At 42.0% G+C, this 279,270-nt stretch overlaps 3 protein-coding genes and 1 long non-coding RNA gene across 9 annotated transcripts; 2 read left to right on the top strand and 2 right to left on the bottom strand.

Moving 5' to 3' along the window:
- Positions 1–4,094: 4,094 nt before the first annotated feature.
- On the bottom strand, positions 4,095–89,760 carry CSRNP3 (cysteine and serine rich nuclear protein 3). 5 transcript variants are annotated; one of them, XM_033166326.1, is made up of 7 exons: positions 89,635–89,760; positions 71,895–72,062; positions 29,304–29,474; positions 14,162–14,421; positions 10,714–11,010; positions 8,885–9,928; positions 4,095–4,652 (listed from the first exon to the last, which is right to left on the bottom strand). In XM_033166326.1, the coding sequence occupies exons 2-7, from the start codon at positions 72,037–72,039 to the stop codon at positions 4,626–4,628; spliced, it is 1,944 nt and encodes a 647-aa protein (XP_033022217.1). In that variant the 5' UTR covers positions 72,040–72,062; positions 89,635–89,760; the 3' UTR covers positions 4,095–4,625. The 5 variants fall into 5 exon arrangements, with proteins under 5 accessions (XP_033022217.1, XP_033022199.1, XP_033022234.1 ...); XM_033166308.1 differs by lacking the exon at positions 89,635–89,760 and having other exon boundaries at positions 71,895–72,080; XM_033166343.1 differs by lacking the exons at positions 71,895–72,062; positions 89,635–89,760 and adding an exon at positions 51,066–51,312.
- Positions 34,757–41,548, top strand: LOC117056172. Its single transcript, XR_004427701.1, has 3 exons — positions 34,757–34,796; positions 35,845–35,918; positions 41,369–41,548. It is a non-coding gene; the product is annotated as an uncharacterized LOC117056172 (long non-coding RNA).
- A 12,994-nt stretch (positions 89,761–102,754) lies between the features above and the next one.
- On the bottom strand, positions 102,755–200,533 carry LOC117056138 (sodium channel protein type 2 subunit alpha-like). The gene is made up of 27 exons (XM_033166294.1): positions 200,225–200,533; positions 160,203–160,524; positions 151,992–152,110; positions 149,970–150,059; positions 148,174–148,302; positions 147,681–147,772; positions 146,244–146,516; positions 144,118–144,181; positions 142,942–143,083; positions 141,808–142,014; positions 138,886–139,179; positions 136,631–136,978; positions 136,107–136,239; positions 134,715–134,953; positions 134,112–134,285; positions 132,680–133,036; positions 131,122–131,601; positions 121,865–121,985; positions 120,617–120,771; positions 118,844–119,017; positions 116,930–117,052; positions 111,068–111,349; positions 109,657–109,710; positions 108,673–108,810; positions 107,288–107,392; positions 106,478–106,748; positions 102,755–106,241 (listed from the first exon to the last, which is right to left on the bottom strand). The coding sequence occupies exons 2-27, from the start codon at positions 160,470–160,472 to the stop codon at positions 105,046–105,048; spliced, it is 6,030 nt and encodes a 2,009-aa protein (XP_033022185.1). The 5' UTR covers positions 160,473–160,524; positions 200,225–200,533; the 3' UTR covers positions 102,755–105,045.
- Positions 200,534–210,700: 10,167 nt separating this feature from the next.
- Positions 210,701–274,483, top strand: LOC117056133 (sodium channel protein type 2 subunit alpha-like). Of its 2 annotated transcripts, none has more exons than XM_033166272.1 (28): positions 210,701–210,997; positions 220,594–220,860; positions 221,998–222,315; positions 224,002–224,121; positions 225,498–225,586; positions 227,203–227,331; positions 228,093–228,184; positions 229,365–229,628; positions 230,653–230,716; positions 232,895–233,036; positions 233,266–233,472; positions 235,473–235,745; positions 237,722–238,072; positions 238,639–238,771; positions 240,845–241,083; positions 244,876–245,049; positions 245,556–245,912; positions 246,395–246,880; positions 258,737–258,857; positions 259,836–259,990; positions 260,302–260,475; positions 264,401–264,523; positions 267,295–267,576; positions 267,896–267,949; positions 268,350–268,487; positions 269,662–269,766; positions 270,886–271,156; positions 272,559–274,483. In XM_033166272.1, exons 3-28 carry the CDS (start codon positions 222,049–222,051, stop codon positions 273,749–273,751), a joined length of 6,003 nt encoding a protein of 2,000 aa, XP_033022163.1. In that variant the 5' UTR covers positions 210,701–210,997; positions 220,594–220,860; positions 221,998–222,048; the 3' UTR covers positions 273,752–274,483. The 2 variants fall into 2 exon arrangements, with proteins under 2 accessions (XP_033022163.1, XP_033022173.1); XM_033166282.1 differs by lacking the exon at positions 228,093–228,184 and adding an exon at positions 227,902–227,993.
- Positions 274,484–279,270: the final 4,787 nt, after the last annotated feature.

The following is a 279,270-nucleotide window of genomic DNA, read 5'->3' as shown; positions in this document are numbered from 1 at the left end:
TATCAGCACCTTATGTTCAAATGCATGCTCTGATTTTTCTCTTATTGCACCTAATTCCTCTGTTTTTAAATGTCTTCAGCTATCATTTTCTAGTGCCCCCTTTCTTTAACCTGATACCTTTTGGAGCCCTACCTCCTTTCTTAGGCATCTGATTCCACAAGGTTCTTTGGAATCTGAGCAGACCCAAATCCAGAAGTAAATAAGTAGGACCACCCATCTGTTTCTGTCAAATGGGAAATAAGTTGTTGCATTCTCCAGAGCTGTTTTCTTGCATTCAAGTGCTTGTGAAAAAGCTATTTGTGTTTTTTGTGATTGTGTCAGTATGTCTCCTCCAAAGGAAGCCACAGAGCTCCATTGATCACCATTCACAGCAGAATAAATAGCAGCCTGGCAGCAGATGTTCATGTCTTTCTCTTGCATCAATCCGGGTAAGGTACACCATACATGTAATCTCGTTGGGATAATAATATATTTTGTAAAATGCAGCATTCTATTATTACAGTTCTTATCAATCCTGTGTTATCTTTTATTTTAGTTATTTCTGTTTTCAAATTCATTGAGACTGTCGCTATAAAATAGCCAAAGAGAATCAGTGAATGGTATAGCTCCTGAAAGGAACATGTTAAGAGTGTATTTAACAATTATCAGATTTATCTAGACTACTGATAATGTACTTCGTGGTTTTATATTCTGATTTTATCCTGTGAACCGCCCTGAGAACTGCAGGTATAGGGCGGTATATGCATTCAAAAATAAATAAATAAATGCTCCTTTTTAAAACAAGCAAACCAACAAACCTTTTGAAATTCTTATTTATTGAATGCTTGTTCAATAAACTAACCAGCAGAGGATGCTGTTGCAAAATTATTTCCAATAACGTCTAGAAAAACAGCTTCCTAATCCTGTGTGTAAACACACATTAACCAAATTCCGCTGACAAGGGTGGCGGTGTTTCTGATGGCACAGAGTTTTACCCATGAAAGCAGTGACTGGCTGCTTTGAACATGTTTTTATTTAAATATTCATATATCGCTGTATCACAGTGGTTTGCAACAAGATAGAAACCTAAAACCAAACCAGAAAGTCACAAAAAGTTAAAGCCCAGTTTAAAATAAAAAAAGAAATTAAAAACAAACATCACTAGGCCATTGTGGGGATGTGCACTTAGTTGCCTGGCAGAACAGAGAAATGTTTAGCAGCTGTTTAAAAGTTGGCACAGAAGGTGCCTGCTGAATCTCTTGTTAGCAAAGTATTTCACATGCCCGGGCTGATAACTCTAAAGGCTGGATTTCTCATTGTCAAACAAGCCTCACCAAGGGCGGGTGATGATAAATAGAAGCAAGCTGCCCCAGTTCTCTCTCAGCCTTATCCCCACTCCCAAATCCTAGTCCTTTGCATCTCCGTATCTTTTAAATTACAGCAACTCTCAGCCCCTTGAAAACAGGGCTCTCCTCTTAGACCTTGTCAACACTTCTGTGACCTTGAGAGCTAACCTGCTCCCAGAAAGGTACTGTTTGTCCACCACCAATGTTTAAACTGCAGGCTTCTCCTGTTGCTGATTCTGCTGTTGGAAGATTAGCGGAAGATGCATAAGAGAGTGATGTGGAGGAAACTGGAATGAAGAGGTGTGGAGCAGCAAAGTGTAGTTGGCTGGGTTACCAGTGGGAATGCAGCTTTTACTGGGACCGAAGTCATATTGAAAGTCCTATGATTAAAAAAAAAAAAAGGTTTTCTTCTGAAAGATAAAAAGTAGGAATTTCTAGGGCTGGGAAGAAGGATGTTTTTCATGCTTAGCGCCTCAAAGCCTTTCCCCAATGTCATGTGGAATACAACAAAGGTTAAATTAGTCAATTCATTGTGGCCCACCAGTGCCTGCTGATTGCTAGGACTCTTGCAAAAGAATTTGAACTATTTTGGACTTGATCTGATCCAGGAAAGACACTTTGCTTGTTTTCAAAATTCCGTGTCATGGATAAGTTAAGCTCTACAGTTAAGAGATCTTGAATAATATACTCTTGCTTTGGAAATTTTGAAATGTATCAGTAGGCCATAGGGATTCTAGGAAAACCAAGACGGTAGACTATGAAAGACAGGTTGGCCTACCCCTAATGCTGGGTTTGTACCACTCAGGATAAAAGTGCTATGTGGCCTTTTGAATGGGTGCATCTGGATAAGTCCTCATTAGTTTTGCAGATTTCCAAAGTAGTAACTCCCAGGCAGAGAAGAATGAACACATGAATAGTTTGTAATTTTATCAGGACAAATTATTTGTTGTTTACTGTTGTAATAATTGTTTACTCAAAATTTTATCTTCTGTACCATGAAAAGAAATAAAACAGTATTAAACTTTAAACAATTAAGATACCCCTTCCCCAGTACAAAAGAGACAGTAATAGATGTAACGTAGAAACCTGATTTACTTTGTTGCAAACAAATAGACAATAAATATATATTGTACAATATATAGTAAAAATACAGCATAATACGAGTGCCACTAAGAAAAAAAATAACCTAATTTTAAGACTTATAAATGCTTATTTTGTAATATATACATTGCAGAAATAAGCCACAATAAATACATCAAATTACATGTCATTCATCATAAATACTGAAAATATAAATACAAGATACAGTTAAAATAAAAGATTACAGCATAAGGTCCAGGTTAAGTTTTGTCAAATGTTTTTGTTGCCTACATTACCCTTTTGGTATTTGTGAAGTTGCAACTTATAAAGCAAAATTAAATCAACACATGGAGGGAATAATGCCAATTATGGGTTTTGTGTTTTGAGTTTTACATTAACATTCTATTCTCTTGCCATAAACTTCTTGGAAGAATGCCTGAGGAACAGAAAACTGGGAGCAAGTGATCTGGTCAGAACAGGGGCCCACAGTAGCTGAGCCAAAGCTACCTTGCATAACACTAACCACCAGTGAGAGGCTTTGGGTGGTGGTGTGTAGCTTCTGTCTACAATGGCTAAGTTGAGAGACCCATCCATGGTGATTAAAAACCACCCTCATAAAAAGATAATCATGTGTATCTACCCTCAAACGTGTTAAGTTAAAGCAGCATTAAGTATTTACAATTTTCAAGCAGCTATGAGAATCTACTTCTACATCTTAAAGCACGAGTTCTGATTTTTTTATTTTTCCTGAATTGGAAATACCATTGGACCCACAGCTGTATACACTATTTACTTTAATTCTTGAGAACATTCCAGATTAGAGTTACAGATGAACTTTGTGTTTTTCTTTCCATATATCAGTGGCAATTGAGAAAGAAAAAAGAAGGGACAGTAGATAGGGTAACTCGTACAGAGATGGTATTTGTCCAAAGCAAAGAGATTCCTTATTGGGTGAGTTTTCTTACATAATGTATACTCAGTGCGAATCAGCATAAGCTGCATCACTCTAAGAAAGTGCTGGGTCACACCTGTCCACGTAATGCTTTCCTTTTTGAAAACCTTAATAGCAAAGTAGGTAAATGAAAGAAAGCAAGAGCAGGTCAGTTTCATTATGGTGAGTTCCAGGCTGTTGGGAGAGGAAGGGATTTTTCTTTACTATTTATGCATTATCAAATTTCTAGTACCTAAGATACTTTACATGTGTTATTTTTACCAACTCCACCCCAAGTCTTTTTCCAAATGAAACATCTGTAACTTAGTCTACTGAATGAAGAATTACTGAATGAATGAATTACTTTGCATGGATGAGGTTACCGGTAATATAGTAGCCATCTGAATCAATAGGTATGAAATAGTAAAGGCTTTAAATTCATGCTCCTATATTAATATTTCTTTTGGCTGTAAACAAATGAGTTTCAGGTTACCTAGGTACCTACCCTTGGAGGAAAAAAGTGAAAACACCCCATGAAATCTACATAGTTAAGGTTGGGGGGGCAGTGACGAAAGGCTATTTTCACCATGCATTGCAAATAAAATTTCCTAAATGGAATTTTGATGGACTGCCACTCCAACCTTACGGTTTTCTTAACAGACAGCTCAAGGAATAGCTTGCACTGCCGTAGATGAGGCACGGTCCTTTGCAGGTGGGTAAGTAGACCATATTGGTTCTGTTCCCTTTCCATATTTCCATACCATCCCCCTTTTTCAGTTATTACTGATGGTATTGTCTTCCATAGCAACTTACAAGAGTTGGGGCTGGAGCCTATGCTTATTCCTAAAAGACTTAACAGCTTGAGGCATGCTAGTCCTTTACACTAGCAGCAGGGGACACAGTTTTGTTCAGGTGTTGGCAGGTGATCCTAAGAGCTGCAGCATATCTATTTCGGAACTACGTTTATTCCTTACAATGAAACTAAGATTTCGGTCTTGCAGGGAAGCCCCCCTGCTTGCTAATGTAATATTTGGCACCTTACTCCCTCCTCCTTGGTATTACATTCTCTAGCAAATAAGGATATGTATAAACATAATCTTCGGGAGTTGCTTTATCTATTTTGATAAGGATATGCATCTATAGGAACAGAAAGCACTTGACTGTGCCATAGGATTTGTGCATCTCCCATTCCCACTAGGATTCATCTATCTGTGTTGAACAAGATTAATTCAGTTTAGGTTAGTTGCAAAGTTGTGTGTTATGTTCCATATTATCCCACATCCTTGTAGTCATGTTTTAAACATGGTTCTATTTTCCTGTGGAAATTAACGGGGGGGGGGGGATAATTAATTGAGGACAAAAATTATCTAGCACATGGGGAATTTCCTGAAAATTTTGGAGCATTCCCTTATAATGTAAACCGAGTCATCTTGATCCAGTAAGAGCATCCTGTCCCTTTCACACTGGGCCCCATTCCCAGAAGGATGCTACGTGAAGAAAAAATGGACCCAGCATGGTTGTTCCATCTCACGTTTCATCCATCTGTGCATGGGGCTTGATGTAGAAAAGCCTTGTGTTCTATGACACATGATTTTGTATTCTTGCAGTCATTTCAGTACAGGCTATTTCTCCATGTGCTCTATCTGGTGTCGGGTAAAAAAAATAAAACCTTTTGGTGACTTTGGGACGCACTGGATTACGGAAACTGAGAATGACAGGCAGACTGGAAGACTTCAGGAAAGAACACTCCTGGCTGTAAAAAAAAACAAAAAAAATAATCCTGGAGCCAAATCAGTCTGCTCTGCCCATCTTTAAAGATCAATAACACAACATGCAAGTGAGACTTAATTGGCCAGGGAAGTACTCCCAGTTGTTTTCCTTCTGGCCTGCTAAAATTAATGTGTGGGGTGATTTGTCATTAGACAGAAATAGGTACGACAATGTCTGTTTCCAATGGGAATGCTGTGTTCCAACTTGCTGACTGGTACCTAAAACTAATGGGCATCAATGCATGTAAACTCAGCAAGATCATCTTCATTATCTGTATGGCCTAGAGAGCCATCACGAAAACTAAAGCAGAACATGCAAAACTTGTACAAAACACATTCACTGTTATTTGTCATTTAGTCACAACAAGCCATTTGGCACGTAAGGCTCACAGATATCAAACCAAGGCTAACAATACAGGAAGTACAGCACTTGTGTGAGCCATGGGAGTTCATTCCACCATCTCCCATGTATTGTGCTCCATATGGCAAAAAGAAATTGGATTTTGGGGGGGGAGATTTGAACAAATCTGTAGCGCTGTAGAATGTGAGAGAGCTTCACATGGGAAGGAAGTTTGACTCCTCGCTAACATCCAAGTGACTCTGGGCCTTGGTGTGTGGCAGACGTTGATCCGGCTGGTGGAATTATGCAGGTTGGTAAAATAGTGAATAAAACTATTAAAGAAGCTTGATGCTTCGTACAACTATGGCGCTTGCCCCCTTGGAGCATGAGCTGATTGACAGAAGGGCCATGTCACCCGCCCCAGGAGCAAGTGCTTAAAGGCAAACATTTACAGCCAATTTAGAAAGGCTGATTTAAGACAGTACCCTTAAGTCTACAGCAGGGAGCAAAATGTGTGCATGGTTGCACAGTGTATTTCTACATGATAGATATAGTCTTGATCGAAATTGGATATGGATATCAATTTTAAATGTTACTTAAACTTAAAATACTGTAGTAGTAAGTTCAGCTGATTCTTTTTATCACAGTGTTTGTCCAGTAAGGGTTTGTGCTCACCCAGCGCACAAAGGTGCTTCCTCAAGTCCCTTTTTAAAAGAACTGAATTATCCAAACAGAACAGGAAGTGATGTATTTTTTAAATAAGCGGTGCTTAAGGCTTTAAATTTAAAATTGCCCCTGTAGATGGTGTTTGAAAGAAAGGATTATGTGTAGATGTCCTTATTAATTTGCCCTTTCCCAAAAAGTAGAGTTTTATATTATCTCTGGATATGGTTTTGTAGTCCCAGGTTACACTCATAGGCATTGATCTCACTATTGAATAAGAAATCTTAAAAATAATCTCTTCTATTAGCAGCCACCTGGTTAGGGATTTCTGTGATGTGCACACAGTGCTCTGCTGCCTGCAAGGATCCCCAGTTCACTTCAGTGGAGTTAACATCTCCAGACTCCCATTTCTTTGCATACACACACCCGCTTCCTCTACAGAAGTAAATGGAGAAGGCAAAGTCTACAGTAGCCCTGGCTGGAGCATAAATAGCAGAAAACGAAGAGGAGTGCAAAGGCTTGAGTCCTTTAACTGAACACCAGCAGCTGCTGATTTCAACCTCCTTTTGGACCAGGCCTTTAAAATATTGCTACAGTACCATAGGTGAAATCTTAAGTCACACTGGAGTGAATGGCTCAATGCCCCTAGAACCCTGTCTGTCTTCTATTTACAATGCAGTTACTTTCTCAACACAAAGACTCCTCTTACCAGTGACTTATTCATATATTCAGAAATTGGCTAGAGAAAACATGGATCATCCCACCCCCTAATTTTGCCTATACGATTTAAAAGTAAAATTAAATTAAATTAAAAAACCCTACCATCTAGCATACCTTGAAGACTTTTCATAGCCTCCACAAGTAAGGGGAGGCCCTAAAGTGCATTAGTTAGCTGTATATTTGCAGGGCAACAAAGAGCCAGAGTTTTCATCCTGAAAGTGAACATGAGGCACACAGTGCACCAAAAGGTAGTTGCAACTAAATTCTACTGAAAGAATTGAAATGAGGCTTTGACTAAATGAGGTCCTGTTGATTTCACTGGTTCAGCAGGCTAGTTTTGTATTAACCATAGCAATCCAGATGGCCTGTTAATTTGAGCATTCATCCTGATTTGTTTGCGGGGAGATTAGAAAGCATTGGCTTTTTAAATAAACATTCATTCTGATATGCTTGTGCAGAGGTTAGATAACAGTGTTACCCCACACTTTCCTTACTGCAAAAAGGACTGGTGTTTGGAGGGTGGGTTGTTGCATGAAACCTGTCAACAATTACGACTTTGTACCCTTCATTTCCTGGTGTGTGATTGAATCCCACCCCAAAATAGTGACATGTTCATGTGGCCGCTGTACGTAATGGGGAGTCTGTGTGCATGGGCTAACGGAGAGCAAGGGTGGTGTTATGTAGTGGTTAGAGCGGGCAACTCCCAACTCAGCCACAAAATTGACTAGGTGTCTATTTTTAAAATACCTTCCAGGATTACTGAGAGAATAAAATGGGTAAGGGGAGAACCATACGCTCCAACCTGTAATCCTAAAAAATGTAAGTAATTAAAGTCTCTGTGTGGGTTTATTTTTGGGTGGGAGATGGGGTGTCACTGGAGGTCCCATCCTTATTGTACATACTACTAAAGAAGCAGTGGTTGTACTACTATGATAATATATGTTACATCATAAGTCCAATGGCAAAAACAACAACAACACCTGTGCATCTGGGAAGTGGAGCGCAGGAAGATGTGAAAAGCAACTACATTCTGCACGTATTTAATAGTGTTCATTTCCTTACGTAGCTTTTGGGTAGAAAACTGAGCAATAAATGAAATGCCCAAAAGAAAATAAAACGCATGAACCAGTCACAACTAACTTTTGATGACTTGTGCCCAGCTTCCTTTATTTTCAAGGGATGTTGGTGCCAGTTAAAACCAAAAACCAGAGGATTGTCCTACATTTCACTTTCCTAGCAATTTTAGATGCCTATGAGTGCAGTTCAGAAGGTGGAGCTTGTGCACGCCCTTCATTCATTTTATAGAGATGGAGCAGGAACGCCCCACCCGTGTTGCTGAAACGAACGAATCATGCGTAGCAGTGGTACTTCCTGGACTGCCCCCTAGCTTACAAGTATAACTGGAGGCTAGGGCACTTCAAAGAACATAATTCAATGTCAGCTTCAGAAGTGGTCACAAAATATTTATATAATTTTCCTTATGAAATTTGAAGTGGCTGTGCTGTGCTGCTCAAATGTTCAGCTCCAAAGAACATGCTGTTCATTTTTTATCAAGACATGAGTACTAAGCTACAATAAATAAAATATACATTACCAAACAATTCGGGGCGTTTGTTTTTTTTTGTACAGTAATCACATCTACATTTAAAAAGTCACCATCTCTTCAAATATGTGTGACAATTTTGTACTCTAAACATGAAGTAAAATTTTCATTATCTTGTACTGGTCTGATAATACAAAGGGAAGCTTTGAGTCTCGATAGGCCAGCTTCACATAGTTTAACAGGTAGGCGACTATTTATTATTATTATTTAATCTAGGTATTTTCTATCAAAAGACCATTTGACACCCCACCCCCACCCCCGCTTTTAAATTTTAACTTTTTACATGAACTGCTTTTGTGCAATGGCCTAAACCAGAAGAAATATTCAAAACACTAACCACAGTCTTGTCCCCTTACCTCTATTGCTAAGAGGGGGGAGAGATTGGTTCCAGGGAATTAAAACAGAGTGCAGTTAAATATAGGGATTCCATCCTAAAATAATTTAAACAGGTACCGTTTCCATGACAGGCGATTTGATACACTCTTCATGCAGTCTGCTCTTTTCCGAGAGGCTGAGCGAATTCTCAGCGGGATGCTCTGGGAGGTGAGTGCCACCATTCAAAGCAGAAACAAATCCATCTTGAGAAGGACTTTTCAAGTATGAGGGAAAGTCCACTTGGGAGTGTCTTGGCCTATGCTCAGCATATAGGCTACTACACGGAATGGCGCCGTCACTCTCTGAAGACGAGCAGCAAACTATGACGGACGGGTTTGAAGGAGGATAAAGCGAGCCGCTATAACTTTCCTCTGATTGCCGTGTGTAGTCCACAAACTGTTCTGAAGCTGGATTATAAGGCACCAGAGAAAGATTACCATTCTTAACTGTATCCCTTTCAGAGTAAGCCTCACGCATTTGGCTAGGAGCTCCAGGGCTATGGTTCTCTATTTGGTAATAAAGCGCTGAGGAGTTGCCGTAGTAGGAGGAAGCCTTGGAGTGACTCTCGTGCATGGCAGTGCTGTCGGAGTAGCAGAGGACCGAAGGAAGAGCTTGCACCATGTCACCATGAGCACCCAAACCTTCCACAAAGTCGTCCACCTTTTCCTCGTCGTCATCCTCGTCGTCATCCTCTTCCTCTTCCTCGTCTTCATCTGTTTCACTGGGTGCGAAACTCTGCGTGCTGGAATCTGTAACCCCGCTACAAAAGCTGCTAGCGTCTTCCTCCTCTTCCTCCTCCTCCTCCTCCCCTGGGCAGTCCAAGTCATCGGCCGACTGCAAGTGCATCACGCCAGCCCGAGATTCTGCTTCAATCTCAAAGTTATCCGGAACGGAATATTCTAGCGGGTGGGCTGCGGGGCCCATAGAGCTGCTGTGAGCGCTTATCTCGCCGTGGCAACCGTTCAGCGCAGAGACTTGCTGCTCTCTGCTCTTCTCCAATTCAAGTTTCATTATAGTGTGCAAAAAGTGAGTCCGAACGCGGATGGGGTTAAATTCAATTCTACCTGCCGTATTGCTACATCCTTCTTTAGTGCAACCACATGGGAAAGACATACGATCCACCTTTAGGAAAGAGACCATGGATTAACTAGGTGTCTGGGAAGGAGGAACTCTACAGCTGCAGAACCTTAGCACACTAGAAAGTGGCAGTAAAAGCCAGGAGCTATATTCAGGAAAGCTGCCTCTGATATATGGTTGAAGGGGTGATACGAAAAATAAATGATTTACATTAATTTTAAAATGCCCAGTACAGAATATTGCATCTTGCGGAAATAAATCCAGAGCAGGGGGACATTGGAAAGGAAGAATCTCAAAATTGGTTGCTCCATAAAGGACACCAAGGGCAGCGTAAATGTAAAACTGCTGATTGCTTGCTAATAGGAAAGCAATCAAGATTTGTCCTTGGGGGTTTCATACTCTTTTCTAGAGCATGAGTCCCCCGTTCCCACTCTGCTGGACCCAAATGATCTCAACTGTTATGTTGCCTAGCTGTCAACCATGGTTACGCTTAACCAGGCTTAGGATTCATTATCAGAAGTCATGACTTATGAGAACCCTATTTACGCTGCTCCCCTGTAGCAAACGGGTGGGTGGGTGCTGCCACTCACCTGGCCTCCTAACAGCATAGTTGCTGTTGCAACTGAGATACTGAGATAGTCATTATAAAGAGACTTCTACAATTTCCTACCACTGGGGGAAGTATGAAAAATACATTAGGAATATTTGAATGGCGGGGGGAGGATGCCACTTGGTTTTTATAAAACCAAATACCGGTACCTGTAATTATACTTTGGCTTCCCCTCCTTCCCCCCGACCCCTTTAAGACTGTACCTTAGTTAAGTTCTCACCTGGCATTTTATGCCTGCAAGGCTGCAGGTACACGTTTCTGGGTCACAAAAGACTCGACAGTCACAGCCGCAGTCCTCCCTTGACAGGCGAATGGCTCGCAGCTCGTGTTTTTCTTCTACGTCAATCTTCTTGACCCCAGAGGCTCTCAGGAGTGCCCTTCGCTTTTTTGTCGGCAGAGGCTGTAGAAAGAAGTACTCGTCTACTTCTGTGTTATCTAAATCTATATCGTCGTCGGAAATGTCGTCCAGTGTCAAAGTGTTTGCTTCCTCGGACTCCACGGTGCCGTTCTTGGTCATCTGCAACACAGAGCCATGAAAGAGCGTGTCTGGGATTCATTGAGAAGAAGAGGCATTCTGAGCTCGAAAACAGTTAACAAGGGCAACAAACCCTGTTTTTATCATGAAAGGCTATATGAACATGGCTTTCAACCAGTGCTTTTTTCTGGGGGGGTGGGGCATACAGCAGTACACATACCCCTAAACATTTTGTGAATCTAAGTTTGGCCTCGCTGAGGGGCAGTATTTCAATATGAGTAGGACAATGAGAGTACCCCTAAACATTTTTTAAGGGGGGGAAAGCACTGTTTTCAACTAAGGAGCTACTGGCATGGAAGTGGGCTGGCTTGTTCCAGTGCTTTTTACTGTTTTTGAACTTACCAACTTATGGCACTGCCCTATATAGTGTGAGACCATTCATCCTTCTATCCCAGTATTATCTATCCGAACTGGCAGCAGCTTTAAGCATCCCTAACTCCTAGTACCGGCCACTTTTCCTAGGTGAGGCTACAGACAATCCATGATGGAAAGCATCGAATTTGTCACGCAAAAGAGGGAAAAGAAAGGGCACATGGGAGTACTGGCAACAACTTAAGCGGCAGGGCACTTTACTTTCAAATACCTTCCATTCTAATGGAATTGAATTGGATCTGTCTGGTGGTAAAGATTCTTAATTCCCCAACCCTTCACAGGCCAATTTTGACAATCGCCTTTCAATCCAAGAGCATCGATGTAACCACTGATAGGAGGTCGGCAGGTACAACTGACTGGCACTGGGAGTGTGCCTGCAATGGAGCCTGCTCAGTTTTGCGCCCCTGGGAACTGAGCTTTTGCCCTTCATTTGAGAAAGTGGCTTGATTGCAAACTGCTTTGCAACTGAGAAAACAAGCCCCACCAAGCTGTGCTAGGGAGTTCTCCTACCTGGAACTGTCTAGTGCAGACAAGCCCAGTATCGCTTCCTGTCAGTGTGATAGGGACCCCCACTTGCAAATAAACTTTAGGCTGCCGATTGTCCCTTTGAGGCCACGTTCGCACCTGCCCCACACCTGCCATTGTATGCGACATCGGATGTGGGACAGGTGGCCATGCTTTGCGGGCAACAGCCTTGAAGGCCAAATTGACAGGCATAATTTTGCCTGTGACTGGAGGCTCCCTACAGCTGCTCTGCAGCAACAGAAAATTAAACTAATCTGCATAGGAACCCCCCCCCCCCCGAAAAAAATTAAGACTGCGTATTAATACACCTGCTACATATTTGTATTCAGGTTTACATAGCCTGAGACCTCAGAGATAGTAGGCAAAATAATACCATCTGCACACAAGAGTACTCGAGAGAACCCCAAGGTTTGCAGAAATACTACTACTGTAATCTTTAGAAAAACAAAACCACTGAGTAGGAAGGGAACCCCCCAAAAAAGAGCCCAGTGAAGACAGAGCATGCTCAGTGGGCATGGAATGCTGACTGACTGTTGATGGGAGGTGAAGATGGAATGTCCATAACAGGAGCACTTCACACTGCAACATTTATTGCAGGCCCCACGTGTAGCTGCATGCTCTGCCATAGCTTCTTTGATTCTGCAGAGCCACAGACTAAACGGAACAACTAAGCTGTGCAACAGCATCTACTTCTACTGTACAGCTCGCTCTGAGACCCTTGTCTCACAGATAGCACCATGTACTTCTTTGAAACGTGTAAAAATATTTTTGACACAAAGATGAACCGGTGTGATGCGCTCTTTCCAACAAAGCGGCCAGCAGGAGGAGCTCTCAAACAACCTGCAGCTGACTAGGGACTGCACACTATGTGCTTTAAAAATCAACAATAGGCCTTTCCTGTTTCAAATGTGGTTTTAAATACTGTAATGAATGGGGTGGGCAAATGTTGCTGGACTCCCAACTTCCATCATCTTTAGCAGTTCACCATTCTGGCTGGGACTGATGCAGCTTAGAGCCCAATGACATTTGGAGGGCTCCAGGTTCTCCACTAAAATAAATTTTGTACTCTTATTCATTTGTTTGTTTTAAGCAGAGCTGCATAAAACCTGTTTTTCTCCATCTTCAATAGAAGGAAGGTTTATGAGTTGTTATTTGCATCTATGCTGATTATTTCCTTTTGTATTTTTAAATTTTGTAGTCAGTTTTTGTTTTTGTTTTGCTTTTTAAGCTGCCTAGAGCATTGATGGGAAGCCATGTACATATCACCACTGCCACCATCATCTTGTAACAACCCATTTCTTGCCTGCTTTGCTCCTAACACTGCCAGCGCAATCACAAGACGTGTGGGATGTGGTCTGCTTTGCCCGCACCCCTTCACAAGGACAGAATTGAGGGGGTGAATTTGCAGTCAGTTTTGACTCTGATCTGGATGTGATCTGCTTTCAAATCAGCCAAACCGAGTGCTTTAAATACTGCTGCAACCACCTGCTCAATCTGGAGTGCCTCTGTGGCGCTTAAGCAGATGATGCGAGTCAAATATGGCACACCGGCCATGTATGATGACTTTTCTTCACGTGTGTGTATTTGCCTGGGACCATAAAAAAATAAGAGATTGATAAGTCCCAGACAAACAATTTGAGACAAAATTTTGCAGAGACAGTCAATAGCATCATCTCTCTGAACACCAGGTGTGTCCAGTACCTGTAAGTTCTGGCAGGGCATGAAAAGGAACACATAAACAGATTGGTGCAGGACATGCTTCAGTTAGTCTCCTGCAAGTAGATACCATACAGAACACATATAAAATGGGTTCCAATATTTTATCCGGCAGCCTTATCCCACATTACCCAGATTCCTAACACAAAGCAGCTCTTCCTTAAAATAACCAGCCGAAATCTCTTGTGCAGAACAATCCGCACTAAGCAACTTGGCTAGCCATATTTAAATTTTGATCAAAGCGAGAACTTTGATGGGGGGGGGGAATGAATTGCCATCGTATCTGCATAGCAGGAAGGAAGTTGTCGCCTTAAAGAGCTCAGGTGGAAGCCTATTACAAATCTGATGAGTTAATGTGGGAAACAGGGAAGATGCCAGCTTCCTTGGGGCAATTGACGTGCAGCCATGTTAGAAGCGGAGACACAATCTTGCCAAGGGTGTAAGTGCGGCAGTTCCTCTTGTTTCCTGCTTCTTACCCACACGGTAGAGAGGCAAAGCTGTTCGCTAGCCTTGTCCTTACCTTGAGCTTTAAAGAATTCAGTTTCTCCTCCCTGAGATGCTCTCTCAACATCTCTCGGTGAAGCCTCTCTTGCTCCATCGCAAATTCCCCCAGTGTGTACTGGCGCACACTGTTGTGACGTGTGGACATGCCCAAGGTGCTTCCTCCTTGGCTGGGGATGCTCGTGAACCCTTGCCTCCTTGTGAAGTAGTACACGGTAACGCAGTTAAAATGAACATTCTTCGTCCTCTTCCGCTTCTCTCTTTTCAGAATCGATGATGCTGCAAAGAAAGAAGGTGACCAGCTTGGAATAAAAACCATTCTCACCATTTCACAAATTCTCAGCAGTGGTGTTCTCCAGGCCAGCTGGTGCTCAGCACCTCTGCCTGGGGGAATCAAGGGTGAGGAAGGAGTGCTGGTGGTAGGAGCAGACATGAGTGCAAGTTGTGTGTACCTCCACACACACACAACCGATTTCCCATGTGGGGAGGGGGGAGGAAAGGCAGGGAGTTATTCCCATTCTTGGCCTTCCTCGCTCTGTGCAGTTAATTGGGTGGAGAAGCTGGCCTGTTGCCAGTTTCCTCCTCTCTTCCTCCCCTATCAGCATACATGCTTAATTCGGCATTCAACTGATCTTCATTCATTTTCATTCTTGTTATTAGCATCTAGTGCTACTGCCACATTTAGTCAATTCATTAGTTTTGTTAACGGATCGAAAACATTCTGAAAGGCTAACAAACTACCCCTTCCCCCCAATCAACGGGGAAGTAGATTTATAGCCATCTTGAGTTATTTTTAGCAATCCTTAATATAAAACTGACATTTTCAAAAAGGATTTCATTCCATGTGAAAACAGGAACTGCCTGTTCAAAGACAATACCTGATGTGACATGTTGAATTCACACATCACAACAAAAGAATATCGGGGGGGGGGGGGTTTGGTTTGTTTTTGAACTGCTCTCTCATGTGCATATTTAGGCAGGGTTAATGGATTACTCAGCTAAAACTCTGAGGACTCCTTGGTCATTTTATCAGGTGGTAGTCAATGTTGCTGTTAAAAGTTTTGCTGCAGTGCAGTTCCATCAATGTTGCACTTTCCAGAGTAACTTTAATTTGTTTCCAATCTCAATTTCCGATCTTAACGGTGGAACAATGCAAAGACAACAAAAGTGTTGCAAAAGAGATTCAAAGGTGTTCCAGTAAAAACAGGCACTGCTTCTCTTATGAGACAAATCTAACTGCTTATATTTATATAAAGCAGAATAGAGGCCTAGAACCTCTAACTATATAGCCAGCCATCTCAGAGGTAACAACAACATGGAGGTAGTTCTTCCCATACTCTCTCTAGGAACCAGGTGCCAGGAGTTAGGACAGGCAGACTTAAATACCCTGGGAGTGGACCTTAGGGAAGCCTACTTCCCCCTGGGGGCACCTACTCTCCAAGCCTGCCTGCCATTGGCCAATTTAGCAGGAGCCAGATTCCCAAGCTGGCAAAAGGAGCCAAAGCTTGCCCACAGGAAGTGAAAACCCCATCAGTCCTGGTTCCCGTCAGGTCCCAGTGAAAGGAGGCATTGCCAACCTGCCACACCCATTAGGGCAATTGGACTTACTTATTTTTACACATCTGTAAGTTGCATTTCCATTAAAAATATAACAAGGCAGAATACAACAGATGAAAGCAAAATCAACAAAGATATCCATAAAACATAAGAAGTTAGACAGTCCTTAAGGTACTTTGGCCCCAAGTTGTTTAAGACATTATGAATTAACAGAAGTCCCTTGAACATGGCAGATCTCTTAGTGGTGGGGTAACATATTGCCAGTAATCTGGTCCTGTGAGCAGTCTGGCTGCTGCATTCTGCACAACTGTGGACCAGATAAAAGGGTAATCCCACATAAAGCACATTACAGTTATCAAGACTTCAGGCAGTGCCAATGCATGGGCAGCTGTGGTCAGACTGTCACCGTTCAGGAAAGGTTGCAGCTGGCAAACCACCTGAAGCTGGTAAAAGTCACTCCAGACCACAGAGGTCAACTGGGACTCTAGTGACAAAGATGGATCAAGGAATACCCCAAGAAGGAACACCTGCTCCTCCTTCAAAGAGAGTACCATCCCATCCAGAACAGGCAGCTAATCTATCTCCTGGACATGGAAACCTCTGACCCACAAGGCCTCCCTCTTTATTCAGGTACCCAACATAAAACAAACAAACACAGGGCTTGCTTAAACCTCAAGTAACTTGGAATGGTTAGTTAAGGTTTAAGCAAAGGAAACATTGCTACCTGCCTAGTGAGTATCTTGCCCCATGTTTTCACAAACATATCTCTCTTGTGGCATATCCTTAGGCGGCGGGGTTCCACGGTGTGTTAGGGAAACAGGAAGGGGCCGTTGCATGAGAAATTAATGCCAGAGGCCTGCCACACAGTGATGCTATTTAAGTAGCACGAATGCATGATGTGTGTTTGTCCTGTTTTGTTCATTCCTTCATCTCTCCCATGTGCTACACAAAAAGGTAAGACTTGTGGTCATGCAGTTGTTACATCAGAAATAAATCAACCAGTCAGGAGCATAGTTTTCCTACACTCATCACATAGGCTGTGTAAACACCAGACCTTTCAAAGGGAATTCAAAGCACACACGCACACACACACCAAAAATTCTGGGAACTGTAATTTGTTATGGTTGCAAGGAGTTGCAGGTTTGTGGACGACAAATTACAGTTCCCAGGATTCTTGGATGTGTGCTTTGAATGTTTTAAAGGTCTGGTGTTTATCCCTTTCTCATGCATTCGAACATAACTTTCTAGGCAATGCATACTGATTTTGAAAAGAGCGCCTTAAATAAAACAAAACAGCTCCTTAAATACGTTATCCCTGCTGTGCAGCTGGTCCAGACAGAGATACCTCATGCTGGAATTCTGAATAATAATAATAATTGTTGTTGTTGTTGTTGTTGTTTGTTTATTTATTATTTATACTCCGCCCATCTGCCTGGGTTTCCCCAGCCACTCTGGGCGGCTTCCAACAAAATATTAAAATACAATGGTCTGTTAAACATTAAAAGCTTCCCTAAACAGGGCTTCCTTCAGATGTCTTCTTTTGTTTCCCCACAAAGGAGCAGGCCGTTGTTAGCCTGCAGTGTAGAATATTAGCCGCACGCACGCATTAGCTGCTTGACTCCTGAAGATATGACAGGAGCCTGCCTGATTTACTGGGAGACGGTAGTAGGAGACTGGGGGGAAACTAGATGATGAGTTATGGCTGTGCAATTTAGGTGCGACAGTTGCACAGGTATGATGGGAGAACAGTAATGGTCAGAAGGGAGGAACCGAGATGGTCATAAAAGATGCTGACAGCCTTTGTAACATGAAGCCATATATTTAACAGCAATAAGGCACAACAGGACGTGTGAGCTGGTTAAAAACTCTTCCATCTCAGGCAATTAGAGCCATTTGGCCTTCAGGCCCTTCTTCCTGCCACACATCCACAGGGAGCAATACCAGGTTTTTTTAATCTTGGGCGACAGATGGGTTTCAACCCATCAAGTTATTGGGGCAGGGGTGAGGTGGGACCTGTGACTAGTGAGTGAGTAAAAGAAAAAAGAAAATCACAATATTTTTTTCAAGCAGTGTTCAGGGAAGGAACTCTGTGGTTCTTTATCATCAGGGACACCTGAGTGAAAAGGTCAATAATGATGGATATGTGTCCCTGAAGTTGTGAGGCCCAATGGGCTTAGCCAGTTTCTAGTGCAGTTAGCGTGTGTACCTCTGAACATGCTGCAGAATTCTCTGCAAGGCTTAAAGCAGGGGTTGGGGATCGTGATGTTGCTGATATTTGTTGCCAGCCACCTGTCTTGGGAGACAATGGAAGACAGCACCCTTGGGGCTGAATTCAAACCATTGGAGAGTTACAGCGCCTTGCTGTGGCTGTAAAGACCGACACGGGAGAGACATGTTTTGCTGCAGCTGGGGCAGAAGAAGGCATCGGGTTGTGCTGATGCATGTGTGCCCTGGCGTTTCTTCTCTCTGAGCTCCTCGCGGTGGTCATTCCTCCTCTGGTCACTGCTGTGGATACACAACCTGACTGATAGTCTCCAGGCGCTGCGGTCGTCTGCAAGGGATTCCCACACGGCAAGTTTAATATTGCCAGCCTTCAAGACTTGTTTGCAGACACCTTGTTGGTCTGCCAATGGGCCTGGTACCTGTAGTTTGCTGGACTACAGTTCCCATTATCCCTGACTATTGGCCATGCTGGCTGGGGCTGATGGGAGTTGGGAGTTCAACAGCAGCAAGATAAATGGCTACAGATTCCTTGCTACCGGCTTAAAGGTTCCACGAGAGACAAGTCAGCATGGAAGAGGTTCCCTTCCATCATGCTCTCAACAGATGCTTCCATTCATCTTTGGTGCTTCCTGTTCCACACTGAGAGTCCCTTCCTTTGTGGCTCTTCAGTGACCCCATCCATACCAAGGCCATCGCACAACCTAGCCAAAACCTGGCAACAAAAGTGAGCCAGGTGTGAAATAATCAATGTAACGTTCTCTTGTGCACGTGAAACTGCCCAACACAATGACAACATGAGATGGAATATTAACTCTAGATATGATTAGCGTAGAAAAACACTGGCCACCTTCTGTATTACCTTTTAGACCTCTAGCACTGCTAAAGCCCAGGACTTCTGGAAACGGAAACAGAATACCTTTCTACCAAAAACACAATCTTTTTCCTATAGGAAGCAATTATATATCTGTTTCATTTATACCTCCAGGTGGCCTGTTTTATTAGCTTCATAAATAACTGAGTACAATATCACAGAGGGCCTATATTACTTTACAGCCATTATTTCATTGCTTTTATTTTTTAATTGCAACCTGGAACATTATTAATACACATTTGCTCCCATTCAGCAAGGGACAGCCGTGTGAGGAAGCAGGCATCTGAAGGCACAGCTGAGGTGCATCCTTATTGCAACATGTGGCAAATCAACAGCCTAGAAGAAAAACAGGATAAAGCCTCTTCCAAGTCACAAAAGCTTCCTGCCTGATTGCATGGAAAGCCTGTTTGCCACAGGCGAGTGACCGGGGACAAAACTGTCTTACGAGAATCTGGCAATATGTTTGGATAAGAGCTGAAATTGGCACAGAATATGTTCCTTGTTAAGTATGAAGCTCCAGGTTTTATCTCCAAATAAAGCATCTCCTAGATCATGCCCTGATTTTATATCCTGCTCTTGCACAAATTTCTCAGTGGTCTCCTGTCCAGACTGCTGAGTGGTTTCACACACAATTAGCTCCAGTAAGGCGACAGCATCTGGTGTTTCCAGCCCATCAACTAGGCTCTATCCTGTGTCAATTCTGAGTGAGATGCCTCTCTGAGACTTAGAGATCCCAATGTGACCTTTAGTTGGTCTTCATATGAGGAAACTCCTTACGCATAATCTTGCTTAAGCAAATTCTACCAAGCTTTCCAAAAATAGATCACGGAATTCCACTGGCGGGCGTAGGGGGGTCTCGGCTCAGTTAAAAATAAACTGATGCTGTGAATGGAAAGCATGTTTGCAAAAAAGAAAATGGGGGGGGGGGGAGAGAGGAAAAAGTAGCATAAATGACGTGTCAAGTCTTTTAATCCTTTTCAAGCACCATTTCTACTGTAAAAAGAAGTTACTCAGTTACTAAACATAAATAAATTGAGCTTTCGCTGGCTGAGATCCAAAGTGTAAGCACTTTCCTCAGCAGTCTCAGCTATTCTCCTCCTGTCAAAGGCACATTAAAATAAATGTGAGCCATATGGCTCCGCAGCAGAGTACCCACAGGTTTACAACCAGCAGGGCAATGCAATTCGTTTACTGCCATCAGAGAAATATTTTAGGGAGAGGGGAAGTCTCAAGGCAAGAGCATGTAGCACAGAGCAGCCCATTTCTTTTTCTTTTTCTTTTTTAAAGCAACGTGGCAAACGACAAGGCTATTCTTAAAGCCACTAGCCCATTTTCCTGCTTTTTGATGTATTCTCAATGCTGTGCTGGAACATTCTAATAAAAAGGATTAACCCCATTCTACACCCACTCCCTGGATTTCCCACATAGTATTCATCAAGTCTTAACAAGATAGGACTGTCAAGTGTAATTCATCATCGCAGTAATCCAGGTCAAAACATCACTTTTCAAAAAGGCCCACTTTTAACAGCCATCCTAGAAAGCAAAGCCAGACGAAAGGCTCACGGACACTAATGGACTTTAACGTCATGCACTAAACAAAATGAAATCTAAAGAAACAAAACAGATGCCGACTTAATGTGCACTCCAAAAATAGCTTTGTTCTTTCTTGCAGACAAAGAGATGCCTTCTGTTGAGTCACAGGACTAGTCCATCTAGCCCAGTTTTGGTCTGTTCTGACTGGCCACTGCTCTCCAAGATTGCAGGCAGAAGGTTCTCTCCCAGCCCTGCTTTCCAAGCTCCGTTAACTTGAGATTGCAAGCGACTGAATTTAGGATTTTGTACATCAAGCCTTTAATTTGGATCCTTGCAAATCTAAATGTGGTCCAAACTGCAACCGTAGTCTATTCAGGAAAAGGAGACACCCTTGTCTTACCTGAGCACTGGCCTCTTAACCAACCGTAGGATATCAGGAAGGAATATCTGCTGCACCACTGTCTAGTCTAGCTGAATGGAACATAAGCACAGATGGCCTTATTTGGCTTAGTGTTACATCCAAACCCAGGGGTGTGTTTTGTTTCCCCCATACAAACCACTGAGCAGTAAGCCCAAAGCAAACCTTGGTTATAGCTCATGGTTTGTTTGGAGATAAACAAACCACGAACCTGGGTTGAGATGTAATGCTAAACCAAACCAAACCAAACCAAACCATGGCTTGGTTCCTGTCAACGCAATTTTAAATAATGGAACCAGAACCCAGAGCCGTCTCATCCATAGAGGCCGGTGGCGCGGCGCGCCAGGGCGCAGGGCACCCCAGGGGCGCCCCCGCGAGCCCACCGGCATACCGGGCTCCCCCTCCCCAACCCGCCCCTGCCCCCACGGGCAGGCGGGCACTCGCGCGCCGGCCCTCGCCTCCAGGAGCCCCAGCTGGAGCGCTGAAGCAGCGCGGGGCTTTGCGCGACCTTCCAGCACTCCAGCTGGGGCTCTGGGAGGCGAGGGCGGCCGGCTTGCAGCCCGCCCGCCCTCCCGCCGGTGCGCGAGCGCCCGCCTGCCCGCCCCTCATCCTCCGCCCGCCGGAGCGCGGGCGCCCGCTCCAACACCACGCCTCTCATCCCCGCTCGCCCACCCCCCCCTCCCGAGGGGCGGCCAGCGCGGGAGGGAGGCGGGCGGAGAGGCGGCAGGCTGGGGGCGCCGAGGGATCACTGCGCCAGGGCGGCCGATCCCTCTAAGACGGGCCTGCCAGAACCAGAAGCTAGTCCCATTGACTTAAGTGAGACTTAGTCCAAATCAGGTTACAATACTATGCACACAGAACAGCCCCAAAGGGCTGTTTTTAATCCTACACTTCAACTAACATTTATTGTATCAAGAGCTTTCTAGTCTAAATCTCAGTCAACCTCACAGTCACAACAGTTCTGTCATAGCTTTAATTCCGTTTTATAAATAAGTTGGGAGGTTTTCTGAGTTGATTCTGCTGAATGCTGCTGTGAGCCCTGGGCAGAGCTCAAGCTGTAATGTGACTAAGCAGAATACACAAAGCATTATTGCCATTGCCACCACTGAACGCTGATGGTGGAGGAACAAGGTAGGCAGAAGTTTCTAGGCCTGCAACTTGTGGGGCTTTGTGAGGGTGGACCTCCTCCTCCTCCTTCAGGCCATATCCACTCTATCCTGTGGCCCCTGGTGTACCCTTCCAGGGACCACAGTATTTGATTTTATCGGCATTTTACTGATCTTCTCTGCTTAAGTTTTGATATATTTGAGGGATTGATTGTTCTTGCTGATGCTTGTTCTGCAGACTAGTTTTTACTGTTTGTAAGCTTCTGAATATTGTTCAATATAAAAGGGGTCTATAATCTATTTACATAAATAATTAGGCAGCCATCAATTTTATAAAAAAAAATTTTTTAAAAAGAATTTAAGCTGTAGTGCTATACCCATTTACTTCAAGGGGACTTCTGAGTCACAGTGCATAGGACTGGTCTAAGTAATTTGCTTTCTGTGTAACATTTTCCTTTTTTGTCCAGCTTTGTATGGGGAAGCCTGCAGATTTTCTTACCAGTGTCTCCAATCATTACCATAAAGAGATGCTGAATAAATAAACCTAGCAGTCCATTCAGTAAGATTTTCAAGTCGTACTTGGACTGTTTTCAAAGCTACTCTTAGTAGCTATTTAAATACAGTTGTGGCATAGCTCACCTTTGGCCTCAAACCCTGAATCCATTCTCCAAAGTAGTCAATTTTTTTATAGTGACTTATGTTTTACATTTTGTATTTAAGCCAACGGTATCTTCTTAGAGCACTCTGTGAGGAAACAACAGCTGATCAGCCTTCGCTCCCCAGTATCAACCCTTCAGGGTATCCTTCACTCGCACCTTTCCATTTTTCTCACTATCCTGTTTTATTTCCATTCCCTCCTTCATTTTCTTCAGTCTGTTCCACATTTTTTTTGTCTCCCCCTCCTAAATATGTGGTGGTTTCTGAGATGGTTTACATAGCACATCTAAATTTCCAAGCACCTTAGGCCCTCATGATGTCTGAAACCAAAAGACTCTCCCGCCAACTCTTTCTACAACTCTGAACAATATCCATAGTGACAGCTTCTTCAAACTAAAGGCAAGGGCAGCAGAACCAAATAGTGGGACTTGCAGGCAATGCATAAAAAAATATTTGTGCTCCGTCCACGAAGTAAAAGCCCAAGTGTGATGGGATGCTCAGCGTTCCACAGGTAGTCCTCCCCTTCCGGAGACTCTCCAGAGTGACACCCCATGAGCCAATGTGCACACGTGGAAGTATTTTGCATATGCACACAAGGTCCTGGGGTCCCAATCAATGTACTGAAAGCCCTAGACAGAGCATTCTGTTTCTAGTGTCAAGTCCTGGTTTGCTGTGGAACAGGTGTGAAGGGAACAAGACTGTAAACCTTCAAAAGTGTGACCAAACTTCTCGCAATATATGGACTAGTTCACACATAACGTGCCACATCGTTTGATTTTTCTGCAGTTGATGAGTATCTTTTTATTGACCAGCAGAGCTAAATGTGTCAACTGACTCCACTGAAAAGGACTGCATATGATCTGATTTAAGGGATATGACAATCCCATATCCATAGCCTAGGGATGCTTGGGAAAAGCAGTATTTGCACATTCTGACACAAACTGATCTGATCTACAACTCCCAGTCTAACATACAGCTCTCGGAATTTAGGCTGTAATCCTAACTCTACCTGCCTGACTTGACTAGGATTTACTTCTGAGTAGGTAAGATTAGGATTAGGCTGTTAGGCTACCCACCAGTTTTCACACTTCCCAAATATACTGATGCAGTTCTTGGCTCCAAAAAAGGTCACAAAATAGCTTTTTAAATCAATGGGCATAACTAACTTAAATGATTTGATTTCAATAAGCATACTCTGAGTTTGACTTTGTTGGATACAGAGCACATACTTTAATATGTATTTAAATGTGGATTTCCCACCCCCATCCCCAAAAGGACCGCATGATTAATGCAGAACAAAATGGAAATATGGGTGAATGCATGCAAAAATGACACGGGGCGGAAACAGACTGGTTCGCCTGTCCTTTCCAGTGTTGTCACAAGCCATCACTAGATACTATAGCCCCAGAACAATGAACACCTATGTGAGAATCAGGCTCTAGTCCCAACACCTGTTTCATCTGTTTCTTTCAATGGCCTATATTCCTTACCCCCATAAAGGATGGGCACCCATAATAATTTCCACTCTCACAAACCTAACTGAACCATTCCAGGTATGCCCCTAACCCCTTCACAAGATCTCAGAAAAACTGCCCTAGCCAACTTAAGTATGACAGACACCACAACTGGCTGACTGAAGTGTGATCAGGCAATTTTATTTTATTTCACCCCCCCTTCCCAAATGACAGAGACATTACACAGAGGCCCCAAGAGAATAGCCTATTATTCCATTAGGCAGATGGACGAGGTCAGAAGTCAAAAATACATTTCAGTGTGCCTTGTTATAGAAGGATTTACTTTGCTGTTTATATAGGCTATGGTTTGCTTTTGTTGGTAAGTCTACCATTCATTAATTTGAGGGCTTTGATGCCGCAGCTGTACTTGTTTTTTTTTTAATGGTTTTTTTTTTTTTAAAGAAGTCACTGGCATTGGTTGGAGTCGTGTTTAAAAAATAAGGGACTAGGTCAGGGAGTCCAAGCGTTCCTGTTCACTTATGCAAGCTGCATTTCACTCTCCCAAGTTCAGGGCGCAGGATGCTTTGAAATGCAATCGTCACATACACTCACATCGCTTCAGCGCCTGAGGTTTGTAACTGCTTCCCAGGAGGGAAAATATCTCTCCACTGTCTGGTTTAATAACCAGATGAGACTCCTATTCAAGGCTCTTTCTGAAGCAGCAACAGCTTTGCTTCAATGCTAGGCAGGCTGCTGGCTCTGCGCCAACTCCTTTTCTCAACCTCATCACCAAGGTTATTTCCTGACAGAGCCACAATCCATGGACCATATTTATTGTTTTCATTATTACTGTATTATCATTGCTTTTTTCCTGTACAGCAACTTTGAAATCTGGAACATGTTGTCTTATGCAAATCATATACTGTACCAGACTAAAGGACAGAACACCAAGCTGTGCACCCTTATAGCTTATTCAACAGAAAGAGACATGTGTAGTAATGAAAACTGGTGATTTCATTTCTTAATTTGTTTTGCCTATAGCTGATAAACAGTGTTCTTAGCTACTATTGCAGTGTTTTGTGAATTCTGGTGACAGTAGCCATTCAGAAACTGACCCAAACCAATTCGACTTAGCCTCTCCTTGTGTTTTTTAAGACACTCCACAATTCTGGAAGAGAGAGCCATAGGACAAAAGCATGTCCCTTTATTCCAAATGAGCAGTCTGAAATTTATACTGTTCTGTTCCATGTGGAATACTTGTATGTGTTTTTATAACTGTGATGGGCTTGCTACACACACACACACACACACACACACACACACACACACACACACACTTTATTGCCGGGACCTTATGGTGAAGGATAGGCAAAAGATTCTATAAATAAATAACCAAATAAATAGGCTATGGAGGAACTATGCTAGTTTATCTTTGCAAATGATACAAGTTGTTGAAGACAGGGTTGTCTTCTAGTTGAAAAATTATGATTTGTTGTTCTTCCTGGTTAATTTACACCAAAATTTGATTACATTTAGGAAAGCACTTTCTGGCTGTGCAGTAATTGTTTCCTAAGCAATGACATTTGCTCAGGAGGTATTGTGACTCAGCCTCTACCTTTTAGGCAGAATTTGACCCAGAGGTTCTAACTGGAGAAGGCCTTTTCTTTTCTATTTCCCCCTTCCCACCCCCCACGTGCCCCTCAAAGTATTTTTTACCCATGTCCTGTCATTTCTACCATTCTCCTTGCACACTCATCTTGTACCTTATCCCACCACCTCTCAAACTGCCCGTTTCTTTTATCCCTCCCTCCCCAACCGCACCTACCCCTGCACCCTGGTCCTTTTACATTAATTTCCTCTTCCTCTAACAGCTTACATCTCTTATCCCCTTCCTTTCTGTACCCAAGCCAGGGAAGAGGCACTGGGGGAGGCTGTTCCAATGAGGCCCACCTGAAAGTGGCCCAAGGCCCTACTCTTTGAGAAACACTACTCTAGATCAATGCTCTTCAACTTGGGTCCCCAAATGTTGTTAGCCTACAACCCCGATCAGCCCAAACCATTGACTAAACTGGTTGGGGATGATATGAACTGGCTCTAGATTATTTGCAACGAAACCTGTGCTTGACTGTGGGTCCCAAGCTTAAGAATATTCTTCCTCCCACCCCCTCAAATGTGTGTGCTATAAAACATCAATTTTACTCTCCAACCATCAAAACTAAGCACTTTAAAGTGAGCCTTTTCTTGCTACTCCCTGGCAAATCCTCATCTTTACAAAATATCAGCATAATCATAAGCAAACTCTTGCCTAGAGTAGGCATGCTGTTTCTGCACCCAGCAGCTGCCGATACCACAAACTAAACAGTTTGCAACATTTAGTTTCCATCTTCAGCTATAAGGAAAGAGTAATTTGTTTCACAGAGCACTCTAAAAATAAATAAATTAATATAGTACTTTGTTTCACAAAGCAACCTGAAAACACAGCTGCCATGAAGAGCGACGTTATTGAAGACATAGACCGCAATATAGCCTTCCACAGCATTGTTCTGAATTCTACTAGCATACACTGCAGTGCCAGAAATTGTCTAATGATTTGTTCATGTTATCTGCCACTGCACTAATAGTGCTTAGTATTTATAAAGAATCTAAGAATCTTCATGCTGACCTAGAATGTCCATACCACATACTTAAGCACTGCTGGATGCACATACAGTTGCCATGCACATTGCACTGTCATAATACAAATCTGATTAGCAGTATTTTATTTAGCAGTTTATATCCCACATTTCCAATAAAATGCAATACAAATCATACTTTAAAAACTCAGTAAAATCTCACATAAAAATCTACCAGGTTAAAAAAAAAAAGCCTTATCCAGATGCCCAGTCAAAGATGCTTCCACATCTCAATGTCTCTCTAAGGGAGTGTACACATTCCATAATAATGTGCAGTCAGCACTGGATGCAGGCACCTTTTGGATGTGCTACACACACACAGCATCATCCCCATGTAGTCCTTGTCCCACACTATTTTGTCAATCAAAAGCGCATTGTGCTATAACAGTTTTAACCCATTTTGTGTGGAGAATGTCCTTCTCAAGCACTTGCTGAATACATGTGTACACAGAGAATGCGTCCTCAGGTCACTTCATATTAGGACAGGCCTACTGACATTATAGGGCTGTGCCACTAATATCCGCCTCTATATACCAATATGTATCATTTGTATATCAGTATATCAGCACACCAGTTTACAGCCTCTCTCTTTTGAAAGTTTGTGAAAAATATATATTTTTAAAAAGTTTATGGAAACACCAGTTGAGGGGAGGGGGAAAGAGAACCCTGTTGCACATTAGTATGAAAATGTGCCCACCAGTGTGTATAGACAACACTGACAGCAGCTGCCACTTTAGATTATGCTACAATGTGAAGGTGTGTAAATGTAAAAGGTAAAGGACCCCTGGACGGTTAAGTCCAGTCAAAGGGGACTATGGGGTTGCAGTGCTCATCTCGCTTTCATGCCAAGGAAACTAGCGTTCATCCATAGACAGCTTTCTGGGTCATGTGGCCAGCATGACTAAACCACTTCTAGTGCAACGGGACACCGTGGCGGAAACCAGAGCGCACGGAAATGCTGTTCACCTTCCTGCTGCAGCAGTCCCTTTTTATCTACTTGCACTAGCATGCTCTCAAACTGCTAGGTTAGCAGGAGCTGGGACAGAGCAACAGGAGCTCATCCCATCGCGGGGATTCAAACTGCCGACCTTCTGATCGGCGAGCCCAAAAGGCTCAGTGGTTTAGACCACAGCGCCCTATGTACAAAACACACAGTGGAAAAACGACCCCTGTGCATTTCAGTGGCTATGTGTGTACACAGCCCTACTCACACCCTTACAGCTATAACAAGAAACCTCCTTTCCTTTCCTTAGGAGGCCCTTCATATTCCATAACCAAGCTAAACCCATGTGCTTTTTTGAACCTTTCCCCTTCTTTTCTCCCCCCAAATTCCCCCTTGTGGGTTCCCACTGCTCACCGGAGAACTCTGACCACAAACTCATGGACACACTCAATCTCTCTGGAACATGAGAATTTGCTTTATACTAAATCAGACCATTGGTTCATCTAGTACTACTGTCTTTATACCATCTGTCAGTGACTCCCTGGGATTTCAGACCAGCCTTTCCCAGCCCCACCTGGGATTAAATATTGGGGTTTAAACCTTGGACCAAATCATGTGCTCCATGTGTGAGCTATCCCCACCCCCTTTGTCAAACCCACTCAGAGATATTTCTTCCCTTTCTTCTGTCACCATTCGGGGAACCATTAGAATCAATGCTGAATCTTTTATAGCTTCACACTGAAATGTCTTTCTCTCTGCCCAATTATTCCTGCTGTTCAAGTGTTCTAATAAGCAGAGAAAAGGAGTCTATGATTTCAGAATAGGCAGCAGAAGAGTAGAATTATAATGATTGACCTACATTGGTATTCTTAGATTATTCAGGGCGAACTACATTAACACAACTGCTATCCTTACTATAATGGAGCAACAGCAGAAACTATATGATAAACCCAAAGCACACCCACCCTATTCTCTTATAAATGTGATGATTACTATCATGTGCAACAATGGGTTACACTATTTTATACATGTCCTGTTTGTTCTCTTATTTATATTTTGATACACCTGTAGTCTGCTTTTCTATACAGAATATTCAAAGCAGCCTATAGACTACAACAAGACAATATTAAACAAAAACAATGTAAATGACTGATCATTACATAAAGCATTAAAAATGACAAGCACTTCCAGATCAAGTTGTCTATAAAGCCACCAGTTGGGTGCTGTATTTCAGTTGGATGCCTTTTGAAATAAATAGGTTATTTGCCCTGAGAAAGTCAAGCAATGATGGAGTCAGGTGGATCTCTCCTGGAAGGGCATTCCATAAGCTAAGGCCCTGTTCCTCATTGTTGACTGCTATATATCTGAAGACAATTGGATACAGACCAAATCTTAATGCTCAGGCTGGTTCATATGACAGTTCTTCAAGTATCCTGTAAGCTTCTCGGGATCCTGGCCAATTTAGGTCTAGTTCAGCCACATGGTTCCACAGTAAAGTCATTCGCCTGATCAGGGCCAGTTTCAACACACCCAGCACCATGCAAATGACCTAAAATGTGTGGTGCTGCATAAGTGCATATTACCATGGGGCCAAACCAGTCTATTGCCCACTGAAGACTGAAGCCATTATTCAGTAAGTATAGTAAACAAAGGGGACGAAAGCATGGCACATCATTTGAATGTTTTTAACCATCTACAGAGCTTCACTCTCCAGGTTTATTACTTACGGGTGAAATGATTTGAAGTGGATGGGTTGACACTATCGCCACTGTCAGCACTTTCACTGCTAGAAACGTCGTCATCCGATTCCCGCACCGAAGAGCAGGGCGAAGAGCCATCCACTTCTTCAAACTTCCTCTTTAAAATTCCACTCATAGCTGCAGCACTGTCACATGTACCTGCAAGAGGAACAGGTGCAATGAAGCAAGGAAACATTTGACTGCAGACCAGGCAATCAAGGTCTTTAAAGTCATTCTGAGATGGGTTTTCTCATACTAGAGATGCTCAAGCTTCTCATGAATAAGTTGCAGTGAGAGAGGGGGCAGGGAGAAGAACGGATAGAAGTGTCAACATTTGGGGCAATAGAATTTCCTAGGTTCCCTCCTTTGTCTTATTAAGGAGTTTAAGGAAACCCTAACATCTAAATAATCACTGTAACAAGTAACACCCTGATGTTGGGAAAGATGGAGGGCACAAGGAGAAGGGGACGACAGAGGATGAGATGGTTGGACAGTGTTCTCGAAGCTACTAACATGAGTTTGGCCAAACTGCGAGAGGCAGTGAAGGATAGGCGTGCCTGGTGTGCTCTGGTCCATGGGGTCACGAAGAGTCGGACACGACTGAACGACTGAACAACAACAACAACAACAACAACAACAACAACAACAACAACAAGAAGTAACACCGCTTTTCATAGAAAAACTGAAAATTTAAATCCATGTATCCAACTATTTGGTAATACTAATAAAGTTGCAGCTGAATGTTCCAAAACTAGACCTCATACAAAACTGATCTGATGGGGGAAAGTCCTACAGTTTCCCTTTTTGTCTCACTTACATTTCAGGTTCCAATAAATCTTGTAAGAAAGGATGTAGAAGGCGGTGGTGCTGGTGGGGGAGAGACTCCTGTTCCTGGCTGGGTATGGCGACACCACAACAAGGTGTGCGGTGAAATTTTCCGTAGAGGAACAGTTAGGGGCAGAGGCACCTGCTTGCAAGGGTGATTGGGCGGGGGCCATGTCACAAATGTGAGCATCAAATCTCCCTCCCTAAGCTTGGCAGAAGCTTCCCAGGCTTTGGAAAGGAGGCACCAGGCTTTAATACTCTAATTTACCAGGAACATTTAGGGGACTAGCCTAGGCCCCTGGTCCACTGACCGCACACCACTGAACACAGGAAATGCTATTCCAAAAGGCAGGTATGTTTCTGGGGCAGTGTGTGGCATGCACTAAACTACACTTCTCCTGGTACATGCGTACTAATGGCATAGTGCTTCAAATATATATTCTGAAATGCAGTGCACATGACAGCCCTAGTGTTCCATGGCTATCTGGAGGAATTCATTACCTGGTCCCCTGTGTAGACAGGATGATGACACATGCAGTGGGTTAGTGAGAGAAGCAAGCTCCTCCCACAACCTAGCTCTCTGCCTGTTTCTCAAAACACTTTCTCCCAGGCAGCTCCATTAACAGAAGAGAACTGGCCCAGGGAGGAAACTGTTGCACGTTGTCGTTTTGCAGATGTCACTGCTCCCACTAGCAACACTTTGCTGAGAGAGCAAATCAGCAAGAACTAGGAGGCAACAGGTTCTTCAATGGGTGGCAGATTTTAGCCAGGGGTCCAAAACTTGGAACCACTTCCATTGACTCCATCCCTCAATTTTCCATCTCAGACAGAAGTCTCTCTACCTCCTCATAGGACCACTTTTGCAACTGACACCATCAAGTCCAGTGATGTGAGTTTTCTAGAATTTTTTTGAACCAGGAGAACTTCTGGGAAATTATCTGCTGCTGCATAAAAGATTGGGATCTGATTTAGTATGCTTGAATTTTACTTGGTAAACAAAACCATCCATGTTTATGTTTTACATTGTGTGTGTGTGTGTGTGTGTTGTATTTTACATTTTCCAGTGACAATAAGAAGTTGAAGTGAAAGTGTTGACTGGGGGGAGGGGGCATTCAAGAAATGTTACTTTCAAACAAATTCAAAGCTTTATTTCTGAATATTTTTATTTTTTAAATTCATTTTTATTGAAACTTTTCAGCATAAAATACAATGAAAACAGATAAATCTAAATAATAAAAAATAACACAAAAGGAAAAAAGAGAGAAAAAATGCGAAGCCCTCTATCACAGGTAGATCTTAACCCTTGTTTCACACAAAAGGGTGTGGATCATTCCAGCTCTCACCTGGGAGCTTTCCTTTCTTCTCCCAGCCTCCCACCCTGGGAGAACTTCCCTTCCCTGCCTCTGACCAAGGTTCTATCACCTTCCTGTGAATATCTTCCTTAACCCAGGATAGAGTATTTTTACTGGAGTACTTATAAATGCTTTTAAGATCTGATAACTCAATAGAATACACTTCTTTCACATTGTTAAAAATAATAACAATGAAGACCTTGAAAAATGTTTTTTTTTTTTTATAAGAATTTATTGACCTTTTTCTTATAACAGCATATACCCACACCCACACCTACAATTAAACAAATACAAAACAAATACACTGATAAAACAAATACAAACAGTGTCAAGTTTTCTTGTTGCATCTTTCCTTTAAAAAGAAAATTTCTATTTCCATATCTTGACCATTGACTTCCCCTGCCCTTTCTCCTTCGAGTTCATATCCTTAATCTATTTTATAACCATTTCTCCTGAAATTCAAATTCAATTATATAGTTACACACAATTATATATTCAACATTTAACTAACAATGCATCATCGTGGTAATATCTCATCATAATTCTTCTTCCATTAAAATCTTCACCAATCATTTATATCATATCTATCTCTTCTATCCTTTAAACTGCTGCTAATAACATAGTAACTCAAAATATCTCCTTTCATATTCAAACAAAAAATAAAACAGAAAGATTGTTGACAGTATTCACCCTCCGATTTCAAAATTCCATGACAGGCTACTTCAAATTTCACTTAGTGTTTCACCCCACACCCCCTCTGTCCATTATTCTTCTCCTGGTGGCATCAACACTGAATTTCCCTGTAGCTTCCCTCTCCAAGCGTCCACAGATCCAGGCACAGTCCAAAACTCTCCTTGCCACGAGCTCCAGGATGTCCATCTCGTCGTCTCTCAGCTTCTCCGGTTCTTTGTAGCATTCCTTTTCTTCTTGTAAAAACCATAATTCTCTGTCCCTGGCCCCCGAGCTCACACCTCGGGGACTGGATATAACAAATCTTACCGTCGCCTTGGGACTGCCACCCCCAAAAGGCGAGTTTCTTCTCCGAAGTAGCTCACTCATTTCTCTCCATCTTTCCAGACATCCTCTCAGCTCTTTGGCAAGACTTTCTTCCAAAGTGTTAAAAGTTTTAAAAGCCTCCTCTGTGGGCAATTGGTTCTCTTTCAGACCCCCACACAAGACTTTGACTTTCCTGTACAGCAGTTCCACCTTCAAAGCAGTGAGCCTCTGTTCGTCCGTTAGTCCAGAGTTCAGTACCAGTTCAAGGACGAAGCCCAGCATACTGGTAGAGGGGGAGGAAGTGGGTATCAGATTTCTACTCCTGCCTCTCTGTTCGTCGCCATTTTCCTAAACTGGAGCGCAGATACCGCAACTTTAAATGGAGATATTTTCCACTAATTTACTTCCCAAGAAAAAAGTTTGCCAGTCTCATGTATCAATTTTAAGTACATTGAAACAGTTCTGTAGCAGCAGTTACTCAAATTGGTTAGCTTCTTTAACTCGAAGGGAAGAAGGCAGGCTGCCTTTCTCCTTCCCCCCGGATCGTTCCAAAAGCTCAGTTTCTGGTCAAATTAATTACTCACGACCACCGGGTTCCTTTGGCTCCATTCTTCAAAGGTAGAACTAAGACGCTCACCGCGGGCTTTGTCGCCGCATTTGCATCCCGGTTGGGGCATATCCCCGTAAGCCCGGCTCCGTTGTCCCTTCACCCCCACTCCCCCTTTACAGGGGGGGCAAGGGAAGGGTTCGGAGCCTCCGTGGGCGCAGCCGGGGAGCCCAGGGTGCGGGACGCTCTTCCCGCACCCCAACCGGAGCCCCGCTTTGCGGTTGCGGGGCTCCTAACCCCCGGGATGGATCGGGCGCCTCGCAGCCGAAGCAGCCCCGACCACCCGCTATGGCGTCGCCAGCCGGAAGTCGACCTTGAAAAATGTTAAACCTGCAAAAATGGATAGAATAACAGATGTGACTCCAATAGGTGACATTCCAGTCACACAAAAGCCCGAGGTTTCAACCCATGTAGATGGTCCTCTAGCCATGCAAGCAAGAGGCACAATCACAATTCAGACACATTCCAGCCAGTAAAAGTGCTTGAAGGGGTGGAATGGGGCTGGTGGGGTGTGTACTCTGAGGGAGGGGTACCCCAAGGGCCAGACGGAGAGACATGGAGGTTCCAGGCCTAGGTTCCCACATCAATATCCCAAAGGTTGTCACCTAGAAAAAATATATTTGCAACTCTAGGCAATTGTGACTGATATTGTATCCATTCATTATGCACTTAAAACAATTTTACGAAACAATCAATTTTTAGAAATGGGGTGTGTGTGTCCCAAAAACGTTCTGGAAACATTTCTTTCCTGGAATGTTTTTCCACCCCCACAACACTGCCCACAACACTGCAGTCTGCTCAGTCTCTAACTGCCTTATGAGTTGTGGGCACTGATGAGAACCAACACAGGCCATGCTATCTATTCATGGGAATGTGTTCTCAGTGCTCATTTGTAAAGCACTTTGCAAATATCCATTAATTTGTCATATACAGTTCCGTGAGAAACAATGTGAGAATTCCAAAATCATTCTGCCAGGGCAAAGTTTTTGCCTTCCCTCCTCTTCCCACATTGTTCTGGGGGTTCTCCCAACTTCCCAGAGTCTAGAGCGCAGGGGAAGGGGAATTCTGTTGCACAAGTGAACGTCCTTGCTCAGAGCTTCTGCTGACAGGACTCATTACTTAAATCCCACCCAATGAAGTTCATCTTTCTATGTTGTGGGGGAATTTAAAATCTCACAGAGGTATTGCAACTACAAATCAAATCAATGACAGAACCAGAAGAATAATGCAGAAACGGATAAGAAATACAAATGGGTTGCAAAAACATTTCTCTACCCCTGGAAATGCAAATGCTCAAACAGTCTTTTGAAAAGGCTTTGGGTGATGAGTTTAAAGATACACTTAGAAATAAAAGAGAGAGCAAAATAGGGTTAAATTACTATCTTCAGTGAAAGGATGTGCTTAGTTCAACACTGGGCAATTCTGATACAATCCCATTCTATAAGTTGTTGTTACTATCATCACATAAACCAGTTGCTATGCAGCAGTACCATCTATTCCTCCCAGCAAATTGCCTGGGAATCTCTGACTTGATCCACTTACCTAACCAGTCAATGTGTAGCCCTGCCAATGTTGTTCTGTGTTCACAGTGCACCATATATGGACAAACCTTATGGTTGAAAATTCTAAGTGAAAAGTTAGCCCCGCCCACATTGGGCAACATTATGACCTCACAACATGGTGGGCACAAGCTATAACCAGGTAAACAATATGCATTCTCAAGTGGAACCTTTTACATCCTCAAACTGACCAATTCCCCACTATATTGCTTATAAATATGATGGTGCATTTTCAAAGGCTTCATTAGCTCTACCTAGCAAGAACTGAGCACCAGTCAAATGAATGTGAGGGAAGGGGAACCAAAAAGTCATATCATATTTCTTGAAGACAAAATACTATTCCTCGAAAACTTAAATCTGAGTTGTCTAGTCACTGGGGTAACACTAATTCAATTGTAGTTTGACTTTGTCTATGAATGGCTTCGGTCTCAACCTTGAATAAGCATGCAATGGTAAGTATACATGATCTGAATACATTTCCATACATAATACATTTTATTTTACAGCTCTCTGAACACCTTTGCCCGAAAAGAAACCTGCGTGGCTTGAATGATTGCTGCTTTGAACAAGTAGCTCTAGTTTTAAAAAAAATGAAGATACTTCCTTAATTTACTCAATACAGAATGTAATTCCCAAATCTTGCTGTCATTTTGGAAACTTGAAAATCGTTACTGAGGATCACAGAATTGGGAGTTCATGAAAATGAGGGATCATCAGGTCACTTCTGTACAAAGGCAGAAAACACTGCACAATGACTACCTGAAGATTAACCCTCATAATCCAGAGCCAATGAGGTGTGGGACACAGGTAAGCAAGACTCCGCAGGCAGCACACTGCCTAAAAGACAACTGGGGTGTTATTGCTTTATTCTGAAGATAGGACCGATTGAGACGTTTACGGTCATGGCCAGCACTTTGAATTGTACTCAGAAATGAACTGGCAATGAGTGCAGTGTGATAAAAATGTGAGTCACGTGTTCAAAGGGGGGGGGGCAGGGACTAGTTCTGGTCAAGAGTCTTGGCAACGCCTGATCAGCTTCCTCCAGAAACAATGTCATCAAAAGTGGGGAAACTTGTCTATCATTTGCTACAGAAGTAAGACAGCCAGGTGGGAGAGGTGGCAAGCCGAAACTGCAGAATAACCATAATGCCCCACCCCACCCCAGTTCACCTTTTCCTTGCCGTTTGCAGGTATAATAAACAATGGACGTGATCAGCTTATAAGTAGAGAACCCTGGACTCAGCTGACAAGAGTGTAAATGCAGGTACAAATCCTTTCAATGTTGGCACTTCTGATGTCATGAATATGCTCTCAAATGAACAAAAATTGTACCATCAAAACTCTATGAAATGCAGGGGATGGCATGACACTGATAAACTTGTCCTTCTGGAATCCCAGAAACTTGCTGTAAGCAAGCCAAAACAACACAACGAGGTGAGACCTGCCATTCATCTTAGCCTTAGCCTTAGTGCTTATTACCTTGTGCTTGAGGAAAATATGGCTACAGCATATGTAAGCTGTGTGGACTGATCAACACTGTGAACCTATAGTCTGGGCTGGTTCTTATGTCACCCTAAACCAAACAATGGCTTCATATGCATGAGCAAGTTATGGACACTCAGGTCCCACTATCCAAACGCATGCTATGTGAAAATTCACTTATCCATACACGAGGAATTAGTACCCAAATCTCGCTATACACATCACAAATTCAGATATGCAAGCAGCCAGAGTTTGTCCACTTCCTTACTTGTTTGTGCTTTGCTGGTTGGCAACAGTCATTTTCAGGCAGAAACCGGGGAGGGCGAGAGGGTGGGAGGGAGGGAGGGGTCAGACAAATCAGGGAGCAGGAGAAATCGGACAAGTCAGTTTTTCCTTTGTCTCTCCTTTTCTGGTTGGCTGCAGAAACCATGGAGGGAGAAGGGAAGGAAATGAGACAAATCATGGATTAGAAATGTTCCCATAAGAAAGAATGGAAATTATAGGCTCGTTATGCGAACCTTCGCCTAACGAATGATTTCCAGTGAGCGCATTGTGTTTGGAAAGCGGGAACTGCGTGTAGGCTCCCAGGGATGAGATCACGTCTGCTTTGCTCCTCCTGGCCACTTTGCTGCTACAACATGCTGAGCTAAACCATGGCTTGGCTAAGCATGTTGTCCAAATCTGGGCTCGTGGTTTAGCTCCCTCCAGATAAACCACAAGCTCTTTCTGTATTCTTATCATAAACTCACAACAGGCCTACAATAACAAAGCTAAATCCCTAGAGTAATGCATTTTGACCACAAGCAGTAATTTCTGTCCTTTACAATCATTTTTTGATAATTCAGGATACAGTGAGACTGGAATACATCTAATCTTTTAAACATCCAGCTAAGCAATGGCTATTTGGCTCCTGAAACACTATACAGCATATGGTAAATGATGAAAAGGGGAGAGGTGAGTCTTTTGTGACTGTATATCTTCATATTAGCTGTTTTATTTTGTTTGGATTTGAGATTACTGGTACTGTCAGTTTGGATTTCTTTATCGAAATTACCCTTTCTTTTATCATCAGATTTATAATTTATTTAATGAAGATAAAAGAAAGGGTAATTTCGATAGTAAAAAATCAAAATTCCAAATAGAAATTTTAGAAGGTAAAGAGAAATTGTTATCTAAAATGTACGATTATTTACTGGAGTGGCACACTAAAGACGAAGAAGTCAAAGAGGTAATGATAAAATGGGCAGTAGACGTCGGTCACAACATACAATTAGAAATGTGGGAAAACCTCTGGAGGAAACATATGAAATTCACAGCATGTATACTCCTAAAAGAAAACATCATGAAAATGATGTATCGATGGTACCTCACCCCAGTAAGATTGGCAAAAATGTATAGAAAATATGATAAGAAATGCTGGAAGTGTGAGAGAAAGGATGGTGAGTTTTACCATATGTGGTGGACATGTGAAAAAGTCAAACCTTTCTGGGAAGCAATTTATAATGAATTAAAGAAAATTTTCAGGTATACATTCCCAAAAAAACAGGAAGCGTTTTTGATTGGCTTGGTGGGGGAAGAGATTGAAAGGAAAGATCAAAACTTTTTCTTATATGCCACCACGGCAGCAAGAATATTATTGGCGCAAAAATGGAAAGTTAAAGAGGTACCAACAGTAAATGATTGGAGAAGAAAGGTATTGGAATTTTCAGAATTGGCAAAATTAACTGGGAAAATAAGAGAACAAAAGGATCGAAGGTTTCAAACGGAGTGGGGTAAATTTTTGGAATATATAAAAGATTATAAAGAGATGTAAGCACTTACAGGGTATAAAGAAATCTTGTAACAGGATAAAATTAGTAATGAAAGTATTGAGATAATAAAATATGCGAAAGAAGAAAAAGAATAGAAGAGAAAGCGTGGGAATGATGTAAAAATTAGAAAGCCAGAGACGAGAGGGAAGGAAGTCAAAAAAACTCGGCGGAGTTTGGTGATATTGTAAAACTTTATTTGATGTATACATTTGTGTTCTGTATGAAATTGGAAAATAAAAATACTTGATTGCAAAAAAAAAGGATTTCTTTATAGATTTATTATATTATTGTTCATTACTAGGCTGCTGCAATTTTGCAGGGGCAGAAGTGTAATGTCCCTTTGCTAAATGCTGCATCTTTTCCTTCCAATATTTTGCAGAACAATTATAGTACATTATAAGCTGATAATAATGTTCCATATAGAACATGCATACGAGCACTGACATTTTAAAAATCCATTCCACATTTTAAAAGATAATAGCCCAAACGCCTACTCATCCCTGTAATTGTCCCGACCATCTATGGAAGTCAAAACCCAATGGGTTTAAATATGTGAATCTGAAATATTAAGATTTGTATAAATTTATTAAGACTATATACTATAAAGAAAACCAAACATCTAAGAACTACTATTTCTCTTCTTCTGACATAAACAATGGACTTACTGTAATAGTATGTGAATGGGTGTCTATTTGTACCATCTATAACTAGATTTTAGTCTTTTTCATAGACGGGAATGGGTGTGGCTTAAGCACTTACATTTAACATAAAATCACTGCTGGATCATCACTTTAAGGGTCCAGCAATTCCAGAATCCTGTTGCCAACCAAATGTCTTCAGTAAGCCCCTACATGGCACACAAAGGCAGTGGCCAACATCCCTCTTCTGTTGTCTGTCCCCAGTATTCAGAAATGCTGTTATATGATTATTCTGTTTCTTAATTGCTTCCTACAAAAAATGTCTCAAAGCGGCTTACAATTAAAAAAAAAAAACCCAAAATGTTCACATACATGAATTTAAAACAAACATCAACAGAAATAAAATAGCATTAGGAAAAGTGCCTATCCTACCCCCCACCCAAAACCTACTAAAAGATGAACACCAAAACAGGCAGGGTCACACCATCATACCATATTATTCCAACTAAGAATCAAATGGCCAGGTAAAAAGGAATATGTATTGGCCTGGCACCAAAAAGCTGGTACCGGTGGCACAAGGCATTCTCCCCTGGGGAAAGCTTTCCACAGTGGGGAAGTACAATGCCTCTGCAAAGGCATAGTTCCCGGGGTTCCAGTTCGCGACCCATGCAGCCAACCTAGGGGGACTACAAGCAGGGCTAAAAAAAGAAGCTGATATCAAGTAAAATCTTTTAACAGCACAACAACGCTGATTGACAGAAGAGGTTCTACGAAACGAAGCCTAGTGATTCATACAATTTCAGAAATACTGATTGATAAATTACATTTATACCTTAACAAAAAAAATTGAGCTTTTATTACCTAACTTCACATACGTTCAATGTCTTTCAGCTTAATTCCCTAATATCGCCAAAGGGGGAGTAAAGACTTACAATTTAATATGTAATGTGTAAGCAACTTATTACCAAGCCCATAATTGGGGAAAAAATTAACTGCTATTTGACCAACCACGAAATTCAAATATAACCCAAGATTTTAAAAAATTTTTTTAAAAGAAGATGTAGTTCTGACAAATTAAGGCTGAACATTGCGAGCTAAAGGCCTAGAAAGTAGTGCAACCTTTTTACAAACTTGATTTAAATCACCTTTCAAAACTTGCTACTTCAAAGCTTGGAGCGGGGACAACATTGGTGGGAATGAGGGAGGAGGCCAAAGACAGGAGGGATTCAGAGGAAGGAAGACAAAAGAAGGCTAAAAGTCAAGCCAAGGGTAAAGGTATAAATTAGCGGTGCCTCTGGCAAGAATCAATTAGTGCTGGACAATTCGGCCTTTACAATATTCTTTCATTGTCTGCTTTCCTTCCTGGTTACAGATACATGATGTATCCCATTCAGCAAAAATCTCCTCTCTACATTTTTATGCCCAGCAGGGTTTTTAAGCAGTTATTGTAAGTGATGATCTCTGGTAAATATCACAGATAATACTTATATAGAGTAGGTATACAGAATTAGCTTTCTGGCCAATCACATTCTTTGTGTGAATGGTTTCAGAGGTCCAGCTCCTAAGAAGGAACCACTGCCTAAGTTTTTTACATCTGCAGCCACCTTGATTCAACAGGAAAAATCTGGAACACATGTGTCTCTGGGCACATCTTTTGTCCTTGGAAATGCTACAGCAAGCTCTACCACAACTGCGTAAACCCTGATATCTTAAGGCCCCACCAGGAGAAGCAGCAGAGGGTACCTGCAATGGCCCCAAAACAGTCATTTCATATGATGCAAAGAGCCTAGAATACTACTATCCTGTCTGGCTACTAAATATGTGTGTGCCATTCATCTCATTCATTGACAATTGGTGTTCATTTTGTTTCAGCAGGTAAAAGGGAAAGTTCCGCCCCCTCTCAAATGTCAGAAGCACAGGTTGACAACTCAGCCCATAAATCATTAGAGTGAGGCACCTACATATAAGCTGAATTAGGACCTCTTCAAAAACCATTTCACCCCTCGCTTCTAGACATGATGAAATCAGAAATGGGCCATGGGTTCCTCACTTCTTTCCTACTCCCCTCGAGAATGAGCAGAAGGGATTGTCTGAATTAGTGGATCCTAGGCTAGATCCAGACAAGTTAGCCACACTAAAGTCCCACTGGAATCAATAGGACAAGTGAGTTATTACTAGGGAATCTTGTGAATTCCAACAGGAAGTGGCCTGATTTCTAACTCTTGTGCTAATGCGCACATGCTATTCACTGGTTTTGAAACTTCCCAAATACTCCAATACAGTCTCTAATAATAAACAAGTATCAAAGCGCATTAAAATACGTATTTTGAGACAAAATGCATCTAAAATGCACATTTATATTTAAATCTGATTTTTGTGATTTCTTCTTTTTAATGTAGAATAATGCAGAAATAGAACAGACTACATTTATTTGGGAACCCATGAAGAAGTGGCATGGACTAGAAAATGGATTGATTTGCCCATGCCTAGTCACACATAGCTTTTAGATTACTTGCAAAGGGATCAAAGTACAGTTAACCTGGTCTGAATCCAAACCACCACCATGACTATTTGAACATGTGATCTCTCTCGATCCTGGATATTAAACCAGTTTATCCAGGGTCAAGAACTTGTTTAAAAAACAAAAAACAAAAAAAAAACCCAGACATTTGATACTTCTGCAAACCTTGGAAGTTTCTTTGGGTAAAGGTGAAAGAGAAAGGAAATTTGCCCGTTTAATATTCTGTACGCTCCTCTTTTTCAAAATCTCTCTCTATGTGCAGGGAATCAAAGAGACAACAACAGAAGAAAGCTTGCTTGAGGAAGAGGAAGAGACACGGGATAGGATGGCTCTGAAAATCTCTAAGGAGAAATTCATGGTTTTAAAGGATTTTTAAAAGAAACCAAGGTCAGATTATTAAAATGGCCATTATTATGCTGCAACCATTTTAAAGGTGGGTCAGCAAAAAAACAAGTGCCTCTTTATTTCTACTAGATTAAATTTAATCTAGCAAATTATATGAGCTGCATATGTATGATTACTACCAGAACATCATTATTTTGTGTTCTGCTTAGATTCACTCACATTTCAGAGCCAAGAACTGCTGCGTGAATCCCCCCCCCCATCTACTGAAATTGTAGGCATTTATACATACACAAACACACAAGTATTGCCTTACCAGTTTCTAGCAGGATCCTTATGATTCCATGTCTCAACTCTATAATTTGTTCAGAGCAAAGACAAAGATGGACAGCTGACAAACAGCAAACCAATTCATCTTTCAGAAAAGCTTTCTTGATCTCACAACAGATTACACCTGTCCCATTCAGTACAATCAGCCATCTGGCCCTTCCTTGGGATGTGTGCTTAAACTTCAAGGTCTGCTTATTATAAGTACCTTTTGAGAGGAGGGGCATTGTTATCAACAGCAAATGCATTTATCCCTATCCTCAGGATGAAATCATCTTCCTGTTCAGATGATGTGCTTTTGGGCGGGTAGCAACCTTAAAGGGAAGTATTGATTTTTAAATCAAGCGTACATTAAAAGGGAGGGGAAAGTAGTATTACCACACTTTTAACGCTCCTACGTATTCTGCGCCCTGTCCATTTTGTTTGTTCATAGCCAAACCCTTTTGTTTTAGTCTCGCAACCTTAAAGAGGAGAACTGTTAGTTTTGTGATAACATTAGGGATGCTGTTAAATTGTAATGCTCCCCTTGTTATAGAAAAAGAGCCATTACATTTAAGTATGTGTTTACTGTAAGCATTTAACAAGCTCATATATATTTCATACTGAAATCTATAATGCTTGCTTTACACAAATATGTTAGTGGCCACACTGAGGCTCCTCCCCCCCCCCATTATTTCAGCTTTGTGAAACAGATTCTCTGAATGTTGTGCAATTAACTTTAATGGTGAAATAAATAGTGATATGTGTGTTTCAATAGTCCCTTGGCTGAATGTTCTTGGGAGAGTCAAAATTCATCAAACCCACACACCCATATCCTTCCATGGGTGAAATTAAACTGGTGCCCCTGCAGATCCAGTGGACATCTCCACTAATAACGGATGAAGGGAGGGGGTTTCCCCCTCCACTGTCCATCCCAACTGGGTCAAGCAAGTTGAGGGACCCTTCAAAATAGGGTGTAGGGTGACATGGGAGCTGCAAAGAGGAGGCAGAATTAGCACAAAACAAAACACTCAACGACCCATTTTCTCCCAACTAAATCCTGTTCACAGAAGCATCTGCTGGGTCAAAAGCCCTCTGTGGACACAAGGGCACCACTTGGCTACCAAGCCTGTTTGATGAAAATGTCTCGTTCACACAGTCTTGCATAGGCACCAGTAGTACAGTAGTATAGCTATTTTCAGATTCTGAAGTTCTTCCTGCCAAATTGCTTTGTTTGATATAAGTTGCTTGTTTTAAAGTTATTGTGACTTTTAATATTGGATTAGGCTGTTACTGTTAATGCTTATGTTTTTATATGTGTTGGAAGCAGCCCAGAGTGGCTGGGGCAACCTAGCCAGGTGGGTGGGGTGTAAATAAGTTGTTGTTGTTGTTGTTGTTGTTGTTGTTGTTGTTGTTGTCGTCGTCGTCATCATCATCATCATAATCATCATAGGAGGGTTCCTGGACTGCTAGCTGCAGTGGCCATGGGAGGGTTTCAACTCAAGGGACAGAGGTGACAGGAGTCCCATGATCAATAACAAATAACAACAGTAACAAAACCAATACATTTAATAATTTACTGATATAAAACAATTTGCCTTATTTTTATTCTGTGTATTTGCATTTTACATTTTAGAAATGCAATTCCTTTAAAAAAAAGTAGTCTCAAATTATTACTGAATCTTACAATACAGGAGGATTAAAATGGTGTGTGGAGTTCTTACTGAATTAAAAACTGTGTCTGCTCCTGTGCACATTGCCAACGAATGTCCCAGAGAGAAGTTTCAAGGACTTTCAAAGAAGTCAAACCATTTCATTAGTGAGAATGCTGCCATCTGCTTCAGAGGACCATAGCTTGACCCCTGGAGCCAGTTTCAGAATCATGGGGATCTACAGGTTGGTTGGGTGTGTGCACGCGCGACAAAAGCCAAAGTCAGATGAATTCAGGGCCTCTTCAGAATTTGGTGCAAGGGATCCTCACTGGTCCTGACTACCTCTGCAGGTTGTTCCTCATTCCGAAACCTGCCTCACAATATAGCTATACAGCTGCTTCTCCTAAGTTCAGGAGCAGTAGCACTGTGGTGGCTTCTGCAGTCCCAGCAGAGAAAATGAAACTACCTTACAAACCATGACTGCAGACATACCACACATTTAAATGCCATTTAATAATACATAAATGGAATTATCTCCCATTAAATTTTAGCTTAATTTTAATCTAATACGTGATTTGAAATAGTATTGTTAAAAGACGATATTTAAGAATTATTTATACTATGTACTATTGTTTTATTTTCTCTTTTGCTGGTCTATGACCTTATTAAAGATTTAATAATAAAGCACCTGGCCTCCCCCCAAAGAATCTGGGAATTGCAGTTTACTCCTCACAGGACTTCAATTCCCAGCACTCTTAACAAACTACAGTCCCCTGGATTCTTTGGGGCAAGTCATGTGCTTTAAATGGATGATGAATACATTGCCTAGCACAGGGGTAGGCAACCTAAGGCCCAGGGGCCGGATGCGGCCCAATCGCCTTCTCAATCCGGCCCGTGGACGGTCAAGGAATCTACGTGTTTTTACATGAGTAGAATGTGTCCTTTTATTTAAAATGCATCTCTGGGTTATTTATTGGGCATAGGAATTTGTTCATTTTTTTTCTTTCAAAATACAGTCCAGCCCACCACATGGTCTGAGGGACGGTGAACCGGCCCACGGCTGAAAAAGGTTGCTGACCCCTGGCCTAGCATTAGAAGATACTGGGGATTAGATGGTGTCCCTGCAAGAAATGTGGGATCAAGCAGGATTCATTTGCCAACAACCTTAACTTGCATAATTAGGTCTTCCATGAGGAGTTTACTTTTAATTAATTCACCAAAAATGGTAACCGTCAGCTACTACAAACCTAAATGGGTCTGCCTACTTTTATTTTCAGCCTTCAGGCATTTGGGGTAACGTCGGTTTCCCGGGGAACCCAAAATATCTGCTTATCAGTAACACATTACATTTAAGCATGGAGATAGGCGCAAAGATTTAAATTCAGAAACAAATTAGCATGCATGCATAAAATAAATAAATACAAACAATTTAGCACACTAGATAAGAAAAGAAAGTCAGGTCCACTTGGACTTCAAAATATAACAGGAAAATGTATCTAGTCAAAAACTAGCTTTTATTTGCCCCATGATGTTCTAAAGGGGGCAAGTCATATACATGCTTTAGTCACCCAGTTTCTAAATGTCTGTGTTCAGGTCATTTGAAAGTTATCCAAGATGGCTCTCACCACTTGGATTTAAGGCCACCTTCAACTCAGAGCCACTTCCTTCAAGCCAGTGCTGTTTTTCTAGCAGAACTCGCCATGAATGCCTCCCTCATTCTCTTAGAATGGCAATGGTGCCCACCTGAGAGGTGCCGGAACTGAGTTCCTGTGAGTTCCCTCTGAAAAGAAGCCCTACTTCAAGCTGTTGCTAGGTGTTGAGACAGAGAAGATGGAAGAGAGCCAAACAAACCAGAGCTAACAAACTTGTCTCCTTTTTTGTATCTAAAACTTTCAGGATTGGACAAGTGCGTCCACCTATCCTTTCTTATGATGTAGAGAGTAACCATATTTTACAAGGATGGAAAAGGCAGAACTTGTGAGAAGCCTAACATGAGAACTTATTCTTCTAAGATGATGTTACCAAGCCATTTGAAGCTTGATTTTTAAACAAACACTCTTATGTGCATAACCTCCCCACTTGAAATAGGCAGGAATTGGAAAGTTCCCTAACATTTCAGATAGCTTATTGACTAAACATTAACCAGTCCAGATGAAGGGGTGAGGAAAGAGCCAGATCTTGTTGCCTGGGTGATAGACAAAGAAATGCATATACTACTCAATACAACTAGCTTTGCTGGCTCCCAAAATGGAGTTTTCTTCTTTTAAAATGGAGGTCAGTACTGCCAAGCGAAGCAGTGCAAGCCAGGTTCATTGCATCCCCTTTGGTTAGGTTTTGATCTGCTGCAAATGGAAATCCTACAGGCACATCATCCCAATCGAGACTGCATACAGCAATGACCCTAGAATATGGCAACAAAATTAGCCCCTCTTTTGATCTCAAATTTAGAGGGACAGGGTTGTGGGGGGTGGATGTTTCTAAGCCTCACATCACATATAACAGCTGGAAAAATTGGGGGTAATGGCACCTGAGGGATAAAAATCCAAAAAGGATACTTTGAAAGAAGGCATGTGCTCATAATTTATCAGGATTCTCTACTCTGCCCATTCCACCTGAAAAATTCTAGGCTCTGTCACTGATTGATCTCCATTATCCTAGTCTAAGCTCCATTATGCTCCTAAACTTTTCAGTTCCTCCAATTTCTGAAATAATCCATATATTGGAATTACAATGTATCATGCAACTTTGTATTCTTTGTACCTGCACACTTATCCTGAGTTTGGAAGTCCTTGGTTCAGAATTTGAATATTTTTCTAGGCCCAGAATCCTTGATAATGACTTAGCCTAGAATAATCCCAATGAAACCAAAGCAGACTGGAACTGGAAAATGTAGTGTAAAATGGTATTAAGGTTTTAATGATGTGTTCATTTGAATTTTCAACCCTTCCTTGTAGATGCCTTGCTTTGGTGTGTTGGTAGAATGTTCAGGGTACAAATGCGGTCACTGAATAAGACCAAATTACATGTCATTAGGGATGGGAGAGAAATCTGATTCAGTTCGCACCTAAAGCCAAATTTATCAAAATGGCACTTTCTGAAACAATATGAGAACCAAAACACAGCCATCCATCAAAAGTCGCAACTCTGAATTTTGTGATGCAGTTCTCCAACCAAACCATGTTACAAAAATGCGTGTATTAGGAGAAAATGTGCCTAAAATCAATATATTAGTGAAACTAACAAACAGAAATGCATTATATTAGGAGAAATTAGTTACAAAAATGCGTAATTAGTGAAAACTAAATACAAAAATGTGTCTATTAGAAGAAATTTGCACCAGGATGCTGAGTGGTTTTAATGAGGATTAAAAATAATAACAACAGCAAATTGCTGCAGAAAGAGGGAGAACCGAGTTTAAGATAGAAAAAATTAGAAACAGAGAAAACCAAATTACACAGATCCTTTCACCCCTACCTGTCATTAAACTATGTGAAACTATAGTTCCCATTCACGCACATCATGTTAATCTTCCAGAGGCTCCAGTGAAGCTCCAGTTGTACTCCAGTGAAAGCAATTCATGAACTGTAGTAACGTCTTGACAGATATTCCTCTGTCCCTTAACCGAGAACAGTTTGACCCTAAGGAACAAAACTCATGCCTCTTACTTAAGAGCATGACATCTCACACAGAAACAGCAGTGCTCCTTACTCTTGACATTTTGGCTGCGTACATACCACCATACATTTAATAGTAGTAGTAGTAGTAGTAGTAGTAGTAATTTTATTATTTATACCCTGCCCATCTGGCTGGGTTTCCCCAGCCACTCTGGGCAGCTTAAATCGCATTTAAAGAATTTTAGGAACTGCAGTTTGTTAAGGGTGCTGAGAACTGTAGCTCTGTGAGGAGTAAACTATGGTTTTCAGGGTTATTTGAGGAAGCCACATGCTTTAAATGTATGCTGCATATACAAACTTTGATCCAACAGTCCTAAATTGTAACATGTTCAAAATTATTGATTGCAGATGAATATCCTATCAGTAGTTTTAAACGTATTACCTGGACTTTTGCTTGGGACCTATCAGACATTTTTTTTTGCCTCCATTTAACCCCTACTTTTTATATTCTGCTGATGTTCTCTGTTGTTGTGAAATTTTGTAGCATCCATTGTTTGTTTGTTTGTTGGTCTTTTATGTGACATATTTCTACCAGGACCATATAGTGAAGGGCAGACTATAAATAAGGTAAATAAATAACTGATCAGCTGCAATAAGAATAACTGGAATGGTCCATAATGCATGGAAATAAATATGAATCAGATGGTTTTGGATACAAATCTCTGGTTGTGAGGGTGCAAGGTATGGGCTACTCTGCAACAAAGCAAACTAACCATGACTTCTGCCATAAAACCAGATCTTTGCAGTAAAAACCAACTTCTGAGGGACAAAATGCACACATTTAAGCTTGCATCGTAATTGGAGTTCAAAATCCAGACACAGTCCAACCAATGTTAAATTACACTAATTTCAATGGAAGACGTAAGTACATGATCAAATATCTCCCTAATAGTCTTTAGTATTTAAAAGTGTTTAACTTTTCCAAGAACATTCAATCTGATTTGTTTTCAGAATTTATTGTCTTTGTTTTTACGTAAAATGTTCTGTGTGCTACTAAATATTTTGAAGTAATACAATATTCATCAGTGACAAAAAGAAAAAAGGAACCTAACTAGGAATTTTACAACCACATTTTACCCCTGGTATGCCTGTTTTATGCAGTGAGTAAATTAATTCTTCAGTCTTAAATAAATGCTATTGGAACTATTGGGGAAGTGCCACATTTATGCCAAATGGCATAATAAATCAAACAGCTTACATAAGCTGTTTGATTTATTGGGTTTTTTATTATTATTTTGATTTGGGTTCAAACACAACCTTGCTACAATGACACTTCCAAAAATGCTCTGATCTGTGCAGTAAGCTGGCTGTGCATTTAAGCTGGATAGCCAGCATACAACATGGATCAGTGCATTTTAGAAGTTTTGTTGCAGAAAGGAGCACTCAAGAACCAAATCATAATAAGAAACAGTCAAACAGCCCGTGAGGATGTACACATTATGCTACACACCATCAACTTCTACATCTAGCAACTAGATCAGCCCCAAGTTCACATCTCTTAACTTACATCCCCCAACATGTGATTGGCACTGTCCAACCTGCCCTGTCTATAATCTGCTAGGGGGTGGAAATGACCACCCGATGAGAAGCCCAATATGACATGCATCTGGGGAAAACAACCTGTAGGAACTCAAGGCCACGCATGCCCATAGATCAATACTTAAAATCCCATGTGGATTGAAATCACGTTGAATTCAGGGCTCAAAATTTCATTCAGACACATTTGTAAACTTGCCACCTTTTCATTTTGACAGACCTAAACATTATTTTTTAAAATAATAATAATAATAAAATAATAATAATCAAATGGGACACTAAAATCTTCATTCATCTTTCAATGGGACAGAACGGCAACGTTCAAAACCAAGCAATGCATACAAAGACATATATGCACAGCCAACGAAAGGTTAGTCTAGATACAGGATGACTTTGGTAATCGCAAGTGAGCCCAAAGCACTTTCTGGAATGAAGAACACACAAGGATACAAGCTTTAGATAATACCTGAATTGGGATATAGTTTCAGATAAGCTGCAGGGTCTTTTCAACACAGGAAACAAAACCTCTCCCTCCTCGTTTCGTGCCAGCAAAAGCTCACTGCAGTAGTCTGTGTATCCCCCCCCCTTCCCCAGTCAACTGTTACAGCCTTCCACCAGCTCTCTGACCTTTGAACTCATTTCTTCTCTCTCTCTCTCTCCCCCCCCCACCCCAGCTCCCTCTGCAGTCAAAGCTACTGTGCTTGTCTAATTTGCATAAGGCTTGCGAAGGGCCTGTCCGCAGCTAAAAGGAGAATGCTGGCTGGGTAAGAAACTGTAGAACTGCAGTTCTGCTGGAATACCTGAATCACTGGAGGAAAGCGGAGGCAAGGGAGGAGGTATTATGTTTGCACTAAGCATTGCTGCGATTGGGGCATTTTAGAAAGCCACTGCTCTCCCTTCAACTAATGGAGGGCAGAGCATTTTTATTCTGAAGAATATGGAAACTGAATGTTGTTGCCGTCCTGCAGGATAACCCACTAAAATCAGGCTCCAGCGGCTGGTTTCCAAGGTGACCAATATAGTCAAATATCCTGTTTAAATCTGGGGAGGGAAGTGGTTGTGAAAATCACCACCACTAAAGCTTTGCTGTCTTAAATGCAGCTAGCCTGATGTTGCTCATTATTATTATCATTTATTAAATAAGGGTGTCCTGTCAATGTGTCTGTTGATATTTTCATTCCCAATACATTTACATCATAATTTCTCATGTTGCAACAGCTTTGTGCCCATGATACCAAAACCGCAAAGATAAAGAAGGGAAATAAGTGTTGCTCTGGTTTTCACACCAGTGAAACTGTTTTAACAGTCTGATACAAAATAACACTGCTAAGCTTTGTAAACATAAGTCTGTATTCAATATGGCGCCAAAAGAGTAAGAAGTGAAAGAGTTTCTCAGATTAATTCTCTAAAATGTTCCATAAGGAAGTGAACATTTTTCTTTATTGGTTTAGAGAAGTGGCTCGGGCTTCTATTATTTCCTGCTTTCTCCCATTTTGCTTCCTGCAGGATACCTCACCCCTTTTCAAAGTTACTGGTTTTGTATTGCTGAAATGCATATTAAAGATGAATAGTTCCATTTCTTTCAAGATTGGAAAGCATTTAGATATCCCATTGTTTTCCAAAAAATGCTTGATGCATGCAGCTCTACGATACTATCAAACTTTTATGTTTCATAAAAAAGCTAATTTCCTCAAAATCAAAATATTAAGAAGCAGCAACACTTAATTTTGCAACCTACAAATGGTCACTTAAAATGTGTGGTAGCTTTCTTTGTAAAAATGAAACAGAAAAGATTACACATCCCTTACAATAAATTCAATAAAACAGTGGGGGGGGAATACAAAGAAGAGAATATTCATGTATGTCGTTCTTAAAGGCTGGTGGGATATGTTGGATGCAGGTTCCTTATATGTGTGCCTCTGCCTTTGCACCATCACCCCTAAAATATTTCACAAAAGCTAGTAATGGGGGGAAAATTATATGCATCCTAATTAACATTCCAGTGTATGCCATTTATCATTTAAAAACATAAAAGAAAATTGCCATCATGAAACCACATGGTTCCTCTCAAAATAATGAGGTTGACAAGACATCAGCATAATAGATCGTTGCTATACTGAAATAACACAGCATTTCAGAATTGGCTACTGATCAGTGCTAGGGGTTGACTGTAATGAGTGAATGTTCCATTACTCCTGGATCTGTAATGTTTCCAGCTGCAGAGTTTTAATATAAAAAACCAACAACCCCACATTAGCTACAGTTTACTTTACATGGTTTATTTAACAAGGCATTCAACTCCTGGGCATCAAACAAGCCACACCTTACTGAATTCAAAAAATGAACCAAATATATTAGCAACCCAAAATGGTACAAGCGAAACTACTGAATGGCATTCAAAAACATTGAAATCCCAGAATAATCTGAAGCAGACAAACAAAAAACTGACCTGTTCAAATGGGTGGGTTTTTTTTCCAGTCCATACACTTTTCCTGATATTTATGCACCAAAATAGGCTGTCATTTTGTAAGTGTGTGATGCCTTATCTGCCTTCCTAGTTCCAGCGGAATCTTCTTAAAATTTCCCCAGCCCTGTCTTTTATTGCCTGTACCATATGCTTTATTGTTCAGCGACAAGAGCTACACTCTGCACAAAGACTCATTACCTACTGCTTGCTTAGCAGCTTCAGAGTCTCTCTGACGCTGCCTATGTGATCACATGGGAGTTTTGTCTGATAAAACCGGGCATACTACTGATTTCACTGTCTATGGATATTTTTATCAGCTTAAGGTCTACTATGAAGAAAGAACAACAAACGATAAAGCTGCTTTAAGTCATTAATGCAACACAAATTATGGAAATCCCTTCACAACCCCTTTCCATGCCCATTACAAATCCCTTCGCAACCTTCTTTACAAAACATGCATTCATTAGAGATTTGAAATTATGATTAATACTTGCTTTGTGAGGGCTAATGACAGTATCACAGTAAACAATCTCTATGCAGGATGTAATGTCAAATTCATATTGGTATTTGTGAAAAGGAATCATACTGCTAACTGGCATCCTGCCAATAAACCTATTACACTTTTAAGTTGCTAACATTGTATGAAAACTAAGGATCCTTACTCAGAAGTAATCAGTGGGGCTTACTTCCAAGTAAACATAATTAGGAAGAAAGACATTAAAGAAAGCCTTGTTTTGCTCTGAAAGCTTACAGTTGCAAAATTCCACACCCTCCCCTCTCTTTTTTTACTATTTTAATACTCTGAAACTGAGAAAAAAACAATCAACTAATTTAATACCCTTGAATTAAATGACCTATCCGACATAGTTTAACACCAGATGCAGATAAAGATGTTCAGAGTTTAAGACTGTAAATTCGGATTTAAAGATTTCTAAATGGCAGAAATCTTCCATTCCCTTCTGTTGATTCATTACCTTGGTATTTGATAAAATGGCATTTCTTTGGAGGACAATAAATGGAAAAACTTGCTCAAAAGAATCACAAATAATTGAGTACCTCTGGAAATGTGTCATCTCCAGGAAGAAAGGAAAGTTCATTTTACTTTGGAAAATTTGAGATCCCCACACATTGTTTTAATTAGAATAGCTATGTATCTGTCTTTTGCTGTGAAAACCAGTTCCGCCTAAATAATGAATTGTTCTTTCACTGCTACTGCAAAATTGTATTTATTCATTTTATCCATTTATGATAAAATAGTCATTGCTAAAATTACATTTCAGCTTTGAACGTAGATAAATGACAAATGGCAATGTCATTTACTCATTAACATTCTTCAAATGGAAAAAATACCTACTTGTTATCCTTTTCAATGGTTCACTCGTTAGCATAAGTAATTGACAGCTTGTTGCTCATTAAGGGTATGACCAATCATTGCAAGTGGAGTCAGTAAAAACAATGTTACTAACCTTGATGGATTCAGGATTGGCTTCTAACAAAGACCACATCATAGAAGTCCCTTTCTAAAGTCTATAGCACCTCTCCTTCTAAGTTTATTTGAAAAACTGGAATAAGTATGCTGTGGACCATATATATATATATATATATATATATATATATATATATATATATATGGATGAAAATGTTTAATAATGGGCTTTCCAATAATTATACAGTATGAAACATCTAACTGTAATCTGATTAAGGAAATATTATCTAAGGTGTTCCACAGTTTTTCAGATGAGACAAGCAGATTAATCTGTCACTGAATTGTCTCTAGGTTTCAGTTCTAATTAGCATTTCTTTTATATCCATAACAACACAGGTAATAATCACTTTAAGTTCCACCATTTTGGTGAAAACACATCATAATGCACAGATTGAACAGATGGTTCATGGTGAGAATCTGTAGGGGCAAAGATGATAGCCTTATATGGTAATAAGGAAAAATGAAGATCAATTAGGCACCTTATTCATTAAGAGGTGGGTTGTTGTTTTTTTACTTAACAGAAAGGCTTTTTTCCATTTTTGATGCCATAGTATACTAAGGATAAAAATAAATAAAAAATGGTAGCCATTTTGCTGTAGCAGTCTGAAACAGAAAAAAAACCAAATCTTAGCAAATGGTGGAAGATGAAATAAATGAGAAAAAGAAGTTAATGTGCCATTACTATACACTGCAGGAAGAAATAAATGGTATGATTGATTGATTGATTGATTGACAGACTGATAGATGGATAGACAGGAAGCTAGGGGATGTTAAAAATATATATTAAAATATGAAAGTTTAAACAAGCTATAGTAAATAAATCTGCTCCTATACGGACAAACAGTAACTTATATTAAACAATCAATTCTTGGCATGCAAAATTTTAGATTTCATTTATGAAATCTAGTGTTTCTCCAGCTACATCCAAAATGTTAGGAAGTCAGATTCAGGCAGAAAGTTTATACCAGTAGTTAAACTGGAGCTAATCTCAGAAAATTTAACTGGGAAAAGAGAAAGCATCTCATTTTTATATAATGAGATTTGGTAACTCACACACTTTCTAAGCATGCCAACAAAAGCATAAACAAATATGAACACTAGAGTAACCCATTATACATTATGGACTTCCAAAAATGATTTTGACAAAGCCCTATTCAGATGATCCTTATGCATTTTCAGTTGTGCAAGGAAGGAGGGAGGAGAGTGATGGTCTACTTGCTGCTTCTTCAGTTTCTGTTGCATTCCTGATTGTGCAGGGTTCCAAATTACACATGGGGCATCCACGAATAGAGCCAGCTCCCCACTACAGACATTCGTCCCCCAATGCACGCAGGGCTATGAAGAGACCTGCTGGATCAGGCCAATCTAAGGCAGCATCCTGTTCTCACAGGGGCCCATGGGAAGCATGCAAGTGGGAACGCAACAGCACTCTCCCCAACTTGTGATTCCCAGAAATTGGTATACAGAGGCATACTACCTCCAACAGTGGACAATGTAGCCATCACAGCTATTAGCATTTGATAGCCTCGTCCTCCATGGTTGGGCCCAACGGAGGGTTGCCCTGTGCATAGTGTATCGCCCTGGGATTGCTTTCCAATGAAATTTGGGCTTAAACTATTTAAATAAACAACAAGGGAAATGCTTGAGTGGGAATACTTCAAAAGGACTTTAGTCTCTCACCAAAGGTTTCTGAGGGAACCTAGCAGCCATGTGATAGGTAGTCAGATAAATCATTGGTTTAAAAACAAATGTTAAGAGTAAGAGTTGTTAAGAGCTGTTAAGAGTTAAGAGTAAGAGCTGCTTCACAATGGAAGGGATGGGAGTTCCTTAAAAGCATTGGGGTTCCTTAAAAGTATGTTTTCAGCCAGGTACTAGTTAACATCAATAAACGATCTGGAGTCAGGGATGAGCAGAAAGTAGCCAAGTTTGCAGATAAAACGAAGTAATTCATAAGCAGAAATAGCTCCAGCAGCCTGTGATAATCTCCAAATGGATCTCTCCAAACTGGGCAAATGGGAAACAAAATGAACGAACGTCCATGTAAGTAAGTGTAAACATATGCACATTGGTGCAAAGCACCCAACCGAAAAAAAAATAAGTACTGCAGCTCACCATGAACTTCTCCCTTGTTCTCTTAGTAATGGCACCCATCTGAGAGGTGCTGAAGCTGGAAAAAAGCCCTAGTTTTGACTCTCAAGGAAAGTCATTCTGGGATTGTGATGGATAGCTCAATGACAACTCAATGTGCAGCTATAGAATAAGGGAAAGCTATAGAACCTTTGGTCCTCCAGGTGTTACCAAACTCCAGTTCCCATCAGCTCCAGCAAACATGGTTCACTGACCAGAGATAATGGGAGCTGTAGTTTAGCAATACCTAAAGGGCTAAAGGTTCCTCATCCTTGCTTTGAGGGATTTATTTGTTCAGGAAAAAAGACAAAGGGGCAAGCTAGAGGTTAGAGTTGGGAGTGGGGTAGATAAAGTGAGAAAAGAGAGCTTTTTTCTCCCCCATAATACTGGGATTTGAGGTTGCTCAATGAAATGGATTGGTAGTAGATTCAGGACTGGCAAAAACAAAGACACACTTCCTAAAAAGTCAGTAATTTATGGCATTCACTGCTAGTAGATATGGTGATGACCATTGGTCTAAATGCTTTTAGACACATTTATGGAGGGTAGGTGTATCAATGGCTATTAGTTACGACAGCTAAATGGAACATTCAGATGCAGGCTGCCTCTAAATATCAGCTGGTTGGGAGCAGGAGGGCATACAACAGGAGATATTTCTTACCTTTATGCCCTACTTAGGCATAAAAGCATTCCTGGAGGTATCTGGCTGGCCTGTTCGTAACAGGATGCTGGGTTGAATTGATAACTTTGTGTGATCTAGAAGACCGTCTCTTCTTAAGGTGACTAGGGACACCAAGCAGGACCTCACACATGCCTTGCCATTTTATAGTAACAAGTTCCAAGAGAACTTTTCTCCCAGATATTCTTTTCCACACCACCCCTGGCAAAACTGTATCCATTTCTACAAAAGGGGAACCGTCTTTCTAAAACAAAAGATTCATCAAATGGGAAGAGAAAGCCAGTTCTGACACTGGTTACATCATAAGCAATATATCATAGGCAAATCTCAGAATATTCATGCAACCACTTTCTACTGGTAAATCACAGTCACAATGAACGTGAATATCACTTCTTTTTCAGGCACAAAATATTGCACAGGGAATGCTTGTGAAGTGCAATATTATTGGCATAAAAATATGACTTGGAGGCCGCACACAACAAATGCGAAACTAAGAAACAGTTATTGTGACAAAAACGGGCAAGTTCCCCCCCCCCCACCACAACTTTTTCAAAGTGTCCCTGGCACTTACCATTTAATTGGATGTGAAAAGCATAGGACCATGGGAAGGTACCTTATGCCAAGTCAGAGTATTGGTCCATCTAGCTCAGTGCTTTTTACAGTTACAGGCAGTGGTTTGCCAGGGTTTGGGAACCATACTTGTAAATGCCAGGGATTGAACCCGGAATCTTCCAGATGCAAAGCAGATGTTCCATCACTGCACTATAGCCCTTCGCCTAGTTGCACACGTACGCACGCACGCACGCACAAACACACACATGCACACTCTATATTGAAAATAGTGGTAAATGCTGCCTGTTAGGAGAGGCAGTTCCATGCCCTGTTTTTATTGAGTCACAGCGGATTCATTGTTTTAGCTATGTCACTACTGCACAAAATAATTAGGGCATAATGCCCCCATCTGCTGCATACCATATTTCATCTTGGCACATCAGCCCTTTACAGAAGCTTCGCTACATTTTTCTATTGTACCAAAGCCGCTACAAAGGGTAACAGTTAAGGGACTCGTTTGTGCATTGTCACGATGCACAAGTGATAAGGAATCTCGACGGGGCCTCAGGAGGAGCCAATTTCTTTGATAAGAAGGAAAATGGCAAAAGGTTCTAGCATGCATCAGTTTACAGGATTAAAACAAGGAAAGCAAGTCATTTGTCAAATTCATCAAGATGTCCACATATTTCTCTGCAGCGCGGTGCTCCTGTTTGCTGGATTTGCTCTCTTCCTCCTCTATGACCCTATTTCTTATAGGTATAATATGGCCCTTCCTAAGGAAACCTAACAAGTTCCTATGGAAGAAATGAGCTCCTCACCAACTGTTATGCAAGCAGTGTTTTATGAACAAGAAGGGAGAGTGCCAACCCGTCCTACTCTCACAACTGGTTCAATGTGGACAAATACTACTTCCGCTTATTTGGTTGAGCAACCAGGCTTGGAGACAAAGCAACTCTTTTGTTCTTCAACAGCTTTTTGCTACTCAGTGGCCTTCCCAATGGAGATGCCTAAATGTTTACCGGTACTTCCCCCCAAATACATAAAGAGTTAGCACTCCCTCCCAATTGTATATCCAGCATTTGAGATAGCTTCAGGATCCAGCATCCCCCCCCCCACACACACACCTGGACTTAACATACTGCTATGCTCTGCCATGTGCATGGCACATTGTGGCCAAGCTGTCTTTGATGAAATTCTTAGATCCCAGACAGAAGATAATCCTGCCTGCTGCAACATGCACATAGCTACTCAAGTAAGCCAAGTACTACTAGCTTTAACAAAACTAATACCCTGCTAGAAGAGTGTAGTTGAATTTGTACCTGAAAATCCCAGGTATTATTCGTCTTTCTTTGTATTCTTTACCACAGATGCCATGCTAAAGAACACTAGATTGCTGAAGTCTATGCTTTTTTAAAACTTGTGCAGTGGCAGAATTAAAATAGTATCATTGTTTATAACTTGACACTGATTTACCATTAAGGGAATTTCAGTATATTAAGCACTTTCAATTTATCTAATTTTCAAATTAAAAACATACCCCTAGATCTAGGGCTCCATGTGTGCCCTGAAGTACAGATGAAGCTTCGGCATGAGTTGGCTTTCCAATCCACGTGACAGATTGCTAGTTCAGAGTGACAATTCACAACACAAAAACTAAATGCAATAAATGTCTTTAAGCCTGCTATTTTCAGATCACTTATTCAGGAAGTGCCCCATTGAAAGACTTAAGTGGTTTGAGGTTTGCAGTACAATTATTTATTATTATTTTACCCAGAAGCACTTTACTGTTTCTTGCTTTGACACAAAAAGGAAGTTTTCTTGAAGAAAGATAATCAAAGTTCCTTTGCCTCTTATCTGGGAGGGTGAGGGAGGAAGCATACAGTGAGAAATGCCAAGGTAATAAAAATAAGATGTTACCAATTCCATTCACAGTTTCATTCAATAAAGCAGGTTAGGCCAACAACACAATCTCAGACTCCTGTACCCAGTAGGAGACATAAGCAGTGCCATTATTCCTAGCACCAGGAGTTGTATTATATCCTTTGTCAACATTTCATCAACACATTCTCTCTTTTGGACACTTGCAGTGCGATAGGAAACGGGAAACTTATGTAAGATTTGTAAATGTCTACGGGTTCCTCCTACACATACACAACAAAACTGCTCTTTTATCAGCATCAGAGTTGACAACAGATGTATGCCTAAAGCAAATTTGGGGAGGTGGTGATTTTTCCTGAGGTGAAACATCTGAGGAGTTTTAAGAGGAGAAATAAAAAAAAAAGTTTCAGAACATGAACATTTCTTCAGTGGGTTCCTGCACATCTCAAATATTTGTTTGGGTTTCTGTTGAGAGATTATTACACAGACAATGAATTGTTTTTAGAGCTACTAAAGACAACACACATAATGAAAATGAAACAACAATTTACTTTTAATTATACTCTGAATTCCAAATATTTGCTGAGTGATTGTGGGGAGGGGGGGTATATGCATGTGTTTGATAATGTTGTAAGGAAACATGTTACCTATTGATATATGTCACAAGCTGAGGTGGGGAACCTGTGGCTCCCTAGTTGTTATTGTTGTTGGAGTACAGCTCCCATCATCCTTGACCAGTGGCCAGGCCAGCCAGGGCTGATGGAAGTTGGAGTCCAGCAACATATGGAGAGCCATGGAATTCCCATCCTTGGTTCTGGGCAAACTGAATCACAGGCATTATTATTATTATTATTATTATTATTATTATTATTATTATTAGCAACTGTAGTTAAAATCTACTCTTTTAGGCATGGTTTCAGATCCTATTATACTAGAAACAAATGAATAGTACCATTACATCTCTGCCTGCCAGCTTTTCTCCCACTTAGCTAGTTATAAAGCTGTTGTTCAAAGCTGAAAAGAACACACTATGCTCTCAGAAGTACTGTGCATTGTGTTGTTGAACTCACAAATGTACATAATACCCTCTCAGATGCATTTTCCTTCAGTAATATTATCCATGGTTTCACTTGCCCACATCAATCTACTGGAGATTGAAACCCATACATGCTCTTATTTAGTACATTGCCCTCATCACAAATAAATGATTGTAAAATGTTGTGGGTGATGACTTGGGCCCCATGATGATTTGGGGCGAAGAGATAACTCCTAAGAGTTGCAAAATGGGGAAATTTTATATACTGATCACAAGATCTGCTTTGGGAAGTGTGGCACTATCAATCTATCTATCTATCTATGTTTATTTATTTATTTATTTATTTATTTATTCATTCATTCATTCATTCATCCTTCCCATCAAGCTAATTCTCACGTTGCAGTCTGGAACATAGGTGGGGAAACAATGTTCCCCTTCAACTTCTGCTCAATACTTAGGTCCTGCTGACAGTCAAGAAGAGACTATGTGCTTTTGATTTATTCCTTTCTCCTTCTCCCCACACACTAATGATCTAACTCCATGCTAGACAGGAGATCTCTAATCTGCTCTCCCAATGTTTAGAGAACATGCTGGGGAACATGTGGCCATCCAGATGTTGTTGGACTACAATTCCCATGCACCCTTGAAAATTGGTCTTCCTGCCTGGAGCTGATGGGAGTTGGAGTCCAACAACATCTGGAAGACAATGCAGAGCTAGAAGACCAATGGTCTGACTCAGTGTAAGCCAGTTTCCTATGTTCCTAGGTAGGCTCCCCACACTATTTATAACAGAGGTAGGCAACCTAAGGCCCGTGGGCTGGATGCGGCCCAAGTGCCTTCTCAATCCGGCCCACAGACAGTCTGGGAATCGGCATGTTTTTACATGAGTAGAATGTGTCATTTTATTTAAAATGCATCTCTGGGTTATTTGTGGGACATAGGAATTCGTTCATTATTTTTTTCAAAATATAGTCCGGCCCCCCCCATAAGGTCTGAGGGACGGTGGACCGGCCCACGGCTGAAAAAGGTTGCTGACCCCTGATTTAGAACTTTGCACAGCTTGGGTTCTAAATGGCATGTAGAGCACACATGCCCAAATTAGGCTCCTTGCTGCACACCTTCACCCTCCAATGCATGGGTGACAGTGGGACCAAGCCACTAGGGGTATGCACAGCCCTCCTCTCCCTCACACATGTTCAACACTGAACTTTTAAACAAAACTTCTGCTTTCCTAATGCCTCGTGCTACTGATATTTATGAGAACGGTAAAATTGTGAGTCTGAGATACCCCTGAGCACTGCAGCAATGAGAATATGCCAGAGCTTGCTCCTGTCCTTGTCAAATCCCTCTGGAAACAGATCCTTTATTAATGAAGCCGAAAGAGATTTTTCTATTGACCTTAACCAAGCTGTTGAGCAAGAATGGAAATTGCATCTGGCAGAAAATGTATGTACATTATACAACAGCTCCAATCATGTGCCAGTCACAAATACCTTATGGTTTTAAATGTATTTTATGTTTCCAATAAAAAGAGGAAGAATGCACAAGGGAGATGGAAGCAACTATACTAACAAAAGATAAATTTTAAAATGTGTTGCATCCTTAATACTTTATATTTTATTTATAGGAGAGTTACCTATTTGCTTAGGGTAGAGCTTTTGGTGCAGCCTAAGATCTTGGCTCAGGGTACAGCAAAAGGAACTTTTGTACACAGAGTGGGAGACACTTATTTGTTCTTTCTGCACACACTTCTTTTTATTTACTTATTGTTTATTTCAACATTGCATATACCTCTCAACCCCATAGTCTCTATGCAGTGTATAGTGAGGTTATAAAAGATACAACACAGATAAAACCAGGTAAAATGAATAATAAAACCAAAGCGCTAACTTTAAATGGCAGCTGAAATAAAAAGGTCTTCACCAAGTGCCAGAAGTTCACTAGGAAGGGCACATGTCTAATCTTATCTGGGAGGGAGTTCTATAAAATTGGGCCCATAATACTAAATATATAGCTGCTTGTGGATGTGAGCTGTGTGTCCAAGCCATGGGGCATCATTAACAGTCTTCTCCCAAGACCTCAGTGATTTAGCAGGGACATAAGGAATCAGGTGGTCCCCTAAGATTTCCTGGACCCAAGTTGCTAAGGACCTGGTAAATTAATAATAATAAAAAAACTTGAATTTGTCCTGGTAGCATATAGGCAGCCAGTACAAGTCTTCTAGCATCAGAGTTGTATTATGGTGGTAGTCTGTTTCCACCAATAGTCTAAGTGTGGCATTTTGCACCAGTTGCAGCTTCCAGACCAAACTCATCACAGTAAACAAGACTTGAAGTTGCCAGTGAAGTTCGGCAGTGGAACAAGCTTTCTCGAGAGTTGGTGGGCTCTCTTCACTGGAAGTTTTTGAGAACAGGTTGGATGGCCATCTGTCATGGATGATTTAGTTGAGATTCCTGCATTGAGGTTCCTTCCAATTCTATGATTCTATGAATGCATGAATCACTGTGGCCAGGCTACCCCTGTCCAAGAATGGCTGTAGTTGGTGTACCAGCCGTAGTTGGTAAAAGGCACTCCTAGCCACTGAAACTATCTGAGCCTCCAGTGACAAAGATGATCCAGGACCACCCCTAAACTATGAACTTGTTCTTTCAGAGGGAGTCCAACCCCATCCAGAACAGGCAACTTGGCCCATCTCCCAGGTATGGGAACATCCATCATCAACCGTGCCACCATTTTTTCCAGGGTTCAAACTCAGTATATTGGCCCTCATCCAGTCCACTACAGCACCCAAACAATGATCCAAAGCATACACAGCCTCTCCTGACTCAGACATTAGAGGGACAGGGAAATCGCAGAGAGACTTTTTAATAGGCACAGTGGGCTGCAGCTACAGGGAAATTGGAGGTTCCCCCTCTCTGCACAACTTGAAGTGCTTATCACTTGCTCAGTGGGTCTTTTGATCCTTGCCCCCCCCCCCAAAAAAAATCTGCAGGCTTCTTGCTGCCATGCTAAGTAGGCACTGACATCTGGATTATTTTTTTTAGGTAGAGACAAAAAAATGTAGAGCAAACTGCCCATCTCTTATGCTCAGGAACTGTTGCCTACACTACTGAGCTAATGAAGATGGAAACTAGGAAGCATTTATGACAGTGAATCGCCTTGACACAAATAATACTTATTATAATAACACCATAATAATACTGGAAAAGTTTTAAAACTGTTCAAAGTGTTCACATCCTTTCCCACAGGTAATCCTCTATAATGCTATAGGAATTGTTCTTTGTTCTGCAGGAAAGGGTAGTGAAGGCTACCTGTCAAATCCTGCCGTTATTTTGCTGCACAATGCAAGCCTTTTCTCAGCTGCCCAGACACCTATCAACCCTCTGCATGCACTTCTCCATACACTGAATACCAACCTCCAGGAAAAGAATGAAAGCAGAACCTATTCTGACCTTTCCTGCCAGCTGGGGTTGACCTTTTCGACCTCATTAGAGGGCCGGGTACGGAAGCCTAAATAAAGAGCTGTTGATACACTTGAGGGTGAATTAGAAGAAGCAGGAATTTGTCTGGCTAAGAAGCAACTTTACATTTCCCCAAAAGCACTGAGTTACTGTGCATTTTCATCAGACAGCCCAAGAGATTACCGTTTTCCTCTTCCATTTTCCATGCACAGAGAAACAAAAGACAAAAAAGATTGAGACTACAATTCTCTTCATCCAAAGCAGACCCATTTACTTCAATGGGAACCCCTCAGAGTAAACAGTGCATGGAACATACCTGAGATGCACATTAAAACCAGTGAAAGAATGGCTAAGATCACAGGCCACGCTAAGTATGCAGGGTTGGGGGTGGGTCTTGGGCAGATTCAGACTTTCATCAGACATTTCCGCACGGTGTACCCATATATAAAAACCAAGGCAATCGGGGACATCACACATTACAATTTTAGCAAAGCAGCTATTTCCACATGGGCGAGTCCCATGTCATTCTGGCATCATGCAGAATGGGAGTGTGTGGTATAGAAGGTAGAAAAGGGAAGGGAAAGGAAGGCCCTTCAATAAATAAATTTGAGAAACCCTGCTTTTACTCAAAGTGATACTCTAAATGGATATTTGCATGAATAATGAGGGATCCACATAGGTAGGTTAAAGGCCAGTTTATTCAACCTTCTAAATTAAGGTACCATTAATTTGATTTTTTTATTGCAATTTGGGGGGGGGGGGTAAACAAATCATGAATCTTTGCTCATGAGTCTTGGGGTTGTGTTTAAGTATAATAAATCCAGAAGGGGACTGTCGGAATACGTTGCACGGATCCGCCATAGGATCCACATTTATTTATTTGTTTAATGAGGTTTTCGGGAACTACTTTTGGTATTACTACGCACAAAAGCAAAAGTGAAAGTAAGAATGAATAGTTTGGTTCACCAATGAGATTAATCCGCCTTTATTTTGTAGTCCCGGTCATGTTCAAAGTTATTAATGAGCGTTAAACTTGCTTCCCGCCTTTTTGGAGGGCAGCAACAGTGGTTTTATTGGTTGAGGCATCGTTCGTGATGTCACATCTGTTCCCTAATAAAAGGCTGAGGCTCCCCGCTTGGGCACGTTTTTATCGCTTTTCGTTTTAGTTGGGTTTTAGTTGAAGTCAAGTTTAGTTTAAGGGTATTGGGAGCGGGCTGGATGGGTTGGATGGGTTTTTCCTTTAGTTAGAGTTAGATCGCGGAAGATCATTCGGTTTAGCTTTAGTTAGGTTTCTTTTAGGTTTAGCCTAGGGCTAGGCTCGCGGAAGATATTTCGGTTTTAGTATTATTTAGTTAGCCTCGCGGAAGATTGGGCGCGCAGGGACTTTGAGCTTAGGAGAACGTAGCTTAGGGGACGAGCCTACGCGGGTTCTGCCAAAGCCACTAAAGATATAACCGGTGTCTGTCTTTCTTTGGGGTAAAAGGGGGAGTAAAAGGTTTAAGGTAAAAATTTTAATTTCCTTGAGTTGATCTATCTATTCAGAGTCAGGGTATCCTCTATTTCTCGAGGCAATATTTTAGTTAGAAGGCAATTAAGAACTCATGCACCTTCGGAGTCATCACCCGGCTTACTCAGCTTCCTTCGGATTGTGAGACTTGGCCGGCGCCCGTGCTCACAAGCACGCGGAACGCTGGCCGCTTTCCCCGCTACTGGTACCTCGTGCATGAGCAGTCCAAGTTTGTGCACGAGGAGCTCCAGCACCCAAACCCCGACAGGGGACACAAGAGACTGCCTTATACTGATTCAGACATTTGGGTCCATCTAGCTCAGCAGTGTTTACACTGAGTGGCAGTGGCTGCCCAGGATTTCAGGCAGGGAGTCTCTCTGAGTCTTACCTGGACTGAACCAAGGTCCATCTGCATGCAAGGCAGATGCTATAGAACTGAGCTACATTCCATCCCCATAAAGCAGAACCATGGAGATAAACAAAATGGGAGGGGTTATTTACCTGTATTTCCTATGGTGCTTTTCTGCTCAATGAACCCACCAGGTGGTTTTGAAGGGTGGGGTTATATGGTTGGTTCTTGGGGCGTTTTGTTTCTTCCTTCAAGTTATGCCTCTGCCTCTGCTGTAGCAAGTTGACGCCAAACAACATGCTTACTTAAATGTCTCTTTTGCAGCACTAATGCCTATATAATCCAGCCTCTTTACATATATAAATTTGTGTCCCTTGTAGCCCCAGTTCATTCAAAAGGTGAGCTTGTATCAATTTTCACAGCTGCAGGGTCAGGGACCTTATGATGGTTCCTGTTCAGCTGTCCTCACCACAGAAGCAGGATTTAATGACATGGTGGTATAAAGCAGCTGAGTCTCAGCTTTACTACATCTTTCATTGTTGATACTCAGGCAGAAATAAATAAGGAATCTAATGTTTGCCATGTAGTCACAAGCGCTTAAAGCATCATCTTGCAAGCTGGAACTTCATATTACACCCACCCATCCCAAAAATAATGATTTATCTTTGAAACATCTGCTTTTATTACACTTAGTTTCTTTTCTTTTTCCCCCCCTCTCCTTTAAAGCTTGCAAGGTTCACTGGAGGAAAGCTCTTTTGCTGTATGACCAGGGGAAAATGAGAAGTAAAATTATAATCACCTAGCAATTACTCCCTTTTATGTGGAGCAACACTGCACCTGTATAATTTACATCTTTCAAAGACACAAGATTTCCTCTGAGCCCCTCCATGTGATACCAGGAGGAGGAGGAGGAGGAGAAGAAGAAGAAGAAAACTAAGACCAGAAGATTTCAGTTTGAGAGATTGACTCTGAAAATCAAAAGTCATCTCAGACATCAAAGAATGCCTCTGATTACTCTTACTCACTGATTAACATACCATTACAGCAGTGACTGGTGTTGACATTTCTGAAGGAGGACAGTCCACGGGGGATAATAGTCTAAAGCACTGCCATATACTATGGAGTCAACAATTTGCCATCTCATAGTGTGCATGTATACATGTATAATCCTTATGGATGAAAAAGAAAAGTTGCCTCATAGCCAAAATACTTGACAGTAGGGATGGGGGGGGGGGCAATTCAGTTTGGTTCACATTAAAATGTGAACCAATCTAAGCCACAGTTTTCAATACCATAAGTGAGCTTAAATTCAGCTATCCTCTGAATCATGTTCCCCCCCTTAATTTTGTGACAAAGTTCTCCAACCAAGTAAAATTGTGTATATTAGGGAAAGGTGAGTATAAAATACATATATTAGGGCATGCAAAAATACATTATATTAGAATAAATTGCTTGCAAAAGTGTATTAAAATGCTGATGAATTTTCAAGGGGATTAAAAAAAAATCACAGACCAATGCAGAAATGTTTGGAACTAAATTTAAGATGGGGGGGGGAATGAAACTGACAGATTTGTCTATCCCTTACTGACAGTTCTTGAATTCTGACAAGGAGGGCAAAGGCTGCGTGCAAAAATACTGTTTAATATCATTAGTAAAGGCTTCGGCCTTAAGAGATCAATTATTTTCCACCCTTCAGCACCTCCTGCCTTGGAAGTGGTGGTCTAGGGATAGGAATCAGGCAGAAGAGCAAAGCTGCTACTAAGAAGATCTGGGCAAAACACACACACTTTAAAAAAAAAACACACATTTGAAACTCACAGGTCAGGTACGCAAGTTTTAATATGAAACAAAACAGCACTACTTAACTAGTTCACTCTTAGCATGATAATGGAAGGGTGCTGCTAAGAGATAAACATTCGAAAAACAAAATTGACATGACTAAACTGTCATGGTAACAAATCACACACCAGTGAGCAGTCATATCTTCACAAAATGTGAGCAGCATAATGCTCTGTTGTTCCCTTCTGATGGGGATTGTTCCCTTATTCTATAATGGGCAAGCCACCCAAATAATGACAGAGAAAGGAAGCAGTACAGCTCCTCTCGCAAACCCTCTGCACAACTGTAGGCATGATTCCAAAGAAGCTCTGCATAAACCTTTAATTAAGAAAGCCATCCTCCAGATAATTAATGAATGTGCTCTAAAACATTTTCATGGCCAAAGTCCGCAGAAGGAATCCCTCTGCAATTTCGAGCCATGTCAGGTTTCTGAAATAAAATCCAAAAGCCCCAACCCATAACATGACACAAAAAAGGAAAAAGAAACCCATTGGTAACCAATGCAGCTAAGTTAACCACGACTAAATTTTTAGTAAGCTTGGCCATCAAGTTCTCTGCCACCTGTAGCTAAAGCTGCAGTAGCTTGGCTAAGTAATGTTAGAAACAATGGACAGGAACACTGGCTTCCAAAGTGAGTAAGAGAAAATGGTAACAAGTATTAATTTAGAACTACCAACAGCATAATCCTCATCATGTTTACTCTGGGGTTTATCTGAAATTGCTCAGAAAATAATTCTCCAACAAAGTTTTTTTTTGGGGGGGGGGCGGTGTTATTTCACCTGTGTCTGAACTGCTGGCGAATTTCAGTCCTCCACTGGAGAATAATGAATGAAATTAATTCCCCCCTCCTGTATCACTGCCTCCATACAGAATGGAGAATTTTCAGAGGCCATTTTTGCTCAGCTTCAGTTTTCTAAGAGGTATATTAGGTAAAGGGATCCCTGACTATTAGGTCCAGTCATGTTTGACTCTGGGGTTGTGGCACTCATCTCACATTATTGGCCGAGGGAGCCGGCGTACAGCTTCCGAGTCATGTGGCCAGCATGACAAAGTCGCTTCTGGTGAACCTGAGCAGCGCACGGAAACGCCATTTACCTTCCTGCCGGAGCAGTACCTATTTATCTACTTGCACTTTGACGTGCTTTCAAACTGCTAGGTGAGCAGTAGCTGGGACCGAGCAACGGGAGCTCACCCCGTCACGGGGATTCAAACCGCCGACCTTCTGATCAGCAAGCCCTAGGCTGTGTGGTTTAACCCACAGCGCCACCCACGTCCCTTAAGAAGTATATTACACTTAGTCTAATGAGACTAATTCCATCATTAACATCATCATTATTCTTTGTACAGTATACCACTCTTCATCTGTAGATCTCAGGGCTGTAGATCTCTGGGCTGTTCACAGCATAGAAAAAACAAAATAAAAACACAAAACACAAAAACAAAATACAAACAATATCAAAGCAATAACCACCACCCCCCACTCTCTCTAGTAAGTGTACTTAAGATTGCAGCCTTAGTTATTATTTAATTTAAAACAATGTTGGCACTTAAGCCGAGCAATATGCTATTTCTAAAAATAAAATAAAAACCTCACACAACATTGAAGCAGAGTAATTTTATTTCTATAGAAATCTTGCATCATATGTTTTATCTATCAAAGTGACCCTGCAGAATAAAGGTTTCTGGTGCAATCTCACATTTGACTTTTCACTATTACACTTACAGTAACAATAGATATTTATGCCACAGTTGTTAGCTGTTCAGTTGTATAAGCAGGTAAGTTCTGGCATGGCACTTTCCCATTGCACCTCTAACTTCCACCCAAGGTGTCACCCGAAAAGATATTTTTAGAAAACTCCGCTGGCTTCAAATCCACAGTGATAAATAAGTCAATTGTCCCACTTCACATCCAGCCATCGTTGTGTGGTGTTTTTAAACTCCCAGTCTTCAACCCTACTCTATGAAAACCTCCAGAGTTCATTTCCCCCTCTTGGCTCAGGCAACCCCCTCAATGTCTTGAGGGGGGGTGTTTGATGCAACCTATTGCATCACACTGACATTGCCTTGCAATGACGCTATTGCACTACAAATTTGTTTAAATGTTTTGGAACACACTGTGACATTTCCTTTAGATCTGTAATTTTTAAAAAAATTAAAAGTTGTATGAAGACATTCTCCTTCTCGCAATGGCTATGAAACGGTTATAAAATATCTATGAGAAGATCATGATCTCTTACAATTTATTCAATATTCTAAATTATTCAATGCATTTTCAAGTGTATGGGTTAATTTTTGAATATGTTTTTGATGACGCTTGGGAGCCAACAATTATATTTACGTCCAATGGATCTGGTAAAGCAGTGGTGCCAAGATATCTATGAATAAATCGGTTTCTACCTGCCCATCTCTTGCTGAATCTCACCTGGTTCCTGAGAAGCACAGTGATCTCAAGAATTCTCAGAATTCATTGGGTGGCAGACCTAGTCCTTCCTGAGAGGCATCATTAAAGCGGAACTCTCGTCTTCTTATGTTGTTAGGCTTTATTGAATTCCTGTGCTTTTTCTTGCTGTTCTTAGTTGTTCGCACTGATGGTTTTCTTGTGTATTTTTGTGAAATTTGTGTTTTCCATTTGCCATAAAGATCTCGTATATGTTAAACAGTATATAAATGGACTTGAATAAATACACATACACAAAAACATATACTCAGCAAACACTCACCTGTTTTATCTACTACTACAATACCTTGTCATCACTTCCCAGTCGCCTCTCCTTATTCCTGAACTTTATTCCTGCTATCCTTTCATTATTGTTAGTAGTAGTAGCAGCAGCAGCAACTAACAGCGGTAGCTGAATGCCAGTTAATGATGCTGCTGTAACAAGGCTTCCCATATATTTTTTAATGTTTTTTTTCTTCTTCTTTGGAGCCTAGAAAATTAGTGGATGTGGTTTGCTGTCTGCCATCAACAGGAATTCATATTTATACAGCGTTCTTGCAATTATAGTACTGATTAATGATAAGTGCCCTGCTGTCTGCAATCTATTCCTTTGAGGGAACCACACTTTATGTTCCAAAAAATGTTTTATACCTCTTAGTGATGCATTATTATTCTTTGCAGATCAAAGATCATGGTTGTCATGGAAACAGCAAAAACTGGAAAGCCAGTCGTGACATAGCAATGGCATAATGGGGAAGATCTGCTGGGAAATCACTCACTAGCCTGGGGTTTTGTGTTGGAAATGCTTGGGTGAATTTAAGTGGAAAGCCAAGTCGTTTCTGAGATCTAAAAGCATTGTGGTATTAAACGCAAAATATCAGTCGCTGTTACAATCAGCATGCTTGACTGTGTGCAGTGCAGCAAAAAAAGCATGTTCCTAATTTTTTCTTCCTCCAGATGGGATGCAGGAATACTACAGTTTTATTAATCCCATTTTCTACAATCCCACAGCAAGCTTTTGTAGATATATAGCATGCCATACTCCTAACCAAAGGCTCAGTTCCTTGAATTGCAGGCTTTAAAATTTATCTAATTCATTTGCAGAATTAACGACAACGATCCAAATATAAGAATGAAAGTTGACTAGGAATAAGCAGATGGGCCAACGACAGAATGAATACTTGACTTCATGGTAATCAGTGTGGAACACATTGCAACATTTTAATTTCCAGTGTTAGAAAGTGTCGGGGCGGGGTGTGTGTGTGTGTGTGTGTGTGTGTGTGTGAAGAGTCTTGATATCTGCAAGTTCTACCTTTCCATGCCAGAAGCAGAGAACCCGTGGCCCTCCAGATGTTGGTAGAAACAACTCCCATTAACTCTGACTGTTGGCCATGCAGGCTGAGGCCGATGGGAGCTGAAGTCCCAACACCATCTGGAAGCCCATAGACCCCGCCCCCACATTCTGGTTCCAGAACTTTCTTTTGGAACATTACATAACATCAAAGTAGCTGTCTTAATACAAAGAAATTTCAGAAATAGACTGGAAAGAGAAGTGGCTGAATTGCAACTAATCACCAAACTTAAAACCATGGAGAGACCTGGTCTGATTCTTATCTCATTATACATGACAAAGCTATCTTTAGCCATCTCACCCCTTGCCTTTCCCTGCAAGACTAATTACAGCCGTTAAGAGTCCAGGTTTTCCACACCTATCAGCTGATCACCCATTCCCACCACCCTTCTGAGTAATACCCCTCCCCACTCCCTCACTATATTTAAGGATCTGGTGACTTCTGTTTCAGTGTATCTGAAGAAGTGTGCGTGCACATGAAAGCTCATACCAAGAACAAACTTACTTGGTCTCTAAGGTGCTACTGGAAAGAATTTTTTATTTTGTTGGAACATTTGGACAACCTGACTATGAATGCTGTTGCACTGTGCAGTACTTATTTTACCCTATTTGGGGAAAGTGTAAATCTTTCATCTAAGTGAAATTTCTGAAGCATAGGGTTAAACAATTAGGGTTACAGGCATCCTGAGATACACATCCACTAGCTGGTGTGTGTGTTGCCTGAGGTACCACAGTATCCTTGCAGAAATATCTAGTTCTAGTACCTGACAAAGAAAGCCTACCACAGACCTACCTGCTAAAACTAGCACAGGTTTTGCACCACGTGCTGTGACTGCAATGGCCCAAAAACCTCAGCTGCCATGTAATAGGGCTGCAGCAAACCATAATCCTCTCTACCTGTGGCTTGTCCCCAACCCTTCCAGAGACATGCAATGCACTATGGTACTGTACTACTGTACTGTACTGAAGCCACAGAGTAATCGAAAAGGAAGTATTTTTGACCAGCCAAAGGCTGCGTACACACCATACATTTAAAACACATTTAAATCAAACACACACAAAGAATCCTGGGAGCTATAGTATGTCAAGGGTGCTGGGAATTGTAGTTCCGTGGTGGGTAAACTAGTTTCTATTATTATTATTATTATTATTATTATTATTATTATTATGGGGGCTTTATATGTATGGTGTATACACAGCCAGACTACAAAATCTTCCAAGGCAGCCCTATGGTGATGGAGTTGTTTTAATTTAAGAGAATAATTTATCAAGAGAAAAAAAATCATTGCTTTGTTTTACTGGGGGGAGGGGAGAGAAATCACCATCTGGATTGCATGCTATTAAAGATAAAAGAATCACCAATGTTCAGGTACAGGTAGAAGAATCCAAATGGGATGTGGGAGGGAGAAGGCAAGGTGGAGGAATGGCCAAAACCCAAGCCCTGCTGGGTGGAAGATAAAAGGGCAAAGCATTTTAGCTTTTTGCATTGTCCCCTGTCCACTGCTGCTGCGACTGGTCCCAATGGAAGGGGAAAGCAGCATATCAACTCCAGGACTGGGCAGAGAGGGAGATCTGCTCACCCTATGGTCCCTGGGGGGCCCTCCAGGGACCACAGGATTGCTCTATAAGGCTGCAATCTCAAGAGCAGGTTGGCAGCAGCATGGCTTGATTTGGGATGGGTGGGGATAGGCTGTGATGGTAGCATGGCAGGCTCATGATCCAGATGTTCATGGGTTTCTGTTCCGCCTTCTACCAGCAGGGATGCCACCACTGGTAGCTTCCATCTGCCATTTGGGTAGGTGCACTGGGGCACTCCTGGCCGGTGGGGTTCCCCTGCTCATGGCAGCGCTCCCTAGGAGGTGGGTGCAATCAAGTGCTATGGAAACCAATGTTTCCCTCTGCCACCCCATGGTCTTTGATGCCATGTGAATTGCAGCAATAAGCATTTATTCTGAATAAGTCTGTTCGCTGTGCAAAAGTTTTGTGATCAGATGCTTGCCTTACATTTAGTGCATATATATATATATATATTCCAAAGAGAAAACATTGCCCGAAAAATTAACTTTTAAAAAGAACATGGATCCACCTTGCCTGGCACCTGGTACTTACGAATAAAATGATTTGAAGTGGACAGATTGACACTATCAGCATCGTCAGCGCTTTTGCCGCTAGAAACTTCATCATCCGATTCCCACACAGAGAAGATTGAGGAGCCGCCAACTTCTTCAAACTTCCTCATTAAAATTCCACTCATAGCTTCAGCATTGTCACATGTACCTGTCAGAGGAACAGGAGAAATGAAGCATGAAAACATTTGACCGCTGACCATGCTATCAAGATCTCCAAAGTCATTGCTGGAGGGTTTTTTGGGGGATTTTTTTACAAACACACTTGGCTTCTGTTTCTGCCTGGAGACTGGTACTTCTACCAACAGTCAAACTGGAATTAAAAAACCAAACATGTACGTGTTTTGTTACAGACACATACTTCCTCAAATAATTGGGAAGGAACAATCAGTTCCGCCGCTTGGCTCAGGCACTACAATAGTCAGCAGTGGACTTGGTGTGCCCCTGCACAACAGAGGGATATAGCTCAACAGCTTTTGGGGTGTCCTAGCTTTTTACTTATGGAAGTATGGCAACCCTACAGGGACATCTTAGCCATTGAGGCTACTGGTGCAAGGCACCACGGCACCACGGCCTGAGGAGGGTGCCTGCGCCCTCCATTCCCGCCAGCAGCGCCGCTCTTTCCCACCTCTTCTCGGGCTGCAGATGCGGGGAGGCCATTGGCGAGACTCCCGTCGGCACTGCAGCCAGGGCTCCCTCGACGGCAGTGCCACGCCGCCGCTTTGGCAGAGGCAGAGGCAGAGGCGGAGGTGGAGCACAGCTGGCAGCGTCCTCACCCGCCCCTCCACACCCTCCGGCTGCCCGCTGTGCCTGGCTCTGCCCGGCGGAGCGCGAGGGGCGCCAGAGGGATCTTCACGCCAGGGCGCAGGATTTACTTAAGACGGCCCTGCAACCCTAACATATAATATGCAAATACCTAATTGTGAAAAGAGGCCCATTTGAGCAATCTTCCAGCTTCTTTTTGGAAGAGAAAGCATTGCATAGAATGGGTCAGGCATCTGTTTCATCTGGCATCCTTGTGGAATGGCTACCCCACATCAGGACATGATTTGCACTGTGGAGGGGAGAAAACTGTGCCTACTCTTCTACCATGTGATGGTTCTTACCACCCAAGTAACTGCACAATCCTATTCAGGGCCGTCTTAGAGGGACCGGCCGCCGTGGCCCAGCGATCCCTTGGCGCCCCCGGCGTGCCACCTCTCTGCCCACCTCCCTCCCGCGCTGGCCGCCCCTCGGGAGGGGGGATGGGCAAGCGGGGGATGAGGGGCGTGGCGCTGGAGTGGTGTGGGGCTTTGCGCGCCCTTCCCAGCGCTCCAGCTGGGGCTCCGGAGGGCGGCCAGCTTGTAGCCTGCCTGCCAGCGCGCGAGCCCCCGCCCGCCCACCCATGTGGGCGGGGACGGGTTGGGGAAGGGGCACCCGGTATGCCGGTGGGCTCGCGGGGGCGCCCCTGGGGGGCCCGGCGTCCTGGCACGCCGCACCACCCAGCCCCTATGGCGAGACGGCCCTGATCCTATTGCAGGCAAAACAACGAATGGCGAACAGTCTTTCCAACACTGAAGAGGCTGGCGTGCTCACCTGTTTGCCTACATAAGTGCGCAGCATTTTTATTCAGATGTAATTCCCACTGCATGCATTCAGTAGGATTTGTTTCCTAATAAGTCACATATTTATGATTGCGGCCTAATGTCTGAATGGGTCCAACATTAACGTAGCATTTGGTTATACAGGAAAGGCTGTTTTGTGTCATAGTGCCCTCAGGTTCCCCTCACCCACGGATACTAGGCTTGAAAACTTTATACCATAGCCAATGTTAAATCTTCCCTCTCCAGCTGTAACCCCCTCCCCCCCAAAATATTCCTCTCCACTATGCAAAACACTATTTGTTGGCTTAGGAGGAAATACATGGGGCGGAGAGCAATCCCAGAGCTGTCCCAGCTCAAGGACATAGCGCTCCCACCTTTCTCAGACTTGGAGGATTTTATTTGGTTGGTGAACATAAACACACTTAAAGCTTACACATCTCCCTGATGCAAATGCAAATTCAATAACCTTTATTAGGCATAACCCCACAATGCAATATCCCCCTGTAGACCTAGTCTACTCCTTAGAGGCGGCAATGAGCTGGAAGAATCCATAGGTAACGGAAGGGACTGTACCAGTTCAGGCTGCAAGTGGAAGCACCACAATTTGCTCCCCAACTTTAAAAATGGATAAAAGCGGTAGGATGCAGAGGCACAGCATGGAGGGCCAGAGGGGAGCAATGGCCCCAGGCTTACAATTTTTGAGGGGTGCAAACTAGGCACCCCAGCACAGTGCTCCTCTCTGCCTGCCAGGGGTCGCATTGGCTGGTTGGGCTCCCCTTGCATGGGCAGGGAGCGGCCTAGCACGACCCCGCTTTTCTCTAGTGGGGGTGGGGTCAGGAGTCGTTCTACAGCTCATCTCTAGCCATCAAAATGTTTTTCTTTTAACTCTGCAGAAATCTGGCACAGACTGTGCCATCTATTCTTCATTTGATCGCTATGTTGCTAGAATATTTGACTTGTAGTCTGTTATATTAAGCAACTACATAGCAAGCAAATATAATTCAAATCCCTCACCAACCCCCCCCCCCACCTTCCCAAGTGACATCTTATATGGCATGATCCTCGGAGGCTGCCATCCTCAACTGCCTTTCTAGGGAATAAAGTCTCCTGAACACAGTAAACGTGCACAAGATTCCACAGTAAATTTAGAAAGAGAGAGGGATTACAAGTAGCCTGCAGTGCAAATGCCTAATGGGTTTTTCTTTGTTTTGTGGCTTCCTGCTTTCTATTTTGCACATGTACTAGCAGAAATTCAGGCCTTATTCATCTTCGGGGAGAGAGCCCAAAATGGAAGCAGGAAATTCTCCTCTAGGAAAGTTATTTTACAATAATGGGGGAGGGGGGTTGGCACTAAAGCAATTGTTCTGTTGTTGTTGTTGTTGTTCAGTCGTTCAGTCGTGTCCGACTCTTCGTGACCCCATGGACCAGAGCACGCCAGGCACGCCTATCCTTCACTGCCTCTCGCAGTTTGGCCAAACTCATGTTAGTAGCTTCAAGAACACTGTCCAACCATCTCATCCTCTGTCGTCCCCTTCTCCTTGTGCCCTCCATCTTTCCCAACATCAGGGTCTTTTCTAGGGATTCTTCTCTTCTCATGAGGTGGCCAAAGTACTGGAGCCTCAACTTCAGGATCTGTCCTTCTAGTGAGTACTCAGGGCTGATTTCTTTGAGAATGGATAGGTTTGATCTTCTTGCAGTCCACGGGACTCTCAAGAGTCTCCTCCAGCACCATAATTCAAAAGCATCAATTCTACGGCGACCAGCCTTCTTTATGGTCCAGCTCTCACTTCCGTACATTACTACTGGGAAAACCATAGCTTTAACTATACGGACCTTTGTCGGCAAGGTGATGTCTTTGCTTTTTAAGATGCTGTCTAGGTTTGTCAATTGTTCTGTTATGTGTTTGCATTGACTACATGAGAGTGGGGAATTATGCAGCCTTCTGGACTATCCTGCCACTCTTGAATGGCTCTGACTCACACCAACCTCTGACTTCTGTGTGGCTAGAATGTAGCCTTAAAGGTAAAGGGACCCCTGACCATTAGGTCCGGTCGTGTCTGACTCTGGGGTTGCGGCGCTCATCTCGCTCTATAGGCTGAGGGAGCCGGCATACAGCTTCCAGGTCATGTGGCCACCATGACTAAGCTGCTTCTGGCGAACCAGAGCAGCGCATGGGAACGCCGTTTACCTTCCCGCCGGAGTGGTACCTATTTATCTACTTGCACTTTGACGTGCTTTCGAACTGCTAGGTTGGCAGGAGCAGGGACCGAGCAACGGGAGCTCACCCCGTCGCGGGGATTCGAACCGCCGACCTTCTGATCGGCAAGCCCTAGGCTCAGTGGTTTAGACCACAGCGCCACCCGCCTTACTGTAGAATATAAGAGTCGCATCTATTGACCCACATACCTTGGGCAACCTCTGAAAGGTCATCTGTGAGAGAAATGCAGTCCTCAGGTTGAAACAGGTTCCCCATCCCTTGACTTTATTGGTAATTATGTTACCTGAGGCCTTTTATTTTTACCCCACTGCTAAGTGGCATGTGTGCTTTGACATTCTGTTGCATTGATGGAGAATGGCAGAGACCGATATCCTTTTAAGTGGTGACACGCACAGAGTCCAGTATTGTCTGAACTGAAACAAAGACATTCATTCCAATTTCTTTTAGAAAGCAGGTTTGTTGTGCAAGACCTTCAAATAAACTTTAATTGTGCAGCCTGGTTTCTTCTCCACATCTGAGTATGTATCATTTTATAAACATTTGCCTCCGACTGTCCTTTGCCATTAACTACTTTTATACTGACGCCATAGATGAGAGACAGAGAGAGAAGGTTACAATATGAGGCAAGTTTATCATAGCTCCACAGTCAAAACAGCAGTTATACCAAGGAGGCCAGCTGTTCGTTTAGAATAGGATCCACAAACCAATTAATCTGGCACATACAACAGAGGACATGTCTATCACAATAATATCATAAAGACTGGCCACCATTTCTGAGTTTGCCAGGGTGTTTTGCCTTATGCAAACAATTCTGAAAGGAACATGTTTCTTTTTTTTAATGGAATTTTAAAATGAAGCATGGTAGGAAAAACTTCCTGTATGTAGGAAAAACTTGATGAAGTTTGTGAAATAAGAGATCCATGTCTTCATTTAAAAGCACAACTTTTCAACTGTGGAATTAATGATTGCCGGTTGTGCCCAATGACAGTAGCTGGATGACCTGGAATCAAAATTGAGGTTATTAGCTTTTAGAATCCACAATTTATGTCAGAATTAAATGTCCCCCACCCCAATATTCATGTTGGTGAACAGAAAGAACAACAATAACACACCAAACTCAGTTATCCACAGCAAACAAAATATGATTTCTCCACTACTTTCAAATGTACAGGAATAAATGGTTTTACACCTTCCCGAGTGCCACTTGTCTGTAGCTTTTGAGAGCTGCCAGCGTATAGCTAATTATAACCCAGCTGACGTCTCTTGGCATCACATTCCCCAAGAAAAATAATTGTGCGGCATGGATGCAAGGCAGAAAATGCTAATGGAGACAGCAGACAAAGAACTGCATGTTTATACTGGAGGCAGTGATGGGAGAAACCACATCACTTTGTCTGAGCAGCTGAAGCAGTGAGACACATCAAGTTGCTCTTGTATCTGCTGTGCAGAAGATGCTACTGTCACTATAAGGAGTAAAAACAACAACAACAAAAGGAGAGAAGGAGACAGAGAGACAGAGAAAGACGTGGTAGGCAATCTCCCTAGGGTCCTGAGATGAGGCATGTTCAGAATATTTTCATGCCCTCCCCATTCTCTAAACATCTCTCCCACACAACCAATGTTTCCCATTGTCTCCTGCAATGGATGCTACACTAAACCTGTGAAATCACAATTATTTCCATGGCAACCAGCTGCAACATCAAAACTGAAGGGTTGTGGTTTGACTGGAGCACAGGACAAAAAAAAGAGCTGATGGACTCTTAAGCAGAAAATAAACAAATCTCTCCCCCTCCCCATTCACCTTTTTTTAAAAAAAGGATCTTGTTAAAAGGGGTTGGCAAATGTATTTTTATTTTCTGGGATGAGATCAATCAACACAACAGCAAGATCCAAACATATCTGCAGGAAAAGGTAATGGTAAAAGCAAAAAAGGACAAGCCTTTCCTGATCCAGGGCAAATAAAAAATTAGGAGAAGTCAGGATGTGGTAGGTCAAATTGTCTTATTTGCATGGGTGGGTGCACAGACAACCAGCTCCCCATTTCACCTGTATGCTTGCTACAGTTTTGTTAGATGTTTGGTAAATGATTATCTATAGTCACCTATGTGAGGGAATGAAGAGCAATTTACATGAGACTAATAATCTCTGTTGACCACAGTCACACCAGCTGGTATTTATTTATCAAGCACATCTAACACTAACATTCATGAAATCTGCATATTCAAAGAAGAAATGAAGGGCTTAACTTCCCCCAATAAACTGCCTATTTACAAATTAAGTCTTACTAAAAGTACACCCTTTTGAAATGGATGTACCGTACGTACTTACATTAATCACATCCATTGTAAATGTACTTGGATGCGACCCTGTGTTAAAATATATCAACCTATCTCTACAGAACTTTGCATTAATTTGAGCACCACTGAAATCTGAGTCAGGATAAATGATATATGTTTCAGGCGATAACCATACTTGTAATCATACAATAGAAAAGTAGGAAATGGTCCAAATAGTGTCACAGCAACAGGTACATCATGAGAAAAGAGAAACATCTAACAGGGAAAGGTGGATGAAATATTTCAGGAGCTTGCAAATGGGACTGTAGAACAAGGAGGTGGTGATTGAAGAGGACATTCCCTTGATAAATGAAGATGGAGGGGACTGACATGAAGAACAGCTGCTTTGAAGACCACGTACACCAGAAAGATTTTGAATTCTGTAGAGACTCCTAAGTTTCCACCTGATTTTTTTTTAAAGTTAAAAATAAATTTTATTGAGATATTCTTAAAAATATAATCCAAAGTATAGTCAAATAATCATACACACATTGATACATTGTTACAAATGAAATTAGGAAATTACAAAAAAACACCAGAAAAACAGAAAAAGTTACAGAAGTGCAGAAAGAGAAATCACAAAAAATACAAAAGCAAAAGTAGGCTACCCTACTTCATCACACTGCTCACATCCATTTACCCAAAATAGAAATAAGATATAAATAGAGGTAAAAATTACAAATTAAAAGACTTCCTAAAGTTCTACTTCATGTTCCTTACATATACTTATGTCAGTGCTGTTTTATACATATATTTCTTCAAAAAAATCTTATTTATAACTATATTTACCTTATTCTTGTGCGTGAGTCACTCCAGTCAGATCACCAATTTTGTTTCAACTCCTTCTTTTTTCAAACATTCCTCTACATATTTCCATTCTCCTGTCACCTTTTGATTTGAGATATTTCTAATTGCTGCTGTCATTCTTGCCAAGTTCATAAACTCTACCAGCTTTACATGCCATTCCTGTAGTTTTGGAACATCCTCTACTTTCCAGTGTTGTCCTATTAACATTCTAGCCATGCCTTTGCGTTTCCATTTCATCACTGAGCTTTGCAATCTGTGAGCATCTGCTTTATGTACCACTCAAATCTGAAAACAAAAGCCTTTGGGGGAAAAACAAAGTCATGAGTTCCAGTTCCTCATTGGATGAGGAGAGCCAGGATTTCCCTCTTCGCTTGAAAAGGATAGTTTTCTACCTAGACTAGGAGCAGGCACCAAAGTGTCCTCTGGATATGGTGGGCTACAGCTCCCCTGGCCATTGGCCATGCTGACTGGGGCTGATGTGAGTGCACAACACCCAGAGGGCACCTTGTTGGCTACCCCTGCCCTAGACTGTGTGACCTTACCTACAGGCACCATTAAATCCTTCTGCACAGGGGTATGCTACATAGATCGATTCTGGAACCAGAAACAGCAATGGGTTCTGTCTCATCTCAACGAAATCAGGCTTTGAAGTCCTAGCTCCCAGATTGCTGCATGAGACTTTCCCTCAAACAGTCTGCCGCCCCGCTCTACCTCACTCATATGAGCTGACAACAGAGCCGTCTTAAGGGGATCTGCCGCCCTGGCGCGGCTATCCCTCCGGCGCCCCCGCCATGCCGCCTCTCCGCCGCCTCCCTCCCGCGCTTGTCGCCCCTTGGGAGGGGGGTGGGCGAGCGGGGGATGAGGGGCGTGGCGCTGGAGCGGCGCGGGGCTCTGCGCGCCCTTCCAGCGCTTCCGGGACGGGAGGCGAGGGCGGCCGGCTCGCGCTCCCGCGCGCATCCGGATGGCGCGGCGCAGCCGGCCGGCGCGGCTGGGCAGCTTGTGCTTCATCGGGTGGGCGGCTGGCTGCGCGCGGAGCGCGAGCTGCCCGGCTGCGCGCGGGAGCGCGAGCCGGCCGCCCTCGCCTCCCGTCCCGGAAGCGCTGGAAGGGCGCGCAGAGCTGTGCTCCTGTGCTCTGCTGGGCAGCCAGAGGGCGTGGCGTGGCCGGCCAGCTCCCTTGCCGGGAGTCAGAGGGCGCTGCCGGCAGGCGCTGCCAGCGGGGCTGGAGGACGGAGGCGCCCTCCAGGCCATTGCGCCCTGGCGCGCCGCGCCACCAGCCCCAATGGATGAGACGGCTCTGGCTGACAACACTGAGGAGGTTCCTGGCTTTCAAGTCTGCCTCATGCTACTCATCATCCAAGTGCTCAAAGACTGCCTGTGTGACTCACAATCACACACAGGTCATCTCCTCAGTGCAGCACACATAAAAAGTGTTGCTGAAGCACATTAAAAGCAGAGTTTGAAGCATTTTGCACACCTCTCCAAGCACATTTACTCACTGATGCAAATGGCACGTTGTCTTCCAGGAATCTGACACACAGAGAGATTCTCAGAGGAAGCCGCCGCAACTTGCTATGGCAGAAGGCAGCTAACGTAAGATTTGTGAGAAGGCTGCTTTGTCCCTTCATTTTTACCCTCACATTCCACAGTTTGCCCAACGTAAAATGCACTTAAAGTTAACAGAATCAAAGATAGTCATTAAATCATAACGAAAAATGATGTGGAAAAATATGCCCTATATTGTATGCAAACAGCAATATCAATTCTTCTGAGCAAGGGTTTTTATGTACCCAAAATGGAAACACACATGCACAAAAGAGAGGTGGCAAACAGGCTTGGGGAATCTACAAAATTTGCAAAAGCACAAAAAACCTCTGGAAAAAATCTTAAAGAGGAAACCCCGCCTTAAAAAACAAAAACAAAGATCACTGAGCATGCTCGGTGGGCATGGAATGCTGACAATTTGGGGGGGGGGGTGGAATGAAAAACCAAGAGGGGAATGGAATTTTTGTGTCTGGATGAACTAAGGATGCAATACTAGGCATGCATGTTTGGGTGTAAGAACAGAATAACACTTCTTCTGGGGTAAACATCCATAGGATTGCAGAGTAAATCTGCACTACTTCCGTTTTGTTTTTTAGTTTTATACAATTGTATAAGATGACTACTGCAAGTTGAAGCAATATGACTGATCGCCTAACTTCTGCAACTGATGTTTTTTAATGGATTAGCTAAATGCAGCTATTGTCTCCTTGCTAAACGTTTCCTGGAATGAAAACTACTAATACAGATAAGAGATTCAGTTAAGGAAAACGACATCTTTGTATGACTACTACACAGATGGGGACACCCACTAGTGAATTATTTTAAAATAATTCTCTCCCTTTTTTTCTGCGATCCAGTCATAACATTGTTTAGGTTTGGTTTTTTTCCTGAAGAAAATTATAGAAAGAGATAGAAAGCTTAACAGCCAGATCTTTGAAGCACGGAATGAGTCACAGTCTGACATCTCAGTTTGGCCTCAAATGCACCAAATGAATAGGGGGGAAAACCCAGGTAAAGTTATCTAGAAAGCTGAACATGTTTGCTTCAGAACAGGAATGAGCTCTTTTCTAAATTAACATTATTATTAGCAGATGAATGCATGAACCAGATGTTACATATAAGCATTGTTGTGAAGTACTGAGTCGCGCAAAACCCGTGTTCACAGCCCAGTAATTGTATATCATAAACTGGTATCTAGGGAATGATGTGAAAGTTAATTTCTGATGCTTGCAGGAAAAAAGGTTTTACTATTGGAAAAGCCAAGCTAGAAACGGGGTTGTTGGACACAAATACCAAAAAATTATCTAAGATGTATAATTTGTTGCTGGAGTGGCATACGAAAGATGAAATGGTTAAAATAGTGATGATTGACTGGGCAAAAGATATAGGACACAACATAATGTTAGAGGACTGGGAAAGGTTGTGGAAGGAGGGTGTTAAGTTTACAGCATGTTATGTTTTGAAAGAAAATATGATGAAAATGATGTATAGATGGTACTTAACACCTGTAAAATTAGCTAAAATGTATCATACACATGATAATAGATGTTGAAATGTAAAGAGAAAGAAGGAACGTTTTATCATATGTGGTGGACTTGTCCAAAGGTAAAAGACTTCTGGGGAAAGATATATAATGAGTTGAAAAAAAAGTTTTAAAAAATACATTTATCAAAAAACCAGAAGCCTTTTTACTTGGAATAATTGGTGAAGAATTGCCCAAAAAAGATAGAAGATTCTTTCTGTATGCTACAACAGCTGCGAGACTATTGCTCGCCAAAAATTGGAAAATACAGGACATTCCAATAATAGAAGAATGGCAAATGAAGATGTCGGACTATATGGAACTGGCCGAAATGACTGGACAGGTCCAAGAACAGAGGGAGGAGGTGGTGGAGGAAGATTGGAGCAAATTTAAAGTATATTTTAAAAAATATTGTAATATTTGAAGATTGGAAAGATTTTGGAAGTAAATTGAGGCTAAGGTTTAAAATGAAAATAGTAAAATTGGAAATTAGGGTAATAAAAATTAGATGATGTTAAAAAGAAGGTTCATTTTGAGGATTTTTAAAGCTTAATAATGAAGTTGGAAAACCGCTAAAGATGCAATATAATGAAATTCAACAAAGAGGAATTTGAGGAAGCCATGTAAACGTGAGGAAGGTTAGGAAAGTTAAACTTTTATTTGTGTTATAAATTGTGATGAGGTATATTAACTCTGCCAATGTAAGTATTTTGTAATCTTACTTTTTATTTGTTGAAATTGAATAAAAAATACTTTTTTAAAAAAGAAAAATACCTTGTTTTAATTGCCTTTTCTTTACATCAGTTGCTATGCAACACATGATGCTGCTTTTGAAGAGAGAGATGCCTTGTTAGTTTATAATGCTTTAAAAGAAAAAGTTAAACTAGATATCTGAACCTTATAATCCAATTACGGGTATTTGGCATATATAGTGTCAATCTGTTCCTTAACAAAGAAAAAACTACTAAGTGCAATATTGTAGTTAATCAGAAAGTACCATATGTACTTGAATCTAATGCTCACCTTTTTTTGGCCAAATTACATTGCAGAAATTAAGGTGCACATTAGATTCGATGGCACATTAGACTTGAGTAAATATGGCAGTATTTTATATATTTTATATATCTTCTAAACCACCTGTTTGTAATCCTAATGAGCTGCCGAGGAGTTGCAAGCTTCATTGGAATGGGACTTTTAGCAAAAAAAAATCTAAGGGAACATATTTATTTATTTATTTATAAAAGAGCATTTATTTTAGCATTATATTCATTTGTTTAATACATTTATGAACTGCCTCTTTATTATATAAAAAAAACATTTCCAGAGTGGCTTTAGTCTACCTAAATCAAATAGAATATAATATATTACAATATCATTTGACAGGGATATAGAACAAATAATTATTTGCAGTGTTGTTTGCAGTAGAAACATCAATTAATTAATTAAATGACTTTCCTATTATAATTAATTGTGGGTTTAGTGAATCATGTGACATGTTGAAAAATCATAAAATATATCCACGCACCGTCCTTCACAGGGAAGAAATAAAATAGTGGCCATTCTCTCTATAAAAACCGCCCAAGGACGAATTATTTCTACCATGACACACTTTCAAAATACCTGTGCAGTCCAATGGGACTGCAGCCTTAGTTATTCAAAGAACAAAACCTTTTGCTTAAAAAAGACCAAGGTGCTGCGAAATCCTTTCTCATTTTGAAATCGGTAGCAATGCTCTCATTGATTTGAAAGGATCAGTATTCCACTCAGGAATGCATTTCAGAGAAAATTCTATATCTAATCTAATATGTGAAGAGACTTGTTTCAGTGACTCATCGTTTCCAAAGGGAGAGAAATGGACGGGGGTGGGGTAGGGAGATGGAAAAGGACAGAGAAAAGCAACAGTTCCACCCTTACTTTCACCTTCTGGCAGAAGCCTAGCAGGGTGCTGAACTAGGTGCTGTACCCGCCTTCACTCTTCCCCCCTCCACCTCCTTGTTGCTGTAGGATTTCAGCCTTACAAGTACTTAAAAATCAATAAAGAGCAGGATCAACGAAGGATAGCATTGTGTGTGTAATTCCTCTGAAATAAATGAAGTTAAATGTCCCTATTTTATTGGATCCAGACTTAGTCACATCTACTTAGTCATCGTAAGTAGCTCTACTGAACGTTGGTATACAAATTTTATAGATAATAGTAAATAATAATAATAATAATAATACTGAAATCAAAGGGATGACTGGCTAACTTTCTTTGCAATGGGTCTAGGCATGACTAATGTATGGTTGGTATCCATCTGTCTCAAGATACAATGGAAGAGTGTGCCTTTGGGGGTGAAGTCAAACTATTGGAGAGTTAAAGTGCCTGCTGTGGCTGTAGAGACTGATAGGGGAGAGATATGTTTTGTTGCAGCTGGGGCAGGTGGATGAAGGCATCCGGTTGTGCTGATGCAGGTGTACCATGGTGTTTCTCTCTGTGTCCTTCTCCCAGTGGTCATTTCGTCTCTGGTCTAACAGCAACTAACAGTGCAATCCTAACCGTGTCTACTGTTACTCCCAGGTCTTGGTTTGGATCAAACCCAAATATTATTAAAACCCACATGCAGAAAATGCAAGGACCCCCCCCCCCCGCAACAGGAATTAAATCAGTAAACCTTCAGCATTGCGCAAGAAGACTGTCACCATTTGGCCAAAACAAACACACAAATATTAAAGGGTCTGTGTCAAAGCTTAACTTTGCTGCTGCTTAAATGAATGGAAGTGGGCATCTTTCACATGAGAGGAGCAATGCAGGGATTTCAGAGTGCTCCAATAGTTCCTTTTTTCTACATTTACCACCCACTTTCACAGCTACTGGAACCTTTTATCTCCCAGCCTCCCACACAAGCACTCCCTCCCCCCCCCCACCCCCAGTAGGGATTGCAGCCAAGGCTGGTGAGCTTATCTCCATTCTACAAGGCGGATGAATGCTTGCCAGCAGCACTGAAAGGTAACACAGGATAAGAAATTACAGGTCTGTGGTTCACAGTTATTAAAGAACTTTGAAAATTAACGTGGCAATGCTGTGCGTAGCCCCCGTTCTGCATCTTCTCGGTTCCTTGTTATTGTAAGAGGGGCTAGGTGGATATTTTTAGCCATAGAAAGGCAAATCCATCTGCAGTACAAGGTTTCCAAGGAAACTGAATAATTGAAATATGTGTTGAACTAAGATCTGTTTCTACCAATTTCTCTTGATTACGGGAGCTGCTCCCGCACGGCGCCTATTCACTGAATTCGGGCTTGTGGGAGAGCCGGGTTTGGGAATTGTTGGGAACAGAAGCGGAGTCAGAAAAGAGGCTCACAGACTGTGTACAGATGCCATTTTGTTCTAGAATCAATGGAAACCAAGTACCATCCCCCCACCCCTCTGCACACAATCTGGACCTAATGCATATTTTTTGCCCCTAAAATGCACTTCTTGAGAGACGAGTTTCATTTATAGCTGTCAAGTTTCGGATTTGAAAATAAGGGATCAGCAGTCTCACCTATCCCGGGGACAGTCACATGTCAGTGGTGGGCGGAGCCAGAAGCAAAAGTGGGTGGAGCAGCAATGTAAACTCCAAGCGGGCTCGGGCTCGGAGCAGAGCAAAGAGGAGGGCAGCCAGCAAAGAGGAGGGCAGCCATGTGCTCTGCACGATGGAGCCCCATCGTCTTCTTGTCTGATCCCATCAAAACAGGACAGGAAGCAGCAGCTGCTCAAAGGCAGCCAGGCTCCACCCGCCAGCTAACCCTATTGGCCGGCTGAGGGGCTCGGCGGCAACAGATAGGGGCTGATGCAGGGGGAGGAATACACCCCCCTGTAAGCACGGGAAACGGCTCCCACTTGCTTTGAGGGCTGAGGCTTTTCTCTCCAAGTAGGCGAGGTCTTCCCACCCAGTCCCTGGCCAGCAGGGGAGGAGCTGCTACCATTAAAAACGGGAAATTTAAGGGAAATAAAAAATAAGGGAGAGCAGTGGGAAACTGCTTGAAATAAGGGAGAATCCCGGGGGAAACGGGATACTTGACAGCACTGGTTTCATTCTGAAAACAAAAGCTCGCTGCAGATCGATTCCGCATTACTCTACAACGTGTCCGTTTGAAAACGGGGAAGCATATGTCAGTGGGCCTGGCAATGGAGCCACACCTGTCCAATGGCATTGGAGGTGAGAATATACCAAGAGTAGAATTACCACTTCCTTCTTCTTTCACCTGGGGCAGGTGCAGGGAGGAAATGATGTGGATAAGCTAATCAAGCGGAAGGTTTTCAAATGCATATTAGGGTACCACACCCACCCTTGAGGATGCCAGGATCTAGACTCAATCTAGATGGAAAGCAGCACATTGCAGATGAACATAAATTATTCCCGATTGAGGAAAACTCTGTGTGTGTGTGCTACAAATGGGGTAGTGTACGCAGCCTGACTCAGAACAGATAAATGTTAAACTGAATACTACTAAAGGCATTTGAAATATAAAAATATAAGCATTATAAGTAACGGGGGGGGGGGGTCCATTAAAATTATCTGTAAATTGAAAAAAAAAGTTGGCGTATGAAAGGTGGGGGGAATGCAGAAAGGGGAAGGGAAATGCCAGGATTTTGAAAGAAGTGTTGGAGCACTACCTTTGACGAAGTTTAACAGAAATATTAAATAATGATCACATTTAATATTTAGCTGGGTTTCCCCCCATGTATTGATCCAATAACTATTTTTAATATTTAATTGCCCTCCCACACTTCTCCCACATGTGTTTTTATGTGGTGGGGGAGGGGGTAATGCCCTTTTAAATACTTTCATACCCAGAATTTTTCTTCTCCTTCTGGGATTTTTTTTCCTTTTAGACTTCTCTCAATTCCCCCCCTAGAACTGCAAGCAACTGAGAATGGCGTATTTTCCTGTGTGCTTTAACTTTTCCTCCCTATATGGAAATTAAATCTCTCCTTAGTCTCTGTTGCTGCATAAATCTCCTACCTGATCCTTCCTCCTTTTCCATGATCTGAAGTATCTGTGGCACTTTCAAGTAATACATTTAAATCACTCTTGCATCACTTCAACAGTCATGGCTTCCCCCAAGGAATCCTGGGAGCTGCAGTTTGTTAAGCGTGCTGGAAATTGTAGCTCTGTGAAGGGTCTCCTAACAACTCTCACCACCATTAAAAAAAGTTCCCAGGATTCTTTGGGGGAAGCCATGACTGTTAAAGTAGTATATGAGTGTTTTAAATGTATGGATATGACTGTTTCGGACTAATGACTCAGCTACACTCAGTCAATTATATCATTATAACTGCGTTCAACATGTGACACCAGATGGTGATGTAGAGCAGCCAAAATTGCCTACGGGATTTTACATTATGAGCTTTATAATGCATTTTCCTGTAACTTTTTTTTAAATGTGTCTAGATCCAGCCTGAAACTCCTTTGGTCCCATGCAGCATCAACAATGGTCTGGGATGACTGGCTTATAGTCAAAAACCTCTGGAAAACACCAGGTTGGTGAAGGCTGCTCTAAGGATTATCGCCATATAAGTTACTAGGAGCTCCCTTCTATTGAACCACCAATCAAAAGAAGATAAAGATTTACCAAAATACTGTGTGTGTGTGCATGCGCGCGATACTTTGCAAATGTGAATATTCTTTTAGACAGAATACTCAATATATAAGCAAAGACCATGCACAGTACAGGTGATAGCAGGCAGCTTTCCCAGGCTCAAAGGGAGGAATTCAAAGTAGAGCAAAGCGCATCACTCCATGAGCGAAAGCATTTCTACTTGCCTGGTGGAATGATCTGCCCTCTCTTCCCCCATACTCTGTTCCAGGAGGTTCTCTTGATCCCTCAAACCAATTGGGGAGGGGAGGCTACAGAGGTGCATAGGCAGAGATGTCGGAGAGCCATGTTGTGCCGTTGCATTGACTTCCAGAGAGGTCTTTGCATTGACTTCCAGAGAGCTCATTAGATGAACCCTGCCCACAGAGTAATCCTGGGCTGGAAACAATGGCTGTGCAGCGCAACAATGTACATTGCAACGCCTAATTGAATGAGAACTATACAACCAGTGCTGGTGTTCTGGCCTGCATAATGTATAATATGGCCTTTGTCATTTGCAAGAATTCCACCTAGCCAGTACACTACTGTCTGTTTTGAGGGGCAGAGGATCTCTTGGGCGAAGATCCTGCCTACCTCTGGAAACATTGTATTAGGTGAGTCATACAAGGGATCTTTGGCATAGGACCTTTTGTATGCAAAGCATGAGATCCACTGCTATGTTATGGTAAACAGAAGAAGACTAAAGTATGAGGACCGCTTTCATATTTAAAGCTGAGATTCATTGCAGTACTTCTGTGCATGCCCACCAGAATCACTCTTCATATGAATTGTACATTATTTCTTTGTGCATTTGTTTTTCCTTAATTTATTATTCATATATAGAATGTTTCCCATCAGCATTTTGATTTTGATACATTAACTGGGAAATGCACCAGTTTCAGTACCGAGAAATGCCATTACGGAAAAGGAGGGCATTTAACTTCACATCTTCAGCTTCCTGCTGCATGATTCCCCCCCCCCTAAAATATACACTCTTTTGATGCAATACAGTACAATATTTTGTCCATTTTAATAGGCAGCTCTTTGACACTATACTGTACAGGCACATTCATAGAACCACAGACTTGTAGAGTTGGAAGGGACCCTGAGGATCATCTAGTCCAACCCCCCTGCAATGCAGGAATATGCAGTTATCCCATATGGGGATCAAACCTGCAACCTTGGTGTTAGCAGCACCATTAGATATAAGCTCCCACTCCAAATTATACCAGTAGCTGACAGTGCTCCTAGGAACGCTATGTAGGTCAGTGTATGTTGTCCCAGTACATGAAGCTGCACAATAACCCAATTTTAACTGCTGAACCAATATGCCGTGATTGAAATTAGTGCACCAAACAGCAAACACGGCGAGCTGATGTGTATTTCTGCTGGTTTTAGCCAATGAAATATCAGTGCTAGAAAATCTGTGGTGTTTCAAATCAATAGTAATCCACACTAAACTGTACTCTAAACTGTTAAATGCCTTATTTTGAATAGGGCAACTAAAAGGATTGTATTTTCAATTCCCTTACATATTATGAGAGAATGGGATATTCATTCAAAAACTGAAAGCACGATGAAACCCGTTAAAGCCACTGGCCACTAGAAGTTGTTTCCTCACTTCTTCCAATGGCACATTTCTGAATTAACAGCCTAAAGAGCCCATATCTTGACCAAATGTTACATCAAATGCAGTGCCTTTTTCCCTAGGCCTAAAGAAACACTCTTTTGATTTCCCAGCATTTGTCTTTTTGCCATGATCACAATATCTACAGTCTAGCAAAAGCTTTGCACTGTGCAGCTCGCTATCTGTGTGCCCTAACTGCTCCACCTTCACTTAAGACTGACAGCTTAGCTCACACGTTAAGAAAGTTGCCAGAAAGATTTGGATGAGCTACAGATTTTACTGTATATGGATTGCTTACTGGAAGAGATGTACACACAGGAAAAACTAGCAAATTGCTACACTGCCTGAAAGCCATTAGCACTGCACAGGCTACACCAAATGCGCACGCAAGCATTTTATACGACGCAGACAATGCTCAAGGACTTGTGCAACAAGAACAACAAAACCATCTGCTCTGTCCTCGCTCCCTTCCCCCACCCCCTTGAATTACCTGTGATCGGGATTCTGTTATTTCAGCTCCGTCAAGGCAGACTGAAAGGTTTACTCCTTCTTCCACCAGCCATTGAGCGGTGGTCAGCCAATCAGAGACAAGACATCCTGGCATCCTCTGGAATGCTCTCTCTTCCTCTGCCTCCTCCCTTCTAGCCAGTTCTGTGCAAACCACACTGGGGGGGGGGGGGAGAATGAAGATAAGCGAAGTCAAAGCAAACCATGCTGAAACCAAAAATAGGAAGAGGTGGGATTTCTGCACTGAGAAAATGGCCAAACCAAACATTTTCCTAGTTAGCTATTGCTAAGGAACTGATACAGTACTATTGTTTTCTATGTACAAAATAAGTCATCTGCTCTCACCCTGTCATCCAAGGAACATTTTGTAGGTAGGCAGCAGGAAGCGAACTAGAAATATGGGGAAAGTGTTTGGATGCAAATCAACAAATTAATCATTCGCATGAAGCCATCGCACCAGTCACCAGATTTCAGAGCAGTAAATTTCATCAAGCCAGTGCCTGCAGCAGCCTTACTGTTTTGATGAAGCTACCCCAAAGTGAGTGGCTGAAATTCCATGAATGGGAATCCAGCCCTGATGTCACTAACATATGGATAATTTTAAAAAAATGGTTGCAGGTTCTGTTTTAAATCCCTGTTATATCAGCAAGCTAAATGCTGTATTAGCTTTTTTAAAAAGAAAAGAAAGTAAATGAATAAAAGCATTCAACAGTGCATTTTACTCCCTTCCTCTGCTGCAATGGAAAACTTTGATTGATGAACCTGACTTGAAGCATTAGGTACTTTTATATAGAAAGCAGCAATGCAGCCAGCAACTCCAGACACTGAAGCACCAAATGCCCGGGAATCCAGTAATTCCATTCAGGCTATTGATATGGCATGATATGTGAGAAATATTGTATAAAGGCATTATTGTAATGAGTGGCATTCAAATAAATTTTACTCAGGGTAGACCAGCTGACATTAATGGACCTACCTTAGTCATGTGTAGTAATTTAAATTCCTGTAACACTTTACACCACCAATGTTCCTATTAATTTTTGTTCTGCCTATGTTGTGCTATAGCCCGCCCTTACAGCAATAATGTTGTGGCATTGGAGAAGCATCGCAGAACAAACTGAAGCGGAACAAACCCACTACTAACACACTATTACGGTGTCAATAACATGTTGCAGATTGCACCCACAATATTTATTTCCAATCAGTCAATAAAACACAAGTGGGAAATAACTGCTGCAAGAACTATTGCCAGGACATGGAATTCATTACAATTATTGTAATGATTCCAACTGCCTTCCAACTCTACAATTCTACGATTCTACGATTTAACTACGGATCAATGGTATAATGCAATTTACTGAACAGCATTATTGGGGGGAAACTGACAGAAAAATTAAAAGCAGCAAGAGGCCAAAAGAAATACGACAATTTTTATGCAGTCATGTGTGACATTATTACTAACACAAACAATGAGACATATGGTAGAACAATACCCATAGTTCATAGCACAGTCTAGAGTGCGTGAAGTACACATTTTTATTTTCCTGCTTCTCATCTCCCCACTTCCTATAAATTATAAATGGCATTGATACAATACCTTTTATGTATGGTCCTCAATCTAAACAACACATGTTACTGTACATAATTTCATATCTGTAATACTAGTCATAATTCTGGTGTATACACTTCAACACTTGGTTAGCATATTCAGAAACGTTTATGTAAGTGTTTATTGTTGCTTTAAGTTTATGCAATTGTTGCATGCCATTTGCTTTAATGTAAGCAAAGAGATATCTCAATGCAACTGTGTTTATATATGAAAAGGAATAAAAACTATGTTATAACCAAACATTATTATTTTTATTTCCTTTGTCAGTGCACTTTGCAACTTTGATGCACTTTGCCTACATTGTTTCTCCCTGCCATTTGTAAGCATACATCTGATCACGGTCATTCATAACCATTCATATAAGCATTTGTTTAGTAGTCCATGAAGTTATAAATTTTCTGCAAATTAAGAAATGCACATGTTAATGCAATGTTAACCACAAAGGTTGGCATTGCTAGATTTACAAGAGAATATGAATTGTTTCTACTATTTGCTTCAGCTATTGAGTGAAAGTTTAGATTTTAGTGGCTGCCAGCCTTTTTTTGGACCAATGGGCATATTTCAAATTTTGAAATATTGTTGTTGGTGATAGGCACAAAATGGCTGCCAGGGGTGTGTGGCATAACACAAGATGGCTGCCACAGGGGGTACTGCATAGCACAAGATGGCTGCCATGGGCAGCATGGCAAAACACAAAACTGGAATGCATACATTGCTGCTCCCCTGGCCTTAGACAACTTCATGCTTACTGTAGGAACTCATCTTATGTCCTGCTGGTCCTGAATACAATATTGATTCTCTCTCAGTCTCTCATCTCTTTCTCCCCCATACCTATGATGATGTTGATTTCTAATAAGAGACAGCATTCCCCTGTGCCAGGTGGCCCCACCAAACATATACACATATGTACACATACAGATCACAGGCACACATGCATTTTTCTCTTCCCCCCCCCCCCCCCGTTTCTCATGTACTTCATCTATGGGCAGCCACATATGCACTTCCTTCTCTCTCTCTGCCCAACGTCTTTACCAGCTTGAGAGAAAAGGGCCGTAGCAATGTCATGTCAACACACTCCTATTTCCCTTCTAAGGCCACCAAAAGTAAGCGGATATATTAGGTCCTAATTCTGATCCCTGAGAAACTTAACTGCCTTTTTGTCCCTTACCCTAAATAACCAGCCGTTTAACAAAAATGTTTGTCCTCTTCCCTTTCACCAGTTCATTAACGCATACAGATACAAAGTATTTTGCCTATGATTAAGTTCCAATCTGGTATTGTTCCATGTTCTTCAAAAATGCCAGTTGGCTCACAGCACATTCCTGCACACATGACTACTCAGAAATCAGTCCTGCTGAGTTCAATGGGACATCCTTGCAGCCAGGTAAGCATGAAGTGTCAAACACCACTTTCTCTTGGGCTGTTGAACAAAAATAGAATTTCAGGTTTAGTCTGGCACCTTACAACTCCCCTGTTCCACATATCCTGCCCACCCACAACTTTCATACATGTTCTATGCCCTTATCCACCTTAACAGGTCTGTAATTATTTGCGTTATCCCCTCCCTAATCCCTGCCTTGAATAAGGCAACATCAGCTATTCTCAAATCACCGGACTGAATCAATACAGTCAAAGAGAAGCCAGGAATATGACTTGAGCTATAGCTGCAATCTAATGCTGACATACAGCGACAAGTTCAGAAGTTGACACAAAAGGACATGCAAGGTGAACTGCCTATGGGCACATAATCACTACAAGTCAGACCAGACTCCAAGGGCATAAACTGAAAATGTCAAATATCTACAAGATTCATGGATGTAGCATTTGGCTTTCTTTTGCAGCCTATAGCACATGCATCCCAAAGCTGACCCATTTCTTAAACCTAGCCTGAAGACTGGAGACAAGAGTTTGTAGGATGAAAGAGAGGGAAAGAACAAACAATTTTTTGAACCAGAGTACAGTAGTTACAATGCATTAAACTCACTATGCAGAATAACCCAAGAAAATTTAGGGAAGGGAAATTGAAAAGCTGAGACGATAACAATGACCATCACACTGATGGATAAAAAACATGTCTCCAAAGCATGCTGTTTTCATTAATGCGATATGAACTGCTGCACCCCATCATTATTTCAAGGGCATTATTGGGCTAGCTGGAAGTCCTGCTAGACCTGTATTTAAAGGCAGGTGTGCCAAGTAGATTAGCAAGAGTTACCTGTCCCTGAACAGCGTGACATGCTTTCTTCCCAAAGCACCATGGATAGGATAATCTAGATCTGGCATAACTTTCTGTATCTCAGTCTGATTATAAATGTTTCGGGTTACAAACACTTTGGGTTATAAACTCCGCTAACCTGGAAGTAGTACCTCAGGTTGAGAACTTTGCCCCAGGATGAGAACGCGCGGCGGCAGCAGGGAGGCTCCATTAGTGAATGCACACCTCAGGTTAAGAACGGTTTTGGGTTAAGAACGGACCTCCGAATGAATTAAGTTGATAACCCAAGGTACCACTGTATAGCATGCATGTTTAAAAAGCCTAGCCCATTACTTCTGCAACAGAATCTATGCCCTAATTGTACTTGGAAAATTGAACAGGAAAGTGAGAAAATGTCTGTGTGTATCCTATGTTGGCCAGAGGTACCCGTCTGCACCTAACTTTGTTATTCTGATACATGAAGGATGGAGCCCTAAACACAGTTACTGTGGAGTAAGCCCAATTGAAGCCTTTCTTGAGACTTACGTCTGAGAAAATATGCAAAGAATTGCTCTGAAACAAAGCAGTGCATCTTTACTGTGCATCTTTACTGTACATCCTGTGCATCTTTACTCAGAAATAATTCCTACTAAATTCAGTGGGGGTTACTCCATAATACAGCCATTGATTTCAACGAGATAGATTTATACGTGTGCTTAATTGAAATGTGAAGCAAATGATATGTACTAAATGCATTTAACAATGGCAGCCTCCTGTCAATAGATTGCAGGAATGGTTGAGATGTATTGTTTTTCATCTGTCACTTTTTGTTAAGCCGAAGCTTCTCCTAACTTCACATTTGTACTTATAAAAGTGTCAGTCAGTATGAAATAAATGAATTATGAACTTCCCGTGGATAGTTGCGTAAAGTGTTGATAAAATTAAATGCTTTAACAATCCTATTTGTCAAAACACACACAAACACACACACACACACAGAGAGAGAGAGAGAGAGAGAGAGAGAGAGAGAGAGAGAGAGAGAGAAATTATTAGATGGTCAAGGCAAAGAATGACATATGCTGCTCAAACTATTTTCTGTGAATAGCTTTTGTATATAGCTTTTGTCCACAGCATCCTCAAATGTGGATAAATATGGTACTTTCCTTTACATCTCCTTTCAAACTGCAAACCAAACGAAGTATGAAGTTGGACATGATAATGGAGTGACACCTAGTGATCAATTGAAGACATGACTGAAACTATCAAAGATTTATTTTTATAATGAATAAGAAATGAAGGTCTTGTTTCAAAATTATTGGAGGATAGTTAACCAAACTCATTGAGAATATTTTATTCTCTGTTAAATTTTATAGACTTTAAAAGTAATGATTAATACACAATATAGGTCCATAAAACCCAACTGTTTTCACCCTTGGGGCTTTTTCATAAGCTATTTCAGAGGTGGAGCAATATGGTGCAGCTAATTAAAATTTTTGTGCCATCATCTGATTAGAGAAAAATATACATACACTGGCGATAACAACTAAACTGCAAGAATTAGAATCACAGCTGCAATAATTTATATGGGGATTTAAAAAAAACACCTTCAAGGTACAAACAAAATTCATGGCGTCCCAGTGCACAGAATTCTCAAAAGGATGCCAAAGAGCCCCAATGGACAACAACAAAAAGCTGCAACACTAAAGCTGCCATTCTGAAATCCTGAAATACTTCAGCTGCCATTCCTAATTTTCAAGGACATATGGTCGTGAGAAACAATGTACTGTAGTGTGATGGCCACTGATGCTAATTTTCATCTGTTTCTTTGCAAAAGGACAGCAGAAGGAGAGGCCATGTGAGTGGGCTTCACAGTTAACAAAAAGAAAGCATTGGTTTCATTATTATTATTTTTGCATATCCTTGTGTACAATTTGTTTGTCTGCCAGCATCTGCTGCCAATAAAGAACCATGTCATAATCTCTGTTGCTGTGGCTGAGGCAAAAATGCTGGGGAGAAAGCTTGCCAAAAGAGAGACGCATGGTTTGCTAAATCCATCACATCCACCCAGAGAAGAAGTCCATATTTCTTCCTCAGTAGAATGTTTGAGGACATGGTTGCAGGGAATATTCCTTTGTTGACTGTTCGGAAAACTTTCATAAATGCCTCCAAATGTGAGCTATATGACTACCACTGGTGCCATCCTCTTGCAGTATCCTGGAAAAGGAAGTTGCATGCCTTGCCTGTTATAACGATAATTTATATCCATGCTTCTCTATTCACTTGCATTGTTCTTTCTCTGAAGCCTGGTTTCCACTTAGTCTAATGACAGTGCCCTGCTGTACAGGTCTTTCCTGGCAGCTGCATTATCCCCTCACACACTGAAGTTAGGCTGGAAAGAAGCCTTCTTTACCCAACAGAAAGCTTTTTTTAAGCCTGGTGACGGTGTGGGGAGGGGGGTGCTTTTCATGGGATGGGAGAGTTGCAGCATGTGCACAATGCCCATGGCAGTTTCTTTGGTTTGCAAATGTGCCTGTAGGGCCCAAAAGATTGACAACCCCTAATATGAGAGATTGGGAAAAAAATTAATTACAAAACTCTGGGAGAAGTTAAGTCTGAACAAAACTTTAGACCAGAATTTAGATTAGACCGCAGATTTAGGCTATTCCTCAACTAGAAGCAGTACAAAGCTCTGAATGACTGATTAGGCTTCATATTAGGCATATTAATGTCAATGAGACTAGTTCCTGTTCTTAAAAATTGCATGTTATATCTTGACTTCTGCTGGAAAACTAAAAATAGCTGTGAATAGCTGGCAGTTGGAATAGCTATAAGTACATGACACCTTGAAGTAAATGAAACCTTTATATGTTTGCCATTATCTAGCTCTTTGTACTAACTGGCCATAGAATTAAAAGGAAGGTACATGCTTTGTGTGGAAAGTTATACACAGGTTGTGATTCTACAGTTTGAATACTTGTGGTTAATATTTAAACCTTGTGGTGTCCTTCCTCTCTCTCTCTCTCTCTCTCTCTCTCAGATCAGCCAATTATTTTGTTGCAAAGAAAAAACGATCCCACATTGCTTTTTTATTTGCAGATAAAAAATTCTGGTTGCCATAGAAATTGCAAAAAGTCAGTTATGGCATCTCAGTTTTACAATAGACAGTGTTTGCTGGGAAACCATTCCTTGTCTAAATTTCTCATATCAGAAATGCTTGACTTATTTTTGGTAGGCGACAGCAGTGTCTTCCAGAGTGGGCAGAAAAATTATAAATGGTAAATTTCCCCTGAGAAATGTAGGCTACTTTTCCAAATATTGAAATATGATGGCTTTGTTATATGGAAAAATAATATAACTGCCAATGTTGGGGCAAAGACATCAAATAACATCACTAATAAGGCCTGGAGAAAAACCTTTTTTGGCATTTGATAACCTAATGTGGTAAAAAAAAAATAGGTCTCTCTTAGATTAGCAGTTTAGCAGCAGATACTGAGGCAAAACCAAGTCCAAGCTACTCTGTCAACAAGTCTAAAGTGGATAACATACATTCTTGAGGGAGCCAGAAGTGATTTGTTTAAGAGCTCACTGCTTAGAACAGGGGTCCCCAAACTAAGGCCCGGGGGCCGGATGTGGCCCAATTGTCTTCTAAATCTGGCCCGCGGACGGTCTGGGAATCAGTGTGTTTTTACATGAGTAGAATGTGTCCTTTTATTTATAATGCATCTCTGGGGCATAGGAATTCGTTTGTGGGGCAAACAAATTTGTGGGGCATATTTGTGGGGCATAGGAATTCGTTCATATTTTTTTTCAAAATATAGTCCGCCCCCCCACAAGGTCTGAGGGACAGTGGACCGACCCCCTGCTGAAAAAGTTTGCTGACCCCTGGCTTATAAGCTTAGCCAACATCACCACTGAAGTTAAATACAGTGAGCTAACACTGTGGAAATCAATATTTCTATTTATTTGCAAATTTCAGAGGAAATGGAATCATAATATTTATATTTGATGGCTTGATATTTGCATTGTTTTTTCTGTTTTTTTCCCCTGAACTCGATTGCCAAGTCCATTAGAAAAATACTGGGAAGCAGTGTTCAAAACTCCCATTGTTCTAGGCACTGTTCTAGGAGCATTTTGTGACAGAGAATTTCATTAGCGCAAGCAGTTTTTGATCTCTGGGAGCAGAACTGTGCCTAAGATTTCAGATTCAAACTGCAGAGTGGAAGGAATGGAGGGGCTTTTTCTGCCTCCCCACTTCCAGCTACTCTCTGAAGACTGGTGAAGAGACGCTCTTAATAATATTAGGGAGGTGGGCAGGGGAAGGACTGGAACATGTGAAAAATGAACATAAGATTTTAGCTGCAGCTCATTCATTATCAGCTTTGTGTTCTTCTTATTAAAAAAGTGTGCCTAGGTATTCCGTTGTTGAGCCCATAACCTAGGTTTAAGGTGCCATTTAGCTCCTAGCTTTCATATCTCAGTTTCTAACACTGCTGGAAAGGGGTAAAACCTTCAAATATCCCTTCCTGTCTTCAGAGGCAAGAATGGAGACTGGCAGACCACATTCCCACTGCACATTTAAAGCACTATGATACCACTTTAAACCATCATGGCTTCTTCCAGAGAATTCTGGGAATTGTACCAGTAATTTGGCAAAGCTGCTGAGAGCCTATGGCCCTCCCAGAGCTATAATTCCCAGAGTTCTCTGGGAAGAGGGATTCATTGTTAAAACCTACTGTGGAAATTTTAGCCCTGTGAAGAGAATAGGGGTTTCTTAAGAACTCTCAACACCCTTAACAATAGCTCCCAGAATCCTTTGGGGGAAGCCATGACGGTTTAAAGTAGTATCATAGTACTTTGAATTAATGGTATGAATGTGACCACACTAAGGTATCCAGGGCATGGGAGGTTCCTCCACTCCTCCATGAGTGACTTCTGTTTCTTCTTTTTCCTCTGGAATAGTGGCATCTCTGCTTAATAATGTGCTTCTAGTGAGAGATCTTTGCCTGCCATGCCCTCAACAAAATGGCCGCCGGCAAAGGTTAACAACCATTAGGTTGAAGAAGCAGTTATGACCAGAGAGAGCATATAGTCACATTTGTCAGGTTGGCAAAAGCAGGGGATATTTGAGATTTGAGTAAACACACTGGGTTTGTTCATTCCCGCAAAACCAATAACATTAAGACTCAGTTATTCGGGGGGGGGGGGGTCTCAAAGGCTCCCTGGCATGTACTCACTAAAATGTTCAGCTCGAAATCAGTGAGAAAACTTAGCACTGCTACTTGCATCTGCTAAGAGCTAACCCTCAATAAAAGTAGCGTAAAGTAGTAGCAGGGAAGCTTTTTCAGTTTCAGTGCGCCATTCTCTTCCGTGCAACCTTCCAAGGGCCACATGCTGGTGGTGGCCAGGGCCAGAGAGAGGCAAAAGAAGATGGTGCAATGCATGTGGTTTTATCTTTGTACAGTAGGCTAGCTTCTCCACACAACTGAGGGTGTGTGCACATTACTGCCTTAGAGTGCCGTGAAGTTGTTCTTCCCCAGTTGTTCACAACACCACAACCAGATTCATTTCTGTCTGTGTTCACGCCAGGGGGTGCTGATAGCAGCATTTTATAACCAAGTGCAGAATGCATATTTATTTTGGATAACGCGTGTTCAAGGACATGTTCAAACCAAGCAAAAATACCCGGAGTGTGAAGTGGGGCAAGTGAAGCATGTGGTTGCGGACTGGGTGCGTTGCCTTGGGAGAACGCTTAGGGCTAAGGTAGAGAGATATGGAGGCCTGCATTTAGCCCCCAGGCCTGAGGGTCACCACCCCTGGCCTAGAGGAACAAGTGGAAAGCTAGGGCAGATGATCTCACGAGGGGACTTTCTCCATCAGTAATCAAGGGGGGGGGATTAAAGAGCAGTAGGAGTCACTCCAAAGTGTAAGAAGTGGCATCAGTGTTTTGGAGTGACATCAAAGAGTGGCCAAAAGATTTGGGTGGCTGTACAGAAAACGTCTGCCAAATGGGGGCATCTTTAAATTGCTCCCGTTTGTGTTCCTTCTCAGTGAGGCAAACTGTTTGGAGGCTCTTCTCCACACCTTTAAAATGTCATAAAACCATTAATAGAAAGGGTTCTGCTGATATGGAGAAAAAAACCCAGGGTGTGTGGCAAATCCCCACATAGAAAAGCTTGTTTGGATCGCAGAGGCAATAATTTTCAGATTTCTGCCTCTTCCGGCTATTTTGTGAACATTGGCCTTAGTTCATTGAGAGGAATCAGATTATCGATCTTTATTTTTGTTCATTGTCAGTGCTCAGTAGTTTCAACATGGTCTTTCTTTGTCGTTTTCCCTATTGGTCACTTTGTTTATCTTGCTAAATGAAGTTTACTAATTACTTACTTAATTTGTTAGTCACTTAACTTGCCCAGGGCAACCCAAAGCAACTTACAACCAATTAAACAAACAAGTGAACAACCCCCCCCCCCACTTTGATACATTAAACCCAAGACTTTTGGGTGGGGTGGGGAGGGTAAAAGGGGGAGGGAGTTGTTTGTCTGCTAATTAGTGGGTAGTATATTTTTTGTTTATTATTTCAGTATACTTAATATTGATATTATTTATATGGTGGGTGTGTCATCCCTCCCCCATAAATGTTATATTAGATTACACACACACACACACACCCCTTCAGGTGACAAACCTTCCTGCTGTCCACAATCCTGCATGTTGTTGCTTCTCATCTCTGCATGAATAACTTCAATAGTAATTTTGAAAAGCATTCTTTCAATTTTTAAAAGGGCATTTCTAATGTTGCTTTGCTTATGCGATTATTGCTTATACATGTGTGTCCTCCAGACACAAAAGTTGTTGAGCTTTTTTGGGCATAGTTGTTGAGTGTTTTAGAGCCAATTTTAATGAAGTTTGCCAAAATCTACACTGCCAGCATGAGCTGCCATACACCCGGATTTCAGCCTAGATGTTGTTTACGAGATCTGAATACCGGCTATGTACAGGAAATTCGGGACGTATGGCAACCAAAAACATGTAGCTCTAGTTCTGCTGCTAGGTTTTACCCAGGAGCCAGCTTTTTTATTTCAAGAGTTGGCAATCTAGGAAAGAGACAAACAGAGAGGATGTTGGAATGGGCCCTGGTGGTCTTGGATAAAAATGCTGGACACACTGTAGGAATAATCGGGTACCAGTGCTGTGCTACTCTAAAATGTGGATTTCCCTCACCCTGTATTTTTTGCCATTGATTTTTAATTGTGATATGTCATCTTTAAAGCAACTTAGGTGTTATTATTGCTGCAATTGATCAGAGTGGAAGGGCTAATTGTAAAAAGTGGAACATAGTGACAAGAAACACCCCCCCCCCTTGCAGGCCATGTATTTTGCTAATCTAGTACAGTGGTACCTTGGGTTACAAACACTTCGGGTTAACCAAAGAAGTAGTACCTTGGGTTAAGAAATTTACCTCAGGATGAGAACACAAATTGCGTGCTGGCAGCACGGCGGCAGCGGGAGGCCCCATTAGCTAAAGTAGTACCTCAGGTTAAGAACGGTTTCAGGTTAAGAACGGACCTCTGGAACAAATTAAGTTCATAACCAGAGGTATGTATTAACACTGTACCATATTGAATCAGAGTGGTGTTCAGCCCCACCACTCGAGCAGCCCTGTCCCAGAAATATATTTGTTGCTGAGGTAAGCCTTGAAATTTGTAAGGTGCATATATAAAATAATGGTAATATAAGGAGGGTGTGCCAATGGGGCACTTGTACTCACAAAGGTGTTCCTGGGCACACTCTGCCTGCAGTTAAGATTAGGCTTGAAACCACTCTGTTGTAGCCAATTGGTTTTTCCCCCACTTCAAGCCTAACTATTGGATGGGTGGGTGCATGCATGTGTGATAGTGTGTGTGTGTGTGTGTGTGTGTGTGTGTGTGTGTGTGGTTCCATGAGTACTGCTCCAGTTTGCAAATGTGCTGACAGGACAAAAAACACTGGGAACCTGTGATCTAAAGGCACCTTTGCACATGCATGATTTCATCTTGATGACTACAATAAGAAGTCAACATTTCCTTCAGAACTGGGGTTTCATGGGCTAAATAACATGTAACGGCCACTATTCCATCTTGCTGCAGGAGAGGAAGAGATGAAGAAGCAAGATCCACTCCATTAGTTCTGCTGAAATACAAGCTCCATTTGGCTCTCCCCAAACTAATTCTATTTAAGATGCACGTTATAAGAATTTTCCATAGTAAGAGCCAGGTCCTGACTTTGCATGTTTTCCTCTTCCCTCATCTGGAATTTGCTGCCAAGGAGTGTGGTGGAGTCTCCTTCTTTGGAGGTCTTTAAGCGGAGGCTTGACAGCCATCTGTCAGGAATGCTTTGATGGTGTTTCCTGCTTGGCAGGGGGTTGGACTGGATGGCCCTTGTGGTCTCTTCCAACTCTATGATTCTATCTTTCCCCCCCTTTTGTGTGATGTTTTCTAGTTTGTAAACATGTGGGGAAGGGCTCCATTCTGTTACTCATCCTATGTAAGCTGTTTTGGGAGTCTTTCTAGCTAAAGAATGGGGTAAAGGTAAAGGTAAAGGAACCCCTGACCATTAGGTCCAGTCGTGTCTGACTCTGGGGTTGTGGCATTCATCTCACGTTACTGGCTGAGGAAGCCGGCGTACAGCTTCCGGGTCATGTGGCCAGCATGACTAAGCCACTTCTGGCGAACCAGAGCAGTGCACGGAAACGCCGTTTACCTTCCCGCTGGAGTGGTACCTATTTATCTACTTGCACTGTGACGTGCTTTCGAACTGCTAGGTGGGCAGGAAAAGAATGGGGTAAAGCCTTTTAGATAAATAAATGCCATGGACATAACTTCCATACCATCTCAGGCACAATATCCCTGTGTAATCAGTTCACTTATAAAGCTGCAAGTCATCAAATATACCTCCATGCCTGATGCAAACCTGTAAGAGCTAAAAAATGTGAAGTGAAAGTCTGTTTAGCAACTCATAATGAAAATGAGCATGATCTGTCACAAAGGGCACAGATTCAGAGAGTCTTATAGTGATGGACTATAGTGGAATAGTCCATCAATTCTACGCTTTATGGCTCAGATGTGTATCAGCATAAGGAGTCCATTTTCAGTGACATTCTCATGCCAAATGTGATGTGCTCCGGCAACTGTGTTTAAGACTGAAACATCAAAAACCTCACATTTTTTATTATATATGTGAACATCTCTTTAAGGTCAGAATTCCAGCCATCAAAATATTTTGCAGTAAAAGAAAACAAAAAACAAAGACAGAACCATCATGTACAATAAAAAAATGAAGTCTTTATTCTTTTGGCTCAACTGTAATGTGGCTTACCGTTCTTTATGGTAATAGCATTTTCCTGCATGCAGTTCACCAACACACAAAGTCAACAGTTTCAGTAAAAGGAGGAATTAACATTTAATTTTTGCCTGTGAATGGAATAAGGGAAAAGAAAATGTCCTGGTGTGATCAGATATACAAGTTCGCTACTTGGTTCTTGTGGAGGGGGAGAAATTATAATTGTAGAACCGCATATAATATTTAGAATATTTCTAGTGCAGCATGAATCAACAAGAATAAGAATAGTCTATGTAAACAAACACTGGAAAAGATCAAGGATTTTATGGATAATAAGACTAACTGCTTATGCAGGCAGTGCTAGGAATTCAAACAAATCTTTCCCACCACATTTCAATTACAAGTTATAGCTATTTGGAAGCAAGTGCATTTTGGACTCCATCTGAAAATTCACATTAAGATGTGTGCAAAAATACAGTACTAATTAAAAAAAGGAACCCAGAAACCTAACATTACCCCCATCCTCTCCTTTCATTATTTTTCTACTTTGTGAAGTTCTTCAATTAAAAAGTGCTATGGACAGAAAGTAAGAAACTGCCTGTGACATCGACCTGAAGATCAGTTTTGTTTTGCCATTTATGTACAAAATGCTGAAAAATAAAATTGAATGACATTTGTACACTATTTATATTTTTTTCTTAGAAAATCCTAACCATGTATTTGAACAGATTTAAGCAGTTTGCAACATGATGTGTACAGCTGGCTACACACTGTACAATACTCACTTAAAATTCAAGAGAAGAATAAAGTAAGGGCAGAACAAGAAGCTTTTCTTTTCTTTTCTTTTCTTTTTTACCGGATAGCTGAAAACTATTGCTTGATGAAATGAGGAATGATATCTGGTTAAACAATTTGTTTCACTTTTACCACTGACATATGGCTTCCCATATTAGATTTCTGAACAAATCCAAGAAAAATACAGCAGCGAAGGCAAGATAAACAACATGCATCAGTGATAGCCTCCAAACTACTTATAATGGTACAGAATACATCATATTTTCCTGTTCAAGGCTTGCGAACTACAGTTATTGTGGTACATATTTGATGCAATAAATATTGTGCACAGGTCATTATTCCTTTGCTCAAACATGCACCACGGGGTTAAAATAACTATTTACATAGACAGCATTATCTCATTGACACATACAGTGTCAACCTTGCTGAGAGCAGAAGATGGCTAAACAATACTGCAGGAGAAAGCAAAAACAAACTTATAAATGTCAGGTTCTTCTCCCCCCTCTTTTGGCCAGTTTAGTGCTCCAGGTGAACACATTTTTGTTTCCTAAAGAACACTTAAACAAAAACCCCACCCAGTTTCCCCATCCAACTGTAAATTTAGTTACGTGCGTGTCAACTTGACAACGGAACGGTACATAGAGGGGACAAAAATACCTCTGCCGAGTAACTGTTGAGTTTATGAGACTTACAGGCACATTTAAGAATTGTCAGGATGAGACGTAAAAATGTATACTTTTATTAAGCACCTCAGAATCTGTAGCCATCCTGAAACATGGAAGTATTTAAAACCCTTGTGCAAAGAAGTCTTACTTGTTTCCATGCATGGTCTATAAGTGCAGCATGCCTTCATGCAAATCACTTCCTCTGTCTGTACAAGAGATTCAGACAGAACAGCTGGTCCTCATGGTCCCCCTTACCCTGAACCCACCCACCCCTGAACATAAAACCCATTTACAAAAATAGTCACATATAATAGTAAACAACCTGTGAATTAAAAAAATGACAACCTCACCAACACTGATTTTTTTTTTGTAAAAATATGGCAAAAGGTGGCAGTTGGAATGCAAACAGTGGATACAGTTATTGTACTTTGAGTGTTTTATGTTAAACACACATAAATTCTAGGTTTGCACCTCTTGTACTGGTCCCTACAGTCTGGGTAGCCATTTTTCTTTCCTCTTCAGCAGTGTCAGCTGGTAATAAAAACAGTAGCCTCCTGTCAAAGTTGCCATCCTGTTTTACACAGCAGCATGGGGATTGACGAGGGGGTCACTGTCTTGTTAATAGGCACTGACCTTAGGTATATATATATAACATTTGTATATATATTTATAGATATATTTGTGTGTGTGTTTGTGGTTGTGTGTGCAAAAACAGTCAGTTTGGCATAAACCTCCTCTTGGAGTCCTTTTGAAATAATACTCTATTTTCTCAAGCTGTAAACAATTTGTCACAAAGAGAATCACTCGCTTTGCTCATTTTTTACTGTCCCTGATATCTTTACCTTTATCTTCCTTTTCTGATTTGTCTTTTTCATATTTGTCTTTATCAGGCTTTGTAACGCTATCATAGGAAGGTGGAGAAGTGGTGGAAGGGGTCATATCATTTTTTTCAGGGGTAGAATTCTCATTCAGCTTATCAATGATCATATCTTCTTTGATAAGAGTGTCATCTCCAGCTTTGATTCGATCCTTATTAAATAGGCAGGACACTTTTTTAACTTTTATCTTTAAGAGGTAGCGCCTGAAGGCTCGCTGAATGATGACAGCAGATACGTCCTCTTGCTTTCGTTTTAATGTGGTTGTAATTGGTTCATAAGAAGCTTTTGAAGGATTGGCTGCCATGAACCGATCTTCCATTTGAACACGAAGGGCATCCATTTCATCACTTTCACCCAAAACACGTTTTGTGAAAGCAAACAAGATGTCAAGGCAGTGAATTCTGTCACCGCTTACCATGGGCAGATCCATTGCAATAAGCTGAACTTTGTTCGGTTTTGGTATTAGAAGGGGAGGATCCAGGGAAGCTGCAAAATCAGAGAGTTTACTAAACTCTATGAATTGAGTTGCATCTGGATCAAACTTTTCCCAAACCTCATAGAACATCTCAAAGTCATCCTCACTCAAAGGCTCAGCACTTTCCTCTGTAGCAACGCTGAAGTTCTCCAAAATCACGGCAATATACATGTTTACTACAACTAAAAATGATATAATAATGTAGCTAACAAAGAAAAAAATCCCAACGGAAGGATTTCCACAGTCTCCTTTCACTGAACTTCCTGGGTGGTCTTTGTTAGGGTCACAGTCTGGCGGCCCACTGTTGAGAATGGGAGCTAGCAACCCATCCCAGCCAGCAGAGGTGGTGATTTGGAAAAGGCAGATCATGCTGTTGCCAAAAGTTTCAAAGTTGAACATGTCATCGATTCCCACTTCTCTCTTCACATAGGCAAAGTTGGACATCCCAAATATAGCGTAGATGAACATGACCAGGAAAAGGAGGAGGCCGATGTTGAACAAGGCAGGGAGAGACATCATCAAGGCAAAAAGCAGAGTGCGGATCCCTTTAGCACCCTTGATGAGACGCAGGATGCGACCTATCCTGGCAAGTCGGATCACTCGGAACAAGGTGGGTGATACGAAGTATTTCTCAATAATCTCTGCTAGGAACATACCTAAAAACAAAATTTATAAATAGGTTACTTAAAAAGGGAATGTAACATCTAATCTTAATAACATGCTAAAAATTGCAACCCACCATTTAAAATGGAAAACGATCTCTACATTATTCAGAAAATTACAATTAGAGATTAAGATATTGAAAAGTTTTTTTTTTCATATTTCCCATTAACTTTCCAAAATTTTCATTAACCACCATTTTATTGTTTTATTGAAATGTAATTTTTCTTACCTACAATGGATAAAATGACAACCACAAAATCAAAAATGTTCCAGCCAATGGTGAAATAATAATAGCGGAGTGAAATTAGTTTCAAGACACATTCCCCGGTGAAAAGGACTATGAAGATCAGATTGATTCGGTATAGATTAGTTTCCATTGTATCTGTTTGGTCATCTGTTTCTACCATCATGGTGACCATGTTAAGGCAGATAAGAATCATGATGCTGATGTCAAAGGCTTGTTTTGTTACAAAATCAAAGACCATGCCTTGAAATTTGTTCTGTAGATGAAGAAAATAATATCTTATTCAAGTATCTCATGATTTACATAGCTTACCAGTAGATACCTTGTACGGAACATTTGTAATTCATTCTACTGCAAACTGTTTAATGTAAAACCAAATCTAGATGCACTAAGGGCCATTCCTCAGTACAGTGGGAGCTGCTGGGTGGCTTACAGTCACACTACTACCGTAATGCAACAAGACCCTATGGTACAAAAAGACACAAGTTTCTCCCATGCCAGTATTATCCCTCCTGGGAGGTGGGACAGGACAACACTGGCATGTGAAGGAAGTGTATCAATGGCTGCCCTGTGTGAGCTTTAAATCCTTACCTAAATGGCATAGGAAGCATATAGCAGTGCATATGTGCTGCCTACAGGCTTCCCATGGGCATCTATTATGATAGCAGAAAGATAGACTAGATGGGCCTTTGATCTAATCCAGCAGGGATCCTCTTGTGTTCTTAGTTATTTATATACAATATTTCTTCCCCACCTTTATATGTAAATAATGGTTGGAAAATTAATGAGGCTTACTGCTGGCCTTGGTATTGGTTTCTGTGGTTTCTTGGACCCCAGTTTTTTCATTGCATTGTAATATTTCTTCTGCTCTTCTGTCATAAAGATGTCTTGACCTCCAAAGTAAAGGGATGAAACCAAACCTGGTTACAAGCGGATACCTTTTTTTTTTTTAAGCAAGCAAACAACCACCCCCCCCCCAATCTATTATTACTTAACAACCAATGTCTTTCATTGGGTCTCGGCATAGGAGAAAGTGTGACTGTTAACAAGGCAAAGGGCACAGCCCTTGCTTTCAGAGGTTTATGGGTTGAATGAAAGTAAGTCATACCCAACAACACCAACTGAAGTCAACAAACCTGATTGCTGAGGTCCAATAATTTCATTAGGTCTACTCTGAGTAAGACTTAGTTGAATACATGTTTCCTAGTCTAGTCCCCTTTCCCTTTACTATTGTGGGAACTCTTATGTGCTCACATAGTGGCAACCCCCTTCCAAAAACTGGCCATCCTGGCCCCTTTCTTTTGATCAGAGAAAGGAGGTTAGTATGCCATTCCCTTTGCGTGAGTCTGCTTTCATCACTGAAGGAACAGTGCTGGGAGAGGAGGCAGTGAAGGGAATCCCCCACCCCCCACTGCTGCTCTGGTTGATCTGAGAATGTGGATGCAGCCCTGGTTGCACTGCTCTACCAAGGCTTACTGCTGATGGCAAGGGATTAAGGTTGCACCCTGATTTATTAAGTGTAATGAGATTCAAAATAAGGGTTGCCAACTTATTTTCTAACCAGGCTCTGGTGTCTTTAATGGGTTTGTCTACTTTTACTGGTTGCTGCTGCTTCTCTGAGTGCAAAAACTGGCTCATTGGGTGACATTAGCAAGGGGTGAAGTTAGTTCTCATGCTCTACAATCCCCCCCCCCCAGCTGTTTTCTGCATATTGTATGGCTGTCAAAAGCATAGGAGCAGCTTTGCTTGGGGATTTTCATTGCAAGACTTGCCTTTAGAGGTTGGAAAAATAATAAATTCAGCAGATAAAGTACACATAGTCACAAAGTCCCTCCTGAATCTCTATTTTCCTTGAGGCTTTCCTGTGTCTTCAGATGATGTCCATAAGAAATGTGTACATCAGATATATTTCCCTCCCGCATGCCCCCCAAACTATTAGCATTCACTAATATGTTTCAACTGAAGTGAGTGACTTTAATTATGGATACAGATTTAGGATTTGTTGGAAATGAACATTCTGCACTTTTTTTTTGGGGGGGGGGAACCTAACCTTACAAAAAATCTTCTTTAAAAAAACAACACAGTTGTAAATCTTAACAGCAAACAAAACCCAACAGGCACTGAATCATTATCACTGAACCCTTGACAGTGTGTTCTAAACACAGCAACAGAATACTTATCTTCTTTTTTTGTTGATTAAAATTGTCTATGATGACACCAATAAATAAGTTCAAAGTGAAGAAAGATCCAAAGATGATAAAGATGACAAAGTAAAGATACATATACAGGTTATCCTCATAATGAGGTTGCTTCTCCACCTACAAAGACATTAAACATACATTAAGCCAACATTTAATATAATTAGCTATTATCTAGTATAATTATTTAGAATTGCCACAGAGCTGCGCTTCCCCAGAATCTATTTTGACTTCACAGCTACAAATGGAAAACGCTAAACTGAAATATTTTGGTACACAACATTGAACCATACATCTATCTTTTTGCTCTGAGTTATAATTCAACATTTTCTCTCTCTGCTCCTCCACCTTAGTTCCATTACCTATCTAGATTTCAATCTAGACTTGTGTGGCTTTTGCTAACTCTGCATAGAGTTGTGATTAGAGTGGTGGTCTAGGACTGGAGATGCCCAGGTTCAAATCCCACTTTAGCTATGAAACTTTGTGTGTGAGAGAGACCTTGGGCAGTCACTGGCTCTTTTTCTAACTCTTCCTCACAGGGCCATTGTGAGGATCAAATGGGAAAGCAAATGGGAGCTGCATTGAGCTCCAGGGAAGACAGGAAGAATATAAATGTAATGAATGAATGAATGAATGAATGAATATTGGTTAAAGGCAATCAAGGTCTACAGAATAATATATTCAAAGAAATACTAGAGAAGATGGCAGATACACAGAAGGGGAGAGAGAGGGGAGAAAGTAGCAGTGGAAACTGAGGCAGGGAAAACAGGCAAGATAACCAGTGTAGACTAAGAGACAAATCAATTGTGGAGAAGTAACAGCCCTTTTGGGCCTGCAGACAGCAAATTTCAAAATAAAAGGCAGTGTCGGTGGGTGGGGGAACCAACCCTGAGAAATTAGAATTGAAATAATAGTTGTGTGAAACCTGAGTGCAAAAGTGTGCTCATGCCATGGTAGTGCACTTACATTTCGTGAATCCACAGCTGCATACATAATATCCATCCATCCTTTGAAGGTGGCCTGAAAATAGAACACCTTTTTTAATGCCTGCACTTCATAAACAATTTGGCAACCGAGGAACAAAAGCATACCATGTATGTATTAGGGATGGATAAATCCCTTCAAGGTGGTCTTGGACAATATCCTATTAATTTCTAGCTGAATGAATAGGATTTAAAATACTTTACAAACTGGATGTTAGGAGTGGGGAATCTGTGGCCTTCCAGATGTTGTTGGACTCCAACTCCCATCAGGCCCAGCCAGCTTCGTCAATGGTCAGATATGATAGAGTTGTAGTCCAGCAACATCTGGAGGGCCAGAAATACCCCACCCATGATAAAAAAAATTTAAAAAAAGTTTTAAAACATAAATAGATAACGCCATTGACATGCATTAATGAATGAATGCCTCTGTGTACATATTTTACAAATAATCATAGTTTTATTGAAGATTTGGTTAAGATTTGCACTGGGCTGTGTGCTCCTATGTGTCTATTTCAGATCAAAGTTCAATACTGCCAGGACATAATGTTCCGATTTCTCAGCAATGTTGCAAATATATCCATTTTGAGCTCAGACAGTGCACTGGTTCACTGTAGGCAGACTTCCCACTTCAATTTAACGTTAAGCTGTGTTCAGATAGCATCTTGAAATTCTCGACTCTGTTTCTGGGCAGATGCATTGGGAAGACATAATTTTACCAAATTTTCTTAGGAGGGGAAGTTCTCCAACAGGTTCTTGGTGATGGGGTTCACCTGCCAGTAGCACAAGTTCTTTCTTTCCCTCCTAAGGTCTCATTGCTGTTGTTTGGTGAAAGTGGTAGCAGCGATTGTAGCAGTAGAAGCAATTGCGTCAGAAGCATGGCCACCATTTTCCACCCTTCACTGTGCCCCAGACCTAGTGTCATTCCACGGCACTGTGGTCGGAAAATGGTGTCTGCTGCCAAAAACATAAAAAGACATAGGAAGCTGCCTTATATCACTGGTCCACCTAGCTCAGCATTGTCTGTGCCAACTAAGAGCTGCTCTTTGGGGTTTCAGACTGGAGACATTCCCAGTCTGACATGAAGATACCAGGGATTGAACTTGTGACCTTCTGCATACAAAGCAGGTGCTCTGCCACAGAATAAGCGTCTTTCCCCTAAAGCTTGAATGGGGGGGTGGGAATGGTGGAGAATATTTGGAACAAACTTGGCAAAGTGGCCTTCTGTTGTGAAGTGGGAGAATGAGAAAAAGAAAAGTATTTTGGGGGGAAATCACTTCTCAGAAATTTTTAGCTTAGTGGTATTTTTCCAGCATAAAAGAAAGCATAGCTATACTTTTTTTCTTTTTTAAAAGAATAAGTTAACTTTAAGAATTCTAGGAATAACAACCACTTACTACTTGAAGCAAAGAGAGGTAACCAAGCCCCACGTTATCAAAGTTTACTTTCACATTTTTCCACCGGGCTGTTTCATTTCTTTCTATGAGCTCTTCACACTGAGTTTGGTTGTCAACTTCATCGATGCTAAACATGTCCCCTGTTGTGGTATTAATGCAGTGGTAGAACTTGCCAGCAAAGAGATTGACTCCCATAATGCTGAAGATTAACCAGAATATAAGACATACGAGAAGCACGTTCATGATTGATGGAATCGCTCCCAAGAGGGCATTCACTACCACCTATAAAACAAATGACACCATAGAAAGTAAGTTTGACTGTATAACTGCAAAAAAGGAGATGCTTTATCAATGTTGGATGAGGATTTCTGAAATAAATTAAAAAACTTCTGAAACCTTCGTTACACATGTGCCCTCCATAACTCATGGAAGAACTCAAATGTAAGTAAGATAAAAACCAAAGAAAGCAAGGAAGTGTAATACAATGGGGGTGGGGAAACCAGTCTGACCATATGAACTAAGAAACAGAACATTAGAAGAGAAATGTCAACTACAGATAATCAATGTTACTAAACATAGGAGCAATAAAGAGTTTGTATTTTCCAAACAAATAAAGAGCACATCACGTAGAAAAATAAAAGTAGCAAAACATCTAATGAAAGCCAACGTTTGCAGTTTGGTAAGTTTTGTGCATCTAATTTTGACATAGTGATGCCTCTTTTTCTGCTTTCAGATGGGGCATTTTGTGTGGACAGGTGGAGTCCCCCAAACCCCAGGCGACCCCTGAGCAGAATAATGACACAAGACAGCGTGCTATGGAATTAAAATTGGCCACAACTTTATTAAGATTCAGATGTAGAGAGACCTTGGCTCAGACACTGGGCGTTTATCCTTCCCAGCCCCCAGCCGGGGATCTGGGAAACTTCAGCATTATCCAGAATGTGTGGGGATTCGGCTGGCTCTGGGGCACATATGTTCAAGCAGAGAGCCCGCCCCCCGCCGCTGGAGGGGGAGGGCAATGACAACCTCTCGGCGTATGGTCAATGCCTCCCCCCTAGACCCCTTTAACGGGAACCCTGGTATCGCAGCCGCACTGGGGGCATGGCGTGGGGTCACTGCCCCACGCCCCCCCCCCCCAATTTAGGAAGTTGACTAAAGGATTCCGCCCAAGGCCTGAAACCACCAAAGCTGTGACGTTTTGCTACGGGAAAGGCAAAACCTGCCAATGCAGGGAAATTCCTTTCCAGCCCTTCAACAGCGGCCTTGACACAGCAGCGCCTGTGTACCTGTGGAGAAGAGGTTAACCTGCAAAATTAAGAGTTAATTGAGGGAGTGGAGGGTGGGAGAAGCTCTGGAGCCCGGCTGCCGCTTCCCAGGTAAGCTACGCCTTCTACTGTGTGGGATAGGTAGTCCCTCCCCTTACATGGCCAATCCCCCTGGCAATGCTTCCCCCAGGTGGGATTGGACGCTGGCTGAGGTAGGCAGAGACCACAGGTATCCAGCCTGGGGAAGGCGATGCCAGCCTGAATTGGCAGGAGCCACTCTGGGATCCAAGGAGGCTGCGCGCGACCACGCAAATGCCACTCCCCATTTAATGTGGGGAACGGTCATTGTGTAATGCCATACCCCTACAGCAGAAATTTTTAGACCAACGCTCACAATGATTTCTTAAAAGTTCAAATTAGCCTAAAAAGGTTAGCAAACCCTGGTCTAGGCCACCTAGAGCACCATACTCCAACACACAGTTGAGGTCATAGGTCAGAAGAAGTGGCTTTCAAGGAAGTTTGAGTTTTAACACTTCTGAAAATGAAGTATCCCCTCACTTTGGCATTTCATCTCAGAATACCGTATATCGCGGCGTATAAGGCGACTCGGCGTATAAGACGACCCCCCAACTTTTAATGTGAAAAAACAGAGTTTGGGGTATACTCACCCAGCCCGGGATCCATGGCTGCTGAGGCGGCGGCAGCGGCGGGGAGAGCGTCCCCCGCGCCACACAGGAGATTTCCGCGCTTGCCGCCCAAGTGCACAGCGGCCCCCATGGCTGCTGAGGCGGCGGCAGCGACGCCTGGGGCAGCGGGGAGAAGCTCCCCGTCGCCGCAAAGGAGGCCTCCGCGCTTCCTGCTGAAGCGCAGGACGGCCTCCCCGGCTGCTGAGGCGTCGGTAGCGACGCCTGGGGCAGCGGGGAGAAGCTCCCCGTCGCCCCAAAGGAGGCCTCCGCGCTTCCTGCTGAAGCGCAGGACGGCCTCCCCGGCTGCTGAGGCGTCGGTAGCGACGCCTGGGGCAGCGGGGAGAAGCTCCCCGTCGCCCCAAAGGAGGCCTCCGCGCTTCCTGCTGAAGCGCAGGACGGCCTCCGCGGCTGCTGAGGCGTCGGTAGCGACGCCTGGGGCAGCGGGGAAAAGCTCCCCGTCGCCCCAAAGGAGGCCTCCGCGCTTCCTGCTGAAGCGCAGGACGGCCTCCGCGGCTGCTGAGGCGTCGGTAGCGACGCCTGGGGCAGCGGGGAAAAGCTCCCCGTCGCCCCAAAGGAGGCCTCCGCGCTTCCTGCTGAAGCGCAGGACGGCCTCCCCGGCTGCTGAGGCGTCGGTAGCGACGCCTGGGGCAGCGGGGAGAAGCTCCCCGTCGCCCCAAAGGAGGCCTCCGCGCTTCCTGCTGAAGCGCAGGACGGCCTCCCCGGCTGCTGAGGCGTCGGTAGCGACGCCTGGGGCAGCGGGGAGAAGCTCCCCGTCGCCCCAAAGGAGGCCTCCGCGCTTCCTGCTGAAGCGCAGGACGGCCTCCGCGGCTGCTGAGGCGTCGGTAGCGACGCCTGGGGCAGCGGGGAAAAGCTCCCCGTCGCCCCAAAGGAGGCCTCCGCGCTTCCTGCTGAAGCGCAGGACGGCCTCCGCGGCTGCTGAGGCGTCGGTAGCGACGCCTGGGGCAGCGGGGAAAAGCTCCCCGTCGCCCCAAAGGAGGCCTCCGCGCTTCCTGCTGAAGCGCAGGACGGCCTCCCCGGCTGCTGAGGCGTCGGTAGCGACGCCTGGGGCAGCGGGGAGAAGCTCCCCGTCGCCCCAAAGGAGGCCTCCGCGCTTCCTGCTGAAGCGCAGGACGGCCTCCCCGGCTGCTGAGGCGTCGGTAGCGACGCCTGGGGCAGCGGGGAGAAGCTCCCCGTCGCCCCAAAGGAGGCCTCCGCGCTTCCTGCTGAAGCGCAGGACGGCCTCCGCGGCTGCTGAGGCGTCGGTAGCGACGCCTGGGGCAGCGGGGAGAAGCTCCCCGTCGCCGCACAGGAAGCCTCCGCGCTTGCCGCCCACGCCCAGCCCGGGCTCCATGGCGGCTGAAGCGCCGGGGAGAGGCTCCATGCAGCCAGTGGCGGGGCGGAACTCCGGGTCATGATGTTGCCGGCGTACAAGACGACCCCCGACTTCAGAGAAGATTTTTCGGGCTTAAAAAGTCGTCTTATACGCCGCGATATACGGTAGATCACTTTTGCCATGTGTTTCATAGAAATCTCTGCAGGCAGCTGAGAAGGATAGTCATTGTGCCATAGACCAGTGTTTTTCAACCTTTTTTGGGCAAAGGCACACTTGTTTCATGAAAAAAATCACGAGGCACACCACCATTAGAAAATGTTACAAAAATTAACTCTGTGCCTATATTGACTATATATAAAGTAATTCTCTTGAATAGGAATCAAATAAACAAATTTTTCCCACGGCACACCAGGCAACATCTCGCAGCACACTAGTGTGCCGCGGAACAGTGGTTGAAAAACACTGCCATAGACAAGCAGTAGAAGTACAGTGGTACCTCGGATTAAGAACTTACTTTGTTCTGGAGGTCCGTTCTTAACCTGAAACTGTTCTGAACCTGAGGTACCACTTTAGCTAATGGGGCCTCCCGTTGCCGCCGCTGCACAATTTCTGTTCTCATCATGAAGCAAAGTTCTTAACCCGAGGTACTATTTCTGGGTTAGTGGAGTCTGTAACCTGAAGTGTCTGTAACCCGAGGTACCACTGTATATGAAGCATAGTTTCGCAGCCTGGTTAATATGTTACCCTGGTAACATAGTTAGCAAGGAAAACACTTCTGTGTGGCTGGAGCTTGTAAGATATGCAGGCTGCAGCCATGCTGGTCATTTAAGACTCTTGGTTAGCATCTGCACCAGTGCCAATAGTGCAAATCAGAGTTGTAGAATTGGAAAGCGAATGAACGGCTCAATTTGAGTGACCCATGTGGCTCCAGTTGGCAAACGATAAATTCTGCTTCATTTTTAATTTTGGTAAGCACCCAACAGCCAGCATTTAATGTAAGACTGTATTGTTTAGCACACTTTTATTTCATTTTCAACCTCTCTTAAAAAATAAGGTTACCCATCTTCTTTTTAAAAACGGTGATAAATAAATAAATCCACATGTACACAGACAGACAAATAAAAGTATTATTACACGGTGTAGTAGACAGCTGGCTTCAAGGCACAGGCAGTGCAGAGTTTGTGAGAAATACGCCTCTCCTTTAGCTGCATGATCGGTCATATTATTCCCTCCATTACTGCTGCATTTCAAAAGCTGACCTACATTCCACCCCTTTCTGAGTCCTGCAGCAACACCACTCCCTTGCGGTATGAATCCTTTGACAAGCTCAAAACATGGTGCCAGAGATATGCTATCATCTGCCAGCATGAAATGTGGAGTGTAGGGCCCCAGGGATAGGTGGCACTCGAGGAGGCAAAAGGCATGCCAATTACCAGTACTTTAAATTTAGGAGGCCATGCCCAATGTAGAATAGCACACATATATCAGAGATTTCTATTATTATTATTATTATTATTATTATTATTATTATTATTATTATTATTATCATTATTATTTTCTGTTTTTAATATTGATATTTTATTCTGTTGGGAGCCCCCCCCCCAGAGTGGCTGGGGAAACCCAGCCAGATGGGTGGGGTATAAATACTATATTATTATTATTATTATTATTATTATTATTATTATTATTAAACAGAAGGCTAGTGCAGTTATTTTCTTTTGAATGTTAAAAAAACCTTCTGGTGTACATTATCAAAATGTGAAAGGTTTCAGAATAGGAATGCAAACATTCAGTTTAAGTACAAGAAAGCTATAGAGGATTTCTTCTTCCTTTTGGCACTCTTGGGATTTTGTCATTCTCAGTCATTGGGTGTTATCTGTAAATCTGGATACTGCAACCTGATTCCAGGTCTTTGCAAGCCTCACTGCTTACCACTCACCATTATGAAAGCTTCTGTTTCCACCTTCTGATTTCTAACAGATATTGATTCATAAGAGGACCTATCGGCTGATCCCATGACTGTTAAGATTTGATGGAACAAACTCCTTAGCGCTACACTGAGTTCCTCCCAATATGTATTATTAATACGCATGTATTATTGTGTGTTGTGTAATATGTATTATTAATACATACGCCTGCAAATCATATGCATGTGCACATGCATTTAGATGCATCAAGGTAAGATTACCAGATACTTAAAACCAAGCTTTTAAAATATAATCAAGAAGTTGACAATTCAGAGCTAATTAAAAAATATGGAAAGTGAAATAATGCAAGAGAGGAACTGAAGTTTAGCTTTCTAAAAAATAAACTATTTAAAAGGAATTAGTGATATATTAATTAGTGACATTTATATAGTTTAGCTGAGTTTATGCTGTAAGATCCTGGCAGGTAGGCTGGTATTGTACTTCTCAAGTTGCAGAGAGGTTGAGAGAGAAAGCTGCTTGCTGCCCTGGAACACTTTGTAAAGTCCTAGATTTCTACCGAAAACTTTGCTCCTCATATTCTTAATATGCCACCCAGAAGATGATCGTGATGGTTTCGTACGTTACGTTAAGCTCTTTTCATGTTTTCTTACCCTCATTCCTTCAAATCGTGATAAGGCTCTTAGGGGTCTCAAAGCTCTTAAAGTCCTCAGTGATTTAATGGCGCCAAGTTCTGAGTAGCCCAAGGCATTAGCTGTTAAGCTAACTAAAGAGACCTGCGCATGAAGAAAAAAGAAATTAATTTGTAAGCTATATAACATATATAAGACTCAGCACATACTTTTTCTATAACTTTGCAGAGATCATTTCAGTCATTCACTGTAGCAGAACAAATGGCTCAAAGGGCACTTCATGACAAAACGGACACAAAGGTAAATGCTTTAGTTATTCTCATTATAGAAGAGTTTGAAAAAGAATTTTGCCTTGGCCCAGCTAGTGAATTTAAACAGGTTATCTGCCACTTTCAGGTATGTCCTTGATTTAGAGAAGCCATCCTGGTTTCTGATTTAATCCCACCCAGAACGTCCCACTTTCCCTTAGGATGTCCCTATTTTCATTGGAGAAATGTTGGAGGGTATGGAATTATCCAACCCCCGAGCTGTCTGAAGGCAATCCTGTATAGGGATTTAAAAATAATGTTTAATGTTTCTTTATGTTTTTATATATGTTGGAAGCTGCCAGTAAAATGTGTGTGGTATAAACAGTAAAATTATCATTACGGAATGGGACGTCCCTATTTTCACTGGAGAAATGTTGGAGGAACATATGCAATGGAACATATTTCGGCATTTTAAAGGTGTCTTGTGTGCAGGAAGGGTAAAGGCATGCACACTGTTTCTACAAAGTGAACAGCTTCTTCTGGATTCAGGGAAAGTGCTTCTACATAATTCGATTTTAGACTGAGCAACACTAATGCCATTTTTAAGGGGAGCTGCAAGACCATGCTTAAAATGCCTGCCACTTGTTCCAGGGCATAATTTTCAAACCCTGAATTATGCATGTAGTTCTTTGCGTTCAGGTGCAAGACAAAGCAGAAGTGCCTCTCTTTTGAACTGGGATGTTATGTCAGGCTGCATGGCAGTTTATGCAAATTGCTGCAATCAGCTTGTTGCAAGGGATTTACAGCAGTGTTTTCTAACCAAAGCCCCCTTCTTGCACCAGTCACGCAACAGGGCCTCCGTGTGTTGAAGTGGATGCAGAGCCCTGCTGCTGGCCCTGTCCCAAACATTGTGCAGCTTCCCCAGCCCCACCTGCAACTTCCACATGTTGAACATGGACAACTGCAAAAGAGGAGTTTTCATACGTAGACACCTATGCATATAGGCTTCCATCAGATCAGGGCACCCATGGCATTAGGGTCCTCAATCCATGGATGACTAAGTGTGTAGGTTTCCCTGTTGTATATATCCATGTTGACTACAATCCAGAGCTTTGCTATGGACACCATCCACAACTTTACCATGGATTCCAAAATATAGCCCCAAAAGGTGTGTGCACAGACAATGCTAGTGGATGGATCTGGATCTAGCTTTGGGCCATGCCATTACAGGTAGATATAGATTTCATTATCTCTGAAGTTTTTCTTAATGACATGGGGGAGGGAAAACACATTTTTTTTATTAAATTCATATAGCAATTTCTTCTGTTTAACTGATAAATTCAGCTTGTACTAGTTTGGAGTGGTTCCGTCAATGCTGCAGTACGAAAATAATTACCCCAGCCAGATTACCACACTACTAAGGCCCAAATGGTTATTTTCTGGAAGTCGTTACATCCCTGGTTTCTGCAAGCAGTAGCCACACTGCTTTTGTTCACATTATACCTTCCTTTGATGGAATTCTGGATTAAAGTTACTCATGATCCTTGCAAATGTGTTCACTTTACCCCACAATTCATGCAAAAAAAAAAAAAAATAGATCCATGGCACAGTAACTGTAGTTAATTCACCATAACTCCTTTTCATAAAGGTAGATTGCGTATTCAACTCATAGAAAAAGAATACGTACATCAACAATGAGGAAATCCAGCCAGCACCAGGCATTGGTGAAATACGTTTGAAAGCCATAGGCCACCCACTTCAGAAGCATTTCCAGAATGAAGATGTATGTGAAGACCTTGTCAGCATACTCCAGCATGGTCTTGATAGTCTTGCGCTGTTCAATATATATGTCTTCAAAAGCCTGTAGACAAATACAAATAAACACACACTTGATGGATTTTAGTTTGACATTATTCTTTGAAATATTTGTGTTTCCCTTTCTAGTATTTGAAACTTCAGTCCCCTCTTCCTCTCTGTTGTTTGACATTCATGGGGGAAGGAACGAAAATGTGCTTTGCACACAGGAGCACCAAGTTACAATGTTTAGGTAGCAAGTAATGGGTCTTTTTGAGACCCTGGACAGCTGCTACCAGCCACAGTAGAAAATATTGGGCTAGATGGACATCGTTTAACCTTCCAAAGCAGCTCCCTGTGTTCCTTTCCTCCATTCTGCAGAATTATTATTATTCAGCAGTTAAGAGTCACATTGTTGGAGAGGACCTTGTGGGATCTCTAGTGCAACACCTGTACAATGCACAAAATCTACAGTTGGAACGTTCCAAACTGATGGCTGTCCCATCTCCACTGTTGAACTTCTTACCATTAAGAAGTTTCTCCTAATGTTCAACCAAAGTCTTCTGTGACTTTATCCTATTGTATGAGACCACCCTTCAAGAATTTGGGTGAAGTACTACTATGTTTCCTCTTTAAAATAAATGTACCCAGTTCTTTCAGCTTTTTCTCATAGTACTTGTTTTCTATGCCCTTGACCATCTTCATTGCCCTCCTCCGAACACCTTGTTTTGCCTACATTCTTCTTAAAGTGCAGTACCCATATCTACACATAATGTTCCAGATAAGTACTATTGAGGAATAAAGTAGTACAGAAAATGTATGTTGGAACTCTTGTGTTCCCAGATACACCTGCCAGGTATGTCAAGACTTGTTTCAGTTTATGTCAACAGATTTTAGCAGAAATAATAATAATAATAATAATAATAATAATAATAATAATAATAATTATTATTATTATTATTATTATTATTATTATTATTATTATTATTATTATTTATACCCCGCCCATCTGGCTGGGTTTCTCCCACTCCTTCTTCCCGTATCTTCATGTTATTTGGCCCACTTTGCCTTTCTTGTTCTATGTGCTACCCTAATCCAACTCCTTCTGTCAGTGGACAGTGTAGCCCTGACTCATTGATAGTGATGGTGTAAAGCTATCCATAAATAGCCCAGGCATTGGAAAGAACGTATAAACATTGGAAACAATGGAAATGAAATAAACCAAGGAGATCAGGTAAAAACCAGGAGCACCAGCTTGGGCCTTATGGGTGCCCAATGGCACCTGCGACATAACACCGTGACAGGCAGGGCCTTGGACGTTGTTTCTGAGGTCTTGCAGGGTCTTGGAAGCTACGTACGAGGCCTTACGAGGCCTCCAACGTTGCCTCAGAGGTCGCATTGGAGCCCCGTAGTGTGGGTGCCGAGCACCCAATTATTATTATTATTGGGTGCTAGGCCCCTGAAAGGGTCCCCTATAGTTGGCACCAGTAGTGAAAACTAACTCAGCCTCCTGAACATGAATTTTTCCTCCCTTTTGCCTTGCCAGTGTGTGAACTCAAGAGAGCACTGGAAAAGGTGGTAATTCCCTCTTTGGTCACCCTCCCCTGACACAACTCTATGGATTGCTCTCTAAGGTTCTGCGGTAAAGAACAGCTTTCAAAATTACCAGAGCACCACTGCTGAGAAGAATCATGAAGACAATAAAAGTCTCAAACCAATTATGTTCTACTATTTTGTAGCAGGTCTTCCGAAGATTCCACCATAGTTTTCCTTTCCCGTCTTCTAAGCTGACTTGGCAGCACTTGAATTTCCGAACACAGCCTGGCAAAATACGGCAGGAGGATGTGACAAACGAGAGTAGCATAGTAAGTTATTCTGAAGCTACAGTTAATTAACAACATTTTCTATGGTCAGTCTTGAGTAGAATATATTCTGTACTAAAATACAGTCCTAAAATAGTTTGTCCATTAAAATTAAAACTCACTCAAGTCGGCTCAGTTGTTCGAGGAGGGGGGTGGGGGAAGGAAGGTAGGCCAGCTTAATCTATTTTACATGCCATGAAATCTCCAAGTGGATCCCATTTGGAACAGATCTACTTATTTCACTGTATACTAATACAGTATGTACATTGTGTCCCAGTACAATACAACTGTTGAGCGTGGGTTCTTATAGAAACAAAATGGCACCATTCACTCGCAAGAGTGAGGAACCAGCAGGGTAGGGGGAACCCTAAAGTTTGCAGAACCCTACAGTCTGAAGAAGTACAATTTCTTTTAAGAAATAGGGCAGCCCGATGAGGAAGACTGAGCATACTCAAGTGGCTACAGAATACTGGCTGACAATTTGAGATTGAGAAATGCAACTGTGCATCCTGAAAGAAGGCATGACTGACTGGCTGGCTGGCACCCTGACTAGAAGCACACTACAGACTGCAGCATTTTGTTTCTTGTGATGATTAAAGCAATTTGTGTTCCTGTTTGTGCTCTGTATAGTAAGCCTGATTACGTTTGAATGAAACACACACAACTCTTCCTCATTAAGAATAAGCTAACAGTGTGCAGTTGGGAAGTAGCGTCAGAAGATTAATTCTTCCCACAAAAAAATTGCCTCCACAGGACTTCATAAGTGTGAAATGAAAAAACAAAAACACACAACGCATAAATGTATATTAACTTGGATTTTTTTTCTAGGATTTTTTTTTGTAAGCTGGATGTGAGAAATTTGTCAAATATTCATAGGACTGCTGGGTCACAAGAAGCAACTCTGGGTAACAGACCAACAGTGTTTACGTTGGAACAAACGTTATGCACAACACAACTTATATCATTGCTGGCATAACAGGGCAGGAATACAGATAACCAAAAACAAAATGCTCCCCAAAACAAAGTAGTTTCAATTTTTTTATATTCCTCACCTTCTGTAAAACAGGCTTCTGGTTCAAGAGATTCTTCTGGTTCGGCTTCAGGTTGCTCCCCAACTAGGGGAACTCCAACGTCAACTGTGCTACCTTCAGATGAACTAGATGCATTTAGTTTCTGCAAATAAAAGCCCCGTGCGAAACTGTTAATTACCATTCTATTTGTTACAGAACTGGGTTGCACTTAATGCATTCCAAAATGCTCTCTGTGTAATTAAGAGCTCTCAAATGAAGAGCAGAACTGCGGAGGCCAGTTTGCTTTCCTGTATTTGAGGCCATAAGTATTATTAACCACATCAAACGGGTGTCCCGTCCCCCCCATGGAAGGTTTTCGGTATATTCATAGAAGGAACCACCATTTTGAACCAATTGGCTAAGAAACCAAGCCACATACTGAACTGACAGTTCTGAAGTAACACTAATTGGTAAGATAGATAGATAGAGAGAGAGAGAGCACCGTGAATTGCAGAATTCCCCCCAAGTTACGGCAAAAACTGAAGGGAAGCATTTGCATGTCAGATGCAGGTACAGTATGCATATGATGCAAACTATGTTTAACCCTTTACTTCCTGTTGACATGAAAAGACAAATCACCAGTGTATAAGTACTTCTAAGTTTCAGAAAGGAAAGCAGCGTTATTAATTCCAGAGCGGGAGCCATTATTTCGCATTCTCTTTTGCCAATGCACTTGCACAGCTGAGTGTGCATTTTTTTTAAAAAAACTACTTTTTATTCTTGCATGGTACACATATGTGTCCTCGTTAGTATTTAGATAATCGTGTGTATTTTTTACGATAGCAATCAAAACACAATTTTTTTTAAAAAATAATAATAATGCTATTTTTGGAGGGGAAGAGATTATGCCAATAATGAAAAGTGACGTCATCCAAACTTCCGACTGGTTTCCTGATGTGATTAAGGAAAGCTAGCAGGCTGCTGCACTGGCAGCAGTAGACAAATATGAGTACCATAGTGAATAAAAGTAGAGCTGATAATCGCATTCTGTAGCATTCTATAATGTTATTACCATGGGAGTGTATAACATCAGTAAATGGCTGCATTGGTAAGTAACTATCTTTATGTGGGGAATGATGTAAGCAGAGATGGTGAATAACGCATACTGGTGTCAATGTACTATTATAGAAAGATCATTCTTTACATAATACTCCAAAAAAAGAAGCTGTCGGCATTATTAATCGGAATCAAGCTTTTCACGAACTCTTAACCAGCTAAAATATTAGTTTGATGAAGAAAGTACTTTACCAGTTTTGCGGTGTTCCAGTTTGAATTTTATTTGAGCAGCAGAAAGAATTGGTGACCATTCTGAACTTACTAAAAATGAAAAGGCCTCAGATTGTCCTCAAGCTGTTTCTACCAATCAGCCCTTTCTAGTCAATTTTCTGGTGGTTTGACTAACTTCTGGATCAATAAAATTACTTTGTTTCAGAAGACTATTTGGCATTTCATGGGTTTTAAAAATTGATTTCAAGGAGGTAGGAACAGGTTCTATTGATTTCATCAGAATATAATTTATAATCTGCTCTCTGTTTTGTATTGTTTTTATTTTTTAAAAAAGCTGTGTAATGGTACTATCAGGGAGAGGGGCAACAGAATTAGATTCAAGGTAATCTTTTTGTTCATCTGAGTCCTTTGTTTTTATAGGAAACAAAAACTGTTGTTAGTTTTTACACTTCCAGAGGAAACACACATTCAATTTTTAATGCACTTTAAAGTCAATAAACAAAATAAAGGTCAACGGGGAACGGATGCTATCCCCACGTACACTAGCTGTATAGAACCATATAAAGCAACATAATATTCACACAATTATAGTATAAGGGGACTGCAAGCATTGCACTCTTGTTCAATGACAAAAGAAAGTTTTAGATAATATAAAAAACAGTAACCACACCATCCAAAATTAGAATGGGCTATCTCAGTACAGTACTTCCAACATACCTGTTTTTCCCAGAACAATAAAACCTGGGATTAATCATTTACTAATACTGACCAGTAAACAGCTTCCCGATAGTATGATCTTAGCCACCTTGTAGCAAAATGCATATTGTGGCATTTTATCAAGCAGGGGGAGAGGGATCAATGTTGGGAAAGTCCAGCACACTCTTGAGTGCAGCTTCAAAGGATATATTTTGTACTTAGGAACAACTGGTGTACAATATCATTTATAAAGTGCAAATGTATATAAATCACAACTCTTTGCCACAAAATAGAGGAAAACAGTTGCAGAAAATTCACTGCAACGGTATCCCTTGATAAGCAGCCATCTATTCTAAGTGGAGATTAGAGAAGGCTTCGGCTGAGCACTGTTTTATAGAAATGGCCACAAATCATAAACTGGTACAAAGTATATGCTCAGAAATGAAGTTCAACCAAAATCAAAGGGAATGGCTTCCAGGTAAAGATGTTCAGGCTCAGGTACTTACATAGTGCAGTTATGCATACCTAAATCCCAAGAAATCCAGTAGCATAATAAGTACAGTATAATTTAATACTTCAGATGCACAAATAGATTTTTGGTATGCACTGACTGCCCTGTTCATTCCAATTGATGGGCTTAGTCCATCTGCACATGGAACGCACGTGCAGATCATGTGGCAATGAATTCTGATGTTGATGCCCATGTGGAGCTTCTATGTATAAATAGAGCTCCTGTGCTTATAAACCACTGACAGACTGAATCATAGACACCTATCATACATAATCTATGCAATTCATGCTTAGTCAATAGATGTATATAGAACCATAACATTCTACTTTTTTAATAGTTTGAAATTGTAAACTATTTTGCTTGCATCATTCCAACCTGCAGGGGTGGGTGTTTTTTTTTTAGCATTGATGCTGCAGAATTAGCAGAGCAAAAAGCAAAAAAGTAAGCCAAAATCATGATGAGTCTATTCAGAAAATAAAGAGAAATCTTTATGTTGTTCTTTTTTTCCTTTTTTTTTGAAGAAAAAAATTGTTTAGTAACTTATATGTATTGCATTGTGAGCAGCTAAGTCCAAAGAATAAACAAATACAAATCTCAGTCTTTTTTTCAATCCTTGAAATTATGTGTAGTTCATTCATCAAATTAGTATATTAGACATTTCACATGCAAACACAATGATCAGGCAAAAGTCTAAGATACCATTATCTGAAACGCAAACAGCCACTTTACATTCATCTTGGTTGGGGTACAAGTCTACATTTCATGAACTGTAAATTAAACCTTTCGGGTTTCTTCTCAGTGAGAAATTGGCATGTTTCTTGCAACAGGCTGTAATAATAATAATAACAACAATCTTATTAGTTAACCGAGCCTGAAGTGGACACTGCGCAGTACCCAAGCAACTTAGAAAGAGAAAGTATCCCAGGTTCGTGACATTTGTTCACCTTATTCAAAGATAATATGTATGCTTAAAACCAGAGAGTGCCATCTGCCCATATGATGAGGAAAGCCTGGGATTGTCGGGGGTCAGGATTGGGGGAGTTGGTGTTAAAAGTAAGAAAGGCACATTCAGAGATTTATACAGTGCACACTGGTTATGTTGAAAGCACTCTCTTTAAATCTGCCCATTTTGAATCTCCAGTACTTTAAAAGGAAGTTTGCGATAAGGTGTTATCGCACTGACAGAACCAAAAATTATAGGCAAGTCATTAAGAGTTTTCATTTCTGAGTTGCTGTACATTGTGGCACCTTTGGCTACAGTATATAGAAATGATGGTTTATATAAAATCATTCCTTATTTTATTTATTTATTTGCTACCTTTCCTCCAAAAGAAGCCCAGCCAGCCCTTACGTAGCAATGTGGCAGAGCTGAACTGCAACGTCACTTGTCTTTTGAGGATGTGCATTATGAATATACACAGGGAATATCACACGGTTATTTTGCCAGTTTCTACAAGGGACACCTTCCAGATTTTAGGTAGAAGGGTCTGATTGACTGGACTTGAATTGATTAAAAATTAAGAGAGTGTAATAGGGCACATAGCAGCACCTCTTTAAAGGAAATACCGGTATACTATTTTGTGTTGGTGGTTCCCAAAAGGTAACAAGTGTTGAGTTGAGCTGTAGAATGACATAAATCCAGTTTCACTAAAGGTACATCAGACTGGAAAGACTGTAATTGTTGTTCCCATTGCTTTTATGTACATTTGCCCATTTTCTGGGCAAGAAGCCTGGGAGGATGAACTCAGTAGGATATACTTCTGAGTAAGCATGCACAGTACTTTTCTGCCCCATCTTTCTATCTTTGCAATATAGAATATCAGGAAAAACATAATGATAAAGCAATATTCCCCCCCCCAAAAAAACCAATATGCTATGGAAAGTATGCCACAATTTAAAGGATGGTTAATTTGTTAGAATTCAGATACTGTACAAACCTTAATATTCTGGGTATTTTGGAGGGGGGGCATCTTAGATGCATCAGAAGGTATGCTGCTAACAGAAGAAATAAGCACAATCTAGCAACATTCTAAATTGGTTTTGGTTCTGAATGCCTCCAGCTTTTAATATACCAAACAAGGTTTACAAATGTGAAGAAGTTTGGAGGTACTGTTATTCATGTACACACCTGATTTACTGGTAGCTGTATCATGGTTTCATACAGTAATGATGCTATAACAAAAAAGTAGGGTGGGCAGATCCATACTGGCCCTTTCATAGTTGGGTAGAAGATGGGATTTCAGCAGGTTGTCATGCAAGCCACAGTGCTGAAATTCCCTCTTCTACACACTTATTAAAGATACAGGCATCTGGTCTCCATTTTCATCTGGCCATGCTAAAGGGAAGTGCTTTTTAAATTATAAAACTGAAACTAAAATAAGAAATAAGTATGGTCAACGTGGAATTATTTCGGGATGCAACAACAACAAAAAAACCAAGACTATTTAATTATGTTTTAAACAATAACAACTGTGCATGAACCCCACGTTTGCATCAATTTACATAACTTGCATGCTCCTTTGAAATGTAAGCATTTTTTTGAAATTTTTTTTGGAAAACTACTAAGCAGAGCATCTGCAAATGATCTCAGTATCTTATTTTAATTAAAACTGATTTTCAAAACCTGCCATGCTATGGAAATTAAGTGAAAGAGGTGGAGGGAGCTATTAAAGGAATGGTAGGAGAAGACAAACACATACAAATTGATTTAAAATGATTTGGGCTTATCATATACCTACAGAGAAAAATCCCCTTAAATTGAGGGAAGTTGTGATTTCTTAGTTTGCAGCAAACCTTTTTTGCATACAAGTGGCACAGACACCAATATCCGGCAACAGCAATCAGCAACACACTTATGCATGTTGCTTCACTGTAGTGAATGAACATGGGGGAAGGAAAATCACACCCAGCAGGCAATGCCTGTGGAAGGATACATGCCACCCCATTTGGATGCTTTTCAGGTCCTGTTTTACATAGCTGCAAAGTAGTCCACCCTTTTTCCAGTGCTTATTATTCCCAAGACTGGGACATATGTTTAAAGGGCCAAACTATGTGTTATGTGTAGTTTGGCATTGTGTAAATCATTTTAAAAAATTAAAATAGCATACATAGGACGGATCAGTATCATGACTATGGTGAGGTTTTTCGCTTTTAAAAAAAAAAAAAAAACTTTTTTTTTAAAAAAAAATTGCCCCTCTTCTGAAACTATTATTTCTGATCAGCCTTCCCTCCTGATGAAAATAGCACCTGGTGGAGGGTATTTTTGTTGTTGTGCTTGCAGCTGCAGGGTGGATGTTGTTTAACCTGCAGCAGTAGTGTTTCGCTAGTCGAATTTCCCCCGCATTTTGTTTTGCGTGACAAAGTTTCAAAAAGTTGCTGAAGTGTTATCTGTTTGTATTTGTTGTACAGCTTAATGGCAGGCTATAAGGTCACACACACATTTTAGCTTGCAAAAAAAAAGGCTAGTTATTTTCATTATAAACTCAGAAATCATGCACACCACCCAACGACATTAATTGTAAGTACAGTAGTATAAAAATACCCCTTGGCTTGATTAAGACAGGGGTGGGGAACCTCAGACCCAGGTGCAAAATTTAGCCATCTAGGATTCCCTTTTGGGCCCTGGGTGGCATCCTCAGGCCATGTCTCCTACCAGGCTGTGCAGAAATCCCCAAACACCAGTGGCCTCTGTCTTCCAGCAAGTTTCCTTTGAGATGATGTGACCTGCAGGATGAAAAGGTTCCCCACCCTTGGATTAAGCAATTCATCCCTTTGTTTGCTCAACGTACTTCGTCTCCCAGTTATACCTAGCGAAACAAATGCTTTTCAGGTTGAACAAATTGCATGCATTTCTCCTCCTTCTTGCTATAAAATTGCATGAAACTAAAGAGTGCGGCTTAACTGGAGTCTGAATTCCTACAAATGTTGGAGTTGCCAATCCTGCCTGCCCATGCTGTGATGCGAGTCACCTGACTCTGCAGAGAGCAGCCGTGTAGCTTTCTAATATTGCAATGGATGGGGGAAGGAAGATGGCTGAGTAGCATGCAAGCCAATCCATATCCAGTTAAAAGGTGATCACATAGAGGTAGAACAACTTGCTTAGGTAACCTGTGTAAAATTGATGCTGCTCGTTGCTCTGCCTGGTAAAAACAAAAAGCACCAGAGCTGCATTCTTGAATGATCCAGCTTGATTTTAATCCTGCGAGAAGTAAGAATGGTAGGACATGAAGTTTATAAAACAGTATCTCTGCTTTTGATTTTGGATTATTATTATGTATGACTTGGCTTACAGGTATTAAGTGTACGTCATCTAAAATAACACAGGAAAAAGGTGTATTCATTGCCTTAATAAAAAATGTCCCTCAAAATCATGCACTGTTAAATGTTGCTAGAATTAGAAGCTGGATCCTAAAACAGAGAAGATGCCTGCAGAAGCTGCGTTGACTTGCTGGACTGGATTTTCAAATCACAAACCTGAAATTAGTTTCAAGGTCACACACAAGGCTGGAACATTCACAAATACCTTTGGAATGGAACCCTCCTGTTTTCATTTAACAAAACTATGACATAGTTTTACCAAAGTTAATAAATAAATGTCTTCTAAAATTTCTTAATCTGAACAAATACATTATAACTCATCCGGATTCCTAGAATTAGATTTTTTTTAAAATCATCTTAAATGACACTGTGGAAAGCAACACTTTTTTTGTTATTCATAGGTCCGAAGACCAATAAACCATGGAAAATAGCTTATTTAGATAAAACTTTGTGCTGGTGCCACAGTGCTCCTGATTGCTCCCAACAAGCAATCTTGGCTTGTCATTATGAATGGACTATGATTGTGGGCTGTTTCTTCCTAATAAGCCCAAATGAAGCCATGGTTTGTTGTTAGCTTGCTGATCATAGCTAACTATGGAGCAACAAGCACAATCCCAGTTCTAATGTAATGACAAGCCAGAGCTTTAGAGGAGGAACAAAATAGGAGTGATTGAGCAATGTGCACTGGATTGTGTATCAAGCTGCTCAATTCCAATAACTATACCTTATCATTTTGTGTGAACAAGGTCATGGAATGAGTGGGGCCATCTTCTTTCCTAACCAGCTTTTCCTAAGGCAGACCTATTCACCCGTCAAACTCACCGTCTTGCGCCCCCTCCACCAATCAAACCAGGGTACATTGGGCCACATACGGAAAGCGTACAACAGATAGGGTTCCAGGTTTTTGCACTGGATGTTAATTGTCTGAGAGTAGGTGGCAGCTAAAGGGTTTTGAGGTATGCAAGCATACAAATTCCAAGCAGTTTGAGCAGATTGTGCTGGCACAGGAAATTACTCCCCTATTATTAGGTACGTTTGTGATGACCACAATTTCCCCCCTCTGTGGCTACTAGCAGCTATGCTCTTATTATCTGGATAGGGTTTGTGGTTTGAGCAAAGTCCCAAACATCACCCCCTCAGCCCAGATTTGCCTAGGCCAGGCTATGGCTATTTTATAAGAAGGGGGGGGGATGAGGAATAATGGAATTATAACAATGGAAGTCCCACATAATGGGTAATTGGCTCAGACTATGGCATGGTTGTAGTTTAGAGTTCGCTGTAATCTGTCCTCATTGTCCTGACATTGTGTATGAATAGTAAAATATTTTAGCAGAATAATGGTTTGAATTCATCACAATTCCCTGTCTAACATTTTGGGGGGTTTTGTGCTGCTGGGGACCAGACAACCCTAAACACAGAAGTGCTTAAAAAGCAACAACTCCAGGAATGTAATGCAAGAACCATATCGTGTGTGAAAAATTTCCTCCCTTCCCTCTGCATCCGTGGATCACTAATTTTATCTTTGTGCAGAGGGGATATCCCCAGTTCCAAATATAACAGCCAGGCAGACAACGAGCACAATTCCCCAAATAATTCTCTAGATCAGCTTTCACCAAAACATCTGGAGGATGCCATGTTGCTGAAGGCTAACCTAGTTTTTTCAAGACTAAAATAAAATATGAGACTAGTCCATGCCACCCAGAATTCTACCTGCCATTGCTCAATCCCAAATATTATTGAGGAAAGTGGTAGAAAATCTATACTGAGGGAATGGGTGGGTAGGGGGTGGTCTTCTTAACCCAAAATGTCTACATCTCAGGCATTTACTCTAGGTGGGGAGATTCCCCAACACATTCTTGCATCCAGTGGGGGTTGTTCACAGTTTGAGGGAGGCTACAGCTAACTTAACAAATTATCGTGTCCAAAAATGGTTTTTCCCATAGCATAGATATTTGTTCTAAATATCCTGTCTTCTTTCAGCTTAGAATTCTAGGGCAGGTCAAGTTTGACACCAAGGAACTCAGTGATAAGGTAGAGGTCACGTTAGATAAATTAGATGATTAGCTGTGGGCAATCTTGCCCTAATGCCCTTTGAAATTATACTGCAAATAAAGGAATTTAATTACAAGCCTACAAAACTATCACTGATTCTCATTTATTATATAGGTTTGATAAAATAAAGAAGTGGGGAACAAACTTAGTTGGTCTCTAAGGTGCTACTGGAAGGAATTTTTTTATTTTTTATTTTGTTTCAAAGAAGGGGTTAGAGTATTTCAACTCCCATAACAAACAACTGTGTTAATAAAAATCACTGTCTTCTACCTTTGCATTTAGAAACATGAAATATCACGACATATCACTTGTTCACACTGGTGGTAAAACACTAAAATGCCATGGGAAAGATTCTTGTTTTCAAATGGGAACGTCATGTATTTAAAAGGACTGCATTTTGAAGCAATATAGTGTTGTGTATTAAACCTAAACGTACCTCTTTGCTTTCTTCCAGATCTGACTCACTGCTAAACTCCTCGGTGTTCAGATTTTCAAAATCTGATTCCCCAACCGCAATGGGCACAGTCACAGTTACACTTGGGTTGTTTATGAATGACATGTAATCGCTTTCGTCAATTATGTATTTCTCCACACTGCTGCCGATGCCGCTGGTGGTTCCATTGCCATCTTTCAGATAGTTAAAGTCCTTGCCAATATCTACTATGGTATGGTTAGAAATGCAGCTGTCTTTCTTGTTGTTCAGATCTTCGAGTGGTTTGATTTCATCCAAAGCTTTCTGTTTCCTCACAAAGGCCTTTTGGACAAATTCATATGCTTTTCTTTTCACATAATCGACTCCCCTCTGAATCCTTGCCACAGCGATCTGGAGATTGTTCATTTCATTGTCATCATCAGTAGCAGCAAGATTGTCTGAACTGAAAGAGCTCAGCAGTAAGGCTAGAAACAGGTTCAAAACCTATTAAGGCAAAAAGATGACAAGAGGTTCTACATATATTGCACAATTTAAATGACAATAATTCCTTTCTGGATGTAACAATTTTGTATCCTAATTATTATCCTGCCAAGCCATCCTTATGTCATGCTTCCAAGTCTAGCTGCTGTTTGACTCCAACTCCCATCAGCTCCAGACAGCATGATGGAAGTTGCAGCCCATGTTTCCTAGCCCAGCTCTAAGCTGAAGGTGTCCTAGGGTCTACTACCTGAAGATGAAGTTTCAGCTTTGCAAAACATGACCTAAGGCCTCCTTCTTTGTGTGGAAAGAACATGTAATGGACATGTGGTAGAAAGCTTTTGTATGGAGAAGCCTCTTCATTGTTGAGGTGAAACTAACAAGGCATCTCAAACTGAGAACAAGGAGGGGAAAGAGTCTGTTCACCGCAGCTCTCTTCATTCTTTTTTTCACACACATTTCTAAGTTTCTGCAGCATTCATCCACGTTCCCCCCCTACATGCTTCTTGCAACTTCTTATTACGGGCACTAGAAAGGAAAAAAGGGAAAGGAATTCCAGGGGTTTGAGGAAAGATTTATTTCAGGCCTGATGCATTTCAGACTGATCCTTTCCTGGGGGCACATTTTATTTAGCTGTTTCTTTTAACCACCACAGTAATTTGTATATCCTGGAGGCATTTGGCTGCATCCATAGGAGAGGTAAATGGGGGTGGGCATCCTTTTCTCCACTGGGGGGAAACTCTTAAGGGGTCTTGAAGTGTTGCTTCGGGCCTCAACCCAAACCCAACTCAGGGAGTTGGCCCAGATGCCACACTCTTGGGTTGCACATTGGGAACACTGTATAGGTTTGCACCTTGGTGGACCCGGGTTCCATGGAAGCCTTGCAACGTCATCCATGCACTCAAGTTTGGATGGTACTGTCAGCCAACAGGTGGACTGCATGGTGACTTATGCCACGTCAATCTTTGGGAGCTATAGCCAGTAAGAGTTGAGGTCATGTGAAACCTGCTACAGTCTGTGTGTTATTTGCTCTACACACTGAATCTTGCGTTGCAGAAACAATATATATTTGTTTGATACATACCACTAGATTTCCAATTACCATGACCATCATGAAGACAGTAAGGCACATTGTTTGTCCGGCAACTTCCATACAATCCCACATAGTTTCTATCCATTCTCCACAAAGTACTCGGAATACAATCAAGAAAGAATGGAAAAAGTCATTCATGTGCCAGCGTGGAAGTTCACAGTCGTTCGAGATCTTGCAGACACATTCCTTGTAGCTTTTGCCAAACAATTGCATGCCAACCACAGCGAAAATGAAGACTATGATGGCTAACACCAAGGTCAGGTTTCCTAAAGCACCCACTGAGTTGCCAATAATCTTTATCAACATATTTAATGTGGGCCAAGATTTGGCTAATTTGAAAACTCGAAGCTGAAAAGTAAGAGTAAGGAGGCATCACTATTATTATTCATTATATTTACATTTCAATTAATATAAGAGCTGTCTTCTGGAGGAAGTAGGTTGATGAAAGCTGACAATGTGTATTTTTTTATTCATAGGTACCGGTAATTGGGCCTAAAATATTTAATCAAATACTTGCATTGCAGATTAAATAATTTAGGCTTACACATATGCAAGACTTCTCCTAGTGACTAAATCTGATTAGCAGAGCACATTTTTCTAGTAGCAGAATTAGGATGCTGCATTTCTTTAAAAGCCAGTTTCTAATATGGAAAACATTAGACACAATGGGAAGAATTGAATGTTGTGCTGACACAAACATTCGATCAGCATTGTTGTCTGCCTGACAGAAGGACCTCCCTCTTCTGCTCCAGTGCTGTGTTCTGGAGGTTCTTGGGTGCATCAGAGCCCAAAAAATATTTGGGGGGGGGCACAAGGGGCATGAAGTGAAAGGAGAGGAAGGGAAGCCCCATTGTGCTAGCATGAGCTCTTGTGCTGTCTCCCACTAGCAGAACTACTTAGTTGAATCTGGCCAGTGGTTTTTTTTACTCCTCATGCATTAAGGGAACAAAGCAGATAGGTCTCAGTGACTTGAATGATTAATAGCTGTAGGTTGCAATCTTATATTCACTTACTTTGGAATGAGTAACACTTAAACTTCTAAGCAAACATGTTTGGGGGTGTGCTATTAGAATATTACATTATTACCTGCTGATTTGTTCCTGAGCGATTTTTTTTTAAAAAAATCATGCACGAGTAGTAAAATGTATATAGTATGTACATTTGTAATTTATATTCTGCATGGTTCCTGGGAAAATGGATAACAGCACTGAGCCTGGGTCCACTGGAATAATATCCAGTACTACAGCAAAAATTTCTTGAAAAACTTTCTGCCAAAATGATCATACAATAGGGTTTGGGTGGTTGTCAAGGCTGGAGGCAGATATTTCCATATGTGGTGGGAGTGCCCTGTTGTACACCAATCAAATTATGAATCTATATATAATGATCAAAAGTTGTTTTGAAACCTTACTGATGTACTTACCAGCCTGAAGGATCTTAGGACCGACAACCCTTCCACATTTGCAAGACCCAGCTCCATCAAACTCAGGCTAACAATGATGCCATCAAAAATATTCCAGCCTTCTTGGAAATAGTAATAAGGATCCATAGCTATTATCTTGAGGAACATTTCTGCTGTGAAGATGCCAGTAAACACCTACACACAAAAAATACTATTTGTCATCCATCCCAGATAACAATGATCACATTCATCAAATGTTTGCCGAGCAGAGACGAAGAGCTACAGCATCAAAAATATTGTTATATTAAGGGGGGAAAACAACCCTCCAGAAGTGAACCACTTGATCAGGCTTAAATCTTCCTTCCTCATACAGGCCCAATCTTTTTTCCTCATACAAGTTCCAGTGCTTGGTTTTACTTTTTCAAAACTGCTGACACCACTTCAAACAGCAAATTTAAAGTAATTTGTAGTTAGGCTCTTAATCCAGACCCAATCCAACCCAAGCAATTTCGTAATTATTTCAGTGGGTGATATCTAACGAAGTCCAACAGAGTAAACCAAGTGAAATAAATTGACTTTTTTTTTTTTTGCTTTCTGTTATTTATTATACTATGAAGGACTTACCAAATTTCCAACAGACAGCACATGGTTAAACTGAGGAGTCATGGGATAATGTTCCATGGCCATAAACAAGGTGTTCAGAACAATGCAGATGGTGATAGCAAGGTCAACAAATGGATCCATCACTACCAGATTAACAATATGCTTTATTTTTAACCATGGCGGCCAACAATCCCAGATTAAGCACATGTTAGCAAATTTGTACCAGCAGGGAGGGCATTTCTGTCTGGACTCCTCAAGTTCTAGAAGAGAGAAAAAAGAATGCATAAAATAGAAATAATCCACTTTATATATTCAACTCATAATTATGTGGTACAGATTTTTTTTCTACAATGTGTATTTTGTAGTATGATTCATTAAGGTGTTGGCATTCTGATCCCAGTTTAACCTTCACCAAACCAGGATATCAAACCAAAGCTGTATGTGCTGGCTTGCAAACCACAGTTTGGGTTTAGTGGGTTGCTGTTATATCTGAATCCACAAGCCACAGACAAATCCCACATAGTGCCACTGCAGTCTCAAGAGGCCGCTGTACCATGGAGATGGGAGTGAATATGTGGGAAATGAAAGCACTCTAGACCATTGTTTCCCTGTTGTGTGCCTGGAAGCTCAAACCATGGTGTGGGTACCTAGCAGAAACCATGGTTTGATGTGATATTTCAACTGAGCCAATTAAAATCCTCCTTTACTTCCTCAGCTCTCAATGTCACCAGGACAAAGCTTTAGCTGTCTAAACAAATGGCAGTGCCTAAGAAGAAATTGAAAAATATTTGAAACTCCCAGATGCCACCTTCAGATTCCTAGATACAAATATCAAATTGCCCAGAAACTGGGCACCTAGCTATCAATATGATATTTAACCTAGAGAGCATACCTAGGGAAAGCTCCTTGGTAGGAATGGGGGGGTTTTGAGTATTTGACACTTGTTTGTCCTTAAGGCCGCAACCTTATGCATTTACCTACTGAACAAAGTGGAGCTTACTTCTGAGTACGCATGCACAGGATTGTATTGTAAATCTGTTGCTGAAATCAATGTGACTCAACACTGCTCAACTTTGCTTAGCAGAGACTTAACAGTTCAGTGGCTCTGGCCCACAGGAATATTCTGTTGCACCACGTTCGTCAATCGTAATTTCTGTATTATCACTGTATTTACATTTACTAAAATTGGTAAAACAAGAGCTTCTCCCCTCCTAGATTTAGAATGGTTGTGGGAACAAAAGTCAATGGCCATAACATAATGGTTTATAACTACCAGAAGAGTAAAATAATGGTTGTGGATAAAGAGATCATAACAGGCAGCCAAACAGAAGCAGATAACTAAGCGGACATTTTGTTGTTTGTTTTCTAAATGGTAAGTTTTCATCCACTGGATTTTGGAAGGATTCTACATACCTTCCATTGTGTTGGTAAGTATGCTGGCTATACTCATTGCTCTTTGTCTTGCAGTAGGATCAGACAGAAAATCCATAGACATATGGTAAGAACTGGAGCGTCTTTTTCTTAGTTCTGTTTCTGTAGTGGTGCCCTGAAAACGAAATACTTAGGAATGTTAACAGTTCTCATCTCTTTGGTCCCGTAAGAATACCCACAAACTGAAGATGAAGTTACTCAAATCTTCTTTAGGCTGCAAGTCATAAATATTACTTGGCGGTAAGTCCCACTGATGCTATCAAGCAGGGGCAACCACTGTGGTGGAAATGTGCTACACTACTGCCCTCCTGGAAGGGTGGTGGCAAGGTGGGACCTCCAGAGACACATTTGCTCTCCCAATGGTACCACCAGGCAGCCCCCCCTTGCCCCCCCATGTAGGGCGCATTGCAGTAGTCCAAGCAAGCTTCATTCCACAGAAAGGAATGAAGTTCCTTGGCCGAACGATTGCACAGTTTCAAATCAGTGGCTACTTTATCTGTTATTACCTCAGGCAGAAGCTGCCCAGTGGGTGACATCAGAGCTGGAGGCCCACCAACTAAGGAGACCACCCCATTGCAGTCCACGGTGCTGTGCATCTTCCCGTTTGCAGGAAGCACGGGTACCATCCTGGATGATCGACTGGCCTGGCTGATGTTACTGTTGCGCCTTTCACTATGTCTGTGAGGGACAAAGAGAGAATCCCTTCTGCTCTCGTTGTCTTCGAAGGTGCTGTGCTCGTCGTCGGCAAAGTCGTTCTCCGACCCGATGTCCTTTGCTCGGCCTCTGAAGCTGAAAAGGCTCGCTTTGCTGCTGCGCCTTGGGGAGAACAAGGAGCCACGGATGCTCAGCAGAGACTGTGAGGGGAAATGAGGAAGCAACCCCAAATCAGAAACTCCTGGAAGCCATGTGCAAGACCAAGACATCGTAAGCATAGTGAAATGCCGATGTTCGACATGTACATTGAAATCCAATGTTTTTACAAGATTGTAAGACGCCACTGGAACATGATTAAGAAGAAAATAACAATTCATATTACAAAGGGGCTGTAAAATACCCAGAAGGAAACATCACTTAAATATCATGGAAACAACACTAAGAACATCACAGAAAGAAGGGAGGAAGGAATCACAATCATGAACCTTACAGATAACATTATTAAAAAATCTGAAAATAAATTGTAGGAAAACCAAAAGAACCATTGTAGCTGCATCAACAGGCTACCATTAAAATCACGACAGTAATCACCAAACCCAATTACCTAGAAATCATTACCAATTAAAGGATTGTGTTGAAAAACTCCTTCCCTCCTGTCAGGGAACTGTCCCCGGTTCAGCGCAAGGTGGTGGAAGGGCTTTCGGTTCAGCGCAAGGTTGTGGAAGGGCTTTCGGGAGGCTATAGGGAGCCCCGGCCCCACCTGACTAGCAGCACCTCCTCCAGCAGAGGAAACAGCGACGTCTCCAGTGGGGAAGGGCAGGAGACCAGGGGCTCTGGGGATGCTGTAGAGACCCTGCGCTCCTCTCGCCTGACAGGCGATGAGGGAGACATGCCATTTCCGTCGCCCGAACCGTGCAGAGGGGTGAAACGCAAGGAGGGGAGGTGGAGACTGGGGGTGCCGAAATTCTTATGTTGGGGTCGCAACCGGAAGGGGCCACTCCCGGATTCTGCGAGCGACTGATACAGACATGAAATTGTAGCTTTGCACTGTACATAGTATGCACAATAAACCTGTTAAAAGACGGGCAGGACTTTTGCCTCGTTACTCGCGAGCAACCACCACACGGACCTTACACCTCCCTCCACCAATTTACAGAGGAATTATTGAAACACAGATGCTTTTTAGGGACTTGCCCCAGAGCACCTGAGCGATCTGTATCAATATTAACACAGGAAAATATTAAACTAATATTTATTAGGCAGTTCTACTTGATTACAGGGAACGTCTCCACCTTGTGGAACTGTTTCTCATCGTCCTCCATTCTTTAGAAGGGAAACAATAAATGGACAGAATCCCAGCTAACCATGGCGTGCTCCCGGGGTGGTGTCAGTGACAGGCATTGCTGCTCACCTGCTAAAGCCCTTGCCTCAGCAAAGGGGTCACTGTTGACCACTGGAGCCCTCTGCCACTGATGCGCCTGCTCCTTGTTACTGCTGCCTTGTTTCCTCACCCTCTCAGAGCAAGCAAGCACTGAGATGGGTGGCCATCTGCATGCCTCGTTCTCTGGGCACGATTAAGCCCAGAGGGAAAAGTCAGTGAATGGGACAGCAGCAAAGGTCGTGAGGAGGGTGAAGTGGGTGCAGTCAGGAAGGGAGTGTCTTGCTGAAATAGGGTTGCCATACATCCGGAATTTCCTGGAAATACCCGGAATACTGCAGTCAGAAGCAGTGTCTGGGTGGAAATGTCAAATGACAACCCATATCGGCAGTGTCGTTTTTGCTGATTTTCCTTAAAAATAGCTCAAAAACATCCTCTTGGCTCAACACGTTTTTGTTTTTTTTAGGGGGGAAAGCAAGCTCAACAACTTTTCTGTCTGGATATTTGTGCCTGGATGTTCACTTTTTGAAAAATGGCAACCCTGAAAGGCACTTTGCTGTTGTAATGTGGAGAACTGAATTTCAGATTGGGGGGAAAAGTCTGGAAAGGATCAGTAGACCTTTGGGGTCAAAAATCCCCCTTAATATACATACATGAGGAAGGCTGAGCAATTTCCACCTGGCCTGATATTAGTTGGTACACAGACAGGCCAGGATACTTTCTCCCTACCTGGTGTGGGGAAGAGAACCTTTTCTCATAAGTCAGTCGGTTCCCTTCAATAGAGAATCGGAAGCCCTTCCTTCGGATGCTGTCTTCCGATTCAGATTTGTGAAATTCATCCTCATCTTTTTCGTCTCCTTCGGATTGTTCTCTCTGCTTCCTCTTTTTCCGCCTGTTCCTCCTCTCTTTAGCACTCTTTGAACTCAGCTTTGACGTCACTGAAGAGCTCTCAGAGAACCCTCCGACACCACCAACTTCACTGAACTCTCTAGATTCACCTGTGGCGATGGCTAAAGCAGCTGCCTGTTGAGTAACCAAAGTTAAACACATTTAAGGCGCACAATGCTAATCCGTTAATACTAATGTATTCCCAGGGTTTCTATTTTTAAAAAAGCAGATGAGTTTGATGTTCATGACACTAATCCCACATACTACATAAGAAGAAGCATCTCAACAAGGCAATATAGCAAATTCCAAATTCCAAAAGGCCTTCCAGGACCTCGCCAAATTTACCTCAGAATGCCAGACTCAGTGCTGACATGTTTCTGCCTGAAGCAAGGGGCGCCCCCTTCTCTCAGGCTTTGGCCAACACTTTAAAAAGTATTGTGCAACATTCAGACACCAGTTCCTTCCTTCAGCTGTCCCCCCCCCCCACTCATGGTGCCACCTGAAACAGGTTATGCCACCCAGCCACATGACAGAGCTCGCCCTCACCAGGTACACCCTAACATGGCTGAATTTCACTTGAGGAATCTTTCCTTATGGGTAAGGGATGAAGAGGCCTTTGTCACAGTCCCAGGCATAAGGACTTAAACCCAGCAGGCTAGAATCACCGCAAATGCCTCATTCCTTGAAAGCTGCTCACAAGAGGAAGTGTTGTGCCTAACTCTCAGCATGGCTGTCTTGCCCTACAAGAGAAGAGAAATACCCTCCAGAGCAACAGGTGTGCACCTTCCTTCCTCTTGTGAGCATAACTCTCCACGGAAGAAGAGTGTAAAAGAGTATTGAAACTGGCCCCACAAAACATGTGGGAGACAGAAGTCCTTTGCAGCATGAAAAAGAAATTGCCATGCCTACTCTTGTTTCTTAGCCTAGGCTTCACAGTCTGTTCTTTTCTTCTTATTATTTTTCTTTTTTGTGTGTGAGGTGGGTGGATGTGCTGTGTTGCCTGGGGGTGTTTGGGGTGTTTGGGGTGTTTGTATGGAGTTTGGTTTTGGGAGGGAGGCATGTTGCCTGGTTGGTTTTGTGTGGGTGGTTTTGCGCTTTGAGGAGAGGGAATGTTGCCTGCGTAGGCTTGTATGGATGGGTTTGGTTTTCTCCAGAGTGAAGTGGATATGCCTACAATAGTTTCTCCACTTCTGAAATGAGATCCATGGGCTTAAAAAGGTTGCTGACCCCTACCCTAAAGGTTGACTTGTCATAATCTAATTTACTTGTCATAATGTCTGAGTAAATGTCTACTACCCAGCAGCCATCTTGAAATGCTTCAAGCTCACATGCAGGTGGTGTTAACTAGCTAAAAGCACCTTCACAGATTTTACACGCCACCCTGTATGAGAATAAGCCAAAAACAAAACAATTTTTTTTAATCAAATATGGATAAAAATAACAGGTAGCTTTCTCCTAATAATAATAATAATAATAATAATAATAATAATAATAATAATAATATTTATACACGCCCATTTGGCTGGGTTTCCCCAGCCACTCTGGGTGGCTTCCAACAGAATGTTAAAATACAATATTCCCTAAACGGGGCTGCTTTCATATGTCCTCTAAAAGTCTGGTAATTGTTTTTTCTCTTTGACATCTGGTGGGAGGGCATTCCACAGTGCGGGTGCCACTACCGAGAAGGCCCTCTGCCTGCTCTGCCTGGTTCCCTGTAACTTGGCTTCTCTCAGTGTGGGAACTGCCAGAAGGCCCTCGGCACTGGACCTCAGTGTCCGGGCAGAACGATGGGGGTGGAGATGCTGGGAAGCAGGTTGAAATGGAGATTACAGCTTTAAAGCGACGGCTGCTTCCTATGATCAGCTAGAACCTAAAAGCTATGTGAAAACTGTCCAAACATTTTCCATCAGAAATGTACCTGAGCTTTCTTGTTCCTGTGCTGAATAGTCAATAAAAATAATCGTTAAAAAAGATAAGATTTACAATGAACTCAAAAAGGTAATGAAAATTACCTTTAGTAAGAAACCAGAGGCTTTCCTTTTGAGCATGACCAATGAACAGATACCCAGCCAAGACAGAGTATTTTTTATGTATGCCACAACAGCAGCTAGGATTTTATTGGCAAGAAACTGGAAGGGTGAAGAGATCCCAACGGTGGAAGAATGGCAGATGAAGTTAATGGACTTTATGGAGCTTGCTGAACTGACCGCGAGAATCCGAGACCAGAGGGAGGAGAAGGTGTCGAAGGATTGGAAGAAATTTAAGGATTATTTAGTTAATAGTGTAAAATTGAATATCTGAGCAGAATTAGCTGTTGAATAGGCTTAAGCTAGATAAATATAAGTTAAAGTTTTGGTAAGAATTTTACAGTATAAGATATAAATAAGAATGTCTGAAGATTTTGGGAATAGATTAAGAACTATGTTTTTAGTAAATGAATCTAAGGACAAATAAGATGGTTATTAGTTATGAAAGTAGATATATAGCTACTTAAAGTATATTTGGATTAACAATGCAGTGGAGGGTGTGGGGGAAGTCCCCCTATGCTTAGAAGAAAAAAATAAGAATGAGATAAAGATTAGTGTTTAGACAGGTTTGTATGTGTTTTTCTTATGTTCATTGTGTTGTTGTTTGAGTTGTTTATTGTGTATTGTATTTCGTATTTTTAGTGTATTGGTGTATGTTTTGTTCTCTTTATATATGCATATGGAAAAATAATAAAATCTTTATAAAAAAAAAAAAGAAAGAAAGAAAGAACGATACCTGGGCTTCTTCCTGTTGCTTTTTCAGCTGCTCCAGCATCTGCTGGAACTCAGCCTCCTTCTGCTCGGCTTCTTCCATGGTGGCTTGGTTCTGCTCTTCATAGGCCATGGCAACAACAGCCAGGATCAGGTTGATCAGGTAGAAAGAGCCCAGGAAAATCACCAGGACAAAAAAGATCATGTACGTTTTGCCAGCAGCTCTCAATGTCTGTAAAAAGAAAGAAAGAAAGAATAAAACAGTTCATAACATTCCTATAAATACAGTTAGACCTCACCTCTTATTCGTGCTTAATACAAGATGTGCTTCCTCTATCTCAAAGGGAGAGGAACAGCTGCCATAGTCCACTTCTGACCACAGAACTGCCCCCCCTACATATTTTGCATCTGCCACCTGCCAGAATGGGAATTCAAGGTCCTGTACAGTCATTCTGTATAAGACATTCTGTAGGCAGCCAACTTGCTTTGCAGCAGCCATATTGCTGAGGGCGGGGAGGAGTACTAACACCAAAACGTTCATTATGCAACATTGCGACTCACTTCAGTGGAGACATTTTGTAAAGCACCCGAGTCACGTTTTCTCCTGTTGCTCGCTGGAATAACCAGTTGTGTCAGCAAGAGTCATGGCCACACGTTGAAACAACTAGTATGGTTTGAAAACCATTAGGTTTTGTGGACGGTCTTAACCTTGTGCCAGTTATCATTCCTCTTGTTGCGCTATTACAGCTTCCCTGTTCCTGAGCACAGGATGCAACAAATCCCCATGGACTGTACCATTTGTGGCAAGATGGCAAACCGTGCCCTTAACTTGAAACATGCGATTTTATGCTCCTGAGATTGATTGTTCTATCTGTGACATGGTAACACAGACCATCTACCTTTTAAATACACTCAAGTATTCATAGTAATACATTGCTCTTATTATTACTATGGTAATAGTAATAAGGGGTACTCCATGTGGTGCCTGCCAGACACTATGAGACTACAATTTCCATCATCCCTGACCATTGGTCCTGTTGTCTACTACTGATTGGAATTTAAGTCCAATCATATCTGGAGGGCACCTCGTTGGCTGCTCCTGTTTATATAATCAACCTCTGTAGCATTGCTAATACTCCTGGCATATAAAGTCTCTCACCAGTTGGTAAAGGTTTTCCCAGAAGTCCTGAGTCATCAGCCGAAAGAGTGACAAGAAGGCCCAGCTGAAGGTATCAAAACTTGTATAGCCATAGTTGGGGTTTCGACCAGCTTTTACACACATATATCCTTCCGGACATTGACTAAGGGGAAAAAGGGGGGGCATTTTCAAAACATCATCTCAATCAATGTGTTTGCTTGAGCAAATAGTCTGCCAGTTCTCAGTAGAATGAAAATGCTTTTCAACTGTGATTTTACTCTATGGAACAATTCAAGAAAGCCAACTTCAGGCAAAGGTCTACAGCAGAGATCAGAAGCGTTCTTCCTATGAGGGGGCCACTGACCTATGGGAAAAGTCAACTTGGGCTGCAGCCAATAGTGGTTAGAGCCAGATCTGATGGTGGGTGGGGCTTCATGATCCCTTGTCTGCCTCTTGCACACACACATCAGTGGAAGAGAAAGAGATTCCCAGAGAGGAGAGTTGGAGAGCAAGAGCGAACCTGCAGTGTCCAGAGAGCTGAACAATAAGGAGGGATGCATGGAATTAAACTAAGGGCCCCATGTGATCCTTGAACTGAGGGGTTTTAGGGTAGCATGACTGGTGCAGCTGCCTTGGGCATCACCCTGCGGGGGGCGCCAAAACAATGATGTTGAACCAAGCGTGAGAGGCACGCACACACACACACAAATTTTAGTATCACATAGGGCCCAAAGTCCACCACTGCCTTGAACTGCAGGTTCTTTACTTAGGTCTACAGGGTCAATGCCTTTTCAACATTACCGAGGGAAAACTAGCCATTGCCTTGCCCAAATCCTTAACATACCACCATAAAGTGTTACCATTTAAATTTGTCATGCTTTAGTGTAACACTTAAGAGAGGTACTGAAAGTGAGGGAGATGCCTCTCATTGATCTTAGGAGTGTTTTCAAAGTGTGTAAAAAGAAAATTGAAAGATTGGGTGGATGGGGGAGTTGTTACTGAAGCAGATGTTCTCCGTGTCAAACATAGCCCCCTCTTTCATATCTCCATAAATGTAGATGCTGACATCCAGAAAGCAGGCTTCTGAGCCCGAAATGCTAGAGATCTGAAATGCTTTGGCTATTAAAGGCAAAGTTACTTTAACTACAGCTGCTGCACCCACTCTCTTGAATAAGGTGTAATGGACCATTCTCTCACCCGGCATCTGAGCTGTTGCCACACAGCAAAGCATCATTTTGTCCTTCCAAGAAGTAAAAGTGATCTGTTTGGAAACAGAAATGGATAACATTTAATTGCATGAAAATAACTTGAGAGTCCCATGACATCTTGGCAATTAAGGTTTGGATCCTAACTAGGCATTTATGAGCAGACTCATGGATGGAACTGAGATGATCCAGTGGAAATTCCCACTGGTGGAAAGCAGATAAAAGTAATTTTTGCCAATTCCTTCTTTCCCCATGTAGCCCCTAGTTCTGCCTGTGAAAGTCGCCACTTCCCTTCGTACAGAAGCATCCCACAAACGCAACTGCACTCAGAGGGTACACCCACCAAAAGAATATTTGGCAGGATATACATCGTCCAATAGATTTATTGTGGCACAAGCCCCTCAACTTAGTTATGAAACAGTATTGGTAGTCCCCCATAGACCAAAAGCACAAATGACATCAACAAGGAATCATGCCTTCAGTGTAGTGAGCCCTACTCTATGGGACTCTCTCCTAGTAGAAATCAGGCACCGTCCCTGCTAAGTTTCAGGTGTTTGGTTAAAACTGTTTTATTCCAGGTCTTTGCGTCATGAACACTGCTTTGATATTTTAATCTTTGGTGTTTTGATCTCTAATGTTAAATCCATACTTTATTTTTTTTTAATACATATTATACGTTTTTATTTTGTAAAACTGTTTTGGGACCCAGCTAGTGAAATGAGTATATATGTATATTTATTAATAAATTAATATTACCAGTTAAGGTAAATTATAAACTGGGATGCTCAGCTCCAGTGACCTGTTCAGAATCTAAGTTGCACTATACTGAGCACCAGATTACATGTAATGTCTGTGCATGATGCGCCAACACACTGTGAATTATTATTACTATCGTTATTACTATTTGCTTTAAAAGGGCCTGAATTCTTCAAAGTACAGATAGATAGATAGAGCTATAGATCAGGCATGGCCAAACTCGGCCCTCCAGATGTTTTGGGACTACAATTCCCATCATCCCTGACTACTGGTCCTGTTAGCTAGGGATGGTGGGAGTTGTAGTCCCAAAACATCTGGAGGGCCGAGTTTGGCCATGCCTGATATAGTTGATATAGATATAGATATAGATATGTTTCTGCCTGCAGTCTTGCAATCTGACAGACATAATACAAAAGGAAAAGGGGGAGAGAAGATGAAAGCAAGGTATGTGTAGGTCCAGGCTGCAGAATAGTTTGTGCTAAAATAAGTAAAATGTCAAATCAGTGAGACCGATTCATTTCTGTCATACTGCTTGAAACCCCATTATAAGAGGTCACGGGAAAACAAGAAGCACACTGGGCTGCACCAGTGTACCTCATGACAGAAATGGTCTTGGGATGATGCAGTGGTGATTCACACCTCTCATGTGTAAAGCTTGTACAACCCACAACCCACAAGACTCAGCTGTGTGAGTAAATACATAGGCAAACTCAAGGACGTTAAAATGACTAGACATTTAAAGTTAAGTGATTTATCTTCATTCAATAACATCAGCACAAAGCCTTGCAGTTTTCTTTGTGAGCATAGGTAAAGCACAGCCTCCAAGTGTCCTGATTTTCCAGGTACAGCCCTGGAATTATGAAAGACACCCCAGTTTCTGATTTGATCCCTGTTTCCCCTGCCACTGCTGCTGCCACTGAGCTCACAGAGGAGGATAAGCCAGCGCTTGTCCTGAATGGTGGTGGTGAGGGAGCATCCTGTTGCCTCTCCATGGCTGCTGCTGCTGCTGCTGGCCTCCTCCCTTGGGCAGCTGGTAGTGGCTGCTGGGAAGAGGGCAAGGAGAAGAAGAGGCTGCTGCCAACGAGGCCCAGCCTCGTGTAACATGGCGGCTCTGAGGGGCAGTTGGAGGGCAGGACTGCCCTGGGCAGGAAGAAAGGGGGAGCGGAGCAGAGTGCAAGGAGTCTTTTTTTTTTTTTAATGCTTTGTGTGTCCGTTTCTAATCATGCCCCTTTCTAAAATTTATTTATTGGTGTGTGTTTTTCTTTTCGCCATTCAGCTTATCATCAGTGCCTACAAACCCAGGACTCAGTTTCAGCACTTTGTCAATCAATCAAAAAGTAATAATGTGTCACCAGGCCTTACTGTCATCACTGACGTAGTCATCCCAGTTAAACGTAGTCACAGTTCTGTTAACAAAGGTACCATTATCGCCCATTGTGCTATCGAAATAGGAAGTTATGTTGATTTCAAAAGTAGAATTGTCTGGCGGCCAAATCAGGCATTTATGCCTCAAGTTCCCCATGAAAAGCTGGAGCCCTATTAATGCAAATACACTCAGACAAAACACAGTCAGGATCATGACATCCGAGAGCTTCTTCACTGACTGAATTAGGGCCCCCACAATGGTCTTCAGGCCTGCAAACAGAAAGGGAAATTCATTGCAATGTCGCACGCTAAATAATACTGTATGTCACGTGAATGTGCTTGACTTAGTTAATGTTTCATGCAGAATGACAACATAACGGTTCTTATATTTGTGACAGTTTAATGAAAAAGCCTGATTGCCTGTGAACATGAATGAAAAGCTGTTAGGTTTATGCTGATTTGAAACTGTGTATGAAAATAAAACAGATATATTGAGGTATCTGTGGTACATAATCAGAGAAACACTTTGCCTAAGCAAAAACGCAATTTTGAGATCCATGCTGTATATCAGCCCTGTGTAGAAAAGTATATTGTTTTATTTTGCTTGTGTCTCTTGCCCAAACCATTATTGTGGAATCTGTTTTTGAATTGTCCAAAAACACAAATAAGGTGTTTTTTTTAATTAGTTACTTCAATTATCCCATGTTCAGTTTTATTGAATAAAAATGGGCGATGGTTTGGAGAAGAAGGACATCTTTTAGAAAATTCCCATGCATAGAAAAAAGCCCATGCTAACTTTCACATTTTGCATCTATTTATGCATAATTTTTTAAAAAATAAATAAATAGAAAACCCAAACACAACTGATTGCAAGTTTCGGTTGGGAGTGCCTGCAACAAATGGTAAAATTTGCATCAGTATGAAAGGCTTAATATTGACTCTTAATTTAAAAGCGGAAAAGCTTGATGTCATAAGATGCAAATCATATAGCCACTTACTGCAAATGTCTCATGCAAGAATTTGTTAAACGCAAAGGCTGATTTGGAAAAAAATTATAATCAAGCTGCCATAGTTAAAAAGCAAAGAATCGCTGAAAACAAAAGTTTTTGATTCTTGCTTTTTTTCCTTTTTTCTTTTTTTGCTTATACAGTGCAGCAAGCAACACAGCTTATGCTTAAAAGTGTGGTTTCATCTTTAATGGAGCTTTAAAAGGTCAGCCTCTGTGTTTAACCTAGCTCTCACCTGGAATGACTGATATTGTTTTCAATGCCCGGAGAACTCTGAATGTTCTCAACGCTGAGACATTGCCCAGGTCCACAAACTCTGTCACATATCTGCAATAGGGGAGTTCACACACAAACACAATGACAGCACACAAAAAACAGTTGGAGATACAAGGGGCCTGGCACTTCATCATTCCACTCACTTTCTTACCTGGGATTACAGAAATAGTTTTCAAAGCTCTCAATACTCTGAAAGTTCGAAGAGCTGAAACATTGCCTAGGTTTACAAATTCTGTTACATACCTGTAGAATCAAATCACAGTTATTCAGAATTGAGGCAGACTTTATGTTACTTGCTTGGGGGGGCCTTTCCTCAGATTAAATTAAAATGTCAACGAGCAAATCACACTGCTTTATTTTAAACTAATTTGGGAAGTTGAGAGGTAGCTTCCATTCCGGTGAACAGAAAAGAAGACAAGATATGAAAGGAGCTTATTTTAAGAGGGCTAAGCCAGAGTTAGTTACAATACAAACGGCATTAATTCTAATATGGCTCTGCAGCACAGTCTCCATTCTGGGATGCTAAAAAACAACAATACCTGTACTGTATATCTCTTTCTCTAAAGGTTCTCCCTGTCTCAACTTGAGGTTACCAGTGACTAACAACACCCCTCCCCCTTTAAATATTGCAAACAAATACTTACGCAAATGTAATGACAGTGAAGTCAAGCCAGTTCCAGGGATCCCGGAGGAAAGTGAAATCTTCTAAACAGAAGCCCCTTGCAAGAATTTTTATTAGTGATTCAAAGGTATAAATTCCCGTGAATGTGTATCTGAAGAAAATATCAGTGCAACAGTTAACAGAAAACAAGTATTAATGATTTCGACAAAATATTCCCAACAGAAAACAGACAATTATAAAATTGGGTGGCGGGGGGAGGGGGAGATGTCAGAAGTCTAAAGTGGAATAGCAAGAATTGTTTTCCAAAGGGAAAGCTATGAGCTCTGTCTCTGGATGACAATCTAGAAGGTGCACAAAGCAGGTATGAGGCAGAGCTGATTTATGGTATATGCTATGCTCACGGTGTCAGGATTCCTAATGCTTCCGCCCACCACCACTGTAGCAGAGAGCTGGGAGAGATCAAAGTCACATGGGCAAGGAGGGAGAGGACTGGCTGGTTGGCTTTTACTGTTTATGTGTCTTCTTACTGGTTAATTTCACTTCTTCTTTCTCAGCCACTAAGAAGATGCAAAAACAGAGTAAACCAGGTGTGCAGAAGAGAGGGGAGGGAAGTCGAGGGGAAGGTAAATTCGATTTGTAAAAACTTTGTTTTTTTTCCTGGCTAAAATGTTTGTAAAAGTTGAAAATGTAAAATAAAATTATTATTTATTTATTTTTAAAGCAGGACTTTGAATTGGGTCTGAAACTAATTGGCAGCCAGTTCAGTTGGGCCAGGATTGGCTTTATATCCTCAAACCGTCTTAGGGTAGGCAAGTGAATTATATTGTTGTGTGATTTGCAATGGGGCTAGATGTCCTCCCTGGACCCTTTCCAAGGCTGTGATTCTATACTTGGGGTCCGAAATAGAGGAGGAATGTCAGAAGGATAAAACCACTTTCTGTTGTTTCGTTGTGGGTGGATGTCACCATGATGGTTCAGCAGAAAAGCAGACAATGTTGGACTTTGGGGCCATTTCCTATCTTTTTGTTACTGCATATCCAATTCAAATATATTTATAAATTTCCCTTTTCATCCCCTTAATTATCTCTTACTGCACACATTTATATCAATCCTGCTAATGTTCTGATTTGTTTACAATGTGTCCTTAAGTAACCAATAAATTTTCCCCATTCTATTTTAATAGAAAAGAAGAAAAGAAAAAGGAAACCAGTTTGCAAAGAAGGGCAGGTGGCTCCTCCTCCTTCCTTGAGTGTTCAGCTTTGATCTCCCCTCTAGCCTGGAGCTTTTCGTCACTTGCCAATTTTAGTGGCATAGTTTCTGCTTGATCTGACATTTTGAAGAGTGAATTTGTAGCTGATTGCCTTCAACCTTTGGTCACAAGCCATTGTTATCAGACAGCAAGTGTGAGGTTTACCTTCCCACCCACACTGGGTTGTGTCCAAACTGAAAGAAGTCACATGACTGTTGTTACATCCCTGGGTACCATATTACAAATCTGATTCCATCACCATTCTGCATTTTAATTGCCATTTGGATTGGGAAATAGCAAGAGGCAGAGGGGAGCAAAGACCAGTTCTTGAGCACAGAAAATGGCATTATCCTTGAGTTCTATTGTAGCTTAAAAGTGTAAAATGTGAACAAGAAGTAGGGGGTCAATCTTGGGCACAAATGCATGCGTGCATAATGTGGGAACCCATGTAACATTGTTGGTTTCTTGCCAACAGAACTGCCCCTTGGATGACTTTATAAACTTTATATATATATAAACATGCATTATATATTCATTAACACACTGAATAGTGATTAGATTTAACTTACTCTACATTCTTTGTCCAGTCCGGAGGGTTACTCATGGTCATAAATACACAGTTGGTCAAAATAGTGCACATAATAAGCATGCTGAATAATGTAAGTTATTGTTAAGGAACATATTCTTGAGAACTTATCATAAGAAAAACTGATTACATCAACAGTACATTCTGGTTCACTTCCAGTATCATTCATCTTTCCTTTGGTTTATATGATGCTCGGGGAACATCACATAACCTTCTCACATATTGCTCCATATTTAAAAGAAAAATGGGTGGATTGATGGACATTCCAATAGCCTTTCTGAAACATTATTAAATTGTTGCTGTTGTTTTTTTAAGGAAGGAAGGATAAAGTCATTTTACTTATGGATCATAAGTAAAAACAAGTGGTTTGAGTCGGATGTGGGTGGCCGGTATAATATTAAGATGCAAATGTAAGTCTAAATGGGGATGATGCCGCTAAGCATTATTGTGCTCAGCAAAGTGTCAGGCAACTTCAAAATGATGTTTCAGAATGATATGGAACATTAGGCAGAAAATGATGAGGTCAGATGAAGGCTCTCTGAACTCTGTGTATGTGCATGTGAATGCTGTAGGTTACCATTTGCCACCTGACAATTAGTTTCAAATGTGAATCAAAAGTTTATCTCATCTAAAGTAGGTTTTATAGTTATGTTAGAAAAAAAATGGCAAGGTTCTAACATAAGGTAGGGTTTTATGTTCTTGCTGTTGTTTGCGAAAACAATGGAAAAGCCAACAAGGGAAGCAGCTTCAAAAGGGCCCAAATTCAATCCCCGGGTACAACTGGAAAAGACTCCTATCTGGAGAGTTGCTGCCACTCAGTATGAGCGAAATGGACCAGTGCCCTGGTAGCTTCCTATGTCCACATATATATATATACATTATTCTAGATACTCCAGGTGTGATTGTTTGATCAAGCCAACAATTGCTGCCTCTTTAGGGAGACAGCACTAAATGTTTTGCTGGCTTTAGCCCATCTCGACAGTTGTCAATGGATCACCAGGAAAGCTGCCGTATGGGAAAACTGGGCTTCCACTCATGGAAGGGAAACCTGCCCACCTGGGGGGTGGGGAAAAGGCTAAGCACGAGCCCTGCTCAGAATGATCCGGGGTTTACATCACTACGAGCACTGGACATAACTTGTTCTCTTCACCTTCACAATAGAAATTGTTTCCTCTGTCATTCAAAGGCTCAATAACTTTAAGGGTACATTCCCACACAAATGCATACTGTTTAATTACCTAGACATGATAGGCTCTCAATGGCCACAGGATGGCACCATAAACTAAGAAATGTGTAGAGCTCTTTTATTTTTACGGAAGACGCATACATGCATATTTAGATGTTCATTTATTACATTTGCATCATGCCCTTCCTCAGAGTGGTGTGCAAGGGATTCCCAGGACATGCTTCAGAACTCCTTAGAAATACTCCAGCCCCTTCTCTTTAACAGCCGTTTTTTTGGCGTGGCGGTTCTAAAGAACAAAGAAGCAGTCAGCGCTTCTGCCAAGCAATGTGAGTTTAAGGATATTAGGTCTCCTCTGGTTACATGCAAACTGGGAATTAAAAAACGGAGCCGGAATCCCCTCCAGCGCTGGAATTTGTCACTCGTGAGATGCTTCTGTTTGTCTCCCTGCAATCCTGCCCCCTTCTCCACAGAGGTATAGCTTTGCTCATTAAGAATTTTCTTGGATTAGCCAACGAAAGCAAGTATACCCAAAGGTGCATTTGACACTTAAGAGCAAAAAGGAACGGTAGAGTTTGCATTCTTGGCATTCCAAAAGTAAATTCAACAGCGAGCCAAGACTTCTTGCCACACTTGATTCCCTTCTGTGTTCCCCTGCTTGCCAGGGCCATCCTTACCATTATAAAGAACAAGGCAGCTGCTTGGGGTATGTTGTGATTATATGGGCTCCCTGGGACCAAATGCCTGGAAAGAAACAAAGCACCGAAAAAAACAGACTAGCACCGTTTCACTTGTTGGGAAGTAACCACTTGAAAAGGATATGAATGTACCAAAATTTTAATAGCTATTTTTCTAAGAGGGTTGAATGGAGTTAACATATACACGGCGGAAGTGGCACTGAATCGGAAGATCGCCTTCCCTTTATTCAATACTATAAATGTCTGGAAGAAAAAAGGGACAGAGAGAATGGGGAAAGAATTGATTCGCGGCATGTAACATTGACCTGGGTTATCACTCAGGCACTGAAACACACGGACACAGAAGCTTGGTTAGAGAACAGTATACACAAAAGAAAACCTTCCCTATCTAATTCAGTTAATACCATGATTTCCATAAGGCTACTCAACCAATCGGGTTCAGGATTCAGTCTCAAGGCATCTCCCTCTGCACAGTCAGACATACGAGGCAGGCATCAGCTCTTCCCAACCAATACTAGGAATTACATTTTGGCTGGCTGGTCCGTAACAGAAATTTGCATAAAATTTGCATATGCTAATTATGGCTCTGATAAATTAAGGTGGTGGGTGGCTTGCCAGCACTGCACTTTGCAGTGCGCCCAGCTGCCATATAAACTTTGTTTTTAAAAAGTTTTTTTTTAAGGGAAAGGAGATTTGGGGCACACCACACGAAGCCACTGTGGAGAAGGGTGTTTTGCTTCCTCCTACCATTATGACTGCAGACCAGTTTCTTGCGAAGATGGAACCAGAAGTGTGTTGCAGGCAGGTAACAGCCTCAGCCATTCCTTCCCAACAGCCTGGTCCTACTCAGAGTAAGGCACAGCTAAGTCGGCTGAGATCAATGGGCAGGCCTTGCTCTGTGGAGCACTGCAACTGAACAGCTCCACTCGGCCAGGTAGAAAGGTTACAACATCAACTTTTAGGAAGATTTGGCTCTCAACAGCTAGGAAGCTCGAGTTCAAATGTATCATAAAAGTGAATGTGTCAAAAAAATATATGAATGGGTGTGTGTGTGCTAATGTGTAAGTTCAAATGTGCCAAAAAAGTTTTGCACATTTGAACCTACACGTTGCCTGTTCTGGTTGTACTCCAAACTGAATGAAGGAATGCCTGGTGCAGGAAAGGGGTATAATTCTGCTGTAATATCCAGGGCCTCAGGGCCCCTTTTGGGAAACCGCTGGGTATCTCCTCAGCTGATATTCACACAATTCATTTTCCCAGAAAGGAATGGACAGGAGGGGTCACACCTTCACCTGCGTGAACTTGCCCTACAGGCAATTCAAGTGGCTGCTTTGCTGAAGTTACTGATGTGGTGCAGTGACTTTTTGAGCAGTGCATGCGCACATGCGAGAGATGCCTGGCCTCCTGAACACATACAGATTTCTTAAAATTCCCAAGCAGTGTTAACACCTAATCTTGCCTGTTATCTACTGGATTCAAATGACCAGTCCTCACTCTGCGATGGCTTCTTTGGTATACCAGATATCAAGTCAGACTGGTTGCCTAAGCAACCTCCTGTCTTGTGGATTAGAAGAAACACTTCTCACAGCATCCGGGTTAATTAAGCATTAAGCTATATAGCGCTTTAAGGGGCTTTTGCTGTAAAATAATGTTCTGCAAGTGTTTTGTTATGAACACTATCCTGGACCCTGCTCTGGGTTCCTTTAGAAATATTCAAGGACTCAGAATATGAATCCTGTTTCCTTATCACATAACTGGGTGAGCTCCAGTCACATTCCCTCTTAAGATGAAATTTTAAAATGCTGGCAACCTACACAGAATGGAGAATGGAAGGCGGGTTTTGTCTGCTATCTACTACATAGAATTATCAGGATGGTCCAGATCTGCTACCTGATCAGCATAAATGACCATTTATAAACTGGCCACTTTCACAAAGCTGCCAAGCGGTGTTGGGAATAGTGCCACACATTTTAACACTTGATCTGAGGCGGATTCAGCTAATCAATCATACACCAACTGTATAAAACTACCTGGACAGCAGATGCTTTTTTTCTGCCCGACCTACGAGAACGTTATGACTTCTCTGCTTCAGAGGCCTTCCCCTCCTGAGAGTAGGAGCAGTGATATCATTTGCCACCGCAGCACCAAGGTAACTAACAGACCCTCCTTGCTCTGGTCCATGAATGGGGGGGTACACTAATGAAGCTTGTGACAGATTGGCACACAGTGAGCAAATATGAATGAGAAAAATAACCAAGCAGAGGATGGATACTTCTTTTCTTTGCTGGGGTTTCAACTTCATGTGGGCAGTTTAAACGGTAGCACTCTCTTGCAACAGCAGCACATGAGTGGGGAACAGTGGCAGAGATGCTCCCAGTAGCGCTGTGTTCGCCAGTATGGGGAGGGCTGCATTTACCAGTGGACCAATCACAGCAACCCAGAGTTCCTCCAACCTCACTGCCACCTCAGCCCATCCATCCTCACCAGTGGCATCACCACTGCAGGAAGATGCCACTGCCTGTCCTCATGTGACGCTGCTGCTTCCTTGACTACGGAGGCTGTCGTGATGAGCTCCTGAACTTCATGATTTAGCACTGCACTACTATTTTCCACCCCTTCATGGACCACTGCCTTGTCGTGGCAAAGGGGCTTGAATAACTCAGGGAAGCTATGAGCTATGCCATGCAGGGCCACCCAAGACTGACAGGTCATAACCAAGAGTCTAGACTAAATGTGATCCATCTGGAGAAGGAACTGGCAAACCACTCCAGTATTTTGCCAAGAAAACTCCATGGACATAAAAAAGGAGAAGCTTTGAGAAGAAAGCGAGAGTTTCCAAGGCATGCTCTGGTTCATGGGGTCACAGAGAGTCGAACACGACTAAGATGACTAAACAACAAAACTATTCTCCAGACTTCTGGTCACATGTAGAAGGAGAATACTCTCTCTTCAAAGTTCACGTGGCTTTAACTCTGCAAATCTTGGTGAATTTAAAAAAAAACACAACACTATTTATTTCAGACTCCGCTGCCACCCAACTTAGGCCTATATATTTTTTAACCTAGAGACCTTTTTTTTTGGAATGTATACATTTTTAGCTGCTAGAATCCACACTGATGTTTTATTTTTTCTAAAGTAGCCTATTTTTAAAAACAATTTTGTACTGCTGCCATTTAAAACACCTAGTTTTTGTTTTCAGATGCGTTGTGTTTTTATGCATGGGCCAATGCCTAAAAAGGCAGCCTAAAAGTAAGTTTACAAATATAAATGTAATATTGCTATTCTCCTTTACGACACCTGGTATGGAAAACAGTGCAAGGACCCGGTGACTTTAAGCATCCTGGGCTGCAGCCCAAAAGTCACAGTCAGAGTTAGATCAGTTGAAAACAATGGATTTATGTTAGTCACAACTAACTTAATATTTAAGAAGGGTCTTCATCACACAGCTTATAGTGAAATTATGAAATTTGCTTTCACAAGACGTAGTGATTGACACCAAGTTGGTTTTAAAATTGGATTAGAGAAACCTGTGGAGGGTAAGGCCGTATCAGAGACAAACTGCTTCGGCATACTGGTTGCTGGGAATCACAACGGGGCAGAGTAGTGTTGCCTTCTGGTTCTGCTTGCGGACTTTCCATAGGCATCTAGTTGGCCACGGTGAGAACAGGATGCTGGACTAGATGGGCCATTGGCCTGATCCAGTGGGGCTCTTCTGTTTTTATATTCTTAAGTGGCAATTGGCTGCATGGCACTGCATTTAACTTCCAGCCAGGACCTGAAACACCATTGTGTGCGAATTTTAAAGATGGAGCCTCCACCTGAGAACTGGATTTGGGTTTTACCGGCTCTGTCCTTGCAATTGTTTGCAAGACAGCTGATGTTTCAAAAAACGGGGGAGGGATTAGTCTGCATGAAGGTGGAGCAGTACGGCATTTGGTCAGAACAGCATGAGGATTCAGAATAGATACAGATTGTTATTACGGGGCCCCCTCATCCCTATTACCTCATCGGCCCTGTTGATGCTTGGAAATGGTTTCCTACAACTGCACAGCAGTAGCTTGGCAGTGGGTGACCATCTGCTTGGCACACAAAATGTTCCAGGTTCAATCGCTGGCGTCCTCCAGGAATAAGGCTAGGAATGTCTCCTGTCTGAAATCCTGGAGAGTCACTGACAAGTCAGTGTAGACAACACTGAGCTGCATGGACCAGTGCTCTGACTCAGTAAAAGTCAGTTTCCTGTGTTCCTAAGCAACAACCTCAGGCCTGCAGTTTTGCAACATCTTCAGGTTTTCAGTTTTATGTGTTTTAACAACATAACTCCCCTGCAGGTTAACTCAGAAGTTTGCTGAATTCTGCGAGGCTTACGGCCCAGTAAGCGTGCTTAGGAGTGAACCCTACACTCACTTCCCAGGGAGTAAGTCTCATTGAACACAATGGGGCTTACTTCTGAGTATACATGTTTAGGATTCCAATGTAAAGTCCCACTGCCTTTGAAGCAAAGTCATATTTGACTGCATTAGGGTGCAAGTGCTTAGCTTATTTATCTAACTGCATTAAAAACCTTTAGTCCTCGTTTCGTACAGAAAAGAGAGGGAATGAACTGGTAAGCCGTCTCTCACACCTTCAGTGACATCTGCTTTGCTGTAGTAATGCATTCAAATATGAATAGTTTAGAATAATTGCTTGCACGTGTTCAAGTCCAACATACCTCACAAACTCAGGCCACGAGTTTACTATCGCATGCTATAGGAAGCACTTGGAAGATATTTGTCTTTCCCCCGACAAGAGAGTAGACACTTGCATAACTACAATGGCTGTTTTCCTTCATGCCTGCCAAGATTGCAAGTTTTGTTTCTCTGCCAGGTTTTCGCCGCTGCTAATACATTTATTCCTCCTATTTCATTCTTTTTATGAATTGCTTGTGCTCTCATGTCTACATTTAGCCATCAACAGCAATCAAGTAACCATTTATATTTTATTCACAATCCTCCTATAACAGCTCCATCACATTTTATTTTAATAACAAAAATGCCTTCTCATTTAGAAACAGGGAAGGGGTGGGTGGGAAATCTGCAGTTAAAACTTTACACCAAATTTATGCTCGAGAAGCTTTGCCTTTTGATTTCAGCAAGCGATAATTCCCTGAGTTCCAAGGGACATCTAGGCTTGATCCTGAATGCACTAGGGCTTCCTCTCTGCTCAGGGACAGGGTGAGGTGAAAGGAGTGCCCTTCCCTCTTGTTCATGATGTGACCAGCAGCCCTCCACATCCAAGAAGAAGAAGAAGAAGAAGAAGAAGAAGAAGAAGAAGAGGAGGAGGAGGAGGAGTTTGGGTTTGATATCCCGCTTTCTCACTACCCGAAGGAGTCTCAAAGTGGCTAACATTCTCCTTTCCCTTCCTCCCCCACAACAAACACTCTGTGAGGTGAGTGGGGCTGAGAGACTTCAAAGAAGTGTGACTAGCCCAAGGTCACCCAGCAGCTGCATGTGGAGGAGCGGGGACGCAAACCTGGCTCCCCAGATTACAAGTCTACCGCTCTTAACCACTACACCACACTGGCTCTCTCCCGAGGAAGCGTAAGCAGGCAAGCTCGACCCATTCACTTAAAACAGGAGGGCCACAGGATTGGCAAGTAGGTGGCCTAATCTGACTCCTTGGAAGCATAAAGGACAAGAAGTTGCTCCTTCTGATCATCTCTGAGCCCAGAATGTTTGCACTTAATTTTTCACAATGTCTTTCCCTCTTGCGGGTGTTTTAATCTTCAAGCCTCATCCATTTTATCCCCCATCTTTCCTCATACAAATGTTTCTAGAGGAAAACAGCTTCAGCTCCTGGTTTGGGGGAGCTGCTGAAGACCATCTAAGTACCCAAGTGTAGAACCTTACACTTGTCCCTACTGAAATTCTTTTTATTAGTTTGCGGCCTGTTCTCCAATCTGTTAAAAGTCATCTTTAATCCCAATTCTATCTTCCACGGCATTAATGACCTCTCCCAGTTTGGTGTCATTTGCAACTTGTCATCCCCCCCCCCCCGGATGATGAGGATCCATTAGCGCAGGCATGGCCAAACTGGCCCTCCAGCTGTTTTGGGACTACAACTCCCATCATCCCTAGCTAACAGGACCAGCGGTCAGGGATGATGGGAATTGTAGTCCCAAAACATCTGGAGGGCCAAGTTTGGCCATGCCTGCATTAGTGAGTACTCTTTGCATTTGGTCAGTCAACCACCTAGAAATCCACTAAACAGTTACCTCATTCAGCCCACATTTTACCAGGTTCTCCACAATATCATGGGAGACTTTTTTAAAAGCCTTACTGAAATCAAGATACACTACATCAACAGCATTCCCCTGCTCCACCAGGCTTGTAACAATCAAGCTGCTTTGTTTGCAATAGGTGCATGACTCATAATTTCCTGCTAAAATCCTATAACTTTTCATACCACATATATTCTGAGTTTCTATTGTCCTATATTCATTGTGCTATAGAACAAAGAGTGACCCTCCATATGGCAATAATGCAGAGATACTGCAGAACAATTATGAAAGCAAAATGGCATATGGATGGTGCAGTATACATCCAATACTAACACACTAATTTTGTGTCAATGACATGTTGCAGAAATTGCCTGCAAAAAGACAAACAAGCCAACAAGCAACAACCAACCGAAGTGGGGCTGCCATTGTTCTTTTTTTCCAGCTTCTGTATTGTTGAACAAATTATTCAAGAGACTAATTAGTTTCCAAAGGGTTACTCTTTAACAAAGGAGATTTCTTCATACAATGTGAACTTCAAAATTCATTGCTATAAGATAGCCACCTTAAAAGAGAATCAGGGCAGATAGGCCTATCAATGGCAATGTGTCATGAGAACTTAGTGGAACCTCCACATACAGAGGCATGCCACCTGAAATTAAGGAATACTAGGGACAAACAACAAAAGAAGGCGTACACATTTGTGAGCTCTGAAAGATATCTGTCTTTGCAAAATGCTGGACTTGATCTGATGTTTAACTTCCAGTCTGATTGTTTCATATATATATATTTTAAAAGAAACCTTTCCTAATATAGTGTTTTCTGTTGAGCTGCCATGTCTGAGGGCTGTTTTATGCTCAAAACAGGAAGATCTGGGCTCATGGGAGAAATCACAGAAATTATCCATGCATCTACCCATGTATAGCTAAGCAGAGTTAAGTGAAAGCGTCACCTCTCTGTTTCTAATGAAATGGTACATCTACGTCTAATCAAATCAATGACATTTCCAGCCAAGATTAAAATCCTCATGGTTGAGTTGCCTTTTACTTTGTGGGAGAGGGCCAGGCAGAGGGTAAGCAAGGAACCTTATCCACCTTTCAACTGCAACCTACCATTTGTTCCCCACAGTAAAACAACTCGATTCAGAATAAGTCATCTGAAAGACATAACCTATGAAAGTTAACGATTCTTCATTGAGCGGGGCTTAGCATACAGATTGCATAGGAGGGAGAAGTACAGTTCTACCCTTAAACGTTTTCAAAGCGGAAATTAACGGGTAAAATTATGCCCTGTTCCTATGGACTAACACCAAGAGGCAAGGACGTAATACGTGGAATACGTAATGGCTTCGCACTGCTTCATGGGAAGGCCAGTCCTGACAGTTCTGAATGTGGAAGCAAGGAAATGGTGCCATCTATGGAACTGACTGCCTTACACAACAGTTTCACACTGCATCATGGGAAAGCTGCCTTAGTCCTTCTGAGAGTACTGTTCCACAGCTACTGCTATGCTATTTACCACCATGGTATTATTAGTTTTTTCTTAATGTTGGAGGTACAGAATTATTTTGCAAATACTGTAAATAAATAAAATCAAACCCTGCTGATGACTGGACAGCTCAGAAACAAAATATGTGATGTAAACCCTTGTTGCAGAGAAATGACATAAATGAGCCAAAGGGCAACTGCAAAATGTATTTAATATTATTATTTTTTAAAAAAAATATTACTAAGGGAAGATGTGCTGCTAGCAGCAAAGTTAATAAAACCACCGTTCATTCATTTTTCAAACCCTTCCCTAGGTGTAAGATAATGTAAGCAACAATTGCCGTGAAATGCCAAGCATTGTATAATAAAACTGCTTCACTGTATGCAAATGCAGAGGAGGGGAATATTATAAACACTAATATGTAGCACTTATTTATGGGCAACGTCAGTGAAGTCAACTAAGAAAAACAGAACATATTGGATAATAAGCACCAGTAAGTTGCACGGGCTAAAAAGCATTCAACTGAAAGGTTGCAGGATCTCCATCCCATCATATTCCAGTGGGACTTGCACTAAACTCACAGCAAAGACTCACTTTTTTGTTAAGGTAGTACGGGTCGAGATCCTCCAGGGGCTCCGACACCATTCCCGGAGGTATGTCTCCATAGATAAAGGGCAGTGATTTGCCAGCCTCCAAGTCACTATTGGGTTTTGGTTTGTTTTCATCGTCGTCAATGTCTTTGCGCTCTTGTTTGGGCTTCTTCGCTTTTTCCTCAGCGATGCGTTGTTCGATAGCTGCCAGCGATTCTTTCGTGAAAAAGCGGAAGCTGTCAGGTCCTGGTGGTACCAGCACTGATTGCGCCATCTTTTCATCCTGCACTTCTTAATTACAGTTGTGTCCCATGTATAAAAAAGTGCTAGGGGACACAAAACATAGGGGTGAGAGAGAGAGAGAGAGAGAAGGAAACTTATTGAATTTAAACCCCACCCTTCCTCCTGAAGGAATCCAGCATGGCAAACACAACCCCAATTTATTTCAAAAAGCATTTTAAAAATGGTCAAGACGTTCTAAAAACAGTTATGGTTAAAAACATTGCTTTATCCAGTGATCTCAGGGTTGCCATGAGCAGTATTCTTTAGCCACCAATGGCCTGGGTAAACATGAATGTTTTCCAGTTGCTGAAAGTTAATAATAGTGGCGACAAACTCACCAATGAGGGCTTTACACAAATGGAGAGCCACCACTGAAAAGGCTCAACACCAGCTGAGCAGGCCCCGATGGCTGCATCGCCACGACAAGGCCTCATCTACAAATTATAGGGTCCAATATGGTTGATACTGGGGAAGTCACTCTTTTAAGTAATTGGGTCCCAAGCTATTTAGGGATTTATATGCGACAATGAACACGCTAAATTGGGCCTGATAGCTCACAGGCAGTCACACTGGTTGTTTTGATTGACTGAATTTGTATACAGTCGTACTTCGGAAGTTGAACAGAATCTCTCCCGGAAGTCTGTTCGACTTCCAAAACGTTCAGAAACCAAGGCGCAGCTTCTGATTGGCTGCAGGAAGCTCCTCACTTCCAGGTTTGCGGTGTTCGGGAGCCAAAATGTTTGACTCGCAAGGCGTTCAGGATCCAAGGTATGACTGTACTGACCTTCATCTAAAGATCACATTTTATGTCACAGTTCACGACATAAAAATACAAAATGAGAACACAAAATACATAATAAAAATAATAACATAACATAACCAATACTCCCTCCCCCCCCAAAAAAAACCCTACATTTAAAAGGACATAGAATGTTAATCAGCCAAAGGCCTGGCTGAAGAGAAACCTTTGCCTGGTTTCTAAAAACTTATCAAGCAGCTTGTTAACTAGGCAGGTGGATGTTTTCCTTTGCTGTAGTCCTCGCCTGTAAAATGAGGCGTAATCATCTACAACACAAGGATTTTAAGGGAATAAAAATAACATTCCTAATATGTTAAGTGCTATTTTATTCTTCCCATTACAGATTAGAAATCAACAGTTTGCAAAATTCACTCAAACACAACAACTCTATGCTAATAACACAGTAGCACATGGTCTCATCAAGCCACCAATGGCATAACTCACTAACCTAGCAGCATTCTGCAGCCGCTGGACTGTCTTCAAGGGCAGTCGCACGTGGAGAACACTACCGTAGTCTAAGCAGGTCACTAGAGAACGGACAACTGAGACCAGGCTATCCCAGTCCAGGAACAAGAGTTAGCTGGAAAACCAGTCTAATCTGGGCATACACATTCCTAGCCACAGAATCCGCTTGAGACACCACTGACAAAGTGGGATACAGGAATAATCCCAGATTATGAACCCATTTTTTTTTCTGTGGGGAGTGTGTAACCCCGCCCAGAACATGTCATATTCCTAGTTCCAGGATATGGGAACCACCCACCTTCCCACAGCAGTTTTTTCTTATTGGGATTCAGCCTCAATTGAGGGGCTTCTGTAAATCTGGGACTGTCCCTGGAAAATAGGGACACTTGGAGGGGCTGTAAGCAATACCCCCTCAGCCACCAGGTCAAGCAGTTTTTGTCCTAGGAAAATAGCTGTCCTGTCAGACATAAATGCCATGAGGCGAGGGGATTTTCTACGTATGGTGATGGGGGCAATAGCTGCCTATGGTGACAAAAGGTCACCCCCAAAAATCTGGCAAATACTCTGGGAGCTACCTTTGCTGGTATGCTGAATCAGCTAAATTAGGGAGTGTTTTAAAAAGAAACATTTCCATATTATTAGAGTCTAGGGCTGAAGGGGTGGGATTTGCTTCACTTCTTGTTTACTGCTGTTGCCACCACAGAGACCATTTCTGTAACGCAGGTGGCACTGTGGTCTAACCACAGAGCCTAGGGCTTGCCAATCAGAAGGTCGGCGGTTCGAATCCCCACGACAGGGTGAGCTCCCGTTGCTTGGTCCCTGCTCCTGCCAACCTAGCAGTTCGAAAGCACATCAAAGTGCAAGTAGATAAATAGGTACCGCTCCAGCGGGAAGGTAAACGGCGCTTCCATGTGCTGCTCTGGTTCGCCAGAAGCGGCTTAGTCATGCTGGCCACATGACCCAGAAGCTGTACGCCAGCTCCCTCGGCCAATAAAGCGAGATGAGCGCCGCCACCCCAGAGTCATTCGTGACTGGACCTAATGGTCAGGGGCCCCTTTACCTTTACATTGGAAAATAAAAGGGGGAAAAAAAACTTCTAGCAGTGCTTGGTTTACCTTTAAAAGATTCAGTGGTATGGCACTCCTGCTGCACCCATAGGAATGTGGTATATATGCATATATGCACAAAGAGCAACAAATCGGGCTTGGACACTTGAATGTAGCACCGTCCTGCCAAAAAACTTTACATGGATTTAGGGATGGGAGGAATCCTTAATTGAATTATGGGCTTGCTATAATAACAACAGTCAAACCCTACTCTTAAAAATTAAGCCCATTACTTTCAAATGTAAGCATTTTATTTTATTTTTTTCCCTCCCAGAACTGAGAATGGGAATCTTTTCAACGCATATGTCGCTGAAAAATGAAAATAATCCGATGGAAAAAGATGCTTAAAGCTTAAATCCAAAGCGTAATCTGTGCCACATCCTATTTTTGTTTTTATATACATATATATAAACCAAACCAACCACCCTGAATAAGCAAAGCACATTATCCAAGCAATTAAATAGTAACAGCAACAGAAGATTAACAGTTTGAGTGCCAGATGATCTAGCGGAATAGCATTGATAAGATGAATATGGCACGCGGCGAGGGAGTCTGCAGCCTAAAAAATTCTCTCCCGCCCCCAAGGCATATACATAACAAGTGTCCATCGGCTTCGCGCCTCAGAGTCCTCCTCTTTGGGGAATAGCTGCAGCCTCTCTCTCTCCCCTCCCTTTCCGTCTCCAGTAACACAAACACACCACACTCCTGCAGGTGTGCACCAGGAAAACAGGTTTTGGTGCTGCAGACGAAGCGCACCTGCGGCGCCTCCGATGTGCAAAGGTGCAAAGGTTCCCTGTCACAGGCAAAACATGCGCGATCCAAAAAGGCGGCGACGGGAACGTTAGGAATAAAAAAGGAAAAGTGGGTAGAAAACCATGTCTAGGAAACAGCGCGCGCACGAGCGCGCGCGCGCACACACACGGTCCTTTTGTCAAGACTGCAGATGCATATGTCATGCATTATTACCCTTATTATAGGATCGTTCACTTATGGGGGTTTGGCACACGATGCTCGTGAAGATGCAGCAAAAACGCCACCATACTTTTTTCTTCTTTATTTTGTGCTCGGGGTGGGGGGTGGGGTGGGGTGGGGCGAGTAGTGATGTTACCTTTTATTTTTTAATGTGATTCTCCTTCAACAGACCACACCTAACTTCCTGCTTAAAGGATCTTGGTTACTGAAGTAAAAACTAGCATTTCCTGTGCAAAGAAGGACCACTCGGCGCTAGAAAGTCCACAAGGTGGCGCGCGCACGCGATCGCAATGCTTTCGGGCGAGATCACTTTGCGGGGGGCGCTGGAATTAGACTCCCAGACCTGAGTGTTTTTCAAGCCCTAAGGCTTTTGGGTTTCAAAGTAAGGATTTTAAGGGGGGGCGTTTTCTTACGCCCCCCAAAAAGCTCCTAAACGATGCACCGTGCTTCACAAGAAAGATGTAAGTGAAGCTGATTAGCAGACGTGGGTGAACGGAGCGGGCAGTTTGCGTACAGAAGCAGTTTTAGGATCAATCGGGATTAATGTGGAATATGGCACGTGTGCACGGTGTTTGGAGGGCTTTCCAGTTCAAATGGTGCATCGGGAAGAAAGAGAAATGAGACTCAGTCTCAGGGTCGTGGGTTCGAGCCCCACGTTGGGCAAAAAAAAAAAAAAAAGATTCCAGCTTTTTAGGGGGTGGACTAGATGACCCTCGTGGTACCTTCCAACTCTACAATTCTGTGGTTCTGTGATTCATAATAAGATGCTCCAACGTGTTGCCACCCACATCACACGGGGGGGGGGGAGACTATTTACTTCTTTAAGGCTATGTATAATAATGTATGGCATACGCTGCCACAAGCTGTGATGATGGCCTGTCTTCCTGCTGCCTGCAGGAAAAGTCACTGAAATTTGTAGTAGCGCTGAAACTTATGCCTAATCTTTATCCTCCTTGTGCTTTAGCATATAGACTGGAATACTCGCTGTAAGCCATCCTTCCTTTCGCAAGGTGCAATTGCACACAGCAGCATCTACCGGTATTTTTGTGGAGAGACTTAAGTTGCGCTTCTTCATTTTCTTGGGAAAAAATAAAATGAAAATGAATGAAAACTTTCCCTTATCGGAAACCTCTTGTGCACTGCATGGATTTCATTGCATGAGGAGGGGAAAAAAACCCGCCTGTTAACAGGGAATCTAAAAAGCATCCCTTGCCATAAATGATGGAGTAGTGACTTTCTAGACTCTGCCTGACTACGCTCCGTACTCATCATCAAGCTCCAGAGACCAGGAATAATAGTACAGTGCAGCTGACTCTTCATGTTGTTGTGTGCAGGTCCCTGGCTCCACATCACAATAGGTGGTGGAGGGTGTGGGTGCCTGGACTGTTGTTGCACTAGGGTGAGAGAAGCCAGGCTTGCCAACCTACTGGCTGTTCTTTCCAATTCATGCTGAGTGGTGACATTTTGACGATGCTCAATATGGCTCTACATAGCCTTTTTGATACGTCTGGAGAGAGTGGCAATGTTGGAGAGGACTGTGTACAGGTGCCGCCACGATACACTTTATATAGCGGAGCCCTTGATTGACACAGTGGAAAACTCGCAGGTGTCTAGATATTGATCATTGGCTCTGCTGGCTGGAGCTGATGCATGCTAAGAGTCCAGTGACATCTGCAAGGCCACAAGTTCCCCACTGCTGGCCTAGAAGTTTCATCAACTGCAGATTGTGACAGTCCACTTTTTGATGGAACAACTGCTCCAGTCCAGTCTAGATTCTGAAGTTGAGGCTCCAGTACTTTGGCCACCTCATGAGAAGAGAAGACTCCCTAGAAAAGACCCTGATGTTGGGAAAGATGGAGGGCACAAGGAGAAGGGGACGACAGAGGATGAGATGGTTGGACAGTGTTCTCGAAGCTACTAACATGAGTTTGGCCAAACTGCGAGAGGCAGTGAAGGATAGGCGTGCCTGGCGTGCTCTGGTCCATGGGGTCACGAAGAGTCAGACACGACTGAACAACAACAACAACAACAACTGCTCCAGTCAGTGTATGCAACAGTTTTAAATGGTATGGGGCAGGCACCTGTGTCTGGCAGAAATCAGAGATCACGAGAGGCGTCTTAACAATATCTCCCATGCACAATGTTCTGCCACTCTCTCTCCCCCTCTCTGTCTCTTGACATCAAGGATATGTATGCAACTATGGAATTTCCTCTCCAGGGAGCTCCAACAACCTGTGTGTGTCCCCAAGGAGTGTTTGCAAGCAATGTCTTGTGTTTCTTTCTGGGCTGGCTTTGGGAACTATGGTTATAAGATATTTAGATGCTTATTGTATTGTGTTTTTGTTCTGGTTTTGTGGTTTTCTTTTGTCTCTAATAAATTTGCAATAAACATCAATTTAAAAAGATACAGAGGAAATATGTGGGTTTTAAATGCTTGTTGCATTTCTAGCTATTTAATGTTTTGCCCTGGTAATGGACTGGATGAGAGCCAACAAACTGAAGCTCAGTCCAGATTAATTCATTATGTGTCTTTAGGTGCCAGGCAGAAACGTTTCTCTTTAACCAGGCCTTTGGCTTATTAACATTCTATGGCCTTTTAAATGTGGGGTTTTTTTTTGGAGGGGTATTGATTTTGTTTTGTTTTCATTATGTATTTTTTGTTCTCATTTTGCATTTTTATGTTGTGAACCGCCCTGTGATCCTTGGATGAAGGGCTGTATACAAGTTTTATCTTTATTATTAAAAACAACAACAATAATGGAATACAAAAGGGTATTTGTACATTTCTCCTTCTAGTATACTGGCTGTCCCAGATCTTCAGGATATGGTGGGATATACACTGAGAGAAGTGGATAGGAATGAATGGAGCCCTCTCTTGTTAAGGAGCCTACTTGCCTATTCCTTCATACAAAATGAGAAATCCATCAGTATGTGGGTGCTCTTTTGATGTTTAATAGCCTATCTCCTGATATGTCACTAAGACTTGGTTAGTCAGGTTAGAAGAATAATATCAAACTTGTTTAAAGTTCAGTCTTAATTGCACTTCACAGTTAAAGGCAAGAAGTAGATAGGAGAGCTATTATATGCTTTCTGGGCATGCCAATGACAAGGCAGGTTTTCTTATTGATTTTTGCCTGCCCTCACTTCAGCTTCTGGTTGGTTAAGGGACTTAAACTAGCAATTTTGTCTGTCTCCATAGCTCTATGTCCTGTTGCTTTGACAACAAAGCAAGATGGATAGAGAGTAGTGGGAAGAGGACTGGTGGACAGCTAAGAGAAAAGAGAACAGGAACTAAACTGGGATCACGTGTATTTTAATAGGGGTGGGGAGAGGATAGTCTTGTTGCAGAAACCACTGTCTCTCTGCAGAAAGCACTTTAAGGGCTGTCCAATAGGCATGATGAAATACAGAACTGCATATCCCCGAGGTAGTTAATTTTCGAGTGTTACGTAAGGAAAGCTGAGTGATTATTAATGTATGGACCTGCGTTTCTGTGGGAGTTAAAACCGAACCTCTTCGTGTGTGTTAATTTCTGCATGGATAATCTTAAGAGTCTTAACATCCGTGCTTTTGCACATAGGTAACTTGGAACTCTCTGTTTCTCCCCACCACCACCAGCCAAAAAATGGGGAAAGCCACATGGCCCTTTGTGAGATTAAACTCTGGTCTTAATTTTTGAGCAAAACAAACAAGACAGATGGTGGCAATCTAAACTCAAATGGCAGGAAGTGCACTCTGGAGTGTGAGAGAACAGTGGATACAGAATACAAGAATCGAAACATTTGCATAGCATAGATAGAATGTGGCGATTCTATCATTTGGGTGGGCAAGTCCTGCAATATGTTTTAAAATCCATTTTAAAACAATCCAGCAGCCTACAGTGAAGGAGATGTTGCCGTCTTCAGATTATCTGGATTTTCGGCCCGCTTTTTCCGTACATCATCCACAATCCATGCACACTGCTGGGTTGCAACATCCAAACGTCTGTGAGCGCAGAGGCCTTTCGCTTTGCCTGAGCAGCAAAACAGAGGAAGCTCCTTTTGTCTTCCATGCGCTGGCAGAACTTTGTATTCTGTAGCAAGCAGTTGGTGAGGGTAGCAGCTTGTGTATGGAAAGAGTGAGCAGATTCTTCAGAAATCCGAAGATGGTAAAAGCCATTTCACAGTAGCTTTTTTTTTTTTTTTTTAGGCCATAGCAATCAATATTAGCTAGGGCTGGAACAAAATTGCAGACCTATGATATATTTAAGAGGACCCATAAGTCGCAATGTGAATGCGGAAATTGTTCAAAAACATCTACAGCCGTATGTGTGCTAGGGGATAATATTACACCTGCTTGTTATCAGAACGGGCATTCACATCAATGGGAGGGGACCCCTTTTCTTTCCTCTGTTCCAGAATATATCGCTAACAAGTACAGAGTAGGAGCCTAAAGCCAGTCATGCAGACAACGTGACATTTATCAAGGAGCAAGTGTGTTTGTGTGTCTCAGAAATCAGCTCAGAGAAACACTAGATATTCATACCTAATTTGGACCATGTGCTGCTACCTACCTTTCTTAAAATGTAACTTTCCTGTTCATCGCCCCTGTGTGTCCAGGGTGGAAGTTAGGATGGCTTTATGCAATGAACATGAATGCTTGCCGTGTGCTGTACAATGCTGTGGGTACAAGCAAACAAATGAAGGGTGGCCGATACACCTGCATACCTTCATCTTGAGCACAGATATTTAAAATGGCGTCTATTATGCACTCACTGGGAGAAATGGCAATGAAGCTACCATGTTTGCAGTGTGGAGCCGCTGCAAGTACTTTAAAGTGGGGTGCAAGTTGTGCTCTGCTCAGGGACTTGTTGGAACGTTTGTGTTGTGTATCTCATGGCTTTTCTGTTCCTTGAGAATAGCTACCAGCTGAGGCATATACACCAGCCATCAGCAGCAGGGATGAAGAACTCGTGCCTCTTCAGACGTTGCTGGGCTCCAACTCCCATCAGCCCCAGCTGGCCTAGCCTATGTTCAAGGATGATGGGAGTTGTGGTCCCAACAACAAATGGAAGGTCACAGGTTCCCTACTCATAATCTACAGGAACAAACCACATGTTGTGCACGTAGGAGGTTCCAGGTTCAATGTTGAGCATCCCCAGTTTTAGAGGCCTCAGAGCGATACTGACAGAGTAGGTCTTGCTAGGCTAAACAAGCAAATAGCACACTCTCCAATATGTTGAGTCCCAAAACCGGGATGCATGCCTTCCCAGCAGTGTTCCTGCAGCAGTCATGTGATGTGCATGAGATCATGGAACCCAAAAGACACACTTTTTTGGAAGGGTCCATGCTCTTGCACGAGAGTACGGCACCCAAAAATGTATGTTTTGGGGCACCGTTCAAAATTGCGGTTTGGAAAAGTGCTTTATTTGAGGGAGATCTCAGTGTGGAATTGCGCAAGATCACGGTGCCCCAAATGGCCGCTGTGCTCTCGTGGGACAAAATGTGAGGTCTTCTGTTTTCTTTCCAAGACGCTTGTGGAATATTAATTCGTCTGACCTGGTATAAGTATCAGTTTGGATTTTGTGATCCTCTCCACCATCTCAACTGATGAGTTACTGATTTTGCATTTTTAATTGTACTTGCATTTAGAAAGCAAAACTTTAAAAAGATGCACATTTTACAAGCTGTAGTATAGTGAGACATGTGGAAAAGTCCCTACAGTCAAAAGTTGTTGAACTGAACTATATGGGGCAGGGGTGGAACCCATAAAATGCACAGGCTACAATCCTAAACACACCACCTTGAGCACAGTGAGAGTAAACATGCATAGGATTTAAACCACACTGTTAATGTGGCCGAAGGAATCCAAAGCTTTGCCTTGGAAACTTATTTTTTATTAGTATGCTTGTAAATATATTAAAAATACGACAACTCCATAGCATGCATTTCCTTCACATTAGATTTTTAGGGTTATCCAGGCAGGACCTTGGAGCATATATCAAGGGTGCCACACTGCAGAAGGAGCAGGAGCGCTTCCAAATGCAGTAGGCAAGTCAAGTAATACCACTTACTGTCTAAAGAGTCCTTCCTCCCATAAAACCATTAAGGGTTTAAAATATCTGCAGGGTGTTGGGGTGTATTTTGTTATGTTGATATTTTTTAAAAAGCAGGATTTTACCAAATACTTGCGGTGTTCCTCTCACATATAGGGGTCAACTCTGGCCCTGGCTATTCTCCCCACCCACACCCCATTTTGACACACAGTGTGGCAGTCTCCTTTTAAATTTCAGGGAGTGGTTAGTTGGTTGCCCATTCTATTTGGCTGACGTGTTGCAGGCAGGAATTCAGCTGGTGTGACTCTCTTTCCAACAAGGTGATTTCAATGATGTGGAAATTCAGGAACTGCATGCTTTTCACACCTTCGAATCGCCCATGCTAGATAAAAGTCGCACTTGCTAGGTTTCAGCCTGTTGGGCCTTTGTTGAAGGCGCTGGACTCCAGTTGCCAGCCAGGGGTCTTTCCACAGGACCATTCAAAAGCATGCACTGACTGCATTTTAGTCTTGGAGATGGGGAACTCCTATAAGAGACCTTTCAGTAACAATAAGACAATTATGCTGTTTTCCACTGAAAATGCAAAAAAAAGCAAACAAACAGCCCACCACAAATCACAATACTGCAAAGCGTGCATTGCATTCCTATCCCAAACAACTAAAAACTACCTAAGGAAAAAAACACCCACCTTAGAAGAATACTAAAAAAAAAATAGCATGACATGAAAGTGATTTGAAGAAGAAACCATGGACTGCTGCTAAGTAACTAATGATGCCACAAAACTGTAGGTGTATATTGCAAGCGCAATTGCAAAGAATGCTGGGGGAAGGGAAAGCACTGCTTTTTTTCTAAGATGCATAATATAGTACTTTGCTCTTGTGAAGAAAATGTGCAGGCTGCACAACAAATATACCTTTGATGTGCAAACAAGAAAACCAGCCCTGTGCAGAATGAATTAAAGAGTTCACTTTGATATTGTAGTTGGGGGTGGGGAATGAGCCAAGTGTGTGTAGCAAGCTGCAAGAGAGACCTTAAAAGTTTGCAAACAGGAACAAAGCCTTCCCTGCCTTTCCTGGATTGGCCGGCAGGCATCTCATTTAAGAGCTCCTGCTTAAGTAGAGGCATTTGCTGAATCCTATCTGGTGGTCCTTTTGCTGTGTCACCTGAGAATGCTAAACCACAGCTACAGATGGGATTAGTCATCCTGCACTGCTAAAAATGTTGATGAACAAATGCAGAGAAAGGATGGTGCTGGAATTCCAGTTTAGGTGTCAACAGAGAACTGGAGAGGGGGAGTATGGGCATTGCTTCCTCGCTTTTCCTCTGTGTTTAATGTACAAAAGATATTCTACAGGGGGGGTTGTTCCTTCTCTTCCTATGAGGCTATCCTTTAGCACATCGCTGAATCCTGGTCATAGCTTAGGATGTTCAGGCACTACCATGCCAAAAAAACCAAAACAAAGCAAGGCAAAAACAGGTGTGGCTCAGACAAAACGTCCCCAGTCCTGTTCGTCTGCAGGGTTGGGCTGGGGATGTCCCCCGTCTGAAACTCTGGAGGACTAGATGAATCAGTCATCTGACTCAGTACAAGGCCGCTTCCTATGTTCCCAAAACCTGCCGTCTCCTAGTAGAGCAGGAAGATCCTTGGCTGAGACTCAGAGAGCTGCTGCCAGTTGGTGCGTAGATAATACCATTCTAGATGGAACAATTGTTCCGACTGGCAGTTCTTATGACCTGATGGCAACAGCCTTCGTCTGGTGCTGCCGCTGAAGGTGGATTTGGTTCTTGCGGCTGACAAATTAAAACAAAAACGTTTCCTCTTTCCTGCACGGATATCCCGCCTTTCTTCTACAGTGGAACACAAGGTGATGCATGTGTGCTTCCTGGTTGGTCACCCATCTCAGCACTGGCCTGACCCAGATCTGTAAGGTGCCTTCAGCCCATATCCTGAGAACGCTGTCCCTAGACCTGGGCTCCCTGAACATGTCTAATCTTCCTCCTACCCCTGCACAAAGCGATCTAAGCTTTGGGCCATTGCTACATTGGACGATAAGTGGATTGTGGTTATTAGCTATGATGGCGGTATCAAATTATGTGTGAAGAAGCACCTTGTTTTGTCAGCTTCCCCTTCCACCCTCTGCTTATGTCAGCTCAAGTAAACAGGCCTGCTTCTATCACCTCAGGCTTGGCCCTTAGATTTTAAGTGGAAGTTCTAATCCGTACCCTTTCGGAGGAACTGGCCCACTTTTCTAGCAAGGCTGGATCTGAATTTCAGCCAGCAGAGGGCAAATCCATTAGGGCACATGGGGCACTGGCCCACCAACTTCAGTCTGCCCTCAGCCACCCCTACCTGCCTGTCTTATTCATAGACTATTCACAGCATCGTAGAGTTGGAAGGGATCCTGTAGATCATCTAGATCAGGGGTCAGCAAACTTTTTCAGCAGGGGGCCGGTCCACTGTCCCTCAGACCTTGTGGGGGGCCGGACTATATTTTGGGGGGGGGTTGATGAACGAATTCCTATGCCCCACAAATAACCCAGAGATGCATTTTAAATAAAAGCTCACTTTCTACTCATGTAATAACACCAGGCAGGCCCCACAAATAACCCAGAGATGCATTTTAAATAAAAGGACACATTCTTCTCATGTAAAAATACCAGGCAAATAACCCAGAGAGGCATTTTAAATAAAAGCACACTTTCTACTCATGTAAAAATACCAGGCAGGCCCCACAAATAACCCAGAGATGCATTTTAAATAAAAGGACACATTCTACTCATGTAAAAACACCCTGATTCCCGGACTGTCTGCGGGCCAGATTTAGAAGGCGATTGGGCCACATCCGGCCCCTGGGCCTTAGTTTGGGGACCCCTGATCTAGACCAACCTCCTGCAATGCAGGAATATGCAGTTGTCCCATACGGGGATCAAACCTGCAACCTTGGCATTATCAACCCCATGCTCTAACCAGCTGAGCTGTCCAGCATGCATTCTGACTTACAACTAGTCAGCAGGGTGGTACTACCTTTCAGCTTCAGCTCTCTCCTCCTTAACCACCATGTTGCCTTTGGAGAACTTAGCAGGGAGGAAGATGGAAACAAAACTAGAATTAGCTGGCTCTGCTTGCCATTGGCTTCGGCTCCATCTATCAGCCACTCTGCCACCATCGACTTAGATTCCCTGCCTTCCCGTTTTGCCCGTCCAAATGGACACAACAGCCACTGCTGATTTCAGCCCTTGGCTGGGAGGCCTCTGACCCTTTGGAGAACCTACCCACGTAGCCGTCTCAAGACACGCTCAAACTAAGGGCAAATGTGTGTGTGTTTTAAAGGCATGTACATTAAATGAGAAATGCCAGTAAATCATGGCTGCCTATCGCACATGCATGTCTCTTGACACCAGGGTACATGCTTTTTAAAACACATATGCCTCCCACGAGGAACATGATATGCTTTCACCACAATTTTATGAAGTGTCCCCATGTCAATGTGAGGTATATATAAGTCAATTTGATAGCCATGATGTACGCCCACAAATATGAATCTGCTGTTAGTTACTAATCTCCTACTTATTTTAAACCAGAGATTTTCATCTACTGTTAACAAATGCATGAGGCAAGGTGTCATTTGAGTCTTGGATCTTTAGGGCACTGGGGTGATTTTAAGCATGTGCAGAGTACATTTTTACAGATTGCAGTTCACAACTGCCCCCCCCCCGCAAATGTGGGTTAGTGGTTCAGGCTTCCAGAGAAGATGCCAGGATTTCTTGTCACTGCTAATGTGGCATAGCAAGTTAGTGTGTTGAACTAAGACTAGGGAGAACCCGGGTTCAAATCTCCACTCAGCCATGAATCTCATTGAGCGACTTTTGGCTGCTCACATATCTCTCAACCAGAGTTATTTCACTGGGCTCTTGTAAGGATAAAATGTGGGGGGAGGACAGGACAGGATAGGATCTAAACACAATGCCCTGTGACATCTTGTTTTGGGAAATTTAACACCAGTGTGAAGAAAATGGCAGAACTCAACACACCTGAAAAATGTGTACCACTTATGATAAAAGGGGGAGTAACCCCAAGTACTACAGCATCTACAAGAGCCATAAAATTGTAGAGTTGGAAGGGACCCTGTGGATCATCTAGTCCAACCCCCTGCGGTGCAGGAATATGCAGTTGTCCCATACAGGGATTGAACCTGCAACCTTGGCTTCATCAGCACCACACTCTATAACCAGCTGAGCTATCCAGCCCGAGATAATGGAGATAATGGAGAAGAAGTCACATGAATAGCCTGAGCAGGACAAAACATTTTGGAGGGATGAGGGCCACCTATTCTACCCCTGTAGCAATCTCTCGTGTTGTAGAATAAACCCCATGCTTAGATAACTGACAGAGGTGAATAGGCCAGTTACAAAAAAACATAAATGTGAAGGTTGTGAGGTGGAAGGGGTAAGGGGTAAGGAAAGCCATTCCTTCATTTTGGGGGTGTACAGGGTAAAGAGAATGTCTTTGCCTTAGCAGATCTGCCTGCTCTGTGGGGGGGAAAGGGACCCCGTAGCAGTCAACATGCTGCACAGCGAAGGGAGTGGGGAAGCGTTGCCTAGCAACCGGGCCTGGAAGCTGCAGCAGGGAATTGTGACCTGGCAGCTAGATGAACAGTGTGCGGGGTGGGGGTGGGGGTGGGGGGGTGCATGCAAGGTTTTTTGTTTTTTTTTAATCCCCCCACTATAGGATTTGAGGCAATTTAGCATTTCTTTTTTAAAAAATGTTTTGTCACACCCAACATTATTACTGTTGTTTTTTAGCCCTACCCCACCCCCACCCCCAACGAACCGTCTACATGCTATAATAGACGCTACAAGCAATTCAGAGACAGAGAATCCGAACGGCAGAGGAGTGGGTGGGGGTGGTGGAATTCAATGCTAAAAAAGGAGGAAGGTGTGTGGGGAAAAAATATTCCTGTAGCGTTGTGGGTATGGCGATTGCCTTGGCTGGGTAACGCGCAGCAACGCCATGGGGGTGGGGAGAAGTGTGGCTTGATGGCAGGTAGGAATGGAGTCTGTCTTGTGCATGAAGAGCCAATGGGGGGGCAAGTGATACCAGAGCATCTTGGGTAGCATAAATATCCATTTTCTTCTTGTGGCAATCATGGCAGCAGCTGTGGAAACTACTACAGGCAAGGTTTCTTTTCCCAGCCAGAACTCAGTTCCGGCCCCTCTCAGGTGGGCGCCATTGCACTAGCTACAGGCATTAAAGAAGTGGCCAAAAACTGGGGAGGGGGTGGCGGCTTCCTTTTCCAGTCTTCCAATGTTTGAGAAGGGGAGAGTAGGTCTTGCCAAACTGTTAAATGTTCAGAAAAAGTCAGAAGCCCAAGGCAGTATAAGTTCCTCAAATACGTTTATTCAACATTTGTCCGGTGACAACAGTTCATTCCTAGAAAAACGAGAACAGAACTCACAGGATGCACACACTGAAAAACCCAGCAAGAACTGCCAGTTGATAGTTGACAGCTGACAGTGCCTGCGCTTACTTGCCATTTGAATGTCCGTCTACCAACACTTGTACGATTGGTTAGAACGCGCCTGGCAACATAAAATGTGTTAAACCCAATACATAACACAAACCAAGGAAACTTCTTAGAGGTCGACTACTACCAATGCTATCTTTCTAGAAAAAGCTGTTCTGGAACTCATCACAAACGCCTCCATTGTCCTCTTATACAGTGGTGCCCCGCTAGACGAATGCCTTGCTAGACGAAAAACTCGCTAGACAAAGTCATTCGTCTAGCGGAAGGCTGCCCCGCAAGACGAAAATGTCTATGGGGCTGCCTCGCAAGACTAATTTTTTTTCTTTTTCTTTTCTTTTTTTGTCTAGCGAAAACCGCGGTTTACATTGCCGCTTCGCTAGACAAAAAAAAACCGCTAGACGAAAATATTCGCAGAACGAATTATTTTCGTCTAGCGGGGCACCACTGTAATGGCAATGGCACTCACTGGAGAGGTGCCAGAATGGAGTTCCGGCTGAAAAAAGCCCTGACTACAGCCATAGCTCATTGGTCGAGCATCTGCTTTCCATTCAGAAGGTTTATGATTTGATCACAGGGATCTCCAGGGCACATCTTGTCTGAAATCCTGGAGAGCCACTGCTGGTCAATGTAGACAATACTGAGCTAGGCGGAATAACAGTTTGACTTGGTATGAGGAAGCCACTGCTTCCTATATTTCTAACTCCCACCCACCCTGACCATTGGGCATGCTGGCTGGGAATCCAGCAACCTCTGGAGATCAGTGACGTGAAATGAGTTAGCTTCAAAGTCAGCATCGCCATCAAAGAAATTGCACTGCCATCGTCAAATCCAGCTCTCGCGTGTTGTAGCTGCAACACTTAGGAGGGATGACTGACTGAGAAGGAGAGGAACGAAAACATTGATATCACTCAGATAGCAATTCCTTCCACATTTTCCCTCACAGTGTCCTTGCTTCTAGCAGGGATGGGGGGCTTGTGACTTTCAGTGGCTGGACTCCCAACTCCCATCAGCCCCAGACAAATATGGCGAATAGTCAGGGAGGAGAGGCGGGATATAAATTTAGTGAAATAAATGAATAGTGGTGTATTCACAAGGGTTGCGTTTCCTTGCAATAAATGTGCGTGCGGTCCCTGGGAAAGGATTGGGTCCCTGTTTCCATGTTTATTGTGTGTAGGAGTACAGTACTTAAATGTGTGCACACACCTTGTGCAAGGTAGGAACATGGATGAGGTGTGCTGTAACATCTAAGTAAAATTCTTGTAAGGTTGGCAAGTTATCTTTGTTTTCTGTACATGCCATTAAATACTGTATATAAAAGATTCAGATATTCTCTTTCTTTCTTTATTTCTTTATTTATTTCTCTCTCTCTCTCTCTCTCTCTCTCTCTCTCTCTCTCTCTGTGTTTGTGGGTGGGTGGGTGGGTGGGTGTGGATGTGTGTGTATAAAATGTAAATACCTGAGGCATTTTAAAAGCAGAAGGACAGCCCTCCTGGATCAGACCAAAGGCCTACATAATTCAGCATCCTGCTTTTCATGGTTGCCAGGCAGATGCCTCTGAGAAGCCCACAAGAGGGTATGAGGGCAACAGCCCTCTCCCACTGAGGTTCCCCTTCAGCTGGTATTCAGTGATGTGCTGCCTGATTTCAGAGTTTCTAGGTAGCCATCAGTTTTGTTTGCAATGCTAAACAAACCAGGATGTGAGCCAGAGAGAGTGTGGGTGGGTGCCAACAGCTGCTACCATCACCAGATCTGGTGTTCATGGTGGTACACAAAAGATCAAATAAGCTAAAAATGGTGATAGACGTGGGCAGGAATGGAGATCACTCACCAGTCTAAAAGACTTTTCAGCCACCACATAACCAGTTCACTCGGTGTACCCCTTTCAACTTGATATGCAGCAGTAACTTATCTGAAAGTTTCTTCTTTATAAAATCATTTATGCTCGGCCTTTTGGCCCTTGATGGGGCCTCCAGGTGGCTTACAATTATATTTATATATGTACATAAATACAATAAAAAAGCATTAAATCAGAGCTATAATTTAAAAGTGGAGAGAGAGAGAGAGAGAAATCAGAGCTATAATTAGCATCATAAGCGCAGATCAACACATTACAGTTTTAGGCTTATGCCTAAAAATGTAAATGTGTGAGTAGTTCAAACGGGTATTTCAAAATATGTGTGTCATGCAGGTACATTTGTCCGGACCAGAACTGACTGACTGCAGCTGTCTGTTACATGTACTTACAGTAGCAAACCTAGGTCCAACAGTCCTGAAAATCCAGAATTTGAGTGGCTTTGCTTTGTTTGGCTTAGCTTGCAGTCATGTTAACAGAAGTCACTGGCCTGGTTCTCATATCACTTTAAACCAAGCCATGGTTTAGCAAATGTGAGCTCCTGGACAGCAGATCATGGTGGCTTTGCTTCTCCACAGCCATTTTGCTGCTGCACTGCATTAAGCTAAGCCATTGCTTGGTTGCAGTGTGTTGCCTGAACCCAGATCGGTTACTAACCATGAGCTGTAAACTGAGAACAAAGCAATGGTTTGGCTTAGCGTGCTGCGTGAACCAGGCCATTGGGTACACTGCTGCAGCTAGGCATTTCTCTACAGGGAGAGCAAGCACTTTGGAAAATAGGCATGCACGACTGGTAATTATTTGGATGGGGCGGTAATGTTCTAGTGGCAATGTGGCACCTGTGGAATCCCTTCCTCACAGGAAGTTGTCATATCTAGAATTCATCATGTTGTGAACATGCTGTGAAGCCAGTAAGAACCATTATAAAGGTTGTTGTACATTGGGGAAGGAAGTGGAGAACAGAGGGAGAGGAGTCAGGGCAGAAATGGGGGACCTGTGGCACTCCGTATCTGATGATGGTGGTGATGATAATTTATTACTTCTATCCCAGCAACTCTGGGCAGCTGCCAACAAAAGGCACATGGTTAGGGATGATGGAAGTTGTAGTCAACAACACCTGGAGGGCCACAGCTTCCCCATATCTTCACCAGTTAGAGGACTGGTTTTAATTTTTTTTAGTTCAGATAATGTATGTTCCTTTTTCCAGGGTCTTCAGTGCCAGATTTCAGAATGGAGATATAAGAGCCTGGGGAAGTTAACATACCGTAGTTTGAAAATGAAAATGCTCCTCTGAAGCTGGTGCTTCTAATTCCGAACGACAGAAAATTACACACACACACACCCTTTCAGTCAGATACTTTGTGTGGAACAAAATGAAGCCTATTCTAACTTGAAAATTTTGCCATGGAGGGAGAAAAAAAGAGAAACGAATATTTAATACCAAATTCTTTCGAAGTCAGGGGTGGAGGGGCAGAAATCCAAAAAACTTCCAGGCCAGAGGCGTTAACATCTCATGTGAGGTACTTGCTTGAAAGTTAGGGACTCCACAAACATATGGAGAGCACAATTATCCCACTCAGGGGCAAATGACACTTTCATGGATACTATATGAAAATTCTCCCTCGGGAAGCAAGCTGCTAGTGACAGTTCCTTACAGCTGCACAGTCCCAGCTGCTGTGGAGTAAATTCTGCCTATAGAATTAATTCAGCTCCTTCATGGATAAACATCAGGCTTTAGAAGGCATAGGGACCCAGGTGGCGCTGTGGGTTAAACCACAGAGTCTAGGGCTTGCTGATCAGAAGGTCGGCGGTTCGAATCCCTGCCACAGGGTGAGCTCCCGTTGCTCGGTTCCAGCTTCTGCCCACCTAGCAGTTCAAAAGCACGTCAAAGTGCAAGTAGATAAATAGGTACCACTCCGGCAGGAAGGTAAACGGTGTTTCCATGCGCTGCTCTGGTTCGCCAGAAGCGCCTTTGTCATGCTGGCCACATGACTTGGAAGCTGTCTGCGGACAAACGCTGGCTCCCTTGGCCTATAGAGCGAGATGAGCGCCGCAACCCCAGAGTCGGACACGACTGGACCTGATGGTCAGGGGTCCCTTTACCTTTACCTTTACCTTTAGAAGGCATGTTTCCTGGCTTTATTTATCTGCCCTGGATGCACCATAAACTGTTTGATCCACTTGTGTCCACAGACCGCAAAGCAGTAGGGAAAAAATACATACAGCCAGTGATCCAAATCAGCAACTGGTTTCCTAGGCGTTAAGTTACAAGAACATAATATCTGGCCTCTCTCTTTCCCCACTACCTTGTCTATGTTCTGGCTCTGGAATCCTTGCTCGCAGCAAAGATTCTCGCTCCAGTGTAATCTTTTTACCCAGAGGTTCTCAAATATTTTTCCTAGTAATGATTACTGGGCAGGAGATCATGATATCTGTAGCAAACAGCTGCCATCTCCACACCATACATTTAAATGCACATTTAAAGCACATGACTTCCCCCGAGAATTCTGGGAACTGTAGTTTTCCCCTCACAGAGCTACAATTCCAAGCACCCTTAACCTACTACATTTCCCAGGAATCAACATTAATCCAGGGTACCCTTTAAAATGTGCCCAACCTAGTATGGTTGACTCACTTGGCACTCTCGGCTGGTCTTACTCACAAGAAAGTGCATTTTGAATCATCATAGCCCAACTCCAGCAACAGCTTTTTGAAATATATGGAAATAGATATAATCACGCCCACATTTAAAGGTGTTTTTTAAATAAAAAAATTGAACAGAAACTCACTTGTCATTTATACAACTTGGCAAATAGTGGTACACTATTTGCAACCCTCCAACACTTCTCTGATGAAAATAGGGACATCCCATTTCATAATGATAATTTTACTATTTATACCCCCACACATCTTTTTGGGTTGCCCCAGCACTCTGGGCAGCTTCCAACATATATAAAAACATAATTAAACATTAATCAAACATAAAACCTTTACTATATAGGATTGCCTTCAGACAGAACAGGGGTTGGATAAATCTATGCCCTCCAACATTTCTCCAGTGAAAGAGGGACATCCTAAGGAAAAGTGGAACATTCCAGGATCAAATCAGAAACTGGGACGCCTTCTCGAAATCAGGGACATCCCTGGAAAATAGGGGGTTTGTGAGAAGCTCTGTTCAGCCTTACCATGGTTTTTTTGTTTGGTTTTTTTGGGTGTCATCTCTGTAAAAATGGCTCCCTGTTGGATGCCTAATTCATTATGCCTTGTTCTTGCACCTCTTTCCAGTCTCTCAGGAGCAACTAGGTTGATCAATATTTTCTTTTTTAAAAAACACACCACGGAGCTGAGATGTCTGTTCTGTACAGCTGAAATTTGTTTTCTGAAGTAGCTTGTGTTCTATGGATATATGATGTTCTAGCCTCTTGTCCTGCAAAATGACGTCTGTCCACTAAAAGTAAGGGACATTGGGCGACAGCTTTGCAGTTTGTTTGGATAGTGTGACCTACTCCTCTCATGTGTACTGCATGGCCCACATTCATTCCATTGTTGCCTTCAGTTTGCTATGTGGATGGGCAATAGTATATGAAAGTCCAATCAGGCAGAATAGGGATGGGGGGCGGGGGGGGGGAAGAGAGAGAAATACTAGGGTTTCAGAACCAGTTCATACATCAGCACAGAACAGATCTGCCAAGGTCTCCCGAACTTTTTGGAGTATAACTCCCATCATCTCTAGCTAGCAGGACCAGTGACAATGGATGATGGGAATTGTAGCTGGAGACCTAAGTTTGGGAAACCGTGACCATGCTCTCCCAAACCAAAGACAGCTTAACATCCATATATGATAGCCCACCTACTGCAAACACAGGCAGATGTTGAGTAATTGGCAGGCCAAAATATATGTACAACAAAACAAAACAACAACAACACAAACTGGCTATAACTATAAAACCAAATTTACTAGAATGGAAATGAGCTGGTAACCATTAGATTCACAAACATGCTGAAGTGCCAAGTGCAGATACTGAAAACAAAGGATAAAAAATACAGCTATATCAGAACAAATTGGATTGATGAATAATATAACAAGTGGCGTGAGTCCAAATACACAATGATGACCCTGTGCCTGGTGGGCTTCATTTAGCTTGGCAGGTCACAAAGTGTGCAAGTCAGCCAGAAAGGCCAGGAGAGAACAAACCTGAACCACTTATGCTCCTTCTTTAATAGCTTCCACTTCAACAGTGTTAAGTGGGCCATGCAGGTGAAATCCCTGAACCCCCACCCCCTTCCAAAAGAAAGTAGACTGTTGCAGCTGACAATGTTTGGAAACTACCACTGGTGCGAAATTCATCTGTCACAGTGGTATGGGCGACCACCTATTTGGGGCATATTCCTCTGATACCTTTTGATCCTCTTTGGCTGATCTTCAGGCTAGTTATTTGTGGATTTAGTTCCTACTTCTGATCAGCAAATAAGTTACCTTAGGAGACAGGATGGAAATCCTCTCCCCCTTCTCCTCACTGTTTATAAAATGGTCACTTACATCTTCCACCAGGGATCATGGGGCTTGTAATTCGTTGCCCATCATCCCACTAGAACATCTTCACTTTACTGTACAGATATTTGAGAGAAGGAAAGGATTGCCAACTCTAGCCCCCAAAGTATATGTTATGCTTCTTTGAGGACCAGGTATGTAGCTGAAGGAGCAACATCTGCCTGCCTCAGTTCTGCTGACAAGAATTTGAGCAGGGGTGCTTCAATTTCCAAGCAGCAATTCTCACATTCTTTTGGCACAAGTAACTTCTAAAAACTATCAGGCCTTTTGAGTTTTCTGCGGGAAGCAACGTTTCCTTTACCATCGCTACAGTCCTGCCTGGGAAATTTGTTGGACTGCGTAATGAAAAGCTCAGGCAATACAAAACACTATTAGGAAACATTAAGCAGGTCTTTATTGTGTTTGTCATCTTTTATCTAAAGGAAAATTGACTGGCTAATTGGCCCACAATTCAATTTTTTAAAACGCTGCTTTTAAAATGTTTGAAACAGCTGGCTGGGCTTCCTTGTATCATCCCTGTTGCTTTGAATGAACCCCCGGCAATGCAGGAATATGCAGCTGTCCCATACAGGGATCGAACCTGCAACCTTGGTGTTATCAGCACCATGCTCCAACCAACTGAGCTATCTGGTAAGGCATTCTGATTCTCTTAGGAAAATGAGATGGCACCTGGAGGGTGAAACTCTTGTCATTCAGTGGAACACTGAGACCTTAAAAAATGTAGACAGGTGTTCAGAGTCAAAACTGTGTTGATTCAAGCCAAGGGAACAAATTGCTGACAACTTCAGATTTAGCACTCCACCCCCCCCAAAAAAAAAGCTATATGAAGTTTAAATATATTAATACATCTTGCAACCTTGTCCAAAACTCAAAAGTCAGTTCCATTATGTTTGATGAGGTTTAATCTTAAGGTAAATGTTCACATTATTGCAGACTTGACATGGTGGCAGGAGGACTGCATTTAAGAATGGTTCTGCTTTCAGCAATGCTCAGACTGGGGTTCTTTACTCCTTCAGTATTAAGATACACTACATCCTGAACAACCTACCATTGTCTGCACTGTTGGGACCTCTGGGGCCCACCCGAGAGGTGCCGGAACTGAGTTCTGGAAAGTTCTGGCTGAAAAAAAGCTCTGGTGATACCTGTGGGCACTCCAGAAGCCAGTGTCAATCTTTAGCATCTAGATATCAACCTTCTCACATGGTTCCATACCCTAGAACAGACACGTCCAACAGGTAGATCGTGGTCTACCGGTAGATCACTGGGCGTCTGTGGTAGATCACTGGTAGATCATTGGCTCACCTCAAAGAAGCTCAACAACTTTGACCTGAACCCCAATGAAGCACGGCTTCCCCTCCTAAGAAAGCACAACAACTTTGACCCGAACCCCCCCCAATAGGGTTTTCCCTCCTTAAAAAAAAAGCTCTACAGCTTTGACCTGAACCCTAAAAAAACAGGGCTTTCCTTCTTTAAAAGATCGCAGTGTCTTGGGAGTTGGCCACCAAGGCTGATCACTGAAGAATTTATGCTTTTGAATTATGGTGCTGGAGGAGACTCTTGAGAGTCCCACGGACTGCAGGAAGATCAAACTTATCCATTCTCAAAGAAATCAGTCCTGAGTGCTCACTAGAAGGACAGATCCTGAAGTTGAGGCTCCAGTACTTTGGCCACCTCATGAGAAGAGAAGACTCCCTAGAAAAGACCCTGATGTTGGGAAAGATGGAGGGCACAAGGAGAAGGGGACGACAGAGGATGAGATGGTTGGACAGTGTTCTTGAAGCTACTAACATGAGTTTGGCCAAACTGCGAGAGGCAGTGAAGGATAGGCATGCCTGGCGTGCTCTGGTCCATAGGGTCACGAAGAGTCGGACAGGACTGAACGACTGAACAACAACAACAACAATTCTCAGTTTTAATTCCTCAAATCCACTCTCACAATTGATTTTTATTTTTATTTTTTGCATTTCGTGGAAGATAAGACTATCTATGAGTTTTACCTCAGCTGTTGGTGGCGGTATGTCCCTGAATGTTAGTTGCTGGGAATCACAAGTGGGAAGAGTGCTGTCGTGCCCATGTCTTGCTTTTGGGATTCCCATAGGCATATGACTTGCTGCTGTGAGAACAGGATGCTTGACTAGATAGGCCTTGAGTTTGATTCAGCAGGGCTCTTGTGTTTTCATATTGCATAGATTCTGCCCTCTTCCTTTCTAACTCCAAATGGTTAGGAACGTATGATCATCTACTTCTAAAATTTGCTACACTTCTTAATTACTGCAGAGATCAAAGATTAGAAACACAAACCAGGCCCACTGCCAAGGGAGTTCCGGTCTACTTCTGAGTGGAAAGATATCCCTGGCATAATGCTAAAGATCAATATCTTTATATCACAAAGCATATCGGCATATTCATCCCTCGTTCCACAGCCGTACACTGTAATGGTACTGGTCTGCCCTTGGCTCAATTACAGAGCCAACGCATTGTCTCAGGTCATTGGGGACCAGCTAATTCACATAAAGGGCAATTGGTAGAAGTACAAGTACGTATTACAATCACAAAAGTTGTGGTGCCCTTGGAATGCTTTTTATTATTAAGTTGGAAAACACTCGGGGGAAGGGGGAGTTTATTAAGAGCATTAAAGACTGCAGTTACTCTGCAACTGTTGTATTGTGATATACATATCATTCATATTTATGCCAGCCAGAGTAGCATGCAGAGTAGCATTCCACCTGTGTTTCCTTGGAGGCAAACCCCACAAACTACAACAGGGCTTACTCTGAAGCAGCTGCATAGGATGGCACCCTTAATCATGTATATATTTGTGTATGCAACCATTGCATCGTCTCGCCTGCACCACCCTAGCAGTCTTGGGCTACAAAATTGCAGTAGCTTGATCATTGGTGTCAATGGTTTGAATCGGTCTTCCCCAACTCGGTGCCTCCCAGATTGTTTGGACAACAGCTCCCATTGCCCTTGACAGTTCGTCAAACTGACTAAGGTTGATGAGAGTTGGAACCCAGCAATGTGAGTTAGAGTTCACCAGGTTGAGGAGGGCCAGAATAAATTGATCTGGTAGCTGGGAGACCAAAAACAAACAAAGAACCCAAAGCTGCAAAGGTGATATCTGCCTTTTGGTGCAACTGTATGTGCCTCGTTCCACTTGCCTCTATGGGTATTTTTTTGAAGGGAAGAAAAACTACAGTATATGTTAATTTGTGTAACTTTTAACCACTAGACCTAAACACTCTGTTGCTGCCTGACTCATGGAACTCATAGAGTCATAGAACTATAGAGTTGGAAGGGATCCAGTGGATCATCAAGTTCAACCCCCTGCAAAGCAGGAGGGTTTTGCTCAACGTGGGGCTCAAACCCACAACCCTGAAAATGAGAGTCTCATGCTATACCAATTGAGCTATGGAAGCCCTCATTTTCAGCAGCCTTTCTCTCTCCCCGCCCCTACCCCCATTTATTCCCATGTATCCCAGACTTTGCCAGCCTGGTGCCCTCCTTCTGTTTTGGCTGATTGGAATTATAGCCCACAATAGCTGGAAGGCACCAGGTTAATGATGGTTGATGAGTTCTGGGCAACTTGAAACCTTGCACACTATTTTGCGACATTTTAGATTGCCTTGCATATTTATTGTCCTAATAAAACTTTTGGGATTTTTTCTGGTGGGCCAAATTGGCAACTTTTTTCTTAGTGATCATTCCTTCCAATCTACTTTCCTCATCTTGGCTTCTGTTTACTCTTTTTTACTTAGCACACGACCTAAATGTAATCCTTGTTTCTATAAGGACTGCCTAGTTTGTATTCATTCCTTTTCTTTGTCTACCAAAAGAACCTGTGTCCTTTCTCTAAAGATGGAGGCAAAACTGAGTAACAGCTGGCTGTAGTATTTGCAAGGATGCAAGATCAGCCATTATGTGTTTCCTTGGCTGTGAAACAAAGATAAATGGATTGCTCCTGCCCGAGTATTGCATAGTCAGCATTTCTTCTCATTTCAAATCCCCCACAAAACTGGCTTCTGCTGTCAAGGATTCCTTGAGGCATAGGGGTCACAGACGAATGTCCTTTCTCTGACTGCCAGCTTCCATCCTAGAGTGCACTGTATGCAATAATTCTTGTAACAGGAATGCTATGTTGGTAAAAGTAATTCCATACTTGTAGGAATGCTCCCATAGCATCTTATTTTGCAGCACAGAAAAATCAATCTCCATTGCAGCTAGAGGAGAATAATTTAGGGCTCCTCTGGGAGGCCTGTTTATTCAGCATTCGTCCTGATTCGCTTGAACAAAGCTAACATGGGGGGGGGGGGTTAGACTCTGGCTCCCATCCAGGTGACCTTTTTACCATGCATACATGATGACATATGCTCATGAAAGTATTGGGGCAGTGATTCACAATACCACTTTTCAGTACGGTTGGCACCTGCAAAAAAATGGGGTGTGGGCATACCGGAAGGAATTCAGTGCAGCACTAAAGTGATTGTTTTGGCTTTTGGCTTTCAAGATGGAATGATTCCCCCCTCCCAACCCCCTGCATCCTGTTCCATGGGTTTGTTCAACCTCTTCTAGCCAATTTCAGAGAGGAGAGAGGGGAAAGCCCCGTTGAGCAAGTGGACCTCCATGTGCAGTGCTTCTGATGATAGTTGAATCCTACCCACTGCTTCGATTCCAATTAATGCACGTCCCTGCTGGAATCCTGTAACTTTTTACAGTATACCACAAATGTTCCGAGATGGGGTGTTGTCCCACTTTTGTTATGCTGTAGCACAAGAGTTCGCTGCTGGGCTACAACAGGGAGGTAGTAGTAGGGATGCATCACAGAATAGCTAATAAAGCGGAACAGTGTGTGGACAGCACAATATAAATCCACCAGTAATACACTGTTATTGTGTCAATGACACATTGCAGAAGACACCTGCAAAAATACACCAGCCTGGAGGGGCGCTGTCTTTTTGCTCTGATTGCATTGGGGTTGGCGGTTATATATCTATGAACCCACATCCTGCTTTCATCCTGATTTGCTTTCAGGGTGTTTAGATGTCTTCCCATTAATCATTTGTTGATTCCACACTTTTCAAGTTGTTTTTAAGAGTATTTGTTGCGCTACAGGCACTTTAATCTACTTCAGTATGCGCTTGAATCCCTCCTGCAAAATATCGAGAGTCTGGGGGCACCCTATTAGTGCTGAGAAATGCTACATTTGCCCATTAAGCTCAGACCTGGCATGCCTCTGTGCAAGGGCTAGGATGCGAACAACTCTAGTCAATAAAATCTTTTGGCATAGACGAAAAGGAGAATATGTTGAGAGCAGCTGGTATTGCTATCCTGTTACTTTTCTTCCTTTTAGTCAGTCTGGGTCCTTTTAAAATAAAAAATAAAAAAGCATTCTAAATATAGGTTGTTTTTTGTTTTGTTTTTAAGGGCAAGAACACCTTCTGATCACCACCTCCATCCCAGTAAGAACACCAGCAAGGGACAATAAGTCTGGAGATCCAGCAACCAAGTATAAAGTCCTGTTAAGGACTTCCGCCGAGGCACACTCACGAGTCAGGTCGGGGAATTGTGCTCTGAGACTCTCGAGCACGTCCGCTCATGGCAAAGGGAAAGGGGGGGTCAAGACGGCGAAGTTTGACCCCTCATTAAAGGTCTGTGAGGATAGTTCAGACCTGAGGAACCAAGCAGCGCAAGAGAAAGGGTTTCCTTGTGCCAGGCACTTAAAAGTGGAAAGGAAACAAGGAAAACCCCGGCGCTTGAAGAAAGGGCCATCCCAGCCTTGAGACGCCGCGAGAACCTGGTGAGTGTTGCTGATTTCTCCGTAGTAAAAGCCGCATCCCCCTGCCCTTTTGAACAAAGAAACTACTGAAATTGTTAAAGGGAACAGCCTTTAACAGAGAGTGACCACCTACAGCTATAAATTTAAGGCGTCCGATATAATAAGGGGCAGGAAGAGGAAGACTAAGATCTCAAGAGGAGAAGCGGCAATAACATTGTTAGTATTTACTGGAGCTCCGCACGAAATCGACGTGCTGCGGTACAAGTAAGAACTTTATACCAGATATATAAAGTAACATTACAGCATAGGCACAAATATTTTAGAGCTGAGACGCGTCAGTAATTCTCGAGGTGAACGCTATGTAGAGGGAGAACTTGAGTACACCTACCCGCGAGAGAAACAGCGACTGCATCGTTTCAGAGAAAGATCTTTATTTTTAAACCCCAACGAAACCGGCACGGGCTAGCAGAATAAAGAGGCGAGCTGTGGGAGCGGAGACGGCGAGGAGAGGAGGACGGGAGGACTGGGAGAGTGAGTGAAAGAAGAGGAGTAGAAGGCAGGAATTCGGGGGATCGCGCAAGAGAAAATCTGAAAGGAATTACGAAAATCTGAAAGGAAATCCGAAAAGATCTTAAGAGAACTAAGGGGGGAGAGTATTCAGACTGGGTAAGAAAATGGCGACGAGTGAAAAGCTGAGTCAACTTCCTCCTTCTTGTTAGAACAAAGAGAGTCACCGTCCAATACAAAGAGACGCCTAAACGCCCAGACAAGAATAACGACAGCGACACCTAGTGCCGGGAGAAAGAAATGCAGGACACCACGGGAAGGGAAAGCAGATAGTGATACACAGCGACGCCCAGTGGATGTTTAGAGAAACTACATAGGAAAAAATTTCCCTTTTCTTTTTTTCTTTTTTTTTTCTTTTTTTTTTCTTTTTTTTTTCTTTTTTCTCTTCTCCTTTTCCTTTTTCCCTTTTTCTATTTCTCTAATTCTTTCTCCCCCGTCTCTTAAAAAAAAAAAAAAAAATTCCCTTTGGCTCAATTCCTTTTTTGATTCCCTTCTTTTACCTATATACCGAGAAATTAAAATTGATGGACACTTGGTGACTGAGCTTATTTTGGAGGTATACTGAAGTTCTAAATGTTTTGAATTCTGATGTGATTTCCCCATACTCCCCCCCCCAGGAATTAGCTACTGGCGAGCCAGGGAGACTGGGTCAAAACTTTGAAGTGTGTGTATATAGAGACATAATCATGGCTGCAAATAAAAAAGGACAACCCCAGATGACAATTCCAACAGCATTAGCAAGAAGACAATCCGTGGTGGACTTGGACCCCAACGCAGACATTAAAGAATTAATAATCAATATGAACAAATCAATAAATGATAAACTGGACAATATGGGCCTCAAAATCGAGCAGAATTCCAAATTAATCGAGCAGAACTCCAAATTAATCGTGGAATTATCAAACCAGATGAAGGACTTAACAATAAAGAGCATGGAAACAGAAAAAGCAGTGAAGGAACTGGATACAAAGGTTAAAAAGCAAGAAGATTTTATTAAAGACACTGTGAAGAAATGCCACCAAGAAAATAGAGAGGTGAGGAAAAATCAAGAAACCACGAACATGGAGCTGGCCGAGATGAGGAAGGCACAGGAAGATACACTGGACCAAATAGCCATCTTGGAGATGCACCAACGAGAATTGATTCTGAGATTTAGGGGTGTCCCAGAGAGACAAGATGAGGATATTATGAGTAAATTAATAACAGAATTGTCAAAAGGGTTGAATGTAAAGGAAGACGAACTATTGATGGATGTGGACAAAATTTTTAGGATGAGACCAGATGCTAAAAAACAATATAGAGGGCCAGGTGACTGTCTGGTATTCCTAAACTCTAGGTTGTTGAAAGATAAGATTCTCCAAAAAAGGAAACTGGTTATTGATGGTCATAATGTGTTGATTTATAAGGAAATACCGAAAAGAATTTTGAAAAAAAGGGGGAACTACAAAGTGCTGACGGATGTGTTGCAGGCGAAAGGAATCATGTTTAAGTGGTTATTCCCGGAAGGCTTGTCGTTCACCTTTAGAGATAGAAGAAGGATTATAAGGTCAACAGACGAGATGGAGAGATTGAGGAGAACTTATAGGAAGGAACTGGGAGGGGAGGGGAACCAGTTGAGAGAGGAGGTACAAAGCGGTTCAGAGGAGAGGTCAGTCAGTCCAATTGAAGAGACGTAATTAAGGAACAGTGAAGTTCCAGTATACTAGAATCTTAGTATCACTACCACTATTTCTGACTCTGTATTAAAGGCGTGGACAAATTACATAGTTTTAATAAAGTGATTTGAAATTTGATCTCACCAATTAAAATATATGAATTTAAATATAATCTCTTGGAATGTGAATGGATTAAATGATAAGAAAAAAAGAAATAAGATAGAACGGGTGCTGAAGAAAAGAAAGTGGGATGTGATATGCCTACAAGAGACGCATATTGCACAAAAGCATGAAAAAATCTTAGTGAATAGAAGATTAGGTAAAGAATATATTGCATCAGACAAAAGTAAGAGAAGAGGGACCGTTTTGTATATAAATCCAAGTTTGACAGCAGAATTAAAATTTAAGGATGAGGAGGGGAGAATACTAGGAGTGCAAATAGTTAAGGATAAGAAGAAAATATTATTAATAGGAATATATGCCCCGAACGATAATCAAATGTCCTTCTTTAAAAAATTATATGGAAAGCTGGAAGAGTATAGAGAAGAGGAAATGGTAATGATGGGAGATTGGAATGGGGTAACCTCATTGGAATGGGACAGATCACAAAGGGCGGTTAAACCTAGATCGGGGAGATTGCCAGTAAGTTTTTTTCAGATGGTCGAGGATTATAATCTGAAAGATGCTTGGAGGGAGAAGAATGGAAAAGAGAGACAATACACATTTTATTCTGATGCAAGGAGGTCTTTTAGTAGAATTGATGCGATATGGGTTTCAGGTAGCCTAATACCTAAAATAAGGAAGGCAGAGATTATGCCAAAATCAATTACGGATCACAACCCAGTGATGTTGGAAATAAGGGATAATAACAAGAGAGATATAAGGTGGAGAATGAACGAGAGGTTACTAAATGATGAAAAGATTGTAATAGAGGCACAGAAAGCGATGAAAGAATTTTTTGAAATAAATATGACAAAGGACGTAGATTTGAATGTAGTCTGGGATGCAAGTAAAGCTTTCATAAGAGGCTTTTATATAAAGCAAAATGCAATTCAGAAAAGGATAAAAGAATCTAAACTAAGGCAAATTCAACAAGAGATAGAGAAATGTGAGAAATTATTGGTTAAAACACCTAATGACATAACATTAAGCCAAAATATTAAAATATTGCAGTCCCAGTTATCTACATTATTATCAAATGAAATGGAAAGCAAATTGAAATGGATGAAACAAAAATTTTTCGAATTAGGAAACAGACCAGGCAAGTTATTAGCATGGCAGATAAAGAAAAGACAGGAGGAAAGACAAATAAACAAAATAATATATCAAGGGAGTATATTGGATACAGAGGAAAAAATAAAAAAAGGTTTTTTGGATTTTTATTCAAAGCTATACAGCAGAGGTCAGGAATCAGTGGAAGAGATACAGGATTACTTAAAAAAAAAGAAGATACCAAAAATAAGTGAAGAAAATATGAAAACTTTGAACGAGCCGATAACAGAGACTGAAATACACCAAGCAATTATTAAACTTAAATTAGGAAAGTCACCAGGTCCTGATGGACTAGCTGCAGTACATTACAAAAAATTAGAGGACTCTATAATAGCACCATTAAAACAAATAATGAATAAGAGCATGAAGGAAGGGCAAATACCAACTTCTTGGCAGGAAGCAAATATTGTGTTAATACACAAACAGGGAACAGATGGAGAGTCTGTGGACAATTATAGGCCCATTTCTCTTTTAAATAACGACTACAAACTATTTGCGGGTATTTTGGCCAATAGGTTGAAGAGGGTATTAAAGGAGGTGATACACGAAGACCAAGCGGGGTTCCTGCCAAACAGACATATAAAATCAAATATGAGGGTTGTGATAGATTTAATAGAATATTTAGAATTAAGACCAAGTAAGAGAGCGGGCTTCATAATGATTGATGCGGAGAAAGCATTCGATAATCTGTCAAGAAGTTTTTTATTGAAAGTGATGGAGATGTCATCCGTAGGAGAAGACTTTTATAGAGGAATAAAATCGATTTACGAGAAACAATCGGCTAGTCTGGTAATAAATGGTGACAGAACGGGAAGCTTTTTGGTAGAGAGGGGCACCAGACAAGGGTGTCCCCTCTCACCACTGCTGTTTATTTTGCCATTGGAAATATTATTAACAAATATTAGAGAGGAAGAAGAAGTAACAGGAATAACATTAGGCAAAGAAAAATTTAAAGTCAGGGCATTTGCAGACGATATCCTAGTTACAACGGAAGACCCGGAGGTAAGCATTGCTAAAGTGATTGAATTAATTGAGGATTTTGGAGGAGTATCTGGATTTAAATTAAATAGAGGTAAAACAAAACTCCTGACAAAAAATATGCAATTGAATGAGCAAAATGCGTTAGAAAAGAAATTGGGCCTACAAATTGTTAAAAAAGCTAAATACTTAGGAATAGACATAACCATGAAAAATATAAATTTGTTCAAAAACAACTATGATAAAATATGGAAAGAGATAAAGAAGGAATTTGAAAGATGGAACAGATTAAACCTATCTTTATGGGGGAGAGTATCAATTATAAAAATGAATGTACTGCCGAAGATGCTTTACTTATTCCAAACTATCCCAATTATCATTAAAGAAAACTGTTTTGACGAATGGAGGAAGGACATCACAAAATTTGTTTGGCAGGGGAAGAAACCCCGGGTAAAATACAAGCTGCTAACAGAACGGAAAGAAAAAGGAGGTATGGCGCTCCCGAATTTACAACTATATTATGAAGCTGAATGTCTAATATGGGTCAGCGACTGGATTAGATTGGAAAGGAGCAGACTATTGGATTTGGAAGGATTTAATTGCAGCTTCGGCTGGCACGCGTATCTCAATTATGATAAAGCCAAGATAAATAAGGAATTTACTAATCATATTCTGAGAGGAGCACTGTATAAGGTATGGAAAAAATATGAAAGATACGCGGAAATGCAAACACCATGGTGGGTATCCCCGATAGAAGCCATCGCTAGGAAAAGATTAAATATAAATAAAATTTGGCCGACATATAGACAGTTAATAGAAAATCAGGAAGGTAAATACAAATTAAAATCATAGGAGGAACTAAGAGAGTACGGAATTGACAGATGGCAGTATATACAATTGAACAGTATGCTTACGGTAGACATAAAGAAAGGTTTTTCAAAAGAAACTTCCAAATTTGAAAGTGTAGTGATCAAAAATAACAAAAAAGTTCTTTCGGGCGCATATAATTTGTTACTGGAGTGGGATTTAATGGGAGAAGAGGTTAAAGAGGCAATGCTAAGATGGTCTAAAGATCTGGGATATGCAATAAATTTGGAACAATGGGAGAAACTGTGGGGAAAGGATATTAGATTTACGGCTTCATACAATATTAAAGAAAATTTTTTTAAGATGCACTACAGATGGTATTTGACCCCCGTGAAACTCGCAAGTATTTACAAATTGAAGTCCAACCTGTGCTGGAGATGTGGGAAAGAGGTGGGGACGCTACTACATATGTGGTGGCAATGTGAGAATATAAAAACCTTTTGGGTGATGGTACATACTGAAATAACAAAAATGATGCAAAAAACAATGGTAAAGAAACCAGAGGTTTATCTGCTAGGTTTATTAGACGACCAAATACCAAAAGGAAAGGAAAGTGTCTTCCTGTATGCTAGCACCGCCGCCAGGATGGTGATCGCAGCAAAATGGAAGACAGAACAGGTACCAACAAAGAATGAGTGGTTAAGTAAGCTAAATGAGTATTTACTAATGGCAAGGTTAACAGCAGCAATAAGAAACCAAACACACCAAAAGTTGAAAGAACAATGGAAATGCTATGAAGAGTATATGGAAAAATACTGCTCAAAGAAAGAAGTGCTAATATGCTTGGAATAAATAGGTATGAAGGAATTCTAGGATTAACAAATTAATCGAAAGATTTAATAAAAGAAGTATAGAACAATTTAGTAATTATGAATGTACAAATAAGGTATAAATAAGTAATTAGGAATGTACAAATAAGATGTATATAGCTCTAAGGAAGTCGATAGAGTGCTGGAGGGAAGTCAGAGGGATATGGGGGGTGGGGAGGGTGGGAATAACGGGAATGAGATGAGATCAACGATGTTGTATGGTACTATGGAAATGTATAAGATGTAATGTGTGTTCTCTTTTAATCAATAAAGTTATATTTAAAAAATAAAAAAAAAAAAAAAAAAAAAAAAAAAGTCCTGTTAAGAACTCTCTGTTCCGGTAGTTGATCATATTGATCTCCCTCTGCTACCTTTCTCCTCCCCTCTCCTCCCCTCTCCTCTCCTCTCCTCTCCTCTCCTTCCCTCCCTTCCCCTCCCCTCAAGGGCCTGTTTACTGCTTCTTACCTATATACAGTACCTGCCAGCGAAATGGTGGAAACACATTTTTGATCAGAAAAGAATAATCATTTACTTCTGCCCTGAGTTCATGTAAGCAGGAAGCCTTCATTGCATCAAGAGCACTCATCCAGGCCATAATAAAATAGCCAGGTGACAGTTCTGCTGACCAATATCTACTTAACTGGATGTTTTTGCACCAGGAATTCTTTGGGACAAGAATTTTTTTTATTTTGCACCAGGTGTTTTGTTTTGTTTTGTTGCACCTTGGTAAAATCTGGTCCAGTCCAGTACAATTCTTACCCATTTCAGAACAAAAGGATGTGATTTTAAACATGTGCTTAAGATAACTGGAAAATGCTACTTTGGCTAATTTAATGATGGTTAAGGTTGCATTCTGGTACATCAGGAGTGAGGAAGCTGAGGTTGGATTCAAATGTTGTTGGATTTGAAATCTGATCAGCTCCATATGGGTGATGGGATCTGTCATCCAGCAATATCTGGAGGGCCATAGGTTCCCCAGTTCTGCCATACACACTTTCTGGGAGACTAAGCCCCACTGAACATGACAGGATTGCCATCTGAGTAAACACCCATTGGATTGTGTCAAATAGCACTTGGGCAGCTTGTCTGAAACCAGCAAACATTGTGGATACTTTGATTACTGGGCAACGTGCGACAAAATGCCAGTTTTATGAGGCAATCATGCAGGAAGATAGCAGTAAATTGGTGTGAGTGAAGGGTCTGCAGAAACTTGAAGCCATCACTATCACACATTCACTACCCTGTTGTCAAACAGCCCTGTTTTCTTGCATGTTTTCTGAATACACAACTTTGGCTATGTGAAAACAGTCTTATGTCTCATGATAAGCACTTCACAGCCAAGCTCAGAATTATCTTATTTCACCAACTGCAATAAGAAAAGTGTGGGAATAGGAGCATTTCCCACCCAGCCAGCATATAAATTCAAAGTAGACAAGAGGCACGCAGAAAAAGAGCAAGAAAAAAATTACAAAAAGTGAAAGCAATTGCAACCGTAGGCCAGCTGAAAATCAATGGAATTGACAAAGTTTGGGGGTTAAAGACAGTCCTCTTCTGTCCTTATATTAATCACACTACATTAAGTCAGAGCAGCTGCCTTTCTGCAAGAGCATATGTTTCTTTCACAAGTTCATACCAGACCATTGGACTAGAAGGTCCTACTTAAGAAAATTTAAATGTGATGCGTTCCACTGCTACCTAGAAGAAGTATGTGGGTGAAGAATGGTGGAATGTGCATGTAGGTTGTCACATGTCACAAATGCATTTGTTGCATTGCAAATGCATGTGCTGGGAACCTGCGTGTAACTATCAGTGCCCTTCCAGAACATAAACAAGGGCTCACAAACCACACTTAGGAGAGGAGAAATGGAAAGGCTGGTGGCATGGGTGTTTGAAGCATCCTTTCCGTATAGAGTGAAGGGACTCTGGGATGACATCTCCCACAAAGGGTACTCTTTAGTCAATTTCTGCTGGGTGGAGGATGCTGGGACATGTACAAACCATCCCTTCCCTGTGCAGGAAATGGAGGCTTCACGTATCTGCATCACTCTTGCTGCAGCCTCCTCTTCTCCTCCTTTCTCTGGTAATGTTTGAGGTTCTTTAGATGGGCAGGGGAGATGGGTAGTGTAGATGGCAGCAAGTGCTTTGAGCACCTGTGTGTGTTGCACACACACTTTTGGAGCATGTGCGTGCACACACACACACACAAATCCCTTGTGCGCATTCACTTGGGAGACCCTTTGATGGCTACTGTGGTGTTGATATTGCTGCTGAAAGAGCATAGGAAAGCAGTTAGCTACACTGGGGTGAACTCTGGTGTAACTACTGATTTGGTCTGTCTGGTCCTCCTATCTTGCTCTCTGTTGGGTTTCATGTGTGTGGCGGCATGCCTTCCACATCCTGCCCATCTAAGTAGAACTGGGCTATGAAGTGGATCCAGCATACATCAGGATCATGGGTCAGCTTTGAGTTCCACCGCAAAAGATTCCAATAACTTTAAAAGCTCTGATCATAAGAGAAGGAACAACGCGTCACTTTATGGAACATGTTTGCAATAAGAGAAATGCAGCTTGCAGTGGACCTTGCTCTTTAGCCTGGGGAAAATGTTGCGGCCAACATGATTCAAGTCTGCTAGCGCATACTGTGCTGCTCAATAGCACATGCCAGCTGGATTATTCCTCCTCAGGGAATACTTGTGTGCATATGGTAGCATGATCACCTCCTGCAACTAAACCTTCCTACAGCCTACCAGGCTGGCTTCATGTCTTGCAGCTGGCTAAGCACCCTCTCACTTCTGAGATGTTCTGTTTCCCCCTGTGCAATATAAAATAGGCATTTATAATGGAAGAATTGGATTTTAGATATTTTAATTGGAACCATGTTAAGGCATCTTTTGCCAAACACCAGACTGGGGCTGTTCTTCTGTAAATAGTTCACCTGAGAGCAAACCCTACTGAACACAGTGGGGAACCTACCTCTGAATAAACCTGCATAGGAGTAACCTGTCAGTTTACAAAGCGGGCACTTCTAATGTTTTGAAATAGGGGTGATGGGCAGGACACTGTAGGAAAAGTCAGAACAGTAGAGTGGGTGTTATGGAAAAACAAACATCTTTAATACGCAATTCCAATTCAGCCAGGAATTAACTGGTGCCTGAGCTGAGTTGAAGAAGTGCAGGAGTATGGTCTTGATCACTTCCTGTTGAGGTTTAGGCTGTCAGTGGCTTTACTCCTCTGAAGGAGTGGGAAACCTATTGAAATGATCTGTGTGCAGAAACAGGTGGATTCCTGAGGGTTCCGGCGAATTTTCCATCTGGTGTAGATGGCATTCCTTTTGAAGCCCTGGTTGCTCTCTGTAATGCAGGGAGGACTCGGGTGATTGAGCAGAGCCTGTGCAGCTCCATGGTATACCCATAAACTGAGGGCCATGAAGCAAGCACAAAAATGGGTGGAGGGCCAGTCCACAACCTTGAGCTTCATCTGCTATAACAGTGGAGTCAAGGTCGCAGCGGATGCAAGTGATTTTATCCTCACTTATCCTAAGCAAGTCACAGTGAGCTACCGTCAATTCTGTCACCTCCTTTGGGCCAGACTGTAAAAGGACTTGCAGTACCTGGGGAAATTCTTCTGGATAGCACAATGAGGAGGCAGAGGAGGCAGCAAAGTATTCCGCCTTTGCTGCCTTCACTGCCACTGGGTAGGCTCTCTGATGAGCCTCACCAGTGTTCAGTTGCATTCGGCTGGGGTTTTCCTTCACCCACGTTTGAATTGTCTCTCCAGCTTGTTTCCTTGCCCTAAGCACAGAACTATACCAGGGAGCCAAATGGCCTCCTCATAGAGGGACAACGTGCCCAGGAGAGATTGTGCCAACAGCCCCCACTTTTATTCACAATCCTTGATCATAAGAAAGTCAGTTGCATCTAAATTATATTAATTCCAGTGGGTAAAATGAGGCCTAGTACTTCAGTTGCAGAGAACCGTGGTGGTACTACTAAGTAACTAGAAAAAATACTCTGCCAATCATATTCATTTGGAACATAGCAAATCTAAATGAAGGGTAGTTTTACCCAGTGCTATTTTCTAGGGGGGAAAGAGGTGCTGGAACTCACCATGAACACCTCTTGGAATGGCAATGGCACCCACCTGAGAAGTGCCGGAATGGAGTTCCAGTGAGCTTTGGCTCAAAAAAGTCCTCATTTTACCTGCTTTTGGGGTGGCCCCTGCTCCTATGCATCTAACCACACTTTGATCTGCAGCAACTAACAGGTGATAGTTAAGCTTTTGTTCCCTCACATGGGAACTCCGTATTTTTCTGTGTATAAGACTCCCCCATGTATATTTTGGGGGACTCAAATTTAAGAACATGGGGAGAGATGGCTCCATGTATAAGACGACCCACACTTTTTAGCATAATGTTTAAAGGAAAAAAAACCTAGTCTTATACACGGAAAAGTACGGCATTTACCTCATGATTTATGCAAGGCTTGTTTGTTAAAGACGCAGGCGCAATCAAGGTCTGCTTTGCTGTCAGTTGGCAACCCTAATGAAGAGTGATGCCAAAAGAGGTGTAGCAAATGTAGTTAGTTGGGCCCTGTGACCGAAACATCCAAAGAAGTAGAATCACAGGTGTCTGTAGTGTGATTTGAAATGGTTTCTTTCCCGCAAAAGCCCCAATAAATTTGTTCATTTCTAAGGTGCCTCAAGATTGCTGTTGCCGTTTTAATGCCAAAGACAGACATGGCTGCGTGTCTTGGAATGAACTGCTAGTTAGATGTCTGTCCAGCCAAAACAAAAAACACAAAAAAAACACAGTCCCTGCTTTTCCCACCAACACATTGATCTTCCTCTATCTATGTTCCCATCTTCTGTTCCCTAAGATTCTGCTGTGCAGCTTTAGGTACACGCAAAGCCTATTTATGAACGACTCCATTGACTGGAAATTGGAGTCTTAGATTCGTACCTGTACTTAATAATAAATGCATCGCTGAAAGCACGAAAGGTCAGAGGTAACAGGGGTGGTGACGATGATGCATCATGCTCAGCTTGGCATTCAACACCTCTCATATACAAAACCCATCCCAGGCACATCAGCCAGGAACAACACTTGTGCCTCCTCCCTACTTCCTGCCCAACAAGGGCGGATCCTTTACCATCTCATGAAGACAGCTGCATTTCCCCTCTAGCCATGACAGTGCTGCACACAGCACCCTCCAAATCAGTGCTCGGCTCTGGAATCAACCGAGCGCATCAACATGCGAAGAGCCCACCTCCCTTCCTGCCCCCGCCCAAGGAAAAGAAGAAGAAGAAGAAGAGGAAGCCACGGTGGAAATCTCATTAAAATGCATATGCGCCAAAGGATCTCTTGGAGGCCAAGGCTGATCCTGCTTCCCATGTAATTAAACTGGCAAACCACGGTTGCTGTGACAGCCGCTGACACAGACACCGGAATACTGACTCCGTTGCTTACTGCTGAAGGATACAAAGCGAGGGCTTTTTCTCCGTGGGCAGATTGCACATAACATTGCTGGTCTCTCTCTCTCTCTCTCTCTCTCTCTGTGAATCATTACTGGGCGAAATCAAGCTTCACCTGTGATTCCCCACCCACAAAGCCCCCGATTTATTGCTTTCAAATCAAAATGGGGGAAAATGGTGGAGAATAGACAAGTCAGGGAGTGGCATTTGCCTTCTGAGAAGCCCACAGGTCTGAACAATCTGAATAGCATACACAATGTAGGGTGGGGCAGGGGAGATATATCAGTACCTGTCAAAAGATGGAGTTCAGCCTGTTTCAAGGAAGGTTAATCGCAAGCATGTCGAAAGGTTTAGCCATTAGGTGTGTCTTGCAGAACCTGCTACACTGTTGAGATACTTGGTATGTGTCCTCCCTCCTCCTCTTCTTTTTCACAATGTCTCCTATGTGAAAACAACTGTTTCACTGGGATGGAACGGTACAGCCAATACAATATGCCACGCCGAGGCAAGAGAACAAATTAATATTACAAAAGCAGCATTCTGCCGTGCTGAAGATGTTCCAGAAGAACAGCACGTCCCTGCCACACTCTGTTGAGCCCCCTCTCCCCTCGTTTTCTTGATCTGCCCCGTTGTTTTCTCACCATTTTTTCTTTTTCGTCTGTGTGCATCAAATAAACCCACCAAAGCATGGGGAGGGGGGTGGATGGGACACAAAAGCAACATTAACACTTGTAGCTGACAGGAGGACCAGCAACCACAGCTTATGACCACAGGTTTGCAAGGGGGAAATCTCTCCCGTGCTTTCCAGAAAATGCAGATTTTAATGAGGAAAGCAGAAACACGATGAGCAAGATGTTAAGTGGCTTTCTGTTCAAAATGGAACAAAAACCCTGCCAAAATGATGCCGTTTGTGTTCTGCATGCATCTAAAATTAATTGCCAGCTAGGTGCGCCAGCAGGAGAGAGGAACAATCAATAAGCTGGCCTGATGGTGCGACTGCTACAAAGCCAGCAGAGGAAATATTCTCTTTTAAGTCCATCGTCTTACCTGGAAAGAAGAAGAGTGATGAATTACAGGACAAGCAGTGCCATTATCCATAGATCTTCATATATGGGTTTTCCTGCTTCAGCTGTTCAGGTTCCTCAAGATAGTAGCTTTCCAAAGTCTCCCATTTTTACACTTGTCTCATTGACAAACCAATCCAACCCTAAAACAAAAAAGGAAATCTTTTTGCAGTAATCTTCTGCCCTGGCGTCTTCCTTTGAGAATCACTCTGTGTTCCCCAACATCCGTAAGGGGGAAAAAATGCTGGTGAGGGATAAAAAAAGAAAAAAAGAAAGAGGCAAGTTGGGGGGGGGGGGAAGAGATTTATATATAAATAATGAAATAAAATGAGGCAGCAAATTAAGGGATAGCCCCATCTACTGGCAAAAAGAACAAATGCTTTCCTGCCGCCTTGTTTTTACACCCCTGTGGCAGGAGCTGCATTGTTTAGTCACATATAATCATTCTATGGGCTAAAAATATGCTGGCCTTAAAAGAAGGAAACGGCAAACATTTCATCTGATTACAGCATTTCAAATGGGAGATGAGCTATAAAAGTGATTTGACCCCATTTGGAGAAGCTGGAATGATGCCACATACAGCCACATGTAGGATTAAATGTATTTTAAAGTTTTTAACCTGCTGTGTGGAACAGTCAGGTCTGGAAGACAAAGAAGGCAAGGAGTTTGTCTTGCTTCCTTTTACCAAAACTCTTTCCTGATATTCACTGTATAGAGAGATACCTTGCTATAATCCTCTCCAGATCAGAATATATTTACATAACTTTCAGGGTGGTGTTCAGTCTTTGAGGAGTCTCCAGTGCAGGGGAGTTCCACAGCCCAATGGCAACTATTGTGGGTGTCACTCAGTGTGCCCTTTCTACACAATCTTTTGCAAAGAAGCCAAATCAAGCCAAGGGTGGGGGGGTAGTATAAGTCATTGCAGAATATCAGGAACAGAAACTCAGAGTCACTAAATACAACCCACTTCTGAGTAGTCATGTCTAGATTTGCATGGTCAGTGCTACTGGGATGTTCCTTGCTATAATAAACCATCAGAACTTGGAAGAGTCTACATGACTTCGGAAATCCTTTTGGCCATTGAGGAGTTGCCAGATAGGTGGGTTCTACAACTGCAAAAGAGAAGCTGAGAACATCCCTCACTGTGAAACTACTTTTCAGGCTTCATACATTAAAAGCAATGGGGTGAACATTATATGCTGTCTTCTGTATACTCCTTATTTTGCATGGGGCCTTGTAATCTATACTCAAGTTCACTTAACACAGATCAATGGCCCCTCTGATTCCCTGTTTACCTTATTCATCTGGGGACACTGAGTTCCAGCTCCGAGGGCCTTCTGGCAGTTCCCTCATTGCGAGAAGTGAAGTTACAGTGAGCCAGGCAAAGGGCCTTATTGGCAGTGACGCCCTCCCATCAGATGTCAACGAGATCAATAACTATACAACTTTTAGAAGACATCGGAAGGCAGCCCTGTATCAGGAAATGTTTAGTTTTTGATATTTTATTATGTTTTTATATGTGCTGTAAGCTGCCCAGATTGGGGCTGGGGCAACCCAGCCAGATGAGCGGGGTATAAATGAAAAAAATTGTTGTTGTTGTTGAAACATAAACGGATGGAAATATTCACTCTTTCAATAAATGAATGTATATAAAATGGAGATTCAAATCTGTATCTGTGAACGTATATTCATAACAAGGTGATTCTTGTCATGGTTATTCTAAATGAATTAGTGTACAGTTAAATGGTGTGAGCTTGTGCATTAATTGCCTGCGGTGATTTTGCTGTTGAGTATACTGCCCTTGCAAGAAGTGGGCTCTTTTAGGGTTACTTCTGGGCTCTTAACATTTTGTAATCTAATTTCGCTGCCACTACCTTAGTAAAAGTGTAGTTAAAATTCATGAAGGTCGCTTGGAGTGATTCTCTTGAAAGTTTGCTCCACCTCATCAAGAAAGTTAGGTTCCAGCTAATACAGAAAAGAGGCTAATGCAATGATTAGTGGACCAGTTACAAAGGAAAACTCTTAGCCAATAGTGAGACAAAAATTGTTTAAGGGATCACCATTTAAACTTTACTGAGTTTGTGTGGTTTTTTGAGGCTAATGCATTGAAGCCAGTTTTGGGTTCGAACATTGTGCTGTCCTTATAAAGCAAAGCTTTCCCAACTTTTCATGTTGGTGACACATTTTTAGACACACATCATTCGCGATGCAGTAATTCAGTTTTATTAGCAAATCGGAGGTTAAATTGACCCCATTTCAGCCCCAGGTGGCGCATGGGGAACATTCGCGCAACATACCTACACACTGTAGCCGACACACAGTTTGGAAAGCTCTGTTATAAAGAGACCAGAAATCAGCACCAAGGACAGCGCTGCTGAAACGGCAGTTTATAGACAAGAATCTCAAGCCCTATGCTTTTGATATCCTTCGCCCTTCTTTTTCATTTCATACATAATTTTTTTGCAAGTGGTACAGGTGATCTGCACACCACATTTGGGGGGGGCAATGCCTTTGTGTTACAAAAATAACCTTATGTGTGAAAGCTATTACGTGTTGTTGTTGTTTTGTCAGGGATAGGAATGGAGCGAAGCATAACTAAAAGAAATCCACAGCACTATTTATAGTGTAATAAACTGTGCTATAAACCACTGCCATGTAATGTGATAGGAATTAATTATAGGCTTGATCCAGACGTTGTGGACTCCAAATCCCATAAACCCCAGTCAGCATGGACAATAGTCAGGGGTGATGGGAATTGTAGTCCAGAGGGCCTGGAGGCCACTGTGTTAGCTACACCTGCACACTGCTGCTGGATGAAGGGAGAGAGGCAAGTTTTGCTCATTATTTCTCCCTTTGGTTGTTCCCTGTGTTCTCCTGAAAATCTGCTCTGGAGGATTTAAGGATCCTCCAGAACAACATGAGAGTTTGCTCAAGGATCTGCAGGGTGTGTGTGTGTGTGTGTGTGTGTGTGTGTGTGTGACAACGACTGGTGAAACCTCCTCCAATGGGACTCTGCTGGATTACAGTCTCCATTGCTTGCGGAAGAGTACATCTGGGTCCAACCCTATGTCTGATACAGTATAAGGATAATCCTTATCAGGAATCAAAACAAATGCAGAATGGTTCAGGACCTTAGCACAGAGATAATCAGCACAACGTTACACAAAATTTGGAGCCAAGGTAACCCACAATACTCCAAGTTCTTTTCTATACAGGTATCGCATGCACTGTCAATTACACTCCCTTTGAAGGAGCAGGTATGCAGTTGGCAGTACTGCTGGAGCCATTACTGTTGTGGCCTTCGTGGCCCGGAGTGCCTTCCATCAGCTTCAACTGGTGGCCTAGCTGCACACCTATTGGGACAGGGATAGCCTAACTTATGTTGTCTATGCTCTGATAACTTCTAGGTTAGATTACTGCAACATGTTATATGGTTTGCAAACTTCAGCTAGTGCAGAATTTGGCAGCCAGGTTGAAAGGGGTCAAAGTGTCAATTTCCAATACTGTATCTGTGGAAATGATTGGGGAGCTCAAAAAATATAGCGAGTCTCCTGCAAGACACATAACCTAATCAATCTAATAATCTAGACTAATAAAGGTTTCCTGCAACACCGACAGCAACTGGGTTTCATTTCTGATTTTATTAATTATCACTATTGGGATGAATATAAAGGTCAGAGAAATATACTTTTTCAGTTTTCTTATTGCTTATGGCTGCAATTCTACACACACTCTCCACTCAGTAGAGCTTATTTCTGAGTAGATATGCCACCTAGGATTGCAGCCTAAGTGTCTTAAGTCTGAGATAGCTGGAATAATTCCTTAGCTTATTCAAGCATGCTAGTTTCTGCTATAAATCTCTCTTTGCATCTCATCTCAGAACATGGCTGAGAGTCATCTGCATAGCAAATAAACCTTTCTATTAAATCACATGCAGACATTTATCCAAGAGCTGGAGCAGAAGGCCAGGCGTTTGCTTTTACTGTCAATATAATACATGAAGCTGGTAGTGCAAATTTCTGCAGTCAGGGGACTTTTTGCCTACAATTGCCCTTTCATTGGCCACAATGCTGAGATAACTTAATATTCTCAAAACCATAAACATTGCAATTACGCATCACTTTTAGCCCATAGCAGAATTTGAAATCCCAGTGCTGATTCTCTGTTATCCTCAGGGTGGCCTGTGGGCAGCTACTGAAGAGAAGAAGCTTTGCAGTCAGAACTATTCAAGCATTTTGGGATTTCTCCTTCCATAGTAAGGATTGGTCTAACATATCTCTGATACCAACCATTGTAAAAGTCCAGGCCCTCCAAGTGTCCCTATTTTCCAGGGACAGTCCTGGATTTACAGAACTGGGACCCCAGAAAGATGCTTGAAAATGGAATAAGATTTACTGAGTCTCAGCCCTAACCCTGAACTACAACGGTCTATTCTAGTACTCGTGTGGATTACTAATACTATAATCAAAGATTTACTAAGACCATGAATTAATTTACAGTTAGCAATAAGCCAAATAGGTTAATTAATTTCATTATATGCAACAGGCAGTACCTCATGTTTGATTTAGAGGGATTACCTCTTGTGACCAATATGTTTTATAAGTAGCCTCTGTGCAGCATTGGATAAATATACAGTCCCATTACTCAGAATTGCTCAAGGTCTTGAGGATGCTCATATTTGGCTTTCTTCTTCCTCTGTCGAATTCTGTTCTTTGCTATAGTAGGGGAAATTAGAAAGAGTTGTACGAGTGAACAATGTCAGATTTTTAATGAAGGATTGAATCATTGTGTGAAAGCTTTCAAACAATAATGAAAGTCAAGAAATATGCAGAAAAAGAATTTGATGTATTTTACATCAATGTATTCCATCCATGAGTCATAGATGGAAGAGTGAGATTATTGTAAATGCAGGCATCTGTGTTCAGTGTGTTTATTTGCACACTACAGTTGTGGCTTCATAATGTATTCATTCACATAGAAGGCACACTTAATTTAGGATAGTTATGTTGGTCTGTTTTAACGAAAACAAAGAAGAGTCTTTGAAGCAGAAGTGGTGTACCCAATAATAATAATAATTTATTATTTGTACCCCGCCCATCTGGCTGAGTTTCCCCAGCCACTCTGGGTGGCTCCCAATCAAGTGTTAAAAACAGTACAGCATTAAATATTAAAAACTTCCCTAAACAGGGCTGCCTTTAGATGTCATTTAAAAATAGGATAGCTGCTTATTTCCTTGGCCTCTGAAGGAAGGGCGTTCCACAGGGCGGGCACCGCTACTGAGAAGACCCTCTGTCTGGTTCCCTGTAACCTCAATTCTCACAATGAGGGAACCGCCAGAAGGCCCTCGGTGCTGGATCTCAGTGTCTGGGCTGAACGATGGGGGTGGAGACACTCCTTCAGGTATACAGGACCGAGACCGTTTAGGGCTTTAAAGGTCAGCACCAACACTTTGAATTGTGCTTGGAAACGTACTGGGAGCCAATGTAGATCTCTCAGGACCGGTGTTATGTGGTCCTGGCGGCCACTCCCAGTCACCAGTCTAGCTGCCACATTCTGGATTAATTGCAGTTTCCGGGTCACCTTCAAAGGTAGCCCCATGTACAGCGCATTGCAGTAGTCCAAGCGGGAGATAACTAGAGCATGCACCACTCTGGCAAGACAGTCTGCAGGCAGGTAGGGTCTCACCCTGCGTACCAGATGGAGCTGGTAGACAACTGCCCTGGACACAGAATTAACCTGTGCCTCCATGGACAGCTGTGAGTCCAAAATGATTCCCAGGCTACGGACCTAGTCCTTCAGGGGCACAGTTACCCCATTTAGGACCAGGGACAGATGCAGCCAGATCCCTGGGTCTGCTCCTTACCATGACTTGTTCCTCTGAGTGGGAAAGAGTGTTTGATGTTGTACAAAGTGTGTCATTGTAGCACCTTCCTCTGCAAGAAGATGGCGACGCAATTGCATTATGAAGTTTGAGTCTTTGATTACTTGTAAATCAAGGCTTTTAGATTAGCTATGCATTAACCTTCTTTGCATTCTTCTGCTGGGATTACTACAGTGGTGCCCCGCTAGACGAAAATAATTCGTTCTGCGAAAATTTTCATCTAGCGGGTTTTTCGTCTTGCGGAGCGGCAATGACAGCCGCGCTCCACAAAACGAAAAAAAAGACGAATTTTTTTCATCTTGCGAGGCAGCCCCATAGACTTTTTCGTCTAGTGGGGCAGCCTTCCGCTAGACGAATGCCTTCGTCTAGCGAGTTTTTCGTCTAGCGAGGAATTCATCTAGCGGGGCACCACTGTACGTTGTTTTTACCTCAGCTTTCTACCTGAGGTAGAATTTGGCCCTCACCCAACAACAACAAAAAGTTTCTCACCTCCTTGCTTTTATTGCATCATCATTTTTTTGTGAGCCAAAACCCACCTCACCAGATGTCCAAAGTGGTCACCTAAGTTGCTTTCAAATTCTGCTGCAATTCAGTTACAATCTGATATGACTTTAACAAGCCATTTGTACACAGCAAGTACAATGTGGATAGCTACTCCTTATTAGTGAATGCTTGCTCCTGAAACCATGCTGATATGGTAGAGATAAGGAGTTGCCCAGAGACAACAGTCATTAATATGTAGAAATAAATCTGCTGGAGTTAGATCAAATAAGTGGAGTGTTCAGTCAGGCCATTTGTGACATCTCCAACAAACCAGCTGGACTGACTTACGCGTTAGGCCCACCAGTGATCTTCATTCCTTCTTCTGATGCAACTGCAGAATATGCGAGTGGCTGCCTGGGCAAGACAGCGCCATGGATCTGGGCTTCCAGCAAGGGATGTCCGGAGGGTGGCAACACGAGAATGGGCCTTTTCCACAGTGACTTCCCGTTTGTGGAATGCTGTCCCCAGGGAGGTTCAACTGGCACCTTCATTATACACCTCTAGGTGCCCGGCGGAAACATTCCTCTTTAACCAGGCCTTTGGCTGATTGACATCCAATGCCATTTTAAAATGTGTTGGGAAGGGGTGGGGATTTTGGGTTAATCTTATTTTATTATGTATTTTGTGTTTTTATATTGTGAACCACCCCAAGACCTGCGGGTATAGGGCAGTATAAATACTACTACTAATAACAATAACAATAATAATAATAATGGTGAGTCGCAAGGTCAGGATGGAATGAGTGCACCAGCAGAAATTCTGGATTGGCCTGCACTGCCCCAGTCTCTCCACCACTCTGCCCTGGTGTATATTGCTAACGGCAGCAACATCACTACTGGGAGTCCAGCTCTGCGGTGTTGTCCCAGTCATGTGTCTCCACTCCTGCTGCAGACCCAAACTGTTAGGATTTGGGGGCACTTTGTGGGACTTTCACTCAGTGGTGGTAGCAGCAATAGCAGCAGCACATACAGCAATTGTTGCCACTGTTTTAACATGTCACCCTCATAAGGCATTCTAGTTCTGCCCAGATCAGATGGTCAGTTAGCATGCTCTCTGTGCAATAGGTAAGTAGCCAGCACTTGCCAATATGTTAGTTAGCATCTACTTTTGCTTTAGGGTCTGTTTCTCAAAGTAATTCAAGACGCTGAATTTTGACTGAACGTTAGGAATACTACCTGATGGTGTTGTAAGCTGTTTGAGTGTGGAGCAGGCTGCCTGGGAAAGGGATGAATTCTCTTTTGCCAATGGTTTTTAAGTGGAGCCAGAGGCAGGTGGGACGTCTACCAGGGGTGCTGTAGCATTGGATTGTCTGCATTTTTAGGGAGCTGGACTTTATTACCTTTGAGGTCACTTCAACTTTTTGACTCTAAAGACTAGGTGTCCATCCTTGGTGCCACATTGTTCTTCAGTACTCGAAGGATCTTAATCGTCCTAGGATACCTTGGGATGCATTTGTGAAATGCATGAGTCTTGGGAAAATGGAAAGTCACCAGAAGGGCACCATTTATGCACAGCCTTTCATTTGTTTCGATTGCTATACCTAGAGGAAAGATGGAGAAGTGAGAAGAAGATCCTATTCTCCACTGGTACACTGTGTCTCACCCGTTATCTTACTTCCCTTCATCTTAACTGAAACTTGTTGGGGCTCAAAGCTAACTGGAGATCACAGCCTCTGACTTGGCTCCTCTCCTTCTCTATAAATTGTTGTTGTTTTTTTATCTATACAAACAGTAACCAGCCATAGATTTTTTTAAAAAAAATAAAACAATGAGCACAGTGCCTTCACAGTCACAATCATCTTACATTATACAACAATATTGACAACGGAGCCAATTACCCCTCCCTGGGAAGCCTCTCAATGGGCTCCTCTGGTTGTGAATACCCAGTGGTGAGAGAAATGAACTCCGTATGCTCACATCTATTTCTTCCAGAGCTAAGCGCTGGTGCTGAAATAAGTTCATTTAGCTGTGCCTTTGAAGGGCAAGCTCAGAATTAGTCCTGGTTCTGGCTAGGGCCATTGGAGAAATGTGAGGGAAAGGGAAGACCAAAAAGCAGAGGGAGGAAACCTGGAAAGGAAATACTGATTAGAAAAGAGAGGGGAAGAGAGGTCGAGCGGGTGGCTTGGATCTAAGAAGGATATGTAAAATCTCTCTCACAACAGTGCTGAGCAGTTGAAAATGGCAAAGTGAGGAAGAGGTGGTCAGAACATTGAAAGCTGCCTTATACCAAGTCAATGTATTTCATAGAATCATAGAATCATAGAGTTGGAAGAGACCACAAGGGCCATCCAGTCCAACCCCCTGCCAAGCAGGAAACACCATCAAAGCATTCCTGACAGATGGCTGTCAAGCCTCCGCTTAAAGACCTCCAAAGAAGGAGACTCCACCACACTCCTTGGCAGCAAATTCCACTGTCGGACAGCTCTTACTGTCAGGAAGTTCTTCCTAATGTTTAGGTGGAATCTTCTTTCTTGTAGTTTGAATCCATTGCCCCGTGTCCGCTTCTCTGGAGCAGCAGAAAACAACATTTCTCCCTCCTCTATATGACATCCTTTTATATATTTGAACATGGCTATATATTTGAACATGGCTATCATATCACCCCTTACATTAACCTTCTCTTCTCCAGGCTAAACATACCCAGCTCCCTAAGTCGTTCCTCATAAGGCATCGTTTCCAGGCCTTTGACCATTTTGGTTGCCCTCCTCTGGACACGTTCCAGCTTGTCAGTATCCTTCTTGAACTGTGGTGCCCAGAACTGGACACAGTATTCCAGGTGAGGTCTGACCAGAGTGGAATACAGTGGTACTGTTACTTCCCTTGATCTAGATGCTATACTCCTATTGATGCAGCCCAGAATTGCATTGGCTTTTTTAGCTGCTGCATCACACTGTTGACTCATGTCAAGACCTGGCCCAGTATTATTGGCAAGGACCAGCAGCCGCTCTCCAAAGTCTCCAAGCAGTGTCTTTTCCAGCTACATGAAGTTGACCAGGGACCAAATCTGAGACTTTCTGCATCAAGGCATGCACTGTGCTGCTATGGCACTTCCACAAATATAACAAGAGGGAGACTTGAGTAAGGGAAGCAAGATGTCAGGATGAAGAACTTAAGGACACACTAAGAGAACAATTGCCCAGGACAGGAAAGAAATGCTAACAAACTGTGCAATACAGGGAAAAGTAAATACAGTGGTACCTCAGGTTACAGGTGCTTCAGGTTACAGGCGCTTCAGGTTACAGACTTCGCTAACCCAGAAATAGTACCTCGGGTTAAGAACTTTACTTCAGGATGAGAATGGAAATCATGCGGCGGCAGCAGTGGGAGGCTCCATTAGCTAAAGTGGTACCTCAGGTTAAGAACAGTTTCAGGTTAAGAACGGACCTCCAGAACGAATTAAGTTCTTACCTGAGGTACCACTGTAATGGAAGGAGTGGAGAGGGATGAGAGAGAGAGAGAGAGAGAGAGAGAGAGAGAGAGAGAGAGAAGGGGATAATACCAACAGAGAAAGTAGGAAAGGAGCACATTATTAGAATAAGCAAATAACGAACAAGTCACCTCTTTGTGGCATTATTATTATTTTAAAAAAGAAAATGAATAGGCAGTAAAGTAGACCATATGTGGGTGATGGAAAGGCAACCTCACACAGGAGTACCACACCTGCTGAGGAAGCCCTGAAATAATTTGGCCTACTTTCCTGCATGTTCCTATAGCAAAGGCCATGTCATGTGTGCATGGCAAAAAAGAAGAAAAAGGGATTGTGCCGAGAGCTTTGGCAGCCAGAGCATTTCAAATGAAAGATATTCTGCAGTATCTGTTGCCGTCTTGTCTTTTCAGTCAATCTGCTTCTGTCTGTGTGTGTGCGCGCGCGCGCATTGCCGGGAGGAACACAGCCACAAAGCTGTTGATTCAAGGCTAGCTTTTAAAAACCGGTACTTCTCATTTATTCATTCTCTGTGCCAGTAGGTGGAGCTGCCACGTTAGGTGCTGCCTCTCCCCCCCCCCCTTTCTCTTTTTTCTCTCTCTCCTCCTCTCCCCCCGCTTTCCTCCTCCCCACCTCCTAATGAGCTGTTTTCTGATATATGTTGGGTACCATAGAGTGAGGCTGAGAACAGGAAGCGGAGGCAGAAGCAAAGAGGATTCTGGAAAGGTCTCTGTGTTTTCCTTTTTTCTCTCTCCACTGAGCATGCAGAAATCACAGTGAGCACATCTATGCACCCATACGTCCAAAGCGTTGTGGTCAGAGACCTGGATCATTACAATAAAGAAGCCTTTTGCACGGTCCTGCTGGCTGGATGCTGTGCTGTGATTTGTGTCACTCCCTTTTCATCAGGTAAGCTGGCAAGCCGTTTGCTCAGGCTAGGCGCTGGGCTCCTAGCAACCTGACATCTTCACAGAAAACACTGGATCCGATTTTAGCCTCCGGTTGTTTTACAGATAAATCAAAAGGGAAACCGGGGAGAATTTAAAGCCATTTTGAATTGCCCAGTTGTGATGCTGAGCTGTTGTGTGGTTGTGATCGTGTGTGTGTGTGTGTGTGTGTGTGTGTGTGTGTGTCCCGTTTCCCCCATCTACCTTCTTAAGGCTGCTTACTTGAGAGTAAGCCCAATTGACTTTCCAAGGGCTTACGCCTGAGTAGACATGCATACAACTGTGCTGTGAAACCTTGCCGTGGCCTGTACTGTAAATATTACATCCCCCCCCATCACTTTAGATGGGATCAACTGGTAAAATGTGGATTTAATTCAATAAATAAACCCAGGGAGTGCATTAGATCTATGGTGGAGGTCATGTTGCTCCTAAGGAGGAAGAAAATGAACTACTGGGAGTTAGTATTTCATTTCATTTCATTCTGATCGGTTTTAGTATGGCTATGGAGCTCTTACATCCATGTGTCACAGGGAGGAAATGTATATATATTATTTACCTCTTGTATACTATTTTCAGACGTGTAGCTTTCAGAAGATGAATCCCATGTCCTAATATTTGTGGATGTTGCAACAATATGCATCATATCTATATATTTAACATGGTTAGATATATCTTTTTTGAGGGGAGGAATAGGGTATTCAAGATGAAGAGAGAAGGCCCCATTTCAGGCCCTAACATCAATTCTTCCTCCACCCCAATTGCCTGGCAAGTCCCATTAAAAAGCAAGCCATCACAAATATTTTAACAGTTATGCCCTCTAAGTTGATATCCATTGATGTACTTCCTTTGACAATATTAATAATTTTTTGTTGTAACTAAATAACACAGCTTTGAATCCAGAATCATAGGCCGGGCCACGTAGCTGACAAAATCAGATCAATTTTACCTGTGGGTGTTGAATTTGTGAGCTTGTAAATTAAATAGAATTGTGTCTTATTTTTTGTTTGTTTGTTTTGTTCTCCTGGAAGGCTGTGATATAGAAAAAGATTGTTTTCTTCACATTACCGGTAGCTTTGGAATAAAAGGTGTATTACAGGGTGTTGCCAGAATAGGGGGCCGTCCTGGCCAAGCAACAGGAGTTTCCCAAATGATGGCCTAGACTGAGATTACTTGAAGAGTAGCCTTTATGGTTAATTATTAAATAACATAAGGCTGCAAGGATTAATTAACTTCATTTTTGTACAACATCTGACAGCTTCAAGTAGGGATCACCTACAGATATTTCCAGACTGCTCTAAATAATGGGAGGTGACAGACAGTTTTATACTTCATGTTGTTGCCAATATGGATTTAAATATTTCTGGTTTTGCTTGTACTGACACCTTAGCACAGTTTAAACAAAATAAAAAAATCCTTCCAGTAGCACTTTAAAGGTAAAGGTAAAGGGACCCCTGACCATTAGGTCCAGTCGTGTCCGACTCTGGAGTTGTGGCGCTCATCTTGCGTTACTGGCCGAGGGAGCCAGTGTACAGCTTCCAGATCATGTGGCCAGCATGACAAAGCCGCTTCTGGCGAACCAGAGCAGCGCATGGAAACGCCGTTTACCTTCCCGCTGGAGCGGTACCTATTTATCTACTTGCACTTTTGACGTGCTTTCAAACTGCTAGGTGGGCAGGAGCTGGGACCGAGCAACAGGAGCTCACCCCATCGCAGGGATTCAAACCGCTGACCTTCTGATCAGCAAGCCCTAGGCTCTGTGGTTTAACCCACAGCGCCACCCGTGTGCATGCACACGAAAGCTCATACCAAGGACAAACTTAGTTGGTCTCTAAGGTGCTACTGGAAGGAATTTTTTTATTTTTTATTTTGTTTTGACTATGGCAGACCAACACGGCTACCTACCTGTAATTAGCACAGTTTGTTTGTCACGGATCTTCATATCTTGTGAAGCATGGAAAAAAGAAGCCTAAGGAATGTCAGTTTTCTCTTGAGCTATTTGCCTTTTTAGCCTGCCTGTATAATGAAGTTGATTGCGCTTTGTGGTTCTTTATCCTTTTTGTTCCAAAGTTTACGGTTTCATTTTGTCCAGCTGCTTAACTCCAGACATCTCTGTAATTGGCTTTTTGAGGTGTCCCTACTCTGGAGTACAGGCTTGGAAACTGTGGCCTACATGTCCGTATTGACATCTGTGTCTACGAGCAGCCTTTAATCTACAAAATGTCTTGGTTTCTTTTTTAGCCAAGGGCAAGAGTAAGATAATGTGTCATAAGCAGCATGGATCAGTGATGGGAACCCATCGCTAATTAGTTATGTCTGCTCTCTGTCAGATTCTTATCCTGAGTGTGAATTATTACTGCTAGGATACTTAAGATATCCAGATGATCAGCTCAGGGCATGGGCCTACCATATTTTCAGGATGGCTCTTTACATCTTCATTCAAAGGTAGCAGCGTGGCATTTGGCATATATATTAATCGATGGTGGGGAGGGCAAGCCTTTCTGTGGGCTGCAGACTATAAGAAGGGCGACCAATCAGCATGGAAAGACAGTATTCACACATAAAATTGCATGGTCCCAAGGTCCAGAGAGTGAGCACAGACAACCATGCACTGAGTTGTAATAGCATGCACGCAACAACTATGTGATAAATCAGTAGTTTATCATATCCTGCAACATGGCAAGGACAGTTTTGCCACGCATCCTCATCCAATCAGAAAACCTGGGGATGCAGGAGAGTGCTGGCGTTCCCATCACAGCTTGTTGTAGGGTAGCATCATAACATGAGGCTCAGCCATATTCAAGAGGCACTGGGTCAGCCTAACGGTTTTCACATAAATTGAGGCAATATTTATTTATTCAGCTCAGCCTATGTTTCCAATGTGGTTTGTGGACGGATTTAAATAGACGCCACTGTACAAAAGTAAAACACCAATCAGCAAAAGTAGCAAAACAAGAAACAATTTCCATTGAGAAGATTACAAGGGTGAAGATCACCCTTGTATTCACCCGGGCTTTTTAATTGCACTTTAAGCTAACCTTGGGTGTCTACGGCCTAGCATAGTTTAATCTTTTAAACCATCTATGCTAGCAAAGAGGGGGAAATTGGCAATTTTTTAAAACGCTTGTCATTAATTTTAAATACTACATACTGTATTATTATTTTTTAAAAAATAGTTTCTTGTTTATAAGCTACCCAGAGAATGTTTATTGTTCATTGCTATCTAAATTTTGTGCTTTTTATATTGTATCTTTATGTTGTGACATGTCCTGAGATTTGCGTATGAAGGGCGGTATACAAATTTTATTATTATTAGGAATGATACCTATCAGCACATGGACAAAGTCTCAGGATATGATATATTGTTGCTATAAAAGGGCGAGAGGCCCTCAGCCAGTGCTTTGACTGACAAATTACAGTGGTACCTTGAGTTACAAACACCTTAGGTTACTAACGATTCAGGTTACAAACTTCGCTAACCTGGAAGAGTTACCTCGAGTTGAGAACTTTGCCCCAGGATGAGAATGGAAATCGTGTGCCAGCGGCGCAGCTGCAGCAAGAGGCCCCATTAGCGAAAGCACGCCTCTGGTTAAGAACAGTTTCAGGTTAAGAACGGACCTCCGGAATGAATTAAGTTCGTAACTAGAGGTACCACTGTATCCTGCCTCAGTCTCGTGCCTGTGTGGTGAAATAGTAATCTAAAGCTTGATCCTTTAATTCACATCCCATTCTGATCAATGAGGCCTGTTCTCATTTACAGTGTACCTCATGTTACAAACACTTTGGGTTACAGGCTCTGCTAACCTGGAAGTAGTACCTCGGGTTAATAACTTTACCTCAGGATGAGAACAGAAATCACAAAGTGGCGGCAGAGGGAGGCCCCATTAGCTAAAGTGATACCTCAGGTTAAGAACGGACCTCCGGAACGAATTAAGTTTGTAACCAGAGGTACCACTGTATCTCCGTAGAACTGGTGCCATCCCTACCCTTGAGACCACTGGACCCTGATCTTTCCCGCTCTGCCTTCCCACCCACCCATCCTTTAGTAGCTGTGGCTATCTTTGCAACAACAAAAAGTCAGTTTATAATTTCTTCTGGCAGCAGCTGCTCTCAAAGTAGCTCATAGGGGGAGAGGCAGGTCACAGTGACATCTTATTTTCCCTTTCTCAGTGAGGGAGTGAGGCTGCAAAGGATTGAAATCTTGTGCTTGGCTGTACGTGAATAAACCCTAGTGGAAATAAGTCTGGCTTGAGTTCAAGAATAGGATTGCCACTCTCGTATGGTGCCCATTTCTGGAACTCCTCTCCTAGGTTGACTCATGGACTGTTTGCGCAAAGCATCCTGATAAATTTGATCCCTAGTCTTAGTTAAACTTTGCCTGAGCTCTGTATTCTCAGCAGAAGACATTTCGTTTCTCTAAATCGGCATCCCTTGCCAACCATGTTATTCTTGAGGACTATGTCTGGAAATGAAGTGGTACAAGATGGGAACTGAGAAACGAGAGCTTTCTTTTGTTCCTCCTTAAATCTCAGAGCCTGAGAGAAGGGGGCACTTACAGGAATATGAGCAACTCACACTTCTATTGCCTGAGCCTACTGCAATGTTTGAATATCACTGTCATATGTTGTAACATCCAAACTGGCTCATAGCATGCCAATAGAACGGAGTGTGTTATGAGTCTAAAGCAGTGTGTTTTTGTGGTTTTTTTAAATCAAATTGGCTATTCATAATTACTCATACCAAATGGTGGCTCCACGTTTAAGCAAGTATTTTCCATGGGCCTGTTCAACACTCTTCCTGATTTTTTCTCTCTCCCCACCTCCTAATTCTCAAGATGACTGTCTTAAATGTAAATAAAGTGATTTCATCTTCTGCACCGCAGAATTTGATCACATGCACTAATTATTGCTGCTTCTTTTCAGTTAAGACAGGAAAAGGGAATGGCACATTGCTTAACATCTGAGGTGATTGTGGGAGTTAGAATTGATGTAATTATTTTCATTCTTATAATTGGCGATGTTGCCAGTTAAGTGTGTGTGTGCGCGTGTGTGTGCGCGCACGCCTCAAAATAAAAAAATGACCCAGTTGATTAAACATTGGCTTCCAGATATCAGATGTGATACCTGATAGAAGAAATTCTGTCACTACCCACCCCTAAGCTTTGAGTAACAAATTTTCATCGAAATCCCATTTTAGAATCAAAAGTTGACCAATTGTATATGGGTTTCCGTAGTTTGTCTATTTCTTCGAGGTAACCTATTTTAATGGAATATGTAGCATTAAAACTGCATAAAAACTTAGTCATTTTCACACAAGCATATTTAATATAATGCCACATAGCATCATGGGATTGGTACTCAGGCATCCTAATGGTAAAAACGTTTACTCAAAGGTAAGTCTCATTGAGTTCAATGAAACTTATATTGAAAGAAGTATGTTACATTTACACACGTAAATTCCTACAATGAGTCATTTTTGTGCATACTTGTTTGACCTTGGCACACAAACACACAAATTATCATGGGATTTGTTGAGATTACAGGAGACAATTCAGTGTGAAAGAGTAAAACTGTGAGAATATAGATTGTTTGGCACAAAAGATTGAAACATCATAAGCAACAGATATCACAAAATCATGCTTAGTAGTTGTTGAAGTGAGGTAACAAAAAACCCCACCCTGATTCATTCAGTCAGGGTGTGTGTTGAATTCACAAAAACCTTAGAGAATCTGAGGATTACTTAGATCAGTGCTATTTTTATAGAAAAAGAGGTGCCAGAACTCACCACGAACACCTCCCTTGTTCTCTTATAACAGCAATGGCATCCAGCTGAGAAGTGCCAGAGCTGAGTTCTGGTGAAAAGAAGCCCTGATTTAGACCGATGACAACTAACAGGTGTAATCTGAATTCCAATTTTAGCAAACTCTGAGGTAAATTCTAGTTAATTTTATGGGGTTTAAAAAAAAAAGGAGTTAAAGAAGATCACACTACGCCTGTTGATGAAATGTTCCTATGAACAACTTTGTGGAGAATTTTGGACTGAAACAGCAGTGACACATTAATTGCCATTGTTCATTTGTATCCTGTACACTGTTGTGTTTAGGTAGGGCTGCCATACGTCTGGGTTTTCCCTGACACACCCAGTAATCGGGCTGTCAAAATGGCGTCCGGGCATTTTTTTTGCTGAATCGGCAAAATGTCCATGAAAACCCGGACGTATGGCAAGCAGGGTGAATTTTATTTAAAAATGCTCAAATAATCCAAAAAAGCTCAAAAACATAATTGCGGGGGGAGCTCAACAACTTTGTCCAAATTTTCACTTTTGGGAATATGGCAACCCTAGTTTAGGGGTGTTTTCAAAAGGGCAATTCATAAACCACAAGCCTTACTTCCCAACCTTGCACTATCATATTATTATACTAGCATGGAGTATTGTGTTCTTCTTTTGTTTTAAAGAGGAATTGAGTAGTTTTCAATATAAAGACAGTAAAGTGTAAGCTGGAAATAGGTAATATATTTGACATTTTTATTACTTGGCAGGTATATTGTTAGATGTCCTGATGTGACTAAGAGTTTTCTAATAATATACATTTCATTTGTTTTCTTCAGAAGAACTTCCCTAGCAGCTAAAGAACAGGCTCATCTGCCTCATGGTCAGCTAGGGTACAAGGGATGAGGATCCTTTGCGACAGCATTGTCCACATATGGGGAAAGGGTGGAAGAAGTTGAGGGCAGGATAGCAAGGTCTCGGAACAACACAGATTGCTTTGGAGGAAGGGCGCGTTAAAAGTACATTGGGAGTTGAAAGTAACTCAAAAGCCGACTTGGAAATAAAGAATTATGGGGATGGCGGACCACCTGCTGCTCCATCCAAGAGCATTGCTGCAGAGTCCTACTGTGTTGCGCATAGGATGTGCTGGTGTGTGGGAGCATCATATGCAACCTCCATAGTGTAGCCTTATTTACCGAAGAAAAAACTGTACCTGCAGCTTTCTCATGCTCCCTTTCCACATTCTCAGTTCATATGGATCTGTCTGCCTTACAGTCCAGTAGCTCTTCAAGGCCAAAAGGCATGGCAAGAGAGCAGCAAATGTGGTCACCATAGTGCGCCACGTGGTAGCGCTGACACAAGGCTGTACCCTCACAGCAGTGGAGACTCACCTGGTCATCTGAAGGCAATTTTTACTTAACAATAGATAACCAGATGAGAGACAGTTTTCTGTCCCGAATTAGAACATTAACATACCACAACCCCTTTTAGAGTTTGAGGGAGAGCCTTCTGCTTCTTTTGTGTGTTAAGTGGCATTTGCAATAACTTGGGTTATGTTTACATTCTGTTCAAATGCTAAAAGTGTTATGGAAATGCAAAATATTATTATTTGTTGGCAGGCTTCTGAATTCCTAGTTTCCAATATTTAGACCTGTGGGAGTTATGTCTCCCATATTTTCGGTTTTGTCTCCAGTACTCATTCTGTTTTGAAAGCTGAATGCAAACCCGTTTCATGGCTAAAGAGTTGGTAAGATGGCAGTCCTCCTTAAACCTGCATAGTAGTGAAGGTTTGCTGCACTAGATAGCAAACGTTGCAGAGAAAGCCAATTTTCCAGTCAGGTTCTATTGGGAACATTGGCTTTAAGATTTGACCCATGCCATACTTCTAAGTGAGATTCCTAATACATATGCCCCAAATAATTTATTTAGAAAATGTGTATGCTACTCTTCCCTATCATGATTTACTAGAGATTTGGAAGTATTGGCCACTAATAAGTTTAGGGTAAATTTCCATCAGAGCCACTGAGCAGAGTGTTTGACTGTGATCATGTCCTTTTAGTCCCATAGTATAGCCATAATTTTCAGTGGCAAAGGACTTCAGAGGAAAAACCTGGCAGGAATCTGCAGAGAACCGATAATATTTTGTTCCACTTGGATTCCAGGGAAGGGCTAGGAACTTCTTGTTTCCAGACAGCATTTGGAGCGTGTGAGATGAGGGGAAATGGTTTAGCTCCAGTGACATGCAGAGAGAGTACCAGAAAATCTCTGAGGAGAGTTGCATGCCCTGTTGTTCCAGTCTGCCAATTTAGCAAGCTGGTGCTGTGGTGCAGTTGTGCTGGTACAGGAGATTTGTTGAGATGTTCGGAATCTCAGGTGGCTATTGGCAGAGGAGGTGAGGGGGAACCAACTAGGGCTGGGCAAAACTGGCTGTGGTTTGGTTCGTTGCAAGACTGATGATTCAGCAAACCATGGGCGAAGCACATCTTAGCATAGGATTACGTGTGAACATTTCACTGGCAAAGTAAAGCTCATTGGAAGAAATGGGCATTGTCAGTACCAATTCGCTGGTGACAGTATATTAAATAAAAGCACTACATCGAAAGGCACTGCAACTTGGCAAGGAAGACATAACAGAAGCAGACAGCTAAAGATTAGAGCTGGACAAAATAAATCCAAAGCAGGAACTTATTTCTGTCGTTCTTAGATGTGAGGGTGAGAAGCCATTGCGCAGGCTATTAAAAAGCACAATAGATTCTCTACTGCTGTATTTTGTTGCGTTCTGTATGAAGTGAGAAAAAAAGGCATTCCTAGGGCTGTTTGGAATGGTAGTCAAATAACAGCTAGAGGGCATCTGTTTTAGAAAGCCTGCTGTAGCCACTGCACAACATCTTTTAGGTGTTATTGAACTCTCTTGGCAAACCAGTGACTATACGCATTAAGGTTTTTCGTGTGCCCGCCCCCCCCCCCCCCAATTCTAATTAAAACAACCAGGAAGAATGAAACCTATTTCCACAATTTAAGTCAAGAAGGTTTGGTACTGAAAGTAAACACTGTTATATTAAATAAAACCGGCACGTTTCCCATTTGCTGGTGTGCAGTGGGTGAGAATGGTTTACTGACCATTGTCCCCAACTACGGAAAAGAATACCTCCTGTATGAGATGTTTACTATGCATGTTGTGGGTAAGGAAAGTTTTGTGGTTAATGTGTATAATGACTGGTCAGTGTGCACATTCACCACGTCCCTTGGAGACTGTGCACATGATCTAACCATGAAAAGATAATTGTGCACTTTTCCTGGTCAGTATATGCAATCTTCACCAGGCCCTATCTTGACTACGTTTTGTACATGTTCTTGCCATTACACATTTACTCTAACAGGCAGCACTTCTCACCAGACTGCTCCATACTTTCCTCACATGCTTTTGCTTGCCCTTCAATTCTACAATGCCTGTTGCTTGCCCAGATAAAGAATTCAGAGAAGTGTGTGTGTGTGTTTTAGTGTGGAGCTCTAACTTTAACATGGTTCAAATGTAGCCTACTCTACATGGAAGAGTCACACCCTTTGCTCTGGCCACTTTTACCTCTTACTCCACCAGCCAGTGTCATGCGGCCCCCATAAAGTTTGCCATGACAAAATGTGGCCCTCTGACTGGAAGAGATTCCCCGAACCCTCCAGTAAAGGCTTTTGTAAACCAGTTCATTAACACAGACGTTAATGAGAACTTCCAGCAATCTGTGTTAAGGGCATCTGGCACCATATGTGAAGTTAACTTCCCTTTTTTTATCCTAGTTTCCCCAAGGTCATTCGGGTAGTGATGTAACTGGAAGCTAGAAACGTTTTCTAGCTTGCATATCCCAAAGTGGCATGGATCTGCTGACGGGAGAAGCTTTCAATTTCTGCCACTTTTAAGGATGGGCTGTCTTGACTTCATTTTGTCTCTTGAGGAAAAGAAGATTTCGTAGCCCACGGTCATTCATTGCATAGCCCACCCAAAGGCATACGCATGCAGTTCCAGTGGCTCCATTTCAAGAACTGATACTGCCCAGAGATAAAAAGGTAGGACACATTTTCACACTCGGGTATTCGATTACATTTCATAGGGAGCTTACTCCCACTCACATCCACTCACTATGTGGATTCCTTGCCCCTCCCCGCACATCCCTGCACACTTAAAAGTCCTGTATCTTGAGCATATTTAACCTCATGCCTGGCCTAAACTCTTCACATGCCTCTCCTGCTTCCTTTTGGATATCTTTTTTCTCTTACAGCCTCTTTTATTTTCTACCCTCGGTACAGATTCTGCCTTTCCTTCTTCCTGTGTGTCTCCTGACCAATGAAAGCACTTGTAGCAAGGAAATTTGAGAAAGGAAGATCCTCTATCCCCATCTGCATTAAGGGCCGAGCATCTAGTGATATAGTCAGGGCTGCCAATGCCTGAACTTTGACTACATGGATTGCCTTAGGAAGGAAGGCATAACAGGGCCAAAACTAACAAAAAGAATTTCAACAGAGACAAATGTAATTTCCGCACTTAGGCAGGAAGAACCAGCTGCAGAAATAGGGGACACCTGCCTTGCTATTGAAAAGGATCTTGGGGGCTTAGTAGACACAAGCTTAACATGAGTCAACAGTGCAATGCAGTTTTTAAGCAGAGGTTGGATGGCCATTTGTCAGGGGTGCTTTAGATGAGATTCCTGCATTGCAGGGGGTTGGACTAGATGACCCCTGAGGTCCTTTTTTCCAGTGCTGGGTAACTGCTGTTAATCAGGGACACCCTCAGAGACTTAGGAATCTGCTTGGTTTCCAGGGCTCTCTGTGGAGCTTATTCACATGGATGTCTGAAGCTGCTCTGCACATGACCTGCTGAACCTTTGAAATGGGGAATTGACCTTGTTGGCCATTGAGACAGTGGATCGTAGGCATCCATTTCCCCTGCTTCATATTCATAATTTTCCTTTGTAGGAATAGAAGTCTGGCAATAGCCAATCATCTTAAACATAACAAAGCACAACCTACATATCAAAGACTGCCTAAGTTTTGCATATATTTCAAACAGGTTCTATTTTAGGCTTGTAAAAATTGGCGGTGGGTGCATTAATGCTGAATGTTTCCCTAACACACTCTCTCTCTCTCTCTCTCTCTCTCTCTCTCTCTCTCTCTCTCTCTCTCTCTGCATTCTTCTTTATTTTTCAGGTCATTCTTATGCAATAGGCTAAAAGTAATTTAAATGTGCAGGATGAAAAAATGGCACAGGCACTGCTGGTACCACCAGGACCTGACAGCTTCCGCTATTTTACTAGAGAATCTCTTGCAGCTATTGAAAAACGATGTGCAGAGGAAAAAGCTAAAAAGCCCAAACAGGATCATTCAGATGCTGATGACGAAAATGGACCAAAACCAAATAGTGACTTGGAAGCAGGGAAAACACTTCCATTTATATATGGAGACATTCCTCCAGGAATGGTGTCCGAACCTTTGGAGGACCTTGACCCTTATTATAGCAATAAAAAAGTGAGTTATTTTGTTAAGACTGGCTGGATTTTGGCCACTGCATTAATGCCTTTTCACTGTTTACTTAATCCCTCTCTTTCTACTTGATTTCAACCAGAAAACATTTGGGCTTGCACGAAATGTTGCTCTGTTTGCGTAATCATTTTTTTCTTTAATGACAACATGTATGTTCTTTCTGTTGCCTGTTCATACAGAGGCCCAAGCTCCTCTGCCCACCACCAACAGTTCTCTAGCCCTCTTCCCACATTTGAGTTCTTCCTGGGTTCCTTGGGTCACCTTTCCATCTTCCCTCAGTACCTGTTCCCAGGGATGTTCCAGAACTGTGGAAGGGGAAAGCCTAAGGAGAAGCCCTTTCCAAAACTCCCTTCCTGCCTGGTGGCGAGGCTTGGCAAGGGCTCCTCTTGAAGGAGAAGCTTCTTTTCAAGGAGAAGCACTTTTCGAAGCTCCCTTCCCACCCAGCAACAAAGCTGGATGGTGGAATGCCTCCCCTCTTGCCAACGGTGAGAAAGAACACGCCCTGCAGAGCTTTGCTGTTGGACCTTCTCCACCCCTAGGGCCAGGGTATATCAGCGGCAAAGCTGGTGGCAGAATGCTGTGCCGCTCCACTGCTGCCTCCTTTTCTCTTACCTGGGTTGCTTCTGCAGTGGTGGTATGGCGGGGCGCTTGCGGGAGTGCTGCCTCTTCCATTTCCACCACCTGAGGCAGCTGCTTCATCCCATGTCATGGGTGGGCCGGTTCTGCCTGTTCTTAGAAGGAATGTACTTTCCTGGCTCGCCACTGATTTTTCTCCCATAAAGAGTTCTCCGTTGCTTCCTGCTGCATCTCCATTGCCAAGGCAGTATGTGTTGTAAGTAAACCTCCCTTTCAAATATAAGTTGTTCCTCTGGTGGCAGGTTCCTTGCCAGTTCCTCTCCAAGGAGGAAAAGTGCCTCTCTTACAGGTGTGGAGACAAAGTTCAGCTGCTTCAAGCCCTTGAAGCCCCAACGGCAGCCAGCCTCTGACAGGTGTACTTCCGGGTTGATACCCAAGATTCCACGGCATGGGGTGTCAACTCCATCTGGTGTCTGCAGGTACTGGGACTTGCCGAGGAATCTTTTTCAGCTGAGATCGTAGAGACTGTGCCGCCGGGGTGCAAGGCCCCAGTGATTAATCCTCCTCCTGCAAAGGTTTTGAACGGATGCTGTTGAATTATTGTGCCACTTGTAGAGATTAACTATGAGTCAGTTCACCAAGTCCATAGTGGTGTGTCACCAACTGAATTTTTGTGTTTGCTGATTGCCTCACCACACTCCAGAATATGAGTTCTCGTGTGCTCAGTCCACTTTAGGGAAATGGTTGGGAGGAAGATGACCGATGATATTCATAGGAGAGTAGTTTTGTGTGCATATATATCATTGGTCTTTGATACTGCTTTTAGGATGAGGTGCTCTGATTACTTGGGTCACCTTGACAAAAAAATAGTGACTCTAAGCGGTCTTGCTGTTGATAATAATAATTCTATTAACTTGAGGGGACATTGGCTTGAATCCAGTTGTAAAAGTGCAGTGGGGTGAGTCAGCAAGAAGCTCCATCTTCCATTGAAATCAGCGAAGCAACAAATTGTAGGTAGTAAATAATCTGTGAACAATACATGATTGGGTTTTTTTTAATCCTACGTTCTTTTTTTTTGTTTGTTTTGTTTTCCAGACCTTCATAGTATTGAATAGAGGGAAGGCAATTTTCCGATTCAGTGCCACATCTGCCTTGTACATTTTAACCCCTTTCAATCCTCTCAGAAAAATTGCTATTAAAATTTTGGTACATTCATATCCTTTTCAAGTCGTTTGCCTTTAAATGTTTGGAATTAAATTTGAAGTATTTTCCAATGTCATTTTGCAAACAGCAACAACAGCTGTCCTGTTTACAGATACTTTGTAAACCAATGTCCTTTTTTGGTAGTTGAAAGCACATGCGTGTTGAGAACACGGGTGGGGGACCTGTTATTGGTCATTAGTCTGAAACTCCTATCAGTCCCAGGCAGCATTGCCAAAGGGGAAGGATTGTGGGATTTGGAGTCCATCAATATCTGGAGGGCCACAGGTTTGCCAGACTGGCTTTAAAAGCATGAATGATCAGGTTCAAAACTTTATTGACCAGAAAATACCATTTGTAGTTAATGGACTTCAGCGTGTATCTAGAACTATAGCAGTACCTGTCAAGAATGACCATTTGACAATATTGGGGGATTCGGCAAGAACCAAGATCTTTGCTCACAGTTTATTCAGGGAGTGCTTCTTAATTAATGTTGGTGTTCTAAACCAGGGATGGGGAAGATGCAGCTGGCCAGATTTACATGTGCAGGTTACCAAAATGGCAGAAGCACTGCTTGTACCACTAGGATGTTAGTAACCTCTGTTTTAAAAGAAGCATCTCAGAAGTAACTGGATGGCACTGGTCCCCTTCCTGCACTTTGTGGTGGAGGGGCACATGAGAAGCGACTTGGGGATTTGAGGCAGAGAAAGCAATTGGAGCGAACGGAGCAGAGAAAATTCATTATCCTTGCCCGTGTTAATGTCAACATTTTCCTTTGAATATCTTGTGAGTAATCTTTTATCTGTGATAAATCTTTTATCTGGATAGCTAAACCACTAAGTGAAGCATCAACAGGGAAGGAAGAGTTATTTCAGAGTTATTGGCTGTCTTCAGAAACTTGTAGAAAGTCTACGAAAACGTCCAAATTTGGAAAACAGAAAGAGACAATAAATAGCTAACTGGTTTTTAATAACTTATGCCACAGTTGTATGGCTGGTTCATATAGTCACAGATAGATACTGTGCTGTCTTGGGTCACACACATGCCTATACCCTGCTAGCAAATGGAGAGCATAACCTCTTGATAGTGACACATCCACTGTGACCCGGCAGCAACTTCTGCAATTTCTGAAGATTAATCTGGTAAAGTAGGCTCTCCTCTAGAAAAGCTCATGCTACCATGAATCTGTTTTTTAAAAGAGTGACACAAGTCTCTGTCTTTTCTTTTTCTTTGTTTTGCTGCTGCAGGCAAAACGTTGGAACTCTTGAAAAGTTGTGTGTGTCCACTGCTTTTTATTAAAAAGAGGTTATTTAAAGTGGGTGCTGTCATTAACTTGGTTTTATAACCTGATCTCTGATTTAATGGCCATCATTCCTTGACCACATCTTACTTTATTCAGCATGCTGATTATGTGCACTATTTTGACCAACTGTGTATTTATGACTATGAGCAACCCTCCAGAATGGACCAAGAATGTAGAGTAAGTAAATACCTTTTTTAAAAAATAAAAATAAAAATGTGTAATCTGTTTTGATTCTTTGCTATTTCAGATGTGAATTTTGACCAGCTGTCTCCAATAATTTTCCTATTATGATTTGTGCATTTTCTTATCCCTTTTCTTCAGAGCTTTAAAGAGGATCCTAAATGAAAACATATTTTGTGATTTTTGTTTAATTTCCTGTTTTTCTTCCATGGAACTCAAGACAGCATACGTAGGGTGTTCCCAGCAGTCTTCTATCTCGGCGATGAATAGACAAGGCATCATTCACACAATTAGCAATCATGTGAATGGCTTCTTAAACATAAACTCCAGGAGTGTCCAGGGCCCATTGGACAGAGGGGACTCTACAGTGCAGAGAGGGGACTGTAATCCTCCCCCTTCCCATGCTGTGCTTCTAACTGGGCCTCCTGCACCTGCTGCTTGCAGTGGACAGGGAAAGCTCCCATTGGAATGAATGAGAACTCACCCCCCCCAAAACGCAAATAGCAAGTATAGGGGCCCTGATCTGGGTCAGGAATACAGGATGGAGCAGAGGGTTAACCCCCCAACTCCATGCCAAGGTCTTACCATGCCTGCCATTTACTGTTCATGCAATTGCTAATTGTGTGGATGGCGTTGCATGTAACTTGGTCCTCGTGCACCCTCACGCCTTCACGCGCTATGTCATGTGCCTTCGCACCATGTCCTGGGATTGCCTTATAGGGATTCAGCATTTTTCCTTGCACTTTAAATGGAGCATGTTTAAATTTTCACCACACTTACCCTAAGGGCTACCCTGGGCCCAATTCTGTGCATGCTGTATGAATGCCGGCCATCCCTGTTGTCCCTGCCATATTCGCATGGAGACGGGACACAAACATCATGTTGTACACTTGTTAAAACATATGTGCACAGGCCAGAACCCTGCAGTAAATTTTCTCTTTTTTTGCAGGGGGTGGAGGGGATGACAGCAAAATTGTGGTCTGCATGTACAGTTGTACATGCCCTGGAACTCGGACGTTTTGGCTCCTGAACGATTGAAACCCGGAAGTGACTGTTCTGGTTTTCGAACGTTCTTTTGGAAGCCGAACATCTGACAGGGCTTCCACGGCTTCCGATTGGCTGCAGGAGCCGTGCTTTGGAAGTCGAATGGACTTCTGGAACGGATTCCGTTCGACTTCTGAAGTATGGCTGTATAGGGTTTTACCTGTGTATATGACATAACGGAGTGGAGGGCTTCTCTTTAAGTGCCAGCAAGCCAGGCTTCCCCGTGGAGAACTCGTATATCAATTTCTCCACCAGCATACATGTTAGAATGGGTGATTTGACATCCTTATTTGGTTGGTACAATTAAGCAGTTGTGTGGTAGAATACATTATGTAGCACAATTTTGGCTGTTGCCCTAATGGTTTCAGTGGTTGAAAGGGCTTCTGTATTTCTTAAATATGATGCAAATGTAGCACCATAGCTGCTGAACCAGATCAGTTAGGGTTGCCCCCTTTATTTTTGATTCAGGTACTGTACATCCAAGGTGTCTAAAACTATTACTTTTATCAGATGCTCATTACAGAGAGTAAAACAAAGTCAACAATAATTCTTTATTTGTATGCCTTTAGGTACACATTCACTGGAATTTATACCTTTGAATCACTTATAAAAATTCTCGCAAGGGGCTTTTGTCTAGAAGGTTTCACTTTTCTTCGAGACCCATGGAATTGGCTCGACTTCAGCGTAATTTTAATGGCGTAAGTGCTTTAACCATTTGTTAAAAGCTTATAAGGGCATGAAATTAGTGTCAATCTGTACCAGCGTTGGGGAAATTGTTAGCCTCCTGATGCTGGACTCCAACTGCAATGAAGCCAATGTGCAACAGTTAATGGGAGTTGTAGTCCAACGATATCCAAAGGGCAGCAGATTTCCCCATCCCAATGTATACCATACCAAGAAGCATGTATCGAATTGAGCATGAATTCTGCTATCAGTAAAGTTTCCAATTCACAATATACAAACCAGCAAAAGTGATATTTATTTACTTGCTTATTTAAATTTTAGGAATGCTAATTTCATGTCCTGCATTCCAGGAACCATCATTTGACAACATGCTAATATATTAAATTAGTTTAGTTCAACCTTTCAGGTCCAAAATGGGTGTTTTACTTTGGCGAAACTTAACGGCAGGTGTCAGTTTGTAAATGTGAATCTTATGCTTAGTTTAATATTGCAAAAGGTGAAATCACCAAGTTGGTTTTGATGAAAGACCCCAAGTCATTAGCTTGAGCTCTGCAATTCTGAGTAACTGTGATTTAATTCTACAGGTATGTAACAGAATTTGTAAACCTAGGCAATGTTTCAGCTCTTCGAACTTTCAGAGTATTGAGAGCTTTGAAAACTATTTCTGTAATCCCAGGTAAGAAGTGAGTGGAATGATGAAGTGCCAGGCCCCTTGTATCTCCAACTGTTTTTTGTGTGCTGTCATTGTGTTTGTGTGTGAACTCCCCTATTGCAGATATTTGACAGAGTTTGTGGACCTGGGCAATGTCTCAGCGTTGAGAACATTCAGAGTTCTCCGGGCATTGAAAACAATATCAGTCATACCAGGTGAGACCTAGGTTAAACACGGAGGCTGATTTTTCAGTTCCACTATTTTCTAGCACTAGTCTCATTAATCGCTGCCCATGTTGCTAAAAGTCAGGAATCGGAAGATCCCTTGTCTTTTCAAATCTACCATTTATTTTAATTTGCAAAATCAGCCTTCGAGTTTAGCAAACAATTGCATGAGACGTCTACAGAATGCACAGCCTATCCGTTACATTTTGTTTTGGGGTTTGCTTTTTACTGTTGTTGCTGCATAAAGGTAACAATTTTTTCCCCTTCCACACTAAACAGCTTTAATGCTCTGGCATTTGTATTGCCATATAACTTGGCACATATTGCCTGAAGACTGCAATCTTAAACCAGGGGCGAAAATAGGCTTTATTTCACCTGAGTCAAAGACTCAGCTTGGCACACACACACATCCCCAATGTGCATTCACGCATACACACACAGAGGCTGGGATCATCAATGGCACCTCTCTAGGGGCTTCACCCTGGGCAAAAAACCTGACCAGACTCCGCCCCTTAGCTACAGCTCTGTTTAAACACACTTATTAGAGAATCAGCCCCACCTAATCGGTGGAACTTATTCCAAGTAAACATGCATAAGATTGTGCTGCATGGCCAAAATTTGGACTAAGCTCTGAAAGCTTTTATTATTTTATTTTATTTTATTTTATAACTTACCTGTTTCAATAAACATTGCTTGGGAACATGTTAATGAATGTCATTGTGAACATAGCCTGGGATCTTATTACCTACCTATTTTTCTTCTCCTTTTTTCCCCTTTGGGGAGTGGGTGGGGCGGAGAATGGATTGTGATTGGTGAAAATGCTTTTAAAGAAAAAATAGGGTTTTAAGAGAAGAAAAAATAGGGTTTTTCTTTGTTGTTGTTGCTGCTGTTATTTTTGGTTATTTTTAACTAAATGCTATTATTAAATGTTGGCATTCCATGAATGAGAAAGCTTCTTGTTTTGCAAGGGGGGGGGAGTGTACATTTAATGTAATGTACACTGCATTCGTGAACAGTTTTTGCTCTTCATGCATTTTCACAAGTTCTGGTGCTGTTCATTAAGCTTTACCGTGTCGCAAACAAGATGTTGTTCGCTGTTTCTGCATGGCATTTTAAACAGGACAGAAGAATGCTTGATACGTATTAATACCTCTTTCGATCCCATTTGCAGGCCTGAAGACCATTGTGGGGGCCCTAATTCAGTCAGTGAAGAAGCTCTCGGATGTGATGATCCTGACCGTGTTTTGTCTGAGTGTATTTGCTTTAATAGGGCTGCAGCTTTTCATGGGGAACTTGAGGCATAAATGCCTGATTTGGCCACCGGAAAATTTTACTTTTGAAAGCAACTTCAATAATAGCACAGTGGGAGAAAATGGTACATTTGTTAACACTACAGAGAGCACCTTTGACTGGGAGGAGTACATTGAGGAAGAAAGTAAGCATGATTGATACGAATATATACACCTACATAGGACATGTGTTATGCAAGATATATATATATATATATATATATATATATATATATATATATATATATATATATAAAACAGCTGAAAGATTAAAATTAGGGATGCAACATTTGGTCCAAGCAGTTGGCTATTTCACCTGGCTAAAAGCCTTTTGATCTGACAAAATGGTCTCCTCCAATTAATCAGGAAGCAAATTTCTTTAAAAATAAATAAATCAGCAAGTCATGTTTTAATATGCACTCACAAAAGTGCATATTACTCACAAAAACCAACAAATGTCACCACTGGAGGCATTTCTCATTCTCTCTTGCACAGGAGGGAATGCATCTTTTAAGATGTGCCATCACCTATTTTTTTAAAAAAAATGTATTATTCTTCAGAACTTTTGTTATTCATGCACAAATTTATGCAGTTCAAATCAGTGAACTCTGGAGTGAGCAATCAACTAAAATTTCTTTAATTTGTTTAACAATCCTTATCCTTACTCTCAATCAGTAGGGTACCTTTAGCCCTCAAGTGCCAAGACAACAGTGATTTGGAAAGAGATTCTTAGCTGTTTAAAAACAAAACAAAACAAAACAAATATTTGCATAACTTTGTGTATTTTTTTTTTAAAGAAGTGTATTCTTTCCTTTGATGGGATCCAGACTACCCATGGGTAGGAATGGGAGAGGTATCCCCCCCATAACTCTTCCCCTTGCAGCCAGCTCTGCCTCTCCCCAAAAGGCTGCTGTAGGGGACCACCCATTGGACCCATCAGAAAAGCAGGGGAGGTGGCACTGGGAGCTGCTGGGAGGAAGGGGAGTTGCTAAAAATTGCCTCTCCCACTCCCTTCCCTCCAGCGGGAGCCTCTACTGGATCTTGAGCTGCTCTGCAAATGGAAGGAGAAGATGGGGACCAAATCACTTGGTTATAGTTCTATATGAATCTGTGTTTCATTACAGCAATGGCTGAAAAATACAGTTCTTTATCCTTTCCCCCCCAAATCAGGTCATTTTTATGTTTTGGAAGGACAAAGAGATGCCCTGCTTTGTGGCAACAGCTCTGATGCTGGGTAAGAATTTTTAATAATCTGTTGAGTTCTCTACAGTAAAACCAGGGAGCACCAAGCCTGTTGACTGAGAGGTCCCTGAACACTCCGGCACCTATTAGGAGCTTTGGTATGAGTGAGTAGTCTCAACTACACACACACATACCCTTTCGCAAGCAGTCCTAGGAGTCCGGAATGTGCCCATACCAGGCTAGAATATAACCTAATGTAAATAAGGCATCTAGTTTAGGATATAGGATCAAGATAGGTTATTGGAAATACATTTACTGGCTTTATCTCCATAAAAAAAAATTTTTTAAGTGAGATAATAAAGCAGTTTGGCAATTAGGTGCACGGGTTTCTCCTAGGGGAGAGAGAAGAGTATGCATATGCCAGCAATTATCTCCTTTGAAACGATCTGGGCTTAATTGCTAGAGCAGCTTTCTGATTCCAGAGGTCACCTTCTGCAAAACTGCATTGGCTGGGACGGTGTGTGTGTGTGTGTGTGTGTGTGTGTGTGTGTGGCTATTTATGATGCTATCTTTAGCCAATGGGTTAGAGATGACAACCCTACGCATTACATAGGGATTTCCCAGCCTAAGCCTTCTCTCTTTTGCAACCCCTTTGCCTTCTAAAAAGCTGGTTTTGGGAACCGCTGGGGAAATCAAGCAATGTGGCATGTAGATCTGCCTTTTTAATGCCATAGGGTGGTTGGTTTTGTACCTAACTCCCTTGATTAATTCACTTGGGGGGTAGGGAAGCTCTTTCAGCCACCTTCCTTTATGGACAACCTTTAGGGAGCCAATGGTGGGTGAGGCCAGAGGCAAAAGAGGGCACAACACTAATTGTAAATGTTGCCTTTGTTCGGGAGGCTAGTTTCTTCGCTCTACCCTCCTCCATTCAGGCAAACAAGAAGCATGATTGGATTTCAAGGCCTGGCAAAAGCATTCGGGGAGTTCTAGGGAGGCTGTGTGGCCTTAAGAGACCCCAGATGAGAGTCTTGACAGAGAGGCCTTGTTTGTCCCCATCCCTGACGCCACTAAAGAAGATCAGACAGTTGCAGACTCTCGCCATTGAAAAGGCTCTCCCAAAATTTTGACCATGTAGAAGACCCAACAAAACTACTTGTTCATACCTCATTTGAGAGGTATAGTCATAGTGAAGATGCATATGTAACAAATGAATAAGTAACATGGAATTAAGAATATAGATCGAAATTAAGGATATGGATAGTGAAGAGAAATAAAAGGCTTAAAAGCGACTCTGGAGCAAAGCATGCCTCTACCAAACTTCAATCCTATTAAACTAGCCCTTTTAGCTTTGTGCTGAGTCATTGCTGTAGCAAAATGTTTGCTTGAGAGCCAATTAGAAATAATAAAACGAGGTGATAAAATATTTGAGTTGCATTTAAATTATTCCATGAGCATTTGGCCTTGGAATTAATCATAAATGTTTCATTATTAGTCCAGAAGCGTATCTGTGTTTGTCTGTTGCATAAAAAATAGACCAAGTGCCCTGTGGCAACTTAAAAGTCTAACAGATTGAATGGCATCATGAGTCTGAGACATACACTCCTTCGTCTCATGTGTGAGCCAATCTGGCTGAAGGTTAATGCTAGATTTATCTTTAAAAATACAACTCTATATATTTTTTTCTGAATGAAATCTTGTAGACTTCCAATGGAATCTTGTAGAATCTACAAAATAACTTTGGAATTGAAAGATTAGACACTTTGGTCAGTGGTTCAGCTACTTCTGGGGGCAATTCACAGCAAACTTAGGCTTGCAACTAAAATTGCCTTATAAAACATACTTCCAAGGCATATGTAGATGCAAATCCTCATTTCAGAAATAAGCAGACTTACAGTGCAGCCCTGAACATGTCTACTCAGAAGTAAGTCCCAGTGAGTTTGGTGGGGCTTACTCTGAGGTAAGTAGGAATAAATAGGATTGCAGTCCCAGGCACACATTGCTCCTAAATGAAATCTATGGACTTCAGTTAGCAAAGACTAGGTTTGTTTCATTCATTTTAATGGGACCTCTAAGCGCACCTAGCTTGGTCTGGATCCAACCTCTTAATTCTGAAGAACAACCAGGAAAACAAACCATTCAATTTAGGGGGGGAATGTCGCCTTGAAAATACAACACAATGGAAGCAAAAGAAATATTGTGTTGTGTTTCACTATGATTTCTTTTTTCATAGCCAATGTCCAGAAGGATATATGTGTGTAAAAGCTGGTCGAAACCCCAACTATGGCTACACAAGTTTTGATACCTTCAGCTGGGCCTTCTTGTCGCTCTTTCGGCTGATGACTCAGGACTACTGGGAAAACCTTTACCAACTGGTGAGAACCATCACGAGGCAAGCTTAGTATGTATGATAATAAAGCGGAGGCTTTCTTTCTTGCTGACTGTGTGTGACTTTTCAAAAAACCTGATGCAAAACCTGAAGCAATTAGTTATAATTTATGCATATTTGGGGTGTCATTACAATTTGCAGTTGATGAATAGGCAAGGCAGTATCATTGGCAGAAAACCTAACCGGTGAGACCTTGTTGTTTCTCCCCACGCTAGACCTTAAGAGCTGCTGGCAAAACATACATGATCTTTTTTGTCCTGGTGATTTTCCTGGGCTCTTTCTACCTGATCAACCTGATCCTGGCTGTTGTTGCCATGGCCTATGAAGAGCAGAACCAAGCCACCATGGAAGAAGCCGAGCAGAAGGAGGCCGAGTTCCAGCAAATGCTGGAGCAGCTGAAAAAGCAACAGGAAGAAGCCCAGGTAGCTTTCTTCGGGAAAATACACTGCTTGTAATGCACTTGCTATAATGCACTGACATAAACTTGTATATACGTTATCGGATTTTTCCTGGGCAGCACCTGCCAAGGCCCTCACTAACATCCAGAGCTCTCTGGACCTTCTGATGTTCTCCTTCTTGTTGCCACTTACTAGCCTGTATGCTTGGTGTCTCTCTCTCTCTCTCTCTCGGCCAAGTGGGAGTGATAGGACTGAGGAGCCAGAGAAGCTAGTTGACTTTCCAGCCCTTCCCCTCCAGACAGCCAACAGAGAAGAAGTGGGTGACTGCAGGAGTCAGGCAGAATGGTCCAGGTTGGGCAATAGGGGCAACGTTCCTCCAAATCTGCAGCTGGCATTTGATTTAAGCCTCCCTAAATATCACAAAACAGCGAGTCTGCTACCGTTAAACACTTGATGCTACTAAACAAACAAACAAACAAAAGTTTAGCGGGTGTTTATGTACTTATATTTAGCCTCAACTTGTGTTGCATTAGTCAAAGGTATTGAGACTTTGTTTCAATGTGTACCTTTCCACCAAAAATGTGCTTTGCTCTCCTCACGCTGCCTTAAAATACTTGGTGCCAACTGAGGCACTGCCAAGCTGACTTTGTATGAGAATTCCGGGATTTCATCATTCCAGGGGATGATTGCCCTAGAGTAAGGAAGCCCGCATAGTGTGGCTGGAGCGTATCCACCCCTTGCCTTCCCTCCATTTTCATCTGAGGCATATTTTTATTGCATATCCATGTGGTCGCTAAACACAAGGAAGGAGAGTGGGACAGTACTCACTAGGTTGCACATATGCTAGTCCCACCCCTAACCTCTGTGTGGTTGACTGAAGCCGTGAATGGGGCTTTATCTGGACACAGCTTTATGTGTGATAGGGAACCCTGGTGTGGTCTCAGTTCCCAATCGGGCATTCAGGGACTTTTCTCATGTTCCTCCAGCTTTGTGAAGGGCAGTATGGGACTGCTGTATGTGCAGCAGCTGAAGACAGGGCCTGCAGGCATGATCCAGTTTGAGCACTGTACAGGAGGGTCTTGGGAGATCAGACTGGCCTCGACCAGAGCCAGGGCCTTTTTGGCTGTGGCCCTGGCCTGGTGGAACGCTCTCTCACGAGAGACTAGGGCCATGCGAGATTAGACATCTTTCCACAGGGCCTGCAAGACGGAGCTGTTCCGCCAGGTCTTTGGTCAGGGTTCAGCCTGATTCATTTTCTCTTTGTATAAAAACAAGCATGAAGGAGGTTACCAGCCCGTTCATAGGTCCTAATAATATCAGTGGAAATCTTGGCGAGTATTAACCACTTCCAATTTTAACCTGAAGATTGCCACTTGTCCAGTTTTAATTTTAATTTTAATTGTTTGAATTAACTGTGGGATGTACCTTAATTGATTGATCACTTGTGTTTTGCATATCGTCTTATTTATATGATGTTAGCTGCTCTGAGCCCGGCTTTGGCCAGGGAGGATGGGCTGAACGATGGGGGTGAAGATAGTCCTTATCAATGAATGTGACTCGTCAATGGGATAGGAGGACTAGAAGTGAAAAACTCCACAGAAGCAAATAACTAATGATCCACTAGCCTTCTTGATATTTCACTACCAACTCTTAAATAGTAGGATGGAATTGGCTGGTGTGTTACAGAAGGGCTGGTGAAGGAGAGAAGATTGGGAGCTAATGGCTCTCTGTTGGACTATAATTGGAATAGGCATGTTCTAAGCAGAGGCAACATACCATTGGTGGCTAACTTATTAAAAACTACAGGGACAACTGTGCTGTACTGTCTTTTCAGAGAACTTCATTACCTTAAAAGAAGAAAGCAAGCATTATTTTATTCCAAATAGAGAGGCACTAATTATTGACATTTGTACGTAATTGCTTTGTGACTGTGTGCCCTTGGAAGCAATAATGAATCTCTCTAAGGTTATGATTTAATGTGGTAATCCAACTAATGCTAATTACCTGACACTGTAACACAACAGACAACAGCAGCTGTGGCAGCGGCATCAGTGGCATCAAGAGATTTCAGCGGCGTGGGTGGATTGGGGGAGCTCTTGGAAAGTTCTTCAGAGGCATCTAAATTAAGCTCCAAGAGTGCTAAAGAAAGAAGGAACAGGCGGAGGAAAAAAAGGCAGAAGGAACTTTCGGAAGAAGAAGATAGGGCAGAAGCCGAACAGATTCCTAAATCTGAATCGGAAGACAGTATCCGAAGGGGGGGTCGCCTGTCCTATGAAAAAAGGACTTCAACTCACCAGGTAAAGTATGCAAGCTATGTAATTCTGAGGCAGAATTTTTTCATGAATATCCCAGGTCATAAGGAATAGGGCAGAGCCCTTTTCATGGTGGCCCCACAACTGCACAACTCGCCTGCTATGCTCCGTAATTAGGGTGTTATACAAAAATCCATTAAGGCTATTTCTTTCTTTTTCTGGTCCGAGTCAAGGCATGCAAATAGAGACTGGCTTTATTTTGCAGTGTCTCCCACTGAATTCTATGGAACAAGCTAAAAAGCATGCAGTCTGGGTCATAGTTGAAAGAGGGCAAAGCCTGCAGATACTGGGGGTCACCAAGGGCAGAGGAGGATATTTCATCCTCACCTCAACAGTGTCCCTGAGTGCATCCTTTTACTTTCTTCCATATAAGTGAATATTTACATTTGAGGACAAATAAGAGGTGGAGGCAAAGGCTTCCCCCACCACCACAGTGACCCCATTGTGGGAGTCCTACCTCTCCTTCCAGTACTGAATGTAGTGTCGGGGGAAACAGGGTGGGGGCTACATGATCCCAAGACTTAGGTGTAGGTGTTATACATTTATTTCTAAAACTTGCCACTACCAAAGTCCTGAAGCAATTTATAGTCAAAGGAAAAGATCAAATAGCAAAAAAGTAAATTAAAACATGTTAAAAACAAATGCAGAACAAAATATCATAAAAGGGTTTATCTCCATCTTAACTACCATGTGAAATTTACATGTGAAATGTTGTAACGCGGATAACGGTGGTTTAAAATAAAAGTTGCTAAGCCAGGAACTTCAAACCACCGTATTTCAGAGTATCTTTAGAACCAATAGAAAAATCAATCAGACTTGTGCAGGGATTACTGGAAGTTTAAAGTAACTAGATCCAAAAGCGTATTCAGAAGCAGGAGTAATAAATCTTAACAGAAGGATTGTCTCTCCCCCTCCCAGTACTAGTGATGACTTTATTTATTCATGAGTACTGCTAATGAAATATGCAGAGAGGGAGTAAAAGATTCCATTAAGGAGTTTCTTGTTGTGCAATTAAATAAAAGCATGGCCAGCAAAAATTGATTCCCCCCCCCCCTTCTCTCAGTGGCAGAGTCACCATCTTCAGGTCTCTTGTGGCTGCTGGATGTTGCTTGAAAGCATTAATTGATGAGACAGTATGATTAATAAATGGTGGATTAATAGATCTCTAGTTAAATGGGCTTCCCCCAAAGCAGTAAGCAACAGCCGCCTACTTAATATGCTTTATTTTGCCTTCGGAAGCATCTACTGATGTTTGAAAGATCCCCCTTGAGGATAATGCAGGGTGGGTCATGGCTATGTATAATTAAATGGTTGAGGGGATTTTGCCTAACAATGTTGCCTTGTATAATGGGTTAGAGAAGAACAAGTAAGCCTGGGCTGTGTAAATGGGTGTCAAAACTTAAATAGGAACATGGAAGTCCCCTTATACTGAGTCATTGGTCCATCTATGGTCCATCTATGAACACTAATATATTTAGTGTTAACTCTGAAAGTGTATACTCAATTCTGAACAAACTAAGCCTTGTCATAGCTGCCAGAGGGCTGCGAAAATTTGTGTGCCAGGCTTTTTGGACTCATCTACCCATGAAATTTCTGAAACCAAAGGGGGTACAATGGTTGCCAGGTGTGGTTTTTTCCAGCTCTCCTACCCCACTATTAAGGTTCCAGGGATTGAAACCTCTGCAGGCTACCTGAGCTAGCATCCTCCCCAAGACCAGGGGAGATATGGGTCTATGGAAGAATAAGCCAAATTGAGTATCCTGAGACTTGTAGCCACAATCCTGGTATCACATCTCACAATTTTAATTGATTAAACTAGCATGGTTGGACCAAAGCACTATTTACTTGAGTAAATAAGGTGATAAGTCAACAGCAATTAAAACAACAACAACCCACAAGTGGTTCCAAATACTAACTGTGTTCTTGGTTCCCCTTTTCCCCTCCCCCAATCCCCCTTACAGTCTTTGTTGAGCCTTCGTGGCTCCTTGTTTTCCCCGAGGCGCAACAGCAGAACAAGCATTTTCAGCTTCAGAGGCCGAGCAAAGGACATAGGATCGGAAAATGACTTCGCCGACGACGAGCACAGCACCCTCGAGGACAACGAGAGCAGAAGGGACTCTCTCTTTGTCCCAAACAGACACAACAGCGAACGCCGCAACAGCAACACCAGCCAGGTGAGCCTGTCGTCAAGGATGGTGCCAGCGATTCCAGCGAACGGGAAGATGCACAGCACCGTGGATTGCAATGGCGTCGTTTCCTTGGTGGGAGGACCTCCTGGGCTCATTTCACCTACTGGGCAGCTTCTGCTAGAGGTGAGAAGCTTCCTATTCTACTCTGTCACATCTGGGATGTTTCTTATGTCTTAGACCCCCGGTGGGAGACCTCAAGCTCAGGGGCCAAATGAACAAGTCTGCCTGGCCATCAGAACTCTCTCCAGGCCACACCCACCACTGATTCATCTCTCCCCCCCCCCCCCCGAGTTTCTTTCCTGGCTTGAATGTGCCCATGAACTCTTAATCATGCTTGTTGTTTGTCTGGATGGAGATAGAGAGGGGTGTATTTAGAAAGTAGCCTACTTGGGCAAAGGCAAAAATTACATTCATTGCATGTGCCGTCAGGTGGTAGCCCAGAATGGAATGTGAACCAGTTTCCCCCATTCCTGCTTTACACTACAATGCCTCTGTTTGTGTACACTGCCTCTGATTTTCCCAGATGGCTACCACCACCACTAAAGCACATGCAAAGTTTGTGCATATGGATCAAACACCACCAAAAAAACCTCAGATCTTGGTGTGATCATCATATATGTTGGGGGTCACATTTCTATAGCTTACGGCTTGAGTTCCTGGAATTATATTGACCACAATTGTATTTTCAGGGTACCACCACCGAAACAGAAATAAGAAAAAGAAGACTGAGCTCTTACCAGATTTCGATGGAGTTGATGGAAGAATCTGCAGCAAGACAAAGAGCCATGAGTATAGCCAGTATACTCACAAACACCATGGAAGGTACCGGGTTGGGGGGCAGGAATATGTTTGGACATGTATTGTACAGTCATACCTCAGGTTACGGCCGCTTCAGGTTGCGCACCGCACCAAACCCGGAAGTACCAGAACGGGTTACTTCTGGGTTTCGGCGCTCGCACATGCGCAGAAGCGCCAAATTGCAACCCGCGCGTGCACAGACACGGCACTGCGGGTTATGGACACTACAGGTTGCGAATGCGCCTCCCGCACGGATCGCGTTCGCAACCCGAGCGTCCACTGTACTGATATCACACTCTTAAAAGAGGGCCACTTCTATTTCAGTGGAAAGTAAGCATTGTTAAGTGCTGAACCCTTAGGCGTTCATTGAGCATTTCCATTATTTAGAGTGATTCAGGTTGGTTCAGCCCTTGTAAAATTCCCTAATTTTTTTCCCACCTCCCTGTGAGGCAGCTGTTAAAATGGTTTTCAGGTGATTTTTGCATTGTCTCTATTGAAGGCTTGCCTGGCCTACCTGGGTAACAGGTATTTCTGATGCACCAAAGAAGAAAAGAATCTTCCTGTTCTTAGTGGCATGAGAAGCAATTAGTTTGTACCAAAACTTGTGCCTCATCTACCTCATATAAGTGCTAATGCCTCAAAATGGCGGTGGTTGGCAAACCAAGGAAAGACAATTGTAGCCTTGTGTACATGCCAGTCAGATTTTTATTGTTTGTGGGCAACGCCCATTACAGTGTAAATCACAAAACAACCACAACAGGCAATCCAATACAAGGGTAAGTAAAAGCATCAAGTTTTGGAATTACAAATAATCTAAACTTAAAACAATAAATCATTTATAGTTTTAAAAATTCCCTTGGCAGTTGGTTGTTTTTTTTTAAAGTATCCTGTAACATTCTCATTTTTAGCTAACAAACTTGCTAACATCAGCCAGCAACCATCTAATTTTGTAATAACCGGATTGACCTTCTAGAAAACTATGAAACGACAGGAGGAATCTATTCCTAGGTGATTTGTATATAGGGCAATATAGGATAGAGTGCACAATCAGGGCCAGCCCACCCATATGGCAAGGTGAGCCAATTGTCTCAGGTGGCAGATCCCGCTTGCTATGTGCCTCCTCCTCCTCCTGTGCACTTGGCCTCCCCCTTGGCTGCTGCCCTCCTCCTCCTCCTCCTCCTCCATGCATGCCTGCTGCCACTGCCTCCTTTGTGGCAGCCGCAGCAGTGATGGGTGGGCATGGAGCAGGCAGCTGGGGCAGTATTTTCTGTTTTGCCTGAAGTGGGAAACTGTGCTGGGCCAGCCTTGTGCACAATGTTTTCTATCTTGCCTGATTGCGTTGCATTGATTTTCCACATTCCACATGTTACATCGGAAGCAAAGTACACTGTAATTAAGCTGGAAAGGGGTGGCATCATGAGCAAATGGCCAGGTTAAATTTGGCCCGGCCCAACTGTCTTCACTTATAAAACCTATCATGTCAAAACAAATACTGCATTATGCCGTTCTGCATGAACCACATCCGTGCCATACATTAAAAACACATGGCTTATGCCAAATAATCCTGGCAACTGTAGTTTGCTCAAGGTGCTGGAAATCATAACTCTGCAGTGGGTTAACCTACAGTTCCCAGGATTTGGGGTAGGGTGGGGGGTGGAAGGTGAGAAGAGAGCAGTGCTATTTTTCTAGAAAAAGAGGTGCTGGAACTCACCATGAAGACCTCCCTCATTCTCTTAGAACGGCAATGCCATGCACCTGAGAGGTGCCGGAACTGAGATTTGGTGAGTTGCAGCTGAATAGTAAGCCCTAGGAGAGAGTCACATGCTTTAAATGGTGTGGTGTGGATGTGACTTATGCTTGGTAATGGCACCAAAGCATTTAATAAATGAGTAAATAATGATAGTCATAATAAATGCATGCAACCATGAAGAGAGTCTTCATGTTTATATATGTAGTTTTGACTTTTTAAAAAGTATGTACGTAGACTTACTCCTCTACATATGCCTATGTAATATATAGTTCTGGTTGTTCATTGCAGAAAGGTGATTTTTTTTAAAAAAAATTAACCAATATCTTGCCTATAAAATCTTTCTCCAGAACTTGAAGAATCCAGACAGAAGTGTCCGCCATGCTGGTATAGATTTGCAAACACGTTCTTGATCTGGGATTGCTGGCCTCCTTGGCTAAAAGTGAAGCACATCATGAATTTGATAGTGATGGATCCATTTGTTGACCTTGCTATCACCATCTGCATTGTTTTGAATACGCTGTTTATGGCTATGGAGCATTATCCCATGACTCCCTATTTCAACCATGTGCTTTATGTTGGAAACCTGGTATGTGAACAGTTAATTTATTCACATGATCTTATAATAGGAATCCTTAAGGCAATGTATAATGCGGTATACAAGAATTTTGAAATGTAATGTAATTAAAAAGAGAAGCCAAGTAAAAAGCAGCAGAATGTACCAGAATCGGCATGTACAGAATCCAGGTATGCAGCACCATCTTGAAAAAAATTCCTGAGTAGCCTGGGAAAATTTTCAGTGGCATCTAAAATTAAATCAATGATGAGGATCACTGGGTTTCCTTGATGAAAGTTATTCAGCAAAGCTGCTGAAAAAGCAGCTTTGCTAAATACTACCACAACTACCAGGTTTAATCCCTTGGGGGAAAGGGCTGGATTTTCAGGCTCTCTTGATGAACTCAGGTGGCCACAAAAGGGGGGAGAGCCCCCCTCAGCAAAGTCCCACTGCACCTCCGGCTCATGAGGAGACCCACTCTGGAGCCCAAATGGGACATTCTCTATGCACTCCAGAGAGGGTCTACTCACAAGCCAGAGGTGCAGTGGGGCTTTGCTGAGGTCCTTCAGCCTTCTAGCTAACAGCTGGCATGTGGGAAAGCCACACTTCAACTGAGCAAGCCCCGATGCTCTTCTGGCTCGTTAGACAGCTCAACTAAAGCATGGAAGCCCCTCCATGCCTCAGCTGAGCAGGGCCCCACCCTGCTGAGGGAGGAGCTCGTTAAGCAGCTCAACTGAAGCGTGAAAGCCCCTCCCTGCCTCAACTGAGCAAGGCCCCACCCTGCTGAGGGAGGAGCCTGTTAAGAAGTCCCTCCATGTCGCATCTGAACAAGGCCCCACCCTGCTGAGGGAGGAGCTCGTTAAGCAGCTCAGCTGAAGCGTGGAAGCCCCTCCATGCCTCAGCTGAGCAAGGCCCCAATATGCTGAGGGAGGAGCTCGTTAAGCAGCTCAGCTGAGGCTTGGAAGCCCCTCCATGCCTCAGCTGAGCAAGACCCCACCCTGCTGAGGGAGCAGCTCGTTAAGCAGCTCAACTGAAGCGCGGAAGCCCCTCCATGTCTCATCTGACCAGGGCCCCACTCTGCTGAGGGAGGAGCTCGTTAAGCAGCTCAACTGAAGCGCGGAAGCCCCTCCATGTCTCATCTGACCAGGGCCCCACTCTGCTGAGGGAGGAGCTCGTTAAGCAGCTCAACTGAAGCGCGGAAGCCCCTCCCTGCCTCAGCTGAGCAAGGCCCCACCCTGCTGAGGGAGGAGCTCCCCCTTTCCTCAGCTGAGCAGCCTCAACAATCTTCTGGCTGGCAAGGGGACGCACCCCCAAGCCCAAAGAGATCGTCTTTAAGCTGGGTCTTCTGAGGGAGGTGTGTTCCAGCACCTTTTTGCTTACTAAAAAAAGCACTGGGGGGCACAATTGCTGTGGTTTCACCCTACTAGACACGCCACCTGATAAAGGAAATGGTTGTGGACAGTGCTCTTTTTCTGAAAAAAGAGGTGCCAGAACTGACCATGAACAGCTCCCTGGTTCTCCTATAATGCTGCTCACCTGAAAGTTGAGTTCTGGCGAGTTTCGGCTACAAAAAAAAAAAAAAAGCCCTGCTTGTGGGTAACTAGAAATATCTACTTCAGACTTGTCACTGTCTTCCACTTGAAAATAAAGCTATGCACAATAAAGGAAACTAGTTGCTAATGCCCTAAAAACCACTGCTGTTAACCAAACAGGTGTATTTTATGTGCTTTTAAAAGTTTGATTGCACTATGTTTGTTAAAAAGAATAATCACCATCCTAATTCCACAGGTGTGGGTCTTCTTAGCAAAGCCATTGGGAAGACTAGCGGGAAATGACTATGCAAAGCTCTTAAACAGACGACTCTCTTTGCATCCTGCCCCTATTACCTTCGCTTCTTTAGGCTCTCATTAATGAAAATGCGATTACGAATGTTATTTGACAATATTACAGAATCTTAGCCCATGTAATCTAAGCTGCTTTGCAGAGCTCATTTGTGCAGCAACACTTAGGCTTAGCCTATATAATTTTTTCACAAGCTGATTTAGTCGTGCCATCATTGTTCCAGCGCAGAATAGTCTGCAACGCTGGAAAGTTTGTAGATCACATTGCCATCTCATTACCTTTGTTCAGTAAAACAAATTACTTAGGAACCTAATATTTCAAAAAGTGCTTTAAAAAAAGAAAAAAGACCATCATAATAATGTTGCCACTTTAGTAGTGTGGTGGTGGTGGTGGAATATTTAACAGTACCATTCTGCTAATCCAAATTAATTCTAATATATCAGTGCCTGACCTAAAAGTCCCCATTTATGTCCTCACGCCCCAGACAGAAATTATACCTTTATGGACCTTTCATTTTCCTAGAACACGAAACCATATCAGCTTTTAATATGAAATATGAACGCAAATAGAAGAAATATTTGTGCCTGTGTAATTTAACACTGTTCCAAGTTCCAGCGAATGACCTACTGATTTAGAGGTGCTGATTCAGAATGCATAAGAACAGCACATTTGGCTGGTGCCCTTAGTGCCAGATATAATTAGATCATGCCATCTATGCATACTGTATTATGTTCCACCCTTTTCTGTTATTATCATTATTACAATTGATTTATCAGCTGCACCATTGTCTCAAGGCGGTTTACACATGAGGTGTTCTAGGGGCCATCAAAAGTATTCTTAAATCCCCATTGTGTGTATCTTAGGGTGCAGGCACAAATGAGCAGTGCAGAAAATCGAAACAGACTACAGTACTCAGACCAGTTACTTCAGCATGTGAGGTGTGACTTTAACCTTGCAATCCACCTATTTTCCGGTTAATTTAGGGCTGGTTCCCAAAGGCCAATGCGCCTCGTGTGAGCGGATTGCTACGTTCATATTCCAGAGGCACTTGCACAGAAACACTGATCACATCCACACATGGCTTCCTCCAAGAACCCCGGGAACTCTCACAGACCTACAATTCTTAGCACTCTTAGCAAGCTGGTAACAATAAAATATTTGTGTTCCCGGTCACTTGTTTTAAAACGTATGTGGGAAACAGGTACGCACTGTAGGGTACTCCCATCTGAAGCAGTCTTCATACTGTATTAACTTTAATTAGGGACAAGTGCTGGTTCATAATGCCCTCCCTGCTGATACTCATTTTAAAAACCTCAAGTCTTTTAATCTCTTAACCTCATTTTGTTGGTTTCCATCCAAAGGAAGTTAATTTACTATTATTTGGTGGCCTGCTTTGTAGCTTGGCAATTGATTATGAGCCTTTTCCTTCTTCTCCTTTTCAGCCAAAGGAAATTACGATGGAAGTCCTTGATTACTTCTACATAATTTAAAATTAATCGTATTAAAATTAAGTGTTTTGTTTTTAACAGAAAAACTTTAATTTGATTGGGCTTCAGAAGTGACAGGAGAACGTCTCAGCAGAAATGAAAAGTTCAAGCAAAAGTATTAAAAAAATGACCCAAATGTTAGGGATATCGAAGATAAGAGCATTTTCCTGCTATGTTACCTGAAAATATCTGCCACCCTATTTTTACTATCACAGCATTCCAGAATATGAAATGCAGTAGGATGTGAATAATATATATAGAGAGATTGCTATCCTAATGCTGTTCTAGCATTCATTCCACAGGATGACACAATGAAACACCACCCTAATCTCACCATTTTAAAGTGGTGAGCCCCTTAGGAATCAATTATAGGTAAAGGTACCCCTGATCAATTATACTTCGTTTAAAATATATTTTTTAGTTTGTAAACTTAGTATGCAATTGGGCTAGTTTAATTTAAAAGAAGTGTAAACTAATTCATTATACTTGCACTTAGGTCTTCACTGGGATCTTCACTGCAGAAATGGTCCTCAAGATAATAGCCATGGATCCTTATTACTATTTCCAAGAAGGCTGGAATATTTTTGATGGCATCATTGTTAGCCTGAGTTTGATGGAGCTGGGTCTTGCAAACGTGGAAGGGTTGTCAGTCCTAAGATCCTTCAGACTGGTAAATGTGCAAACAGTACAACACAAGTTTTCACAAAATTTCCAGTATTTATAGGCAGAATGCAACAACTGCATATTGGCTTCGGCATATTTGAAAGAAACTGAGATCAAACTTTTTTACGGTTTTGAATTTAATAAGTATCGCTTGTGAAATTTGTTAACTGGTTAGTAACTCCACTATGTTCCTTGAATTTATGCTTTAATCTAGTCTATAAAACAAATGTCATTCCAAAAGGATTTGACACATATACCGAATGTGAACTGATGGCTACTGTGGAAATGCTAACTGCAATGGAAAAAATATGTGAATGTGGTTATAAGTGCTCAGTATGTGGCCTGCCTCACATTCATTTTCTAAATTCCACTAAATGTATATAAGCAGTTTGTTCCTCCTTCTCTCTCTAAATTTTGACCAAATGTATTATGTTTTCATTTCTGAAGCTAAAATACAAAACACATGGAGAAAATTTTTGAGTAGTAACAATAATATCTAATATTGTTTTCCAGCTCCGGGTTTTCAAATTGGCAAAATCCTGGCCAACGCTAAATATGCTGATCAAAATTATCGGCAACTCTGTGGGAGCTTTGGGAAATCTGACTTTGGTTCTGGCCATCATTGTCTTCATTTTTGCCGTGGTGGGCATGCAGCTGTTCGGCAAAAGCTACAAGGAATGTGTGTGCAAGATTGCAGAAGACTGTGAGCTTCCGCGCTGGCACATGAACGACTTTTTCCACTCCTTCTTGATCGTGTTCCGAGTCCTTTGCGGAGAATGGATAGAAACCATGTGGGACTGTATGGAAGTTGCAGGTCAAACCATGTGCCTCATTGTGTTCATGCTGGTCATGGTGATTGGAAACCTCGTGGTATGTAAATCAGGCTTTTTGAAAAGTATTAGGGTGTCCAGTAAACGCTGTTTTGTAGAAAAATCACTAGGCCAGAGTTTGACTCTGGGTCCTTATTAAACTTTGCATAGTATTAACATGAATGGTTTCACAAGGCTAGTTTTCTTAGAAGAAAAAGTTGGCCACAGAAGAAAAATATGGTATTCTATCTTGCCATGAGAAAAACAGAGGAGAAACTATGTGTCAGAACAGAAGTGCTTCTCTATGCACATTATGTTTTAGAAAAAAATGCAGCTGTACATAGGATCTTCCCGATATAGGCTGAGAAACTTGCATTTTAAAACAAAGCGGTCTATTGATTGGCCCACTGTGTGTGTCTCCTTCCTCCTCCTCCTCCTCCTCCTCCTCCTCCTCCTCCTCATCATCATCATCTTCCTTTGTTGATCTTCTTTTTCTGTACAATAGAAACCTGTATTGGTTTTGTTCTTTCCCCCACCTTTTAGGTACTGAACCTCTTTCTGGCCTTGCTTCTGAGCTCCTTTAGTTCAGATAACCTCGCTGCTACTGATGACGATAACGAAATAAACAATCTTCAGATTGCCGTGGCAAGAATTCAGAAGGGAGTAGATTATGTAAAGAAAAAATTACGAGAGGTTGTCGAAAAAGGCGTTGTTAAGAGGCAGAAAGCTGTGGAGGATATCAAAGCACTCGAAGAACTAAGCAACAAGAAAGACATCTACATTTCCAACCATATGATGGTTGAAATAACTAGAGACATCAATTACCTGAGAGATGGGAATGGAACCACAAGTGGTGTGGGCACAGGCAGCAGTGTGGAAAAATACATTATTGATGAAAATGATTACATGTCGTTCATAAATAATCCAGGCCTTACTGTGACTGTGCCAATGGCAGTTGGGGAGTCGGATTTTGAAAATATAAATACAGAGGAATTTAGCAGCGAATCTGAAATTGAAGAAGGCAAAGAGGTAGGATTTTATACACGCACGTATATATACACAAGCACATGTGAAATGAAGCTGAAAACTAATGAAAAATATAATTTTGAATGTATTTTATTGACATTGTCATATTTATGTCTCTGCACATGTAGCAGTGCTGCCAGATTAGGCAGTTCTTACTTCATAGCAACCTTCTTACTGCTTATTAGTTCCTTTCTTATTGTAAGCATGTGTTTGGTTTATAATGGTGACATTTCTCCCAAGGTGTGAAATTTTGAATGTGTGGGGGTCATGGAATGGCAACGTCCCTTCTCAGCTATGGGCCCACTCTGAAAATTCCCTCACAGATCATTTAAAAACTTGGGGGAATAGACTCCTACTAGAGCCAATAGGAGGTGATTCCTCCCCCCCCCCAAGCCTTATGGGGGAAAGGGCAAGGAGAGGGGGCTGGGGGCTGAATGTGGAGACCCTACAGGTTGCACCAGACCTATGGGCTGCCTTACTCCTGGTGGACTCAACAGTGCTGAGCTAGATGGACCTATAGCCAGTATAAGACAACTTCTCTAGCACATGAGAGTCTTGCAACTCACCTTTCATGCTCTGCTATGCAGTAGCAACAGAACATCAAGGTTGAATGGTAGAAGTGCTCGCCTCCTCATCTCCATGCTTCAGCATGAAGAGTGCTCCCTAACTTTTACTAAGCTGAAGCATCCAATGGAAAAGCGCAGGTAAGGTGTAGGGCGTAGAGGAGTTGGAATCAATGATGCCCCCTTGCCACACACCTCAAGTTCCTTAGAGCATTCCCCTGGAAGTTGGTATTTAAAAAGCTGAACGAAAGTTGGGGGGGACTTAACTTAGATGTAAAAAACCCCAGCTCTGCCCTGCTTTCCTCACATCCGTGCTAATGGGAAATGACTTGTCAAGACTATCACTGAAGCCTAAAAGAAAATGTAAAGTGGTTTTGAGGAAAACCGCACTAGGCAGAGGCCTACGGGAACGGGCTGGCCAGGATCCAAACCCTTCCATGTGCAAACAGAAAGTGTGTCTGATCCACACACACACGTGTGTGTGTGTGTGTGTGTGTGCTAGTTTGAGTAGCAGCCCTTCACACCTCATGGAGTGCCAATCTGGGGGGGGGGGCTTAACCTTGGAGGCATTTCAAGGTGCTTGCCATGAAGGAACAGAGAACTACATCTAAGCACTTTGGATTGCAGCTGTGCTGAATAATCATTGAAGTATTTTATTTGATAGATTGTTACCAAAACAGCAAGTATTAAAGTTCTTGATTATTATTTAGTCACCTATGTGAGTACTCCAGAAAAGATAAATAAACAAACAAAACATTTTATGGAAGAGGAATAAAATGGCATAAATTCAGGAAAAACGAAGTCTGGATATCTACCGTACTTAGGTTCTGAAGTGATCTTGCCTTGGAAATGTATGGTTTTCATTGGGGAAAGCTTTAAAGTATGGCATTTCCTATTTTAGACAGAAGTATCTCTTTTTGTCCCAATCTCTTTCTTCCATATCTCCATATCTTCCTAATCTCTTGATCCTTATTATATGCAGGATCTGTAGTTTTACTACTGATTAAATACTTGGTGGTTTGGTGACGCACATAATTATTGACAGGTATTTATTTGAGCTGGCTGTATTCAGTGGGTCATCTTGACATCAAAAATTTTATTTGATTCCAACGTGAGTCAGAATGGCCAAAGAAATGATCTAACATTATTATAAACTGCTATCTAAGGGGACAATAATCTCAGTGAGTGGCATTGCTGAATAGAAAACATAAATGAAGCCTACATCCTACTTTATAGAGGGCAGCCCTCTATTTGAAACGCTGTCAGAGGACACTTCTCTGTTTCAAGGCAACCTCTGTCCAAATGCCTATCCGATCCAAGTCTCCTTTAAAAATATTAAAGCATTGGTTTGCATCAAATTTGCAAATAACGTACATAAAAAATCAACAAAATCTCACCAAAATGGTGAATTCCTATGGCCAGTTGTGCAAATAGCTACTAAATGTTGCTAAGCCTTTCACCAGCAATTCCATATGGTGTGTTCTGGAAGCACTGGACATTTTTTAAAAAATAAGATTATCTTTTAAAGTTTCAAAGTCAAAATGTTTTTGTGCATTTGTATGCTGTATAATTTACTCTTACAGCTCTCTCTCTCTCTTTTTCCTGTTCTCAATAATTTCTTGTAGTGGTTTCTTAACCAGCTATATAACATTTATAAGAAGTGCATCCCCAATTCCTTCCTCTAGACTATTCTGTCCAGCATTTCTTTTCCTCATCATTAGGTCTTTGGTGTTCTGGTCTTGAAGTACTATAGTTAAATGAATTCACTGATTGGTTGAGAGTTGATTTCATTTTCTTACCCAGTGACACTTCACCTGTTATTAGTAGTTTTGATTTTGATTTTTTTAAAGGATATTTGTTTCCTAATACCTGGTTGAGAATATATTCTGTGCAGTTTAAACTGATGTTTAATTTGCAATTTTATTTATCTTAAATTGGAGTGTAACTGTGTCCAAAACTAATGGAAGTGTTTCTCCATAATAGAAGCAACTGTTCTTGTTTTCTTCTTCTTTTCAGTTGTGTGGCTCAAGACTTTGAGGGTTGTGCAGGAGCATAACTTCTAAGATTCATACAATAGAAAGAGACACATTTAGTTTAACACATTCATTCCTTGGGCCCCGCCCCTGGAATTTTCATAATTAAGATCATGGGGAAGCCTGTCTAACTGAGAAGCTCCAGGACATCTTTGCAGAAAAATTCTGAAACAACAGCCCTTCCCTCAAAAAAGGAACAGTAGAGGTCTCTGTTACTGAGGAAAACAAACTAATTGCCATTTCTATCTTCTTCTTCTTTTGTCTTTGGTTCATCAGATCCTTCTGCAAGCTATTGACTACAGTGTAAAATGCAGAATGGTTAAGAAACCAGAAAAGGGAAGAGAATAAGCCTTTTCTCTTTATGCTAAATAATGCATTAATTTAGGCTGTAGTCCAAGAGACCACTAATGATGGACAGACCATTTTTTAACAAGTTACACTTAATATATTTCTGGATTAAAATAGGAATCCTAACAAAGGGGACCACATTGCAGAAGAAGGAGTTTTGCCAGATCAAAATGTTCCAGAACGTGGTTCTTGCTTTAACAAAGTAATAGAAATCTAGGATGTCTCCCACTCCCCCCAAAAAACAAGTTGCCTATCACATTAGAATGAAGAACTTCACTTAAATAGTTGTGTTCCTGTGTGTGCTTATTTGCAGTAAATTCCAATTTAACTCAGAGAGACTTGCTTCTGAACGCTCATGTGTATATTGAGCTTTAAGTTCACAAAGGCTTGGCTCCAGTCAACTTTGGGGAGGAGCTCTAAAACTCAGTCTCCTTACACCAGCACTTTTCCTTGCCATAGCTGGCTCGCCTGGGGAGGAAGAGTGAATTTAAGTGGAGGGAAAGAAGGCCCAGTGTCCGCAGTTGGTTCAGTGGTCCTGTTCTTCTGACTGATCCCTACAATGCCAGCTGCTGATTGTGGATCCAGACTCATGCTTCAGAAGGAAGAAGGGGGCCATACATAATCTCAGGATCCTCTCCCAATCTCTTAACCATAGTTTAACAACTGTAGGCATTACACCACCAGCACATGAAACAAAATTAAGTAGCCGTGACTGCTATACCTTCTTCATAGTGATCCCTGTTACTCTGATTATGCACACATAGACCATGTGGGGAATCTGTGGCCTGCCACTTGTTAGACTACAACTCCCACCATTCTTGATCATTGGCCATACTGGGTGGCGATGATGGGAGTTAGATCCTGACAATATCTAGAAGGCCGCAGGTTCCCTGGCCCTGATGTAGAAGGTTCTTAAGGATGTAAACTGAATTCTGCAACCAGCCAGTTATCTGTATATACCTTTTTGCAAGTTTGATAATTATATCTTTAGCTCTCTCTCTCTCTTTTTTTTTCCTTCCTGAAAATGTTCTAAAGCCATGTCTGAATGCTAGCCTCCAAAGAGCAAAAGACTGGAGGTACTATATAATGAACTTCATTGCCTGCCATTCTTACTTCTCACAGGGGTAAAACCAAGCAGGAGCAATCAAGAATGCAGCTCTGGTCCTTTTTAACCAGGTAGATTCAACGTACCGCCACCCTTGCACAGGTTACTTAAGCAAGTTATACATACATAATCACACTTTCTGGTGAATATTGACTGGCCTGCATGCTACTGAGCTATGTTTCCTTCCCTGCCCATTGCAAGACGGTCTAGACATGCACAGCTGCTCTCTGCTGAGTCCTGTGACTCACACATCACAGCATGGTCAGGCAAGATTGGCAACCCCAACATACATTTTGATTCTGCTAATGACTTTCCTAGATGTATTTGATTATCAAGTCCTTTCAATAGCTACTGCATGACCTATAGGTTTTGTAAGATGGATCATGAACTGACAAGAATGTTGAACTCTCCAAAGGCCAAGGGGGAAAAAGGGAGCATGCATAGTTTTTAAAAAGAATAAAAACAACCCTTTTTGATTCAGCCCTTATAAATGTGGCACATATTTAATATTGTCGTCTTCTTCAGAAGGGGACGACGACACATTAAATATAATTTCCAATTTTAATTGCTTCCTGGGTTTCTCTGTTCTGTCTATCTATATATATATACATGCACATCTTTCTTGAACTGTTCTTTCAAGGTGTTGTCATGCAAGGTTCTCTAAACCTAATACAATTCCTCTAGAATTTGTTTGAGGATTTTCATATATTTATTATGATTCAGTACAGAATATGGGCAAAAAAGTAGTCACAGAACAAATGTATGGGGGAGGGAGAATCTATGGTTGGAAGAACAGCTAAAGCACTCTCAATCTAGCACCAAGCAAGGCAGTAGGTAGAGAGGTTGGAGGGGAAATAAATATGCCAGCTCCCAGGCTGACATATTTTCCCTCCCATATCAGAGGTGGGATTGGGATCTTCCCTGATCCACCCATTTTCTCTCCCTATCTGTGCTGGAGCATTAATAGCAGAAGGGGGGTGGTTGTGGAGGTTTCCATGGACACCACAAGGAAGGTTCTGGGGCAAACCTGCTTCCTCTCTGCCATTGGAGAGGGACGTCTTCTGTATCCTATGGTTGCTGGGATACCTCCCGGGGATTACAGAATTGTACCCTCATTGTTGTTTCTTTATATATATATATATATATATATATATATATATATATATATATATATATTTATCAAACAATGCACTTAAAACAAAGAAACAAACCAAAAGGGGTACATGTTTTCTGATCAATTATTTGATTTTGACACATGGATATTAATAGTGGTAAAACAGAATAAATGCCAAATTCAAACCAATAATTCATACTCATTCTTCAGAAAATGCTCTATAGTCAATTTTATGCTTTTAAAATTCCCAGAACATTTGCTTTAATTTTTTTTTAAAGCAAACATTTGTTGATGTTTTAGCAAAAAAAAAAGTGATACTTCTGCAGTCTGAGTGATGCTTGCTGTTCCAATTCAGAAGGTTTCAGTGGCAGCTGCCAGGCAAGCAGCAAGCGAAGAGATGGTTGGATGCACCTTGGCCTTTAACAATAAGATGCTGAAAGCTGTGGTAATAATGAAATCACAAGATGTTATAACAGAGTTTGTACTAGCCAGCTTTCACACTTGTTCACAAATGAGTTAGAACTCTAAAAACAACTTGGTTTGTTCAGGTTTTAATCTTCTTTGATCCTCAAACGTAGGTAATAGCCAATTTAAAAATTAAAGTCAAAATAAAGTGACCAATTTTACTATTGACATATTGCTGTTCACTAACAGACAGGTCAAATAAAAGCAAAAACATATTTGATGATACTCCTGGGCTAGGAGGCGGTACCACACAGAATGCTTTTCTGTTTGGTTTGCTGTCCAAAACAGACTACATCTGCTACAGGGATCTGCATCCTCATGGCAACTTTCCCCATTACCTGGCCATATATTTTACTGTGGGAGTGAATTCCCTGCTGCCCACCATTAATGTGGATCAGAGGTAGAGAAACACATTACATAATGGTCCAGCTCATGCAATGCGTTCTCTTAAACCAGGGATGTCCAACTTCCAAGAGACTGCGATCTGCTCCCACTATAATAATACTGGCAGTGATCTACCCTTTGGATTAACCAAAGTTGTTGAGCTTTCTTGGCGGAGTCAGCCCCCCCCCTTTTTTTTGCAAATGGATTTACTCTCCCTTTTTGGTTATACAAATCCTGTCTTTTGGCAATGCAATAACTGGCCACCCTGATCAGTGGTATGTTGGTAAACATAGGAAAGACATTAAGAAATCATTTTAAGCAAATTGTTGAGGACTGCTTTCTTGGAATATAAAACACAAATATTGTCAGGCTGCAGTTCAGGAAGAGGCTTTGGTTGAAGGGGAGAGAAACATTTTTTTTTTTGTCTTACTCTCTAAGCAACTAAAACCTTTTTTTAAAAAAATCAGAAATGTGACTCAGTTGTAAAAGAAAATGAGAATTATTTATCTGAGAGTTTGTCAAGTCTCAGGGCAATTTAGAATGGTCAAACCATATCTCAAGCTGACTTATTCCTGATAATTTATAATGGCTGAATCCCTTTGTTTATTTTACTGTCACCTGAATCATGAGATGGTTTGTAAAGCTTTTAACATTTGTATAAAGGCCTGCTCCTGCTCCCATTGAAGCAGTGTCCAGCGAAAAGCAAATGAGAGCAAGACCGGGCTTTAAGTGAATGCTTTAACAATGGAAATGGGTCCCCCTCCCCCCATTAACATGCTGTTGGGCAGAGCTTGTGTTGATTATTCTTTTGTGGGCAAAAAAATCAAGAGCTGTGCTCAAATCCAAAAGAGGCTGCTAAAGTGGTTGTCCTATTGCTACCTACTCCTGTTTAGATGATAACTGCTGCGTACTATCCAATGTTTTATGATTCCAATTATTTTTTTCCCATAACATTTTTTTTAAAAAGAAGAAGAAGGTGGGTTTCTGCTTTTCTTGGTGCAGTTTCACTAGTATTGCACAGGCTTCTGCTCTAGTCAAGCATGTTGTTTTGCTGATTCAGGCCTTGGGAATGCTGCATCATCAACAAATGCTTTCTAGTGTGCTCCTTGTGGGTAATATGATGTTCCCTCCCTAGTAGTGCACAGCGGTGACCTTTGAGAGGTATCTAATGGAAAATGGCCTGATAACACCTTGTCTCAAACGGTTCGTGTTTTTTTTTAAAAAAAATGCAAAAGTAATTGTGTAAGTCAGGGATGGGGAAGCTGTGCCATAACAAATGCTATCGGACATACTGGCTGGAGCTTCTGGCAGTTGGGAGTCCAACAACATCTAGAAAGCCACAGGATCCCCTTCCCGGGTATAAGTTATATGAGGATGTTTTTTCCTAGTTTGCTTGTTTGAATAAGAATGCTCATTAGAGGAGAGATACCTGTTGCCAACTTCTATTTCATTCTGTTCTTTTAAATTTAAATTACGGTGTCAGGATTTTAATTATTTTAAATGTAGCTTCAAGTGTATAATTTGTTAGAATCATTAGAGATGTTTAAACTTGGGCCTGATTCTGTTGTTTAAGGATGCACTGTAGCCAGTAAAAATAAAAAAAATGCTCACCTTCACCTGGTTCATAGATAACAAGGAATAATTATTCCCCACTTTACGGATGAGTCGTGGCATGGCATGCCTCAGGCTTGTGAACTTCCCATTTGACAATTCTCACCTTTCTTATCAGGAATTTTCAATGTTGAACTAACCACAGTTCCCTGTGACATCCAAGTTCAGGGAACCATAGTTTGTTCCATCTGTGTTTTCAGAACAACACAGAAACTGAAATCAAGGTTTGTTCTCACCACAGTTTTAATGTATGCCATGGGGAGCTGTGGTTTGTTTAAAACTAGAAGCAAAGGCATATATGATCTTTCAGGTGCAAAGGAGCAAGAGAAGGGAGTGGGGAGTGCATGAGCCCAAGATTCACCATAGTTCATTCATGAAGCAGTAAACCATGGTATCCTGTTACATCTAAACCAGGCTATTCAGTTTGAGTGGTTGCAGATTTTGCATTAAGTTAATGGTTTCAATTTAAATTGTGTAATATCAGATAAATAATACATGGATTTGTTTAATATAGCTGTTCAAGTTGGGAGGCATTTTGCTTTCAATTTACCCAACTAAATGAAACGCAAATCCTCCTCACTGTGTGCTGAAGAAATCACTGTGTTCAGTTGCAAATTTTTCTTTGAACTAGCCTTTACAATTGCACTGACAGGAAGGAATGAGCCTTTAAAAATGTGCATTAGTTAAGAAATGCGACTTAATACAAAAGGAGCTCTTAAAACTTCCTTTCTTGCTTAAAGTAGGATCCGTATGCTTACAGTCAAGGTATGTTTTGTTTTATCTGTTAGGAAATAATATCTGCTATTCCTGCTATGTTTGGCTATTAAGTCCTATCCAACTGGAGAAGGAGAGGGAGGAAGCACATGCAGCTGGGGGAGGGTGATCATATTGAATTTAAAAAGTGAATAAAGTAAAGTATATTCACATGTATATATATTTTACAAATGACATGTTGTAAAGATGGTGTTGCTGTAATGCCAACTGAGAAATCAGTTTATGGGATATACAAATATATATCGTTAAACATATATGCCATTGTAAATTTAAAACAATGGCGTTTGAGTTTGATTGCAGAAATAAGCACGATTCTGCAATGGACAGTTGTGAAAACCCAAATGCCAGTTTCTTCATCCCCCCAGTTAAAGTAAGTAGCTGGAAACGTGCTAATACAGAAGTAACCAAACACTGAATTTTGCTTTCTGACAAACACATTGTTACTCACATTAGTTCAGACTTATACTGAATGAGTTGGCCATACGCAATTCTGCTCACCCCTTCCCATTTGTGTAATGTCTGAATAGGACTGCAGCCTAAAGATTCAAACCCAGTGACTGAGTGGGTTATTTACTTGTATAAAGGCATGGTTGATTTTACTACTTAATCTATCATCTTGGTTCTCATATTTATTCTCATATTTTAAACTTAATTCGTTTCAGCAAGCTAACTTGGAGAATTCTTCCTGGTTTTTTAATTTGCCTAACAGCAAAATACATCCAGGTTAATAAAAAATGTCATGCTCAAATTCTCAAGTGATGTAATTCTGTAAAAGCTCAGTTTTAGTCAGCTTCTCCACAGCACAAAATCAGTAAAATTACACATTTTTCACCACCACTTAAGGAATTGCACCATCAGGGCCAAAACAAAATAAAATAAAAAAATTCCTTCAAGTACCACCTTGGAGACCAACTAAGTTTGTTCTAGGTATGAGCTTTCGTGTGCATGCACACTTCTTCAGATACTTCTTCAGAATTTTTTATTTTATTTTGATTTTTTTTTTTCGTGTTGATTATGGCAAACCAACACAGCTACCTACCTGCATCAGGGCCAAGTTAGACATGCTGCCATTTGTGTAATTAGCTATTACAAAGAGGGCATGAATAATTACTTTATGTGGCCACATAGGTTTCCAGCTCAAAGAATTCCTTTTTGTATTTTAATATGATACAGAAATATATTTGCATAATCCTCCCTTTGACATGTCAGTGCTATTGCCAGACAAATTGCTTTAACAAACTTAGATCAACCTTCATTTAATTTGCTAAGAATATAGGTCAGGGTTTCTAGCATTAGTGCAAACTGTGTAACATTGAACAGTTTGCTATTATTAGTAGTAGTAATTATTTTTGCTTTCTACATAATATTTCATAATGTTTTAAAGGGTGTCAGTATAACAATTATTTAAAGTTGAAGAGTGAATTTCTATAACATGCTAGTGTTAACATTTAAAAAGCTATTCCAAATATAACACATGAGGATGCATAAATATAGGACAAATTCACAAGTTCTCCTTCAGATGCTGATCTAGTGAAAGATGTTCCTTTGCCAGGATAGCCATACAGTTGCCAATTTTGTGCTCAGTTAATGGCACTTTGAACTGAATGCCTCTGAGTATGCACAGATAGTCCCCTCTCCCCAAAGGGGGAAACAACAGAATGGGAATTTATAAACAGCTGCCTAAAACAACTTCCCTGTTGGATACAATATAAATAAGCAAGCAAGGGACCAACTGATCAAACCCCTACTGGGAAATCTGCTGGGGAAATCTGAAGCCTCCCATATTAAATATCTTTTGGGATATTTTTGAGAGCCAGTGTGGTGCAGTGGTTAAGAGCGGTAGACTCGTAATCTGGGGAACCGGGTTCGCGTCTCCACTCCTCCACATGCAGCTGCTGGGTGACCTTGGGCTAGTCACACCTCTCTGAAGTCTCTCAGCCCCACTCACCTCACAGAGTGTTTGTTGTGGGGGAGGAAGGGAAAGGAGAATGTTAGCCGCTTTGAGACTCCTTCGGGTAGTGATAAAGCGGGATATCAAATCCAAACTCTTCTTCTTCTTCTTCTTGGGTGACAGGTCTAATGATATTACACAGGCCAAGGTAAAGTTTCTTTCGGAAGTCAAAAGAAACAAAGATAATCAAGCTCGGGACAAAACGAAATGACCGCCTCGGTTTTTCTCTCTTTCGTGGTTGGCTGTCTTAACTGTATTTTGTTCTGAAATTGTTCTATGGGTTTTTGGACCACAATAAAGATTTATTATAATATAAATAATGTGCTAACCTCGTTGCCACTGCACTACAAAACCCGACAAGTGCCCGTCTGCTTACAAAGTTTATATGGGCAAAGTCTCTTGAGCATGTGCAGTATAATTTTCTATCCGAGGTCGTAAAATGTAATTTGGTATTTTATACATTTTGGTTCGGTCTGGCTGCCTAGAACAGTGGTGTCTCCATTGGGTGCTTCATTCAATGAGAGACAGCATGTCACAAAAGGCCAGGCAGACACTCAATAGTGGGGGAAAGCTTTCCTCATGCAAGCATGGCTGGTTTGCTGCCTCACCTGTTTAGCGGCCAGGACCCTTGTGTTCATCCTTAAATGGTTCTGTTTCTGGTCACATGGCAGTGTGGCAGTATGGGGCACCTGGATCTACATTAAAATGCAAATTCCCCCCACACATAGATGCACATAATATCCATATTTTGTGGTAACTCACACCAGCACACTGACATAACTCAGCTAGATTTTTGTGTGGATTGAATTCTGACAAGCAGCCATGAGAATCCAATTCAGGCTGGGTTTCCAAAATTATTATGGCAGAGTAGCAGCCTATTTTAATAATAATTAATAATAATAATAATAATAATAATAATAATAATAATAATAATAATAAATGGAGTCCTACAGTAAATAGCAGGGTTATTTAACATTAATTTGCTAGTTTACTCTTCTTCTGAAATTAGTAAAGAAACTTTGGACAACAGGCTATTTTCTATCATTTCTCTCTTTAGTGATCCAGTTTTTCTTGAGTGGGTGAGGCATTAACAACAGACACACCTAAATTTAATATAATACAATGAAAGGGTTTGCAAATAGTTATCCAGCCCTACTTATGTTGGAATTCCTATACACAGTTGCTTTTCTACAACATAAGGAAATACTCAGGCTTATTGTGAGAAAAGGGAAACACAGTTTGAATAACATGCTTTTATTTGCCTTAAAAACAAAACAAGCAAACTTAGGCTGCAATCCTATATCCAAGTTACCGAGGAAGGGGTAATCCCATTGAACTCAATGGGGCTTCATTCTGAGTTGACATAGATAAGAATTTGTGGTTCCATCTGCTATGCACTGCCAATATAAATTTGGAAGAGTGCTGTCATACTTCACTATCTCCTTTTGAGTGCTGCATAAAGTTGCAGGGGGGGAAAAAACCTTCTTTTTTCTGTGGGATTTTATTTTCAGAAGTTAAATGCAACCAGCTCATCAGAAGGCAGCACAGTTGATATTGCCCCGCCTGGAGAGGGTGAACAGGCAGAGATTGAACCTGAAGAGGCTCTTGAACCTGAAGCCTGTTTTACAGAAGGTAACAGGGAGACAAAATAAACAAGTTGTGTTTGACAAATTAACTGTGGACTGCAGTTTTGCTGTGGCACAGCTTGCCACCATAGCCAAGATTCTTTCTCTGCTTCCAGCAGCTGGCGGGATACAAGGTGGGTTTTTGAATTTAGCCTACCTGTGAAATTGACCAATCACAGGTTGGCTCAGGAGGGCTGACATAGTGAGGGCAGAGATGGCCATAGACTCTGCGGGGTCTTCATTCAGGTCCACTTCCCAGGCATAAATTTAGGGCCACCTCCTTGCCTTTCACTGCAGTTGGATTTCAGATCTCTTTCCCCACCTCCCTTTATTCAGAGTATTTTCATCATACAGTGTTTGGTTGGTTCCTTGCTATAGATGTTCTTGGTCGGCATATTTAGGGCCAGGAAGGAATTTTGCCTCCAGACAAATTTGCTGGTCTTGGGGTGTGGAGGGGGGCGTGTTTGCTTGCCTCATAGCAACTGTCACAACTTGGGTGGATAAGGCATTGGACTAAAATCCCTAGTCTTGAATAGTGGGGAAGGGTTGTACATATTTACACCCCCCCCAAAAAAAAAAAACCCTGGGTATCCCTTTAAAGGGATCCTAGAGAGTGTTACTGTCAGTACACATCAGTACTTCTGAATGTCGTTAAAGGATTTTGGATGTGCTAGGGTTGCCATACACCTGGATTTTCCTGTACATTACCAGGATTTCTTAGACAAATCAATTGAACAATTGAGGCTCAACAATTTTAGGGGTGTCCTGGTTTTTACTTTCTGAAAAATGGCAACCCTAGGATGTGCCTTTTAACATTAAGCCATAACAGCAACTATCCTCTTTCCTCACAAGGTTATTATAAGGGAAATCCATATATACAGTCCTCAACTCTGTGGATGAAAGACTGGTTTCTTTAAAATTCTGAAATAAAGATAACCATAAACATTTATTCCAAAATTTAACAGTTTAATATCCTTGTAAACAGGCTGCATCAAGAAGTTCCCATGTTGTCAAGTGAGTATAGAAGATGGCCGAGGAAAAATCTGGTGGAATTTTAGGAAAACCTGCTACAGCATAGTCGAACACAACTGGTTTGAGACGTTCATTGTTTTTATGATTCTCCTCAGCAGTGGTGCTCTGGTGAGCAAAAATAAAAAAATAAACACCTGCTATTTTCTCAGATTTTACAATGGACATTATAGAATGTATGGTGGCTAGTACAGTTACTTTCAGGTTTGGAAATGTTTGGTAAATAATCATGATGCACAGATATTGTAGGATAGGTGCTTTAAAAAAAAAGAACCAAGAATTCCTGCTCTCTTGCTAATTGTTTGGTAATATGTTAGCAGTAGAATATGAAGCAGAAATGAAATTTTACACCTGTATTTTAAAAAATAAGGTTTACCTCTGTGAACGATAAAGCAATGATTCCATCCTCCTCCCTGCCCCAGGCCTTTGAAGACATATATATTGAACAGCGCAAGACTATCAAGACCATGCTGGAGTATGCTGACAAGGTCTTCACGTACATCTTCATTCTGGAAATGCTTCTGAAGTGGGTGGCCTATGGCTTTCAAATGTATTTCACCAATGCCTGGTGCTGGCTGGATTTCCTCATTGTTGATGTAAGTACTTGAAACCCATGGTTTGCTTTGTTCCTGTGAAGTCTCCTCGTTATTTAGATCCCAAACCTAAAAACATTACCGTAACATCAAGAATAGTAATACCGCAAAGTTGACCTGAGAGTTGGGTCCTTTGCATCTGTCTTCATGAATCCAATCATGATTATTCAGTATAATGTGAGGAGTGGCCTATATCTATCCATGTTAGCAAACCAAATACAGGTGAACCATCAGTGCTGACCTTGCCTGATTTTTCCAGTTCAAGTGCCACGTTTTCACTGATTCATTTAAACTTTAATTGCATCACCATAAAAGCAATAACAAACCACCAGTTTAAGAAGTTGGAAAACTGCTCTGGGCATGTGAAGTGGGAAGATTTTTGCCTCACAGAATGTTCAAAAAAGAAATTGTGCTGACATGAAGAAAAATCACCCACCATGGAACGTGAATGTCTTGTAACACAGTAACAGTCATTAAAAAAAATATTATTTGTACAAAAGTTAAAAAGGAAATAGACCATGCCTGCAGGCTCAATATCAAATATATGAAAATATGTATGTGGTAAATAACAGTACAGTGCTGTTGATATTTGATTATTTTTGGGGAGGACGGATGGACGGACAGCTGCTTCCTTGAGCAACGTGAAAAGATGAAGCCTTCTTTTTTAGTAGTTGTGAAAACGACGCTTGGAGCTACTGTTATTAGAGGCTGTGGAACTCAGCAATTATACAGTACATCTAAAATAAACAGTTGGTTTTCTTTCTAAGAAGATTGTGGTACAATGTGGTGAAAGCTGTGAAGCACCTCTGAAACTCTTATTACAACAGGGAGAAAAAAACCAGAATGAATTAAAACGTTGGAGGCCAAAAGATCTTAAGTTTGGATGACAGTTTTTAAAAGATGAGCTGCCAAGTGTTGTTTTAAAAATGGTCATATGGAATGTGTTTGTTTTTTTTTTTTGTTTTTTTAAAGGAAGCCATTCAAAGCAAATATCGATAAAATGACTATAATGGTAAAAACCCAGCTAGAATCTTTAGAGAGGCAAGGTACCAGAACAGAAATATGTTACCTGCACAGGTGGGCAGTCTGGAGTGCGTGCCAGGCTCAACAATTGATCAAGACTATGGAGAGACCAAGGAACAGTGGATAGAATCCATCCAGGACATGCCATACAGTTAGGGATGCTTAGTAGCCCACCCTCTTTCTGAGCACGGCCAAAAGGACCAACCACTGCTCCTTAATAGCCGCTTCAGTGAGATATGCTCAGTTGCATCTGCATATCACTCATCCTGCCACTTAACAGAAACAAGTGTCAAAGTAAGTCATAGTGACCAAGAGGATGCAGTCTTCCTCCGCCCCCATCGTTCAGCCCGGACACTGAGATCCAGCGCCGAGGGCCTTCTGTCGGTTCCCTCACTGCAAGAAGCAAAACTACAGGGAACCAGGCAGAGGGCCTTCTTGGTAGTGGCGCCCGCCCTGTGGAATGGCCTCCCATCAGAGGTCAAGGGAATAAACAACTACCTGACATTCAGAAAATACCTGAAGGCAGCTGTGATGGCCTGGGAGTCAGACTCTGATGCTGAACCTGAGGGATCCCAGCCTGCACAGGATTCCCCGCCTCCAGAACCAGCTGAGCCGGGGCCAGGGCTTGAGCCTGAAGGATCCCCACCTGTGCTGGGTCCCCAGGTGCAGGCATCAGCAGAGTCTGCTCTGGCTCCTGATGGGAGGGAGGACCCATTGCCTGCAGGTGCTCCACTCCCAGCCTCTTCAGAGGAAGCTGAGGCTTCCCCTGGTTCCTGTAACCCACCATCCTCTCCTGAGCTACAGAGGCTCAGGGCAGAGAGGCGAAGGGAGTTAAGTGTCTGCAGGAGGAGTGCTCGCCTCCAGGCCCAGAGGAGAGGCGAGTCTCCGGAGGATCGGGACCGCCCTAAGCATAGGGCCAGATAAAAGCCAGCCAGACCCAGCCCAAGTTGCGTGAGCAACTTAGTTGCAAGCGTGTGCTCAACCTGCAACCTTGTGCCTGAACCTGCCTTGGACCTTGACCTGCTTCCTGCCTCGCTCCCCCGCCGGACTGACCTCCTTGGACCCCTAGACCCAGGACTGGACTTGGACCTCGCTTCATGGACAAACCCTTGGGCCAGCACAGCAGCCCTGTTTAGGGAGGTTTTTTAAACTGTGATATTTTAAATGTATTTTAATATTTGATGGAAGCCGCCCAGAGTGGCTGGGAGACCCAGCCAGATGGGCAGGGTACAAATATATTATTTATTTATTTATTTATTTATTTATTTATTTATTTATTTATTTATTTATTTATTTATTAGGACAATGTTATTCTAAAATCTTATATATTACCTGAGGCAGCTTTAGGGGGGGGCAGAATAGATGTTTATATAGCCTACATACAGAGGAGCTGTTGAGAATCACTGACTGAACAAATAATTGAGCTTCTCCCAGTTAAGCTCGAATTGTCAAACTATACCTTGATAATAACTGATTGTCATGGTGAGATGTCAGCCTGAAACTTGTGTTATTGTCCCAGTTTTTGCTTATCTGATAGAATAATTTGATGCCTGCAATGAAATCATAAGGATTGAGAAGTGGGGAGTTAACTTTCATCCTGATTTATCCTGAGCAGAGTGGAAACTAATGCTCACTTCCTTTCCCCCCTCTGTGCAAAGGGAAAGAATAGTAGGTTAGCTCCCATATTCTCTTGCTGTACTTTTAACTTCCTGACACTTGTTATGTCAGTGTTCCTAATGAAAGTAGGCTAAAATAACACATATTAATCTCACCTTTCAGTGCCTTATATCTCCCGAACCGCATTCCTTCCTTCTTTTCTTATTCTGATTTATCTCATTGCTTGAGAGAGGGGCGGAAGCAAGCAAGAAAGTGTAAAACAAAAGAATAAGTAATTTACAATAGCCAAGAACACATCCACAGTTTGAAGGGGTGTATGATTAAATCTGCAGATTCCTCTCAGCATGATTTAGAAAGGTTTGGAGTAATTCTTTCCCTCGTACTTTGCTTTCTCTCCATTGAACATGCCACCATGTTCTTGTCTGATCTTAAGACGTTTCTCAATAGGGTTAGGCCTTGTTATTACTCATATGGGCAAATGTGTCTTGCTTTTACAACACCACTTTCCACAGTCAACTCCTTTTGCAGCGGGAGCTCAAGGACTTTGTTTCACAGACGAAGTGGGATGGGTAAAGAGGATCATGGCAGGGCCCCCCAAATTAGCACACACGGGGGCCTCCGTCCAACTCAGGCTCTGTCCCTCTCAGACTCCTGGCAACTTTTTCAGGAGGAAAAGAATTCCCCAAATGGAAACTATACAACAGGGTTTCACGTCCTTTTGCAAGCTCTTGGCACTCTCTTCCCTGCTCAGGTGATACACTGGAACTGACAGGGAGCAGCAGTGACTAGCGACCCTGAAGGCAGCAGTCAGGAGACCTAGGCCTGGCCCTGACCTTCGTGTTATGGCTGGGTTCACAACCACACCGTGTGTCTGTTTTGCAACAGGGTAAAGGCGAAGACTGTAGTTATTGGCAGAGCACGTGTTTGGCATGTAGAAGGTCCCAGATTCAATTCCTAGCATCTCGGGGTAGGGCTCCTGTCTGAAATCCTAGAGGGCTGCTTCCAGTCATGTGGATAGTACTGAGCCTCAGTTTGAAGACAAGTTATGGGCCTCGGGTCAAGTGAATCCTGGTTCTGTGGTTTTAGAAGACATCTGAAGGCAGCCCTGTTTAGGGATGCTTTTAATATTTGATGAATTATTGTATTTTAATATTTTGCTGGAAGCCGCCCAGAGTGGCTGGGGGTATAAATAAATTATTATTATTATTATTATTATTATTACCTTGTTCTCTGTCCGTATTATAAGGAAACGCACTAACATGTTTTACCTTTTTTCCCCCACCTGCAGGTTTCTTTGGTTAGTTTAGTAGCCAATGCTCTGGGCTATTCTGAACTGGGTGCCATTAAATCACTTCGAACACTAAGAGCTTTGAGGCCTTTAAGAGCCCTGTCACGATTTGAAGGAATGAGGGTGAGATAGCCATGAAATGACCCTGAAATAATATGTGCATGAAACATGACTATCCACGCAGAATAAAGAATGACAAATCCATGTTGAAATGTTGCACTATATATATATATATATATATATATATATATATATATATATATATATATATATTTCTTTATTGCATGCCACAGTCACCAGCATTTCTAAAAGTTTTTCCGTTCTACAGTCTTTGGGGAGGTTTCCTTCTCAGCCAAGCATTTACATCTCGGTCCCTTGCATGTATGTTGCTTAAAAGTTATTTCAGGATTGTATTGGTTGTTTTAGGACACTCCAGAATGATCAGATTTGTGTGTGAGTGTACAGGGCTATGTGTACTTTGCAACTCCCAGATTAAAATATTGAGGTCAGGCAGTCCAAAGTTTGCAGCAAGGAAAGCTGGATTTTGGAACATCATTGGGTTACACAGACTGAGAAATTGTGCATTTATATTTCTATGTTACATAGTTTGTTTGGCAATTTTTACCATGTTGCATAGTCTTATGAGTCATGGGAGGGCCAAAGGATTGAACTGAAGCAGCTGCACTCCTTCCCCCCCCCTCCCGAAAAAAAAGCTTGTTTAGCCTCATGCCTGGGTTCTGAGCTTTCAACAAACATTGCCCACATACTTTCAAGGATACTTTTGCAGGCAGAAGAGTTATAAATGCTGTACCAGGCATAAGATCCTGCACTCCCACATACATACAGCCCTGTATGCATTCCTGACAAGGCTACACAGCATTAAATAAAAGCTGCATGTTTTCAATCTGAGCATCACTTGAAAACAGAGAACATGTTGAAGATGGCTTAACTGCTTTCATTTCAGCAGTAGAATACAGGTGAGTGTGTTCATGGTTTAATAGTTTAACCTAGTGAACTTGTGGTCAGGAATCTATACTCAAATCAAAAACCTTTTAACAACACAATATCCCAGTGTTTAAAGGTCACCATACTAAGGACCTAAACCTGAAGACTGAGGGAGCGCACATCACGTAAAGGATAAAAGGCACAAATTTAGTTTTCAGGGTCTCAAAATTCCAGATTGTTCTGTCATGAAATCCAACAAGAGACATGAATTCTGCTTATTGGAATTTGACACATAGATAATTAGATGGTGCACAGGACTCCAACCTTCAGACTCTCACAAAATTTCCACACAAATTTGTAGGCCAAACGGGGGAGAAGAAATCTTTTAAGAGCTGCATAATCCCTAGAATCAAATCTTCCTTTCCAAAGACAAAATTGGACTGGATTGCCACTACTGCAGGTGACATATAATACGTGTTCCACCTTTCTTAGATTGTTTAGTGTGTCATTGCCTGCACTTAGGAACTCCCTATAATAATACCCTTTTTGGGTACCTGCTAAAAACATTCATGTTTAGACAAGCCAACCCAGATGCTTAGAAAATTGAGGCAATTTTAATCCGTTTTTAGTATTTTAACTTTTGTATGGTTTTAAAGTATGGTTGTGAATTTTTCTTGATTTTACTGCTTTATCTAGTTTAATGCAAAACATGTTCGTGCTCACGGAAGGGCTTTTGATTCAGCATCCACTAATGGAAAAGGAAGAGAAGGCGGTTTTTACAAATTCCTTATGCACTTTCCAACTGGGGGGGGGGGGTCCCCCAAACTCTGGAGCTAATTTGGAGGAGGGGCACTGGGAAATGCAGTGGTGAGGGGGAATATGCTAAAAAATATTGCCCCCTCTTCTCTTCTGTTAGCAGACACCTCTGCTGAATCAAAATACCTCCTGTGAACACAAGGGCATGAATTGGATTCCGCACTTAATAGCAACATCCAGTGAAATGTGCATTTGCCTACAAAAACTCAGGCTGCTTCAGAAGTCGTATCTTCATTTTAGAGCGAAGTCAAATCAATGCACATAGTTTTCCTAAAGAGAAGTGTAGCTATTTCATAAATTAGTCTTGAATTTATTTGGCTATATTTAACAGGAATATGCATTTCTCCTTCTACAAAGCTTTGCAAATTTAAAAGGCTTATTAAAGAATTAGGGTTGAAGACTGAGTGCTTGGTGGAGAAAGTCTTGTTGCTTTACAAGACATCTTAAAACCCAGGCAGTTGAGAGCCAGTGTGGTGTAGTGGTTAAGAGCGGTAGACTCGTTATCTGGGGAACCGGGTTCGCGTCTCCGCTCCTCCACATGCAGCTGCTGGGTGACCTTGGGCTAGTAACACTTCTCTGAAGTCTCTCAGCCCCACTCACCTCACAGAGTGTTTGTTGTGGGGGAGGAAGGGAAAGGAGAATGTTAGCCGCTTTGAGACTCCTTCGGGTAGTGAAAAGCGGGATATCAAATCCAAACTCTTCTTTTGTTTGCTTCAGCATCTCAGCCATTCCCTGTTTGAAGGCCTAGTTTGTTGCAGTTATCAGTCTTTGATTTATATTCTTGGTGTTTAACTTTTCTCTCTCTCTTTTTCCCTGCCTAGTGCACGCAAATGTTACGATTCCATCTTGCCACTATCAGGTTTTATTTTACTTTTTGCACTTACTTGCTTTCCCTGTAGAGTTTAGTTCCTGCTTCTTTGTCTTTGTTTTTTCGCACTGTACCATTAACAACGGGATTTTCTATTAACATGCATAAAAAACCCCACATATATGTGTGTATATGTATTTAAAACAGCCTAAGTGTCGAAATTGTAAAGACGCGAATAGAAATTTGGAAGCTATATTCTTCAGCTGTAAAACATAAATCGGAATTTCTTTTTCTTTTTTTCTTTTCTGTCCAATTTTCATGATAGGTGGTTGTCAATGCTCTGGTTGGCGCGATCCCTTCCATCATGAATGTGCTCTTGGTTTGCCTCATATTCTGGCTGATCTTCAGCATCATGGGCGTAAACCTGTTTGCTGGCAAGTTCTACCACTGTGTCAACACCACGACAGGTGAAATGTTTAATATTAGCGAAGTTGACAATAAAACTCAGTGTGAGGAGCTCATCAACGAAAATCAGCCTGCCCGGTGGAAAAATGTGAAAGTAAATTTTGACAATGTTGGAGCTGGTTACCTCGCTTTGCTTCAAGTTGTAAGTAGTTTAGTTTTCCTACTCTATACTTCCTGCATAAAATGCCAGTGAATAGGATCAGGTTCTGAGGTTCTGAGAATTATAGGATTATAGAGTTGGAAAGGGTCCCAAGGGTCATCTTAGTCCAACCCCCTGCAATGCAGGAATTCTGCCCACAGCCATCCCTGGGTGGGCTCGAACCAATAACAGCCAGATGTGCTGACCCATTGCGCCACAGGAGGTGTTGATACAACCCCTCTGCCAAATTTTGACATCAACATTCCCTGCATACATGTCTGTATGTTTACAACTGTGCTTAATGTTTGCATTTTATCTGCAGGCTACTTTTAAAGGATGGATGGATATTATGTATGCAGCTGTTGATTCAAGAGATGTAAGTATCAATATACATTCCATCATACATGTAAGCACTAATTCTTGAATACGTTCTTGTACGTTACCTTCTGATGGTAACTCGTGGGAGTCCGCTTGGCAATCCCTGCAGTCAAAATATTGTTGATTTTTCTGTGACGTACAGATGACTAGCCCATAGGTCTGCTGAACTAAGGAACTAAAAAAAAAAAAAAACGCTCAACTTTTGGGCTCATTGTTTATAACACAGTAATTGCATACAGATAGATACACATGCTAGGCTGTTTCATCATCATCTTCTTCTTCTTCTTCTTCTCTTCTTTCTTCTTTTCATTGAATTGCTGTGCTTTGAAGGAAATGGGTGGTTGTTTTCTGCTTCGTGTGTCTATGTTGAGATCCTGCAATTTCTTGTTGGATTGTAGGTAGAAGATCAGCCGTATTATGAGGACAACCTCTACATGTATCTTTATTTTGTTATCTTCATCATCTTTGGGTCATTTTTTACTTTAAACCTTTTCATTGGTGTCATCATAGATAACTTCAATCAACAAAAAAAGAAGATAAGTATTTAAGACGTTTTCTCTATGCTCTGGAAATAAAGCTACAGTGGTACCTCAGTTTTTGAACGTAATACCATGGAAGACCATTCGAGTTCCGAAACATTCAAAAACCGAGGACTCAATAGCCGACCACTAGGCCTCTGGATCTTGCACTCAGCGGAGGCCGCATGGCATGTTTGACTTCCAAGGCGTGTTCGAAAACTGAAGCATTTACTTCCGGGTTTTCAGTGTTCGAAAACCAAAGCGTTCAACTTCCGAGACGTTCGAAAACCGAAGTACCACTGTGCTATAAATATTTGGTGTGGGTTTTTTAATCGCCAGACCCAAGTCCTGCCTGGTTTGAAGTAATCGTCTTAGAACATTAAAAGAGTAGACAGTTTTTCATTTATTTAAAATGCTCGCTTTAGAAGCTGACATTTATTTCTGCTCCATCCCTGGTGAACTTGTAGTAAAAAAGAAAAAAATGATTTAAAAAAGTATGATATCACTTAATGACCCTGAGAGTGTTAACCTGTAATGTGTAACTTCACCTGAATTTACTTGGTTTTTTTGGCGGGGGGGGGTATATATTCCGCTTTTCTGTCTTTATAAAGACAGCAATCAAGTCTAAATGAAACATTGAAAACACTAAAAACATTACAACACAGCAGCAAAGCCAGAAAAGAGGCAAACTGAATGCACAATTAATCTTATTGTGAGTCCTACCCACCACTTGATTATGCTAAGAAAAAGCATAATTTACAGTGTTGACGAAAGGGCAGCAACAATGGAACAATAGGCTTCTTGCACAAATCTGGTCGAGGACCCATAATGACTACCTGTCCATGATTCCTCTGATAACAAGATGTTAGGGGGAATGACCCCTGCTGTTCATTTAAGTGGATGCGTACCTGTGGGTCGTGTTGACGTTCATGATTTCCCGACCATTTAGGACCATAAAGGCCGAAACCAGCACTTTGAACTGGGCCCATGAAATAGCTTGGTAGGCTATCAATATGGTGTGATAATGAGAGTAATATGCATCGGCCTATGAAGGCTCTCATTGGCCTCTAGTATAGGCTGGAACTTACGTGGTGTTTTAACCAGTGTTTTAAAATGCTCTCAGTTAATCAGAGCATAAGTTAATCTGCGGACGTGGTTTGTAATATGATTTGTTTTCGTTTCATTTCTTCACTTTGGAGGCCAGGACATCTTTATGACGGAAGAACAGAAGAAATATTATAATGCCATGAAGAAATTAGGGTCTAAAAAGCCACAAAAACCTATACCTAGACCAGGGGTAAGGATTTCTTTCTACTTCATATGTTTGAAAAATTCAGCAATGTCTATCGAAAGTCTGTCTAAGCCATTTAATATACTTTTTTTAAAAAAATCTAAGCAGTACGCAAAAATAACGTGAAAAAATAAAACTATAAACTTCTTTATCCTGGGCTTCGATACCTGAGAAGTTTGTTTACAACTTATTTTTGTGACTGGTTTGTTTTAGACTGTTTTAATATTTAGACTCATAAAATTATAGAGTTAGAAAGGACACCCAAGGATCAACTAGTCCAACCCTCTGCAATGCAGGACTATGCAGCTGTCCCATAGGGGGATCAAACTTGCAACCTTGGTGTTATCAGCCCCATGCTGTCACCAACTGAGCTACATGGCAATGGTATTAATATTGTAAATTGTTGTAACCTGCCCTAGGACCTTATGATGAAAGATTGGAAGAAATAATAGTAATAACAACAATAGATACAGGTAAAAAGAGGGATTCAGAAATAACCAGGTCCCATCTTACGGGTCAGGGAAAGCCTGAGCCAAAAAATATGTCTTCACAAACTCTCTGAAGTAACCAATAGGTGATGCTTCTTGTGTGGCAGGTGAAAGAGCTTCCACAGTGTAGAGACAGTGGCGACAATTTGCTACCTGCTCTCTGCTTTCATTCTCAATTATACCCTAATCATGTTTCCCCCACCCCTTACATTATCAAATACACTAATATAGGGTGAAATTATTGTAGTTTATGTTGGCCAGTTTAAATATACGAAACTTTAGGTAGCAGTGCCCTTAATATTTTGGTTCACCACATGCCTGACTCTTAGGGCAGCTCAGATGAAATTTAGGTTGTTGATTGCTTTTCTGGTGGCCTCCCAACAATGTTCAAAGAAGCAAGAGCTCTAGCGATTACTTCTCAAAAAGCTAAGGTGCTAGGAAGCAGATTTAATAGCCTGATCCTTCAAAGGAAGAGGGCAAGATAGATATATGATAGATAGATAGATAGATAGATAGATAGATAGATAGATAGATGATAGATAGATAGATAGATAGATAGATAGATATAGATGATAGATATGTTTGTAAAGAGAGTTATTTTCACATTGTTCACATTTTCTGTTTTTATTTTTAACAGAACAAATTCCAAGGCATGGTCTTTGATTTTGTAACAAAACAAGCCTTTGACATCAGCATCATGATTCTTATCTGCCTTAACATGGTCACCATGATGGTGGAAACAGATGACCAAAGTAAAGAAATGGAAACCATTTTATCTAGGATTAATCTAGTGTTCATTGTGCTTTTCACTGGAGAATGTGTACTCAAACTGATTTCACTCCGTCATTATTACTTCACCATCGGATGGAACATCTTTGATTTCGTAGTTGTCATTCTCTCCATTGTAGGTAAGAACCATTTCTTTCCATGGAGGCGCAGCCTGATGAGCCTTTTCACAGATTGTGTTCCATCGTGTCCCCGTCCCCGTCCCCCGCTTCTCAAACTGGAGAAGTGCTTATATCACACCCACATAATTGTAAATGATGAATGGACACCTGTCTGTTGCACGATGTAAAAGCAGTGGGAAGGCATGATTGGTTGTGACATCCTGTTGTGCTTACAAACAGAAAATAAATAAATCTATACATATATGCTGGCTACATATGACCGTATGATGAACACTTCCCCCTAGACATATATAATATTTCATGAAAGTATCTGTGAAGGTAAGAGTGATATTTGTTGACAAAAGTTATCATGTATGTAGATCCTACCAAAAAACCCACAAATTTGCTTCATCATATATCCTAACCACAGTCTGACTAGCACTCTAAAGTTAGCCAAACCATTTTGGAATGATTTTTAAAATCAGTTTTTAATTAATTTCTGTTATACTTCTTACTAGTTTTGTTATGCTATCAAATTAGCAGTTGTAAAATGTGCTTACAATAACTGAAGATTAACAAATGACAAAACAGAATATTTGTTTTTCTTCATTGTTAAGCTTCATGTATATTAAATTACACCCACATAGTTGTCCCAACAATTTTCACATTGTAATTAAAAACAACACACGTTTTCAATATGTTTTACAAGATAACCTACTTCCCTGTGGTTATACTTTGTGTACCTCTGTCTTATGTATTAAGAAAAACATTAATATTTACAGTATGAGCACAACTGGGACATAATAAATTACATTCACATGCTGACATCCATGCTGTGTTCTCTTTCCCTGTGACTAATATGGTCATATTCAAGGCATCCTAGAAAAGAGCTCACTTTGCTTTAGATTTCTTTCACCCATGGAGCTAGTTCACCTAGCACACTAAACCATAGTTGGTTTTAAATCATGTTTAATTGTGAAAATGTCTCCCACTCCTTACATAACTTCCCCCTCCATGGGTGCCACACACAACAGAAACAAACCATAGTATATCTTGTCATGTCATGTCATGCAAACCCCCAAAGTGGTTTAATTTTTAAAATAAATAAAACATGTGTGGTAAGTTTAAAATGTCAAGAACAAACCTTGGCTTATTTCTGTCTTACCACAATCATGGTCTGCATGACACAACAAGCCATACTATGGTTTGTTTGTGTTGTGCAGAGCACCCACACGGGAGGTGTCTGAAGATGTTCAGGGAGTGAGAAGGATATAAACTATAATTTAAAACAAACTATGATTCATCACAACATGCAAACCAGCTCGTAGCATGAATCTTGGGCATAATGTCCAATTCATGTTCCTACACAATATGAAACATCTGGTTATAAAACTTGTGTTGCATTAAATATTTTTCTTTGCAGGTATGTTCCTAGCAGAGATTATTGAGAAATACTTCGTGTCGCCCACCTTGTTCCGAGTGATCCGACTTGCCAGGATAGGTCGCATCCTGCGTCTCATCAAGGGTGCTAAAGGGATCCGCACTCTGCTTTTTGCCTTGATGATGTCTCTCCCTGCCTTGTTCAACATCGGTCTCCTCCTTTTCCTGGTCATGTTCATCTACGCTATATTTGGGATGTCCAACTTTGCCTACGTGAAGAGAGAAGTGGGAATCGATGACATGTTCAACTTTGAAACTTTTGGCAACAGCATGCTCTGTCTCTTTCAAATCACCACCTCTGCTGGATGGGATGGGTTGCTAGCTCCCATTCTCAACAGTGGGCCACCAGACTGTGACCCTAACAAAGACCACCCAGGAAGTTCAGTGAAAGGAGACTGCGGCAATCCCTCCGTTGGGATCTTCTTCTTTGTTAGTTACATTATCATATCATTTTTAGTTGTAGTGAACATGTATATTGCTGTGATTCTGGAGAACTTCAGCGTTGCTACAGAAGAAAGTGCTGAGCCTTTGAGCGAGGACGACTTTGAGATGTTCTATGAGGTTTGGGAAAAGTTTGATCCGGATGCAACCCAGTTTATAGAGTACTGCAAACTCTTTGACTTTGCAGCTTCTCTGGAGCCGCCTCTTCTCATTGCAAAACCAAACCACGTTCAGCTTATTGCGATGGATCTACCCATGGTAAGTGGTGACCGAATTCACTGCCTTGACATCTTGTTTGCCTTTACAAAGCGTGTTTTGGGAGAAAGTGAAGAAATGGATTTGCTCAGAGTGCAAATGGAAGACCGGTTCATGGCAGCCAACCCTTCGAAAGTGTCCTACGAGCCAATTACAACCACCCTGAAGCGAAAGCAAGAGGAAGTGTCTGCTACGATCATCCAGCGGGCTTTCAGGCATTTCCTCTTAAAACAAAAAGTAAAAAAAGTGACCTCTATGTATAATAAAGACAAGTGCAAAGACGGCATTGCCCTTCCCATCAAAGACATGATCCCTGATAAATTTAACAGGAACTCAACTCTGGAGAAAACAGAGGAAAGCTCCTCCACCACCTCCCCGCCTTCTTACGATAGTGTTACGAAGCCAGGCAAACAGAAATATGAAAAGGGCAAAACGGACAGAGACTATAAAAGTAAAGATGCCAGGGCTAGCAAAAAGTGAAGCAAACTTTTTACGTTCTTGTTTGTGTGCAAATTTGTTTACAGCCTTTGAAAGGGTACGTATCCTGTCAGCGAGACTCCCTTGGGAGATTTATGCCAAACCTGCCAGTTTATACTTTATAAATATATTACATAGAATATATCTATATATGTATATAAACAGATAAAATCTCTCTAAAGGTCAGTGCCTATAACAAGACAGTGACCCCTCGTCACCAAACTAACTCTGTAAAACAGGGTAGGAGCCTGCTGTACTCACTCACAGCCGGCAGGGTGGAAGAGAGACAGACAGAAACAGAGACAATATGGCTGCTCCAAGAGGTGCACAACGCTATAGCCTATGTGTTTAATATACTGCAAGACACTTGGTCGGTAAGTGTTTTCACTGTGTGTATTTCAACTGCCACATTTGCCATATTTTTACACACACACACACACACACACACACACAGTGTAGGTGGGTTTATCATTAAAAACAAAAACAAAAATCACAGGGTGTTTACTATTATATGTGACTATTTTTGTAAAACGGGTTTTCTGTTGCGGCGGGAGGGAAGGGGTGGAGTTACCAGGACCATGTGTTCTACTCTCTGATTCTCTGTCACATGCAGACAGAGAAGCAAACTGCATGAAGGCATGCTGCGCTTAACAGATCCTGCATGGAACCGACATGACGTCATCAGGCAGAGTTTTAAACCACTTCCGTATTTCAAGATTGGCTCTGATGTTTTTTATGAAAGCGATTTTACACCTTCTGTTGACCAGTCAGGCAAATCCTCTTGTGCCTGCAGTTGATAAAATAATAATAATCCCCAAATGGATTATTTTTATGCTGATTACTCAATCCGAGCACACACATACACACCATCTTAGTCCTAGGTATTTCTCTAAATCCAGCCCTTTGCCCAATGTGAGATCGTCTCTGAATGGAACAGTCACTTCCGTCACAGGTTAATTCCCAGTACCGAGCATCTGTGCAGCAGGAATAGGGAACAGACAAAAGTGTCCCATGCCAGAGGTGCCTGTTGACTGGTCAAATGGTTTCGGGAGAAAAGTAGTGCAAAAATAGGCCCGGAAATGGGCAAAACAGGATAGGGTCTTAAAAGTATTACTTTGTCTTAAAAGTACTGTATAGTCCTCTGCTCTCAGTATAGTTCATGCCTAAATCCTAGAAACAAAGACAAAAAAACAACAACACCAGTTTAACTCTGTGATGTAAATACTCATTTTATAGTTGTACATATTTGAGCACACAAGCAAATGGTTTGGCCACAGTGTATTTCTGCAAACGTGCCACAGCAGGTCTAGCTTGCAAGCTCTCGGCAGGTGATATCTTATATTCTGTACCATTACAGATAACTGGGAGGGCACACCGGTGCATGTGAATATTGCCTTTGCTACGACTGCACCTTGCTCCTTCCATGATCCACTTTCATTTTCTAGAGGAAGTAGTGAAGTGAATGAAATCGCCTCATTTCTTCCTATCACTGAGCAATAGTTGGCAGTTATCAATGAGCTTTCCCCCATTTTTTCCTCTCAGCCTTCTAACATTTCAGCAGGCTGCGATACAGTGTGGGCCAAGACAGTATTGAGAATACTGTAAGCTGTTTATCCTGTTGACAATGCAGTTAGCATATATAAATAATGTATAAAAATGGCAGCATAATGTACATAAGATTAAGTTCAGATTCATGTAATTTTGTTTTCCACAGTCATTTTGTTTACTTCACATTCATTGTACCTTTCAGTTGAGACCTCCACAATACGAAAATAAAAATGAAATAAAATGATGGAGGCTTTGTTGCTTGCTCTGCTTTGTAACTCATTCCAGTTAGGCATTTTGGTGCTGTTTCGGCTACATAATCATCAGCGCTTGAGGGAATGATGGGCAGAGCCCACTTCATTCTGCTTTGTACTGAGTCAGATGATTGTTGGAGATAAAAGTGATTGAACCTGGTCCACTTTGTATGCAAAGCATGTACGTCTGAACTAGGGTCCTTCCCCTGTTATACCAGCTAGGCAGATGTGCCCTAATACAGAACCCCTGCTTTGTGTAGATATAAAAAGGTAAAGATAAAGGACCCATGGATGGTTAAGTCCAGTAAAAGGTGACTGTGGGGTTGTAGCGCTCATCTCGCTTTCAGGCCGGGGTTTGTCCACACAGTTTTCCAGGTCACGTGGCCAACATGACTAAACCATTTCTGGTGCAACGGAACACTGTGACGGAAACCAGAGTGCACGGAAACTCCGTTTACCTTCCCACTCCAGGGGTACCTATTTATCTACTTGCACTGGTGTGCTTTCAAAACTGCTAGGTTGGCAGGAGCTGGGACAGAGCAACGGGAGCTCACCCCATCAGTGGGATTCAAACCACTGACCTTCTGATCGGCAAGCCCAAGAGGTTCAGAGGGCAAGGCACTGAGGTTTGAACCTTGCACCACTGCAAGGCTCCTGCTTCCAGTCCTAGCACCCAGCACTATTAAGTGGCATCAGTTGTTTGCTGGAGCAGGCAATAAGCCGGTACTTTTTTTGTTTTTTTAGTAGAGCTTCAACCAGTGCTCCTCGTTATCTCCTTTTACTCTGGATCCAATTGAAAATCATTATTTTTGACGTTTGAGTGGGGGATGGAGCGAGCACATTCTGACGTGTCAGATCTATTCCTGCAAAAATCGCCTCGCAACTGAAATCTATATTGCCGCTCAGATGCTGTGTTAGTGCTCTTGATCGCATGAAATTAAATAGTTCCTTCTTCCTGATGAGGAAAAATACCCTGGAATCTCAATCCTGGGCAGAATAAAAAGGCAATATTACACTGCAGTAACCTAAGCAGAGGAAACTGGAGGCTATTAGCATCTCTCCAGAGAGAAAGCAATCACATGCATCTTGGCTGCAGGACTTAGGGTTGATGCATATTCGAGAAGACATATCATGAACAATTTATAGCAGGCAGGCTGGCATGCCACACACTCAACACTTAAGTAATTTCTTAGTCTAAAAAATGTCATTTTAAGTTTTTTATGCACCCGCGCAGGGGCGAGGAACTAAAAAAAAAAGGGAAAAAAAAGAGTCAGCCAAAGTTGCTATTTCTAATTTGAAGAACATTTGATTCAGAGAAGCCCTACGAGGCTGGTGGAAGGTACCTTTCCTGCCCCTTCTCCCCTTAAAAACCACTTTAGAAATCTATCTTGAAGGATAGGATGGGCTGTAGTGAAAGAGGAAGGGGAATTTGCCAAAAACAGGGTGGAGGAACTAAGGATTGAGTGATCCTGCTTCCCTTCTCTCCGTCTTCTGCAGCTCGATCAGGAGACAGTTGAAGGAGGGGAATTCTGATAGGGTTGGTCTCTCAGGAGAGCCAACTTAATGGCCCAGCTTCTCAGCTCCCATTTTGCTTTAGATGCATAGACGACATATCCCACTCTCCCCCTACTTACTTTGGTCTTTAAAGAAACTGAGCAAATATTCTACAACTGGGCTTGCAAATTTTGTTGTCATTCATGCAAGCTGAATATTTATATTCTGATTCTATTAACCTTTACGTTTTATAGCTTTTGCGCAAGGTAGGAAAAATAAATGACTGTGAGATATATAGATCTCTCTCTCACACACACACAGTCATTAATATATAGTGTTAAATACTGGGCATAAGATACATTCTGGAAGGTAATGTAAAAGAAGCAACCCCATTCGCTAGACCTGGTATTGTACCCATTGTAAGGACAGAACTGAAATACGAACTGAACTGGATTGAATCATTGTGGTACAGCATTTAAAGCAAGAGTGTGCCCCAAGATGTTGTTGGACAACAACTCCCATCAGCCCCAGCCAGTGTGGTCAGTCATCAGGGATGATGGGAGTTGTAGTTCAGCAACATCTAGAGGGGACAGAGATTCCCCATTCCTGGGTTAGAGTGTTGAGCTTAGTTTGAAGTCCTAGTGTGGCCACAAAGGCCAGTCACTTTCTCTCAATTTCATGTACTACACCAGGATGTTGCGCAGATAAAAGGGGGAACCCCTATCAACATGAACTGCCCTCATTGGAGGAAGGATGGGATTAAAATTTGAAATAAGTAAAGAATAAAAACAGGTTTCTCCAAAAGGCCCTTGCTGTCTTATTTTCCTTGGCACCTGTTCCATTAACTTTCCATTTTTGTGGACTACTAACCCTGTTTATATCAAGTGATATTATACACCACCCTTCTGAGATTTTCCATTCTGTTGCTAGCACAGACAATACAATGGTTAGGAAAAGCCCACAGGGCTACAAGAGTCATGTGGATTTTGCACAGGAGAACATCAGAGGCAATAGCGTTGGTCTTAGCCCTCTTCAGATACTGGACCTCAAGACAACCTGATAATTAAAGCGCCATCTATCCCTCATGTAGGACCCACACTATGAAGTGCAAACTCCATCTCTGCCTCTTGCTTCTATCATTCCCACGTTTCCTTTCCCTCTAGCATTGGCATAAACCACTAACCTACAGTGAGCCAGTCAGATTTAGATGCTGTGTGTAGGTGTGGTTTTTATTTCATGCTTGCAAGCTGCCTTGCAAGTTGTCACAGTGGGGAAAGCAGGATATACCTTTAAAAGTAAAACATGCCTCTGAGATCACATGGTGCTTCCCCATGACATCAGTGTTCTGAGTTCCAGCTGCTTTTCGTTTCTAAGAGTGGTTGGCAATCAGCAGAGAACAGGGTTCGGTTCATAGCTGGTTTAGCTATGCATGGTATTCACAGACTGGGTTAATGAGTGTTTATTTAATGTATATACAGTGTGTTATTTCGTTGTCCAACTACAAGTAACTTAGGGAGGTATTGATTTTGGGTTTCTGCACAAATGGCAAGTAAATGCATTTTGGCAAACATAGCTTGCAGGGCAGAGAATTTCCATCAGTAACATAGCAGGGGTTAAACTCTGCCATGGTCCACATCTAAATCATTATCCCCACATCTTAAAACAAGATGTAGGGGGAAGTCTTGGCTTGACTTGGATCCTCACAAAAACAGTTGCATCTGGCTCTGCTGTCATAGATGCTTGGTCATCAATGTAGTGAATAATATGTGTACAGAAAACTAGGATTCCGGTTCTGGGTCCCAAAGCATCATCCTGCCTGGACTCGAAAGGCAGATAGATACAGCCAAGGGCTGCATGTGAAGCTTTTCTTCCATAAAGAAATCCTAAAGATGGCGTTGAGACCCTAATGCAGCCACCCAAAGCTTCCTGCTTGATGACTTTTTTTCTGGGGCAGATCCCTGTACATAGTGGCTGTCAGCTTGCTGAGCTTTGCTACTCGCTCTCAGGAATCAGAACATGTCTCTGTCTGCTTGGGTAGAATCAGAAAGGAACTCCATGGAAACAAGCAGCAACAGAGGAAAGGTTTCACTCCTGAGCCTGATCAACAAATGATGGGTCACTTCGAGACTGTCATAACTTTGCAGGAGAGATTCGAGATCATACTGGAAATGGCATCCAGTGCAATTACAGCAGATTAAGGGGTTTGCCTCAACAAATCCACTTTTTTAA

This window comes from Lacerta agilis, chromosome 1 (genome assembly GCF_009819535.1).
Source record: "Lacerta agilis isolate rLacAgi1 chromosome 1, rLacAgi1.pri, whole genome shotgun sequence".
In the NCBI taxonomy this organism is placed as follows: Eukaryota; Metazoa; Chordata; class Lepidosauria; order Squamata; family Lacertidae; genus Lacerta; species Lacerta agilis.
Note: the sequence above shows the minus strand (reverse complement) of the source record. Positions and strands in the feature narration are given on the sequence as shown.

Coding starts and splice junctions, on each gene's coding strand:
- CSRNP3 (XM_033166326.1), bottom strand. CDS start 72,039: ATGAGTGGAATTTTAATGAGGAAGTTTGAAGAAGTTGGCGGCTCCTCA. Junction 29,475..71,894: donor CACTTCAAATCATTTTATTC/GTAAGTACCAGG, acceptor TTCCTCTTGCAG/GTACATGTGACAGTGCTGCA. Junction 11,011..14,161: donor TGAATTCTTTAAAGCTCAAG/GTAAGGACAAGG, acceptor TCTGTGTTGCAG/ATGACCAAGAACGGCACCGT.
- LOC117056133 (XM_033166272.1), top strand. CDS start 222,049: ATGGCACAGGCACTGCTGGTACCACCAGGACCTGACAGCTTCCGCTAT. Junction 228,185..229,364: donor AACAATATCAGTCATACCAG/GTGAGACCTAGG, acceptor TCCCATTTGCAG/GCCTGAAGACCATTGTGGGG. Junction 235,746..237,721: donor AAAGGACTTCAACTCACCAG/GTAAAGTATGCA, acceptor TCCCCCTTACAG/TCTTTGTTGAGCCTTCGTGG.
- LOC117056138 (XM_033166294.1), bottom strand. CDS start 160,472: ATGGCGCAATCAGTGCTGGTACCACCAGGACCTGACAGCTTCCGCTTT. Junction 146,517..147,680: donor AACTATTTCTGTAATCCCAG/GTAAGAAAGTGA, acceptor TTCTGTTTGCAG/GCCTGAAGACCATTGTGGGG. Junction 108,811..109,656: donor CAGCTGTGGATTCACGAAAT/GTAAGTGCACTA, acceptor ATGTCTTTGTAG/GTGGAGAAGCAACCTCATTA.